The 235,636-nt window shown below is 43.9% G+C and overlaps 1 protein-coding gene and 2 long non-coding RNA genes across 9 annotated transcripts; 2 read left to right on the forward strand and 1 right to left on the reverse strand.

Annotated features, from left to right (window-relative positions):
* The first annotated feature begins 4,675 nt into the window (after window positions 1–4,675).
* FYN (FYN proto-oncogene, Src family tyrosine kinase) lies at window positions 4,676–218,428 on the forward strand. Of its 6 annotated transcripts, none has more exons than XM_027057070.2 (14): window positions 4,676–4,814; window positions 32,710–32,749; window positions 99,557–99,626; window positions 159,743–160,000; window positions 163,941–164,037; window positions 172,857–172,955; window positions 175,687–175,790; window positions 176,744–176,893; window positions 179,525–179,689; window positions 182,739–182,918; window positions 185,131–185,207; window positions 185,301–185,454; window positions 205,200–205,331; window positions 216,763–218,428. In XM_027057070.2, exons 4-14 carry the CDS (start codon window positions 159,754–159,756, stop codon window positions 216,969–216,971), a joined length of 1,614 nt encoding a protein of 537 aa, XP_026912871.1. In that variant the 5' UTR covers window positions 4,676–4,814; window positions 32,710–32,749; window positions 99,557–99,626; window positions 159,743–159,753; the 3' UTR covers window positions 216,972–218,428. The 6 variants fall into 6 exon arrangements, with proteins under 6 accessions (XP_026912871.1, XP_026912877.1, XP_026912872.1 ...); XM_027057076.2 differs by lacking the exon at window positions 179,525–179,689 and adding an exon at window positions 180,110–180,265; XM_027057071.2 differs by lacking the exon at window positions 32,710–32,749.
* On the reverse strand, window positions 110,724–121,401 carry LOC128315547 (uncharacterized). The gene is made up of 2 exons (XR_008298401.1): window positions 121,140–121,401; window positions 110,724–118,087 (listed from the first exon to the last, which is right to left on the reverse strand). It is a non-coding gene; the product is annotated as an uncharacterized LOC128315547 (long non-coding RNA).
* A 1,127-nt stretch (window positions 218,429–219,555) lies between the features above and the next one.
* Window positions 219,556–231,340, forward strand: LOC128315548 (uncharacterized). Of its 2 annotated transcripts, XR_008298403.1 has the most exons (3): window positions 219,556–222,660; window positions 223,986–224,112; window positions 227,494–231,340. It is a non-coding gene; the product is annotated as an uncharacterized LOC128315548 (long non-coding RNA). The 2 variants fall into 2 exon arrangements; XR_008298402.1 differs by lacking the exon at window positions 227,494–231,340 and having other exon boundaries at window positions 223,986–225,231.
* The last annotated feature ends 4,296 nt before the right edge of the window (window positions 231,341–235,636 follow it).

Genomic DNA, 235,636 nt, shown 5'->3' on the forward strand with positions numbered 1-235,636 from the left:
TAAATGGGCAAGGGACATTGAGGAAGACACTTGCTGGGATAAACACTGAGTGTTATATGTAGGGGATGAATCACTGGACTCTACTCCTGAAATCATTATTGCACTATAGGCTAACTAACGGGGAAGTAAATTAAAACATTGAAAAATTTTTTAAAAAGGATGTGGGTGGGGGGTGGGGGAGAGGGGAAGTGGGTGATGGGCATTGAGGAGGGCACTTGTTGGGATGAGCACTGGGTGTTATATGGAAACCAATTTGACAATAAATTATATTTAAAAAATAAAATACAATAAAAAATAAATAATAAAATAAAATAAAGGATGTGGGTATCCATTTCCTTAAATCCTTTTATGTCTTTGGCCAGCTGGGTAGTTGAAAAAACCATCTTTGCACTGCTTTGGTTTCAAGTGAAGTTGAATTTCTTTGCATGTTTACTGGCCATTTTGAGATGCATTTCCTTTGCCCATGTTTTTCAATCGGAGTGTTCATTTTATTTTCTTGTTGATTTGTGAGAACTCTATATTAAGCATTCTTACCCTTGTCATACATGTTGCTACTGAGTTAACATTTAAAAGACGATGAAAACTAAAATGTAATGAGGCAAGAAAATATTTTGACCAATAAAATAAAAAATAAGGAAATGTTACTTTAAAAACGAGATAATAAGAAATTCTGTTGAGACAAAATAAACCCCAGATAGAAACAGGAAACTGTAAGGTAAAGAAATAGAAAAATAAAAATGGAAAAATAAAACATTATATATATATATATATATATAAAACATAAATTGCCATAATTTACATACATAATTTATATAACATAATATACCTAACATAAAATATATATTATATTATATATAATTATAATATATATTATATAATAATATAATAATAAATCATAATATATTATATATGTAACAATATATAATATATATCATTTTTATATAATAATATAACATAAATTGTCCAGAAGAAAATAAAAATAAATCAGGGGTGCAGAGAACAATAATGACTTATCCCAAGTAGGCCAAGGACAGTGTCATGGACCTTTCTTTAATCAAGGTGTTTGCAGAGACCTGCACAGATCAAAGTGGGGAATGGTATCCAAATCCTTCACAGTACTCTTACACTTGTTCAGGCCATTAGCAAATCCTCCAGAGGAAGCCAAATCCATTTAAAGCGACTTTTAAGAAGGGCAACAGATAAAAAGGTAGGCAAGGAAAGAATTACAAAAACAGGATGGAGTCGTGATGGAAGCAGGTTAATCTGTCATTTTAATTGCATTGTCCCTTCTTTTTGTTCACTAATTAGATCAAAAAGCTATTAGAGTTACAGACGCTAAAAAGTGACTCTTTTTGAAGAAAGCTTAAACAAGAAGATGTCTTACCCCACCAACTCCAGGTTTCACATAAGATAAATTGAATCCAACATGGGATACCAAAGGAGGTCCATGTCTTAAGAGTATTTTTTTCTGAGAGTACAGGACAGTTTATCTTTAAATAGGAGGAAGGTATGCATAAACTTTTTGCATGTCCGTTTAGTCTTCACAAAGCAGTATGAGATCAGTTTACTATTTCCCCACTTTATGTATGAGAACGCAAAGTTCCACAAAGGCTAAGTGATTTGCCTCATTAAGTTGCTAACTGTGTAGGGGCACCTGGGTGGCTCAGTTGGTTAAGTGACTGACTTTGGCTCAGATCATGATCTCATAGTTTGTGGGTTGAAGCCCCACGTTGGGTTGTGTGCTGACAGCTTGGAGCCTGGAGCCTGCTTCGGATTCTGTGTCTCCCTCTCTCTCTGCTCCTCCCCTGCTCGTGCTCTGTCTCTGTCTCTCTCTCTCAAAAATAAAAATAAAACATAAAAGATTAAAAAAAAAAGGTGCTAACAGTGTGTGCTATGGAGCTGGAATCAAAAACAACTCTAGGCCACTGCTATCCAATAGAAATATAATATGAGCCATATATGCTATTTAAAATTCTCTAGTAGCTACATGTAAAAATGAAAATAAATAGGGGCACCTGGGTGACTTAGTCAGTTGAGCATCTGACTCCTGATTTTGGCTCACAACACAATCTCATGGTTAGAGCCGACATTGGGCTCTGCACTAGCACTGTGAGCCTGCCTGGGATCAGCTCTCTCTCCCTCTCTCTGCCCCTCCCCCTCTCGCACTCTCTTAAAATAAATGGCAAACTTTAACAAAAATTACTAAATAAATAAACAGGTGAAATAAAATTTAATAACATTTTATTTTTTACATTTCTTTTTTTCATGCTAAATATTTGAAATCCAATATGTCTTTTACATTTACAGCATGCATACCTTAATTTGCACTAGCCACATTTCAAGTACTCAAGTACATTTCAAGTACTTAACAGCCATGTGTGGCTAGCGGCTGCCATGTTGGACAGTCTGGTTCTAGACCAGTGGTTCTCAAGATGTGATACCCAGATCAGCAGCAGCAGCACCACCAGGAAACTGTTAGAAGTACAGATTCTCGACCCCTGTTCCAAACCTACTGAATCAGCCCTCTGGCAGTGGGGAACATCAATTCACATTTTAACAAGTCCCTTCCAATAATTCTGATATATGCTATGGTTTGAAAACCATTGCTCTAGACAATTGCCTCTCCAACCCACTTCAAATCTAGGACAGCCATGGCAGGCTAGTACTAAGAGAAGCCCCTTCTCTTAAGATCAACAATTCTTGGCTAGATGAAGTTGGTATTCTTGTGTGTGGAAATCCTCTGGTCCTTGTTGTAGTTCCATTTCTTGGGACTTTGGAATGAATTGCCAGACATATAATTTAAAACATGGTTTCATTTATCATTTTGTTTAAAGGAGGAAAAAACACCCGACACTAACCACCCTATACTATTACCTTGAGTTTAGTTATTAAGTTCTCTTGTCCTCGGTTTCCTCATCCATAAAATGAGAATCCTTTAATAAATGTTGGCAATTTTTTTAAAACACATTTATTTTAGTAATCTCTACACCCAACGTTGGGCTCGAACTTACAACACTGGGATCAAGAGTTGCATGCTCTTCCCACTGAGTCACCCAGGCGCCCCAGGAAACTTTTTTCAAAGTACTGTGTACAAAAAAAAAAGTCAGCAAAAGTGGCTGATATTTTTAAACTATGGTTAAAAAAACTAGTGGGCAGGAAGGTAATATAGATTTTGAGCATAGAAGCAGAAGCTAATTCACTTCTAGATCTCAGAACATTAGATTTGCTGAGGGGGGAGGGGAGGGTTCTTGCCAAAATTACTGAGGAGAATGAATCTGAGCATGCCTTAAAGGAGAACTTTCAGTAAACAGGAATTACCTATAAAGAAAATCAGGAAGCCAAAGTGTTTCTTTTTATGAAGTTACATCCTGCCATAGAAAAGCTGGGTAGGAAATAAAGACTGATGCGCTCCCAACTGTATACTAAACCGGTTATTATTTCATTAAGGAAAATCTGAGCAAAAGCTCAGATTCGGTGAAGGAAAAAAAACCATGAGAAGCTTACATGTCATGAGAAACCAAAGACAACCAATGGCTACAATTAAACATGAGTTCGGGAAAAACTATACAAACAAATCTCTACTCTGATTTCAGATTCCTTAGTCCACACTTGCCCTCTCCACCCCTCCCCCTATTTTAGTAATACTTCCTCCAGACTTTTGCTTGAAAATGTGTGTCCACGAAAATAGGAGACTAATAGAGTAATCTCAATTTCCTCCTTCTCCCCCCTTCTCTTTCTCTTTATTATTAATAATACTTTTTAACTGTGCGTTTCGAGGGTTCTCTTGGTTTTTCCAGGTTTCTGTGATGGTTTTTCCGGGCTGCTCGGCACTCTTAAATTCGATTAGAGAAAACGTTTTCACCACCTAACACTTTCCCAATTTATCCTCCCACCTTCAAATGACAAGACACAAGAAAAGGCAAGATAGCCCTTTTTGGAGGCAGGTTCCCATGGTTTGGGGGGAATGGCAGATGCCTTTCTGCAGTGGCAGCCGCAACCTTCCGCAAAGCAGAAACTGCAGTTCACACTCTCCCCTACTTCCCCCGCCCAAACCCACTACCTCGCAAGTCCACACAATCCTTAAAAGCACACACACAAACTCCTCCAACCTCGCATCCCCTCTTACACCCCACACCGCACGCACGCCAGGATGCCTGCTGCCACAGTAACGCTCAACCCACCCGGTGGCCCCACCCCTTTCGGTCCCGCCCCCGCCCCAGACACCAATGGTCGCCGCCTGCAGCTCCCGAAGGGTGCGTTGATAGGGCAGCGGGGCCTGCCACTCTCAGCGTGCGTCCCGCCCCCTCCTCACCCGGGGCTGGGGCTGGAGGGGCCGGAGCATCAGCGTGAGTAGCTGCGAGCAGCCGCGGTGGCGGCGGCGCGTTGTTGCAGTTGCGCCATCTGTCAGGAGCGGAGCCGGCGGGGAGGGGGCTGCCGCGGGAGAGGAGGAGGGGTCGTCGTGACCAAAGGCCGCCGAGACCCGCCCGCCGGCCGGCCGCGAAAGCAGAAGCAGGCTGCCCTCGGAGCCGCGCGTCCTCCAACGTCCGGGCGCGCGGCGCTTCAGCCAGCGCACCGAGAGCTCTCTGGGCACACACAAAGCCGCCGCCCGTGCCGCACCGCCCGGCGGCCGCCGTCCGCGCCAGGGAGGGATCCGGCCGCCGGGCCGGGGACACCCGGCGCCGCCCCCTCGGCGCTCTCGGAAGGCCCACCGGCTCCCGGGCCCGCCGAGGAACCCCCGGAACCGCCTCGGCCGCGCGGGAGGAGGGCGGGGAGAAGACCATGTGAATGGGCTCCGGAGCCTGAGCGCCGCGCAGGTAAGCGGCCGGGGATGCGCCCTGGGAGGCGGTGGGGATGCTGCGGAGACGCGGGCCACCGACGCCCCCGCGCTGCGCCGCCCCCGCCGCGGGGCCCCGCGCTGCAGTCTCCCGGCGGTCGCCGCTGCTGCCTCCGGGGCGCCCCGCGGGGCTGCCGGGGAGTTGGCCCCGCTCGGAGTCTTCCCGCGGCCGCGCGGGAGGACACCTCTGCGGGGTGCGGCCCTGAGGTAGCGCAGGGATGGGGGGCCCGTTTCCTCGCCTGCGAGCGGGCGCAGGGTGAGAATAGGAATTGTCAGGGGGGCGAGGCTGGCCCAGACTCCATCCTCGCCCTCCTTTCGGGGGCCCCCCGCGGGGACTCGGTCTGTGTGTGTTGTTTTAATGTCAGGGATGATGTAATCACTTAATAATTGATGCCCCGTGCTGCTTCCCTCCCCACCCCACCCCACCCCTGCCCCACTCCTCCACCTCTCGGCCTCCTTCTGCGGTCGTCGCTTTCCTCAGCTCATCCTCCTGCCTATTTCTGGCACCTCCCTAGCACTTCCCCCATCCTCCCCTTCACTCTTCCTGTGCCACCACCCGCCCAACCTTCCCCTGTCCCCCTTGCTGGAGCCTTCGCTCTTCTTCCTCTGCCTCCCCACCCCTTCTGTTCCCTCAACCTCCTTTCTCTTCCCTGCCCGCTGAATTTCCTCTCTACTTCCCAGATCGATGACTGTTTTTTGTTTGGTCGCCTCCCCTCTCTTATCTCTGCGGCCACAGGCGGAGGGGACTGGGCCAGAAAGAGGCCACTGAGGTTGGGCCCAGGCGGAGATTTGCTGGGACTCAGTGAGAAGCGGGATAATAAAATCACCCTTCTTGCCCCTCCTCCCCTTAATAAATCACACAGACTCTCCGGGTGTGTGTGTGTGTGTGTGTGTGACACAAAGAGCCCTTTCAGTGTACAGAGAGGAGACGCACAAAGTACCCAAGGATGGGCACGATGATTCTTCTTTCTCTTCACTGGGGCTTCCCTTTCTCTCAGATAAAGCAGTTGATTTTCTCTCTGAGAGTCTTTCCTGCCACATTTACCAAAACATAAAAGGCCCCAGATGCTGCAGGGTGGCAGGTGCTGTCATTTTGCTGTATTCATGGACCCAGTAGCGTTGACTGGCAGCTGCAATACTTCTTAGATTTAAGGGGGAAATGATTCCAGCAGTCCCAAGAGTTGCTTTCTTATCAAGATAGCCTTCCTCCACCTTGTTTGAACCTCCTCTCCTCTGAGGATAGGTACTAAAAAGCTGGGGTAGGATAAATCGGTGTGGGAGCAGAAGAATTTGGCTTCTGAGTCAGATAATTAAATTAGTGTTTGATACGAGTGAGGCAGCTAGATTTGCTTCTTCCTCAAGTCTAAGAAGTGCTGAAGTCTTGAAATTTTGTCTGCCCATTGGTGTTGTTTTACCCTTATATTTAAGTTTCCGGGGGCATCAAAAACACAGCATTCAAATTGGTATTTGGAAGGCCGTGGGAGACTGTGTCTCTTCCCTGCTTCAGGGGAGTCTTCAGACACCCACATCCTTCCTCTCACCACCCCAAGCGACTGCAATACTTTCCACCCTTTGTGCTCTTTCTCCTGAGTCCTGGCCCCATGGGTACTGTGCTTTCAGATGAAGGGACTCACAGACTTTTGGAGGAAGTGGTTTGTTAACTATCTAACGTTTGGGGGTAGGGGGGCACTTAACTATGAGCCGAGGATGTAGAGAATCTTTTGATTGAACTTTGAACCATCTGTTTGGTGTTCCTCTCAAGGAGGAAATGTTAATGTAAATCTGGAGGCTTAATGTTCCATTTTGTAAGCCAGTGGCTATTACATGCTTAATTGATAATATGAAAACGTAGGTTGAACCCATTGATTCCTAAGAGCATGGCTCCTTGACTCTTGTCTTAAGTTTGTTTTTCAAGAATTTTATTAGGAAAGAGTCATTTTTCAAGAATTTTATTAGCAAAGAGTCATGATTCATTAAACATTTACTTCTGTACTTTCTAAGGACATTCATCATGGAACTTTTTATATTTAAAAAAAGCAATAGGGTTAATGGGTATGCTGTAAAAACAAAGGGTTGTTTGTTTGATGCCAGACCCAGGAAGGAAAGTCCGTGCACAATAAGCTCACACTGTGTTGACTGAGCTAAAGAGACTTAATGATAAGGTTGAATGTGAACAAATGCACACTCTGCTTTCTGTACTTTATGCTTTGTCCTGGGTCTGGACTCTCCAATCCCATCAGATCTGCTTGCATTTTGTTTAACCTTTAGGGCTCAGCTCAAAAGTCTTTGATGTTTTCTTTATCCTCCCCACCAAACAAATCACCACGCCTCCAATTTTGTTTTCAGACCTCAGCAGCAGGCATAACGTTTGGCCTGTCTCTGTTTCCATCATTAATTGGTCAGCACATTGAGAGAAGGAACCTGGTCTTATCCTGTTTCAGTAAATGTGAGTTAGGTCTTTGGTATGTGCCAGGCACTTGGATTTATTAAACTAACGTTAGCAGCTGTAACAAATAGGCCTGCAGAAACGTAATGGCTCAAAGGCAATAGACATTTATTATTCCTCATGCAGTAGTCCACTTTTTAAATGCCTTGGCCTGGAAATGACACCTATCACTTCCACTGACATTCTGTACACAAGGGCTGGTTAGGTGGCCGCATTTAACTGCAGGGGAGCCTGGGAAATGTAGGTTAGCCATGTGACTAAGAAAAAAGAAATGTATTTTGGGCCAGCAGCCTTGCCATATGTTGCCATTCAACAAGGCACAGTCATTGCCCTCAAGGAGTTTGTAGGCTGATGAAAACTAAATTGTATGGAAACCTGGAGCATAAACCCATCATTTCTTTTATTCTTTTGATTTCATAAGTTCAGATCTTTTTATTTTAAACATGTTTCATAAAACTTTGCTTTTTGTTGGTTCAAATAGTTCCCACTCAGTGATTACTTGTAATACAGTGATCTCATGCCTCCTGTGTTGACTTTGGTATGGTTCTTTTACTCTAGTAGAACCTTTCTTGGCCTAGATTTTTTTTATTTGTTGATTTTATAGACTCCCAAAGTGGCTGGGAGGGTCCTTAGAAATCACAGTCCTACCTTCTTAACTGAAAGAGGAAATTAAGCAGAGTGCAGAGGAGAACCTTCTTGCCTGGGGCCATGCTAATGAGAAGGGAGCCCTAGCCAGCCCAGCACTCAGTCCTGCCTGGGTCCCCTTCACCACACAGCTGTCCTGACTTGGTGATTGTGATATCTGCGTATTCCACGGAGACTAAGTTTCCAGACCTCCAGGAGCAGGGCAAACTGCTCGTGTTCTGGATAGTCTCTGTTCTCCACAGGCCTCCAAACTATTGGAGCAATGCTGTCCATACTATTCATCATAGTTAATAATGCATATATTTTTGCTACAAACGGTTCATTATATTCATCTGTTCTGGAAACATTAGCCAAGTGTGTTCCTGTGTGCAAGGCACTGGGAGATAGGGTCATGAAAATGAATGCATCTGCTGTCCTTTTCTTCAGGGGCTCACAGTCTTCCAGGGGAGATAAAAGTAAATAAATAATAGCTAATTTTTATCGAGCATTTATTATCTGTCAAGCGCTGTTGAAGTTCTGGTCTTAGCAATAATGATCTGAAGTGGTTTCACTTCTCTCCCTTTTACAGGTGGGAAATTGAAGCAGGGGAGGTTAAGTAACTAACTGAAGATCATATAGTTATCAGGTGGTACACAGTTCAGACCCAATTAGTTTGGTTTCAAATCCCTTGCTCTCAGCCACTAGGCAATATGCAAAATACTATATATGGATATAATAATATTAATTAAAATATGTTACATGCCATAAGAGGAAGATAGCTAAATACTTTGGAAACTGATACTTCTAGTTGTTGTGAAACAACCTTATATTTAAATTTAAAAAGTTCAAGATGGGAAAGCAAAGCATGTTGATACTGGAAATACTTTTACTCTGTGTGATTTCTATTTTAAGCTGTGTCCTTCTGTGGGCCACAGATAGGTGGGTAAATGTGAATGGTCATACATATTTCCTCATTCAGCAACATTCATTCATTGTATCTACCATTTGCCAGACACTGAGCTACATGCTTTAGGGGCAGAGGTGTGATCCTGCTCTAAGGAACTTACCTGGACAAAGGAAGTCTCTGCCTGCTGTGATTCTAGGGGCCCTCACAAGAGGAAGAGAGCACGTAGAATGGAGCATGAACTACACAAAGAGGTGGAAAAGTGGGGCAGCCAGGCAGCAAAGGTTGGAGGAGGTGTCTTTGAGATGAAGAGTAGGAGTCAGCTAGTAGAGTGTTGTAGAAAGGCCATTGCCCCGGAAGGCAAATGCACTTTTAGGAAATTGGAAGTAGTTTTTGGAGGGGACGGGGGGGGGGGGGGGGGGGGGGGGGGGGGGGGGTATTGTAGAGAGACAGACAGAGGAAGAAGATAGGCTAGAGAAAAATCTGAGTGTTCTTGTAAGTGCAGTTGACCCTTGAACAACTTAGGTTTGCACACAGTCCACTTATATGCAGATTTTTTTTTTGATAAAGTATAGTATTGGAAATGTATTTTCCTGGTGATTATCTTAACATTTTTTTCTCCAGCTTACTTTATTGTTAGGAATATAGTATATAATACATATAGCATATAAAATATGTGTTAATCAACTGTTTATGTTAGCAGCAGTCTCAACAGTAGGCTTTTAATAGTTAAGTTTTGGGGGAGTAAAAAAATTATACACAAATTTTCGACTGCGTGGGGATTGGCACCCCTAACTCCTGCATTGTTCAAGGGCCAGAATGTCAGAATGCCATTTAACAGTTGTAAGTGGAGATGATGCTTTGATCTAATTTGTATTTTATAAAAGATTATCTGGCCACAGTGTAGGCTGTTGCAGAGGCAGTCAAGACCAATGCGGGGAAGGTAGTTATGGAAACTCAGATGAGCAATATATAAAAGTCTGAATGGAAGAAATGGAAGTGGAGATGGAACAACAATAACAAAAAAAAAAAAAACAGAGTAAGAGAGGGTAAGACAGTATATTGAGGGGCAGGGAAGAAGAGGGGTCCTGGGAAATTAGGTGGAGAGAAACATGTAGATAGGTAATACAGTAAGAGAGGACAGGTATGTCAAATGATGACTTTATCATGGACACTTAGGACTTTCAGGTTGAGGTATGTCATAGGAGTGAAGAGTAAGACTTAAATATACGTCTATTAGCAGCAAATTAGAAACTACTTGAAATAATGGACATGGGCAGTATACTCAGGGACTTTGTAGACAGGGCTGGGGGAGAGCCCAGGAATGGGGGAGGTTAGAGGAGCCCTGAATGGAAGAGCCAGAGTGTTGAGCAGGCCCAGGGGAGAGAGGTTTCCTTGATCACCAGGAGGAGAGGGTTATGCCCCGGACATTAAGCAAAATTAAGAATGAAAAATGCAGTTTGATTTAGCACCAAAGATCTCCAAATCCAGCCAGAGCAGCATCAGGAAGATAAGGGGTGGAGGTCTAAGACTCTGCTGCTCCCTAGACCAAGATAGAAACATGTATCAAAACTGCGGAACATAGGACCTTAAGGGACTAGAGACCACGTAGTCCAACACGTCTGTTTTACTTAGGAGGAAAAATGAGGCCCAGAGAGGCTAGGTGACTTGTCCAAGGTGGCAGAGTCACCACTTAAGGTCCACTGTCAAGCCATTCAGTCCAGGCGAAGGATGTGGTCAAGAGCATGGACTCAGGTGTGGGCCGGGTTCAGCCCCTTCCAGCTGTGTGAACGGGGCCAAGCTACCTAAACTTCGTGCCTCCCTTTTTTCACCTTTAACCCGGAGATAATAGTTCTTACCTCAAAGCTTTGCTGTGAGGAGTCAGTGAGTTAATAAACGTAAAACCCCACATATGGGAAAAGTGATGAGTTTGCTGCTGTTGTTAAAATGTATGCGTGTGTGTGTGTGTACACACATACATGTAACAGATATACATACAATACATATATCCCTTAGGGAAGGAAAGGTGAAGATGTACTGTCTGCATAGAAGGAAATTTTGAATATTTTAGGCAGAGATTTGGGTGATGGATTGTCAGGTCTGGATCAAGAATTACTGGAAAGCTTGGAAAGTTTATATAGTATGATTGAAAACAGCATACTTAGCAAGTCTTTGTTAGAAATGCAGAGCCTTTTTTATTCTTGAGAGTAAAAAAAAAACAAAAGCACTTTGAAGTTAGCCCTATCAAAGACTTTCTTGGTTTTAGTCAGATAACCAGAATTTTAACCTATTAACAATGTAAATCCCTTGAGTTTGACTTCAGAATGTCACCATACCTCCTGAAGACAGAACAAACTAGAGAGTAGGGGGAGAAGACCTGAGTTATGACTTTCATGCACTTGGTTCCTATGAACAAATGGTGATTTGGGTTAGAGAGAGAGTGCTCAGTGTTTCTAGTTGAGCAAATCTAATTTTTAGCCACTAAAACACATGAGTAGCCTAAACCGTATTACCTGGAGGGACTTGGGTGACATGCAGTACAGACAGCCTAGGAATAAGTGGCACTCTGGACTTGATTAGGACACAGTAATCCTAGAAGGATATAAATTGAACTGGATTTATCGTCTAATAAAAACGTGGGAAGGAAAGATAATGCTTACTGACTCATGAAACTTTAACAACGTTTGTAAGGCTCTGAGTTGTCGTAATGTTTGGATGAGAGCATTTCCCCATTCATCTCCGTGCTTCCAGGGTGACCCACGTGAGGCCTCACTCTGGATCGGAAGCCGACTTGGGTCCTTCCTGGGTATTTTTAGGAAGCAGAGGTCATCATATATTCAGCCCTTGTAGACCCCATGTCCTCAACAGCACCCTGTTGGTTTGGGCAAATGTGTATTGAATGTCTATTAACTATAAATTTGGGGGAGAAAAAAAATACAGCACGAGAAAGTTTTAGCCCATTGTTCATTTCAATTCGTAAGGCTTTTTCTGAGGACTGCTTACTTCTGGCCTTGTGATAATGTAAAAAACCATGTAGCACACCATAGCTACTCACCCCTCCTTAAATACACCATAAAAATAATAATACCTACCGCTTTTATTGCACCCCAGAGGCCTTGTTAAGTGCTTTACATACAGTAATTTACTTAATTATAACAACTCCATGAGGCGGGTGTTATTATCCCCATTGATCAAATGGGAAGACTGAGGCTCAGAAAGGTAAAGTAACTTGCCCATTGTCACACAGCTAATTACTAAAGAAGCCAAGTCTGTCTGGCTCCTAGGCTCATGCCTGCTTTTGCTCCAAAGCTGTGGTTCCTCTTTCCCTGCCTACTTTCAAATGACTTTGCCTTTGCTTTGCGGTTGTTTCTGTGTTAAGTGTTAGAGGAAAGTTAAGTGTTAGAGGAAAAGATACCTTTTCCCCCCAGTGGAAACCTCACTACTTCATTACTCCTCTCAAGACTCACCTTCTGGGAAGCCCCCTCTTTGGTCCTTTCTGTGGGCCCCCATGGCACTTGATTTCTACCTCATCATCACCATCATCATAGTTGGACTTGTAAAGCAAGATGGAATCAGCTGGGTGGAAGAATGGGTGAATACTGGTCTTTTTCATTGACTTATGAGCTCTTTGGAAGTCAGGGACAATATCATATTCATGGTCAATTGGCCAACACAACACCCAGCACTATTCCATGGTATACTATCATTATTCCTACTTAACAGATGGGAAAACTGAGGTTTAGAGGTTAAGCGATTTAGTCAGGCTCACACAGCTAGTAAGCATTAGAGCTGGAATCTGAACCTGGACAGTCTGGTTCCAGAAATCTATGCTCCTAACACTAATTTTGTTCCATCTTTCAAATGAGATTGTAAGCCATGAGTATGGAGACAGTGGATATCATCTCCTAGCCCAGTACCTCACAGTCCATGCTCTGTAAACAGCAGCTCTCTTGTTCTTCCATCCACCCTAGCAGAACAACAAACAATATATTGAACTAGGTCTTAGCTCATAATAATAAGGAGAGAGTTTTAGGGTCATGGTTACATGAATATTCTCTGAGGATCTTACAGAGTGCATATCTCCGGGCCATCTTCTGAGTCAGTAGGTCTGGGGCTGTCAGGGTTGAGCACCGAACTCCCTTCTGGATATGAGAATGGCAGTAGGGATGGAACCATCAGGGAGGCAGCTTCTGAAAGACAAGGAATGAAGCAGGCATAGTGAGTCTCATCCACATTGATGGGAGCAGGCCGTGAAGTGGTAGAAAATCATCAGTCAGCCCAAGTCAGCAGCCGCCCAGGGGAGGCTGGGGATCAGAAATCAATCACAGAAAGACCACTTACTTTGTATTTTTAAGATTTCTAAGTACCTGCTTCTTTTGAATGTGCTGGTGGGATTTTATCTGATGAATTTAAACACTTTCATTTTTCTCAGAGCTTCCGTCTTTGAGGTTCCCAAAAATAGTAGGCTTTTCATGGAGTTGTATAAGGATTCCATCTGCTTTATACTGAAAAGTAGGGCTTTAATGGAAAATTAAAAATGAGCCAGATCGCCTTTCCCACAACAAAGCCCAGGGCACTTTTCCCAATCCTTTCTTCTTTTAATCCCCAGCAAAAGTTACTGAATCTGTATTTCTGTGGGATCACCCCCACCCTCCAAATTAAATTCTACCCAAAAGCCAAATAAACACTAACAAGTTTCTTCGTTTCCATACGTTGTCGTATCTATTTAAAAGCAATAACAGTTTCAAATATTGTCACTTATAAAATTTGATTTTCATTTCAGTTTTCATTTTATTCCAGAATTGTGTGATCTGTGGCCTATAACTAGGCACATGTACACAAGGATACCTGAAAAGTGCTGATTTCTGTTCATGGTTTCTCTTATTTGCTCTCAAAGTTTGGAGGCTTTCACCTTTCATTGTAGAGTTTACTGTCTAACCTACAAATGTAGAGCACCTCATTGTTTTCAGTTGTAGGAGCTGAGTTATCAACGAATGCTAACATTCTGTCATTCTCTATCTTTTATCATCTCCTTTTACTTGAAAATGCCAATTCTGTGGCTGCCCTTTATATATACTGTTGCCCAGTCTATATTCTCTTGATATGTTATGTCCTTCAGGCTCTCCTGTGGTTTGCAAATAATGATTGCAGTTGCTTCACTCCTATACCTTCTAAATTGAGTGAGGGGATGTTGATCCATGTGAAATGGATGTACCAGCTGATGTAGATACTGGTTCTCTTCCCTTGTCCCTTTACTTACAACCCAGTGAATAGGAGCAAAGACCAAATTCCTTAGGCTGGCATTCAACACCTTCCATGTCCACATTCTTAGTCATACTTGGCTCACCTCTTTTACCACTATACTAACACTTGATTAGCCAGATGTCAGTCTAGTATCTCATTAATATGAAAAATGTGTTCTGGCCTTTGTTTTCCCTTCTTGAAATCCCCTAGCCCTTCTTTTCCCTCAGAATTCTACCCATTTTTCAATCCCAGCTTTAGGAAGTTTCCCCTAATCTCCTCATCCTTTTACATTGAATACTTATGACCAGTTGTCTCCTAATAAATGATGCCTTATGTTGCTAGTTAAATTCTCATAGGAGAGATCTAAGGTTCAGAGAGATTTTGTGACTTGCCCAAGGTCATATATCCAGTTACTAATTTAGTTTAGACTATAATCTAGGTCTCCAAGGAATCTGTGTGGGTCCTGTATTCTCAAGAAACTGTTGGCCCTTTGTGTGCAAAAATGTTGTTTGCTGGCCCCCCATAGCAGGTAGCACGATGTCATTCGTAGTGTAGATATTCAGTGGATGTTTATTTGGAGAGGCCCTGGAGCAGGGCCCCGGAGTATGTAGCTGGTCTCCTAGCCATCTGTGGGGCTTGGATGTTGAGCCTGTGTAGTTTTTGTAGTTTCTGATGGCACCAGGTTGACTCTCTACCAGCCCGCATGGTTTAGGGTCAATGATTGTCCCAGACTGGTTCAGGAACCACTGTTGTATTTTGAGGATGGTGTGTGTTTAAAGATCTTGCACTCGTAATCTTGAGCTTTTGGTTAAACATTTAGAGTGGTCAGGGAAATAGTTACTTCTTTGTCCTCTGCCATCAGGTTTTCACCAATACGATTTTCACTAAAAACCATAGGAAGTTACCAGTGGTGCAGTGACATCCAAGACCAGGAGAAATGCAGAATGTTTCAACACTGGGAGGAAGTTGGAAGAAAACAGTAGTGGATGGTGGAAGAGTGCAGGGTGGCCACCAGGGTTGTGCCTGGAAGTCTGAGAGGACTGGGGAAGCCGGTGCCCATCCATAGCTGCACCTCTCCAAGTAGCATTTACCTGAGTCCCTCAGCCATGTGACATCCAACCGTGACTGTGGAAGTGCCATCCTCTCCCTGTGTTAATTTGGTTCACTTGGTAGTATCAGCATCTGAAGAATCTCCCTGGCAGGGGAGGAAGGTTCTTTTCTAGACTTAAGGTCCTACAAAGTCATGACTAACACTGTACCCCAACCAGAGCCTCTGTATCTCCATCAAAAGAATGACTGAAAATAAACCTTATGAAATGTTTTCCATGGTTAGGGGTCATTACTCGAGTCATTTCTGTAACAAGATGACAACAGCATAACAGTCAGTGTTTGTCAGCCACTCATTAAGAGTCTTCTCAGCTACCTGTGGAAAGTTCTCTGTGATTCCTCATGAATGCGTCGCCCTGCCTAGCCCTCACCTGGATGCCAGCTTTCATGTATCTAAGGGAGGGAGAATAAATAAGAACATTTTGTATGGATGTAGTCCAACTGCTGCAGCCAGAAAGAGGGGAGGTACCTGGTGCTTCACTGTTGTTTGAAATGCCATTATGGTCTTTGGAAAGCGGTAGTGAACTTTTTTCCCTTCCTTAACCATACATGGTCCATGATTTGAGCACCTCCTCACCCCCAACCCCCCTCCCATTTCCACAGCCACCTCCTTAAATGCAGGAGATCACATGCCAGTGTCCTAATACACTCTCTCCTTGGCTGGCATGGAATGTCACCACCTCATGCATTTATCCAGTTTGTTCATGTTCAGTCATTTTGGTATATCTCCCTGTCAGAATTGTCCATTTTCAGTAGCATGCTTCTAGAAGGCTGAAAGCACACCTCATTTCATTTGCGTTGTGCTATGTAACACTACACTGAGCTGTGCATTTATTAAATGCTTGTTGATTATGATTCTGAGCTTCCAAGCTGGGAGGTCTTACAAGTGTTTTCAGTACTTCTGGAATGAGATGCATCTTGAATATATTTTCTTCTTGTAGGTAGTACATCAGGTCCTTTGCATTGGTAGGTCCTCAAAATCATGGTTCAGAACCCAGATTTTGGTTGCACAGTGTTTTAGGTTCCCCCTTATGTTCAACTTCCTTGGGTGAAAATGCCAGTGATGCCAACTTCTAATGTTGTTTTCAAATTAGAGGCAAGGCATAGGTAGATAATGTGCCATATCACATCCTTCTTTTCATATAGGTGTGGTTGTCCATATAATTCCCACCGTCTTGTAGTCATTATTCAACACATTGTTGATTTCAGACTGTTAAGAGTTGCAGGTAGTTCTCCAAGAGACTGAGATTTGCTCAGTGAAGGCCTGTGAGGTGTGGCTGGCAAGGACCTATGAGGACTCCAGAACAATGAGCTGAGCCAGATGCCTCTGTGAGTGCCAGTAGCTCCAGGGAAGTTCTGGTTAGTTTATGCCTGAATGTGATATAAGGAGGACTGGCACTTGGAAAACTGCAGATGTTCTTTGTACCTTGGCCCAAGTATGCCAAATGAGGAAGGGTGCACTGTGTGAAGGTTTAAGAGTCCCCGATCTAGAGTTCCCAAGGCAAACTCCACTTCCCAGATCTCCTGTCCCGAGCTGTGACAGAGGTTCTGTGTGTAGGGGTTGAAGTACCCTGGCCTCCATCCCCACAACAATGCTCCCATGCACTTGAGATCCAGAACTGCCAGTGTGGGAAGAGCCCTGCTCTATGCTGCCCACCAGGACACTCAGCTGGGCTTTAAGAACCTTCTAGATGAGCTAGAACATGCGGAAATGATCCACTAGTGAGGGTGATGTTGGTGAGATTGGAGGGAGGGGGGGATAACGGATGGAAGAGGATCAACAATGAGTTGGCAGGGGCAAGATCATGATGAGTATAGGAGGAGCCCTTGTATTAGTCTTTTGTGGCTGCAACAAATTACCCCAAACTAGGTGGCCTAAAACAACAGAAAAATTTCTCTCACCGTTCTGGAGTCCAAAAGTCTTGAAATTAAGGTGTCACATCCCAGTGACACCTTGTTCTGGAGACTCTGTTCCATGCTTCTTTCCTAACTTTTGGTGGCTGCTGGCAGGCCTGGGCGTTCCTTGGCTTTTAGACCCATCACTATAGTTTCTGCCACCAATTCACATGAGATTTTCCTTTGAGCATCTTTACATGGCTTTCTCCTCTCTCATAAGGACGCTTGTCACTGGATTTAGGGCCTACCCTAATTCAAGATGGTCTCATCTCAAGATCCTTAACTTCCTCTTTTTTATTTTTTTTTTTAATGTTTGCTTGTTTAGAGAGAAAACGTGAGCAGGGGAAGGGCAGAGAGGGAAGCAGAATCCCAAGCAGGATACACGCTGTCAGCACAAAGCCCAACATGGGGTTCAGTCTCACCAACCATGATATCATGACCTGTGCCAAAATCAAGAGTCGGTCGCTTAACCAACTGAGCCACCCAGGCACCCCATCAAGATCCTTAATTTATTAATTATATCTGCAGAGACCCTTTTCCCCATGAGGGGATTTCGGATGGGCATCTTTTATAATGGGAAGGGGGCTGCCGTTCAACTCACTATAGCTCTCAACAGGATAAAAATTAGCAGTAACTTGAAGTGAGAAAGAACACATGAGAAGGGTATTTGCAAGTCTGAATTCCCACAAAGGGGCAGGCACAGTATTTTACACGTGTGATTTCTAACTATCACTGAGGCAGATGAAGATACTGACATTTAAAAAAAATTTTTTTTAATGTTTATTTATTTTTAAGAGAAAGCATGTGTGCAAGCGTGGGAGGGGCAGGAGAGAGAGAGACAGAGAGAGAGAGGGAGGGAGACACAGAATCCAAAACAGGCTCCAGGCTCTGAGCTGTCAGCACAGAGCCCAATGCAGGGCTCAAACTCACAAACTGTGGGATCATGACCTGAGCCCAAGTTGGACGCTAAAGCAACTGAGTCACCCAGGCGCCCCTGACATTTTTATGTGAAAAGAAAGAAGTTCAAAGGTGTGGATGTCCTGAAGCTTTTCAGTAAAATTGGAGGCTGAGCCATTATCCAAGGTTGGAAGGTTCAAAGATAGGAGGACAGCTTGGCGAATCTAGAAGAAGTCCAAACAGCCACAAAAATATAGAGTAATATTTTAATAGATGGATAGAAATTATTACAGAGAGGGGTGACTGGCTGGCTCAGTCAGTGGAGCATGTGACTCCTGTTCTCAGGGTTGTGGGTTTGAGCCCCACATTGGGTGTAGAGATTACTTAAAAATAAAATCTTTAAAAAAAACCAAAAATGTATTACAGAGAAATAGTGAGGCCCCATTAGAATTTGTAGGTATTTTTTAATGGCTCACTTTAGCCCAGTTTTGTGATTTGGCCTTGTAGTACTTGTTACTTTGGAATGGAAAATCTGACCGTTGGGTGACCTAGAGTTGAGAATTGATTTGAACCATCAAGTGAGGAGGATATTCTTAGAGACTAAGGAAAATATCGGTTGAATCAGCTGCAAGTAGGATTTAGGCTGGCTAGGGGAGCAAGCTGGAATTGGGATGGTAGATGCAATAAGGAAGGATCTGTAGTCTTACGGATATGATGCGTGAACACAGCAGGTATGGAAGAGGGGAAACAAAGGCAGGAAGCCCTCGGAAGAGGAAACCTAGGGGAGTGTAGAGTTCTAAAATGATGCCGAATAAGGGTGGCTCCTTGTTGAATGGATAGCTGCTCAACTGTAGATTAATGATTAAGGACATTAGGTATAAATACTTCAAGAAACTGAAATCCATAGGCCTCTTTTGCTCTTGGTTCAAATATGTGTACAGTTGACCCTTGAACAACACAGAAGTTAGGGATGCTGACTCCTTGGGCTGTCGAAAATCCATGTATAACTTTTGAATTACCAAAAACTTGAATGTTAATTGCCATCTGTTGACTGGAAGCCTTATTGATCATCAAAAGCCAATTAACATATTTTGTATGTTATATGTATTATATACCATACTCTTACAGTAAAGTGAGAAAATATTAAAACCAACCACAAGAAAAAATACATTTACAGTACTGTATAGTATTTGTCCAGAAAAATCCAGGTGTAAGTAGACCTGTGCAGTTCAAACCTATGTTGTTCAAGGGTTGGCTGTAAATGATGTCTTCTAGAAGAATGACATGTCAGTATGTTGCACTTTTAAAAAAATCCTGGATAATGGAGTGCCTGGTTGGCTCAGTCAGCAGAGCATGCTACTCTTGACCTCAGGGTCATCAGTTTAAGCCGCATGTTGGGTGTAGACTTTACTTCAAAAAAATTTTTTTTAATTAAAATTTAAAAATCCTGGGTGAATGTTCTGGGCTCTCTGAAACCTTACATTATGACCTTGTTTAGTGGGGGATAATCTTAAACTAGTATTCAATTTACTTTACTTTCCTTCTAATTCTTGTTTCCCTGGGAATCTCCCCCATTGAGGCGAAGGATTCCATTACTTCAGGGGGAGGACAGAATATGGTCTAGGACAAAGAAGACGTTGTTCAGCTTTTGACTTTCAAAACAAGCCCTTGAAGCATGTTTCAGAGACCAGAATTAGCCCAGGCCTTCACTCAAAAGAGGCAGGCTTTGTTAGAAGAAAAATGATTGTGGATTCCAAGGAGGCAGATCTCAGAAGGCCTGGTATATATTGTGTAGTAAGCCATGCAGGAAGGAGGAAATACCTTCCTGGGATGGAGCATAGAGCTTGTAGAGATTAGGAGGAGACTAGAGCTAAATGAATGGGTGGCTGAGATCCCCCACTTCAGGAGAGTGGAGGAGAATCTGCTTGCAGAGAGCACCCATACCTTGCATTTGGTCTGGAACCCTGGAAGGAAACTACCTGTAGTGTACTCTACAGGGGGGCGTGTTTAGGCAGAAGCAAGCCCTCTCAATTCCCCAAAGCCTGCATGTGGCATAGGAGCGATCCCACGGGCCTGTAGGCCCCCTCAGGCACATGTGGAGGTGCAGAGGGAGCTGGGAGGCAGAATGAAGGCGGCACAGAGTGAACTGTGCAGTCTCACTCCTGGAGACTGGTTGGGTTCAATCTACCAGTCACATCAGCAGAATCAGGCCAACACCCAAAGACAAAGGGATGAAACATCCCAGGGACGCCAGTGAGGGCATGGAGGGCAGTGCCTAGACTAGGTCCTCTCCCCATCCTGCTAACCTGGGGTGGGGGCAGAAGGGCAAGGGAAAAGAACACAGCCCTGAGAGGCAGTTTAGAGAAGTTTAATTTGACTAATTGCCCTGAAGCAACTAAGAATTTTAAATCTGAAGAGATTAAGTTATCTTGAAGTGGCAAGATTGTTTTTGTTACTATCATCAGAAATGCAGTGGTCATGATCAATTTGAATTAAACACTGGAGAAATGAAGTAACATTTTTAAAAAGTATTTATTCATTGGGGTGCCTGGGTGGCTCAGTTGAGCGTCTGACTTCGACTCAGGTCATGATCTCCCGGTTGGTGGGTTCAAGCCCAGTGTCAGGCTCTGTGCTGACAGCTCAGAGCCTGGAGCCTATTTCGGATTCTGTGTCTGCCCCTCCCATGCTCATGCTCTGTCTCTCGATAATAAATAAACGTTAAAAAATTTTTAAATAAAAAAAAAAGTATTTATTTTAGGAAGCTCTAGGCCCAACATGGGGTGGGAACTCATGACCCTGAGATCAAGAGTTGCATGCTCCAGTGACTGAGCCAGCCAGATGTCCTTAAGTAACATTTTTTGTGTGTGTACAGCTGAGTAATAGGTGTGAATTTCTCTCCTGCCACATTGCATCTGAGCTGTATTTTATCTTGATGATGATGATGATGGTAACAATGATGGCAGCATATTCACTGGCTTGTATTCTTAGAGTATGCTTTTTCTTTTGAGTAAATCATGTCTTCGCATACGTGTTATTAGGTTCACTTTGGGCAAGAAGTGGGAAGATCTGCCCTCAAGGAGCAGGCTTGTCTACCAGATTTTCCCAAATGTAGTGGGGATTTGGGCTTCCTGTTTTTAGCTTGTGGCAGTTCTTCTGAGTGCCCTGGAAGGGAGGACTTCAGTTGCCAGGGAGACTCATTTCAGTGGAAATTATTAGAATTTCAGGACTTTCTTTAATCAATTTACTGTGATACTGGAGACTAGAAGAGAAGATTTACTGGGTGTGATCCTTCAGTTCCATATTTTAAAGGAATCAGGGTGAATACTAGAGATTGTATTCAATCTGTGATTATCATGGGAGAAACTCTTCACTTTTATTCAGTCTTCATGTACTAAATAAAGCATGAGTATATGGAGGGATTCATTTTCGAGTATAACTCATAAGTAGTTACCAGAACACTAAATGGGGGGGGGGGGGTGGCAGGCGCAGAAACCAGTTAGCTCTTTTTAATTATGTCTCATCCCAGCTTGACATTCGTACAAGGATGATGCTACATTTAAGAAGATGTTTTAAAACCTGCTGTTTCTTGAAATTCCTAGTAATTTGAGAAGGGAAATCTTTAGTCTTGCTTTAAAAAGTGTGTATTTGGTGGTGTGTTGAGGATGCTGCTTATATACTTTTCTACTAGAAAATTATGGTGGCACTTTGAGCACATCTTCTCAAAATATACACGCATCTCCTATTTTTCCTCATCTGTCAGTGGGAGCCAAGAGAACTCGAGATGTGGGATCATAACACTGTGGAAAGGAGTCACTAAAATAATCAATACTATAGAATTTTTAAAGGTTGATTTATTAACTGATACCATGTTTGGACCTTCAAAATCGGAAAAATAAAATTTCTAAAACTTAAAAACATGTCCATGTACATTAGAAGAAAAAAACATTTTTATACTGAGTAAGCATTAAAAAGAACATATGACCATAATTATTTGGGGTATACATTCACTCTAGTCAGTTTCTAGCTATATGTCTCTAATACCCATGTCACATATTTTTTATGAAGAATGAACTGTTTTAAATATTCTCATACGCTTGCCTCTAGTCGTCTTCAAAGTTGTGTCTTATAGTCACTATGTGAAATTGTTACTGTCATCAGTTGGCATTCATGGTATACATCAAAATATTTTTTTCGCAGAGAAAATAGTTCTTTCTACCGATGCACATGAGCTCAGAGCAAATTCTGCTAAATGGAGGCTTTCCTCGGGCTAACTTTTTACGTGTTGAAATGTGTTAATATTTTAGCCCAAATATTTTCACAGGTCTTTTACCCTCAGGATTTTTATCGTTAATAAATATTTTTACAGAACTCATGAAAATAAATTCCTCTGTGGTCCTTTTGAATGTCTTGTCACATTTAGATGACACAAATTGTAGATCTTCATAATTTTGCTCCATTCTGGTTCCTAATATAAATGTATCCAATTAAAACTAGGAGCACCATCAAAACATCACCTCAAGTCGAGATCCTTCAACACATCATAATACAATTTCAGAATTAAATCTTGGACACTGTGTTTAGTCCCTCCTTTGCTTTGTCGGGATAAATTTCAACATCTTCCTTTTTGCAAGCCTTGTTTTCAATAACTGCAATTGGCTAAAAGCTTTAAAGAACTGAAGTGTTTTGGCGCTTCATTCACTGCTTTAATGAAAGATTTCCAACTGTTTTGGAACAGAACGCACCCAAACTTTACAGGATTCATCTATCATACCATTATGCAACAACTAGGTTGATTTAGAGAATCGTTTCTCAAACATTTTTTTCTTTTTTTTGGTTAAAGTTTATTTATTTTGAGAGAGAGAGAGAGCGAGCGAGCATGAGCAGGGGAGGAGCAGAGAGAAAAGGGAGAGAGAGAATCCCAAGCTCCAACTCACAAGGCTCAGGGGGCTCGAACTTACGAAATGTGAGATCATGACCTGAGCTAAAATCAAGAGTCAGACGCTTAACTGACTTAGCTACCCGGGAGCCCCTCATTTTTTCTAAAACTTGGTTGCTGATGACAGGTGGCAAAGTAAAAGGCACATATTATTGTGCTGAAATGTTAATAATATTCACAAAACTTTGTCAGAAAAATTTGGTAGTTATGTTTTCCTATTATTTGTCAATTTCTACATCTATAGTTTTTTGTGTGTTTTTTTGCATTTGGTAGGATATAGCCACTTATTTGAATGCAGTTATGAGTTATGCATATGCATACGCAATTCCAAGTGACTTTCTGTTCCATAGGTTTCTTGATTTAGTAAGGGCAGTTGTTTTTTAGCATTATAAAATTTATATGTGTATTTCGCTGCAAAAACAATTTCCTCTCTCATGTTAAGCTTTTTTTTTTTTTTTTAAGTTTTATTTATTCATTTTTGAGAGAAAGAGCATGGGAGGGGCAGAGAGAGAGAATCCCAAGCAGTCTCTGCTGCCAGCAGAAGGCCCAGTGCAGGGCTTGAATCCATGAACCGTGAGACCATGACCTGAGCTGAAATCAAGAGTCAGATGCTTAACCGACTGAGCCACCCAGGCACCCCTCTCATGTTAAACTTTTTACAATTTACAGTGGCATTCACAGTAACAGGAGATGTTTCACCTATGACAGAATGAACTTCCACAAGCTTTATTTGATCCCAGGAAATAGATGGAAAAAAAAAAAATCAAACCACTGTTGGAATTGATTTTTTTCTACTTAAACCACTGGTTAATACTACCTAAAACTGGAATCATTTAACTGTTAAATTTCTTTTCTTTTGCTAATGAAGCCAACACATTAAAAGCTATCACTTCGCTTTTCATATATGTACTTATTTACTCAGAAATAAGCAGAATTAACTTAGAATAGCAAGCATTTGATCTAAAAGAAAAGTCATACTTCCTAGAGTGCTATGTTAGTGAACCTTCTATAGCAGCATGTGTTAGATTGTCATCCTCGGACACAACCTTATTACAAAAGTGATTAACATTTGAAGTAGTTGCTGATCTGTGCTTCTGTAGATTTGTGGCTGTGGTTTATGGAGTGAATGATATCACTATGGCTCCCATGGTGGATAATGAATATTAACCAGCAGTTTGTATGCGTTAACATTCCATCATCAGCTTTCTCGAAAAATAGAAATACAGTACTTAATTTTTCACTAAATTTGCCATTTTTTCCTTTTTGTTTCATTATCGCCAAAAGGCACATTACGAAGTGAATTAGAATAGCCATCGATAAATGACAAGAACGCTGTAATGAAAGCATTTACACCATTCTTGAGAAGGGCCATGTCCTGAATATATTTCATGTACACCTAACCTGTAATCTTCTGTTTCTCACTGACCCTTGTGATGGGTGTCTTGTGCAACTCTAGCTGCAGCATGGCTCACAGCACAACTGATCACTGCATCCAGCGTCTGCCAGGGGCACTGCCCTCTGAGACTGGGAGGAGTTGGCTGCCCTGAGCTGCTCATGTCCAAGTGTTCTTTATTTTATTGGTGAGCATCCTGTCTATTTTCCTTGAGAGGGAGGTGTTTACTTAGGCCAAGATTGGAAAAGGACAGGAAAAGAGATGGATTGTCATTGGTCACCTTTCAGAAAATTCTCTTCACCTTGAGATTATCTCACCCACTGGCAGTTAAGTCTATCTATGGCAGAAGCTGGAAATGCAAATCCAATCTTGGTACATTTTGATGCAACTAATAATAATACTTGGCTTAAAAATGAATCATTTACACAAATGTTTAATCTGACGAGTGCCCAGGACAGTAGATATCATCTAGCATTTTCACAGAGGAGCCAAGGTGCAAAGTCACCCCAATTAGAGATCACATTTCTCCATCTGCTTTGTATTGCCCTCTTTCATTGGGACGATTCTGATAACATTACTGCTCTGTGCTCCTCTACTGTTGACTTCCAATCCCACTTCCCACATAGCTGAGTGAGCTTTTAAAAATCTATGTGAGATCATGTTGCTGGGGAACACCACTCAATTATCTTCCTATTTGCAGTTAGAATAAAATCCGGCTCTTCACCAAGGCCCAGGAGGCCTTTTATGCTCCCACCCTTGCCCAGTTGGCTCCACCAGATTTTCAGCTTCCAGGGGACCCATATCTTGCCTGTTTCCTTTGCCAACATGGCACATGAAAGCTGCTCAATGTATTATCTCAGAGAAATAAATATGGTCTACTTTGTGTTGATGAAAGGAAAAAAGAAAGAGTGTCTTGCTAATCTGTGACAATAGGGAAAAGCAAGTGTAAATCTCTATGTCCTAAGTATTATTTCCCTCTCTTAAAACAAAATTGGACAGCAGCACGTATCACAGGACTAAATCCTTGTCATTAGCAGAGGTGTTATCAGGCCTACAAACCTTCTGATTCTACGGTTTCCCAGCCCCACCCCATCGAGAGAAGTGAGCGTGCCTCACAGGGAATCTATTGTTTTCACCAACATTAGATGGGAGATTTTGTTGTAATTACTCTTGGTGTACAAGAGGAGGAAAGGTGCTTCACTGGTTGACTTGGGGGAAACCAGACCATATGATGGTGGTGGAGGAATACCTTGAAGTCACAATTTTGAGATCTTGTGGTGTTCTTACACAACTGCTGTCTATGGGATCGCTTTTTAAAACATGCTACTGTTCAGTTTTTATCATGAATGCCTTTCCAAGGACAGTGAGTGGTTTTACACACTATGACATTGTTTCCATGGCAACTAATGTATTTTAGCAAAGAGAGACTGCTAGAAGTAGGCTAAAAAGGACAAATACAGAAATGGCACAGTGTAAAATGTGGGGCAATGTGTGTTGTAGTAAAGATCTTCCCCCCTCCCCGACTTCTTGTTTAAGAAAACCAGCGTAACTAGATCTTAACTTCTTCACTCTTAATAATAAAATTTTTACTGCACCCAATACTGTCTAGTATTTTGCTGACATAATTGCTTTAGTTGGTACTTGGGGTTTTTTTTTTTGTTTGTTTATTCTAACATGATGCTCATTCTGTCACCACATTTGTGATTTCATCCATTTTTAAGATTAAGTTATTTTCACCTTGCATTCTCACGTAGAGACCACCTCGTTGCTGTGCTGCCCTTTAGTGCAGTGTTTCTTGAGAGGGTTGTCTACACCACCTGTCTCTACACAGTGTTTGTTTAAAAAAAATCAAAGCCATTCCCCTCAGACTTCCACCCCACTGCTTGATCGAGTTGGTCACACCCTCGTCCTCCAAGGCTATTACAATTACCTCTTTTGTTTGTTTGGAAGCTAACATGTATAATTATACATTTCAAATAATTCTACAAAAAAATGAAGCCACATCTATTAACATTACATAAAACCAAGGGATCATGTTACTCTGCTTTGTGCATCTGAATGGGCTTGGATTATTTTGTTACGTGATAATAATCCCCCTCCCCCATGCTCTTAAATAACCCCAAGGGGCGGATAGCAGCCAATTTCCTATTTAATATTAAGAGAAACCAAGGGCTGGATCTTATGACTTAAACAGATAGCAAACCAGTCTATGGGCCAGATTATACCCTTGTTTATTATGTTTCATTAGGCCACATGAGGCATTTTAAAAATTAAATGAACATTTTTAAATGGGGGCATTTTTGTATAAAAACTGAGATTCCCTGTTTCTTTTGAAAAAAATTGGAAGGTCTGACAAAACCAAGCCTGTGTTCTCTCATGACAGCGGCCTCAGGGCTCTTCAGCTCACCCAAGCCCCACCTCACCTGCTTCATTCATTTGTTTTACCTGCCTGGCCCCATGGGTTATTTAATGTCACCCTTCCTGCACCCCTGCCCCCACCCAGTCACAGAACAAATAAATAACAGAGCTAGAGATAGAACTGGATCCAACCCAGACGCCTGAGTAGCTCAGTTGGTTGAGCATCTGACTTTGGCTCAGGTCATGATCTTGCAGCTTGTGGGTTCACGCCCCACATTGGGCTCTGTGCTGACAGCTCAGAGCTGGAGCCTGCTTTGGATTCTGTGTCTCCATTTCTCTCTGCTCCTTCCCTGCTCATGTTCCGTCTCTCTCTCTCTCTCTCTCTCTCTCTCTCTCTCTCTCTCTCTCTCTCTCACAAATAAACATTAAAAGACTAAAAAAAAAAAAAAAGACAAAACAACTGAATCCAACCACTTCCTCCCTGGCTATGGACCAAAATTCTGTGTTTTAGAGAGTAATTCATAGGTCAGTGGTGAGAAGCATCCTTAGGTGATGTAGCCTCCCTTTTGTGCCTTACTACTTGAAATAGATCCTGCAATTAATTTTACTAGGTACATTGTTCATATTGAGGGTACCCTGCCCCCCCACTGTTTGCCTCTATGCAAAATAAGTTGTATGTGCCGTCAGTTGTGACATGCAAGTTGGAGGTGCTGTAGTAGCGGTTAACATTTACATAAGCATAGAAATACTGGCCAGAAGGGGAAAGTTCCAACATCATAACAGGGGTTCCAGATTTTCCAGATTTTTCATTGAGCGTATATTACCTTTTCTGTGAAGTAAATCAATGTTTGTATAAAAGAAATAAGAATGAGATTATACGACAAAGTACATCTTCCTAGCATAGGATACCCAAAGGCGATCCCCAGCCACCTTAACTGTCCTCTCCCAAGCTAGACCCTTTCCTTTAAACTCTTCAGGAGTCTTGACCTGTCACCAACATTGTCAAGGCCCTCTGCTCTTAACCATTGTGCACATGGACACCATTGTGTCACTGTGCCTTTACCAGGGTGGGAGGGAGGTAAGATGGGAGGTTAGCTTTTAACTTTGTTAAAAGGTTCACGTGTGTAGAAGGACGCAGGAGAATGAGGTAGGGCCAGAGTGAATGGCTAAAGGAAAATACATTTTTCCTGGGGAAACCAGGCAATGAGGAATACCCCACAACAAAGGGCTTTGTCTGAGCTGGCTCCTGTCTCCGGGGCCTGCCCCAGCTGTTGGGCACACAGAAGATTGTGGTGACCTTGAGCGTAGATGGTCCCAAACACTGCACTACGTGTCTGTGTGCAGCTGTGAAGGCCTCAGGAAGCCCACTGAGAGAGTGGGCCTGTTCCCAGGCTGCAGGCAGGGAGCCAGGGGCCGCCCCTTCACCGGGGAACATTGAGGAGCTTCTGTGTACGCTCTGTGTGTGTCTTAGCTTTCTTTGGAATTGTGGCAGAGTCTGGCCCTGCCTGGTCTTTTTTGTGCCTTGGATCCTAAGTTAATAACCAAAGGAGCAGTGCCCCTGTCGACACACTTGATATGGAAGTTGCTGTCAAATGGCCATTTTATCCTCGGTGCCACTGACATCACACCACGTACAGTTCTGAGGTTCTCACTTTAGTTTGACTGAATACAGCAATGATCGTTGGAGCAGAAAGAAGGCATTCAGATGTGAATAGATGTGTCGAGTAGCATGCAGATGTTTTTTGGCAGGTCGATGAATATTTTAAATCTTTTGCAAGTAGTAAGAAGGTTTGAATTGGAAATAGAGAAGATTCTGTGGCAAGAGAAAAGTAGATTTCATTTCTCTCTCAATCTTCCTTTTCTTGAAATAATCAAACAAAACCCAGAACCATGATTTAAGTCTTGGATTTGTCATATCCCTCAAGTCTCCTTCTTCACATAGGAGTTGTGGTTATGACTCTAACATTGAGCGTCAGTTTCTCAGTCACATTTTTTAAGTGGAAAGGAAACACTGGCTAATATTAAAAATAATAGCAGAATCTCCAGATTGGATCTTTGTCACTTATTTATAGCTAAAGACACAGGATGAAATTGAAAGAAAGGTCAGCTTCTGGTTATCTATGTGGCATGTGCGGTATGTGGGCACACCCTGCATTTCTGTCCTCCAGCCCTCCCCCCAACACACACCCCTACCCTACGTGCAGCTTGAGTCAGCTCTATTGGTCAGTTCTTCATCAGTCACTCTGTCACCGGCTCTCTTCACCCTTCACCCCTCCATCAGCAGAGCTGAAACCCCTGTTGGGCTGAGCGCTGCTCTGGAGCAGGGAAGACCAGGACGCAGGAACTGTGTAAGGTGCTGTAAGAACACAGAGGAAAGGAAATCTAGTTCTGCACGGAAGTGGGACCAGAGGAAAACAGGAGTGAAAAGGTGATTTTGTCCTGGGCCCTGACAGCTAATTAGGAGAAAACTATACTTACCCAGCAGAGTTGGTGAGATCAGAATGACGGTGCTTAGTCCTGTGCCAGGAAGATGCTGGGGGCTGTATCTATTCTCCTCCCCCTTCCTGGGATAGAGGCGTGTAGAAAATACACTGGTAAGTGCAGGAGTATGCCTCTCACAGGCTGACTTCTTAGCTGGCCTCTGCCTCAGTTTCCCACCTTTCTCCCACCAGCCTACCTCCACACTCGTAAGTCCCTCTCTGCCCTGTAGGACTACTAAGCCTCTTGCCATTCTCTGAACGTGTGGCTGACACCCCCTTTGGTTCTGTTTATTCTTGTGCCTGCACTGTCCGGTTGTAAGGTCCCTGTGATGAGTACCAGGGGGGACGTCCCCTGGGCATTTGGAAATGGGAGAGCAGGGAGTTGGGGGGCTACAGGAATGGCTGCATCAAGAGAACTCAAAGTCAAAGCCTTCTCAGTTTTAGTTTTAGACTTTCCTCTAAAAACGAAGGTCTCTGTGTATTCTCCCAAAGATAGAGGATTTGATCTGATCTAAATAGTTGGGAGTAGTTCATTTTTGGCCAAGGTCTCATGCTTTGGCTTTCATTCCTGCAGGCGGTCACACATTTGCAACATTCATGGATCAGCCTTTTCCGCTTGGGAATCTGGGTCACTTCAGTCATGTTTCTCAAACAAAACATTAGCACTGCTTCAGCAGGAAGAATAAAAGCATGGAAAATGCCCTAATGGCCACAAACCCATGATTGAATACAAAGTCAACTATTGAAAATGTCTATGTAACTATATATGTATATCGGTCTATACGCAGACACACACACACACAGAGGAGGAGGGCGGTCTCTTTTGCCTTAAGCTTTGAAAATTTAAAACTTGAATATTCCAAAAATTTATATTTAGAATAAAGATAAAATAGAATAATCGGTCAATTTTTAAAGAATGATTTTTTGGGGGCGCCTGGGTGGCGCAGTCGGTTAAGCGTCCGACTTCAGCCAGGTCACGATCTCGCGGTCCGTGAGTTCGAGCCCTGCGTCAGGTTCTGGGCTGATGGCTCGGAGCCTGGAGCCTGTTTCCGATTCTGTGTCTCCCTCTCTCTCTGCCCCTCCCCCGTTCATGCTCTGTCTCTCTCTGTCCCAAAAATAAATAAACGTTGAAAAAAAAAAAAAGAATGATTTTTTTATGTAAGACATTTAAATAAAAGGTACTTCTGTTTCACTTAAACATTTGATGACAAAATTTATTCTCAGCTTTGCAGAAGCACACCCTTTAAGACAGACATAACTGGTTTTAAAATCAAATGCCACTCTTCATCCTAGCAAGGTTGTCCTGTGAATTTTACTTTTTGGCAATTTTATTTCACCAAACCATATCCTCTTTGAAACAATGGAGCTGATGCCTAAAAATATCTCAGGCTGTGCTTGCTGGGAGGCTTTGAAGTTAAAGCTGTGACATCCTTCTGGTTTATGGCTGCAGGATGATGCATATATGTATTGTCTTTGTTAATTAACTCCATCTGTTTTGTAAGCCTGAAAAAGAAATTGGATGAAGCTGCATATATGTATGGATGGATAACATTCCTTTTGCAGTAGTTAGCTAGCAGCTCCAAACAGGTTTTCAGTTTTCCTTTTGCTACCTATCAGTTGCTAAAGTGTCATGGAGCTCAGGCTCATTTTTTTTTTTTTTTTTTTTACGTTTATTTGTTTATTTAGAGACAGAAAGCATGAGTGGGGTAGGGGCAGGAGAGAGGGAGAGAGAATTCCAAACAGGCTCTGTGCTGTCTGTGCAGAGCCCAACATGGGGCTTGAACGCAAATCATGAGATCATGACCTGAGCCGAGAGTCGGACGTTTAACTGAGCTGCCCAGGCGCCCCACTAAGGCTCATTCTGGAAGAGCTTGCCGTTGAACGGGGTATCTCATGTGGTTGCACTCGTGCTGTGTGCATGAGAGAGGTTAAGTTTCGTTACTACTTTGGGAAAGGGTAGTGATTCTGCAGGTGTTTCTTTTTCTGTGGTGGATGAAGGAATCTTCCACCTTGCAAACAGAAAAATTCCGTTCTGTAAATCAGAATGACAGCCTTCCTAAACTTCTTTAGGGAAGTGTTCAAGAATGGAAGTCAGACTTCCACTGTATATCTGTTCCCTTTGGTGAAAAGTTCTCCCGATTCTGAATTACTCTTTGCTGGTGATAGGGAGGCTAGTTAACATTTTTAGACAATGGGGATTCCCATTTTTTACAGCTCAGCAGTGTCTGCATCCCTAGTGGGTTAGCCAGGAGAAAGGCACATATTGACTCATGGCATCTCCTTGCTTAGGAGGACAGCGTGTCAGAAGCAAGGAAGAGATGGGGTGATGTGGGTTGCTAAGGTACGGGCTGTAGTGGCATGCTCATTAGCACATTCTCTCCCCGCAACCTCGTGCTGGTTCTCCTGCATGTCTGCAGTCAGTTCATGATTTGAATACCCATCTGCAGAAGACAATATATGAGTTTCTCATGCTCTTCCCCATGGTCATTTTTTCTTTCCTTCATTCTGAGTCATCTTTGATTAAACAAAACAAAGATGTTACTGTTAATTATGCATTCTTTGCAAAAATTCTTTTGTGTGTGTTGGGGGGTGGGGTGGTTTTGATGGGGATAGTAATTTATGATGGCAGTCTTTTAAACCATGGACCGGGATGCTAAGAATCATAATGACAAAAAGTGTGAGTCTACTAAGAGAGGAAAAATTGTTGCTGCCTTTTTATTCACATTCCTCAAACCTTTTACTTTCTGCCCTAACATATTGTTGTCAACGTAATTCCATTCAACCATTTTGATTCTTTATCATCATACTAAAACTGAAGCTTTGTTCCAACAGCTAAAATTGCAAATAATAAGCGAGGAACCGTAATATTGGCAGGTTACAGGCAGAGTGCATGAACAAACTGGAAAGGTGCCATCCCGCTCCTGGCACTTTCAAGATGAATGTGAAGTGGGCAGGGGTGCCACAGAATCAGCACTCTACTTTGCCAGGGGTTGGCACAAGGTTCTAAGGTATTCCTGGGGCCTAAGTTCCGTGGACAAGTCGGTGCAGGCTGCTGGGTTGGCACATCTCCCAGAGAGGGGAACTCCAGCTGATGGGAAAGAGAGGCCATCCTAAGAAGGCTGTTTGGACAGTGAGGCCCACCCACAGTCGGACAGGAAGTGGGGCACATGTGGGTTGGGGGCTAAGGGAAGATTTAAGCCAAGAGGTGAGCTGAACAAGATCTTGGAAGACTCTTTTTTTTAATGTTTCCCAACTATGGATGACCTATAGGCACTGGAAAGAAGGTGTGTGCGTGCGTGCGTGCGTGCGTGCGTGTGTGTGTGTAAGACCTCCATCTGTATCTTTCCTGGCTTCAGAAAGTTAAAATCTCATGTTGGCTTCCTTTGATGGTACAGGGCCAGGTCTTTGCAGTTGCAGGCAGGTGTTTGTGGCAACTGTGACATAGCAACAATTGTGTGAACGAGAGAAAAGTTGTGGGCAAATTGATTGTCTGCAGCAAATGGAAATTCTATGGTGGTACTTTGTGAGAGGTTTATAGGAAAAGAGCGCTCCGTTCTCTTTTGATGTCTATTTTTTTTTTTCTTCTACAGTTTTTTGAAGAAGCAGGATGCTGATCTAGACGTGGAAAAAGTAAGTTGACAAGTTTTGCACTGAGAGCACATGCCTTTGCGTTAGAAAGCGTGTCCCATTGGGACCCTAGACTCGGTGACTCTGAACTGGCGATTGTGACTCTTGAGTCTGTAGGTTTCTAAGAGAGGTTGAGTTGGAGATGGAGCGAGCTGGAATGTGAAGTAGAAAGTCTTGCCTCACTTAGGTGAACCTACTATTTTCTCCCTTCTCTTGGTTGTAACACTCAGTTTTGATAATTACGGGAACATGTGTTTTAGCTAGAAGATGTACCTCCTTACCCTAGAAATAGGCTGGAACAGGTGTCCTGTGGCTGATGAGCCTTCAGGGGCTGCTGAGGGGTGGGTGGCACTCTGTCTTCAGCCTGGTTTAGAAAGGTCCCCTTCAGTCCATCCGGTTTTGGTTTTTCTCCCCTCTGAGATGACTGCTACTTTCCTCTGCCCTAGTTGTACCTTCGAATTACAGTCACTGTGTCACAGGTCATTCTTTCATTCACTTACCATTTTTTTGATGCCCGCTGGGTGTTAGACACCATGCTGGAATCTGTTGAGACAAAAATGAATTCGACAGACAAGTACACAGGCAATTATTGTACAGTGTGATACAACTGTGTGGAAGGGGCTCTGGCTCTGGGAGTGCAGAGTGAGGCCAGGCCATCCAGAAAAGCTCCCTGATGAAGGGCATGTGTGAAGGAGCCACGCACTCTGTTTCTATAAACACTGGTTCAGGCTTCTCTGCTTGTACTACTCTCGTCTCCCAGAGGCCTTGGGTTTCCAAGAAAGGCTGGACCTTAACAGGCCTCACTAGCTACCCGTGGGATCCTTTGCTGCCCTAATCTCCCCTACCCAGTCACATTGCCTTGGGTGTAATTTTTCAGCAGGTCTGCGTTACATTCTTCCATCCCCTGGCCATTCAGGGGCTCTACTTCATCATCTAAGAATGACTTGGGGTTCTCGTTTTAAATTTGTGTGTAAGACAGGTTCTTCTCCCTGAACTAGAGCCATTCTGTATTCAGTCAGTGTACCTTTAAGTTGAGGAAGTATACTGACTGAAACCTTATTCTAGAACAATTATGAGCAACCCCTGACCTCTGACCCGCGTAGCCCCCTACTTTCTACAGAATGGCCTGTGATCAGTGGTGGCCTTTTCAGCTCATACAAACCAACGTGACTCAGGGAAATTGAAAGGCTCTACTCAGGGCTAGATTGGAGGGGAACCTTCTTGAAATCCTGGTGTGCTTGCGTTTTGGCTGTGGAAGCCAGGGGCTGGCAAAGGCACTCCATAAGTGGGGTGGGGGGTCAGCACTGCGGCCCTCCTGGGCCACAGAGCCTTTGGGTACCAGGAGCCACCTCAGGGTGGTGTAGTGCAGACCAGCTATAATAGCCAGAACCCTGGGGGACAGTTTAAGAGATGCCTGGAGCTGTTCCAGGTTTTAGGGCTTGCCCTGCCTTGTGCCACTCAAGCGGAGGTGAACCCCGGAGGGCCAGCGAATGGAGGAGGTGGGTCTGTTAATTCTGTTCTCAGTACATCCCAATGCCAGGCAGACAAGAGGGCTCAGTAAATGGGGTGGGAAGTCCCGAGTGGTATGAATTAGGTTCTCGCTTTGGCTCTGCTGTTCACTTGGTCTAAGACCTTAGGCAAATCTTCTCTCCTATGTGAGCCTCATTTTTCTCATTAGTAACATGGCCCCTTTTCCAGGATCAAGTAAAATTCTTCATTTTTTAACTTAAAAACACAAACCACACATACTTGTTTTCTGACTTGGGCTTTGTACCAAAAAGGATAAAGGGCTGTTAGCCACGAGTCTGAAGGATGCTTAATAAGGCCCACCGGGGTTTGGGAGCTCCTTGAACAGCCTTGTCTGTTGAATGTACCCTCAAGCACAACACTGGCAGCAGTGAGCATCTGATGAAGGAGTGAGCAGTGTGATGGACCCTGCCGTGTGAGTTGGGTGTTTGTAAGTACTGCTGGAATTCAGAATGAGAGAAGCTAAAAGTGAGGTGGGAAATGCTTCTTGGACTGCGTGAATTTGAGCTGCATGCAGAGGACTCTGCCTTTTGTACCCTGTCGGTCATGTAGCTAATGACCTGGAAAACACTTAACCACCCTAGGGGAGTTCACTATTTTAAAAGTTCTAATTCAAAAGTTCCAATTCCAGAATTTTTTCTAATGCTGATAGAAGGCTGCTGAGCACAGATGTATAAACTGTTCTTTTTGCTTGTGTTTATGTATCTGCCAAGAAGAATCTAGAATAGAGTGTACCTCCATTGTATAATTAAGTGATATCTGCTGGCCAACCCAAGAAAGAAAAATTACAGAAGTCATGGTGTGTTTTTTTTCTAAATGTATTTTTGAGTTTTCTCTTTCAGTTGAACATTTATGTGAAGATAGAACTATGAATGGAAAATATGCTTTATCTTGATGTGTCAAAGCTCAAAGCTAAATCAACATGAAGTCTGTAATTATTATGATCTATGGTTTATTGAGCATTTACTACATACTGAGTGCTTTCTATGCATCACACTTGACCATTACAGCACTCTTGTGAGGCAGCCATATCCCTTACCATGAGTTGCTTGAGGCACCATGGTAATAGTAAGGGTCCTAATCATATCTGTTTCCAGAGCTTCTTTTTCTCATACCCTACCTTACCTTGGAAGTGATACTATTTGAGACAATATATTTGTGTGACCTCTTTTTAAGAAGTTTTGTGAGTAACGAAAAAGCAGTGTTACCTTCTAGAGGAGTCTTCCATGACACACTCTCCCATTCTAGATGGGGTTGCCCTGCTACCATGCACTTCTTCATAGCTATTGTTGTATAGTTATTTGTGCAATAACTGGTATCTGTGTTCCTATTGAATTGTAAGTTCTGTCAGGTCTGAATCCTTCCATGTGCCAAACCTAATGCCTGGTTTCTAGAATGCCCTCTTAAAAGGTTGACTACAGGCATGAATGAATGACACATAACCAAATTAGGGGGTAATAAGAGTCCTTGAAAGCCACTTTGGTAAGTGGCAGAGTAAAAAAATCTGTGTATTCCAGAAATCACGTTTCTCTTCTCCATCTCTAGGTTTTATCTTGGAAACCATGCTTGTTAATAGCATTATATGGAGATAAGACTTCCTTGGCTTTCTCTTCAAAAATACAAAGTCTCAAGCAGACAAGTGAAACTATCTTAAGATAGTTCTTAAGAGTGAAGTCTCCGTGCAAGCAAAGACAGTCAAAAGATAAAAGAGGGAGGAGCATTAAGAGCACAAGGGAACCAGTAATACTGTTTTTGTTTTTGTTTTTGCAGAGAATCTTCTTGAATTATTAAGGGATGCACTTCCAAGTTTCGTTTACATAAAGCACTGATTTAAATATATACAGTTTATCTTCTAAAAGTAAAACCCATACTCAACCGAATTTTAAAGAATGTGTAATCAGGTTATGTCAGAAGGACAAAAATGTACTTTTTAAAAAGAAAAACTGATTAAATTGGCTTATCTTTTTTGGTAATTTAAATCATGATTTAAATGGCTTTGATTAAAATAACATCCACTTTGCTCCTAATGACTTTCAAAGGGCTAAGGAGAGAGGTTTGATTTCCACATTTCCTGCATGGCCTTTGTTCTGCACAATTGAAGGTGTTTTGGCACTTGCCTTGAGAGAGACCGTCCTTTCTGTAGTTTCAGTGAGACCAAGAATTCCTGTATTGCTATTCCACTGTTTGCAGGGTTTAGATAACTGCCTTCAGGCCACAAATATGGCCACAAATACTGCTGTCTGTTTGATAGAGTGGCCTCCCCAAGTAAAAATTGTCATGCAAAAGAAAAGAAAGTAGAATGCTTTAGAACATGTCCTTCTCCCCAGTGAATTCCTTGAAATGTGTTTATCTGTAAATGTAGAATGTACATAGAAGTTGCTCCATTTTTCAATATTTCTTTTGTTTTAATAAGTCCCAAGAGAAGTCATAACAATATCCTAGGTTCTTATTGTGGAGCTAATAGTTTTGTAAAAAAAAACAAAAAAAAAAAAAAAAAAAAACAAACAAAAAACCCAAAGTGATTCTAAACAATTGAGGGTTCAAAATTTGAGACTGCATCTGGAACCAAGCTTTAAAGCCATGTGTATGCAATTCCTACATAGCTGGTTGAGAAGAGTGGAAAGATTAATTAATACAAGATTCTTCTTTAGTAAGAGAAATAGGACTTCCAGGAGCCAACAGGTCAGCTGTGCTTGCGTGGGGAGTCCCAAGGCTTGAGAATGCTGGTCGCTGGGAAGGCATGAGGATGCGTCTTCAGGGAGAACGTATGCGTATGGGGGAGGCGTCAGGGTGTAGCGTCTCACTGTGCGCGGTTTCAATAAGGAGGCAGAAAGAGTAAAGAGGAAGAGGGAAGAACAGCCATCAGGAGAACTTCCTGCCCTCTGTAGAAGCCATTGCTTCCTGAATGGAGTGGGAGGGCTCCTTAAGTGGGTGTGGGGACTGGAGAGGGCAGCCCAGGTGTACAGATGGGACCCTCCCCCTCTTTGGCCTTCTCTTATCCACACTCTTAGGGTTGCCAGCCCCAGGGCCTATGGGATGCCCAGTTGGCTCCCATAGCCACGCCTTGCCCCAGCCTCCATACAGATTGACCCATTCTCTTGGAGGAGATTGGGCATGGGGAAAGACCAGCCTCTCTATGCCCAAGGAAAGGCTGGGGGTGACCAGGGATCAGGAAAAGGGAATGGCTTGGGTGCGAGGGAGGGGGTTGTTTGGGAGGGAGGAACTTGCACAGAGTTCTCTTTTAGGTTGAAGAGCAAACAGTTTTAGTCGTGCACCAAAAGCAGTTGTTATGCATCACCCATGATAACTGACCAACTTTCTTTTATATAAATCTCTGGCTTGTAAAACTGCCGCTGTAGAAGAAACAACACGCCCTCTGCCAATTTGAATTTCCAAGATCACAAAAGATCCTTCTTGCTCGACATTATGAACTCAGGCAGGCAGTGACGACCATTGGGAGAGCTACAGATAAAAAAAATTTATGTTGTGATTCAAGGAAAGAGTTCAAACATTAGGGTTGAATTGTCTAGCCTTGGATGCAGAACACATAATTCCTTTGTCCCTTGAACATGAATAAACACCTGGGGGCTCACCAGTGTCCTAGGCCACATGTTCTCTTCCTCAGTTGCCCTGTTTTACATGTGAGGGAAATGCAGCTCAACAGAAATGACCTGATTTGCCCAAAGACTCACATCGAGAAGTGACAGGATCCACAAGTGGCACTCAGACCTGGAGCACCCTTCTGTTTCCACTCCACAGTGGATGTTCTCTTGTACTGAAGCCCAAAAGAGCAGAAGACAAATGAATCATCACCAGCCTCGTGTAATTTAACTGGTAATTTCATACGCATCTTTCATTTTCTCTTCTCTAAATTTAAAGGACTTTCACCCTTATGTGTGGTTTTAAAAATAGGAACGATGTTTTGATCAAAAAGAAATTAGAAACTTAAAGGGGAACCGCCTCTTTAAACCTGACCTGGTCCCACCAGGTGGTGCCTGTGGGGTGACAGCCTGAGAGTGACTTACGGGATGGCAGTCCGAGGGAGGCCTGCAGGACACTCACTCTGTGGCCTGTCCCTAGGCTGGGGTTCATTTTCTTGTCCTCATCTTAGTAGCATTCATCATCTGCAAGGGGGGAGCCGGACACTGCTGGGAGAAAAGCAGCCCGCATTACAATGGAGAAGCAAGACCGCCCCCCTCCCCCCCAACTCTGTAGGCTTTCTCCTGTAGCCGAGAGGGGCTACATAATCTCTTGCCCTTCGGCCAGGCCTGCTGGGTAGAGACTGGAATCATTTGGTTGTCTGCCTTTTGCATAGACATACTGTCTGCTGCAGTCTCCTGTGGAGGAGACATTATTAGTAAAATATGTGTAAAGAATGGCTTAGAAGATACCTTTGTCACTGCCCCTAAACACTTTTAAAAGCAGAGCTGCACCTGTTTTGAGATAGTATGGAATAGGCCATCAAAAATACATAAAAATTCAAGCTTTGCCCTTAAAGAAGGTTATTACTGCCCACACTGGGCTACAACAAAAGTTCAAGCAGAAAACCTTAGTATTAGTTTGCTGTGGCTGCCGTAGCAGGTGACCCCAAACTTGATGGCTTAAAACCACAGACTTATTCTGCCATGATTTTAGGAGTCAGAGTCCACTATTGGGGTATCAGGGGTGCATCCTCTCCAGACGCTTTGGAGGAACCCCACTGCTTGCCTCTTTCAGCTCCTGGTGTCTACAGGCATTCCCTTGACTTGGGGCCACATCACTCCAGTCTCTGCCTCCGCCTTCAAATTGTCTTCTTCTGTGTGTGTCTGTGTCACATCTCCCATGCATCCCACTTGTAAGGATGCCTGTGATGGCTTTTAGAACTCACTGGATAATCCAGGATAAACTGCTCCTCCCAGGATCCTTAACTTTATCATACTCTATCATGCTGTGTGAGGGGACAGTCACAGATTGCAGGGATTGGGAAGTGAATGTTTTGGGAGGAGAAGTGGACATTTTTCTGCCTCTGTCTTCTCTTTGACAATTTCTACATTTTTCATTTCCTGAAACATAAAGCTTATTACCACTGGTTTCATACATTATTTCAGTGGGGTTGATTTTCCTAGAAGGGGCCCCTCAGGAGACCTAAGACCCCATCTGGTCTCCCAGGCCTCAGAACAGGCAAAGCCATGCCTATCTTCTTTCTCAGATTGGGGTTGATGTAAGGATGAAGAATCATGGGCTCTGAGAGCAGGGAGGAGCCTTCAAAATCATAGCCTTCCAGTCTTAGGGGGAGACTGAGGCTCAAGATACAGGGTCACTCAAGTCAGGAGCGGAGATGGGACCAGCACTTACTGCTTCAGTCCACCTCTTCCGCTGCTGACCCCAAGCTGTCTCACCATATAAGCCCCTCAGCCATCCTTCATGTGGCAGCTCAAAGCACCTGAGAACTCCATCCCTGCAAATCCCCCTTTTCTCGGCCAGCAGCCCTGGTTCTTACAAGGACTCACATTACTTAATATCAGAAATCCCGTCGTTCTGGTTACACCCCCCTGGAGGTATCCCCTTTGTATCATTGTCTCTCTAAGAACATAGCTCTCAGACACGAACAGTACTTCTGAGGTAACTTGCCCAGCATAGGGTAAGGGCTGTACCCCTGACTGTTGGATCTTGTGAGATGCACATGTTTTCTGCATCATTATGTGTTACCCTTAGGCGAATCAAGGTCACATCTCCACTCTGTTGCACTTCCGGCTTGCACTGAACGTGGGTTCAACAAAAATCTTTAAGACTTTAAAATACGAATTGCTTCCAACCTCTACCTTTTGCCCCTACCAGATAGAAGAGCCGAGTTTCTATCAGTAGCGGTATGGGATCAGCTTGGGACCCTGAGTAGATTCCAGATAGGGATTCATAGAACAGATACATCCACAGGCTGGGGCATGCTCATGGAGATGTGACCAGCAGCAAACAGGGGGCACTTAGGACGTAGACAGTTAGGTGAGGCATAAAACTGGAGAAAGTCTTCCATCAGTGGCAGTCTAGGTGGACAGATGTCTGGCAGAGGAACTGGCCAGCTGAGCAGGCCAAGGGGTAGATAGGAGCACTGGTGTACAGGGATGAGACTCCAGCCAGGAGGCTGATGAAAAGAGTTGAGTCCAGAAAGACGAGTTAGAGTCCACTGCCAAAACAGGGGAGGGCCCAAGACAGGAGCTTGAGACCAGAGAGTAAAAGGAAGCCCCCGGTCTGAAGTCAAGAGTCACAGGACTGATGTGTATCTGAGGCCTGGAGCTTCACGCACTCAGAGCCTGGGGTCAGGGGCCCATGGCAGAACTTGTGAATAGAGCTGAGTCGTCCCAGCTAAGCAGATTAGAGGGTGTAGGGCAGGCGATGACACCCTCCTATATATGCACAAATGATTTTTTACCATTAAAAGTAGGGCTTTATCTCTGTTAATTCTTTGCATTCTTTTTTGGTTGTTGTTTTGGTCAGTTTTGGCAGTATTCCAGCCTGTTGAAATGTTTTCAAATCTCTGTTCATTCCTCTCATTAATTGTCCCCTCAGCCGTGAATTATTTGCGATCCCCTTAAGCACATCTCGATGAAAACGTTACCAGGGATAAACCTACAAACCCCACTGTGCAAGGACCTCCCTCCAAGCCAGTGTTGCTCTTCTGTGATGTTAGCACCCCTGGGTGTAGTTGCTCAGTTACCTCTGAGGCCCTCAAACTGAACTGTCACTTGGCCAGAGTTTCCCTTCTCACTCAGCTATGCTTTGAATGACTGACTGTCAGATGATTTGCTGACATCCAGGTACTCTGTGTCTATAATCTACTCTGACAGTCCTGTGAAAATGCCCTGAGATAGGGCAGTGCCTCAGGAAGGGAGAGTTGGTAGGGTGCTTGGTTATTCACAGCTTTGAGGGCGGAGGTCCCCGCTTGTTCTCACTGATGTCAGCGGGTGTCAGTCCTGAGCCCTGCTTTCCATAACACGCTTGTGGGTGTTAGCCTGTGGGTGATTCTTGAGGTGAGACCAGAAGCCCAAATTCAGATGTGGAGCCCTAATGTTTGTTTCTAGGGTTAGCCTCTACTAAAGAGGCCTCCTTTGCCGATTATGTGGTCTGCAAAGAGCAGGCCCCACTGTCGGGTGCATAAGGCTGCTTCTTGGAAGATGTAGGGGTGTTCATTAAGTTGTGAAACATACCACGACTGAGTGTAGTCCGCGTGTAAAGTGAAGGAAGGGAAGTGGGATGCTCTGTGGATCGTTTGTGTTAACAGAAGAAGGGGGTGAGACAACAATTCATCTATTTGCATAGTCCTTCCACATAAGACTGCCAAGACCAAGTGAGGTGGTTTCAGGGTCAGTCACAAGGCAGCATGATGTAGTGGAAAGAGTGTGTGGGCCTCAGGGGCCTGAGTAAGTCCTGCTGTGCCACCCAAGAGCCGTGTGATGCTGGCTGCATAGGAAGCAGATGGTCGAGGGAAGAGGTGCAACAGTGGTGAGTGTCTGAGGGGGGCCGCGGGGCGCAGGTAGGGTGACACAGGAGGGTCCCAGATGGGAGTGAGCAACGTCTTTTTGTCGTCCCCTCTTTCTTCCGTGCAGTACCGGCCAAGGATCGGGTCACTTCCAGGTGTGACATGGGGCAGAGACTTGGGCTAGAAGAATGGGCCAGGGAAGCCCCATTTCTTTCCACGACATTATTTTTTCTACTGCTCTTCATCAAGACTTAGTGCCACAGTAATTTAAAACAGATGGGACCTGTGTGTGTGTGTGTGTGTGTGTGTGTGTGTGTATGCGTGCATGCATGTTGGGGAGATGATTTTGTTGATCTTTGGAGGAATGTTCTGAAAAGTAGTCCTAAACGGGTGGTATGGGAAGCAGTAGTTTAAAAAACTTTGCCTATTATACAGTTATTAAATAAGGGAGAAAAACATTGTTTCCTTTACCAGAGAGGTGCATCAGGGTGATGCTTATTGCAAAAAAGTAAATTTGATCATTGGGAAAAGTTTGAACAGCCCTCAGGTATTGAACACGAAATAACTTGTGAAACCTACTCACAAAGTTTGGAAGTCCTCACGGTGATCCACAGTGAAGTTTTAGGGATGGGAGAGGCCTCACTGACAAAATGTCAGGAGTGCTGTTTTTCATGTATGACCCATGAATTGGAAGAACAAAAAGACTTTTGACAGTTACCATAATATTTACTGTATTTTCTCATATTTGGTATTAATAAATATTGGCTACTAGCCAATCATGTAACTTTAAAAAATTTTTTTTAAATGTTTGTTTATTTTTGAGAGAGAGAGACAGAGCACAAGCAGGGGAGGGGCAGAGAGAGAGAAGGAGACACAGAATCTGAAGCAGGTTCCAGGCTCCCAACTGTCAGCACAGAGCCTGACGTGGGGCTCGAACTCATGAACCATGAGATCATGACCTGCGCCAAAGTTGGACGCTTAACTGACTGAGCCACCCAGGTGCCCCGTAACTTCTTTCTTCTATTTTTACAGTGGCTTAGAGGAAAATATAGCTAGGCTTCCATGTTTTCTAGGTAGTAAATGAAACAACAAGACGTTATGTAATGTTTTTCGAAGGAAAAAGCTTCAGAAACAATTTCAGAGCCAACAGGGTAAGAGGTATCAAGACAGGAAAAAGCACTTGTTTGTTGTTGTTGTTGTTGTTGTTTTGTTTTTTGGTTTTTGTTTTTTCAGGTTTTTTTTTAATACGCTTTACTTTTTTGAGCAGTTCACAGTAAAATTGAAGGGAAAGCCCAGAGATTTCTCATATACGCCTGCCCCCACACATGCACAGTGTCCCCTACTGTCAACATCCCCACCAGAGTGGTACAGTTGTTATAGTTGATAAACCTACATAGACACATCATTATCACCCCAAGTCCATAGTTTACATTAGGGTTCACTCTTGGTGTTATATGCTCTATGGGCTTGGATAAATGTACAATCATGTGTAGTCACCATTAGACTGAGTATTTTCACTTCCTTAACAATCCTCTGTGCTCTGCCTGTCCATCCTTCCCTTGCCCCTAACTTCTGGCAACCAGTGATCTTTATTTACTGTGTCTGTGGTTGGGCTTTTACAGAATGTCATGTATTTGGAATCCTACACTATGTAGCCTTTTCAGATTGAGTTCTTTCACTTAGTTATATGCATTTAAATTCTTTCCATGTCTTTTCATGGCTTGGTAGCCCATGTCTTTTTAACACTGAATAATATTCTATTGTCTGGATATACCACAGTTTATTTATCCATTCACCTCCTGTAGAACATTTTGGCTGCTTCTAAATTTTGGCAATTATGAATAAAGACACTCTATAAACATCTGTGTAGAGGTTTTTACACAGACGTAAGTTTTCAGCTCCTTTGGGTAAATACCAGAGAGCATGATTAAAATCACTTGCTCTTTTGGGAGCGCGGGGAGGGTAGGTGATGGGTATTGAAGAGGGCATCTTTTGGGATGAGCACTGGGTGTTGTATGGAAACCAATTTGACAATAAATTTCATATATTTAAAAAAATATAAAAATTAAAAAATGAAAAAAATAAAATAAAATCACTTGCTCTTTGAACATTAAAAATTTTTTTTTAAAAACCCTCTCTCTCTGCCCGTCCCCTGCTCATGCTCTGTCTGTCTCTCTCAAAAATATATAAACATTAAAAATTTTTTTAAATCACTTGCTCTTTGTTGGAATGTAGAAATTGTTTTATATTTTCTTTTGGGGGCAAAAGCCCAAATCACTGCATGCCATCGGCTTGTTTGTATGTAAATTTAGGCAGCCGGTATTTTACCTGATGCTTTAACCCATAAGTATCCATTGCTGTATCTCTATTCAAATTTGAGTGGCGAATGACAGAGTTTTGTGTTTTCTCTTATATCACTGTATCTCCTGGCTCCATGATTATTGAAAGCTCTCTTTGCCCAAATTGATGGACTTGGGCCAACTCTGATGCTTTTCTCCAAAGGGCCTCTTTTTTTTGTTTGTTTCTCTTTTCCCACAATCAGATCTGAGTCAGGTTGTTACCTTTCACTTTGGAATCCCCTTTGCTGGCTTGGAAGTTCAGACCTGTGTTTCAGTTCCAATGTTTATTGCTGAATTCAGCATCCGCTGTTGAGACATCCATGGAGCTCGGCCTCCTGACTGTATCATAGTGTCGTGCCCCTCATGGGCTGTGAGGGTAGGGTTTGCTTCACGGTATCCCAGCACCTCTTTGCATAAACCAACCTTTCCTGACTTTTCTTGTGATTTTTTTTCATATTCATTCCTCACCTACCATCTTTTCTGTGATCAAATGAAAATTGTCCCATTAAAGTGAAAATGGAGACTTTTTTTTATGTTACAGTACAGATGGTATGAAACATTTCTGAAGAAAATCAAGTCTCCTAAACTCAGATCTCTAGGACAGTGGTTAAAATTTAGGTATTTTTTCCACAAGTAGTCTACTTAAATAAGGGAGAAAAACCAGTGTTATAAACAAAAACAACTGTTTGCCAAATTCAATTGCTTTTGAAATAATTTATCAGTTTTGATTTTTGAGTAGGAAATAGGTAAAACTTGTAGCTTAAACATTACTTAAGTAGAATAAATTCAATAAGAATTCTTATTTTGTCTAAATTAAGGCCATGGTACCAAGATCAGGGGCTCCTGAGGAGGTCTTCTAACTGTAGTTAGAGCAGAAAAGTAATCTCAGAGCCCACCCTTAAAAGAGGTAAGAAGATGCAGAACTATTGTTAAGGTTGGGAGCCTGGGTGTCTGAGAGATGGGTGGAACTGAAATTATTTTGGAGGAAGGAAGAAAGGGTGGCTTGGGGAAGTCGGGCTGCTTAGCAGCAACGCAGTGGGGGAAACTTGATAAGCTTCCCAGGAACACAGACACCCTGTGGTTGGGTCAGGTGTAGGAGATCGAGGCGAGCACTGCTAGAACTGCCTTGAACTCCTTGCTATAACAGAGCAAAGAGCCATTGCACTCTGAGTGGTGTTTCAGGTCCCCCTGCAGTGCAATTGACACCACCTTCTGAGCGAGGCATTACCACAGAGTTTACCTGACCATCAATGGTGGGCCTGGATGAATGCTCCATGTGAGTCTGTATAGAGAATAAAGGACACCATGTTGGGTCTTCAGTGGTTGTCATGTTTGATTGGAGTTGGACAGAGAAAGCACTCAAGTCTAAGACAAAGGTCTGAGCTGAGGGCTCCACACAGGGTCAGAATGCCAGGAAGGAGGCGCTAAGGAAGGTGGGTCCAGGGCTCAGAGTAACATGGATGATGATGATGATGATGATGATGATGTCTACAAAGGAATATATATATATATGCATACAAAGAAGTGTGTGTGTGTGTGTGTGTCCATCCATTATATGCATACACAGAGAGTGGAGTGGAGGGAAAGAGAGAGTAAGAGACTTACAACACCTGGTACCCATCCCGCAGCATAAGAACTGGAATATCACCAGTATTTTGCAAATCCCTATGTGTTCCTCCCTGGCCGTACTCCTCTCTGTGGTACCACTGTTCTGAATTTTGTGTTTGTCATTTCCTGCCTTTTCTGTGTAAGTATGTTTCCCTATGTAATCTATTGCTAAGTTTTATTTGTCTTGGGCTGTGTGTGTATGTATATGTGTGTGTGTGTGGAATTCTTATACCAATTGCTTTTTTCTTTCAATTGTTTTTGTTTTTTTTTTTAATGTATATTTATTTTGAGAGAGAGAGAGAGAGAGAGCGTAAGCACGAGAGGAAGAGGGGGAGAGAGAGAGAAAATCCCAAGCAGGCCCCACGCTCAGCATAGAGCCCACCAGGGGACTTAATCCCACAGCCGTGAGATCACAACCTGAGCTGATATCAAGAGTTGGATGCTTAACTGACTAAGCCACCCAGGCACCCCGATCGATTATCTTTTTAAAGATTCATCTCTGTTGGTGCATGAAGTGACATACATGAAATTCACTTATCTCCACTGCTATCTGGTCTTGCATTGTATGAACATGCCACATTTTATGACAGTATTCAGTCACTGCTCAATGGACATTTGGGTCATTTCCAATTTTACACTATTTTAAACAGTGCTACTTTGAACATTCTTGTATGTGCATCCTGCTGCAAACAGTTTCTCTAGGATAAGTGCATAAGAGAAGAATTTTGGAGTCTTAGAGTATGTGCACCTTCAACTTTACTGAAAAATACCAAATTGTTTTCCAAAGTGGTGATATTTGTACATTCCATTTGACATTCCCATGAGTTAACAGATTAACTTCTAAGAGAAGGGGAAGTCTAAAGGAAAGATGAAATGCAGGATTAGCTAAACGTTGCAGAGGAAAGGGATATCATTAGGGGCTGATGAAGTACAACTTCCCATCTAAGTGTGGGGTAGAGAGAGCTAGGGATGTGAAGAAGAAGAAGGTTTAGGTTTTAAATAACCACTGTGGGTACAGTGAAAGGCTGGAAGATTATCTTGCATGGACTGTAGTCAAGTTGTCATTAAGTGGCATATCCCATCTCAGTAGGAATGAATTACCCAGTTCTCTCCATTTGCACTCAGTTTTCCCTGATCAGCAGTAATCTTTAGTGCTATATCTGGGGAGCAGCTAGATGCTTCCGGGCATTTAAGTGTGCTGTTTCTACATCAAACTGGGTGGCACAGATCCTAATAAAGTTTTCAAAGCAGACGTCCACACAAAGGCACACAAATGTTTTGGATATTTCTCTCCCCCAAACATAGGCGATTTTTATGACAGCCATACTTTATACTTTATAAATTCAGTAAATTTACACAGGGTTTGACATTGCTGTTTCTTTTACTTCAGAGGGTTATTTGATGAAAACTCAGAGCTACTCTGCTGTTACTCACTTGACCTGAGAAAAATGGGTGTATGGCATTTTGAGTAGCAAATTAACTATGAAATGTGACACAGCCCTGGGTGAGCATGTTGGTCTCATTTGTAAGTTCTGACCACTCTGACACATACAGGTGATCGGATTTGTTTTCAAAGAATTCATTCTTCCAAATCTAGATTTTAGTGAGGATAACTTCTTTTGTTGGCATTCCTAGGAAACTGAATGGAGCATAAACCATTCACAGCACATGTTCTCTGGAGCTTCAGAAGTGTGGCTCTTTTTAACTTGTTATTTTTGGGTCACCCTTCATTAATAGCATTCATCAGATTTATTTGACTCTAGGGCTAAGAGCTCAGTGATGGTGGCATTTTCAAAATATTTTAATCACAGGTTTTAAAAAAAAATTTTTTTAACGTTTATTCATTTTTGAGAGACAAGAGAGAAACAGAGCGTGAGTGGGGGAGGGGCAGAAAGAGAGGGAGGCACAGAATCCAAAGCTGGCTCCAGGCTCTGAGCTGTCGGCACAAGATCCCAACACGGGACTTGAGCTCACGAACCACAAGAGCATGACCTGAGCCGAAGTCGGATGCTTAACCGACTGAGCCACCCAGACGCCCCTTTAATCACAGTTTTTATCATCTGTTGATTGGCATTGTCTATCCGAAACGTTCAGTGGTGACCATACATATTTAGGAAGGCAGCATGGTATACTCAAAATAACACCATGCTTTGCCCCCCAACCTGGAAAGAACCTCCATGTTCCACAGTTTGAGGTTTCATTATGTAAACTATGACATGTCTACCCATGGAATATAATATATTAATGAAAATGATTAGAAAATTTGTCAAATAAGTTAGATGGCTACCTTGTTAAGTAGAAAAAAGCAGGATACCAAATTGTGGAATATGATGATCATAGTTCTGCAAAGCACAATGCATGTGTGGGAAGTGCCTTCAAAAATTATACCAAAATACTAACATTGTATTTGGGTTATGGGATCATGGGGATTTTTGTCTCCGTGTTTGTTAATATGTTTATATTACTTTTATAATAAAATTAATTAAAAGGATGGACTTAAGAGAGATCAATTGGAGGGCACCTGGGTGGCTCAGTCAGTTAAGTATCCAACTCTTGGTTTCAGCTCAGGTCATGATCTCACAGTTCATGAAGCTCCACATCAGGCTCTGTGCTGATAGCATGGAGCCTGCTTGGGAATCTCTTTCTTTCTCTCTGCCCCTCCCCTGCTTGCTTTCACTCTCTCTTCTCTCAAAATAAATAAATGTACTTAAAATAATTTAAAAAAAGAGAGATCAATCTGGATTCAAACTGCCACTGTGCCATTAACTGGTTGTTTGACCTTGGGCAATCTACTTAACTAGCTTCCTCAGGAGCTAAAGAGGTTATATCTACCCCCACCCCCTACAGTTTTTGCTAGTCAAATGAGGTAATATTCCCAAGCAGGCCCCGGCCCTGTCCCCAGTGCAAGTAGCTAGTGTGGTGGTTCCTACCCTCTCAGCTTCCCCTTCTCTGGTGAAATAAGCTTTGCCCAGTACACACCCAAGAGCCATGAGTGATGCTCTTTTATTATCTCATTTCTATTTTGTCCAGTTGGGGCCTCATTCTGATGTCAGTAAACACTTTTGACCTCTTGGAACTTCTGTTTTAGCAGTGACAACTGATGGTTATTTTAGAGAAGTGATTGGTGAGTAAGAATGCTTGGCCTTACGTGACAGGAGGGGAAATTTGAAGAACTGGACTTCCTAAAAGTTCTAGAATTTCAGCTGTTCAAATATATATATTTGATTGACAGAAATAATGCTTGCTAATTTGAGGACATCCTTATTTTTTTCTTTTAATGTTTATTTGTTTTTGAGACAGAGACAGAGCATGAGCAGGGCAGGGGCAGAGAGAGGGGGAGACACAGAATCTGAAGGAGGCTCCAGCCTCTGAGCTGTCAGCACAGAGCCCGATGTGGGGCTCAAACTTGTCCCCTACGGGCTCATGACCTGAGCCGAAGTCAGACGCTCAGCTGACTGAGCCACCCAGGCGCTCCGAGGACATCCTTATTAACATCCCTTGGTTAGCAAAGAGGGCTTGCTCACAGGCTGGTGATTTTCCTGACTCTGCCGAGTTCTTCTAAGAGAAAAATACAAAAAATACATAAGAGAAGATTTAGCAGGATCCCCAGGGGCTATCTGTGAGCCCTAAGATGTTATGATGATATGAGATGATCATGTTCAGCAGTTGGTTTAAACAGGGTCAGAGATGCCGTATAAGATCCTAGTTTTTAACTTATTTCAGGGTGAGTTTATTCAGATAGGAAGAGGAAAGCTCATTTCTTTCTTTCTTTTCTTTTCTTTTATTTTTAAGTAATCCTTACACCCAAAGTGAGGCGCGAACTTACAACCCCAAGATCAAGAGTCACATGCTCTACCAACTGAGGCAGACAGTTGCCCTGAAAACTCATTTCTTTTTCTTTTCTTTTCTTTTCTTTTTTTTTTAACTCATTTTTTAATAGTAATAACTAGCTACAGATTGGCCAGGTACTGGAAAATGTCATCTTGCCCTGGTTTAGGGTACACTCTTAGCAAAGGTCCAAAAAAGATGCTCGTATTCACGTGGGCCCAAGTCATGCCATCTACTTGGACCAGTACTCAGATTATCTGAGATCTCCTCTAGACTCTTCGACTTACAGTCTATAGACAGGAATACATTCCTGACCTACTCAAGGCTAGAATCCAAGACTGTGCCCTCCCAATTCATGTCCTGTTTGGAATAGCAGACTCTATGTCTGCCTCCAGCTGGCATTGTGCTAGTCGCTGGACATGCTGAGCCTGACTTTTGTTATAAGAGGAGAGGTTTAATCTGTAAGGACCCTTCTGGCTCAAAAGTCCAAAAATTCATTAATTCCTTTGGGTGTTTCTTTTCTTTCTTCTTCGTCTTTTTTTTTTTTTTTTTTTTTTTTTTTTTTTTAACGTGTCAGCATCTTGAGAGGTACAAGTAATTGAACTATAGGAAATCAACTATAAATTCTTGTTCCTTCAAGTTTGAGGCTCTGAATCTAAGCCCCTGTTTTCTGTGGATGGCTTGGTGGGATCAAGATCTTTCTGGTAAGGCCACAGCTTCCCATGGTGCAGTCTTCATGGCTCTACAAAGGTCAAAAATGGCATGAAGCAAACTGGAGTACAGTGGCAGGAGTTTCCTTGCCTGTGAAACAAGCCATTGTAGTCCTTTAAGAAGGAGAATAGAGATGGAACAAGAAATGAAAGGCACACAGACTGGATGGGAAGAAGTAAAGTTCTCTTTACTTATAGTGACATGACTGTTTACATAGACAAATCCTAAGGAATGTATAAAACCACTTCTAGAAAGAACAAATAAGTGAACTTAGTAAAGTTATAGGATACAAGGTCAATACACACAAATCAATTATTATTACTATTATTAATATTATTTTCAGAGAAAGCACGAGAGGGGCAGAGAGAGAGAGAAAGAATATCTTAAGCAGGCTCCATGCATAGTGTGGAGGCCAATGCAGGGCTTGATCCCACAGCCCTGAGATCATGACCTGAGCTGAAATCAAGAGTCTGACGTTCATCAACCAACCAAGCCACTCAGGCGCCCCAATCAATTGTATTTCTATATATTAGTAGCTAATAGGTGGAAAATGAAGCCAAAGAAACAATTCTATGTATAATAGTAACAGAAAAACCTAAAACAACTTAGAGATAAATTTAACAAAACTGTCAGTTGGTGCTATCTCTGAGGGTACTTAAGGGTAATGGGTGCTAACAGTCCTTGAAGGTTCCCTAGGGAGTGGATTTTGTTTTTGTAGCTCTTATCATTTCTCAAGGGAAAAAGCTGTATCAACTTGGATAATTGTTGTCTGGCATCATCAAGATGTGGATTGTAATGTCAGTTTGTATTCAGTAAGCCGTACAGCACTCTTAAGGCCATTTCATAATTTATCTGATAGCAAGCATATCTCCTTTGCACTTTGGGTGTAGAGTGGTCCTGAGTGATTAACGGGGCCGGATTAAATCTCAGGCATAAGATGTTCACTCAGAAAGTTGTGATTTTTCTTTTTTCTTTGTTCTTACTTCTCTCTAGGGTGTGATGAGGCATTTAATCCATCAGACAGCAGGAGGATCTATGTAATGAATTTTTACATGCCCCGGTCATTTTAATGTAATCGTCCTTGTTTTAAAAGGCTTCATTAAGTCTATTGTTAGGATTGTAAAACTACCTAAGAGAGACAAGAGGGCTTTTCCCATTTTCAGAATTGAACAGTTTTTTAATTGCACTGCTTTAGGTGAATAGTAATTAAATGGGTTGGGAGAATGTGCAATATTTATTTATAGTAACAGGCATGTCATGTATTTATAGTCGTTATTGCACAGTGTACTTGATAACATCCTTTTGGGGGGAATAGGGGTCATGACTGTTAAAAGTAGTTCTAATAACTTTTTTGGCAGGTCTTTGAATCTAGCTGTGAATATTAAAGATCCAGGTACTTTTGTATTAAAATACTATAGACACAGTAAGCCTTTTGCAAGGAATGCACTTGCAAAATTCTAAATGTACTTTTAACATTGCCAATTTAAAATATTTACGTTAAATACATTTGCCAGTGTTAATGGTCTTTAGAGTGTTATAACGTACCTTAATTTTGATAAGATGATAGGAGAGCGACTATTCCTTGGTTCTTTTTTTTAATTATTATTTTGTTTATTTTTTAGTTTTTTGAGAGAGAGAGACAGAGCGTGAGCAGAGGAGGGGCAGAGAGAGAGGGAGACAACAGAATCCAAAGCAGGCTCCAGGCTCCGAGCCGTCAGCACAGAACCTGATGCGGGGGATCAAACCCATGAACCCTGAGATCATGACCTGAGCCAAAGTCAGACGCTTAACCGAATGAGCCACTCAGGTGCCCCGTATTCCTTGGTTCTTAAGTTTTGTAATACATACAGTTTTAACACCTTATTCTTAATGTGCTCTGACATGGCAGATTTGTCAAGCAGGTAGGAGAGAAATTTTCCGTATGATATTGAGGATCTTAAGACCATTTAACCTACCGATTGGGGGCCTTTTAGAGCAGATTAAAGCTAGGGAAATCCTCCATCAAGAAAACTGTGTGCACGCATACACACAGACAGATACAGTGTGATACTTCGGGAGGTCTGTGGACTTCCTGGGCACCTCTTCATGGACCCAAAGAGATGAATCCTTGATCTAAAGCAGATTGAATAAATAGCCCCTTCTGTTTTGCACATCCCCAATGTCTAGTCTCTCCCCTGCCCATGTCTGCAAATTCATTTTCACTGTTACCTTTTCTTCAAAGGACATTTTTACTCAACATCTTCATTACCAGTTCAGTCTAAACGTGACAGAAGCAGAGCCCTTTTCCAGCTCACCTGGTAATTTCTTCAGTTATTACAGCTGGTCATCGGCTTCTCCCTCTGCCCTGTCTCCCCAAGAGCCGGAAGAAGCATGCTGTCTCACTCCGCACGGCTAATATATTGATAAACTTTGGTCACACATGTTCTTCCCTCCGAGCCACCACTTTCATTCCTTCTGGCATGTATCAACACTGCCCTTGGGCAAGCCTCAGACACCTGTCCTTTAAACTGCCCCCGCCTCCTCTCCCCTGCACTCCCTCCATCCTGCCACTCATTTGGGACTCCATCTTCCCTCACACAGGCACACTTTTACTTGCCCCCTTGGATACCTTTGGGGGTTCTCTGTCATGACACACAAGAAATCAAAACCCACCAGCTCCTTCACTATGGGGGTCTGCTCTCCTACTCCCACATCCCCCCCCCCCCCGAGACTGATGCTTTCCCCGGGCCCCTTGCCTGTCCGTATCCAGCCACTTTTCTCCCACCTTCCCTCACCGCCAACGTTCTGCCCTTCCAAGAGGGTGCCTGGGACAGGTTATCATCTGCTGACCTGCAGTGGTTGGGCATCTCACATTTTCTGGGAATAGTCACTGAACCCGGCAGGAAGGTGGGTCCCCCGGTCTGCCCAGCCTTACTTCTGTGAAAGTCTTTACTTCTGTTCAGTTAGCAACTCTTCCCCACCATCTGCTTAGCTCAGTTGAGTCAGTACTGCACTAAAGATACTTTGGAAACACGTTTTTAAGAAAAAACATTGGAGCAAGGCACTGGGAGAATAATATGAAAGAAATAAATCCATGGCATCCCCCACATGTGCCATCTCATCTTCTCGTACTGGTCTGCAGGCCAGCAGCCCCATCTGGCTCACCAGGGAGCACAGACAGTGGCCTGCTCATCTTTGTATCCTAGCATGGAGCGAGGCGAGGGCAGGCTTAAGTGTCTGGTGAAGGAGGCGTGCAGGTGCTGTGGTGACGTCTCTGTCAGTATTTCATAGAATCATAGCTGGAAGTGCCCTCTGAGATGATCTCCCACCACCTCATTTGACAGCTGGGCAAGCTGAGAGTCAGGGAGGTTAAGTGACCTGTCCAAGGTCAGACAGCAATAAAATCAGCTTTTGAACCTATGTTTTCTGACTCCCAGACTCTTTATTTGCTATACCACAAGTGCTCAATCCACCATTCTTCCTTTTTCCCTTCTCTTTCATCTCTATGCTCATAGTGCCTGTTTGGTGCCTGTAGATATTATTCTTAGCTCTTCACGCTGCCATAAGTTGTCTGTTACACTTTAATAAGCATAAATACTTAGTAGTTATCTCAGGGGGCACCTGGGTGCCTCAGTCGGTTAAGCATCTGACTGCAGCTCAGGTCATGATCTCACAGTTGGTGGTTTCAAGCCCTGTGTCAGGCTCTGTGCTGACAGCTCAGAGCCTGGAGCTTGCTTCAGATTTTGTGTCCACTGCTGTTGTGCGCGCGCTCGCGCGCTCTCTCTCTCTCTCTCTCTCTCTCAAAGATAAATAATAAACATTAAAATACATTTTTTTAAATAATAAATAATTGTCTTACATTTTGAATAGCACTTTGGTACTTTTCAAGTTCTTTCACTAGATTTCACCACAAAGCAGTAAGATAGGTTGAGCCAGTATTATTCTCATACATCAGAGGAGATAAAAGTAGTGACTTGTTTGAGACCAAGGCCATGTGGCTAATAAGTGACAGGGTTGAACATACAGTCTGGTGCTCCTCAATCAGAGGATGATAGCAACTTAAAGCTGTGTTGAAAATATGGCTTCAGGCTCTGGAATCCTGCCTTCCTTGATGTAAATATTAAAAAAAATAAAAAAGTAGGATTTCCTATTTTTTAACAGTTTCCAGTTTAGTAGCTCATTTCCTAAAGTCTGTTCTGAAGCACACTGGTCCCATGAGATGCTCAGCAAAAACTGGGTTGCGAGGCCAGATAAGCTGGGCAAAGCTGTCTGCTATATGCCCTTCTTGGGGATTCCCCATGCATAATAGCATTTAAGGTTCTGATCAGTCCTACTGCAAAGATGGCTGTTGAATGTATTTTTTTTTAATTCAGTAAAATACACGTGACATGAAATTTACCATCTTGACCATTTTCATCGTACAGTTTAGTAATTTAAGTATATTTACTTTGTTGCTCAACTAGTCTCCAGAACTCTTTTTATCTTAGCAAAGGTGAAACCCTACACCCCTTAAATAACACTCCGTTCTCCCCTCCCCGAATCCCTGGCAAACACTATTCCATTTTCTATCTCTATGAATTTGACTACTCTGGATATCTCCTATAAATGGAATCGTATAGTATTGTCTTCTTATGACTGGCTTATTTCACTTAGCATCATGTTGTCAAGACTCATCCATGATGTAGCATGTGTGAGAATTTCCTTCCTTTTTAAGGCTGAGTAACATTCCATTGTATGTACATCCCGCATTTGTTTCTCCATCCAGCCCAAGTTGGCACTTGAGTTGCTTCCATCCTCTGGCTGCTGGGAATAACGCTGCTATAAACACGGGTGTGCAAATATGTCTTCAGGAATTTACTTTTAGTTCTTTAGGATATATACCCAGAATTGGAACTGCTGGATCGTGTGGTAATTCTGTTTTTAGTTTCTTTGTGCAACCACCATTGTTTAACATATTTTTCTGCCCAGGTTTCACAGATTCATTTGATCGCAGAATTCTTTTTCCGCTTTTACCTTTAGATCGTCCCACAGAACACAGGCCTCTCGGAAGACCTTGAGAAGTCCTGAGTCTAGGCCTGTTTCCACAAGCCCCAGGTGCCAGCAAACATCAGGATGCTGGCCGGGCATTTCAGCCTCAAAGTTCCCAGCCCACGGGCGAGGTCAGCCGTGTGGTCCCAGGGGCTGCCGAAGCAGAGGAAGCTCATAGGACAGACCACAGGCTGTAGCAGGTGTTCCTCTGCCTGGACCTGGTGCTGTTAAGCTTGGCGCAGGTGAGGAGGCTGCTGTAGCGCTGGTGTCATTTAGGCAGCACTGGCTAGGCAGGTACCTTTGCTCAACAAGGGAGTAAAGAAGAGCCAGCCCCCTGCTTACATGCAGGAAGGGACCTGGGGAGAGCTTTACGGCGGCGAGCAGTGTGGGAATGCAGAATCCCGCGTTGCCCTCATTCCTCAAAGGAATGCCACCTGGTCAAAGCCATTTATAAATGGACTCCCCCACAGGACTTGTTGTGTTGACTCAATCTAATTGGTCCTTAATGTGATTCCTAAATAATTGCGGGGTAGCTATAAGTTCTATAATTGTGTGGGTAGGTAAAAATTCCAACAGAGTTCATCTGCTTTCCACAGATGGAAAGGGGTATGTGGGGCAAAGGCAGTAAGGTGAAGAAAGAAGAAAATTCCCAACCCCCAAAGCTGCTGTGTACCTCAGATGTCCTTGTGGTTGGCCTTTCTCCAGCACAAGCTCAGGAAGCCCTAGCCCTGGGTGACCTGAAGGAGATACTACAGGATCAAACACCCGAAATGCCCAGTGTTGTTTCTCTATACGCTGGTTTAAAATTTGGCATGTACCTGAATGGTTTTAGGGGCACCAGAAAGAGAACAAGCTGGGAGATTACCGTAGCTGTTGTAGCTTTGTCAAGCTGTTTGTGATATTGATAAGGATGGGGACATGGAGAGAATAATATAAAACCACACAGTGGATATGTAGTTCCAAAGACCTTGAACCATCCTGCAATAAGGCCATAGGGTAGCCAACCTCTTAGCACCATTGTCCGAGAGCAGATAATGATACCTGACCCTGTGGGTTGAGAATTTGATAAGCTCTCTGAGATCCTTAGATGAAAGCAGCTACTGATGCACAAATTATTATCATTATATGAGACTTTATGTTCCGTAAATAAATACTGTAGCTTATTCTCTCTGACTCTTTTGCTTTAAACAAGTTCAGATTTGGCCTTGCTCATTGGCCAGCTTCCAGCGAAGCTGCTTCCCCAGGATCACAGTTCCATGTGGAGGTGCTGAGGCCGAGTTGAAGGAGCACTGATGAAAATGTATGACCTGGGGCAATCCACTTCCCCTCACGGGGCCTTAGTTTTCTCATCCTTCGTTTCTCATTGCTGCCGGCCCTCTTCTAAGGTGCCTTCCAGCTCTGTAGATTTGTGATTTCATCAAAGATTAAACAAAAGAATTCAGCTTCAAATTATAAATGTTTATCAAGTGCCTTTTATGAGCTAGGCACTGTTGTAGGTACTTGAGATAAATCGCTGAACAGGGCAGCTTATTCCAGTTGGGGGCAAGGAAATGAGACAATAAGCAGTAAACGTTAATGCGTAGTAAATTATATAGTTGTTGGAAGGTGCTATGCTCTGTCCAAGAACAAAATAGTCTGGTTAAGAGGGATGGAGAATGCAGGCAGGAGTGCAATTTTAAAAATGTAGCAAAGAGGAACTTTTCCATTATGAGAGTTGTTAGAAAGTCAAGTACATCATTAATCGGAAGCTATAAACCTCTCCCTTGGAGATTTTAGGAAAAGAAAACTCTCCTTATTTTTTTAGATTCAGTGATATTCTTGTTTGGATGTAGCAGGATTAACCAGATGATCCTTTTGAAGGCTTTCTTTTTCAGTGATTAGTTGTTTGTGCAGGGACAGCTGCAGAATTTGTGTGTGTGTGTGTGTGCATATGCACACACATATAGATAATGTGTTTACACACACACACACACACACACACACACGTACTTTTGTTCAAGGAGTACAACAAGTCCGAGTTGGGAGGACCCAGCTGTTGGCATATCTCCCAGCAAACTTTTAAAGGTCAACTGCTGGGCCATAATAATATAGCCCTCCCACCCTGCCATTTTACAAGGGAAGAACTGAAACACAGAAATGCTAATGACTCACCAGAATCAGAATGAATCGGGGATGGGTAATGGGACCTGGCTCCAGCCCTCTGACCATCAGTCACCAGCCTCCCAGCGCCTCCCTACATTCCTTTTACAATGAGGCAGGCGGTGGTTGTTTTTACTTCCCCTTCCCTGTTGCTTATGAACCACTTCCACTTCCAAGTCTGGATAATTAAATAATAATAAAACTAATATAGTACTTACTCTAACCCTTATGCATCCAGAGCTACATGATCCCGCCTCAGGATGATGTTAGAGTGCAACAAATACAGTTCAGCGGTGACAATTTCAAACAGCAAATTCTTGTGTTTGTCAGTGCAATGGTGGGGATATAGCGTCTACAGCAATGCTTCAAATCCCTTGTTCTCCCACCAGATTTCCTCACGCCCTACGGCGCTGACCAACTTACTGACTTTTCCTAACCATGACCCACTTCCTTTTCCCCCTTCCTTCCTCATTCTGCATCATAAAATACCCCAAAAGAGGCCAGGATCAAGACTTTCCCAGAAGGGTAGTCAAGGGGAGGAACCAGGAAGGCAAAGCCAGGGTTCACATTAGCGGCTGGCAGAAGAGAGCCTGAAAGCATGCAGGCTTTCTGTTCTCCTCACACCACTGTTTACTGCTGTGCTAGTCATTCTCCTATATTGCCTCATACAATTTTTTTTTAAGTTTATTTATTTAGAGAGAGAGTGCAAGCGTGCGGGGGTGGGGCAGGGAGCAGAGAGAGGGGGAGAGAGAGAATCCCAAGCAGGCTCCAAGCTGTCAGGGTGGAGCCTGATGCGGGGCTCAAACTCACATACCTTGAGATCATGACCTGAGCCGAAACCAAGAGCCAGACACTTAACCTTAATCGACTGAGGCACCCAGGCACCCCTACCTCATATAATTTAATCCTCACAGAAATCCTACGTGGCAGGTATTGATATCTTCATTTTGCTGATGAAAAGCTGAAACCTGAGAAGTCGAATAACTTGCCCAGTATGCTATGTAGAGAATGCTAGGATTTGAGCCCAGTTCTGTCTGATTATAAAAACTGTGCTCTTTGTCTATATGGTGCTGCCTCTAATCTAAATCCCAGAGGCTTCATGTTATTTCAGTTGCAGATTTGTTTGGGTGCGAAGCACAATTATAAAACTAAGTCTTTGGTGTTTGTTTGAGGCAGTTAAATCTGTTTTCAGCAAAGATCTTGAAAGCGTAGTAGCTAAATGGAGAAGTGGATGTTCCCCCAAAGCCTTGTGGAGTGGAATCTTTGTCTTGCTTGGACACAGAATGGTCTGGGCCTCTTTGCTCACAGCCCAGAGCAATCCCAGTAAGTTGCCTGGACCCCTGGTCCTACGCATCAAAGGCCATAGTTTCCTGACTCAGCCTTTTAGCAGGTCTTACAACCTACAGAGTGCTAATGTTGGGCCTGGCAGTCTAAGGAAATGCCTGCAGTGCACAGAGATGGGGAGCTGGAAGGAGCTTTCAAAAATCCAGGAAATTGTAAGCAGTTCCTTTGTCACAAGTATAAAATAAAGATGTTTTCCTACAAACACGCTGGTTTAGCCTGTGAATTTGTGAACTTGATACAAATAAGAACCTTAGGGGTCAGGGTACACAAGAATGCATTTTGTGGCCTCCTTATTTGGGCAGGCAGGGGAAAGGGCCCTAAATGGAAGAAGAGACAGGAGACCAGAGAAACAAAATAGCTAAACGTAAACAAATACAAATACAAAATAATGAGAGCAGGTAAGGCAAAATAGAGGAGACGGAGTGAACTGGGAAAGGCTAGAGCAAAACTGTATATAAGCTGAAGACAAAGGACACTAGACAGAGAAATGTACTGTAGATGGAAAGACAAAGACATGGAGACACGGGCAAGAATGTCATCCAGTGTTAATAGGATGCCAAATGGAGGGGTGGTGGTGGTGGTGAGGCTTTCCCCTAAGTTTCAGTCAAAAGTTAAGCCTAGTATACAGAGGGCTTTCACATGAGTTCTCTTTCCACATGCCTGCGGCTGTATTTGTCGGGTCAGGAGACAATCATTTGAAAGTAGAGCGCTAATATTTATCATCTTCCAAATTGCCTCTTAATAAACTATGAGAACCAGAGCAAAGTGAGATGAGCTTAAAATAGATTCTATGGCAATGACCCAGCCAATGATGTTATCACAGATGAGTCATTACCAAATAGATTCTTCACATCTTGCAATAGATGCTTTTCAATTTTCAAAAGTTTGCAATGAAGATTTTTTTCAAAGACCGTCTACTCATGTAAGAGTATCAACTGTTGATACCTTTCTTTTGTGGAGATGCTGTGCCTTTCTAACTATTTTCCCAGTGAAAAACGCTTTTTGACTTCAGAATGTTCTGTATCCATAGTTGGTGACTTTATGTACTCCTTGCTTCCACTTCCTGAGGCGAAGCGATATGATGAACTGATTAAAAATAACATTCTAATGAAATTATTGGGTGTGTTGTTGTAATATAAGTCAGCTGCAAATGGGAAGTTCTTTCCTGAGGAAATTTGATAAACTGAAAGTCAACTTGAGTGTTTATATATTTTCTGGGAGAATTTTGGGTCCTTCCTAATGTTTTCCTTTCAGAAATTACCGGTTAATTTGTGCTTGCCACCCAAACACATATTTTACCACTGGTAATAGTTAGCTGAGGGCTGTTATGTTAGTATGATACAAGAGTTTGGATTAAACGTTTACCAGTAGAGTATGTGAGTGTATAGACTCTTAAAGGAAAGCAAGGTGAACACTTTTTTGTTCAAATATTGAATGTTTAAAAAATGAGAGGATGGTTTTTATGTATCAGGTCTTTGCTCTGAGCCTGGCAACATGTGAAATGCTCTCATTCTTTAAAAAAAAAAGAGACTAAGAACAGAATTTTTACTTGACGTTTTCTCTTCAATGCCAATCTTGAAAGGGTCAAATGCTGGAGGTGGCCCACAAGTATTTTTTGGTACCGGTTTGGCAACACGGAAGAGATGGGGCAGCTTGCTCCCAGTTCGCTTTATTCCTGCGTGTTTCCTGTCCTGTGGCATTTGATTTACAGCTGCTGTTCACCCCTGTCTTCACACCCCATCTTTACCCCGCTGCAGTCTTATTTCCACTACTGTGCCATCAAAACAGCCATATTCCAAGTTAGAGACTCCTCCTCCTTTGTAGCTTGTCCTTTCTGGTGTCCTTGTCCTCCTTCACTTCTGTTACGCAGTCTCATGATTTGGTCGACCAGCCCTCTCTCTCAACACTGTCCTCCAGTGGCTTCTATGACTCTACCCTTTTCTGGATTTCCTTCTATGGGTAGCTCATCTCAGCTTGCTTTGCTGGCTGCTCCTGTGCTACCTGCTTTAATCATTTATTTCCTTAGCTGTCAAGTATTACAGGAATGTATAGATTGCTTTGAAAATTCATGTGTAAAGTAAAAAGTATGTAAATAGTCTTTTTTTTTTTCTTTTTTACCATGTTCCTTTCTACTCATCCCAGAGATAACCATGATTAACCTCTGGATGGATCTTTTTTCCTTACCCTTTCCTTGTAATCTGGTTTGTTTGTTGTCGTTCAATATAAATAGGATCATCTTATACATACTGCTTTTTGATTTGGAGATGACCCCAGTCAGTATAAATAGATCTCTATCATACCCTTTTTATGATTTGCCAAATTTTAATTATGGGTATTTCCAAGCAAAGCCTACTGAATAATTATAGTAGTTAACATGTGGTTGTCTTTATGATTGTGTATCTGTTTTCCCTAAGACTTTGAGATTGGAGAGACAGTGTCTTTTCATATTCCCTTGTCTATCAAAGCACCTGCCAATAAATATTCAGTGAGTGAATGAACGTTGGTATTTTTTGCCCATTCAGTTAGATCATTCTAATTTATATTGTATACACTAGTATAGTTTAAGTTCAAATTAAAATATCTTAAGCTCTGTGAGAAAAATATTAGTGTATTATAAGGTACAGTTAATCTATTTCTCAGGTCATTTCCCAACAGTAGTATTACTAATTTTGCTTTCCTCACTAAAATCACCCTACTATGCAAAAGAGAATTCTGTACACCACTTGTTATATTTGGAAGAAGTATTGATAACTGGTTGTGTTTGTTTTGTGTATTTTAAGTGTGTATGTTGGCGTCTTTACAAGGCAGATAGTATTTTGTGCGCAATTCATTCTTCATAAAAGAATCATTTATCTTTAAAGAGAACATAAATACATAATGGTTGTATAAACAGAATTGACTTAATACAACATCTCTTCAGTAGGAAAATAGTTGAGGTTTATGAAGTGAGCCTTGTCAGATACAATTTGAGCTCTTTTGCTGATGGTGTTCATTCAGTATCATACTGCTGTTAATAGCCCTGATTTAAGGAGAAACCAATGAAAACATCTATCATCTGATCACCATGGGATGTCATCCAAGCTTGTGTCATGGTCACATAATGTTCGTGGGTTTGTGGGGTGAAGAAAATAACACTTGGGTGTTTGGAATTTATTCTGAAGCGGTTTTTGTCAGTGGTAGATGAATTTCTTGCTCCTGAGTTGAAATGAGGCTTTTAAATACTCTTAGTAACTCTCTCATCACTGGACCCGCTGGAGGAGACACCAAGGGTGAGTGTATAGGAATACTACTCTGATATTTGTATATTTTAAAAAGTGAGGGAGGTGGGACTAATCTGTCATCAGTAGTGAGCTGTTGGTCACTGACATCCATATTAAGACATGAACCCTGCTTGTGCTAATTTGGGAAGTAAGCAAACACAAATTAGAAAATAAAGAAGCAGAAAAATGGAAACTACATAATGATCTCTGCAATGCACGTGTCTGTTAAACTAATTAAAATTCTGCCCAAGGGGTTACTGGAATGGCTAAAACTCCATTTAATCTGGGTCAAGGTCTTGGGGAAGGTGGTTCAAGTGCTGCATTTTTAAAGAAAGATTTTTAGACGAAAGGATATATTCGATTTCCAGGGACTGTCATAAAATAGCAATCACGATCCAGTTGGAGATTTAAAGTGAGTCCAGATTATAGAAGGATTTAAATACTGGAATAAGAGTTTGAACAAGAGTTTCTGTTCAACAGGGAACAGAAATGAAATAAAATGATTATGCCCATACTGACATCTTGTACTTGTAAATCATACTATGGCTTGTAGACTCCTTTTAGGAATGTTATTTTATTAAATCTGTATTAAATCTTGATGAATTGCAAGCCTTTTAGAAGGTTGAATCTCTAGGGTTGGTGGTGGCAGGCTGCCTGAATGTAGGGGATGAGATCAGGGAAACGAGACAACACTGAGAGGATGTCTGCCTCTGACCAAAGTGAGCAAATAGAGCTTGTTTGGGAGAGAAGATGATCAAGCATAGCCAACACTGGCGGGGAGAGCCACTGACAGTGTTAAACTCTTGAGAACAGGGAAGGTTAACTTGCTGCTGAACTTTACAAGAAAGATTTTTATAGCCTGGTGACCTTGAGAGCCAGAATCCTGGGAGTGGGGCTGGGGAAGAATATAGGCACAGAGGGAGCTGATGGACTAAGGGTAAAAGCAGGAGAAAGAAGTAACTGGAAGGGAAAAGGGAGTGTCAAATGATACTTGTAAATCAGGGAGCTGCCACAATGCTACAATCTAGAGAAACAGCAGCATGACAGCATGAAATCATGTTTTGTATTGTTTATTTGCAGTTTGTTGAGTTTTATATCCCTCAGGAAATAGCTGTGGTTCAGATGCTGACAGCTCTGGGTAGACGAGGCCCATGACAGCAGCATCAGAGAAAACTAGTCAGCGGCAACAGCCAGGTGGAAAGATCAAGTACCTGTCACCATGATGGAGCCTGGTTCCCAAGGTAGGCCATGGTCTGGGCTCCTTTCTCAGGAGGCTCCAGGCATTGAACAGCACAGGCTCCCCAGGCTGTCCATGCACCTTGCAAATGAGTGGTTCTGGCATCCAACAGGCATGATTACAAACTATCACCGCCACTGAACGTGTACTCAGAGCTCATGCCATTAGGCTTTGTCTTCATATACAGTGGTGCCTTTTTAAAAAAGCGGATTTACAAATCCATGGTCCACTTGATCAGATCATGCCAGTCACCCTCATGCATGAGGTTTCGAATGCTTTTCATGTTGAGTGTCTGCTGTTGCTGTCCCCAGCAGCCACCTGGATTGAGAGTGTACCCAGGAACTGCAAGGAGGAAGCAGTAGATGTATGTGACCTTCCAGCGTTCTGTCTCTGTTCTCTCCACCCTCCATCTTGCTCTTACTCTGGGCATGATTATTTGGGAGAAGATACTACAAGACCAAAATATGTAGCTTATTCTACACTTGATGAACCCGTGCATTGGCATGGCATGTTTCATCAGCAGATTTCTGTACTTTCAGATAAATGGCATCCAGAGGAGGCAGCTTATCAGTCATCAGCTCATGTGCTCTGTCTGCCATTCTCACAGTTGGCTGGTTCTTCAGGGCACATGTGCGTAGATGCAGTGTTTGTTGGCCCTGACTCCTGCTTTCAGAGGCTGGCCAGAATTGCAGCCAGGCACTGTTGTAACCAGACAGTGCCCCAGTGGAGGAATCACGTTGCTCTTGTTTGAATCCAAAGAGAGACACTTTGTCATTTGTTTATCAGGAATGCTTGTATTTTCTCTTGGACCGAAAAAAAAAATTACCAGAAGCCATTAGTTATTAATACAAACTGCCCACTTTTAAACTCAATCCAGCATTCAAGAAAAGCAGTGTTTCTTTGCCAAATAACTTGGAGGTCTTTGTATGCAGAGTTGACAGATGGAGTCCATTGATGGTGAATACATTTGGATGCACACAGAGCCGCAGAGAGCACCCTTGGGCTATGAGGACAGCCAGAAAGTTAACAAGGGTAGGTTCAGAAGGGTTGTGGACAGAGTAAGTCAAAATAGAGAAATATCGTGCATTGAGATTTTCTCTTCAGTGTAATGGTTACCAGGACATCCACTGCAACTGTTTTAAAACAGATGCGCCTTGTGTTCATTCTGCTTCAGGCATGTTTCAGCAGTAAGTTGCAAAAAAGAGAACTTGTAGCACAGCAATATCCGAGAAATCAAGGGAAAAGTAATTGTCTTAAATTATATCCTCTGAACGTTATCTGTTAGTAGCGTTATCCTCCTCCATAGCTTGAGTGGTTGGGATAAAAATTCAAAGAATAGAGCTGTCCTCAACCACATAGGAAATATGTACATATTTATTAATATTATTAAAAGATTTATTTAAAAGAAATCCAAATGATACGGAAAGGTATAAAGAAAAAAATGAAACATTCACAAATCCTACCGATAGTGTCATTACAGACATACATACACAGGCGGGCATACATATGCTTTTATCTAAATGGGATATTACTGTATAGGCTAGTCTGTAATCTGTTTTGGTCACTTAACAAAATGCTGTGGACTCCTTTCTATGTTGAATGTAGCTTGGCATCAGGGATGTTAATGACAGAATAAAATTCGCTTGTATAGTTGTATCCTACTAATTTATTCATTCACAGATAATTTATTTTTACGCCTCCATGCAGCAGACACTGCTAAATTCTGGGGATAAGCAGCAAACTCCCCTGTCAAAGAGTATTTAGATTATTACTGGTTTTTCTGTTAGAAGCAGTACTGCATTGAACAGCCATTACTGCAACATACACCTTTGCTTACTTAACTTTTCTCCTTAGAGTAAGTCCCCACAAGGAGCATTGGCTGGCAGTGGGTTCCCACATTTTGAAGTTTGATCCGTATTTATTGCCTAAACATTCTCTACTAAAGGTTTACAATGGTGTGAGTTTTTCAGTACTCTTAATGATAATACTTCTCATTGGTTATTATCTTTGTCAATATTAGAGGTGAAAAATGATGCTGCACTGTTTTACCTTCTATTTCTTTGATTTCTAGTATGCTTGGGATTGGAGTTTTAGCCACCAAGAAATCATGGGCTCCATAAGATGGTCTATGGAGTTCTATGTTCTGAGTCCTAACTTTATGACTCCTAAAAAGGGAAGTCCCTTCTTTTTTTACTTTCTTTCTTCAGGGTCAGGTTAGAATCAGTGAAGAGGTTGTCTATTTTAGATAATAGAATCCTCACTGAAAGGATATTGGATAATATAACTGATCAAAACCCAGTTCATTGGTTTTAGATCATATAAGATTAATTAATTTCCTTGTATTTTCAAATAGATGCCATACTTTTAAATAGCAACAACAACAAAAAAAATCACAGAGGCTAAATTTAAGGAGTACCTAATAAAAATCTTAAACGTAAATGCCTGGAAGTGTATTGTCTCCATTTCACCCTTCACTTGGCTATGTAACACTTAAGTTTACTTTTAAGTTTGTTTGTTTGTTTGTTTGTTTGTTTGTTTGTTTTCTGGCCACAAATGAAATTCAGTTGTAACAGAATGATGAATTCTGATGAACAGAATGTCTGAATTCCTGTCCACACCCCTCCAGTGTTGGTTGCCTGGGTTTCCACTTTCACATCTGCAGAGATAATAGTAATACCTCGTGAAGATGTGAGGACTCTGTGAGATAACAGAAAGCATCTTGGATACTGCCTGGCCTCTAAAAGTGCTCAATGAATATTACATTTATTATTGTAGGAAATGTTTGCAAAAGTTAGAAACACTCAGAAAAGGATCTAATTCCTTTACTGAAATTCCACCAGTCAGAGATGACCAGTGTTTCTGGTTTGGGGGTGTATTTAATTCCAGTATTTTTTTTCTCTAGATACCTGTTTTACAAAAGTGGGACCGTATTAAAATTGTACAGGATTTTGAATTTCAGCAAATGTGTGTACTTAATTTTTCAACAATGGGAGGGGGTGGTTAGCAAGATTGATTTTTTTTTCTTTCTTGTGCTTTAATTGGGAATTTTTGTGTGTTGCTATTTATTTGTAATAGATTTTTTATTAGAGTGAAGATTAAGTGTAATTGAAAGACATTTTGGACAATTAAAACTATAAACATTGCAATTCCTCCTAATTCATCATTCAGATTTGTTTCTTGTTTTACAATCAAAAATAATGTGGCAGTTTTCTCTGTTATTTCTGAAGATGTTTAAACAGTTTACAGACTGTAGGAGGCCAAAGCTGTAGCCTGTCTACACTGCTTCCGCTCCCATGAGAACAGTGAAGCAATCTTGCACTGACCTAATGTGGACTGAATCTTTCTCAGCTCTCTGTGTCTCATCCCATGTGACTGAGCTGGATTTCACGAGATAGTTGTTTTACTACAGTGTCAAAATTAAATTTTTGTTACCACATATTTTTAAGGTCTTCACATTCCTTTGAAGCCAGTTCTTCAAAGAAGCCTCATTGTGAATCTTTTTTAAAACACACACACACACACACACACACACACACACATACACAGATGCAAAACTGTGAACTCACCAGTTTATCTGCCTTGCATGTTGAGATTATCCAGGAATTACATTTCATAAATTTTCTGTATGTAGGGAACTCACATACTCTGTACTCATGCTTCTGTGGTCTGCAGTCAAGTCCTGGCTTCAATTTCTGCCCCGTAGGATTTCCATGTGAATTCATTTTAGGTGAAAAATCATCTTAATTTTACTGCTAGTAAATTAAGTAAAAATGCTAGTACAAGTATGGGATTGTTTCAAAGGCTTAAACCAAATAGATGTTTTAAAAATATTTTATTTAGGATTACTCCTTGAAATATTCTTGCCTGTGTGAAATTCTTAACTTAGGTATATGTTTTCTTAATTCTACACATAGTATACATTTTATGTACTGTGTGTATACAAATTTTGCATAAACCTTTTTCTGTCTCCAGTTCCTAATTATTTCCAATCTTTCGGCAGAAAAGAGAAGATCAAAATTTACCTGTGTTAAATTCACAGCTCTAGTAATATCTTTATCCTTCCAGGAAATTCCAAAAGCTTGCAGAAAAGATCTTTTCATGCTTCAGGCTTTACTTTGTTCTGGTTTTGGTGAGAATCTGGGACCTTGTCAGTGTAATGCAGCTTTTTCATTCTCCTCCGCATTTTTGTCTTGAGAATCAAAACTTAGCTTATAGGGGCACCTGGGTGGCTCAGTCGGTTGAGCGTCTGACTTCGGCTCAGGTCATGATCTCACAGTTTGTGAGTTTGAGCCCTGCATCGGGCTTTGTGCTGACAGCTCAGAGCCTGGAGCCTGCTTTGGATTCTGTGTGTGTCTCTCTCTCTGCTCCTCCCCTGCTCATGCTCTGTCTCTCTCTGTCTCGAAAATACATAAAACATTAAAAAAATTTTAAAAAAAACCTTAGTTTATAAATCCAAAGCCACTTCTAAAACTAACCCAGTGGAACTGAGGGTTGATGGGTGGGAGGTAGGGGAGGGGAGGGTGGGTGATGAGTATTGAGGAGGGCACCTTTTGGGATGAGCACTGGGTGTTGTATGGAAACCAATTTGACAATGAACTTCATATATTGAAAAAATAAAAAAAGTAAAAAATAAAACTAACCCAGTGGTTAGGATTTGTTTTCTCCCCGCCATTTTGAACTGTTTGTAAAGTTGTTTTTTTTTTTTTAATTTTTTTTTTAACATTTATTTATTCTTGAGACAGAGAGAGACAGAGCATGAACAGGGGAGGGTCAGAGAGACGGAGGCACAGAATCTGAAACAGGCTCCAGGCTCTGAGCTGTCAGCACAGAGCCCGACGCGGGGCTCGAACTCACAGCCCTCACGGACCGCGAGATCATGACCTGAGCCGAAGTCGGCCGCTTAACCGACTGAGCCACCCAGGCGCCCCTGTAAAGTTTTTTAATAAGACCAGTGTTGAAATACATCTTTAGCATGGGATTTCCCCCTTTAGTTTTAAAACTCATCCAGAGCAAACATTGTGCTTTCTCTTTACAGAATTACTTTACATCAGAATGTCCCAACTCCCATGTTGGGACGTGATGAGAAATTAAGGTTCACTTGTGCTGCTTCCAGAACATCCTGTACTCTCTCCTCCAGCTCAAGTCTTGCTGGGACAGAACTAGAAGGAAGATCCATCTCCCTTGATTTCCTTGGCCCCGCTGTGCTGTCTGCCCAGCAAGGGCGACACAGCTGCTGTTGGGAACATAGAAGTTAGCAGGGTCTCCCCATCCTCAACCCGCTTTCCAGTTTCAGTAACACCTCTTTGATGACCCTCTGGTTTCCATGCCAATTCTGTTTCCACACAACGAAGATCTGTGTATTAGCTAATATTCATGGAGTCCTTACAGTATGCTAACCTGTTTGACTTGACAATTCTTAGAAATCCTCTCAGATAGGTGCTATTATTATGTCCATTTTATAGATGACAAAACCAAGGCCTAGAGAGGTAAAGTAGCTGGTCTAAGACCACGGCTGCTACACTGTGGTCTGGGACTTTGCCTGAGTGCAGAGCGCTAGCTCTAACCTCTATACTCATTACCTCTTCCTTCCTCCAAGCAAATTCTGATAGAGTCAAAGTTCAGCTCCATAAAAAGTTTTGAGCAATCCTGGGAATTTGTTTTATCAGGATTTGACCTACATTATCTCTGGGGGTTCTGTCAAGATGAGATATAGTTTGTAAATGAGGCTAACACAGTATGATTATTCTCACAGGGTTGCATTTCATGAACCAGGGTGTTTGTTCATGCTGTATTAGATAATTTTCCATAAAGTTGTTGGGTTCTCTGGGAGCATATGTAGTATCTGCCTAAAATTGCTGCTGTATTAGGCCTGGGGAATAGGCCATCCAGGTTAAGTGAGGGTGTTCTTTGAACTCTTTGAAATCACTAAACGTTAGATCGTCACAAATACAGAGGTGGGAAAATACACCACTGTTAAATTCTGTAAACTGTTCAGTTTTGAAAACACAAATCCAACCGTTTTGAAAATTATTTGCAACACACTAAGTCTATGATTTTAGAACATGATTGTAGATGTCTTACATCTGATTACAATTATTCCACGGTTTACAATATAGTGAATGGTCAGTAAATAATTGTTTCCTGAGTGAATTAGTTGCATTATTTATATAATTTTGAAGAAGTAAAAATAGTGAGCGATAAGCAATCTCTGTGTGTATCTGAGGAGTGATCATGTATGATGTATATACTTGGTATTTTATAGAGGGCATGACCCGTCTCCATAAAAACATGTTGTATGTGCATAATATCTTTTATCTAAAGATCCAGTTCTCAGAATACACTCTGAGGAAGATGGTTGACACACTCTTTTATAGATGAAGAATTTGCAGTTAAGACTGGTTAAGTGTGACTAAAGACTGATGAACTCCAGTTGTAGGATCCTTGTCTCCAGCCTCATTCTGCGCCCGCGACCTACTATTTGACCTTTCAGGGCTGTGTGGCCCCCTACTGTCCAGCACTGCCCCCCACCCATTAAAAAGGGGAGCATTTTTAATTTAATTACCCACTTTAAAGGAAATGTAATAATTTAGCTGTGTAAGCGCATTTGGTTTCTAAGTATACAACTAAAGAATTTCTAGACATTTGGCCCCAAACACTTTTTTCTCTTCACACAGTTCCACAAAGTGCACACTAAGCAGATGGTGCAGACAAGCACATGGTTTATTTACAGCCAGTACAGTAGACGGAGGCATATGTGCTAAGGCCTCTTACACCCGCTCCATGGGAGCCATTAGCACATCCGTTTAGATGGAGGAGTCTCGGGGTTTTGCTCTGGGCACTTCTGTTCGCTCGCTCCCCCCAAGCATCACCATCTGCCCTGCCCCCTCTCGGAGGCCCTGGCACCCGCCCCTCCTGCCCAGCCAGTCACAGGCTGGTTCTTCACGACGCGCTTTGTCAGGTTAGACGTGGCGCTGATAGCAGCCGTGCTGCTCTTCGCTCAAACCTATGTGTCCCTCGAGGCCTGTCCGACTTCCACTCAAGCCTGCTCTTGGGCCAAGTTCAGTGCCACGCAGTTCCACGGACATCCTTGAGCACTTTGCACTCGCCAGGCAGGGGCTTGGGGTGCAGAGGGTCCTCAGACATATTCCCTGAGAGCTGGCACATATGTTTCTTCTTTGTATTCTAATTTCAAAGCTGCCGCTTTCCTCATCACCTGTGATGCCCGGAGAGCCAGCAGCTGTTGGCCTGCAAGACTTCACGCATCAGATGAACCAAACAGTAGCCCCTGCTTTATGCACCTCTCACCGAGGAATTATGTGCATGCTTTTCTTCCTTCTCAAATGTTCTCCCTAGGTGAATAATTATGAATTGTATTTAAAGAGCTGTGATGAAGACAGAAAGAAAAAGAAAGAAAGAAAAAGAAAAAGAAAGGGAAAAAAAAAAGCCTTTTGACCAGAATGATCTGTTAGCTTAGCAACCCACAGCGAACTAGTAACAGTTTCTCCATTTTCTAGTTCCTCCTGGCAGAGCAATCGGATTGGCTTGACTTATCTTTTTAAGCCAAGCCATACACCCTGTAGGTTCCTAGCTGGTACATGTGGGTGGGCTTCCTTCAGTTGAATGGCAAGAGGTGGATTTTGCCAGTTCCTTTTCACTGTTGCAAAATTATGTCATCACTGAGTGGAGTATTTATAAGCTGGCCTTGAGTGTGCATAAAGCATCAGTATCAAACTTTTTTTTTTTTTTTTTTACTTGGTAGAAATTTGTGGAAAGAAGTGTGTTTGTGTTGTCTGATTGAGACGATCATTGGTGTCTTGCCACAATGTTTGACAATTACTATATGGGGGAGTTATAGCAAAGCAGCAGTTGTGACTGACTTTAAGTAGAACTCACATGCTGTACCACATTTATGTCTGGCATTTGGTTTATGGACTTTATCTTCTTGTCTGAAAACTTCATGTGTAGCCACTGGTGTGTACTATTAGGGAACACCAGTCCAGTAATCACTTGGGATTTACTGAGGCATTTATGAGTCTTCCTTAAGACCAGCTTATGTAAATGTCATCAGAAAGGTTTCTTCCTTTGAGGGCATCAGATTCTCAGTTGATGAGTCTTACTCACATCCCTTTAGTATTTGCAATGGGAGATCCTTTTATTCTTTTCTTTAAAAAAATTTTTTTTTAATGTCTATTTATTTTTGACAGAAAGAGAGCACGAGTGGGGGAGGGGCAGAGAGAGAGGGAGACACAGAATCCGAAGCAGGCTCGAGACTCCCGAGCTGTCAGCACAGAGCCCGATGCGGGGCTCAAACCCACGGACCACCAGATCATGACCTGAGCCGAAGTCGGACGCTCAGCCAACTGAGCCACCCAGGTGCCCCAAGGAGCTCCTTTTGTTCTATGATATTCAGGAATTTCACTTGTACACTTCTGTCCAATCATGTTGCTGGCTTAGCTATGGTCACATGGTTCACTGCCGAGCTATTGGCAGGACGGATTCCCAGAAAACAGGACAAGAATGGGGCAGACACCCAAAAACATGTATGGTACAAATACGATTTGAGAGCCCTCATACCGAAAACTGTATTTGCCCTTTGTCCTCAAGTCTCTTTGTGAAACTGGATTCTTTTAGAATAAGGAGCATGGTAGCATCTTTACCCATACTGTCCAGTATGGGTAGTAATAAGTAGTAATAAGGTACTAAGTATTATGGCATGATTTAAACCATTTTGTCTGAATCTAAATTTTAGGACTTAAGTAAAATTGAAGTCTGTTTATTTCCTGTTATTCTAGCAACAGAGTAATTAGAAACATTTTACAAATGAAATCATACAGCATGAAACAGCATCCCTTTGTCTTACGTGGCTAAAACTAAGGTCCCAGAATTAACAAGTACCGACTACTTATTTGCACATCCAGCGAGGGCAGAAGGACGAGGACTCCATGTCTGCAACATACATCAGCTGGTGCTGGGCAAGGTCTGCTCGCTGTGCCAAATAATCCCAATTATTCTTTGGTAAACACACTTTTATTCAGTGAGGAACAGTTGTTTGCCAACGTATCATACAATTATACAGTGAATGGAGAACAATAGATGCTTTGTAGAAATATTTTTAAAACAAGTAAACAGCAGACAGTGCCTAGGGAAAGGGCCCCAGCTCCAGAGTGTCTGCTGATATGTGGTATTTAGCAAAGTGCAAGTGCACATAGGGGCTTGGTGGGCACACGCAGTCCACACAAGTAGGGGTGCGTGCACCTTACCCCCCGGCTTCCTCATGCTCGTGCCAGTGAGAAGAAAAAAGTCACCATACAGTGGTTGATTTAATGTTTCCCGAGATCTTGACTTGAAAGGAATATGAACATAAGTGTAAATTTTTCAAGAGGTCAGCATCTGGGCTTCGGGCTGACTTGAAACAAAACAGGGCGGAGGTAAAATGCCTTAAGAGCTTCACAGTTCACGTAGGAAGGGACGATGGCCATGTCTTCCCTGAGCAGCACCACACAGAGTGTGCAGTATTTTCACCAAGCATCAAAAAGACTCACGTACCATGACAAATTGCTTTTGTAATTTACTCTGCCTGGACGGCCCTGGAGTCCTGTCAGGGAGTCTTAGGTGAATGAGAAGGTTTTTCTCCTCGCATTGCAAGGGGCGTGCCCCAGGCCCTCCTGTCAGACCTGATGAGAGCAGCGTTCAGCTCTCGTCCTCTCCCCTGGTAATTTATTATGCCGTATTTTCATCCTCCAGTAGTATACTGTGTAAACATTTAACGTTTAGCACAGGCATCTCTGTTAAGAACAAGATAGGATTCAGATTACAAAGCAATTTTACGAAATTTTTATGGCTCTCTTTGAGCTGCAGCCCTCTGACCAGAACTACTGCCTTCAGTGAAAGAATTGTTTGTTTACAAGGCAATAAAATTAATCGTTATTGCTATTTGATGGCTGTTAGAACTAAAACCTAGGTCTCTCTGAGTCATGAGGCATACTTAGCACTAGATCAGTGTTTCCCAGTGTCTAGTCATTTGTATACCACCTGTATTACCTCCTCTATATCGGTGTAGCACCTGCATTATTTATATCACATCCCTTAAATTAATTTTTTATACTAAACCAGCCTTATTTTAAAAGGAAATTTTGTGGGGCGCCTGGGTGGCTCGGTCGGTTAAGCGGCCGACTTCAGCTCAGGTCATGATCTCGTGGTCCGTGAGTTCGAGCCCCGCGTCGGGCTCTGTGCTGACAGCTTTCAGATTCTGTGTCTCCCTCTCTCTGACCCTCCCCCGTTCATGCTCTGTCTCTCTTTGTCTCAAAAATAAATGTTAAAAAAAAAAAAAAGGAAACTTTGTGACCTCCAGTAGAAAAGCACTGTCATTTCATATGAATAAATGGTCACCATTAAGATAAATGAAAATAAGAGTGCTGCCACAATCTCATACATGCCCTTTCCCGTAGAAGACTAGGGCCTAAGGCCATACCTTAGTGGGAAAGAGGGGCCTTGGCAGGTGTGACAGAGAGAGCCGTGTAGACGTGCAGCATCCAGCTGAGACTTGGATGTTGGAGAAGACTTGTAAAGCATTGAAAAAGGAATAAGGTTTTCAGTTTGTAAGTCTGTGATGTGCCTCTGAAGTCACCTGGAGCGTCCCGTGGTGGCAGATGCCTCTGCACCGAGCCGCTAACCCAGAGAACCCCCGAGACTGTTCCTTCACTGCTGCCAGTGAGCCGGGCAAATGCGGGCACAGTGAGACTTACAAGTTGTTTATTGCGCACCCAGTGAAGGTGAGCATAGAGAATGGTGATCAGACATGATGCCTCCTGAGAGCTTGTTAAGTTCAGTGGAACCAACATGAGTTGGGGAGAAGTTGAAGGATGGGATAAATCGTCTCTCAGCCTATTTGTTTCAGGCCCCCCAACCTCACATTCTGTGTTCAGTTGTCTGCTTACTTGCAGGTAAAACCTAGTTGGAAAATCATATATATTAAAAGGGGGAAAAAAAGAGTCACTTTTGTTCCAGGCTATGAGTACATGCAAAAGTTCAGTGTTTCCACTTTAAAAACTCTGAGATATTTTCCTTTTCTATAATATATTTATTTCAATGCCTTTTTTTTTTTTTAAAGAAAAAGTAGCAATAGGCGCTTCACTAAACCCTATGAACACATCTCCCAGCAGTAGCCCTATTGAGTTCAACATGAAAGACACCAAGGCCTTTACTACAAGACTAAAATGTGAAACATCATGTCTTTTCTGGAGTCGGTGCTCAGTAGATATTTGAGAAGTACATTTGTGAATTGATTTTTGAAATACTTTCCTGGACAGAGTTGTTCCCGTGTCCTGCAGCTACCTATACCATCAGGAGCTGTCATGAGTGGGCCTGGTGGAGGCATCAGAGGCTCAGTGTTTGCTCACGGGACGCTGTCGTCTGTGATGGTGGTGAAGGTTTGACACTCCCTGGCACTGTGTCTGTAGGGAGGACCAGGCACTGTCCTCCCTCTCTGCCCCCCTAAAACTGACCTGTGTGGTGCTTTGGTGGGCTCCATTGCCTCTGATTCCCAGTTGGGTCCAGCAGGGGGAGCACCTGAGCCCAGAGGGCAGGAGTGAGGTCGGGATCCTTATTTTCTGTGGGATTTTCAGCTAGGCAGTGGCTCTTAAAGGATGGATGCAGCTCCTGTCATGCAGTGCCATCCACCCGCATTTCTGTTCCAGGTTTAGGCACTCACCCTCTCCTCTGGCCCCTTCAGGCCTTGGGGTGTGACAGAGCCTGCCCTACCCAATTCCCCTGTGTTATTAGCACAGGGGACTGTACTGTACCTTGTGGCTTTCCTGCACCCCACCCACTTCTGTGTAAATCACCCCTTTATTAAATTTCCTTCAAATTATCATAATTCGAGAGTGTTGCCTGCTTCCTGCTGGAACCTTGACTGATAAAGTGGGCATATGCAGATTTCTTTGCAATACAGCCCCAAGCTGACTGGTTCCAAAGGGACTGACCTCTGACCTCAGCTTTAATAGCAATGTGTTGTGTACCAGAATGTTCCCCAAACTTGAAGGCGCTTCAAGATCAACTGGGGAGGTTGTGAAAATGCAGGTTCCTGGGCCCCAGCCCTCTACCTCCTGGCTTAGGAATGCTGAAGATGGCTCCAAGGCCTTCGTCACTTTTGACGTTTTGCACACTAGACACAGAATATGATAAATATATTACCCCAAACCCAAGTGGCCTTCTGAACAGATAACTGGTTCAAGGGCAGTGGACCCCTGCCTTTTGTGCCATGTTTTACTGTTACCTGAAGGTGAGAGAGAGAAACACTTAATGGTTGTAAATATAAATTCTCCTGAAAAATGCAGTTTAATGAGAGGGGGAAAAAAAAAGAACTAAATCTGAGAGAGGGGAATAACTGTTCTGTCAACTGCTTGTTAACCACAGTGAACTGATGCATTAGCTGGAATGGCCAGATTCCTCCTGGCTCCGGTGCAGGACTTTGAAAAGGCCATTGCCTTTTATCCAGGAGGAAAGCCTAGTATCTGTTTTGCTATGGACCATGGAGTTCCTCACCATCATCTGTTAAGAAAAGAAGCTTATTGACTACCAAAGTGTGACTCAAGATAATGAAATATAATTCCCTAAATACTGGACACTTCTTACAAAAAAAAAAAAAATTAAAAGTCCTGTATTAAAGTAAATCCTTTCAGTAGAACACTTGTTATTTATAAGCCCATGAAATGCTTAGTCAGTCCTTGTCAGTGACCATATTCTGAAAAAAGTATCAGCATTCACAGTCCCAAAAGAAAAGTGAGATCAGGGCTCAAGACCCTGAATAAAATGGTATCATGGACAATGGGGAGTGTCCAGAAGACACAAGTTCAAATCCTGCTTGGACCAAGGGGTCCATTCTCCTAGTTAGGCCTAGTTAGGTCATGCTTAATGCCCCCCAGAGTTACTTTGGCCAGCATTCAGGAGCCAGGAGTTACAAGTGCATGCAGTTGGGTTTCATTTCTGAACACAAGGTGCTCAAAAAGGAGATAGACTGGGCAGGCTTTGTGTTTTCTAGTCTTAATCAATGCTGGCACTAGGGAGCCCCCGGACCTGCCCTGGTGACTGAGAGGGTGGCTGCAGGCAGGGGCAGAGTGTGGGGACCATTTCCTAGTAGACAGAACACCCCCATTTCCTAGTCCACTCCATTCCACTCTGTCCTTCCATTTGCCCCTCATCCACAGGGTCTTCAGCTGCCATGAGAGCTGCTGTGGGTTCAGAAAAAGGCAAACGGAAAAGGCTAGAAAAAGCAGAAACACTTTAGAGGAACTGCTGTGAGAACCAGCAAGAGGTGGGACCAGCCCCATCATGCTTTTTTTTTTTTTTTCCCACACAGGCTACTTTTTTTCACTTCAATCTTTGGATGGCCTACAATTCGATCATTTTAATTTGAGGTTATAAGTGACCTTTAAGAAGGAAAAATTGCTTCAGGGGAGGTTGATGACTCATGAAATGATCAGTGGCGTATGTGCACGAATTAATTTGATCCCATTTCCGAGCCTGGGGCATGGCGAGTGTGATTGGAAAGTGGTCAGTAGGCAGTTTGGGTCCCTCTGGGAGACCCAGGTAGGATATGTGGTGATGTAAAGCTGATGGCAGGACTAGAAGGCAGTAGTTTAGGAGCAGTGAGAGAAAAAAATCCTTACCCACATGGAGTCTTTTTCCTAAGACCCAGAAGTCGGGCCAGCAGTGGTTTTGTGTAAGGCTGATTTGGTGGGGCAGCCTGGACCCAATACCACCAACAGCAGCATCTGTCACGTGTGGAGTTGCGAAATTTGGCAAATAAAAAAAAAAAAAAAATACAGGATACCTAAGTAAATTTGAATTTCGTATAAGCAATAAATAATGTTTTAAGTATAAGTCTGTCCCAAATTATGCAAAATTCAGATCTAGCTGGATGTCCTGAATTTTATCTGGCGGTACTCAAAGGGCCGAGCGCCTGACATTCAGCAGTTCCGTGAGAAAGATGCTGTCGGCTTCACCTTAGTGATGGGAAAGCCGGGGCCAGGAGGGATTGTGTTTTACAGCCTCTTAGCTGATGGACAAGCCTCCAGAACCTGGTGTTCGTAACCCCAGGACCATCCATGGAGAATGAATGCACTGTAGCCCCAGACAGTGGGCTCACAAACACACTCTGGGCCCTCTGGTGTTTATCTTGGGGTGGCAGAAAGGGCCCTGAAGGGAGGTGAGGCTGGCGGAGGGCTCTGCTGTCTGAGACGCTCTTCCAAAAGGTGTGGAGAGCTGGGAGGACCGAGACCCCAGGAGATGAACCCCCGGTAGGGTTGGGTAGAGGCCTGGAAGGAACATCAGAGTCTGTCTATCCTTTTTATTTTATAAGGAAGCTGAGAACTAACAAGGTGAAGTGACCACTCAGGTCACAGAAAAGAAAAAAAAAAAAAATCAGTGAAGCTGGTAGCAGAATCAGGTTTCCTAAGTCCTGAGATCTTTCCACTACATGATGCTGACACAGCAGATTCTTCTTCTCCAGCCCTCCAAGTTTCCACACAAGCATGACTTTATATGCTGTACCCACTTGGGCCAACCTGGTGGGAAGGACTACGTTCTGCTTATGAGTCACTGCCCTCGTTTTCTTTTCTGCTGGTATAAGATCTGCCTCGGTAGCCCCTTATTACCAAGAGGCTGGGTTATGTTTTATATCCCAGTTAACAGGGACCAAAACCAGGGACCAAAACATCCAGGTTGTGCCATTCACTGCATTAGATGCTATTTGGGGCAGGTATGTATGTTTCCAAAATCTGGCTACTCAGTAGAATGAAAGAAAAACCTGCAGTTGTGCTTCCTTCAGGCTTAAAAATACCTATTAGTGGTTTTGCGATGAATCACATTTATTCCTATTTGGACTGAAATGTGATAGGGGAATCGTCAGCAGAGGTCTGCTTATGAGCTCCCCGAGCCCTCCACAGTGCCCAGTTGGGGAGAAAGATATGCTCAGGGTAGAGTGGAGTGGGCGGGGTCTCTTCTGACTTAGGGAAAAGCATCACCCCCACATCCTCCAGGGACTGAGAGCTTTATGGTAACAGGAGATGTAGATGTTCCCCAAAGCCTGACTTTACCCTGTTTTTGTTTTTGTTTTTGCTTTTGTTTCTGAATCCTTAAGCTTGGCCTTCCTGTATTTTCAGGACCACAGTGCCTTTTCCTGGCTTTTCAACACATGGAATGAGGGGCCCCTGGGTGGCTCAGTTGGTTAAGTGGCTGACTCGTGATTTTGGCTCAGGTCATGATCTCATGGTCCATGAGTTCGAGCCCTGCACCATGCTCTGTGCTGATGGTGCAGAGCCTGCTTGGGATTCCCTCTCCCTCCCTCCCTCCCTCCCTCCCTCTCTCTCTCTCTCTCTCTCTCTCTCTCTCTCTCTCTCTGCCCTTCCCGTTTGTGCTTGCTTGCTGGCGCGCGCGCTCTCTCTCTCTCTCTCTGTCTCAAAAATAAATCTAAACACGTGGGAATGAAATGTACTTTTTAAGTTTATTTGGTTTACTTTAGCAGCTTTTGATGTAAACTGAGGATATGAGGATAAGAATACTTCAGTGAACCAGTAGCTGTGTCCACGCTGTCTTATCCTCTCAGCAAATTAGCACATGGGAAACTATTTAGAGGGGAGAAGGTCATTTTATGGGAAAGAAGATGCTTTCCCTCTTCTCTATTCATGTGGTTTGCTCCATTCCTGACATGGCGGATATTTGCAACGTTTTCTTGGAAAGCAAAATGTCCCACATTAATGTTGCATGGCTTCTTTGGGAAGCTGAAATTCCACATGCTCCTTCGCAGATTATTTTTTCAGATAATTCCACAGATTGCACTGTTTGCTGCAGAAGTGAAATTATCCACAGCACATTGTTGTTTTGTTATCTCAGGAGTGATAATGTTCAAGGTGAACCAGCTAGAGCCTTAGGCAGACACACCTGTTATTCAGGTTCTTCCATAGCCATTTACCTCTGTGGCCTCCACCTCCCATACCCAGCCGGCCGAAAACATTGTGAAGTGGGTTACTTTCCTCCTTGATGTCAACAAGAATCGTGCTTGACCATTTGTCGATGGGAGAATGGGAAAACTGAAAAGCTGAAGACTGATGAGACTGGCCAGGAGCTGGTCAGCTTTGTAAACTGTGGTCCTCAGTTCAGGGTGGCTTGAGGATAAGAAAGGCTCTTGGACATTTATTAATGTTACTTGTTGACTTCAAAAAATGATCCATAGGGTGAAAGAAACCTCATGTCCAGAGTCAAGGCACAAAAGCAGCATCATTTGGAAAAGGAATTTTTTTAATGAAGCCCAAATATTTAAAGTGATTGAATGAATACTTTTGAAACAGCCAAATTAATGTGTACCCCTGAAAGTTACCTGATTTAGAAAATCTGAAAAACTGTGAATTAACCCAGAACAGTGCTCAGAGGATGAAACGGGAGTGTGTCCTTGGAACTCCCAGTGGCCTCCGAAGGTCAGTGGGAACTTGCCTTTTTGAGGCAGATGGTGGATCCGGAAAACAGTTCTCAAAGCGGATGGGGCTTTTTCCTGGAGAAAAGTGGGTAAACAGCTAGGCTCCTTAGTTGTCATTTTCCTTACTTAGAGGAACTTCAGCTGGATTCTGGTCATCTTCTCCAAAATTTTACAGTTTCTTAGCCAAGAAAAACATGTGTGGTTGAGAAATCTAGGAGTTTTACCCAGTTTCTTCAAAACCCACTCTGCATTGATTTTGGCAGATAGTCACTGGTTAAGCATTGCATTGGTAAGTTAACTTGGCACGCGCGTAATGTCTGGAAGGCTAAGTTGGTATCTGATACTTTGTAATGTCTGGAAGGCTAAGTTGGTATCTGATACTTTGTTCTCTTCACTTGCAATTTTTGTAACGGGTTCATGTTCTTCTAGTATGATCTGGACCACTGGAAGAGACCCCCTCAGTGTTCTGATAATTTGGAGCGTGAATGAGGCCATTCCCAGATACGTCTAAGTGGCTGGTATGAAAGTGCTGTTGGATTTTGGTATTCATTTCCCTAGCCATCAAGTTTCTCTCTGTATAAATATTCAGTTAAACGACACATGATAAGCACTTCTGAATTGTTTTCCTGTATTCCATACAGGCAGCTGTTAACAGGAAAAATGGGGAGCTCCCTTGAAAGGCTGTGTAACCCTGCATATAATGCACACAATGTGTGGACCCCTGCCTTGGTTATGGCGGAAGTGGTTTACAATGGAATGCTTAGATGCAAAACCCTTTAAATCCAAAGTGCTCCCAAAACTACCAAGGTGACCGCTGAGCTAAACAAGCAAGGTGCTGCCCTGTTGCTGCCAGAGCCTGGATGTTAACACCAGACTTGCTGGGGCTAAGAGCAGATGCCCCTTGCATCTGTCACTGGTCTTTGATGCTGTGGTGTCTTATTTGTTGGCAGTGGTGTTCTCAGTATCAGTGAAGCATTAGGATAAAATGTAAGGAGGTGTAAGGTGATTTAAGTATGGAACAGCAAACACTGAAAACACTGAAGACATTCTTGGATTAAAATTTTAATCTGTTCTCTTCCTAAAAGATGGAATTCAGGCATTTGCAATTTATACTTGACTCTGCCTTAGCCCTCATGGCACCTCACCCCATCCTCACAGGGTACCAGTCATCGGCATTTGGTTTCCCATGAGAAGGTGTGAGAAGAGGCCTGCAGGCCTGGGCAAGAGAGGGTTAAATCCGAAGCTAGGTTTCCAGAAATTCAAGGCAGAGCTCTATGTCACTGCAAACCAACCTATTCATTAGGAATCCTGCTGCATCATCCCTGGAACTTAAATTCCCATCTCCATCTTGGTGGGTATTTTTGGAAGTCAATGAATAGTATTAACTTATGCTCTGGAAAAAAAAAAAAAAAAAAAAAAAGAATGATCCCGTGACAGATTTAAGAAGCACGGTTGCAGTCGTTCCCATTTTAGATTATAGTAAATTCCTTCTGTGTCAGGCTCACTTCTTGTGAGTTTTCTCTTCCTCCATCATGCCCGTCATCCCTTGGGTGAGTCGTGTCTGTCCCTACTGCTCCGCTCCCACGCGCTGCGCCCTGGACTTCTGCAGAGCCTCCAGCATGCCTCCAACCAGCCGGAGAGCCTTCTCTCTGCCACCTGCCACCCACTGCCGGTCTTCTCCACCCTGTGGTGAAACCCGGGCCTTATTTTCAGCTCTTCTGGGGTAGTGTGTCATTACTTGGAAGAAAATTAGAAAGCATTTTACATTGCTTATTATAAATCATTAATTGAAGCCCCACCAAACCCAAGGAATTTATTCTCTCATTGATGTGTGCGTTACTCCCATTAACATTTATAAAACTGTTTAGAATCAAAGAACCAGCAGGAGCCCGTAACAGAGGATCCATTTTGATCCTGCTTTACAAAGTGACTCATACCCACAGGGCATCAACAAGCATTTTAAATACGATTGTTACAACTTCTTTTTAAGAAATAGAGCAATTACTGAACATGTCATCATAGCACGCTCAAGTCCTTTGGAATAAATGCCAGTTGCCAGTTGTACAGCCTTGCCCCATCCAGGCTAGACGTTGCAAGCGTTGTCTGACGTAGGCAGTATCTGCGTTGGAGATATAACCTCTGGCTGCCGCTCCTGCATGCTCCCCTCCATCAGGGGAACGCTGGAGCCTTTGGGACTCAGCATAACAACACTGGACAAGGCGCCAGAGCAGCGGGAAGGGGAGAGAGAAGTAACAGAGGTTTCTTGCTTCACCTGAGCCCTTTGTGCCCTGCCCTACCTGTGTGGTTATCGACAGCTAACATCACTGAAATGAACAGTTGAGAAGTGATAGGATTTGGTCCAGATATTTCTAAAGCTGTTGAAACCCTCCGTTTACCAGTCCTTACTATGGTAGAAGAAACACAAAGAATCGGAAGACGTTGTAGAAACAACTGAAAATAGCCTTAACCTTTCACGTGAAATTCACACACTAGGTGTTAGAACTGTGCTTTCTCTCTCGCTGAATGTATTTGTACAGTGCTTATTTGTTCGTCTTAAAAGCCAAAAAGGAGAGCCTTCCAGTGTGCCCCATTTTTAGGTCTGTGTGTTTCACCCTCTGTCTTCTCTGCTCCTTCCCTACCTCTTCTTCTGCCTGTAATAGGGCATTAATTAGATGGACATTCTCAGTGTTTGGAAAATGAGTTCAGTTTGGATGGGAGAGGAGAAGTATTTTCCTATTTATGTCTGATTCGGGCACCCGTTCAGTACCCTTTAGTCTTTCTTAGAAATTTCTGTTAAATTTTATAACACGTAGATGAACACTTGGTTAGCCTAAATGTTGCTGTTTTAAAAGTTAATTTTATTAGGTTTTGAAGTGCTGGCAATAATTGTATTATTTCCCTAAAGACCAGCAGTATCTCACCTAGTTCTGTCCTTGGAATGTCATCAAACCTGGTAAGAACTTTTTGAGTTTCCTCTGCTTTGGTCTGAGGTGGAGAAACAAGTTTTCATTTCTGTAATTGTTAATCTAAGATATTCGGAGGAAGAAAAATACAGAATATCCCTTTAATCACAGAACCTCATTTCTAACCCCCCTAAAAAAAAAAAAAAAAAAAAGAATAAATACACAGTTTCCAAAGGAAGGAAGCAATGCTGGCTATTAACAGGTAGAACCCATCTGGCACTGAATAGAGAGAAACAAGCCCAGAATGCTTTTTATTTATTCTTCACCACAGCACTGGGAACTGGGTCAGGATTATCCTGGTTTTACAAATGAGGCGGCTGGCGCTGGGGAGGCCAGGCCAGCCTTTCTCAAGGCCGCAGATCCCGGCCCAGAAGAGGTGGGAGGATTGAGGGCAGGCCTGCACAATTACTGCCCAGCCCTGCCTGCTGCTGGATCTTGCTAGAGTCGGGGTGTGTAGGCTCAGTGTCAGCCCGATGGGTCACTTGTTCCCAGAGACTCAACTTGACCTTCCAGTACCTAACAGGGTGCTTAGAGCATGACAGGCACTCAATAAATGCTTGTTGAATGAAAGTATTGTCAAAGCCAAGTAATTCATTATAATTCATCATCACATCCTTGTGACTACCCTGGCCACTGCCAAATCTGTCTTGAAACCTCTTTGCAGGTGAGTAAAAAATATTTTTTTCTTTCTTTCTTTTCTTTCTTTTTTTCTTCTTTTTTTTCTTTTTTAATAACATTACCAGAATTTGCCATCTGTGCCACTGTGGCCAAAGGCCTCCGGTGGCCAAGACCATCAGCAAGTCAGAGATGTGCAAATGAAGATACTATATGCAAACTTTCTCTTTGACTTAAGCTTATTTCTAATGATTCTTTTTTGCTGACTTTAAAATTGAACTCACTGTAGAAAATTGGGTGAGCTGTAAAGAAGAAAGTTAAAACATCTCTTAATCACACTGTATTGAGAAAACAATGTTAAGCTGGTATTTTTTCCCCTCTTTTGTTTCAAGGATGTGCATCATACATACATTTACATGGTTTTGATCCTGAATTTAATATTAAATTGTGATCATTTTCTCATTAAATAACAACTATAGAGTTTTACATTGTACATATAGACATAATTTACTTAAACATTCACCATCCTATTTCTATGGAATTAAATTTCCTCACATTTGATATTACAAATAACATGTATTGAATGTTCCAGCATCTGAATATTTGCTTACCTCCTTGATTATTTCATAATGAAAAAAATCAACAGACTTAAAAACATAAAGTTGTTGTGCATGTAAAATCCTAAATAAAATTAAAGACAAACCATAAGAAAAATATTTGCCGCTAATATATTTACATTCTTCACACTCCGTGCTCTGGTTTCCTTTCACTCGGCGTAATTTTCTCTCACATTCTCGTGACCAGGCTTTCAGTCTAATTTCTTGACCATTGTACTGGTATCTCATTTGGTTTAGCTTACCTTCTTCCAGTTTGATATTTAATTCTTTGCTCACATGCTTAATACCACGTGACAGTATCTATCCTGCACTGGGACTACCCACGGACTGTCTGAACGTTGTCATTACATCCGCCTTGAAAGTCCCTGAGTAACCTGTGTACATCTCTCTTGAAAACAACTTAAAGGGGTGCCTGGGTGGCTCAGTTGGTTGAGCATCTGAATTTGGCTCAGGTCATGATCTCACGGCTCGTGAGTTCGAGCCCCACATCGGGCTCTGTGCTGACAGCTCGGAGCCTGGAGCCTGCTTCCGATTCTGTGTCTCCCTCTCTCTCTCTGCCCCTAACCCCCTCGCATTCTGTCTCTGTCTCTCTCAAGAATAAATAAACGTTAAAAAAAAATTAAAAAAAAGAAAACAACTTAAAAACAAGTAAATAAATTCAAACTGCTGTGCACTATGTCAAGCACTAAAGGGGACATTTTAAAATATGACATAGCCCCTGCCATTGAAACATTTCCAGTCGGCTTGGAGACTCAGCATGCCCACATGATAAGTAAACCTGGTGGACACAAGAGATATTGAATACAATTACCAGAAATTTCTATGTAGTAAACCATACCCACCTTCCTTTGTTTTCTACCATTTCTTCAGTTTCATTGGCCTACACCTTTAACACACCTGAATCTCAACTCCTCGTGATCCTGCACATGGGGTGATTTCAGTCACTGTGCTGTGGTTGTATTTTTAAAGTTTTATCCAAACGTTCACCATGATGGCAAGAATTCTGTTTTGTTCATTATTGTATCCCTACTCCTCAGAACAGGGCCTGGCAGGCGATATGTGTTCCGTTGGCATTTATTGGACATATGAACAGAAAGTATGCATCTTTTTTCTTCAAGCAGAGATTATCGGCAAACATGTATTAGGTTGACAATAAGTATGGTCGGGCCAAAGGAGAGGTTGGGGTGGGCAAGAGTTCTAGCTTAAATGTCAGATCAATGGGAGTTCAAATCCTGGGTCTGCAGTTTACCAGCTTTGTAACCTTGGGCAAGTTAATTAATTTTTTCCACACTTCCTTAGCTGAAAAGCGTGGATTAACAGAACCTACTCTGTGGGTGGTTAATAAGGATGAAGTGGGGTATTTATGTAAAGCATGGCACAGTACCTGGCACATAGGAAGTGTTTGGTAAGTGCCAGCTATGATTATTTACAAATGTTTTCCCTTCCTTTTGATCCCTTAATGTCGTCACACTGCAGCCTGTTCTCAGGGACATGGAAGTACAAACTGATTCATGATGAGGAGTAATACATCATAAACTTTGGAGTCAGGCCTGGCTGTGTAAGTCACTTAACTTCTCTGCACTTAAGTTGGTCAGCTGGAGACATACAGCTTAAGCCATGCAGAGGGCCACTGTGAGAATGAAATGAAATAATGTACACAGAGTGCCTGTCATGTGCCCAGTAAGGGCTCTTCCCCCTTTTTTGTCTTGGCTCAGTTAGAGCATCCCTCTGTGATTTTGTACCAAACGTGTATATGTCTCTCCAGTGTAGTGCTTGTCAATTTATTTTTGACCTAACACACAGAATATACTACATTTTTACATCACAGCCATATCACATGCATATGTGATTGAAAAAAACTTTTTCTCACCAAATAATACTATGTATGACCCCTATATTGGGTGGCCTAGGCTGCCACACAGACTGAGTGGCTCAAACAACAAAAATGTAGTTTCTCACAGCCTGGAAGTCCAAGATCAAGGTGTTGGCAAGCTTGATTCCCTCTCTCCTTGGCTTGCAGGTGGCCATCTTTGCCCTTTGTCCCTCACATGGGACATCCGCTCTTCTGTGCATGTCTTAATCTCCTCTTATAAGGACACTGGTCATATTGGATTAGAGCCCACCCTGAGACCTCATTTTACCTTAATTGCCTCTTTAAAGGCCCTGTCTCTAAACACAGTTACATTCTGAGGTGTTGCGGGTTAGAACTTCAACACATGAAATGGCAAGGGGGAAATAATTCAGTCCCTAACAGTGCCCTCGATATTTTTCTTTTATCAAAGAAATGCTAGGCACAACCAAACTGAGTAGGTTTTTGCAGCCCATTATGCTGATTACCAGACCGCAGGTTGAAAAAGGCCCTGCTCTAGTGGGTTGTGTGGGTTTAGTAGGTTAGTGTGAAATTGGCACCAGCATTAGGACTTGCATTTGACTGATTGCAGAGACAGCTTCAGAAGCTCAAAACAGAGAGTGAGATCAGAGGGCACAGCCTTCCACAAATACATAACAGTTACCTGAGCTTAGGACTTGACAAATCTCTGTAAATAGCCAAATGGTAAGTAGTTTGGGCCTTGTGGGCCATATAGTCTTTGTCAGACAACTCTGTTGTATCATGACAGCAGCCAGACACAATAGGTACACTAGTGGGTATGGCTGTGTTCCAATACAACTCCATATAAGCACTGAAATTTGAATTTCCTATAATTTTCACATGTCATGAAATATTCTTTTCATTTTTTCCCTAAGAACTTAAAAATGTAAAAACCATTCTTAGTTCATGGGTTGTGTAAAAGTGGGCAGCGGGCCAGATGTGGCCCACAGGATATAGTTTGCCTATCCCTTCCCTAGCTGATAAAGCCAAGTCATTTAGCTAAGAGGCTCTTAAGGAATTTGGCCTGGATGGTTTTCTTCAGTCCATGTAAGTGCTGAAAAATCTCTGTGGTTACTCATGATAAGAGATATATATCTAAAAAGCAAGGGTTTTGTTTGTCTGTTTTTTTTTAACCAGAGGGATCTCTATCTGGGGATGTGGAAACATTCTTAAAGTGCCCACAAAGTCATTGTCAGGCAGCAAAATTAGGAATAGAATAAGCACAGAAAGTCTGCACAAAAACAACAGAGCTTGCATCTAAAAAGGAGTCTCCTTTGTGAAGTTGCTATTGAGGGAAATGTAGTGGCCAGAGAAAAGCCCAGGTTTCTTCAAGATGGTTGGAGGATAACAGCTCCAGGGCCCTGGTCCCCATGCTTTCCTCTCAGGGTGAGAGTGAGTGAGGTTTCCTTCCTTCATAGGAGCCCCACATCCTCCAGAGTCTTCTCATGCGGTTTCTTTCCCCACTCAACATGTAGGCCATGGTGGGTGTGGCCATCTTTCACTTCCTGTGGGACTGCCTACAGCCTCAGGATGCCATGTAAGTGCCCAAATAAATCTCCCTACCGGAGGATCCAAGAGAACAAAGCTGTCTGAGAAAGCCAAAAGTCTGACCATATGGTTTTTTTGCTCCAAGGGATTTATTTCAGTGGTAGCTAGAGCAGTTGTACAGAGTGTGTGTCGAATGACGATGAGCTCTCCTCTCACCAGGCACTGACCAGAAGGGGGAGAGGGCCTAGCAGAAGATGGGGGGTGAGCTGCCCCCCAGGACTAGGCGACAGAATTCTCTCTCCAACCGTATGATGCTGCTGCTCTGAGGTAGGTCAAGACTCTACCTGATGACCATGGACATTGCACAGTGGGAATCTGAAGAGCCATAGAAATTGGGAAAGACTGGAGTGGTGTCCGGGGAGTTATTTTCAGTATTTTAGATGGTCAGGGGGAAATTATACATTTATCCACAACCAGGTTGCGAAGGCAGACTCAACTGCTGTGGCTTCCATTGGCAGGAATGAGCTAATCTCACGTGGTGACTCTGGAAGGGAAATACTGAGTGCCACAGAAAGAAAACACCTTTATCCCCAAGACTTTCTCGTTTAGGGATTCTTCAGATGGTAAACCAGAACCAGGACCCAGAAAATTGTTTTTTTAATTGACATGAAAAAATTGGTCTTAATATCTAAATTTTTGCTTTAAGAAATCAGATAAAATTAAAATGATTTGTATTATTTTATTTTGGAAACTGTTTGCTTCATTCAGTCCCGAGATACGGCAATACAAGAGCTTTGGCATGAGACTCATCTTAAGTGAATAAAAAACACAATTTAATGAAATGGCATTTTTGAAGCTTTTAGCAGAGCAAATTTTTAAATTATCTTGCTTCAATTAGATTGCTGTGCTGTCTTCTTTCAGTACTTATAAGAGCCCTGTTTTGTTTCTGGTTTCACTGCATTAACCACCAAGATTTTTTTTTTAATTGATGTATAACATTCACACAGAAAAGTACAGAAATTAAATGCACCTATAACTGACTTTTCATGAAGCGAACATTCCTGTGCAAACAGCAGCCAGATGGAGAAAGAATGTCCCCCAAATACCTAAAGCCCCTTACACCCCTTCCCAGTCCCTAACCACACCCACTCCAAACGTAACTGATAGCATTATTTCTAACAACATTTCAACATTATTTCTAACAACATTTCAAACAAATTTTGTTTGATTTTGTTTATTTTGTTATTTTACTTTGTGTAAATAAAATTGTGCTATGTAATCTTGTGTCCCCCTTAACATTGTATTTGGAAGATTTCTCCATGTTGTTATGAGTCTGTTCATTCTCATTGCTGCGTAATATTGTATAACTATACCAAAATTTATTTAACCCTTCTTCTATTATACATGGGCTTTTATGTTGTTTCCAGTGCAGGGCTATTACAAAGAATACTGCTAAGAACACTCTTCTACATGTCAATGGGTGAGCATGTGTAACATTTGTGTAGGATAGATTCCTTGATGGAGAGACCTTGAGTTATAGGATATGAGTGTGTTCAGCTTTCAGATACTGCGAGTTTGCCAGTGTCTTTATCAATATACACTCTCATCAGAATGTATGACAGTTCCATTTATTCCATATCCTCACAAATGTTTTTGTTGTTTTAGACAATGCATTGTGATTTTACTCTTCTTTGATGACCAGAGCAGCTTTTAATCTGTTTAATGGCCATTGGGATGTCCTTTTTTGTGAAATTTCTTCTCAAGTATTTGCCTGTTTCTTTATTAGGTTGTCTACCTTTTCCTTATGGATTTACAGGAGTTCTTACAGGTATTATTTTACCTTTCACATTTGGTTCTACCATCCATGTGGAGTTCATTTTTGCATGGTATAAAGTAGAGGTTAAGAATAATTCTTTTCAGGGGCACCTGGGCAGCTCAGTCAGTTAAGTGCCTGACTCTTAATTTCGGCACAGGTCTTGATCTCACAGTTTCATGAGTTTGAGCCCCACAGCAGACACTGCACTGCCAGCAGCTTGAGATTCTACCCCTCTCTCTCTGCCTTCCGCCACCTTCTCTATCTCAAAGTAAATAAAACTTTTTAAAAAACAGAATTTTTTTCAGAACATCTAGATGGCACAGTCAGTTGAGCATCCAACTCGTGATTTCAGCGCAGGTCATGATCCCAGAGTCACAGGATCGCACCCCACATCAGGCTCCACACTCGGCGCTGGAGCAAACAACAAACATTATTGTTTCAGAAGTTCCGGAGGCTAGAAGTTAAAAATCAAGGGGTGGCTAGGGCCGTGCTCCCTCTGAAGGCTCTAGCGAAGAATCCGTCTTAGCTCCTTGGCACTCCTTGGCTTGCAGCTGCATTGATCTGATCTCTGCCTCCATTCCCACATGGCCCCGTTCCCCTCATGTCACCCTGTGTCTAAATTTCCTTCTTATAAGGACACCGGTCATATTGGATTTAGGACCCACCCTAACCTCTGACCTCATTTCAATGAATTATATCTACAGAGATCCTATTTCCAAGGAAGGGTCACCTTCTGAAGTACTGAGGGGGTTAGGACTTCATTGTATCTTTCTGAGGCACAACCCACAATACCCAGTGAACCCAACACCACTTACTGAACTTCAGCATCATCTTTGTCATAATTTGGATGACTCTTTGTATGGGTCTATTTTGGGACCTTCTTTTTTCTTCTATTGGCCTATTTATCCTAAACAAATGCCACACTGTCTTAATTACTATTATTTTATAATGAATTTTGAAACTGATAGAGTAAGTTTTCCAGGCTTGTTGTTCTTCTTCAACATTATCTTGGCTTGTGGCTCTTTGCATTTCCATATATGTTTTTGAATCAACTTGTCAATTTCCACCTGGGAAAAAAAAAAAAAAACCTATCTTTTTTTTTTTTTTTTTAATTGAAATGCATTGAAGATTCAGTCTGGGGAGGGGACTGACTTAAAAACAGACTTCCAGTTCATTTACATGCATAACCCTCTATTATTTAGGTCTTTAAGTTCTCTCAGTGTTTTGTGTTGGATTTATTCCTAGTTATTTGATTTTTTTTTTTTTTTTTGGACGGAGATTTGTTTTGAACAAATAAGAAGCAGAGGAAGAGAAGACAAGCATCTGCTGGGTTTCTACTTTCACTTCACACTATCCAGGAATTTTCCCGAATTTACCAAGCATAGCAGGGCTAAGGTTTAGGTTGAGGTGTCACTGACTCCAAATATGACCTAGACAAATAAATTAGCTACTGCTTCAAAAATGCAGTTTTTTATGAGAGGTGAAATCCTCATAATGTGGGGTCCTGGGTATGGGTAAAATAGGTCCTTGGTAGAGAAAAGGTAGATAGAGGTGTTTCCTTACCCATGTTGCCGCATGGCAAACCTGTGCTCGGGCTAGAAGAGACGGACACAAGAGGCTGGATGGGAGTTGGGACTAGATTTGTGATTTTCGGTGTTCTTAGAACATTAGGGTTCCATGGAAGTGCCAAGTGGGCCAGAAGGATGGCCCAGGTGGTAGCATTTTGAGTCCTTTTACCCTTGAACCAAGACTGTTCTGTTCTACTTTCATCTAATATATTGGCATTCGGTATCAACCTTGAAAATGTGTGCACGTGTATGAATTCAGAAGGTTCTTATACTAAAAACATAGCACTAAAACTACTGGACTAGATATTCTTCAACATTTCATTCATCCTTAAGATTCTGGGATTATAATATTGTAGCCAGCCTACACTCCAAGGGCTCTACACACATCATTATTAATCTTGAACTTGGCAGTATTGTGATACTGTGTGCATTTCACGGACCTTCCCAGGAGCCACTGCACAGTATCTGTTTGGAAGGTCTCAGGAGTAGTAATCAGGCAGAGCTCAGGGACCTGTCCAGCAGCTGTACCTGCATCATAAGTTGTTCAGACTCTGGACAGCAGATCCCTAGAAACAGCTTCATTTATAAGGGCAAGGCAGAAATAATTCAAGTATACTACAAAACAGTTTCTCTTTTTACCTGACATCTAAGTAATGTGATCACCTGAAAGAAACTCATTGCTCGTTCTTTAACTCGTTAAAGAAAAGACATGATTATTATAAATATAAACTTCATTCCATGAGTCTTATAGGATAACAGAATCTTTTTCCTTCTGAAAGTCAACTAATTAGTTATTCCAGTGGCATTTATTTCTTCCCCATCTTCAGCCTAAAAGTTTAAACTTAATAATTCATTATTATTATTATGAATCATATTATTACTATGCTTGCTTGGGGCTGATGGAGATTACAGGGGGCAAAGGGGTGCCCTAAATGCCCCACCCGAGCCCTCCAGCCATCCCTTTGCTTGACTCAGTCCAGCCATTTGTGCCGTTAAGCCCAGAATATATACCTTTCTAGTCTGACTTCAGAGCTGGCCTCTTGGGCAGCTGAGAGTAAACTCATTTGCTGGTTTGGTGGTGCCCTGCTCACAGGGAGCCTCTGATTCCCTGAGCCAGCCTTTTGTAGTTCTGCCTTCCTGCCCTCTTATTCTGTGGTCAGTAATTTCTTTCTGCTGGCCAAGTGCCTTCTGTGCTCATCTCTTTTTCTGTCTTCCTCCTCTTTTCTTCTGCTCTTTACTCCCCCTCCAGCAAATAATCAAACAAGCAACAACCAAGCCTCAGTTGAGTCTCCCCAACTCATTGGAGTAAAGCCAGAAGAAATAGAGCCCCGCAGGCAAGGGAAGCAGATGGGTCAGTGGTGCCTTCTCAGAGCACCCCTCCTCCTCCCCCAAGGGGAGCGAAGGCCACAGTAGTCATAAAGTGGGTTTGGTTTCCTAGGGAACCCTGTGTTTTCTGGTTCCCGTCCTCCTCCCTTGTGATTGGGCTTTGTGCACTGGCTTGTTTAATGCATTATCCCGCCATTTGGAACGCTTTAATTTTTCAGACAATTGACTTTAGACTCGCAGAGAATATTGTAGCATGGAAGGAGTCAGGACTGTATTTGAAATCTATTGTTATCTTTGTGCACAGGCTGCCCAGCTTGTACCTCACGCTGTGCAGGGCAGCCACAGCCACAGGAGAGCTATGGAGGGGAGGGGAAGTCACTCTCCCTGCCCCCACATTCTTTGCTTTTGACAATAAGACTCAGCAAAGACTCATACAGTTGTTTCTTAATAAGGGGGCTCCACAAGTGTGTGCTGGCTTATCATCAGCCTCTATTGTCTAGAGGAAGACTTGGAATCCCCATTGGAGAATTTATATAATTGGTCACAGAAATGAACTAAAAAGGATAAAGCCCTTTGAATGCAACAAAATGACTAGAAGTGCCTCTTCTGTGCAAGGCATTGGGCCAGTGGTTCGAAGATAAATTTAGAGTAGGTTCCTGCCCTCAAGGAGCTGTCTCTTTCCCTTGCAGTAGATGATATGGTAAGTTCTATAGGAGAGGTACAAATAGAGTGAGATTGATTCTAGTGGAGGAAATTGGGCAGGAACTTCAGGGAGGGATTTATATTAGAGTTGGGCCTGAGGGCAGGTTGGTTCTCCATTCTTGCAAGTGGAAGTAAGAACACATAAGAGGGAAGAAACGGCACAGGAAGTCTTGGGGAAGGGGCAGATGCTGGGAACAGCAAGTGCTTTGGTAAGACTGGGCGTGAAGGAGGAAGAAGAAATGGAAGATAAGGTTGAGGTGGGTTTGGATGAATGGTGGCTTTAAGTACAAAGTTGAAGAGTTTGTGTAAGTCATCTGTGTTTTGTTTTGTTTTTTTGCAGTGCCACCAAGCCCTGAGGTTCTTAGGAGGTGGCTCAGAGGCACTGCAGGGGCAAAGGTCCAGAGCAGCTCCCCTCTTCTCCATGTTGTATACTGGAGAATCGTCTTTCTTTTCTTTTTTTTTTTTTTTTTAATGTTTATTTATTTTTGAGAGGGAGAGAGAGACAGTGTGAGCAGGGGAGGGGAAGAGAGAGAGGGAGACACAGAATCCGAAGCAGGCTCCAGGCTCTGAGCTGTCAGCACAGAGCCCGATGTGGGGCTCAAACCCACGAACTGTGAGATCATGACCTGAGCCGAAGTCGGAGCCTTAACCGACTGAGCCACCCCGGCGCCCTGAGAATCGTCTTTCTTTAAAGAGTATTCCACTTTAAGAAAAACTGAAACCCATTGGTATACGCAAAAGGGAGACACTCATTTATCCAGTCAGTTAACGAATATTTATTATGTGACTTCTACATACCTAGCCCTGTACTAGGTTCTACTGAAAGATCACTGAAGATTTCAAACCAGTCAGTAGCATGGTGGCAAGAACCACTGGTTAGCATCCTGAGTTATAATCCTGCCTCTGCCACCTACTATTCGTAAGACCTAAGGCAAGTCTCCTGGTCTCACTGGGACCAGTTTCTCACCTGGAAAATACAGCTAATAAGTCATTCCCAGCTGGGGCATTCTGAAACTGACATGATCAGAGCTGTAATTCAGAGCTTTCATGTGTGTCCATAGAGTGGGAAAAGGAGACACCAAAGTCAGGCCAGTTAGGAGGTCATAGCAAGAACTTCTGTGAGTCATCCTAAGACTCTGAGTGAAGACTTTCACTCACTCATTCAACAAACATACAACACTCAACGCCAGCCACTGTGCTAAGCATTGATACACTAGCAGTGACCAAAACGAGGTCCCCACCTTTAAGGTACATTATATTTAGGAGGTAGCATGGGTGATAGATCTAGGGATATAGTTTAAAACACGTGACAAGGGGTAATGGTTGGGACTATGGAAGTATATGAAATACCAGGGAAGAGAAGGCAAAAAGCTTTGGGGGAGAAAAAGAGATCTGAGGTGATAGAACATACAGAAAATTCTGTGGAAAACCAAGTAATATTCACTCCATGATAGAAAGCACGTTCTTGGGGTTGCCTGGGTGGCTCAGTCAGTTAAGCATCCAACTCTTGATTTCGGCTCAGGTCATGATCTCACAGTCGTGAGTTTGAGCCCCGCGTCCGGCTCCGCGCTGACAGTTCTGGAGCCTACTTGGGATTCTCTCTGTCTGCCCCTCCTCTGCTCATGCTCTCTCTTTCTTTCTCGCACAATAAATAAACTTAAAAAAAAAAAAAAAAAAAGGAAAGCACATCTTTCATCAAGCCAACATGACAAACCCATACCTCAAAATATCCTGTTGGGGCTAAGAAGCTATAACACAGAAGAGATCGTGTCCATTTAGACACCCACTTCTCCTTGACCACATCACTCCTGTACATGAAGCAAAGTTACACCAAAGCCGTATATGGCTTTATATAAGAGCAGATCTACTTGTTTTCCTCAGAAAGGTCTTAAATAAGTACCAGTGGTATGTAAAAATGCTAAGAGCAACTGCCTAAGCTCCTGGCCCCTCAAATCTTTTTCTAAACCAGCTGGCTCTTTTTTACTTTCCCCCAAGTTATTGGAGTGGATCCAAAAGCAGATTCTGAGATCCTCCAGCTTTTCCTTATTTACCCTGCCAGTAATTACATGTCACAGGTTGTCTTCCCTACTGGAGTCTGAGGCTGAGCAATTAGTCTCCCATTGTCTTTACAGGAAATGACATCCATGTGGCTTCTGGGGAAAGCAACTGTTGACCACTCTGGCTAAAATAATTTGGAAAGTGTTCAGCACTTCCTCTGGTTGATCATTTAAACTGGCTGATTTAGAAAGCTCTTGGAAATGTGCAAAGTGAACAAAGGTTGTCAGAACCAGAAATACTCCTGGGTCACTTCCCCAAACAAAACAAGTCTCTAAACTGTTGCTGTGGCCTCTCGCACCAACTTGTCTGGACTCTTCAGCATGTGGCTGAGCCCAGTGCCTCTGTGTTCTGTTCCTTGTATAATGCTTTATTGGGCACTGAGTGGTCAAGATGCTTTCCAGCTACTGGTCATTGAAAACCCAACTCAAGGAGGCCTGAACAATATGAAATTTACTGGATTCCATTGGTTCCACAGACTTCAGGGTTGACCTAATGCAGTCACCCCAACTTTGCTTCTCTGGGGTTTTTTGTCTTTACCTTCCTCTCTGGGCCAGCTTTATCATTAGACTGAGCAAGGTAGCTACAGAAGCCCTAGGCATCACATCCCATGGAACATTCAGAAAGGAGGAATTTATCTCAGAATGAGAAGAAGCTCCCGGGAAACTGTTCTTCACATCTTGTTGGCCTGCATTGGGTCGCATGCCTAGTCTTGAACCAGTCATTGGCAAGAGGAATGCGTTCCCCTTAGATCAGTGCATCTGAAACCTTGTGGACACACAGATCACCTGGGGATCTTGTAACATAGATTCTGACTCAGTAGGTTTGGGATGGGACCTCAGAGTTGACATTTCTCAGAAGTTCCCAGGTGATGCCGATGTTGCTGGTTGGCACACTGCAAAGCCTTAGACCCATCAAGTCCCCACCCTCCAGCTGGGAGTGTTGTCGCCTGCCCCTGACGCACCGTGGCTGAAGGAATATGGGGGATCTGTTAGGAAGAAAGGAGAAGGGATGACCCATGCAGATGAGAACCATGTTAGAGATACTTGTTCCCAGTGGTAATGAGATCTTACCTTTAATCAGGAGCCGCACATAGTCTATGATATGTATTAGAAACAAAAAGTACATGCAGTGCAGTGTGTTGTGTGGGAATGCCTGTAGATATCTTACTATTTATTTACGAGGATGTATATGTCATAATTCTTGAAACAAAAGATTAAACAGTCATGCTCCTGTTCGTTATCATTAAGCTGTTTTTATTTAATACCATATACCTAGTGTGTCTCAAGAAGAACAAATTCAAGTGAGATGGATATAAGTGTCCTTAAGTTTAAAAAGAGTATGCCAAGGCCAGCCTTTGTTTTGAATAGGTATCTCATCTTTTGTAGTTCTCTGGGGGGAGAGAGTATACCCTCACTGTCCTAAGCGTCACTTGATATAATGGCAAGCATGGAAGATGCTGCCAGTGGTGAATTTATTCCCAAGCAAATGGTCACAGTGCCCTTATGAGTGGAGGAAATCATTATACTTTTGTCATTTGAAAAGGAAGAGCTATTCTCTTGTTGTTAAGTTTATTTAAGTTTATTAAGTTCAAGACTGCACCCAATGTGGGGCTCAAACACACAACCCCAAGGTCAAGAGTCACATGCTTTTCTGACTGTAGTGAGCTGCAGCTGTTTAGGGACAAAGCTGGTAAGACCAAAGGACTGGTCTCTCCTGAGGCAGATTCATCACAGACCCAGGGGGCTCAGAGTGAAGTACGCAGCCAGGTATGGAGTAGACCTTCCTGAAGCGGTCTCTTTGTTGAGTTGCTATCTTCGGCCTCATATACAAGGACAACGTCACTTAGGGAAGGTGACATTTCACCCCTCCATCTACTGGGACCACGGGCTCATATCCGTGAGACCAGTGAGAAGCCAGAGCAACCTTAACTGGCCTTGTCTTTATAGGTCACCAAGGTATCCATACTTAGGAAATCACTGGATATTTCTTGTCTTTGCAAAAGCCCTGAAAGATTGAGAGAATCCCATCTACTCTACACTCGCTGGGGAAAGCTCTAGACTTGGTGCTCCGCGGAGGAAGGGATTGTGCTTGTGTCACACAGGAGCCCCCTGTGTGACAGGATGGTGTGATGTCCAGCCTGTTCTTGGGAGATCTGAGCATCCTCTCTAAAGGGAAGGAAAAGAAGAGAACATTTTGTTGCCTCATTTCAGTAGTTTATACTTTGAATATGGAGTGTTTAGGTGTCCTGTCTACATATTTAGGAGCTCACAAGCTGCCAGAGAGAGGTGACATAATAGTCCTATCAGCTGAGTCCGTGTGGGGCCGGAAGCAAGCCCTTGAGTTCACTCATTCAAACAGTGCTGGCTGTGTGCCTTCCCTCCTGTGTGTGCTATGAGGCAGGGCATTATTTGCCATGCGAGGAATAAAAAAAGAGGGCCTTCCTTTACAGCTTAAAAAGTAGGATACAGAAGTGTATTTCAAGTATCTATATCAAATAAAACATAATTTTTGAAAACAGAAAAACAGGGGTAAGATAACAGCACATTGGGAAAATCAAGTTAGAGCTCACGAAGAGGAGAAGTAGGTAGGCCAGGCCTAAGAGCAGGGGCTCATGACCTGGGGGTCCATGGATGGAGTTCAGGGGTCTGTGAAATTGGATGGGGGAAAAAAATTTATTTTTACTAACCATTAATCAAAATCTAACATTTCCGGGGCACCTGGGTAGCTCGTTAAGCGTCCAACTTTGGCTCAGGTCGTGATCTCATAGTTCGTGGATTCGAGCCCCACGTTGGGCTCTGTGCTGACGGCTCAGAGCCTGGAGCCTGCTTCGGATTCTGTGTCTCCCTCTCTCTCTTCCCCTCCCCTGCTCACACTCTGTCTCTCTCTCCCTCTCAAAAATAAATAAACATTAAAAAAAAAAAAAAGAAATCTAACATTTCCTTCTATTATGAAAGTAGCACTAGCTATTTGTCACCAATAGAAATTATGGGTGTTTTCATATTACTTTATAGTTACAGATATTCTAAAATACCATTTATGCCCAATAGTACTTCAGATTACAGTAATCATTAGACTTTTGCTGGACCTTATTTAAATATAAAAAAATCTTTTTTGTTATGTATTTTGATAACTGCATATCAGTATACCTCTTTTAAATCCTGTTCATTGCATGTATTAATTTCAAGCATTTAAAAACATTATTCTGAGGGGCACTGGGTGGCTCAGTCAGTTAAGCGTCAGACTCTTGCTTTTAGCTCAGCTCATGATCTGATGGTTTGTGGGTTCAAGCCCCATGTCTGGCTCCACACTAACAGCATGGAGCCTGCTTGGGATTCTCTCTCCCTCTCTCCCCCCTCTCTCTCTCTCTCTCTCTCTCTCTTTCCCTCTCTCTCTCTCTCTTTCTCTCTCTCTCCATTTCCCTCTCTCCCTCTCCCTCTCTCACTCCCTCCCTCCCCTTCTCTCCCCCTCTCTCCCCTTCTCCCACTCACATGCACACTCTCTCTCAAAAATAAACTTTAAAAATAAAAATAAATAAAAACGTTATTCTGAGAAACATGTCTCTAGGCTGCAGTGGCACAAAAGGAATAAAGATCCCCTGCCTCAGAAAATGGCTAGGCCCCTTACCAGCATTTGTGGGGCAGAGACACTCACGGAAGAAACCAGCAGACCCACAGCTCAGGCAGGACTGGCGACTGCATCTTCCGATGGAAGATGTGGAGACAAAGCGGAGGGAAGTTGGAGTCCCAGGCTAATGTAATTTCACAGAGAAATTTGAAGGTCATGGGAAGCGGTGGAAGGTGTTTCCACAAGGCTTTAAGTTCGGTTTAGAAAGGATGCCTTGCAGAGCCGTGAGAGTGGGATTTGAAGGGAAGAAACTGGGGGCCAGGAATTGAGTTTCTGCAAGGTGTGATGCCAACCAGTGTGATAATAAGAGAGAGGGAAGGCGGTGAGTCCCGCCCGCCCAAAGGATGAGAAGGGCAGGCCAGGACCACGGTGTCCAGTGGAGGTGAGGAAGGCCGTGTTTGCTTTCAGGCCTGGGTGATTAGGAGAAAGATCATAGCTCCTCGAATGCTCTGAGTGTTTACTGCATGCCAGCTGCTGTTTTAAGCCTTTCTGTGACATGTCACTAAATTTATATCATTTAATCTCCATAACCACCCTGGGAGGTCAATACAATAATCCCTATTTTACAGATAAGAAAATGAAGTCTAGAAAAGAAAGGTGAGGGTCTCTCAGCCAGCAGGGGAGAAGAGAGTATATTATTAAAAGAAACAGGGAAGAGGAATTGGTTTGAGGGAGAAATATTTTTTATGACTTCAATTTTAGGTCTTTTTGCATAGTTCTTTAGTCTTCAATTATTTTATTTTTTAAATTTTTTTAATTTTTATTTATTTATTTATTTTGAGAGAGAGCGCATGAGCGGGGGAGGGGCAGGGAAGGAAGGAGACGCAGAATCCAAAGCAGGCTCCAGGCTCTGAGCTGTCAGCACAGAGCCTGACGCGGGGCTCAAACCCACAAACCATGAGGATCATGACCTGAGCCGAAGTCAGATGCCTAACTGACTGAGCCACCCAGGCGCCCCTGTCTTCAATTATTTTAAGTAAGGGCTAAAAATTCAAACAAAGTATGAGCACAGTTTCTAGTTTATTTCACTGTCCCGATTTTAATTTATTTGTTATTAGTGGGTGCTGAGTTAATTTGTAAATTGGTTTCATCTTCCTGTGAAAAACAAAAAGGAATCTGGCAGCAACAGTTTGGTACATTGATGAGTGCCCCAAACAAGGAAGATGTTGTGGTTTCCAGAAGGGTAAATTACTTCTGTTTAGCGATGCATTTTTCCTTTTGTTGTGGTTTGTCTTTCAGGACTGGTCCAGCAGCTGTCTTAGAAGACATGTGGTGTGTATGAAGTTTGTGATAGTCGGGGGAAATTTTGGTAAGTATTGTTGCATTTACTTCTAATATCTTTTGTTGTAAAATGGTGCCCAGAAAGGAAGCCAATGCCTTGTTTTGTGCATCTTTTACATCTGCACTAAATTTAGACAAAATGGGATTTTATCATTAGATGTAACATTCAGTTGGTACTTTCTAACAGTATGACTTTTTTCTTGTTGTTATTGATATGTTATTAAGTAATATTAGAAATATGGAGTTTTCTAAGATTTAATAAGAAATCTAGATTTAGGAAAGTTTCTGAATACAGGATAAAGAATACCCTTGACAGTTGAGCTTGTAGTCTAGGTAACCTAGACTATATGAGTATAGTCTAACATGGACTATAAGAGTAATAAACTGCAGACCAATAGAATAACAATAGCAACAAAGATTCTCCTCTGCAGAGAGATCCTTATGGCCTATCTGTTGAAACAAGAAATAGTCAGTGAGCTACTTGGGAAATGGAAAGTTGAAGGGAAGCAAGAACTCAGCACGTCTGGGAGCCAGTCCCAGCATGACAGTGGCCGGAGAGGCCAAGAACATTAAATTCAGCAACCACCCAGAAGACCTTGCTAGCAGTAGTAAAAAGAACAGTCTTCGAGATCAGGAGACCCGGGTTGAAGTTTAAGTTCTACACTAACTGGTTGTTACATACCCTCCCTGAGCCTCAGTTTCCTCATCTGTAAAATGAGGCTTGTAATGTTACCTCCGTCATAAGGTTGTCATGAGAATAAAATGAGCTAGGTAGTTCTGGAGCATAGTAGGTGTTAAATAAAACAGTTATTCTTGATAACAGGACAGCGTCGTTTGGAAACTAGACATTTGGCACTGAAGTCAGACCACCAAAAGGTGTGCGTATCTCCCAGCAGGAGGGCCACTGGGGGTGGGTTGGTCACACCACATTTGCTGTCACAAGAGATGTCACGGCTGGTCACCACGGTCCGTCCTCCAGAGTCCACTCTGTAACACCTTGTGGGAACCCCAAGACATTTGCTGTCTTCTCCACCTCTGCCTACCCATTCTTAGATGTGCTTGACTAATTTAACTTACCTTTCTGTTACCTTTGGAGCCAAGTGCAGTTAGAGTTTGGAGTTCGTTTGAGTTCCATTCAGTTTTGGAGTCAATGTTACTATGAACCAAAATAATGAGAAGGAAAAGACGGGTCGGGAGTAGATGGTCCCCGTGGTTTGGGTCTCGGGTACCGTATTTAGGCATTCATTTCCAAAGCTTTATTTTTATTTATTTACTTTTTTGTCTGTGTTTATTACGTACTCTTCCTGGAGATCCAGTTATCAGACTAAATTTTTGAGCTTTAACTACAAGAATTCGGCATTGGGATGGGACTTTTCCTGTGGTTGGAGGGAATCAACTGTGTCACTGCAGATGGGCTGGTGTTTAAGATTAGGTGTCCCTAAGCGGACCCCTTTGTTTCATAGAATTGGAGAGATGGACACAGCTTCAGGGGTTGTCCAGCCCATTCTCCCTCGAGCCAAAATCAAATCTCTTCTACAGAACCCGTGACAAAGGGCAGTCCAAATTCTCTCAGGGGTAGGGAGCTTGCTACGTGAAGAGTAGCTTGCGCCAATTAAGAAACAAAGTTAAGGGAAACAGGAAAATTTTAGAGGGTAATGAAATTGTTCTGGATCTTGATCTGTGGCAATATTTTTTGTTTGTTTGTTTAATTTTTTGAGAGGGCAAGCAGGGGAGGGGCAGAGAGAGAAGGACAGAGGATCTGAAGCAGGCTCTGTGCTGACAGCAGCGATCCCAATATGGGGCTTGAACTCACAAACCGCAAGATCGTGACCTGAGCAGACATCAGATGCTCAGCCGACTGAGCCACCCAGGTGCCCCCATCTGTGGTGATATTGATGCAACTGTATATTTCCTGCAAATTCATAGAACTCTACAATAAAAGGGTGACTTTTGCTCTATGTTAATTAAACCGTAGTTTTACAATGGGAAAAAAAAATGAGCAAATACCTGGGTGTTTAGCTCAAATGGTTAAAAAGAAAGAAGGGAAGCAGGGAGGGAAGGAAAGCATTCTAGGCTTTACAGTGAATTATGACATATGCTCCATGAAGCAGGACCTTGGTCTTTTTCCTTCCTCTGGTCTCAGTGCCCAGACAGTGCCTGGCACAATGGAAGGCCTGTGATAAATATTATTGAGCCGCCTATGCTCTTAGTCACTTTCTAAGTAGAGGCCTGTCTTTCCACTCTGTCACACACCAGCCCTTCCGGTATTTGGAGACACTCTCCATCATTCATCTTCCCCTCTCTGGGCTGAACTTACCATGTTCCATTCTTGTACTGTTTGTCTCCTGATATTATTTCCCTCTCCCTCCCACCCTGCCTCTCCTTGAGGAAGCATCTGCTTTACCACACCCCTCCTGGATACGTGGCCCAGCTCTGGGAACCCTGCCCCTGAGGTGGTTGGTCCACCAGCGGTACCGTAGGCCATTGGTACCATGGGCCATTGCATCTATAGATGATGTGAGGAGACACCAACCCCAGTGTTCTTTTGCAGTCAGTACTGAGTGCCTGGTAATGGAACATGAAGGATTTGTTAACAGCAGTCTTCGAAGAATGGAACTGTTAAAAGTAGGGAGAAGAGCCATCCAAGAGATAGGGTGACGGCAAATCCGTCTTCTTACGCGTCTTGACTGAAATGAGGGCAAGCCTCACCACCCTTTGTTTAAGACAGCAGTAGTGTTCTTTATAAATCTTTCAAGGTAGCACTGTATCACATGTCCTGACTCTTCATTATGAGTCATAGGAAGTTTGAGATTCTTAAAATTAAAGCTTGTGAGCGCCTTGAAAAATCTAGACTCCCACCACCCTCCCCCGCCCACCCAGCCATACCTGGGGGAGATATGTAAATATATAAACAGAGAGCAGTGGTTCTCAACCCAGATTAATTTTGTTCTCCCAAAGGACACTAGTCAATGTCTGAAGACATTTTTGGTTGTCACAGGAGGGGGTGGGGAGTTGTGTGCTATGGGCATCGCGTGGGTGGAGGCCATGGATTCTGCTCACTACTAACTATCCTGTAGTGCACAGGACAGCAACCCCCTCATGCGGAATGATCGGGCCCAAGGTGTCAAAACTGCTGAGACTGAGAAACCTGATATAGAAGGAATTTTTAAAATTTAATACCCAAAGTACTTATTATTTTGAAGGTATAAAATCTTTAATATTTTGGCATTTAGTTAGAGGTCAATATAGAACCAGAAAACGTAGAGAGGTTTGGTCAGAGAATCATAGGGCTGAAAGGTCTCATAAGAGACTCTCTCTTACATTGCCCCTGACTCCAAGCAAGATGTGACTTCAGCAAGACAGATGGGCATCTGAAGGCTTATACTGATGACTGTAAACTGAAAATGAGACTCACACAACATGATCCTCACATTCACACAAAAGAGGTTGTCTCATATTTTAATTTCGGCCCCAGCTTCTTCACAAGTGCCTGTCTCTAGATAGCCTTTGAGATGTAATGGTGTTTCAATCTGGGCTAGTCCTTCCTTTTAAATCAAGGGCAGCGATTCTGGTGTGATGAAAATGTGCTTAGGGAGGAGAGAGATCTCATTACAGATGATTGAGATTGGGTATTTTGGTACACAGGGCTGTTTATTTGCATCAATTTCCTAGTGACACCACAGTCTGGTTTAAGTGTAAGTTATTGAGAGCTTTTGTAGCCCAAGATGGCTACACTTGCTAAAGCAGGGAGATTAAAGCAACGTATGTCAAGTTGTGATATAGGACAATCCACTTGAAAAGACTTTAATTATAGGGCTTATTTTGGGAGGGTAACTGTGCTTTTTGTGAGGTATATTTTGGGATCTACTAACCCAGCTTCAAGGCTAGTAATATCTTCCCAGAAAGGGTGTGGCTTGTGCTGGTGGACATAAATATTTTCTCACCAAAACCTTCAGTGTAATATTCTTTCGACTTTACTACTCTGCATTTTTCCTTTTCTGATAATCTTTCCCTTTGCAAAAAATGCATTCTGGAACGTTGGAGAAGACAAGGGTAAAAGATCTCATTTCAGATGGCCAAGCCCAGAGATTTTGCATTTTCATCAGTCTGCTGTTTTTTAAGATGAATAGAATTTGGAGGAATGTACCAAAGCTGAATAGTAAGCAGTGTCAGGTGAGACTAAAACCATGTCAGTGCTAAATATTTTAATGTAAGAAACTATGGAAAAGCTACACATGTATAGCTTCTTATTTGCCAACACTGCCTCTCCAACCCCCGGGTAATTTTTGGAGGCCACTTCAGTGCCCTTTGCCACAGCTAATGAGCTGGAGTCAGTACCCACTTGCACTTTGCTCTTCAAGACTTGTGCCTTGGGGCACCTGGGTGGCTCAGTCAGTTGAGCGCCCGACTCTTGATTTGGGCTTAAGTCAGGATCCCAGGGCCACCCCATGTCAGGCTCTGTGCTGACCGTGGAGCTTGCTTGAGTTCTCTCTCTTTCTCCCTCTGCCCCTCTCCCCCACTCTTCTCTCACTCTCTCTCTTTCTAAAAAAAAAAAAAAAAAAAGTATATTAAAAAAAAGGACTTGTGCCTTTTCCCAACTCTGCCTTTGGTGACCTCCTTCACTTCCCCATTAATACCTGAGGCCTTTGGCCTTCCTTAAAGGAAGGGTCGGAACTTTCTGCCCAGTGTTTCCTAGTCCTCATTTGAAAGTGAATGATAAAGGAGAGATTAGATCAACAAAATAAAATCAGCTTTTCCTTTACACAATGTGTATGGTAGGTGGATGGGGAGGAGGAACAGAGGTAGAGGAAGAACAGTTTTTTAACCCCCCAAAATAACCACATCTGAGGGCAGAGAAGCACTTTTACCTAAATTCTAAGTCATGAGGGCAATAAAATGAGAGCCAGAATGCTCCATGGGGGAGAGTTGAAGGCAAAGCCTCCTAACTGTAGAAATCTCTGGAGAGGTGTCCCTGTTTTCCCAGAGGCAGTCTGTGGCCTGCATCTGAATCACCCAGAGAGACTATTTACGAGTACAGGTGCCTGGGCCCACTCTAGATGGACAGAATCTGAACCCCTGTGGCAGGTGCTTTCTTCATATCACTCTCCAAGTGACTCTTGTGCACACTGATATAAAGCCCTGCCCAGCCTCTAAGATTCCCTCCCATAAGCATGGCTGAAAGATGCAAAGAACAGATCAGGCATTTTGAAGGTCAGACCAGTGCATGCTGCTCCTTGCTCTGCTATGCATGGGAGGGTAGAGCACCATATTCTGTTACCTTGTTCTCTTGACCCTGGAAGCTATTTCGTGCTCACTAAGAGAAGTGTCCTCGTTCCAGATTAGTTTGGGTGCCATCCTAAGCCAGATTCTTTGAAGCTACTATGAGACCGCCATCCTTCTTGTCTGCTCCAGCGGCGCATAAATCTGCCAACAGCCCTCCCTCTAAAACTTACACTGCAGTGTGGGGTTGGTCTGCGGCAATGCTTAAAACCAGAATCTCCCACTCAAGGAGGGGAAACATTCTCAGAATAAGTAGCTGTTGCATATTCTAGTACGTGACTGGACAGCTCACCCTGTGCAATAGATCCCATGTGGGATACAGGTATTAGGACCCACTGTGTAGACCTGCCTCTGACTGGTAAGGCTGTCCGTGCCAGTGGGTATTGTGGTATCGTTTGTATAGATAATTTAGGTTTATAAGGAGCTGTGGCATATTTGGTCCTCCCAAATCCCTCCTTAGGTGGTAGAACAGGTATTATCCCCAGATAAAATCTGCGACTCAGAAAATTTAGCCCGTGACTGAGGCAGGAGGCATTTGGGACTCTTTGTTGTCCCCCTCTCAAAGACTGGAGGCGGTGTTGGCATGTGGTGATATGGGGGTCGGGTGGTTGGCAAATGTCCTACGGTGCCTAAGACAGTTCTGCCCAGTGAAGAGCTGTCCCCGGCACAGTGTTTGTTGCACCCCCACAAAGAACTGCTCTGAAGTTGTGCGGCTAACTTGTGCAGTAGAACTGGGCTTGTATCTACGCTGTTTGAATCCAGACCCTTTATGGCCCTCTCCATCTTAAAGGCATCACAGAATTAATTCCTGCATCACTGGGAGCTCTCACTGCATTAAAGTTTGAATTCTGAGAGACGGTTCTTTGGGTTGTGCCCTTGCTGCTCTGTGCGCCTGAACATAGGCACAGCGTGCCGTATGTGGTGTCTGAGACCTCTGTGGTTGGGTTGACCACTTACCTTGTACCTGTCATTCCTCTGTCAATGCCCAATGCAGGTGGAGAGAGTGTCATATTATTTTTTTTAAGAAGTTTGTTTATTTTGAGAGAGAGAGAGAGAGCACAAGCGGGGGAGAGGTAGAAAGAGAGGGAGAGACAGAATCCCAAGCAGGCTCACACTGTCAGCACAGAGCCTGATGTGGGGCTCGAACTCACAAACCACGAGTTCATGACCTGAGCCGAAATCAAGACTCGGACGCTTAACCAACTGAGCCCCCCAGGCGCCTCGAGAGAGTGCCATCTTTGAAGAAAGATCAAAGCCTAAGAGGATGTTCCACCTTTGATCCAGTCTTCCTGGCCTAAAAGCCGTCTGGACAGGGAATTAGGTGTCAATTTCAGGAGTTTTTGGTATGATATCTTAGGCTTCATACTTGGTGCACTTCCACAGCCTGGTATTGGAGCCTTGTTTAAAGTTTGGTTTTGATGTCAGCCAAAAAAACAGCCAAAACAGTAGCTCCATCAGTCTGAATGAGCACACGTGAAATTTATTAAAGTGGTAAAACTATAACCGTGTTGAATGAAGAGACACAGTGAAGCTGACCTGAATATAAATGTCGAGGGGAGTAAGAGGAGGTAGTGACATGTGATTTTTTTTCTTCTCTATTGTATTTTGCTTCTCTCTCTCTTCCAGTTTCTTTCCCAATTTTTTATTCTGAAAAACTTCAGAGCCGCCAGTTTGGGAGAATGGTAAAACCGACACCTATGTGTCCTTTACCTGGATTCACCAATTGTTCTGAATTCACCACATTTGCTTTCTTTGTTCCTTCTTCCAATTTAAACATATTTACATTTATATGTGTTATATACAACATATATAGCATATATTACATAAATTTTTTCTGCACCATTTGAAAATTGCAAACATCGGGGCGCCTGGGTGGCTCAGTCGGTGAAGCGGCCGACTTCGGCTCAGGTCACGATCTCACGGTCTGTGAGTTCGAGCCCCGCGTCGGGCTCTGTGCTGACAGCTCAGAGCCTGGAGCCTGTTTCGGATTCTGTGTCTCCCTCTCTCTGACCCTCCCCCGTTCATGCTCTGTCTCTCTCTGTCTCAAAAATAAATAAACATCAAAAAAAAATTATAAAAAAAAAAGAAAGAAAATTGCAAACATCTTAACACTTTACCTCTAAATATTTCATCACGTATCTCCTAAGAATACGAATTCTTCCACATAATCACAATACTGTTATAGCTAAGAGATTCACAGTAAGTCCATGATATTAGCTAATATCCACTCCGTATTAAGACCTCCCCAGTTGTCCAGGCTACATGTAGTGTAGAATGTCCTGTATTTTGGCCTTGCTTGTTTCTTCATGGTGTTGTTCAACTTGCCCTTTCTCTCTTCCTGAAAATAGTTAGATCTAGAGGCTTGGGATTAGATGCAGGTGAAACATTTTTTGGCAAAAATACCTCACACGTAGTGATAGATGTTATTCTATCACAGCAGGAGGTCCATGGTGTCAGCGTGTCCCACCATCCAGAGTGATCTGCTTGATCTCTTGAATACGGTGGTAACCAGACCTCCCCTATGTTCACATACACCTTGGGTCAGTAAGGCATCTGTGGGCTGGTGCATGGATCCTTTGTGAACATCCTGTCACCCACCTACCTTTTGCCCAGTGCCTTGAGTATCGATGGATAATCCTCACCTGTACCCGTTATTACATTGGGACGGTGATATTTTTTACCCTTTGCTTTCTCTTCCTCAGTTCTTTATAGTGAATGACCTTCATATTTTTACAGTGATGATTTTTTTTTTAGCCAGTGCCCTGGCAGTCAGCCAGATTTTGCTGTGATAATAGATTATGCTGAACACATTTCTTTGCCTTTTAGGATAAGAAGGAGTAACTTTACAGAGCCGTTTACTACTGCCTGCCAGGGTACCGCATAGGCTCCTTAACTGTAGAATTTATTTCACTTTCCCCCACACGCAACAGTTCAGACTGGCAAGCAAAGGGACTTGCTTAGGGTCACCCAGCTCCTATGGTGGAGCTGATACCAAGCCAGATCTGTCAGGCTTCGAGCCAAGGTTTTCCACTTTGCCATGTTCCCTCTGATCCCTGACCCCTGGCAGTGTCTCCCACCTACAGTGCTTGCCTTAGACAAGTGCCTACCTGACTGGGTAAGTCTGTGAACAAGGAAAAGTCAGCCAGGACGGGGCTGTGCAGCTGGAGAAACACAAGCCACATACACCTAAAAGCTGCAGGTGCTACTGGGGCTCAGACAGATGTGGGCCCAGTACTATCAGAAATCTCGGTCTGTATTTTAACCATCCCAACTTTTCCATGTGGGTAACTGATTTATATACTCCGACGCTCGTCCGCAGAATCACCAGCTTCCAGCACCTGGGCCGCAGCCAGCCGAGGCCCCCGCACATCAGCCAAGGCTTGGTTTAGAAATGGAATGCTTTGCTTGCTTGTTTTTAACATCTCTTTTAAACCGAAATTAATGTTCTTGAAATCTGATTTGAGAGGTGATTGATTTTTGAAGAGGGGGGAAGGTTGGGTTTTATGGAGAAAAGTCGTTAACTGATATATTATAAAACCTTGTATTTCTTAATTAGTAGGTTAAGAGCACAATAGTAGATATTTCATCTGTAGCTTGGGAAGAAAGCAAATATGGGACGCCTGGGTGGCTCAGTCAGTTAAGTGTCTGACTCTTTCAGCTCAGGTCATGATTTCATGGTTCATGAGTTTAAGTCCCACATCCACATCAGGCTCCGTGCTAACAGCGTGGAGCCTGCTTGGGAGGCTCTCTTTACCTCTCTCTCTCTCTCTCTCTCTCTCTCTCTCTGTCAATAAATGGACAAATAAACTTTAAAAAAATACAAAAAAAAATAAAGAAAACAAATACATTTCCCTCTGAATATCATCTCTAGGACTTCTCTTTTTCAAATTGTTGTCTGAGCCCTTATCAAGGAGATGAAGTCTGTTTTCCCCACCTTGCACTCCTTGTTCTTTGTGTATATTTAACTGTTTTAATGAGTCACAGAAGAAACTGTGAGTTTGTTCCCAGGAGAAGAACGGTCGCAGATAAATAGCAGTGCTTCTCAGAATGGACCACAGTGTTGGCGTCACAGTGTTGGCCAAGGATACAGACCAATTAGGTTACTTCTAATTCTTTTTAGCAGAAATTATCCTTGAACTTGAAGCAATGGGAAACAATTGCAGGTAGAGGCCCTCTGGTCTTACTTCAGCCAGTAGGAATTCAGTCCTTCCCTCCCGCTTTACAGGTTAGCAACTTGAGGCACAGGCAGGTTGAATGGGACCCAGGTCAGACCTAATTCGCTTGGGTCTCTTGTGATTCCTCCTCACGTTTCCTGAAGTTAACATTTTCAGTCAGCAAGTAATAACCATAATGTTCCGCCCTGACATTGTCACTCATTGTCCACAATGTTTTTCTTCCCATGCTAACCCTCCACGATGCAGGTTTCCACTCCCAGTAACATTTAACAAGTGAAGAAATGAGGGTCCAAATCAGTGCCGTCCAATAGAAATAGAAGGCAAGGAGCATGCATAATGTAAAATTTTCTAGTAGCCATGTTAAATGAAAGTACAAAGAAATAGGTGAAATTAGTTTTTAAAAATCAGTTTTAAAAATTGTTGGAACGTTTCGGTACTAAATCTTTGAAATCTCAGTGTGTATTTTATACTCAACAGCTCATCTCAAGTTAGAGAAGCCATATTTCAAGTGTTCCGTGTGGCTCACAGCTACAAGTACGGGCAGCAGAGCGGTCCAGGGCCACACCCAACTAGATTCTTTAATTGAAATCTCTTGAGAGAGAAACTTAATCAGCTTTCTTGTCCTCCCCCACCTCCGCCCCAGTCTGAGGCCACATGTTTCTGTCTTCTGTGTGCCACATTTTCCCCAACTAACTCTAATTACAGGGAGACGCTTGGTTTGGTCCTAACCCCTAGCTCAGCACTTTTCCACCAGTCCCGGCAGCTGGTGAGACCGACATACCCTGCCTTGTAAATGATAGTGTGAAGCATACTTCCAAATGTCTCCACCGCAGTTTCCATGATTTCCTTTCTCTTCGGGGTAACTCAGTGGAATTTTGCAAAACCAGGGCGATTTTTTTTTTAATTCACCCTTTCAGAAAAATCCATTCTAATCAATGGACTCTTAAAACACACGCAGGCCAGTAGTGTCCCAGGACCTCAGCAGAACAAGTATGCATAGTATACAATTTTTAGCTGTTTTTATACCAAGTATGTCTCTGTTTTGATTCATGACGGTTTCTTTTTTTTTTTTAACTAGTCAAATGCTAGTCAATACATCACTCCCATCTTAAGCCATTATTCACTATGAAACCAAGAACACTGTTCACAATGAAACATTAGTAAAGGTCAGATTCCATTTCCACTAAATGTCAATCTCTGGCCATTGACCCTATTACTTGAAGTATTCAATTGTAATATAATCATGAGTGGGGGAGGGGGGAATGACAGAAGAATGGTGACAGGCTCCTGGTGTTTGTTATGATGGACTTCACCCAAATAGAAACCCTAATTTATAAAAATGGAAATTTGAATCGGGAGAAGATCCTCCCATTACTCTTTTAAAAAAAAAAAAAAAAAAAACAATTTATTTTTGGCAGAGTGCAAGTGGGGGAGGGGCAGAGAGAGGGGGACAGAGGATCCGAAGCAGGCTCTGCACTTACAGGCTGACAGCCCAGAACTTGATGCAGGGCTCGAACCCACAAATCTCGAGATCAAGACCTGAGCTGAAGTCAGATGCTTAACCGACTGAGCCACCCAGGTGTCTCCCATATTCTTAATTAGAGGCCAGGTTCCACATCTTCCAACATTCTCAGTTAAATAAAGGCTAGGGAAAATAATACCTTACCCCCCCCCCCCTTGTCCTGTGGCCTCCTCCAGTATTGGAAGGATGAAATGAATTTCCTCTATTTTCCTTCAGCACTGCCTTCCTTAAGTTTTGACCTTGTGTCAGTCTCTGTCATTCACAAAGCCCCTTGAACTTAGGTGGAAGGTTGCATTTGGAATCAAAACAATGTGTTGTCAGGGCAGACTTCTTCTCTCACCCCAATCCCTTCCCTACAGTAATTCTGGATTAGCCCCTCATTTATTAAATTATAGTCCTTTTATTCACTCTGATTCAAAGGCATTTTTTTTAGGTGGATATCTCATGTTCATTTAAAAATATCATTTAGTAGCTGTATTTCTGCTAAGCAACCAGAAATTATAGTTGACTCCAGCCAAGTGGCTGAGTTACCTAGGTTTTGCTTCCAGTGTTATGCTGAGTAGAAACGTTTTGGTTTCATCTTCAATATTAATAGTTGACTGAGAGTGATGGATGGGGCTGAGGAAGGGCAAGGAAATCTAGAATTCAGTGGCACAGCATCATCGACTCCAAGGATTCTTCTCTGAATCACCAGAGGAGTTTGTTAAAAACCCTGGCACCCAAGCCTCACAGTCCTGAGGACAGGATCCAAGCAAGTACATAAGAACCACCTACCCTTGCTCAATTGTGTCCATTTGTCAAAACTCAAGGTCAGCTTTACTAGATGTAAGTTATACTTTAACAAACTTATTATCCTGAAGTGTATTTATATGCATGCATTGAAATTTTTGACACCCACCATGGAGAATATTTTGACTATCAAACACTCTGGAGTCTGCGATAAAGCTCATAGTCAAAACATTCGTTCGTTCATTCAGAAAACATTTAAGGAGCAGTGCTAGGCATTGTTCCTACCTTGGGAAAACAGAAGTACATTGAGACACAGTACATGACCCTGAGGGTTTTGTTTTATGGGTGAGACCGGGATCCAACAACTGGGATGCAATGTGGAAAGTGTAATATGAGTATTGTATATCTGTGGAGCAAAAAAGGAAAGGAAGACCCTCCAATAAACACACACATGGGCACACGCACACATACATGTGGATACACACACACATTCCCAGTTCTACCCCACTGTCTTCTTGAAGATGGAATGGGGTAGGCAGTGTTAGGAAAATTTCACAGAGAAGCCACTGAACATGAGTCTTGGGGCATGGTTAGGCAAGGAAGTGGAAAATATTATGCCTGTTTTTCAAAGGAATGGCTCTCAAAATTTGGTTCTAAAGTTAAAAAAAAAAAAAAAAAGAAGGTCATTATGACATCAGTTGTTTTTAGAGTGATTTGACCAACCTCTGATACTATTCAGTTCATTTATCCTGATCTATCTAGTTACACTGCCTGACACAGTAGACATCCAGCACGGTAGGTGTGCTGAATTGAATTGATGCTCTCAGTAGTTTGCCTTTCCCCTGACAAACTGTTATACATGCACAACTATATCTTAGGATAATAATAGTAGTGTGTAATTTTCAAAATAGCACCCAAGTTACCTCTGTAAGTACTGCTTCCTAAATACTAAAAATGTTTGCCCTTGGAGGAGAGTGCATTTAAGAATATTTAAGTGCTTCCTGCTGGTACATGTCATGGTATGATTTGATTTTTGTATTTCGGGAACATTAACTCTTGTTTCTAACCCAGTTTTTTACTCTTTTTTTCATTCTTAAATATATCTGAGGTTGTGGATAAGCAATGGAGCCAAAAGAAATGATCATGGCATCCCTCACTAAGTCTGTCCTTCCAGTGGACCCAGAACACAGCACTGTGTTCCCCTGGATATTGGATGCTCTTTCAGGAGTTGGGGGGCAAAGAATATTTGAGAGTAGCTGTCGACACTGCCCCGAAAAATATATAGTCAGCGCTGGGTGTCAGCTCGCCCAGGGCAACTGCTCTCCCTACGCATTTTTGCAGCTTACATGCAAATTACCATTATTGGTTACTTTGATACAGTCCTGAACTGTAACAGGAAAACTTGTAACTTTGTGTTGTGACAGGAAGGACGAGAACCGGCCCACATACTGCTTCTTTTGGAAGGCTGAATAATATTTCTAGACGTGCCCTGTGCATTGGAAGTTTTTGCTGCTGTTCTGCCCGCTTCCTAAGCCTAAACAAAATGTGCATTCCAGTCTCTGTTCCATTAAATAGCCATTCTGGTTGCAAGGAAAGCAGGCGAAGTTGTGAGAACTGGATTTAAGCTTTTAAGTGGCAGGATGGGCAGGGCATTCGCTTTGGTGCTGGGCCTATGACTGAAATCGGAGCTCCCTGCTGGAAACCAGCTGTGGGGTCTTGGACAAGTGACTCCACCTCTTGAACTCACCATCCTACTTTCCCAAGTGGTAGTTGAGAATTACGGGAGATAAGATGTGGTGCTAACATGATGCCTGGCACTACCAAATGCTTATTCCATGTGAGGTCTCCTGACTTTGCCCTTGTTAGCATATGTATCAGTCTTGTCATCCTCTGTTTACAACTTTGCAGGCTCCCATTAGCCTCTGAGAAAGGCCTAAACGTGGTGAACGTACTCAAGGCCTTTCACAATCCTTCTGTCCGACCTACACTTCATATTCATCCCACAGCAAAACCAGATCACCTCTGTGCCCTCAACTGGGCCTCAGGGACTCACTTTCCTGCGCTAGAATGCCTTCCTCCCATTTCTTAGGGTCTGCGGCAAGGCCTGTCTTAAATACCACTTCTTCCCAGTCTCTCAGGCTGGAAAATTCACCTCTTTGTCCAACACTGGGTCTCTCTCGGCACAGGTGCCCAAAGAGGCCTCTTCTCCTGGTTAAGCCTCTCCTTTCTGCAAAGAGGTTTGCAAATAGCCGCCTTCTCACCGTGTTCTCCTGTGGCCTTCTCTCTGCACAGACACATCCCTAGTATCACTTCCTCTTACAAGAACAGCAGACCTGTGGGACTAGCGCCCTATCCTGTGGCCTCATTGAACCTTAATGACCTTAAAAGACCTATCAACAAATATAGTCACACTGGGGTTTAGGGCTTCAGCATATGAGTTTGGGGGAGACACGAGGCAGTAACACATGGGTATACACATATTGCCAGATCCTCTGAAGGAGTGTGTGTGCATGTCTGTGCTCACACGTGTGCACACACCCCTGTGTGCAGGTCCCCCCTGTCACTAGCTTTCTTCTTTGCGGCCCTCATGCAGAAAGCGTGGCTTTGTCACTTCCCTGTGGAAGTACAGCTGCCCCACCCCTCAAACACCTTGCTTCTACTGCCCCTGTGAGGGCCCCAAGAGACACACACCATCTCACTGAGCGGAGCCGCTCCATCACGGCCTCTCCTTGCCCCTGACTGCCAGCAGAGGTGAACGAGAGAGAACGAACCACAGCAGGGAAGGGAAGGAATCAGGTGACTGGAACAGGAAGGTGACATTTTTGTTTTAAAGGAAAGAAATGAAGCCTCTCTTTTCCCTTCTCAGTTAAACGCTGTCCGCAGTTTTTGTTTTTTTACTCCAGGTTTCTCCAGTTCTGAAAGTGGCTAAGGAACCCTTTATCTCTACTAGTCCAGACCACTGATAAGTGATGCGGGAGAATCCAGTCTAATGGAGTCCTTTGCTGACCCAGCCCTGACTTACAGAGGGAGGCTGTTCCATTACAAATAGTTTTTATTCTGCTAATTCAGAGGCTCCGCACGCTGTCCTCCGCCTGCAAATTAGCTGGAGGCACAAGCTTTGCATTATGCAAAGTATTTATTCTCACAGTTAATATGCTGGAAAGTGTGGTTTCACACTTTTCTGCCAAGTACAAAGGTTCTCACCCAGTAGTGAACCAAGTCACTGGGGAACATGTACAAAGTACCTAAACCCCGTGCTTCCTCCCCATCTGTGAGAGTGAGATGGCCCAGGGCCTCCCGTGTCATCATTTCTTATCTTGTTACTTCCTGCGAGCTTTCTTACGAAGTTTTTCAAATACAGGATTCCTTCTATTTTTCTTGACAAAATCCAGTGGTGAATTCATTTTTTTAATGTTCTTTTATGGAAATTTTCAAATCTGTAGAAAGTAAACAGTAGAGCATAATGGACCCCCGGGTATGCTTCACCCAGCTTGCAACAGTTATCCACATTCTGCCATTCTTGTTTCATCTGTACCTGGATTGGATTATTGTTACTATTTTTTGACTACTGCCATTTTGTATCATAGAGAAGAGAGTGAGAGAGCCAGCCAGTGCCTGCACTGTCCGTGAATTAAAAATTGGTTACATGTCCTCACAGGTGCTTCCCTGACCATATTGCATTTAATCCTCATGGCCCCTGGGCATTGTTCCTCACATTTTATAACTATGGAAGCTGAAGCACTAGGAAATCCAACACCTGTGCAAAGTCTCCCGACTAGTAAGTGCTCAAGCAGGGATTCTCACTCTCAGAGGTGTCTGAAAATCATGCTTTCCCCCAAGCTGCAGCTTAGAAGAATCAAGACCACAAAAAAATGCCTAGACAAGTTTTACAGTTTGGGTAGATGCATCACTATATTATAAAACAAATATAATTTTTTTTAAATTTTTTTAATGTTTATTTACTTTTGAGAGCGAGAGAGAGTGGGGGAGGGGCAAGAGAGAAAGAGGGAGGCACAGAATCTGAAGCAGGCTCCAGGCTCTGAGCTGTCAGCACAGAGCCAGCCCGACACGGGGCTTGAACTCACAAACTGCAACATCATGACCTGAGCCAAAGGCAGACGCTTGACCGACCAAGCCACTCAGTGCCCCTATAGTATAATGTTAATGTTAGAAGCTAGGTAGATGTTCGATGTAAAATTATTAAATGTGTAGGTAAAAGGTTTTACAGTACGGTAGGTGGATAGCTATATGATAAAGCAAATATGATATAATGTTATTGTTAGAACTAGATAGATATTCAACATAAAACTATTAGAGCTATGTATTTGAAGTTTTTCACAATAAAATGTTGGCAGAGTGGAATTCCAACAGAAGCAAACTTTGTCTAACTCATCAAGCAGTGGACAGAACACAAGTTATTTTCACGTACCTATCCTAGTGATGTCTGCTCCAAAGAGACAGATTTGAGAGTTGGTGGAATTGTAATCTTAGGCATACCGCGCCAGGGATAGAAATTACTTGGAGGTGTACCTAATCAACATCAACTGCTGAGGTCTGAGAGACCTCAGAAAACTGATGCAGAAACAGCGGTGGTGCCTTGAGCCAACAGCTCGGGACGCCTCCTCGCTGTTGCTGCTCGTGGAAGGCGAGAGCTGGCTGTGATGATGGACAGTTCTCTTTTCCAGTTCTGGCCATGTAGGTGCAATTCCATCATTTACCCACAGGAACATATTGCATGCATACAACCTGCATGTTGAAGCTGTTCCTCCTCGTTGAAGGCCATGATCGGATTTTTTTGCAGACATCAAAAACCGAGCCACCCACTCCGCTCCACTGTGTAACACAGGCCCTGCTCTGATGGCGACCTGGCCTGGTCTGCTCTGCTATATTCTGTTGGGAATGATGGTTGGAGGCAAAGACACTCTGTCCAAGGGATCCCGGAGGGCATTTTGTTGCTGACAGTACAGCCCAGCAGGCCCTCTCCCACTTCCACAGAGGGCTCCGTGTATCCTGGCGGCCCAAACTTGGCTGCCATTGGCATTATTACCCAGCCTGCCCTTAGTTCTTGAGGCCGTGCTCCTGGTCCAGGGAAGGCTCTGCCCTCCTAGCTCTACCCTGCTCTAGACGACGAAGCTGTTTCGAGAAAGGAAAGCCACCTCTCTAGAATCCTCTAGTCGCCACAGACTGCAACACTATGGTCACGCCAGGAAACCAAAACGTTTCTGGCAACAACTTTTCCGACCGATTTCCAAAATTCTGATGGAGCCTTGGTCCAAGCCGTGTGACTCACTGATGCTTACACCATTATACTGTTCTCCTTCCACTATACCCTGGGCAGAATTGAAAGCCTTCAAGAGGTACCCGTCTCTTGAGTTAACTACGCCATCAGCTTCCTTCACCCTGAACGGTTTCAGGCAATCCAGGCTAGAAGGAAGAGACGGCTTTATAATCAGACTGGATGTGGACCCCAGCGTCTGCCATTACTGGCTGTGAGACTTGAGGAAAAGTGTTTAACTTCTTTGAGCCCAACCCATGTAAGGCTTGAACTCGGATCACGTATGTGAAGCCACCTCACATGGTGTCAGGCCCCTGGGTCACTAAGCACTGGTTTCCTTTTTCTCTCGTGTGTGGTATGTTGTAAGGTATGACGTGAGGACTCATATCCCTGCCACCAGCTGGTGGGATGACCACGTCTTGTCTCTGGCTCTGTAAACCTCAGTCTCAGCATCTAAAAATGGACCACCTGTTCTCCAAGTTGCTGTGACTTAAAAACAAAAACAAAACAACTATACTATCTAACTGCTCCTCGGGGGGCTCCCTCAGATTGTGGGGGCAGAGGGGAAAGTCCTGAGCATGGGATAGCCCAGAAAGAGTGAGGACTGGGATGGGTGAGATTGAGGTAGGGACAGCAGGGGAGGAATGATCAAAATAAGACCAAAGTCAGAAGGTTGGCATTGCTAAAAACTAAGATTGCCACCTGGGAGTTTTGTCAAGGTTGAGTTACAGCACACTAAGCAGGGATTACTTCCCCACGGGAAACCTCTTGCAGCTTAGGCCCCTTGCGACTCCCTGGTCCAGATGAGTCCTGTCCTCCACTGCAGCATTCCTGCCCACGCGTGTTACTGCTGCCTTCCTCCCAGGAATGAGTGCCATTATTATTTCACGCGGTCTCACTACCAGAAGACGTTGTTTGCTCACTTTTGCGTGACAAACATCGAGTCTGTTGTCCGCTGCGCTGTTTAGTCTTGCTTGGGGACCTTCCGTCCTTACTGTTGGCTCCTGCCTGCTGCAGCAGCCATCCACACGCTCCGAATGCCTTTCCCTTCTTCTCTGCAGCTGCAGGGAGCCTTGTGGTTGGGCTTCCTTAAATGCAAGCAGATGGAAGTGAGCAGGGGTGTGGAGGCAATTAGAGGATTTCTTGCTCCAAGCGGTGTGGGTTTGCTCTCTCTGGGTATGTGGCTGTTCTTGCTCATTTTATCTTTCGTTTGGGTTTTGTGAGGCTATCAGCTTTCTTTTCAGGCTATATTTTGCTGCCCATTGCAGGAACTTGCAAAATGGGATGACTTGGTTGCTTATTGTTTGGAATCAAACTTTCCACATAAGGCATAGATAATGCGTATCACGCTGATGATGGTGCTTCATATTTGTGACATATTGTCCCATCTAAAGAGTGCTTTCACATACATCACTGTCCCACTTTTTGTCTGGTCTGAACTCGGAAAAAACACGAAGGCTCTACTCTCTCTGCTCGAGTGGGAGTTTCTCCTTGTCTTTACACCATCTCTGTAGTCAAACCACAAAGGGGAGAGTTACAGAATGAAACTGTAGCCTCTGCTTCATTCCTTTCCTCTCTCTAGCTTCAGTTTAATATGTTCCAAACTTTATCAGCATACTGCCAGATTGTCTGGACCTTTAAACAATTGTAACAGATAACATCTGCCATCAGGGAGCTCCCAATCTAGTTGGGGAAACAGACCTTTAAATGTGAGTTTAAGCAACAGTACCCAACACACAGAAGGCACTCCGTGACTAGGTGGTGAAGAAATGAATGGATAATGTAACCTACCAAAGCCCTGAAAAGCAAGGAGGAGAGCTAGGAAGGAACTGAAGGAGGCGTAGTCCTCAGTGGGAGCAGGCACACAAGGTGCAGCACCTGTGGGTGCCTGGGAGTGAGAAGACAAGAGGACCGACTAGGCACCCTCGTGGACTGTGATTTGTCATCCATTAGTGCAGCTAAATGAGAGCTGAAGACATCAGAGGAAGCCATATAGATAGAAACTAAGAAGAATGAGCAGGGAAAATGCCATTCTCTGCTCTCCAGGACAGGACAAGCAGAAAGAGGGAAGGAAGCAGGCTAACAGGCAGACTGGAAGGAAGAGACTGCCATGCCACAGGCCTGTGCTAGGAGCTGGGAGAAGGCAGTGGGGTGGGGGTGGGGGTTCAAAGCAATACAAGACTTGGCCCCAACCCTTTAGAGACCCTGCCATGCACAGCAAACCGTGACTCAGTGTGATTGTGGGGGATAAGCCAAGGAACTAAGAGACCGGGAGACCAATGTGAGCCTGAGGAGCTAAAATGAAGGCTTCTGAAGGGTAAGACCAGCATGGGGCCAGGCACATGGATGAGATGTGGGAACTGCACGGACAGTCATGTGGAGATATGTACCATCCTGGGTGGAGATCATGCCGAGGCAGTGGGAGATTGGTGGGACAGGTGTGAGGGCCCTAACGTGGAAGGCTTGGAAGCCAAGCTGGAGACCTGAGGAAAGGTGCTGAGCAGGAAGGCAACATTAGGAAGTGTGGTAAGTGGAATTTTGTCCCAGACGCTGGGCTAGGGGCTCCGCACTCTCCCTTGCGGACGGTGCGAGAGTAAGCTCAGGGAAGCAGGCTCCTCCTTGGGGTGGACACTGAGCCTTTTCAGTGTCTCCTGAGGGCACTGGTCTACTCCAGCCCAAACACTGCCACTCGGGTAGAACAGGAGTAAGAAAAGATCCTCTAGTGCAACTGTCAGTAGGACACTGTTACCGTTGGTTGTTTTGGCTGCCACAAAGCTGTACTAGGTTTGGGACAAAATGGGGGTGCCTGGGTGGCTCAGGCGGTTGAGCGTCTGACTTCAGCTCAAGTCACGATCTCACGGTTCATGAGTTTGAGCCCCGCGTTGGGCTCTGTGCTGTGGCAGCTCAGAGCCTGGAACCTGCTTCGGATTCTGTATCTCTCTCTCTCTCTCTCTCTCTCTCTCTCTCTCTCTCTGCCCCTACCTGGCTTGTGCTCTGTCTCTTTCACTCTTTCAAAAATAGATTGAAAAACATTCTTAAAAATTTAAGAATAAAAAAAATGGGACAAAATGTTCTTGAAGAGCTCCAGAAGTTTGTGCTATAGGAGCTCTAGGTATTTTCGTTATGGTGGATTTTGTTTGTTCATTGATTAATTATCACAGTGTAGTTGACAAACAGTGTTACATAGTTTCAGGCGTACAACGTAGTGATTCAACTTCTTTATCCACCACAAGTATCTGTCACCATACAACGCTATCACAGTACCACTGACTATATTCCCCATACTGTACTTTTTATTCCTGTGACTTATTCATTCTGTAACTGGAAGCCTGTATGTCCCACTCCCCTTCACCTGCTTTGTCCACCCCCCTACCCCTTCCTTCTGGCAACCGTCAGTTTGTTCTTTGTGTTTATGAGTCCATTTCTTTTTCTTTGTTCATTTTTTTGTTTTGTTTTTAGATTCCAAATACAGGTGAAATCATATTCTGTGTGTGGCATGTTTCACTTAGCATAATGTCCGTCCGTGTTGTAACAAATGTCATTATGGTGAGTTTTTAAAAATAATATCCACGTTAATGCATGTCCTCAGTGTAGAGTACTTAGAAAATACAGAAAAGCACAAGGACAAAAGTCACTGTTACTATTACTCCATCACTCAGAAACAATCACACATATTGTTAGTATTTTTGTTCAGTGTCCAAATTTGGAAGTTTTAAAGTGATTTCAAATTGCACTTAATGTTTTGTATCTTATTTTTATAACTCGGCAATATAGCATGAATATTTCTATGGCAGTAAATTTATTTTACAATATGATTTTAGTGCTATCTCCTATCCCACTATAGAAATGTACCATACATTGGTTATTTAATCAAACAGGAAACCCAGCCTCTATTTCTGCTTATTTTGGTTGTTTTCAGCAAATTAGGTTTTAAACATTGTTAAAAACAACATCATAATGTAGTATTTTCAGATAACCTTGTTTTCATTGAGCAAATTGCCCAGTCAGATCCAAAGGAATATAAAAAGTTCTTCATGATATTTTATCTCATTTTTGTTGTCACTTCATCGAAATGAAAATCAGCTGCCAAGTGGAAAAGAATTGTATGTGCCATAGTATGCTCCTCTGAGAGTGTTGAAAACATAAGCACACCAAGCCCATGCTGATGGATAGACCCAAATACAGAATACATTTAGGGGTCTCCATTGAACCAGGTAGTTCTTAGAATGTCAGTATCATCCTGTGCTTGATATAGTGAAATTTCAATGTTTATTTATTTTTGAGAGAGAGAGACAGAGCTCAAGCAGAGGAGAGTCAGAGAGAGAGGGAGGCACAGAATCTGAAGCAGGCTCCAGACTCTGAGCTGTCAGCCCGGAGCACGATACAGGGCTCGCACAAACCACGAGATCATGACCTCAGCCGAAGTCAGATGCTCAACCAACTGAACCACCCAGACGCCCCATGTATAGTGAAATTTCAACAACAAAAAAAATTGTAAGCAACCCTCAATATTATCTTCACATACATGAAGAACTTTCTTAACCCTCTGTCCCTACCTACCTCTTGTCTAGCGCCTCTCCCTTCACGACACCTGACTCCTTCCCGATGTGGGATGCCATTTGAAGGGCTGGTTCCTGCTGACTTTATTATGAGCTGTGTGGAAGAGAAGGTGGCAACCTTATTTTTCCTTTGAGACAGAGTTTGATTTGCAAAGGCCTGGAACTTCCTGTTTGTGTTTCTTTTCCAGTAAGACATGTGATTCACCACAGTTCAAGGTAACCCCATCGACAGAGCCTCATTTTTCAAGTGGAATTTTTCTGTGGGAACCACAGAATAGAAAGGAATCCTGTAAGTCTTCCCTGAAATTGTTTCCTCTCACAGTTTTACAGTATAATTAGGTTACTTGTTTTTCTTAATTATTTTTTTATCATCCTATGCTTACCTGAAGGAGGTGTGTGTCAAAGAGCAGGAAATGAAGGTCGAGAAAAATAAGTGTTCTATTTTTTTAAAAAAACTACTTTGTCTAACTGTTGCTGGTACCTAGGAACAGGATTATTCATATTGAACTAATAGCAGTTTGCTAAGGCCTTGTGTCAGTTCTGATCATTTATCTGTAATTTCTCTCAGGTCTGTGTAACCAATGATATCCATGAATAATTACAAGTTTTAGTTCTTCCTTTCCAACACTGATTGATTGATTGATTGATTGATTAATCTGTCTTATCTTACCCCTCTGCCTGGGACCCACAGTACACTGTTGAGTGAAGTAGGAGAAGCACACCTCCCTGGCTTTGTCTTCGTTTTAAGGGGAAGGCTGCTAACATTTCACCATTGAATGCGACGCCTACTGTTGGGATTTGGTTAATACTAATACTCTTCAGGTTAAGAAATTTCCCTTCTGATCCTAGTTTGCTAAGAGTTCCTATTTTCTAAAATCACAACCAAGTGTTGAATTGTACTCAGTGTCCTTTTTCTGTGTCCATTGACAAGATCGAGGGTTTTTCTCTTTTAATCTGATAATGGGGAAATAGCTGTCAGCAACTTTCTTGAGTTAAATCATCCTTGTATCATTGCTAAAAATCCAAGTTGGCCATGATATATTTTATGTACCAGTGGGTTCATTTGCTAATATATTTTTAGGACTTTTGTTTGTATTTATATCTGAAATTGGCCTATAATTTTCCCTTTTCCCTACTGTCCTTGTCTGGTTTTGATACTGAGATTATACTGGTGCTTTCCCATTTTCTCTCTCTGAAACTTGCATCTTTTTTTTCTCTAAAACCATCTGAACCTTGTGTTTATTGGTTTTGTTCTCTTTGATGGAAGGATGAGTAGATTTTTAACTGATACACCACATTCTTTAATGGTTATAGGACTTTGTTTTTCTGAAATTCCTCGTTTCATTGAAATTTTCAAACCTAATGACATAGAGTTGCTCATAGGACACTCTTATTTTTTTATCTCTGCTGAATCTGTAGTTACATTCTTTTATTCCTAATATTATTTTGAGTGTTCCCTATGTTTTCCTTGATCAGTTTTGGTGACTTGCCTATCAACCTTTTCAAATAAACAGCCTTTACTTTGTTAATCTTCTCTAATGTATCTTTGTTTACTGATTTTATTAGTTTCTACCCTTTATTATTCCTTTCTTCCACTTTCTTTAGATACTTTCTTACTTCTTGAGTTGGCTACTCATTAATTTTCCATACTTTTTCCTTTCTAGGATAAGATTTAAGTATTTTCTTCTAAGTACAGCTTTAGTGGAATCTTACCAGTTTCATTACAGAATATTTCCTCATCACTCAGTTTTAAGAATATTGTCATTACCATAATTGTTTCTTCATTGCTTCGTGAGGTACTAGCAGTGTCATTTTAAATTCCCAAACAAGTGAGAGTTGTTTTGTTTTTGTTTATCTATTTTGAGAGGAAGGGGCAGAGAGAGAGAATCCCAAGCAGCCTCCACACTGTCAACAACGCAGAGTCCAATGCAGGGCCCGAACTCACAAACCTGAGATCATAACCTGAGCTGAAACCAAGAGTCGGACACTTAACTGAGTCACCCAGGCGCCCAAGTGAGAGTTTTTTAGTAATCATTTTGTTTAGTAGTCTAATTTTTTTTTTTAATTTTTTTTTCAACGTTTACTTATTTTTGGGACAGAGAGAGACAGAGCATGAACGGGGGAGGGGCAGAGAGAGAGGGAGACACAGAATCGGAAACAGGCTCCAGGCTCTGAGCCATCAGCCCAGAGCCTGACGCGGGGCTCGAACTCACGGACCGCGAGATCGTGACCTGGCTGAAGTCGGACGCTTAACCAACTGCGCCACCCAGGCGCCCCTAGTAGTCTAATTTTAAAAAATCTATTGTAATTAGGGAATGTTGTTTGTATGATTGATACCAGTTCCACAAAATTTATTGCGACTTGGTTCTTGGCATAGTGTGTGATCAATTTCTTAAAAACATTCCATGAATGTTCTTTTTTAAATGCATATTCTCTGATGGGTGCTGGGGAGATAGAGCTTTAAAAAGAGATTAGGTTTGGGGCGCCTGGGTGGCTCAGTCGTTTGGGCATCCGACTTCAGCTCAGGTCATGATCTCACATGTATGGGTTCAAGCCTCGAGTCAGGCTCTGTGCTGACAGCTCGGAGCCTGGATGGAGCCTGTTTCGGATTCTGTGTCTGCCCCTCCCCTGCTGTCTTTGCCTGTCTGTCTGTCTCTCTCTCTCTCTCTCTCTCTCTCTCTCTCTCAAAAATAAAAACATTTAAAAAATAGATTAGGTTAACCCATTAGATTAAACCTCTTAATTATGTTATTCAAATCTTTTATATACTTATTAATTCATCAGTTATTAGAGACATGTCATTAAAATCTCTCACTATGTTTGTTATTCTGTCCTTACAGTTCTGACAGTTCGCTTTAGTCATGGTAGAGTGTCAACGTGCCTTTCTCTGGCATTGTCCTCTTTCTCTCAGAACATGGATTCCCTTCTTCAGCTTCTAAGTAACTATATGAATCTAGTTTCTCAGAAGCCCTGGCCTCAAGGCATTCATCTTTAGATTACGTTGTTAGCTTTAACAGTGTGGGCTATTTGGGGGAGGGGGAGAGCTGGTGCTTGAAGGAGACTTAAAGTTAATCTAGTCCAACCGGTGTCTGTTTATCTACATTCTACAAGAACATCTGTATTGTCAGATGGTTTCTACCATCTTTGGGAAGTTCTCATTATTAAAACGAGTCATGAGAAAATCTTCTTCCATGTAAGAACCATGTAAGTTTTTTTGAAGACTGCTTAAATGTCTTCCCTAAGCAAAACAGTTTTCACTTTTTGCATTAGCTTTTCCCAACATAATTCCAGGTCTTTTCAGTATCTGTTATTTTCTGAACAAGTTCTAGATTCTATATAGTCATGGATTGAGAGACTTAAATTGTAAACACACACACATATCCACATGAGATATGTATTTATGTATATGTTTTAAGAGTATTTTATTAGATAATTACTAAGGAAAACCCCTCAGAAAAAAGGCAAAAACCCACTGACCCCATCATCTAAGAATTTCTTTCTCTCAAGAGAAACAGTTGAGATGAGAAACAATGGCTGTCATCTGTTATTCTTAAGGTATACACCAAGATCCATGCAATCCTTGTCCTGAAGATCAACACCAACTACAGGAGGAAGGAAAACAACATATAGCAACAAATATCCTATTTTTTAAAAAATCCAACTTTGTTTAGAAATCATATTAGCTTTGGGGCTCCTGGGTGGCTCAGTCAGTTAAGCGTCCAACTTTGGCTCAGGTCATGATCTTGCAGTTTGTGGGTTCGAGCCCCGCATCGGGCTCTGTGCTGACAGCTGAGAGCCTGGAGGCTGTTTTGGATTCTGTGTCTCCCTCTCTCTCTGCCCCTACCCCGCTGTGCTCTGTCTCTTTCACTCTTTCAAAAATAAATAAATACTAAAAAAAGAAAAAAGAAGAAATTATGTCAGCTTGGGGTGCCTGGGTGGCTCAGTCAGTTAAGCGTCTGACTTCAGCTCAGGTCATGATCTTGCGGTTTGTGGGTTCAAGCCCCGCTTTGGGCTCTGTGCTGACAGCTCAGAGCCTGGAGCCTGCTTTGGATTCTGTGTCTCCCTCTCTCTCTGCCCCTTCCCCACATGCTCTCTCTCTTTCTTTCTCAAAATTAGATAAATACTTTAAAAAAGAAGAGGAAGAAGAAATTATGTTAGTTTGAGGCGCCTGGGTGGCTCAGTCAGTTAAGCGTCCAACTTCCGCTCAGGTCGTGATCTCAAAGTTCGTGAGTTTGAGCCCTGCATCAGGCTCTGTGCTGACAGCTCAGAGCCTGGAGCCTGTTTCTGATTCTGTGTCTGGCTCTCTCTCTTTCTTTCCCAAAACTAAATAAACATTAAAAGAAATTAAAAATTATGCCGGCTTGCTTTCTATGTATCTAATAGCCAGTAGGGAGAAACTTGCCTTTCATTTGCTGACATAAAAGTAAGTGTTATGTTTGGAAGCTCAGAGTTCACAATTTATACACTGAGGGAATAGTAAGAGGTATTACAAGATCTCTTCCCCCATGGGAATAGTACCCTATTGTGCTTGCAGGGAGTTGACTGTAAGTTGTGGGCACTCCTCTCCCTTTCACTCATGATCCTCTCCACCCATCAAGAAAGCACACTCCAACTTGGGCCCAGAACTATTCAGTTAAAGAGTTTCACCTTCAAACAGACAACGCAAGTAGTATCTTCGTATTTCTCAGCATTGTGGTTAATGAGGAATAAGGGGACGACACTGCCCTTTTAAACGGTCTCTGTCTCTCGGTGCCTAAAATTTCATGATTGCAATTTAAAGACCCAAAGTTCAGATTTGCTAAGAATGGCTAAATGCAACCTCCAGTGTGATAACTCCATCATTGCTATCTGTTAACCTCCTTAGCTCAGCCTAACTAAGAGGAACACCTTCATGGTAACCAGCATGGTTGGTTAAGCCAAGCTAGGTTTGTTAGGAAGTTTACCCAACACATTTATATCAAAAGCTCCCGTGTTTCTAAGTGTTTCTACAACCTTGTCTTAAATGAGGTCACTTATGCTATGTTTCAATAACCACTGCATTAGATCACACTGGCTTTCCAGCAGCCATGTCAAATAATTGACTCAAACTGAAATTACTCAACTAACACCCTCCAAATCTTTTTCACATGTGCTGCTGCTCAAACCATACGCCCACCTTCCTGTACTTATGCAACATTTTTTTGTTCGGGCCCTCACATTTTCCTTCACTAACCTTATCTCAGTTCTGCCTATTACTCTAGCCTATCAAGATATTTTTGTGTGTTGACATTGTCACCTGCAACATTTCCTATCCCTCCAAAAGTTTGTCTCATATGAATATTTTATCAAACAGATTTTCCACATCTTCATCGAAGATATTGGCAAAGTTGTTGAAGAACTCCGAGCCCTGTTTTATGCCCCTTAGAGTCCACCTTCTAATTTTTTTTTAATGTTTTTATTTATTTTTGAGACAGAGACAGAGCATGAGCAGGGGAGGGGCAGAGAGAGAGGGGGACACAGAATCTGAAGCAGGCTCCAAGCTCTGAGCTGTCAGCACAGAGCCCGACGCGGGGCTCGAACCCATGAACCGTTAGATGGTGACCTGAGCCGAAGTCGGACGCTTAACCGACTGAGCCACCCAGGCGCCCCAGAGTCCACCTTCTAAATGGACATGAACTCACTGATCAGGCCCATCTAAATATTATCATTCATTTCATTGCCCTGATATCCAAGCCACATTTTCCTGTCTCACTCCCATAGAGATATGAGAGGCTTTTTTGGATGATGCATTGCTGAAGTCCATAAAGAACCACATTCCTCTGATCCCTTTCAAAACAGAAGTGAGCTAATCACCCCTATCCTATATGAGGGATCAGACCAAATGCTGAAACACTTTAATAGGATTAAAGTGGGCTTTAAATTGGGCTTTTTTCATCCATCACTTCTTGATACTTTTTCCATAAGACCAATCTATTTTAAAAGACCAATTAATGTTGAGATTTCAAATATGGAAATGGGACTGAATTTTATCAACCAAGCTATTTTTACCCCTGTTTGTGGGCATCCAGTTTAACAATTTTCCTCACTTGTGCTGGATTATTAAGTACTAGAATATGTCAGCTAGCACGTTAGAGATAAACTAAGCCCCCAATGAAATCGCACCAGTCAACATCCCTGTCTGTCCCTCTACCCACCCTCCCCACCTCCTCCCTAAATCAAGATTAATACTGGCTTGGTCCACCAAAACTGCCTCCTAGCTGTGCACCCTCTTCTGGGTGCTCTCTTTGCTGTCCAGGCTAGGTCTAGTCCTCCTCCCTTGTCTGGCAGTCTGCTCTCCCTGGTGCCGTCTTTGCTACCAATGTTCCTGAGGCCAAGAATGTTCCAATCCATTTCTAAATTTAGAAATCTTGCTCCTCTCTCAAGCAATAAACTAAATGCTTCTTCTTAATAAAGTCTTGACTGATCCTTCCATTGAACGTGATTTCTTACTCTACTGAGCTCCTGTTAGTACTCTGTAACTTCTATGTGACAGCTGTGTAGAATTGTTTGTATACTTGCTTTATCAAAAGCCACCCCAGTTGCCGGGATAATAGCTTATTCACCTTTTTAGCTCACCAAGGGCCAGGCACCTAGTAGATGGGACATATTTGTTGGATGGATGGATGGATGGATGGGTGGATGGATGGATGGTGTTGAGATTCAAAAGAGATAAATAACTTGTCAGGATCACCAAGTTTTGAGTAACAGAATTGACAATAGAGTCAGTCCCCAAATTCAGTGGTAAGGTGTTTGTCCAACACTGTTCCACATCCCAGTCCATGGTTTTGCTTTGATCTTTTTGTGGAAGTATTAGTAATAAAACATCCAATTTTAAGAATTAGACCAAAAGTTCCATATCTGATTGTAATACCTCTTGTTTTTGCACGTTTAGAAATACATGTTTGGGAAAGAGGCATGGTGGGCTTTTCCTACAGCATTCTTCAAATTTCATAAATAATTTGAAAGGAGACATTGCCACTTTGGGACATTTGTGCCACACAACTTAAAACATCTGCAAATACATTGGAAATATTGATCGTTCCAACTCTGAAAATCAGAATTCTCTTAACGGAAGCATGCACTTAAGTCTTGCTGTGTCAGCAGTTTTGTGTTTGCGTTTTGCCTTTATTTTGAGTGAAGAGTGGGCTAGGAATGTGATGTTAAAAGTAAGAGATTAAGCCCAGGGATGAAATGGTTACCCCACTAGAGGGGTGGTTCTGGCTTTCTCAGGCTACAGTGTAACAAAAGCACGATGTTGTCAACCTGAGCTAGGGCTGATTAGCTTCATTTGAATCTGAAAGGGAGCCCACATCCTTCCTGTTGCCACGCTAAGATGCTGAAAAGAACTCACAGAGAAAACAGATGGACTAATGTGTTGTTTCCCAGACGTCCTGTCCCCAGTGCCCCCAAAACAGTGCAATAATTGGGAATGAGGTTGAACGAGAAAAGAACAAAGGAATGAAAGTATAAAATGCTGAGGAAAAGCCAGCCAGCTATTCCTTTTAATCTGCTTCTCTTGCTCTTTTTCAAATGTGGTTCTGTAGATAGTGGCAAAGGGAAAGAAACGCAGGGTCATTTTTTCCGTTTCCAAGTCAAATTGTTATCTTGCACAATAGGCCCACGGAGACTTGCTCTCTTTCATGGGTTGGCCAACTTCCACCCCACCAATTTCAAAAGTGAAGGTGGCCAATCTATCCTTTTGTTGTTCTGTGATTTTGGAGCCTTTTTCTTGCTTTTTAAGATAAGTTCCTCCAAAATCTGGAATGGCTGAAGCACATGTCATTTATTTTCAGCAATTCGGTCAAAATTTCCAATTTGCCTTCAATGTTAGTTAAAAAAAAAAAAAAAAAGATACAAATTCCAGTGGCATGATATGGATAGACGAAAAAAAGAAAGGAAGGAAGGAAATAAAGGAAGAAAGAAGAGAGGAGGAGGGGGAAGAGCCTGCATGTCTAACATTCCTTTTGTCACCAAGTATTTCTTGGGTTACCTGTAGAACAGACAAGATTCATCAGTGTTAGTGCTGTCAGGGTCATGTTGCGGAAAAGTCACGACTGAAGGAATCTGGAACCATGTAAATACAGGCCGGGTCTGCTTCCAAATGGGCAAGTGTCTTAGTGGCAACTGAACACCCTGTCACTGTATGTTCAGAAGTTAAAGGCATCAGGTTTAAGTTAGTTATACCAGGGCAATCATACAAAATGGAGATGTAAATTCTAGAGTTCTTTCTAGGGGAGATCATGCGTTACTTCTGGAGGTCTTCACAATAAGTAAGATTTCCATCCCTACAGTGTGGGCATTTATTCCTACAATTTCTTAATTCCAAATTTGTTTCCACACATATATTTTGAGCATATGTTTGCTTAAAATATTCACAGGGTCATGAATGCTATTTATCTTTCATTGTACTGAGACTTTACCCTATTAGTTATAATTGAGTTATCTAAATTGAAATTTTTTGCCTTTTAAGGAAAAACTGGAATCATCTAAAAAAGTGTATAATTTGCCTGAGAAATGCAGAATGGCTTCCAGCAGATTCTTAGATGCTTTGAAAATAAAAAGAAATAGGGCAGAACCTGAACTAAAAGAATAACTGGTTCTCTTTGCCCTCTCCTGGGATATGTTATAAGATGTTGGGTTCGCCTTTTAGTGTTTGTTGGGTTATTAAGGAGCTCTTAAGTTTTTCCATGTTAGGACTCCAGTCTTGTCATATAAAACCCACTTATTGGGGTGCACAGGCAAATGGCATCATCCCTCCTGTAGGGTGGCCCAGTCTGTCTATTGTAAACTTGATTATTATTGCCATTACATTTTAGCTGTGGCTCCAGAAAGACAGTCAAAGTTGTGTCTCTTGTGAAAGAGCAGCAGACAACATTGGCGCTGCAAATATTTGGGGTTTATTATCACTATTATTCACCTTCACCCATGAGTTACCAAACCCTTAGGAATTTGCCACACACTCCAACTGTGAGCCCTAAAAGAAATAACTCAGGATGATCCGAATGAACCATTGCAGAGGCTAGCACCAGCAAGAGTGAACGGCTTACATGAGGTCACCAGTGGGTGGAGCAGAACAACAGGGCACATGTTTGCCTTTTCAATTATTCTGTTCACCTGTTGGGAAATATATTCATTGCAGATGGTTTACAACTTTTGATCAGATGCACCACATTTTCCACTTGGGTTAATCTTTTCAATTACCAAGTATGTTACCAGCACTGTCGATAGATGCAAATGACAAAAGCAGGCAACACAGGTAATTTTAAATTTTCTAGTAGCCATGATGAAAAAGCAGAAGGAAACACATGAAAGTAATTGTCCCGCTATCTTTTACTTAAGATGAGGTATCCGAAACCATTGTCATTTCAACATGCAGTCAATATTTCAAAATTTATTAATGACATATTTTACATCCTTTTATTCATACTGAGCCTTTGAGATCTGGCTATGTACTTTACGCTTACATTCACATCTCAGATTGGACCGATCACATGTGGTTAGAGATCACATACCACATTGGAAAGCACAGGTGTATATAGCTGTGTACAGGTGTAACACAGGTGTATACCTGTTGAGAGGCCCAAGCTTTGCACCAAGCCACAGGCCCCTAGCCCTTGAAGTTGTAAGTATCTCTGAGCCTAGTTCACATTCCCTTGGAGTTTTTGCTCTTGATATGCCATGCTTGTCTCCTGAAAACCCAGAGAGGTAAGCAAGCACAAACTGCTGTAAAATGAGTGTGTCTATTGAAAACATGGTCCAGCTCTTGCTAAGATAGTGTTACTGTGTGATATACGATTCCTGCCTTCCTCTGATTCCATGAAATTCTGCATTTCCTTAATGTCAGAAGTTCCCTTACCAGCTGCAGCTGTTTCCTGTGGATAATGTTCTAAATGGCTTTTATTTATGAGATGTCTTGTGCTGTAACTGCTATCAGAATGAATATGTATTCCAAAGCCTGCACCCCAAGTCAGTCTAATTAACGATCTTCTAAGAAATGATTGTTTAACTTGAGCTGTAGCTCTCCACAGTGATATCTCTCACTTTGACCTAATTATGAAACTTAATGTTAAAATATGTAAGGAGGGAGATCAAAGAAGAGGATCATTTTGCTTTCTGTTTGTTCAGCATCATCTTTCACATCTTCCAACCCCCACCGCCAACCAGACAGGCAAAGGCAACACACGGAATAGTAATGAATGACTGTAGAAGCTGAGGCTATGTCTTATTTTCCTCCCCATTGAAGTAGGAATAATAATAGCTCCTACCTCAAAGGCTTGCGAGAATGAAGCGTGAAGCCCCATATCTGACACGTGGTTAGTGTTCAACAAAAATGATAGCTGGGATTATTTACTTCGCAATTGCTTCAGAAAAATGGTTGGGCAAAATAGAAAGCAAGAAGGTGTGTCTAGTCTGAAAAATGGAAAGGGAGCCTGCCAGCTTTTTGTAGGACATTATCCACATGATTCTTGGAATCAAACCAGGCTCCACCCAGAGCTGAGAGCTTTCTGCTTCCAGTGTGTTTTCAGCACGACTGCAAACCAGCATCGCTTCCAGTGTCGATGGGAATGTTGGAGCCAAAACGACGAGTCCATTTCAAAGGACAGGCATTGTATAGCGACGGGAGGGAGGAGCTGACCCAAATGGTGCGTTTCAAGTCATCAGAACGGTATTCATATCTGACTTTCACAGTGAGTTGCGACAGATGTACAGGAGAAGGCAGAATAAGCGTTTGGGATGCCATTAGGAGTCTTTTGTGATGCTCCTTCACCCAGTTCCCCAGAATAAGGACTTTTGCCTGTGCTGCCCAATAACCTTCTTAGTTGCAGCTCCTCAGCTCTCCTCAAGGCCTCCAGGTATCGTCTCCTGGTTGAACACATCCACAGTCTCGCCACATAGATGCTCGGCGCTCATGGGAGCAGTTCTGTCATTGGCGGTGTTTCTGAATCACTCCCTTTCTCTGCTGAACTCCCTCAGTTCACTTACTGAAGTACCACCTGTGGTAGAAACAACATAGAATCCTAGGCTCTGTGCAGGACTCCATGGACATACTTTGAGTTTTTAGAGAATGCTTTGGTTGCCAAAATTATTTGGCTAACCATCCTGACTACCCAAATTAGCAGTGAGTTGACGTCTCCCTTTTGGGGGCCACTTTTCAATCTGCTTCTGTGATCCAAACATATAGCACTAAGAAAATGCAAAGGGTGGTCTCTCTCATAGTTTTCTCGATTTACCTGAAGTCTTAGCCCCTGTTGCCATTAGAGGTCCTCAAGACGAAGCTGACTCAGGAGGTCCGTCCCTGACCACACAGAAAACAGTTGGCCACTTCACCTGCCCTTGCACACCATGCCTTTCTTTTTTGCTTTGCGTCGGCTAGGCACTTGCACACTCCAGCAAAAGAGAGAGCTGTTAAAAACATACCTCATAGTGGTATATTCAGGCCATGCAGCGCTGCTCAGCAGTAAAAGTAGTGTAATGGATAAAACAGTAAAAATGACTGTACTATTCAGCAATAATAAACTAACGAAATGCACTTAATTGTGGATAAATGTCAAAAATAAGTAAATAGAAAAAAGTATTTACTCTAAGACTATATGTATATGAAGTCCCGAACGAGATAAAACTAATCTCTGGTGGTAGAAATCACAACTGTGATGGTCTTGCATGGGACTGATGGCAAGGAACACTGATGGACCTTTCTAGGGTGATGAAAATATTCTCTATCCTGAGAGGGGGGGTGAGGCTACACAGATACATACACTTGTCAAAACTCACTGAACTGCGCACTTAGGATCTATACCTTCTACTGTATGTGAATTATCCCTAAACTTGAAAAGGAAAGAAACTACAAAGAAAGAGGGAGGGAACTGAAAAGTCCATAATACTTGCTGAACCTCCCCACATTATTAGAAATTCTCTTTTCATTTCTGAGATACTTTTTCCAAAGCTCGCTCCCAGGTAGCTGTTCATCGTGCCCCTTTTATACCAGTAGGGCAGCAGTTTCCTGCTTCTTTTGGACTCTTCCTGGTACCACAGTACACAAATGGTCCGCCACATTTCACAAGCTGGGATCGACTCCCTTTTCACAAAGACTGCTCCAGATAAAATGGGAAATCTGTGTTTCCTAAATTGTGCAAGGGAACTTTCTTACTTGAAGAGTAGTTCCTACAAGGCATTGACTGTTCACCTCCCTAACTGGTGATTGGCTGTTATTAATTTAGAATTTGGAGGAATGCTCTTCCACCAGTACTTGCTGTAAAGAGTTCAGTGTTGTGAAATGCAGATGTTTACATTAGATTATTTTAAACCTCTTTCCTACCCCTTACCCTCTCTTTCAGTCTGTCCTCCCTGCTGCTAAGTAATCTTTCTGAAATACCAATCTATTGTGTAATTCTTGCTCAAAAGCTTTGATGACCTGCTCTTGCTTTTTTTTTTTTTTTTTTTTTTTTTAGGCCCCTGCCCAATTTTGTAGATGCCCATCTCTACTCTTGGCTTTCATCACACCAAACAAGACTGCTCTCTGGAATGTTCCCTCTAGACTCTGTACCTTTGTAAGAGCGAGGGAGCACTTGGCCTACCCTGCTCCTCACTAGTCCTTCCTGCAGGCCCAGCTCAGATGCCCATACTCTGAGAACCTGTCCGAGCCTCCTCGGGGTAGGAATGACCCATATGCTTGAGCTCCCAGAGCACATGTGTTTCTCTGGTCCAACCACGTTGGACCAGGACAAATCCTTCCCGTGTCCACACTCTCGTTGGCTGATCTCTCTTCAGCAATGGGGATACTATTTTGCATGTTTGTATTCTGTGCGCACTGCTAGATACATAGTGTTGGTCTGTAAAAGGTGTGTGGGTGGGTGGATGGATTCATTAGTTCATTCCTTCAACACTGCAGCGGTAGCCTTCTTAGTATGGACTTCTGAAGAGGGCGCAAATAAGGACCAGAATGCTGTGTGCCCCTAGCAAAAGCAGACTTTCTAGGATAGTGTTACAGTGTTCTGGTCCTGCACTTTTTACTTGCTTTTTCCGAGTGATAACAAGAAGCGATGATGTTCTCTCCCTGAGTTGCACTTATTACCTCTCCTCGGCCTGAGGGAATTCCTACCTCGTTCTGAGAAAGAAAACCAGAACATACCCATATAATATAAGCCAAGCCAGGGGGGGAAAAAAAATGAAAAACCTAATACAAATACCACCTAACAATGCATTCGCTTTTTATATCTTCCCGATACCTTCACATACACCACTTCATTTCATCCTCACAAAAAATCTCACGAATTAAGCAGAGTAAGAATAATTATTCCAGCAGGCAAGTAAGAAAACTGAGGTGAAGTAAAGGCCAGATGATTTGCCCAAAGTCACACGTCTGGTTGGTGATAATGCTGAGACCAGAATAGAAGTCCCTGTGCTCCACCAGGCTGGGAGATTTTCAAAAGTACAAGTTCCCAGGAAAGATCAAATAATTGCTGGAAAAGCACTTCCGATCTCCAACGAAAACAGCTCTTTCCAGCTGAGTGCCCTCCCTAAGGCCTGAAGAGTATTATCTGCCAAGTAGCTATTCTTTTGTCTTCTGCATGAACTACCCCAGGCTGAAGGCCACTGAGGAATCTAGGAGAATCAACAGCAGCCACACACTGCCAAAATATATCTGCAGCTTATGGAATAAATGTCCATTTGGATAGAAATTGGGGAATGTAGATACGGAGCTTGGTTCCATGTTGTGTGTGACTGTGTGTGTGTGTGTATGAGAGAGAGAGAGAGAGAGAGAGGCAGGCGGGGGAGGGTGGCGGAGGGGAAAGGGAGACAGGAGACAGCTCTTCCTGCAGGGCCAGTATAATATGTAAAGCAAACATATAACCGTAGACTGACACTGCGTGTGTAGCCGCAGCAGCAGCATGCCCTCTGGGAAAGCCAAGATGGCCATTTTCCAGACTGTTCATAAAGGGCGAGAGTCGGGAATGAAAAAACAGCTTGTGCACACTTCATGCTGCACAGTCCAATCTCATGTCTTGCATTAGAGGCCTAGCTCAGAAGCTGACTGCAGACACAGCTCATTGGCTTTGAGACGCAGAGTTCGTTCTACAAGATCTCTCAGACCTTCATTTTTCTACAATAAATAAAACTCCATGCATTTTATTAGGAGTGAAAGAGCCAGACCTTTACAGATATTAACAAATGAGGGGCCATGAATTTGGCCTGCCTTACTGATTTGTGCACAGAGAAGACCAGTCACTCCAGACATATGCATAATTGTGTTTAGAGCAAAGTTGCCTTTGATATCAAATTTTAGCCACCCTTGAGTACCCATCTCTGGGATCCTCTTGTCCTTTTTTTTTTTTTTTTTTTTAATTTTTTTGTAATGTTTATTCATTTTTTGAGAAAGAGACACACACAGAGCATAAACATGAATGGGATAGAGAGAGGGGGAGACACAGAATCTGAAGCAGGCTCCAGGCTCTGAGTTGTCAGCATAGAGCCCCACACCGAACTCAAACTCACAAACCATGAGATCATGACCTGAGGCAAAGTCAGCGCTTAAGCCAATGAGCCACCCAGTCCCACCCTCTTGTCCTTTTTTCATGTACACTCTGCCCTGTTTCCTCTTTCCCTCTTATCTTTCTTTCAAGGTCTCTACTGGCCAGCTTTGCTAGCCAAAATGTACAGACATTTTGTTGACCATTTCATTAGAAAATGAGCTTCTAAAAGAAGAGGCTCCAAGGACACTTGGGGAGGGCACAGGAAGGAACTCATCATGTGAGCTGTCTTGGTCGAAGCCCTCATTCCTCTGATTCTATAGCCAGAATTACACAGCAAGTATTTCCTTTTATTTGCATGTAAAACCTATTTATACAGCTGCTTCAGGGATCTGGAATAAAACATATGGGGGGAAAACTCGTGACGTGAAATAAGAAATACAAAGAGACCAAGAAAGAAAACCACATTTTTTTTTTTTTTTTTTTTGCTGTTGCTCCAGAAATAACCCACTAATATAATATTTAACCTTGCAATTAACCTGGGATTCCGGTGAAAACTATAATGATAAGAATGCCATCAAGGCCCTTTGCCATTACAGTATTTACAGAGGTTTCTCCAACTTGGATTGAGTGTGGCCACAGTAGTAGGACAAATTGTGACTCGTTGATTGTGTGGGCATCTATAGGTGTGGATGACCTTGTCACCTAGATTTTCCTGTCTCTCATCAATTTCCCCATCAATAAATTAAAAAAGGAGTATTAACTAATGTCTAGGTTACCTTTTACCTAAAATGATAAATGATACATTCTCATATTTGGCTTTTGGCCTTTGAATTCAAATTTAGTTCTTCAAATAGTGGGACAGTTCTGTTCAGCTGCAAAGTTTGGTTCTATTCCCACAAAGCATGTGTGAGTTCTTCCTTTTGTCAGAAACTGAGATTGATGAATTCTCCCTTCCCAGTTATTTCACAGATGTGACTTGCAGTGAGCTAGGCATTGATTCAAATCATCTCTACTCTGACGGTCTGGGATTAGAAGTTGCTGAATATCATGTAAATGAATAAACCTTGGCTTCAAGCCCAGAGAAAACGTTGGATGTTAATACTGGTATACACACCTTCAGTGTCTTTGGGAGCATGACATCATATTAATATTTCTTAGGGGTGTGTGTTTCACATTGGGAGACATTGGTTTGCCACTCCAAATGCCACAGTGACAGTTTTTTGTTCTTTTCTGAAGATTGGAGAAGGAGCGTGGACTTTATATACTCAAACATGGAATTTGAAATATGTCTCCATCACTCCCTAGCCATTTGCTCTTAGACGAGTTTCTTTATCTCTCTGAGTAGTTTAGGTTTCCAGCAGTAAAATAGATTAAACAAACAAAATGTAGATGCATCTAGAACAATGCCTGGGATAGAATAGGCTCTCAAAATTGTTTCTCTCTTTCTCCTTTCCTTCTTTTTGCTAGGAACTTTGGAGAGTGAGCCTAAAAGATTGGGTTTTCTATGAATTCTTTGGTTGAAGGTATTGTTTTAATCACTACCATTCCTGCAAAAAGAGTAAGACATTTCTGAGGGAGTCATGAGAGGCAACGTGGTATAGCCTAACCCCTAGTGGTTCTCACAGTGTGGACCCAGACCAGCAGCTTTGGAATCATCCAGGAACTTGTCAGAAATGCAGGTTCTCAGGCCCTTCCCCAGACCCACTCTTGGAAACCGCAGGTAAGGCCCAGCAGTCTGTGTTCGCAAGCCTTTCCAGATGATTCTCATGTGTGTTAAGTTTGAGAACCACTGGCGTGGTGAGAAGAACCTCAGAGTAGTTGTTACATGTTCTGCTCTATGAGCCGGTAGTCATTTCCTGCTCAGCCTCGACCTCCTCATCTCTGATGTGAAAGGTGGGATTGCACCAAATGTTCCCTATGCTCTTTTCCAGCTCTGGCATCTTGTGGTTCTAGTCTCAGTCTAGCTGTACCCAGGCAACCTTTTCTGAGTGACTATACTATAAAACAGAGGGAAAACTTTGTCTTCATTATTCCAAAAGTAGTACATTCTTGTTGTAAAAGATGAAAATAAGCAAAATGAAGGAACTTAGAATCATCTAGAAACTCAGTATCCCCATCCAGGGATAATCTTTTGTCCTGTGCTCTCCCAGTCCTTTTTTTTTTTTTTTCTTTTTTTTTAATGTGAATACAAATGTGTACCTTAACCTATGTGTATGTATATAAACAGCTCCCCATAGTCCTTCAGCATTCATGGGTGTATAGTGAATGGTCAAAAAAAGCCTTTGCCCCTGTGGAACTTTCATTCTCATGGAGGGAGGTAGGCAGCAAACAAATAACCAATTAAATAAATAAGATCATTTCTGAGAGTATTAGGTGCATGAAGGAAATAAAACAGAGTGACATGATAGAGTGACAGGACAGTGGCAATTTGAGATTTGGTGCCAGGAACAATGTTTTTGAAAAGGTGACATCTGAGGTGGAACCCGAATCCTAGGAAGAAGCCAGCTATATGGGGTTTGCGGGGGAGAGCAAAGGGAAAGGGAAAAGCTTGTGTCGAGGCCCTAAAGGCAGCCTGTCTGGGTAGAGAAGAGGCATGGAAGGGAGAGCCATGGAAGAGGAGGTCAGAGAGATAGGCAGGGGCCAGAGCAGGGATGGCTGTGTGGTTTAAATTTATTCTAAATAGTGATAGGAAACCATAATAAGACTAGCAGTAACTTTAAAAAAAAAAAAAAAATCACTCTGATTGCTATGTAGAAGATGGATCATAAAGGGCAAGAATGGAAACAGAGGAAGTAGACTCATATTTCCACCTAGTGTTTTGTAACCTGCATGTTTCCCTTGACTTTACATGAACATCTTTCAAGATTATTAAAGTAGGCAGAATCTAGAAAACCCGAGTAACCAAATAAGTTTTCAGTTGGTTTCCTTCTCTGCATCGCCCCAGCACGTGGTCCCCACATAGAAGTTGAGGACTTTTAGACTCCTTTCGGCAAATAATTGAAGACAAAGAAGGAATCTTTGTATCTATAGAAGCAGCTGCCCTCCCACTCCTCAACCACCTGACTTAGGTGTTCATGGCACTGTTTCCTTTGGATGCTCAGACTTCTGTCCCATGGCTGGTGTCAGCCACACACAATTCCAGATGGCCCATCACACCACAAAGCCAGGGCCACTGTTGGCACCCTGGAGATTCTCGAGGCATTACCAAGCAAACTATCTTTCTCCTTTGTCATTTATTCCTTTTCTTTACTGAATCCGGTGAGCCTGTTTTTAGCAAACAAATAAGTGTTGGGCATGTAAGTCAGTGGGTAGATGGCTAGCAAGAATGATTATCATCACAAAAAGCCACAAGTCCAAAAACTCTTAACCCAAAATGTTACAAAGCCACATCCCTCTAGACCATCCAGTTCTGATCAAAGGCTCCGTGTCTAATCTGGCTGGCAGAGTCCCCGGCTCTCCCGCCAGCACAGGTAAAGGAGAAGGCCCAGGTGACCTTGCTCAGGTGACTTTGAGACAGTGGCCATTCCCAGCATCTGGCACCTGATTGGACCCAGCAGCCCCACTGGTTCATGGAAGTCCCAGAGCGTGAAGGAGAGGTCCTGCATTCAGGTGACTCAGGCCCTGTGGGCATAGACAGTGTAATAGGAGAGGTTGATGACACTTCGTGGGGCCACAGAAGTGATCTGTGAGGAATCAGAGTGTGGCTGCCCCAAACCCATCTGTTCCTTACTCCCTTTGGGCTTTCTGATCATACCAGGCCAAGAGGACTGTGCCAAAAAGCCAGGGCTTTTCAACTGTCTCTTCATGGCCGTGAGGAAGTCATGGAGCTAAATATAACCCCTTCTGCCTGAGACCCACGTGCTTCCCTCCAGGTTATCAGTCATCAGAGTAAAGCTTCTGAGTAGTCTATGCTTCAAACGTTACTGTTTAGGTGAAAATTAAGCTTAGTAGGTGCAGAAATGCTGTCTGACAGGAGTGAAATAGTTTTAGTGACCCCTGAAATTGGCTCTTCAATGGTGTGATTCATACGGAGATTTTTAACCCAAGAGTTACACTAAAAGCTCCTTTTTTCTCTCTAAAAGTAAACAACCCTCCAACTCCATCTTCCAGCTAATACATTAAAAACATGATTCTCATACAAATGGTGTGGTTCCTTTTGAAAACTCTAAGCAGTGGATTCTTTCTTGAGTTGAAACCAAATTAAGATTAGACAGAAATGCAGCTTTCCCCCTTCTTTATTTTCTTTTTTATTTCCTCTTAATTGTTATCAAAATAACTCATTTTGTCTCTTCAGTTAAACTCATTAAATGTTATCAGTAATCCATAATGATAAGTTTGGTAGTATAGCTGGACACTATGGACACTTAATGGCAGATCGGCTATCTCCTGGGCAGACGGGACATCACTGGATGTCGTTTGTGCCTGACATAGAAAGGCCAGCTCCCCAGGAGAACCCCCAGGCTCCAGCATGCCTTCTCTCTTCACATACACATGCCCATTAAACCTGTGGTTTATTGAGCACCTACTATGTGGCCAGTCAGTGGTCTAGATGTTATCTACTAATTTGTTTAAGCCATATGAAGTTGATGTTTCCTTTTTTCATATCGAAGATGGTCAGGTATCAGTAACATCCTAGTAGTACATAATGGTAGAATGTCTATTCTTTTAAACATTGGCATAATCCACATTTTACAGGGAAGAAACCAGAGTACTTTTAGCCATCTACTCAAAATATAAATTCTTCCCCCCAGTCATGGCTTTCTACCCTTCTGACACCCAAAGGCAATGAGAAAGGAAGCAAAGAGGAGAGAGTGAGAAGGCAACCCATTTTAGAACTGAAGGAGTGGAATTGAAACCATTAAAAGGAAAATCACTCCTGTCTCTCTCCTACATGCCCAGGCAATGAACTGCCTGGCCGGGGCCTCTCCTGAGACAGTTGGCCAGGTGGGTAGCAGGCTGCTCCAGTGGGGACCACCACGGCCTTAAGTGAGAGACAGAACCTTGGCAGGACTGTGGGAATAAGGCCAAGTCATGCAGAGATGGGCTCTGTGTGGCCTCCCTAAAATCCAGCCCAAAGTCCATTTATATTTACATCATATCATCATCTTCATTTCCTCCCAACATAACATCATCATCTCCCACACATATGCATCTTGCCAGAACTGCATATTAGTATGAGTTAATATTTAAACCAGACAAATTGCCTCCACCCTCAGTATATTACTGGCGCTGAGTAACAGGGCAGGTTTCAGATGCCCAGTGGAATCTGTAGAGCTTTTGACACCTTGAAGATATTTTTAAACCTAAAAGAACAGTGGCCACATGGTAATTGGTACTTTGCCCCAGGGATGTTTCAGTTTCAAAATAGGAGGATTATGGGAATGGACCAACGGAGGGAGGTCATCTGACCAATTCATGCTCTTTCCCTATTTGTTCACCTAGAGATGGGGGAGGGGGGGGATGGTGGAAGCCATTCTTGGCATCAGGAGGAGAAATGAACATAAGTGAGGGTGACAGGGAGCCACCATTATACAGCCTCCCTGAATGAGGGCAGACAGCAGTAGGAAGGTGGAGGGCACCTTTAAGGAAGGCACAAAGCTGCTTTCACTTCTTTAGACAAGGTTTCTTATCTCACTTTCTGCCCATTGTCATTTGAAGGTATTTATTAAAAGCCAAGTTGCATCCGACATTGTACTTATGTTGGACTCAGGATACCACGAATCACAAACGTGCGTGTCCACATAAAGGCTCACACAGAGAAGAGACACCACCTGTGTGTTAAAGAATAACTGTGGTTAGGGGTGCCTGGGTGGCTCAGTGGGCTAAGCGTTGGACTCTTGATTTTAGCTCAGATCATGATTTCCTGGTGAGTGAGATGGAACCCCACGTCGGGCTCTGTGCTAAGAGCATGGAGCCTGCTTAGGATTCTGTCTCCCTCTGTCTCTGCCCCTCCCCCTCTCTCATACGTGTCCTCTCTCTTTCTCTCTCTCTCTTTCTCTCAAAATAAGTAAACATTAAAACATTAAAGAAAATATGTTTCTTATTAAAAAAGAAGAAGAAGAAGAAAAAGAAGAACCATGGTTCTTTACTAGGGCTCAGCCTTCAGCCTTCTCTCCTGAAGCTTCACGTAGATGTTTCCTCATTCCTGGCAGGGGAACACCGCATTCAGAACAATGACTTGTCTGGGTGGGCACTTTCAGGGCTTTGTGTTAAAGACAAGGATGGTGATCATGCCGACCCCAAGCACCTCTTGAGATGAGGTTGAGTTTGCATGAGGAACACACAAGCCGAACCTTGCCTGGGCAGCCAGGGCTGACAGAGAAGGAAGAAGAGGAAATGACCATGAATTTTCCCAGGTCCTCACACTGGTTCTCTTTGACCAGAGATCAGCACCCAGAGCATAGTTACTCAGCTAGCAGGCTTGTGCCTTTTCTAATCACTCCTCTTCAGTGAACTTTCCTGTGGCTGTGACCGCAGGCCTTGGAGGGGACCCAGCTCCAAACACAGATCTGAGTTGATACTGTAAGCCTTTAATCCCAGACCCTTGCTGTGGAGTCAGGCCCCCACATCGCCTGTGGAACTATAAGAAATACAGATTCCAGGGCCTCCCCCAGACCTGCAGGTACACATATCCTCTGGCTCACCTACGTGAGTCTATGCATGTTTCCTTAGGATATGTGCCTAGGAGTGGAAGTGGAGCTCCTAGGATAGATGCATCTTCATTTTCACACTAAATAATACAAAATTGTTTTTCTTTCTTTTTTTTTTAATATAATTTATTGTCAAGTTGGCTAACATACAGTGTATACAGTCTGCTCTTGGTTTTGGGGGTAGATTCCCATGATCCATCGCTTCCATACAACACCCAGTGCTCATCCCAGCAAGTGCCCTCCTCAATGCCCATCTCCCATTTTTCCCTCCTGCCCACCCCCCCATCAACCCTCAGTTTGTTCTCTGCATTTAAGAGTCTCTTATGGGTTTGTCTCCCCCTCTGTTTGAAACAACTTTTTCCCCTTCCCTCCCACCGTAGTCTTCTGTTAAGTTTCTCAAGTTCACATGTAAGTGAAAACATATGATCTCTTTCTCTGACTTATTTCACTTAGAATAATACCCTCCAGTTCCATCCATGTTGTTGCAGATGGCAGGATTTCATTCTTTCTCATTGCCAAGTAGTATTCCATTTTAGATACAAACCACACCTTCTTTATCCATTCATCAGTTGGTGGACATTTGGGCTCTTTCCATAATTTGGCTATTGTTGAAAGTGCTGCTGTAAACATTGGGGTACATGTGCATTTGACAAAATACAGCATCCTTTCTTAATAAAAACCCTCAGAAAGTCGGGATAGGAGGAACATACCTTAACATCGTAAAAGCCATATATGAAAAGCCCACAGCTAATATCATCCTCAATGGGGAAAAACTGAGCGCTCTCCCCTGAGGTCAGGAACACATCATCAGGGATGTCCACTCTCACCATGGTTGTTTAACATAGTGTTGGAAGTCCTAGCCTCAGCAATCAGACAACAAAATGAAATAAAAGGCATCCAAATTGGCAAAGAAGTCAAACTTTACACTTTTTTCAGATGACATACTTACTCTACATGGAAAACCCGAAAGACTCCACCGAAAGTCTGCTAGAACTGATACATGAATTCAGCAAAGTCGCAGGGTACAAAATCCATGTACAGAAATTGGTGCATTTCTATATACCAATAATGAAGCAACAGAAAGAGAAATCAAGAAATCGATCCCATTTACAATTACACCAAGACCCATAAAATACCTAGGAATAAACCTAACCAAAGTTGTAAAAGATCTGTATGCTGAAAACTATAGAAAGCTTTCGAAGGAAATTGAAGAAGACACAAAGAAATGGAAAAACATTCCGTGCTCATGGGTTGGAAGAACAAATATTGTTAAAATGTCAATACTACCCAAAGCAATCTGCGCATTCAATGCAATCCCAATCAAAATTGCACCAGCATTCTTCTCGAAGCTAGAACAAACAATCCTAAAACTTTTTCTAAAGTAACTAACAATTTACATCCTACCAGCAGTATTTGGGAATTCTGTTGTTCCACGTTTTTACCAGTACTTGGTACTGGCAGACTGAAAATTCTGCCAATAAATAGCATCACTTCTTTATGCTGGAATTACAACAGAGAAATGAAGGGGGAGAGTTTGGGGTAGATTTGTTTTGATTTGGTTTGAAAATAAATGATATTTTGTTACTTGGCCTAACTGAGAAAGCAAAAATGCTCTGGTACCCAAAGAAAGTGATACATTTTGTTTGTTTGTTTTGCCACGGGCAAACAGAGCCAAAAGTGAAAAAGAGAAATTTAGTCGAGCCATTGTTGTAAGCTAAAGAAGAGACAAATGTTTGAGGCACAAAAGAAATAATGAAAAAAATGAAAGGGAAGACTAAGCAGCCAGCATGTGAAGACAGATACAGATTTGAAATAACTGAGATATGGTTAAGAAAAACAAACTTAGTAAACAGCTTAGTGGGTTTGGAAAGGCAGGAAATATATATATATTATTTATAAATAACCAATTTTCTATAAGAGATACAGAGATCCACTAATTTTTAGCAACATGTTAATTTTAGGAATGGAACCTGTGTAGAAAATGGAAATCCTAAGAGAAAAGCAAGATGCATGGGAAACGAAGAGGGAGGCTTAGTGGAGAGTGCATTCGGGAAATGTGTGTCCAGATTAAAGATGAGACCTGGCAGAAACCAAGGGCGTGTAGGCTGGTTAATCACAGGACGTTTTTTTGGTTTTTTTTTTTTCCTGCCTGGGCTGATGATCAACATGTCAGGTCAGCCTTTGTCAAAAAGAATTATGACAGAGCTGTTGCCCAGGCTCATTCCAAGTATGTATCATTGTTACTCACCCAGTGAGTTGGGGTTGTATTGAACCAGAACTGGGGCAGAGTATGAAGCCACGCTTGGGTCATTGTCACCCGGAGTCTGTAAGGCAGCTGCACAGGAGCTCTGCATGAGCCCTTGGGACAGGCCAGTTCTGCCTAGTGCTGGCACAAATAAATGGCTGCTGCTCAGGGCTGCTGACTGACGACGTGCTGGTAGATGGGCAGAGCTTCCACCCTCTGACTATGATAAGCCTGTAGTGTGAGCAGAGCCATCAGGGCTAAAATATAAGCCGTCTTCTGACACTAGCGTAAAGAATTGGTTAGTATTACGTATTCCGTGCAAAGCCACAGTGTAAGTGCTGCTTCTGCCAAAAGTCATTCCTGTTTGGCTTGATGGAGTAAACTGCCATTAGCAGGCCCCTGCTCGTCTTCTACCCACCTGCACCTCCACCCCAGTCCCTTCTTCAGGCTCCTCTTGTAGACATCAGCAGTCATCAGTCCATTGTTGCGTATTAGCTATTACGCGCTCTGTTCAGTGGACAGTTGTCTTTTTCCGGGTGTGGTGCCTTGCAGATGTCTGTCTCTGTTGTTGTCTGTCTTTATCGTGTTTAGGCAGCCATCTACCCAGCTACACATCCCCCATTCCTACCAGCCTCAAAAGATCTTGGGCTTCTTTTCATGACAGGGCTCTCTGAAAACGTAACTTACGTAGTCCCACAGTAAATCACCTCTGCAGCAATTCTGTTCTAGATCTTTATTCTTACGTGCAACAAAAGCTACAGTGTTGTCACAGTTGGGGATGATTTATGAGGTATGAATTAGGCATAGACAGGTAGCTAGAATGGATGGAGTTGTTTGTCCAGCTGAAGAAGTCACATCTTACTCAGATGCCTCCATCCACCTGCGTGCAGTCTCTTCCCACTCTTGGCTTCACTGTCTGGCACCCCACACTTCTGTTCTCCCTTCCCCATTTCATTATGTGTCTATCAAGACCTAGTTCCACTCCTACTTAATACCGAGTATCAGCTAGATAACGTGCAAGTACTTTAGCCTATTAGCGCATAGTTAAGATTATGTCTTCAACTCAGCCAGGCATGGGTTAAAATCCAGCTCAACCTAGCTGTGGGGCTTTAGTCAAGTAACTCGACCTCCCTATACTCATTTCCCCCATCTGTAAAATATAATAATACCCAGTTCACAAGGCTGTTGTTGATGGATCAAAGATCATTTGCTTATTGTGCATAGCACAGTTCAGGCACTATGGTGAGTGCTCAGGAGAGTGGACACACAGTTATTTATGATCTGGCTTCCTTTCCAGCCACCTTCCTAGTGCTTATATCCATTCCATTGAACTACAAGCTCCTTTTGAGCAGGAACCTGGCCCCTTCACTCTTAGAGCTTTGCGACATGCACATGTTTCAGTGCTCTCTAAGCATGGGAACAAATCCAATAAACCACATGGAACCATGCTGTATCACACCTCTATGCTCTCATGTGCTGTCCCATCCCATCCTCACCTGGACCAGTTATCTCACGGTTGCTGGCCTGGATGAATTCAGGGTCCTCTGTGCTCCCTCCCCACCCCAAATGCAGATTTGACTATCTCCCTCCTAAGTATATAGAAGCTCCTCACGGGCAGGGCTTGTTTACTTGACTCCATATTCACAACCCTTTGCACAGTGCCTGTCACACAGAGAGGAAATAAGCAAAATATGTTTACTGAATAAAGGCTGGAGGTAGGGCTGACTGTAAATAAAAAGAAAGACAAGAATGCGAGGAAAATGAAATCATTGAAAACTGGGGATTTGTTACTGTGGTGATTTCTGATTAACTTTTACTTGAGAGGGGTGGGAGACTCTTCTTTGTTCTTATTGGTTTGTTGTTGTTGTTTTGTAACTTCCTCATCTCAGGCAACTCAGGAGAACAGCTATACCTAGCAATCCAAGGGAAGACTCAGAATTGGAGCCTCCCTGTGAGGAGGGGGAAGTGGGTCAAAAGCAGGTCTCAAATACCCGAGCTGGTTGTGCCATACCATAAGTTGTTCTTCACCGTAGCAGCAAAGGGAAGTGGAGGGCCGAGTTGGGTCTTCTGAGAATCATAGTATGAAAGAACGCTTCAAGCCATAGTGCAAACAATGAAATCAAAGCTGTAGGGTGTAGTAATGCCTAGGTCCTATCCCATCGTTAAAGCTTTCATAATATGCATGGTGCAGGCTCTGGTAGTAGCAGGGGGGATATCTGAGCGTTCATAGCCAAACCTGACCACTTGGTCAGATCGCTCAGTGAGTCCTCATGATTGATAACATTCATCTAGGGCTGTGGAGAGTCGAGAGCCGGGCTGTGCGTGTGCGTAGACTCAGTTCTGCTCGAATGTGTACAGGAGGGCCCTGGGCTCCTTTAGGAGTGTTAGGCTTGGTATGACTCCTGAGAGCTCCTTGTTGAGGCCTTTCGTTCAAGCGAGAAGGAAGCTGAGCTCCACGGCGTCAGGTGATAGGTTGTGCACCACGTGGCTACTCGCAGCCTTCTCCCAGGCCATGCCACTGCCCCCAGCCCTTCTCTAACCCAGGAGCCCCGCTACTCCAGGACGGAAATGGCCTGGAGACTTAGGAGCCAGTCCTAAGCTGGATCACTGTAAAGAAAAGGACACTTAGGGGCGCCTGGGTCCCTCAGTCGGTTAGCCATCTGACTCTTGGTATTGGCTCAGGCCACGATCTTATGGTTTGTGGATTCGGACCCCACATTGGGCTCCGTGCTCACACCACAGAGCCTGCTTGGGATCCTCTCTCTCCGTCTCTCTCTGTCCCTCCCCCGCTTGCTCTCTTTCTCTTTCACAGAAAATAAACTTTAAAAAAAAAAAAAAAAAACACGTAAAGAGCACTTGCAGCCCTAGTGTGAACAATAATATAACGGTAGGACACAGCAATGCCCAGCTCCTATCACACTGTTAAATCTCTCAATCTTTGTTCTTTTCAAACAGAATAAAGAAAATGGCTAGGAGCAGGCATGCTTCTCAAGAGGAAGCATGGGGTAGTAGGAAGAGGATGTGATTGCCTTAGAAACGGATCCAGGTCCCACTGACTGGGTAACCCCGGGCAAGTTAACTTAAATTCTGCGCGCCTAAGATTCCTGAACTGTGAAATACCCTTTCAGGGTTGTTCTGAGGATTAAACGAAATACCATCTTTGAAGTGCCAAGCATAAAATAAGTTCTCAATAAATGGTAGCTATTGTTACAATTTGTTACTGTCGTTATACTACTAAGCTATCTTACTACAAGTTTAACTGTCAGTATCCAAGGAGGTCAGAAGCTCTTATTGGTTCTAGAGGCCATGGGGGAAAAAACCAAACAAGTGACCAGCAGAGCCGTCCTTCACCTCTGTGTTAAATTTACTTTCTCCTTGTGTTAGAGAACAGGCTACCTGTTGTAACAAAAAGACCCCACTCACTCCTCCCTCCAAAAAACCAGTGGCTCACACAAGGTACACATTCATGCCTCTCCCGTGTTGGGTCAGAGATCAACACCCTAGGAAGAGTGAGCAGCTGTGCCCCACAAGACCATCTAGGGCCCAGGGTCCTCTGTCCTACAGTTCTGCCACTCCCTGTTGGGTTACCATCCTCCGTGTGGTTGAAGCCCATTCAGCAGCACGCCGTCCACTTTCCAACCCACAGGAAGTAGGAAGGAGAATGGAGAAGGGAGAGCAGCCCACTCTCTTTTAAAGGCACGGGGATTGAATATATCACATCCATTCTCAACCAGTTGGCCAGAATGAAAAATGGCCAAACCTAGCTGCAAGGGAGTCTGAAAGTGGCGTCTTCAGGTGCATAGCCATAGGCCCTGCCCGGGAGGAAGGGGGTGGATCCGGTGGCACAGTTAGCAGTCCGCCACACCCTTCACATGCCTCATCCTCCCACTACTCACTCTCAGTGATGTGGGTTTGGGCCTCGAGGTTGCAAGGCTGCGTCCCTTGCCCTTCAGGCCAAGGACAGCCCTATCTGATAGCAGAATCTGCCAGGGGACAGTCAGCTGCTGTGCTGTCTTCTCTAAGGAGAAAACCTCAAGTCCAATTACTGTGCAAGACAACACGCTAAAAAATCATACTCTGCCTCATTCACATGTCAAGTGAAAACTCACTAGTGTTTACAAAATGTATACTGGTATATAAACCACATCTTTGCGTTTCAGATTTGTTGACAGGATTTCTGTCTGGTGCCAAGTAGGCCGTCAGCACGTGGTCTAGTAACACGTGTTCCTCCCACACAGAGTGGCCACAGTTTGTCATTCCAGATGCCATTTTTACATGCTGCTGGGGAAGGCATCACTGACGGCCTTCAGTGAGTTCCACGCTCTCTTCCTCTTGCTTACGATATCTCCCTCCTTAATGTGCTTGCGTCTCTGCTGGCCCTCAGCTTGCATTCACAAGTGCAGAGCTCTTGTGCGGGCCTCTCTGACGCAGCCACCGCCTAGGCAGCCGACCTGGGCTCACCAGGGCTGAGGAAAGTGAGCTGAAGGGAAGGCGGAGACACTCATCACTCCCTTTCGGGGAGGAAGTGGTAGGGGGAGGCTGGCTAGAGGCAGCCGGCCTCTGTGTTCCCTTTGTTCCCATTATCACTGTCACTGTTGTTCCTTGTCCCAGTAAAGGCCACGGAGTTAGGGGCATGTTTTCTGAAGCCCTACTCTTATCAGCATTCACACCAAAACAGCTGCTGAGAAGCTTTGAAATTCTAAACCACTGCAAGGGATGCAAAAGTTATGGCTGCCAGTGTTACCGATTCCTCCTCGCAACTTGAGAAAGTGCCAACATAAAGATCCAGGGGAGGGGCGGACGGGGTTTCATGTCAGTCTTCAAAGAAAAGACATCTGCCTCAGTGCCAAAAACACAATGCAAATGGCTTTACAACCAAATTCTCAGGGCAGTAGATTTTGATGGGCTCTGACTTCATAACCAGAGAAGTTCTCAGTGGAAAGGAGGTCTCGTGGGGACAGGAACACAAACAGGAGCTTGAGGGCAAAAAGAAGAAAGGCAAAATTTCCTTATTCAAAGTCTATTCTGTTTCTTTAAAGGAATGGATAGATCTTCTCGACTGGAACTGGTGAATTCAAGGGAAAGAGAATTCACTGTTTTCTGAAGGGATGAGGCCACATTTGCAGAATCATCTGGCAGGGAACCTCCACAGAGACTAGAAAGATTGGCAGAGAGGGTTTTTGTTTGGACTTGGAGAGCGAACCTCCTCAGCTTTCATTCTCCACATCGGTGGGCAGGGGGCATGGATGACGCCTGTTCACACAGCTGCTTTGTGCTAATGTGCTTTCTTGTGGCTCTGCCAGGTGACACCCTGACCCTTGGGCCCTGGGCCAGTTCAGCCCAGAAAGCCACTCTCTGCCACTGTGGCCCAGATGTGACACTGACCCTCCCGTTTCCTTTTGCCAGTTCACGAGAGGAAGCCCACATTTTTATTTTTGTCTTCCTCTAGTTGTTTTAATATAACAGGGCCAAGGAGAGTGGAAAGATGCTTGACCAAATACCGACATCAGAAAGAAGCATCTTTGTTGTGTCTTCTATGTTCCTGAAAAATTTCAGGTCGCATAAACCAGTGTTGGTTACTATTCTATGCCCTGCTTGGATTGTGCCAAATTCTAGGGACGGGGAATTCTAGTCAGAGTCAGAAGTCAGATCATCAAAATGGCCAGGCTGAATGTTCCAACAGAAAAGGGTAAGGGCAATGAGAAGAAAAGTGAGAGGGAAGTACAGAATTTTTCTGCCTGGTAACCTTGAGTAAGTCCCCTTGTCTCCACCAACAGCAAGCATCCAGAGAACAAAAATGCTTTGCCTCATTCTCCTCACCCCCTTAGCACCGTGCCAGCGTGTGGTCTTCAGGCCCTTGCCCACAGAGAGGTCTTGCATGGGCCTTAATAACCAGAGCTGGTGGGTTGTGTTCCAAGGTTGACTTGTTCAGAGCACTGTCATTCCGACTTTACTGGATTTCCCCAGGTACCTACCAGCTTGGAGCCTGAAGGTTCTCAAGAAGCCACTGATCCAGCCACCCCACTTCTGGTTCTTTTATCCCAGATTCTGCCACTTGCCACCTACATGGTCCTCTGAGTTGATTGTAGGTTATGGCTTTGCTTAATCTGCCCTTAATGAGATTTCTGTGGCTGCCCATCAGTGTGCCTTCACTGCCCACTTCCCAGCCCCGACGTTATGAAAACCCACTCAGAAATCTCTGTCTTTTGGGTGACTTCCATCTTTTAAACCTCCCAGGAGGAGAGGTTACTTCTTAACAGATTTTAGAATCAGCCACTCTCTCTCCCTCTCTCCCTCTCTTAATTCTTCAGTTCACAAAGCGTACCTCCTCAATGTGTGGTTGTGGTCAACTTACATACAAATTGAATCAGTGATTGATAAGGTTAAAGGGATCTTTCCTATTTGAAAAAAGTGATGTATTCTTGTAGAATGGTGCTTTCTCAGTACAGAAAAATCTGAGAACAAAAAAAAGAAAAGAAAACAGAAGAGAGAGCAGTCCCCTGCACACCACAAGCAAGCATCTTCGTCTTTCCTTCCAATTTCTTAGGCATTTGTCATATAGTCACAATCACGTGATCTTTCTTAATATAATACAAGCATTTTTCCGTATTACTAATAATTTTCTGTAAACGTAAGTTCTCATTTCTGTTTTACTTTACATTATGGCATGCCGTACAATTTACTTAGCCATTACCTTCTTGTTCAAGTTTTCTAACTTCTCAAATTATAAATACGTCATAGGACCTCTTCTCGTGTCATTTGTCAAAAAGCATCTCTTTAGCCCAGACTCACAAAGAGCAGGCCCATTTTTAAGGTTTCTGTAACAGTATTGTTGGATTGGTTTATGAAAAGGTTAAACACTAGCTTCTGGTCTTCAATCCGCAGTATATGAGAACAGGCATTCCAGGGGACCTTCATCACTACTGGGCAGACTTCCTTTTGAAATTTTTGTTAATTGAGAGGTGAAAGTATCTCGTTAATCTACCCTGTGCTGCTTTGATTACTCCTGAAGGGAACATTTTCTGTAAGTTTCACAAGCTCTTCTTCCTTTCTTTGAATTGCCAATTAACATGCTTTCCCATTTACCTAATCTTAGGGTCTTTCTTATCTATATAAATTCCTTACATATTAAAATATTAACCCAAGAGAATTGAAAGCATGTGTCCACACAGAAGCTTGTGCATGAATGTTCGTAACAGCATTATTCATATAGCCAAGAAGTGGAAACAGTCCAAATGTCCATCAGCCCACGATTGGTAAACAACCAGTGGAATATCAGCACAGCAGAATAGTTTCAAGCCATAAAAAGGAGTGAAGTAACCGATTCATGCTACAAAGTGAATGGACCCTGAAAACGTTATGCCAGGCGAAAGAAGCCAGCCACAAAAGGCCACATATTATATGATTGCATTCCTATGGCAGATCCAAATAGGCAAATCCATAGAGAACTAAAATCATTGGTTGCCAAGGGTAAGGCTGAGAAGGAAATGAGGAATAACTGTTTAAAGAGTACAGGTGTCTTTGGAGGGGTAATGAGAATATTCTAGAAGTAGACAGTGGCAATGGTTTCCTTTGTAAATATATTTAAAAAAATTTTTTTATTAATTACGTTTATTTTTTTTTGAGAGGCAGAGAGAGACAGAGCATGAGTGGGGGTGGGGCAGAGAGAGAGAGGGAGACAGAATCCGAAGCAGGCTCCAGGCTCTGAGCCGTCAGCCCAGAGCCTGACGCAGGGCTCGACCCCACAAACTGTGAGATCATGACCTGAGCCGAAGTCAGACGCTCAACCGACTGAGCCACCCGGGTGCCCCGATAAATATATTAAAAACCACTGAGCTGTACGCTTTAAGAGGGTGAATTTTATGGTATGTGAATGATGTATCAATAAAAATAAGATAAAATGTTAATAGTAACCACAAAGGAACCTTTTTTTCCCCTCCCAAAAAGGGTGGGAGAAGGTCTGAAAAACTTGACAATCTGTGTTCTAATTCTTTCTGAACCCTCTGGCGTAGACAGTTACAACATATCCTTATTTTTTTTTATCACCATTGCACCCTTGTCTTAGCCCTGAGATCCAAAGTGAAGTGACTGTAAGAAGAAAATGTTCTTTCCTCCTTCTGGAGCCTTTCCACAGTTTGGTGTTAAAACCTCATTTGGCCATTTGGGTTTGGGAACGGCTCCAGCTTTTCGTTGACTGCAGTGTTAAATCTCACCATTGGGGTCTAATGCTTCCATTTCTTTTGTATTTAAGTGTTTTTGAATCTCTGGGCGCGGGGGGATGGAAGGTTTTACAGAAAAGAAAAGAGAACATGCCGGAGGGGTGTGAGCCACTGCTTCTCGTCTCGGGGGTCATTCGGACCAGACAGGCCGTAGGGGCGGTGGGGGAGGGGGCAGCCAGAAAATATTCTAGGTGCCAGGAAGGCGGTGTTTTTCCTAAAGTAATGTGATACTTGTGAGAATGCACAAATGATCATCCAACACCACCTCTTCTCATTTCCAAAGCAAAGCTTCGATCTGATTTTTAGATGGGCTCCTTCCTTCCTCCCACTGTTGCATGTTGCCCCATCCACCCTGTGTATGTTCCTGAGTTCACCTCAGTTTTCTCACCTCAAAGATGTGACATATTATTGCTCGTGTTTGGTGGGGGAGGCTCTCCCTCACGGCGCCACCAAGAGCAGAAATCTGTTATGTTGTGCTTGGAGGAGGCATTGCATGTGCTCTGGTTATGCAGTAAATATGCTCCAGAAAGTTCTGCCTGTAAAGCAAATCATGTTTTGAATGCAGTAGGAAAGCTCACTTATAGCAAGGAAACCGGTGTTCGCTCACTCCTCCATGGTGTATATAAACACTCGCCACATCTAGGAAGTAATCAGGAAACTAAGGGGAGCTTCAGTGCATTGGCTCAAACGTTCATTAAGAACCACCCCCCCCCAGCACACAGACACACACACACACACACACCACACACACACACACACACACACACACACACACACACACACACCACCTGAAGGAAGCTGGTGACTCACCAGGCCTGGCATGGTCCCAGCACCCTCACAGAGTCCACAGTTTTGAGGCAGCGTGTGAATGTGGGGAATGTGGCCCAGTCTCTGATGTCAGGGCCCCCGTTAGTCACACACATGAAGCTAGGTTCTGTAGAACCAGGGGGCCATCCCCACAGGCCTCTCCCTCTTCCCCTCCTTTTACCTCACACCCAAACCCTGGCATGGACCGGCCAAGAGTCCATGGGACAGAAAGCAACTCTGGTCTACAGGCTCCATGTGCCAGCCATGGGATCAGTCTGTCTAGCTTCAGATCCCGTCTCCACCCCTAACCGAGCTGCGGGCAAAGTCTCATAACCCTCCGTTCCTCCGTTGTAAAGTGAGGGGAAATAATACCTCCGTCTTAGGATTGTCATGAGAATTTAGTGAGATGGCATGTTCTAGTACATAGCATAGTACCTGGCTGGCAGGGAGCCCTCCTTTGCTATCGGTCATCACTACCAACATTGGAGCCTTCATCTCAGTGGTGCCCATGCCACCAAAATATATACTAGCTTTCTCTTACTGTGTAACTATTACCACAAATGTAGCAGCTTAAACAGCCGCCATTTATTAACTCACAGTTCTGAGAGTGTGGGTATGGTGTGGCTGACCTCTCTGCTCCCAAAGCTGTGTTGGCCAACAATATTCTGGAGTCTTGACTAGGGAAGAATCTATCTTCAGGTCCTTGTAGTTTTAAGACTGAGGTTCCCATTTCTTTGCTTTCTGCCAAGTGGGGACTGTTCTCAGCTCCTAAAGGCCACTCGTGTTTCTGGCCACATAGCCCCCTCCATCTGCAAAGCCAGCATTGGAGAACATCCCTTCCCTGGAATGCCTCTTACACTTTGTATCTACTTCTCCAGAGAGAGCCCAGTCCTTTTCAAGGGCTCATTTGATGAGGCCAAATCCACATGGGATAATTACTCTTTGTTAAAGTCAACCATGCCAAATAAAATAGACCAATCTTTAGACTTTCAAGGGATTTGTTTTCTCTATGGAGAATGTAGCAAGATACCTCAGGTTGATTCTTGTGGGTGTTTCCAATTTGAAAAGGATCAAGAACCCCCTGTCATGAATCTTCTATCCAGAAGTCATTTCCAGTGCTTTCTGCCACATCTTCTCCTTTTGCCTCATGTTATTATTGTTGACCAGAAAAGGATGGTTGCTCATTAAACTATAGTTGTTGCTGTGTTCCCAGAGAAGTGTATGAGACTGTGCAGTTGATCTACAATGCAGCTTTGAGTTCTTTTTCAGCTGTCCCCATCTCCATTGCTTGTTTGGTTTCTAGGTGCCCTTCCTTGTTCCTTCGCTTGTGTTATGATTTTCACCCAGGCAAAATGGAGACCAGCTATAGGGATGGTGAGGGATACCACCAGGAGACATGCCACCTGAAAGTACAGGCCAGTGTGGCTCCACCTGTCACTCTTCAAAGTCGGGGCAATCAACAGCAAGGATGGACTTCTGCCTCAGGGCTCTCGCTTCTCCACATCCACCTGGGTTGGTTTCTGGTGCAAAAGTGCTCAAATTGCTGAAATTAAAATGGTTGTTATTTTCACCTCTCTTCCTCCTGCCATCTCTCCTCTGCCTTCAAGTTTATGTGTCTCAAGAGAAGGTAATTTGTGGGGTGCCTGGGTGGCTCAGTTGGTTAAGCATCTGACTTCAGCTCAGGTCATGATCTTGTGGTCCATGAGTTCAAGCCCTGCATCAGGCTGTGTGCTGACAGCTGAGAACCTGGTGCCTGCTTTGGATTCTCTGTCTCTCTGCCTGCCTCTCTCTGCCTGCCTGTCTGTCTGTCTGTCTGTCTCTCTCTCTCAAAAATAAATAAACATTTAAAATTTTTTTTAAAAAAGAGAAGGTAATTTGCTTTTGCAGACAACTGCCAGTAGCCTATTCCCCTTTTTGGTACGTAGCTCTCGTACACACCAGAAATCTTCTCAGAAATCCTGAGTATACAGGTGTTGCTTTATTGGTTGGCATACAAGGAAGTGTGAGCGTATCTGCGTTTAACGTGCACTTAGCAAACCAGACTATGGTCTGTGGCATCAGTGAAGGGAATAGATGTTCAACCGGACTCATTCTGGATCAAAGCAGCCTATGCCCAGAGTAGTGGATAGATTCCATCTTTTATGGCGGCTTCAGTCAATCACCCAAGGGCTATATGGAGAAGGATTCTGAGGCCACATGTGGCATAGCACCAGAAAGTGCTGTGATCAGTTGACAATGTCTGCCAGACTCACACGAACAGGGTGTGACGATCCTTGGATTCTCTCTTCGACAACTCTTTCCTGAGTTGCGTAATGCCGTTGGCGCATACAAGATCCACAGGACTCAGGAAATTTTATGTAAATCGGGTTTTACTTGCATAATAGAAACAGAGCCCTTTAGTTTTGCCAAAGGATTGAAGAATGGCAGGAGTTAGGGGGGCGCAGGGGGTGGGCAGCTTCACGGCTACAATCCAGACACCTCGACCACAGTCATAGGATCTTATTGGTCAGAGTTCGTCAGTCAGTTTTGTCTAGGTATACAACACGCAGAGAATGATGGTCATGAGTTCATAGTATATGATTTACTTATCAGAGTAACTCCAGGGCCCCACTTTTGGGATGGCAGTATTCAGCGTTTCCCAGTGTCCCACAGATCTAGGGCAAGTCTGTTAGTACGCTATATGTTCATAATGGACCTACAGCCTTGGCCGTTGGCCATAAATGCCACACCACAGAACTGTATATGTGGAGAGGATGTTTTTATTTTAACTCGAATGCTCAGAGGTTTGCCTTGTGGCAAGGAGCCTGAAGTCATATTGAGTACGGCTCATGGAGCACCTTCTGACTCTTCCATCAGGAGATGGTTGGTCTGACTGCCCCAAGTGGGAGGAAGAAAACCACAAGTTCTTACAAAAATATTTTCATTGCAATTAACTTTTAATGTCTTGAGCCTGCATTTACTGACTTACTTTGGTTTCTTCATGTCTGTCAGTGAAAGGAAGAGTAAGCAAGATCCGTGCAGAAACATTTCCTACTCAAAATTGCACATACATGAAGTGGTAACAGAGCTGCCCCTTCTACAAAAAAGAATCGTTTTCTTCCAAATGATTTTTGACTGAGTGTTGCTTTTTAGCATTCTAACCATTTAACAAATATTTATTGAGCTCCTGCAGCGTGCCAGGCACTGTTCTGGACCCTGGGCATGTAATAACAAAACCAAACCGAAGAGTATCCCGGCCTGCAAGGAGCTTACTATTTGTTTCCTTTCATTATTTCATAGAGTCATATGGACGGTATTAGTTGTTTCTTACAGTGGTAATACCTTTTCTTAGCGGATTTTGAAAGATTGGTTTTTTCCTTAGTCCTGTTTTCAGTGGGGTTCTGATGTAGCATTTTGTTTTGTTGGAGTTGGAAGAGTAGTTTGTAATGGGAGTTCTCATTGGTTCTAGCTTCTTTTCTCTATCCCAAGGAGTAAGCTTCTAGAGAAGAATCAGCATTTCGTGTCAGTTTTTTAAATGGCTTCCTTCTACTTAGAGTGCCTATCATTCTGGATTGCATGCCGATCGCACACATGTAAGGGAAACAGCTGTTACGCTGTTTCAAAGATAAAGATATAAGTTCTTTCTCCTTCATAAGGCAGGATTTCTTGACCTTGATGCTGTTAACATCTGGGGCCAGTTAATTCTTTGTTATTGGAGGCTGTCCTGTTCATTGTAGAATGTTTATCAGCAGCATTCTTGGCCTCTACCGACTGGGTACCAGTAGTACCTCTTATCCCTGAGTTGTAACAACCGAAAATGTCTGTGGATATTGCCTAATATGTCCCTTGGAGAGTAAAGGGGGTGGGGTGAGGGGAGTGAAGTCACCCCCGGCTGAGAACCACTGGTGTAAATGATGTGCTTCTGTGATTCAGGTCTTACATCTTCTAATTATAGTAGATCATTGAAATCCCTGAAAAAGGCGCCTGGAACAAGAACTGTCTTCTGTCTGACCTTTGAACTTTCTGCCATGAAAGAGTTAATATAAAGCGAGCAAGATATTTATCAATCTTATGAAGCAATAGCAACAACAAACGATGAAATTCCTTCCATAAATCATGCCTCGGACAGCGTTTGCATTTCCTATTGGAAATTTGTTAAAATTGCATTCATCTACCATAAGTTAGCGTGTTGGACACAGTACACTGTAAGTTCATCTCGAATGATTTACGTGTAAATGTGTTCCAGATTGGGTGATCTCAGCTCAAGCAGTAGGCGGCTCATTTCCAGACGTTTCCATTCTCAGGAACTGACATTGAATTCAACTGAATTCATTGAATTCAATAGGTATTTATTGAAATGTGTAATGTGAGAGGACATTAGAGCAGTCTGATGCTGCTTTCATGACCCTGTTCCCCAGAAAAGCAGTGTTCAGAACAGTGCCCCCCTCCACCCCCCACGCCCCTCCCAAGAGTCTGTATCTGATGTGGCACTCCCCACTTTGGATTGCAAGATACTAAGAAAAACTGGCTCTTTCATTCTCCTCCACTACTTCAAGTCCCTTCCATTCCTGTACCAGCTTTGCCCTCCCCAGTGAACACGTGTAATTACTCGTGATGCCAATGTGTTTCTTATTTGAGCCTTTGGTTTCATATGGGCCACTTTTCAGAGTTGTGGCAGGGCCATCCATTGCATGTTGTACTTACCCCCATCAACTTGACAGGGTATTATAGTCCAAAGTAGGACCATTCAACCAACTTAACCTTGTATTTCTGAATCCTTCTTACTTGTCACACATGCCAATAGATTCAGAACTGCAAGGTCAAGTGCTAGTGTAGGCCACTGAGAGAAGGGTTGGTCTTGATGCAGAGAGAAAGGGTGAAAGAGAAACATACTGGACTGGAGAATCTTCACTCATTTGATTGCTGTTTATTGAAGACCTACCACGTGTCAGGCACTGCATTATAGCTATGACAAAAATGGACAGGGCCCTGCTTTGGTGGAACCCACAGTCCACTGGGTAATGAGACAGGTGGACAGACCATGTTCCAATATGGCGCAAGAGGTGCCATGATGGGGGAAATCAGGATGCCGTGGAAGCACTTAGGAACAGCATCACCCTAGATGTGGAGGGTGGGTACGGGGGTCAGAGAAGGCTTTGCAGAGGAAGCGGTCTCACCTGGAACATGAAGGCTCTGTTGCACATCAGGAAAGAATGTTCAAGGCCATGTTCCAAGGCCTGAAGGAGAGCAGAAGAAATGGAACCTTTAAGGAACTGAGAAGTTTGGCATGTTTAGATAGTAGGGCATGAGACAAGGAGAGTAAGAAGTAGAAAGGAAACAAATCAAGTCGCTTCTCAGGATTCTGACTTGAGCAAGTCAGTCACTGGTGGTGTGTGTCTGAGATGAGCACAGGAGAAGTAGATTTGAAGGAGTGTGGGATAACAGCAACTTGAGTTTTTAATCTACCACTAACTCTCAAACATGGGATTGATTTTTTTTAATATTTGAAAGATGTCAAAAGCTAATGGAAATTGGAAAAGTTAATTAGCAGCTGTAAATGATTTTGTTACTGTAGGCTATGATGACATCCTGCAAATATACTTGGACCTCTTAGTTACTGCCAATTTTCTTTTTCATCCGGCAACTATTTCCTAATTTTGATACATATCACTCGTCCTGCTTAAAATTTACCAAGTGTGTGTCTCAAGAATGGGTACCCGTGAGGGAAGAGGTATGATGAGCTGTTGTAGGAGCTGTGTTCTGGCTTTCCCAGCACTCCTCCCTGCTCTTCCTTAGATTTTTTTGGGGGGGCCATGATACAGGTTTTCATTCTAATATTGCAAAAGCTCACTTTATAGAGTGTACACTATTCTTTTAGGTGACTAAAGAAAAGCATAAGAAGTAGTATTAGATTGTCTTTAGGCAGGTATGTAGTGTTACAGAATTTTAAGGGGTGTAGACCTCATTTGAGGGAGTTGCTGCCTCGTGACCATACTCTGGGTGGATCCCATCACCCAGAGCACATGGGGAACAAGTGTGGTTGTCAGGGGCACCGAGATTGCTTCTAACCATAAAGTCTAGCCGCTGCTTTTCTTCTTGTCCCTTACAGGCCTGAAGCATCCAGGGATGAGCCTTATAAATGATTCCTCTTTAATCCAACCACCCAGCAACTAAGGAGCATCCAAGTTCACATGCCTCCTTTTTGTTTCCGGCAGGAATTTAGATAATGGGCTGTGTGCAATGTAAGGATAAAGAAGCAACAAAACTGACGGAGGAGAGGGATGGCAGCCTGAACCAGAGCTCCGGGTACCGCTATGGCACAGACCCCACTCCTCAGCACTACCCCAGCTTCGGCGTGACCTCCATCCCGAACTACAACAACTTCCATGCAGCCGGGGGCCAAGGACTCACTGTCTTTGGGGGTGTGAACTCTTCATCTCACACTGGGACCTTGCGTACCAGGGGAGGAACGGGTAAGAATCGAGCTGTTCTTAATTCTTTTGACAATTAAACATCTGTGTTCCCGTCAGCTTCCTTTGACTAAGGACTTAGCGTTAAGTTTTTCATCAGTCTCCACCCACCTGCTGCCAGATGAGGGGCTGGAAAACAGAAAAAAAAAAAAACAAGAACAAAAAACACACAAAGAACATAAGGCTTGATGGGCAAATGAAAATGCTGGCCACAGTGGTATGAGGTGACCCCCAAGTGCTGCTCTGTGCAGATCCTGCATGGGTTAAGAGGTACAGCTTCCACTGAGGTACTCTCTGCCAACCAGTGGTCTCAAGCTTGGCTGGCTGACTCGGAATGACGAGCAGCTTTTCAAAATACTGAGTCCCAGCTAAAATCTTTTGAATCAGAAGCTCCAGGACTAGATCTGAGTGTGTATTTTGAGTTCTCCAGATATCAATGCACTCCTTCCTCCCAAAGCCCAGTTAGGAGCCACTTTGCATGGGTAGAACCTTCTCCCTCATCTTCCTGATTGTCAGCCTGCCTGTCACCTTCCAGCTAGTGGGAACATTTGGCAGCATTAGTTTTTGGCCATTGATCTTCGTTAATTCTTTCTGACCTTCCCACCACCTTCCATATGACTGAGTTTACCAACCCTCAATTGTATCATGTATCTTGGGGCGCCAAATCTTGGGGCTCCTGGGTGGCTCAGTCAGTTGAGCGTCCAACTCTTGATTTTGGCTCAGGTCATGATCCCAGGGTCGTGGGATCGAGTCCTGCATCAGGCTCTGTGCTTGAAATTCTCTGTCTCTCTGTCTCTGCCCCCTCCCCTGCTTGCATGCTCTCTCTCTCTCTCTCTCTCTCTCTCTCTCTCTCTCTCTCAAACTAAAAAAAAAAAAATGTTTTTAATAAAATCTTATGTATCCTTAAGGGATCCTTTTCATTTTTTTTTTAAGTTTCCTTCTCTTTCCCACCACAAGACTCTGTTTTACTGCCATGTACATTTGCTGACTTAGCTAATACTTTGTAAAATGTCTGGCATACGTTCTCAGACATATGTTTTGCAAAATATTTGTAAGTTATCTCATGCATCCTTAGCCTTCCAAATCTTCTCCCAGCATGTGAATCATGGTAACTAGATATTAGACATTATTCTAAAATTGTTCTGTTTATTACAAAAGTTTAAGGAGATATACATCAACCATTATGCTTTTGGCTTATTTGGGAAGCGATGTCTTACATAAGGACCCACTGTGCCTTTTCACCTGGGGAGTTGGCGCTACTGAGGCATTAGCAGGGATCTTTTTTTTTTTTTTCCTCTGCATGCAACAAGGCAGTGTAGTTATATCCAGGGGACCTGACCCAGAGCCTTGGGCATTATGTCATTGTGTTGTAAGGGATCCAGCTTTCTTTTAAGGTAGGCTTTGCATGAGTGAATCAATGTTAGCACACTCACCCATCCTTCCTACCTTCCCGGAAGGTACCTGGAAAGAAGGGAGGAAGGAAAGAGGCATTCTATGGAAGTCTGTCTCTGAGGATGCAGGAGCAAAAAAAAAGGGGGGGGGGGGAGGGCCAAAAATGCACTGACACACACTTCCTGTGCCTGCTGAGTTCTTTGCCAACCAGACTGAATTCTACTGACGCAGACATTGACCTTGTTCATTCATGAATGCTGGGTACGAATCCGTGTGCCTGCAGGTATCATTCATAAAGTCACTGGAGGGGATACTTGGCATTAAACATGGGAGTCTATACTATCGTCAGGGACAATATACATAAGAGACCACCTTATAAAATTTCAAAGTTCAAACATGGCGCTCCCAAATGTTGGTAGATTTTTCTGCCTTGTATTATTTTTTTTTAAGTTTATTTATTTATGTTGAGAGAGGGGAGGAGCAGAAGGAGGGAGGGACAGAATCCCAAGCAGGCTCTGCACTATCAGCCAGGAGCCCAACGTGGGGCTCTGGGGCTCGAACTCATGAACCGTGAGATCATGACCTGAGCCAAAATCAAGAGTCGGACACTCAACCTAACTGAGCCACCCAACTTCCCACCACCCCACCCCACCACCTTGTATTATTGGGCTTTCTTACATGTGCAGGTCTGTCTCTCCACCACTGCTTTTAGTGCTTTAATGTCTGTGTGCCCCGGTGACCTCCTTTGACTCTCCCCTCCACCCTTAGAAGATAAAAGTCCCAGTGAGAATTTGCAGGCTGATGCAGGGAGAGAGAGGGAGAATGGAAGTATCCATCCTCCTGTGCCTTGTCTTCCACACAATGGAGCTTGGGTTTGTTTTCAAATTATGTAACAAAAGGAATCTGTTAACGGAGTGTTCAGTGAGAACAGGCATGACCTACAGGCTTCCACTTCTTTGTTTTAAGCCAGTCTTCTCTTCCAACCTTTCAAAGAAATCTAAAGTTGCCAAACGAGCCCTGCTGCTGTGCATGGTCAGACCTTCTGAATACCAGTTCTCCTACTGGGAAACCCCACTTGGGATGAGGTGGAAAGACAAGCCCCCACCTCCTCTGGTTTTTGAGTGGTCCCACAGGCACATCTGTTCACTTGGAACTAGGGACACAGCAAAATGGCAGCTTGGTGAAGAATGGAATCCATGTTGTGCATTCTTTAGACCATATCAGGTACTTTGAAGTGTGTGGACAGCAAAGTAAGAGACCAAAGAGCAGAGAAATGGGATGTATTAGTTAACGATTGCCGCATATTACCACGAACTTAGCAGCTTTAAAACAATACATACTTACGGTCTCACAATTCCTGTGGGTCAGAAATCCAGGAATGACTTAACTGGGTCCTCTATTTCAGAATCTCTCACCAGCTGCGATCAAGGTGTGTTGGCTGGGCTTTAGTCATCTCACAGTCCAACTAAGAAGGATCTGCTGCCAAGCTCATGTGGTGTTGGCAGGACTCAGTTCCTCGTTGGCTGTTGGCCAGAGGCCACCCTCAGTTCTTTGTCGTGTGTGCCTCTCCGACATGGCAGCTTGCTTCATCAAAGTGTTCAAGCCAAAATGGCAGTTCAGAGAGTGGCTAGAAGACAGAAGTCACAATCTTTGGAAGCCTAATCACCTGTGGGACGTCCCATCACCTTTGCCATGTTCTCTCGGTTAGAAGCAAGTCACTAGGTTCTTCCGCACTCAAGGCAGGGGGATAACACAAGGCCATGGATACCAGGAGGCAGGAATCACTGAGGATGCTATCTTAGAATTCTGCTTACTATGTGAAGGAGGTCCTAGGCCAGATGGGATGCTGGCCATTTCTTACTATTGATAGCAGACTTCTGCAAAGCAGAAAAGGCCTCTGTGGGGAGTCCACCAGATGAGAAGACCTAGGGCAGGCATGAGGAAGGGTAAGTGGTATAGGTCAATGCAAGGATAGGCAAATTTGTGATAGGAGAGAGGGAGTGCCCAGAGCAATAGCAGATACCAAGAGCAAGAAGACATCCTCTAACTGGGGTGAACATTTCTGGACAGGGTCTTCTGAATCCCAGGCTGAGGAAGGAGTTTCCTATCTCATTCTATATTACTGTTACACCATGGGAAAAGAGTGATCTGTTCCTGGGCTCCTGAGAGGAGGAGAATTTGTGTCAGATAAAAGGTGTCTGTAACTGCTGCAGACCTCTGCAAATGTGAACCATACCACCACTGCTGCCCCTTCGCTGTGGACATGACATTAATATGTGTCTTTTCCCGAGGACTCATTCAGAGGCGCATAGAGAAAAGTGCACCTTCAACTCTAGGTTTTAGTCGGATCGAGTAATGCTTCCCCTACAAAGACCAAGGCATACATTCAGCCCTGCAACTCTGGTTTCACACGTGAATTACATCGCCGCATCCTGTTATCAGTGCCGATTAGATGTAGGTTTTGAGAATGAGACTTCAGTGAAGATTTAATTTCTTGGAATTACTTTCCCCTTGTGTAATAATCTCTCCCCTTTTGATTTCGTGTTGTCAGGAGTGACCCTGTTTGTAGCCCTTTATGACTATGAAGCACGGACGGAAGATGACCTGAGTTTTCACAAAGGAGAAAAATTCCAAATATTGAACAGCTCGTAAGTTTGGAGAGGGAAGGGGAAATATGCGTGTCTTTCAGGTTGGGAAGGAATACTTGTGTTACCAGTCTGTGCCTTTTCAGTACCCGAAATGCTAAAAGAGCTCTTGCTAAACTCATTGATTTGTGGCAATGTAACTTAAGAAATGAAGGGTAGGCGAACCAGGACAGTATTTTATGGCTCTGGGGTCCAAGGAGCTTTTTGGAGGATACCGTAGTAGCAGAGTTGGTGTTTGGGGTTTAAAGGTTGGCCAAGATCCAGTATCGCCCTCTACAGAGCTACATCCTCACACGATTGGCACAAAGCTTGGCTGGCCGTTCGCATTACCCTCTCTCTGCCTTGAGGGTTTTTTGGTTTTTGGTTTTTGGGGTTTTTTTTTTTTTTGCATCTTACAAGTTGCGCTAGCCGAGCCCTCACTCACGGCTGGCAACAAGTCCCTTCTGTTTTCAAAACTGCTAAATGCTCCGATTGGAGAAGCCTGTGGAGGCGTCTCCCCATAGTGAAAATTTGCGAGTGACTGAAATCTTTATGAGATGGGAAGGAGAAGCTATTTCGCCCACTTGTGAATGGCTGCAATGTGTGCATTTGAAATGTGACCAGTAAGAGCAATAGTTAAACAGACAGTGGGGAAATGTCAAGGGTAAGAGTCACTCACTTTTCAAATTCTACGTTTAATACTTCCACTAAGAAGAGTAACTATAGGTCTATATGGCATCATATGTAGGGAAACATATTTCCCTGTACTTTTTATGTTTAATGTTTATTTTGAGTGGGGGGAGGGACAGAGAGAGAGGGAGACAGAATCTGGAGCAGGCTCCAGGCTCTGAGCTGTCAGCACGGAGCCCGACACAGGGCTCAAACCCACAAACTGTGAGATCATGACCTGAGCCGAAGTCAGACGCTTAACCGACTGGGCCACCCAGGCTCCCTTTCCCTGTAGTTTTTCAATATTGCCTCTATTAGGTTAAGGCAGTGTGCCTGCCAGAAAACTTCAGGCTTCGAAGAAAATGATGGTGTGGTGGTGGGGGTGCCTGGCTGGCACAGTCAGTAGAGCATGCGACTCGATCTTGGGGTGGTGAGTTCGAGCCCCACATTGGGCATAGAGTTTACTTTAAAATAAATAAATAGATAGATAGGAGAAGGAGAAAAAGGTAGCGTGCCGTCAGCAAGTCACTGTACCTCAAGTTTTCCTTGTGAGTGCTCCCAAGTGACTGGGGAAGATTGCCACTCCAGGGATGAGGGCCCACCAGCACGTTCTCCTGTGTCGCCAGGGCCACGTGCTCTGGACTCTGTCCCCTGAGCAAACTGTGACAGCAGAAGGATCGGCATGCCTGGCTCTTTGTCTTTCCTGAGAGTTCGAGCGAAAGGAGTGGGAGGTGGGCCAGTGCATCCATGTCCCAGAAGAGAGAGGCGGTCCTTGTAACAGGAAATTCCCTCAGGTGTCAAAACCGCCCCCAACTCTCAGAATTTGCCACCCTTCAAGAAGGGCAGGAGCTGGATCCTTCCCACTGGGGGCCGGTAACTCTTCCGGACATGAGAAGACAGGGTCTATATAGTAGCCACGGGTTGTTGGGGTTTCTTTTAATTATCATGTGTATTGTCATCATTAATGGGTGTGGGTAGGTTTTTGTTTTTTTTAAACTATCCCAATACATGCAGAAAATTCCACATAGTGGAAGTGTGTGTAGTAGCGGTCACGCAACAATGTGAATGTCCTTGGTGCTGCTCAACTTCACACTTAAAAATGGCGGAAATGGTAAATTTTGCTATGCATGTTTTACCACAGTGTTTTAAAAGCGTATAGTTTGCTGTATTTTCGCAAACTGTATGTGCCTGTGCAGCCACCGCCCAATTCAAGAAGAACATTACCTGCCCTCTGCAAGCCCCGCCCCCCTCATAGCCACAGGAATTTTTTTTAAATAGCACACAGTTGCCATCTGTTGAAGGCTCCTGTGTGCCAGCCATGAGCAGTTGTCTGAGCTGTGTCTCACGGTCCTCGTTTGACACACGAGGAGCCGGGGGGCTCAAGTCCGGGAGTTGCCCAGGTACACAGCAGAGCGAGCAGGCAGCTGAGCCAGGGGTGACATGTGGCGATGGCATCCTGAGTACAGTGTCAGGTTTGGTCGTGGAAAGGCCCAGAGACGCCGCTCAGAGGGGACCGAACCTTTCAAGATACGTGAAGGTTGGGAAGGCTGGCTGCGAGGTGGGGAGAAGGGAATTTGGCTTTGATCTCTTCCGATTTATAGGAAGATTCCTCATTGCTAGTTGGATTCTCAGATGAAGCCTTCTTGTCAGAGTCTACTTAGTGTGAATTCTGAAATACCCACCACTTCCCGTCCCCATTCTGTGTAATGTTCCCTCAGTCCCGAAGTTGGCCAGAACTGTTAACCAACCTGTAAAAGGTGAGAACTAAGGAGGAGTAGGCAGGACCACACACAGCTCTTCCTCTGCAGGTTTTCTCCACACTGCAAGGGGATCTGTGCATCAGATACATAGGCCACTTGCACAGCCACATTCATGGTTTCTTGCCAAAGTCACATTCATGGTTTCTTCCTTTGTTAACCTGGATAGGATCTACAGTGGCATTCAGTTAAAATTTTGGAGAAACATTCCAAGAAAATCCAATCTATCTCAATCAGTATTTTACGATTTGCATGCATGGCCTTTAGTGTTTACGGGTTCGAGCCTCTGGCCCTGTTCTCTTAGAAGAAAGTATTACAAAGATTTTTTTTTCCCCTTTAATGTTCTTCCTTCTTGCCGGTGGAATTCCTCAACCTACATGCCATTTAAATGCCCTTTTTCAAGGTTATGGGGGAAAGGATAAGGTTCTTATAACAAATGCAATATCTTGAAGTCAAGGGTAATAACCGGGAAGGGGAAATCATGAAGGACAAACAAAGTAATAATACAGAACCAGATGGCTTGCGTCTCCTTCCCCCTCCGCCAGCCTCTCCCAGCCTTTGGCTGTCGTCTGCTGAGAGAGGATGGGGATGGCACCCCGATCTCCCTGGGGCAGCTGCCACACCTAGCGTGTGTGCCCTCCCACTCCTTCCCCTGTCAGGGGGCAGAAACGGGAGACGGCAGGGGTGGTCTTTGGGTTTTCAAGGGCATGAACGGGCGTGTGCATGTGCACAGAGCCGGCGGCGCTGCTGCCCGGCGTGGGGGCCTCGAGTGCATGAACGCGCGTGTGCACAGAGCCGGCGGCGCTGCTGCCCAGCGTGGGGGCCTCGAGTGCATGAACGCGCGTGTGCATATAGCCGGCGGAGCTGCTGCCCAACGTCGGGGCCTCGAGTGCATGAACGCGCGTGTGCGTGTGCACAGAGCCGGCAGCGCTGCTGCCCGGCATCAGGGCCTCGAGTGCATGAACGTGCGTGTGCGTGTGTGTGTGCACAGAGCCGGCGGCGCTGCTGCCCAGCATCGGGGCCTCGAGTGCATGAACGCGCGTGTGCACAGAGCCGGCAGGGCTGCTGCCCAGCATCGGGCCCTCGAGTGCATGAACGCGCCTGTGCACAGAGCCGGCGGCGCTGCTGCCCGGCGTGGGAGCAAGGGTTCTTCACTGACCTGTTATAGGTGCTCAGTGTAGTGTATTTGGACATGGTTAAACTTGAACCCATTTTCCAAAATGTTTAAATTCTTCTATTTTATACCCCATTTTCACATTTCACGACTAGTGATTTACCAGCTAGAAACAGTGACTCTTTAAAATATAATAAACATGTTACACAGACTGGAATAGTGCCTAGGGTAGTGACTACTTTCTTTTCATCTTGGTAAGGAGAAATCCTGGTTTAGAGCCCTAGCAAAGCATGTGATAAAATTGTTATGGATATGCTCTCTGACAGTAAGATGGCAGTAACCAAATTTAGAAAGAATACAGCATTTATAATAGAAATGCTTCCGGGGCGCCTGGGTGGCTCAGTCAGTTAAGCGTCCGACTTCAGCTCAGGTGGTCTTGTGGTCCGTGAGTTCGAGCCCCACATTGGGCTCTGGGCTGACGGCTCAGAGCCTGGAGCCTGCTTCCGGTTCTGTGTCTCCCTCTCTCTCTGCCCCTCCGCTGTTCATGCTCTGTCTCTCTCTGTCTCAAAAATAAATAAACGTTAAAATAAAAGAAAAAAAAAAGCTCCAGAGCTCAACAGATCTAGCCTTACTTCTGTTTGCCAATGCCACTTCCTGGCTGCATCAGGGCTCTAGGCTCTTGGGACCAACAAACCTTATAAGCAATTTTGGGGATTGACAACAGGCTCTATTAATAAGTCTTTAAACGGGAGGAATAGGGGCAGCTGTTATAAAAACTCACAAGTTATTCTAGACCAGAGCCTGATAACATTAAAGAAAATCTCACCAACTCTAAAGTAATGAAATATCTGAACTGTAAGAACTGGTTTTTTTTAAGTGCAGCTTTAATAATGTTAATTACCCACAATAATTCAAGAAATAAAAAGTAGCATAGTAAAAATTCTGTTTTCCTAAATCAAGGTGAATGATTCGTAAAGAGTATTATTTATCGGGGCTCCTGGGTGTTCAGTCAGTTAAGCGTCCAACTCTTATCTCGGCTCTGGTCACGATCTCACGGTTCATGAGTTCAAGCCCCGAGTCAGGCTTTGCACTGACAGTGAGGAGCCTGCTTGGGATTCTGTCTCTCCCTCTCTCTCTGCCCTTCCCCACTTATGCTCACGCTCGCTCTCTTTCTCTCTCGAAATAAACTTTAAAAAAAATTAAAAGAAGAGTATTATTTATCTATGGGTGAATTGAGCTTCTAGTGTATTAAAAAGATGACTTAGGGGCACCTGGGTGGCTCAGTCAGTTGAGCATCTGACTTCGACTCAGGTCATTATCTCACGGTTCATGAGTTTAAGCCCCTATCAGGCTCTGTGCTGACAGCTCAGAGCCTAGAGACTGCTTCAGATTCTGTCTCCCTCCCTCTGCCCCTCCCCGACTCACATTCTGTCTCTCTTAATAAATAAACATTAACCAAAAAAAAAAAAGAGAGAGAGAGATGATTACTCATTTGCTCAAAAGATTTTTTTGATAGACGCTTTGAGTGTGTACCAGCCTCCCTGGGCAAACCTGTGAGGCTTACTACACAATACATTGTTTCCTTGTCACCTCATATCTCCTCTGATGGAAAAAGTGACCCTAGATGGCCTAGAAAAAGAGAAAAGGATTTTATCTTTCTCATGAATAACTGAAAATCCCTGTGAGATTAATGGAGTCACTTCAGAGAAAATCATGAATTCCTGATACATGACTTTAGAATGAGCCCATAGCTGGATTCTAATCTGTTCTAAACTATTTAGGTGCCAGCACCAAAATGAGATACTTAATGCTGGCTTTGAAATGGAAATTGTAGTTGACCCTTGAACAAGGAGAGGACTAGGAGTGCCAGCTCCCCCCCACTTCATGGGGTCAAAAATCTGCATAGAGGGGCACCTGGGTGGCTTAGTTGGTTAAGCATACCACTCTTGATTTTGGCTCAGGTTATGATGTCACAGTTCACGAGGTCAAGCCCCACATTTCTCTCTGTGCTGACAGTGCAGAGCCTGCTTGGGATTCTCTCTCTCTGCCTCTCTGCCCCTCCCCTGCTCACGCGGTCACTTTCTCCCTCTCTCTCTCTCTCTCTCTCTCTCTCTCACTCTGTCTCTCAAAATAAATAATTTTTTTTAAAAATTGCATATAACCTTGACTCCCCAAAAACTTAATTTCTAATAGCCTACTGTTGACTGGAAGCCTTACTGATAACATAAACACTCGATTAACATACATTTTATGTTTTATATATTATATACTGTGTTCTTAGAATATAGTGAGCTAGAGAAAAGAAACTATTAAGAAAATCATAAGGAAGACAGTACATTTACTGTACTGTTTTTATTGAAAAAAAAAAATCTGCACATAAGTGGACCTGTGCAGTTCAAACCATGTTGTTCAAGGGTCAACCAGACTTGATTCATCCCAGATCGTCTGGATAGGACTGGGCTTGTCCCAGCCTGCAGCAAAATGTATTGGCTTCCTGCCCAGGTGACATTTCCCTGTACCCCACCATTGATACTAGACTTTCTTCATCTTAATTTAAATCATTTGGGGGTGCCTGGGTGGCTGAGTCAGTTGAGCATCTGTTTGGCTCAGGTCATGATCCCAGGGTCATGGGATTGAGCCCCAAGTCAGGCTCTGCACTGACTGTGGAACCTGCTTAAGATTCTCTTTCTCTCTCCCTCTGCTCCTCTTCCCTGCTCAAGAGCACACATGCTTTCTCTCTCTGTCTCTCTCTCTCTCCCTCCCTCCCCGTCTCCCACTCAAATAAGTAAAATTAAAAAAATATATATTTTTAATTCTATTAGAACTAACTTGATAAAGGTTATCTTGCAGTAAAAGATAAGCTTCTGCTGAAAACTCTTAATTTTTTACCATTTTGGAGCATTTCCCAGGTGTCGGGTGTGGGGGGTAGAGACAGAGAAAGAAAGAAAGGAGAAGGTGGGGAGATAGTGGGTATTGTTTTTTTATGATGCAATGTCTCCATCTAGTGGAGTTTCAGAGCAGTGACCATTGTCACCATCTTAGTCTCCAAAGCCATTTCTTTTGCATGTGTTCAGAGAAAAAAAAAAAAATTCTACATATGTTCCTAGATGATATACTTAACAAGTGCATGTATTTCTTTTAGAGGACACAGAAATGAAGCCAATGCAAACTGTTCAAACATTAACATTTTAATTTCATGATTTGAGTCCAAAAGGCAGAGGAATGAAAATAGGGGAGCAGCACGAGAGTAAATTCCACACAATCCGTAAAGATCCAGCTCTTAAGTCGGGTGGTTGATGCACAGGTGTTCATATACACATATATTCTTTGGTATGTGTCAGTTATTTCCTAAGAAAAATCTGGACACAAACTAAATTTAAGATTTATTAATAAAGGACTTCCTAAGGACACCTGGGTGGCTTAGTCAGTTGAGCATTTGACTCTTGTTTTCAGGTCAGGTCATGATCTCCCAGTTCGTGAGTTCGAGCCCCACATCGGGCTCTGCACTGATAATGCAGAGTCTGCTTGAGATTCTCTCTCTCTCCTCTCTCTGCCCCTCCTCTGCACGTTCTTTCTCTCTCTCTCTCAAAAATAAATAAACATTAGATAGATAGATAGATAGATAGATAGATAGATAGATAGATAGGTAGGTAGGTAGATAGGTAGGTAGGTAGATAGGACTTCCTACGTATGAGAACAGTTATCTCCCCTTTGGTTGATTTATCTGTTCACATTTGTTTAATAGGGTGAAAAGCCTCTGACAGCACCCCATTTTCTCATGGGCTATTTTGTGTCACTTGTGCCACCGAACACTCCCCCACAGTCCCACCCAGAGCATATGTGGGCTTGTCACCATTGGCAGCTTCATTACTTGCTGTCTGGGGTGGTTTCTTTCTTCCCTGACTGTGGGCTTTGACAGAGTCCAGCCACAGTGATTTTAAAAAAAGAAAAAAAAAAGTCCTGGGGTTCCTCTTGCTGCCTCCAAGGACCAAAACAGGAAGGAGAGAAGGCACTGGACCCCTGCCGAAGAGCAGTGTGAGAGGTCTCCATATGCTCAAGGACAGTAGCATCCTCCCCAGCCCTCGCGTTCCTGGCCACGGGCTGGCACAGGGTTCTATGGGCACCGTGCGTGTTGGGGCCCCAGCCCCACGTGTATGTGTGCAGAGAAGCACACGCTCCACCCCTGCTCTCTGTCACAGATGCAGCGCCATGGGTTCAAGCACATGAACTCTAACCATGTGATAGACCCATGTGTTTTCAGCTGAGCGTGGTGCTTATATAAGCCCCCCCCCCCCACCATGTCCTCCTGCCCACAGTTCTGGGAGTCCCCACCCCCACCCCAGACTGAGACAGGCGATCGCATGGAACACCAGGCTATATACCATGTGGTGAGACTCAGAATCCCATTCCCTGGCCAGTTTTTGTTCTCTCCCCGCACTGTTACACACACAGCTACCCCCAGCCCTCCTCTCCTGCCCACCAGACTCGGGTCAAGTTGATGAAAGAACCTGAGGTTGAAAATTTCTGAACAAGATTTAACCTATTGTCTTTATTCTTCTACCCACTTGCTTGAGAACAGGCAAGACAGGTATTCAGAGGAGGCTTTCATCCCTTACTGGGCCTCCTGACAGGTTTCCATTCTCAGATGCTCTGCAGCTCTAATGTTTTTCTTTTCTTTTTTGGTGCATCTTGTAACGGCTAACAGAATGACACTAAAGCCAACAAACGGTCTGCTTCTCTCCAGCAGTACCAAAGGATGTTGTTACCTCAGGATGTGAGACGACATAGACAGTTAAATTAGCAGTATTAGCACATGCTTCATTTTCCTTCTAGCTTTGCTGAGATGTAACCGACACGTAACACTGTAAGTTTAAGGTCTACAGTGTGATGGGTGGACGCACGAATATGTTGTGAATGTTTACCACGATAATGCGTTCTTCTCTTCACATAATTACCATTTTCTTTTTGTTGTCACAGGGTTTTTCTAAAGTAGCCTGAGGCTGGATTCCCTTCCCCTCTGTCCAAACTGGGGACACTTACCAAGCAAAATGCCCCCTCGCCCCAAGAGAGTTCTCTCATGGCCAGGGTCCTACATTGTTAATTGGCAAGTAAGATAAGAAATGAGAGACCGCACTGGATTCAACTCACACTTGACTCAGAGAGTAACCATGTGACCCTTACAAAGAGCTGGGTTGGAGTTTGAAGAAATCAGGCAGTGGAATGAGTAGGAGATATTGAGTCTGTAACTGCAGAACATTGAAATGGTCAACACATTCACTTCCTTTTCTCTTTGTTCTCTGCAGGGAAGGAGATTGGTGGGAAGCCCGCTCCTTGACCACCGGAGAGACTGGTTACATTCCCAGCAATTATGTGGCTCCAGTTGACTCTATCCAGGCAGAAGAGTAGGTTTTGTTGTTTTCGCTCAACTACTTTTAAAAGTTAGTTGTCACAGTAACATGCTACTAACCTTGTGCAGGAGGGAGAAGAAACTCACTAGAGCGATTCAGGGTTGAGAGAAGATAGTGATGCCGCATGCCCCAGGCACTGTGCTCTGCGTTTTGCCATATCTGTGTAATACTTGTGCTGTTATTAACTTAATATTTTTCTTTATGACTGTATCTTAAAAACATACTGATTTTGAAAGGGAACTTTGTATCAGAACCCTAAATGAAAGCCCGATATTAGTTGCCGTAGACCGAAAGTAACCAGAAAAACGTGATGAAGTTCTGGCTAGGGCACATCTTAGTAATGTGAACCCAAGGTTTTAAGCCTATAGTCTGCTGGAAAATAAAAAAGAGCGAGGGAGAGAGAAAGAATGGGAGTGGGGAGGGAAAGAAAAAGGGGGGCGGGGAGTAAGGGGCAAGGGGGCCAAATAACTATTAAAGATGAGATGGAGATTCTCTTTCTCAGTGTAATCAGAAATATTAAAGGAGCACCGAAAAGACTTACCTTCCATGTGCCAGGTAGAAGTGTCTCACATACAGCATGTGCCACAACTCAGGAAGCTCTCTTGATGCATTTCAAATGCTGCTTTCCTTTGAGTTGGGGTCTTGGTTGGTTTCCTTGATAGGAAATCGTGACTAGCAGTTAGTTGGACCAAGGATTTCACTGGCTTCAGTTTTGGAAGTTGCTCAGTAGGCCGAGGGGATTCTAGAAGGGACAACCATTGTTCTTCCTCCTGACCTGTGGGGATTCATGGGCACTTTCAAAAGGGGGAACTATTAGAGTGGCTTGTGTGTGGTTACCCCCATTTCTGAACTGAGGGGAAGAAAACTGGCCCGTGACTCCAAAACTTGGGGACCTGCCCTCCTCCCTGACACCCTGGGGACCTGCCTCTCCTGGTGGTCTTGCCTTACCAATAAGGGAGTCGAGAAGAGTCAGCCATGAAGCCCAGCCTTTGGCTCTGATATTGCATTTTGCCCTGGATTTGTTTAAGCACTGCAAGGAGGATTAGACGCCACACCCCAGCCAAATCCCCAATTGGATCACTGTCTTGCCTTTAATTCCTTTGTATTTTCTCTAAGAAGACCTGTTTTTTTCCCCACTCTCAAATACTCAGTGGTTCTGCACTCCTTTTTTTCTCCTAGTGAGTGTGTTTTATCATCAAAGCGTAAAGAAATCTGTATTGAATTTTTATTTTAGGGCAGATTTGCAAACATCTTTGTGTTCTTTCAGAATAAAAGGTACCACTAAAAGGTAGCATTACTTTGGTTTAACTGGGAACATACCCACTATATATTTAAGTTCTATTTATAATGATCAATTTTTAAACTACTTTGTTTTTAAAGAATAAATTAGCGTTTTAAAAAGATAACGCATATGGTTTTACATAGACAATTAATTGCCATTATCTTAAAATGCCATTGTTTTGGTTCAATCCATTGTTCTAACTGTTCTCTCTTCACCACTGCTCGTGTTTATACTGCATTTTAATTGGGTGATTGATGCCAACCCAGAAAGTCATTTCTCATAAATAATTGCTGTAATTGTCTTCATACCATCTAGTGCTAGGTTAGGACTGTCGCACAGTCTGGTGCCTTTAAAAGTCACTAAGGAGCTAACTTGCAGTGTGTCTTTTCTTACGATCGGTGAAGCTCTTTCATTCACAAAAGAATTTGACAGTGAACGCATAATAGCTATGTTCAAGTATAAGGAATTAAAATTTCATTTTAGAAACTGGATTATTTCACAGTTGAATATTCTAAAATTGTTTCTACGCACAGATTCCAAATGAATGCTTGCGAATTCTTGCAGCACCTCGTGCTGACCCATTTAACTCCCTGCCAAGCCATGGTTAGGGCTGGAGAGTGCAGGGGAAGGTAAAAGGTGAATGGCAGAGGTTGTGATATGACTTCACGATGCCTTCCTCATGGCACTGGAGTGTCACTACGGGGAGAGTAGGACACGGTACACCCAGTCATTTCTCAGGACGTGCTCGTTGACTGTGCACAGTGACCTGTTCCTGCAGCGGCACCAAAACACACGTGTGCAGATCCCCACCCACCCGAGAGGCAGATCCTTTCACTCACCTAAGTCCTCACCCTGCTGGACAGGAAGAGACTAAAAACTGACATCCACAGTCCACAGCCATCTCAAATCGGGGGTGGTTTTGACAATTGTTTTCAAAGTTGCTGTAGGTACAAAGTGACTGAAAATACCATGTCTTTGTTCTGTATCCATTGTGACTGGCTTTTTTTTTTTTTAATGCTTGATTAATGATCTGTGTATAGACTAAGGCTGTGCTTTGTTATTTCCCAGGGGGTGTAATTATGCTCAGAAATCCGGGGTCTCATAGATGTGTGTGGGAAGGGTCTCCTGCAGTTGCCATTTCAAAACGAGGTCTTAGATTTCTCTTCTCATAAATGCAGGTGGCGGTTTTAACACAGACCAGTTCTTGTCACCTCTGAAGGGAAGGAAAGTCACCCACCATTCAAATCTGACTTTTTTTCTTTGAAGAATGGTAGAGGTGGATTAGGGATAGAATCAGGAACAGACTGAAAGGGAGCTAGATGAAGCTAGGAAAAAATACTATAGGGGAATGCTAAGGATGAAATCAGAGGGAAGGGAGGGTTGCTATTCCATTTTTGTAAATGATCATTACAAAATGTTCCCCTCCCTTGATTTCATTTAAAGGTGGTACTTTGGAAAACTTGGCCGAAAAGATGCTGAGCGACAGCTTTTGTCCTTTGGAAACCCAAGAGGTACCTTTCTTATCCGTGAGAGTGAAACCACCAAAGGTAAGATAAGGAGTTGAAGATGTTGGTTGTCATTCAAATCCGTGGATTAGTCAGAGGGGATGAAAGGCTTATCTCTAATGTGCAAGGATTTTTAAATGGCACATACCCTCCCTGCCTCGTGAGCAAGTCCGAGTTTCACTTTTTCCCTCCAGGCTCTAGAACTGCACACGGTTCCGGAAGGACTACAGAGGCTCAAAAGCAAAGCCCTTCTTCCTGAAACAGGGAGCTGGGCAGCTTCGCTCCTGCAGGCGCACAAGATCATAGAATTTTCAGCTGTTCTTTAGAATTACGATTTTCTGAATCTCTCTTAGTTCCCCAGGCGCCAGTCCTACAGGTTGTTTTTGCATTCCTTTTATTTTTTTCAAAACTGAGCACTGCTCTTCCTCCAACTGCTGGCCCTTTCATCATTGAAACACTCATTAGAGCCCACAAGAGGAGCCGGGCCAAGGGAAGGGACTTTCTACCTTGATCTACCAGACATGGTTATCTGCTCCCGAGAAAGTGTGGCAAATCAGAAACAGGAGGCTCCCTTGTAGGGAAGCACTTCTTCCACTTCTGTAGCACACGCTGCCCTGCCTCTGCGACACTCCATGGGTGAGGAAGACGAGGAGAGCGCCCCCAGCCTGCGGGGCTATTGTTCTTCATCCCCTCTCGGGAGAGTTGGGTCTATACCATGTTAGGTAACGTGCAGGTGACGGTACTGAAGAGAATATTGTAGGAAAAAATCTAGAAAGCTTTCCTTCTCACAAGTAAAATCACTTTATTGCTAACATCTTCTGACATTTGCGGGAAAGAGGTGTTTTCTTCTTCTGTTCCTGAGTGGAAGAGAGCACATACGTGTGTGTGTGTGTCCTCTTGATGATTATTAATCAGAATACTCAAGTGAATGAGACCGAGAAAATGAATGAGCTCTCAGAATGATTGGAGCTGCTAATGCCTTGCATATTTACCAGGTGCCTATTCACTGTCGATCCGAGATTGGGATGATATGAAAGGAGACCATGTCAAACATTATAAAATTCGCAAACTTGACAATGGTGGATACTATATTACCACCCGGGCCCAGTTTGAAACACTTCAGCAGCTTGTACAACATTACTCAGGTAACCCTAATGCCAACTCGCTACTAACCACTGGGACACTGGAGGGAGTGGGTAGGCACTGAGTAGGGGGTGGGGGGAGAGATACAAGCATACACAAAGGCAGCAGTGACCGTTTTCTTTGCTCACCACTCAACATGGGACTTTGCTGCATAGGATCTGTTGATGTTTTTCTATCATAGTTATTATTAGTTCCATACGTTTGTCAAAAAATTCCGTACCATTCTTGTTCCCCAGATACAAAGCAGTAGGTTAAATTGTAAAAGTTGTCATCTTTTCCTGTTCCCCTGGAGTCTGTCATCAGAAACCATGACAGGAGAGAGAACAGTGTCTGGGCGGGAACACACGGAGTGTTGGGGGATCGTGTAGGGGACCCCCCCAGTTCTCACTCAGTACTCACAGGAATAGCCACACATGATTTTCATTCTCATGACCAGAAGAATTTTGCAACCCATCTATCATGTTCTACTGATCCACCAATACTGCTGTTTTCCTAACTAGATGTAGACTCTGTGACCCACAGCTCCTCCTAGATCTGTTAGGGCCATTGTGTTAAATTAAACTTGTGAACAGTAAGTGGAACAGCCTCTGTCCTAACACCCATTTGTCACTGTCAGTGTGTTCCTAGAAATATGCACTTATGAGGTGTTTAGGTGTACAGTTGGTACATTCTAGTAAAGATTGTGGTCTTATACACAAGTGTTAAAATGATTTCTTTCTTTCCAAGATTAGCAAGAATACCCTGCTATATGACATACACACACAGGTGGATTTTTATATAGATACACATATACAGGTATATATCTGTATCCCATTAAACCCAGTAGTTTTTTCTGTGACCTATATATGTGTGTTCTTCAGGACAATGACAAAACCCCAAAATAGTGCATGACTTGCTCTATGCACATTCATTTTAAAAAAATGTGTGTATAATTTTTTAGCGTCCCCCCCCAAAAAAAGCAGTCTTTTGAAAATGGAAATAAGAAATGCCTATTGATTTATCCCAGGCACTAATGAAAAAGTGAGAAAATTAAGAACACTTGGAGTACTCGTTGATTAGGGCATTGGATAGCTCTAGTTTACGTGATTCTAATGAAATATTTGGGAGAAATGGAGCAGAATCTCTCCCTGAGCTTAAGTGATACACTCAAAGTGCCTGCATGTGTCAGAATTTTTCAAATGCCAAAATATATTTCATTACAGGCAAACATCAGCAGGATCCCCAGGGTTTGGATCATTTGAAAATATTGTGTTGGAAAGGGCACCTTAATAACATCGTAAAGCTGGAAGGAGAGAAGGGATATGAAGAGCAATAGACGTTTTTTAATCTCAAAAAAAATCCATCTCGAGTTAGATTTGTTTTTATATTGGCTTTTCCTCTTCCCCCCTTACTCTCTCTCACACAATAAAATGCCTTTGCAATATTGACACATAAATAATTTCCTGCCTAAACATCTCAGAACCTGAGTCTACCGAAAAGAAAGGAATAAAAAGAAACTTAAGAGCTGGTTCCTAGAGAAAAGAGAGCACTACATGTGATTTTCCTGGATCCGAGGGGCCTTCAGGGGGTGTGGTGGGGCAGAGGCTCTGCCTCACAAGCCAGGCTTTCTACAGCTTTTGTCACTGCCCTGATTCCTTGTTCTTTGTTACCTTTTCTTACCTGACAGAGATTTCACTTGGCATTTAGGCAATTTCCCCCTTACCACTGCTAAAGTGTAAAAGGTATATTCTTTTAAAGGAAGGGAGGAAGGGAGGAAGGGAGGAAGGGAGGAAGGGAGGAAGGAAGGAAGGAAGGAAGGAAGGAAGGAAGGAAGGAAGGAAGGACAAAAGAAAAAAAATCCAAATAACCTATAAGTGATAACTTTTTTCCTTTGTCTTTTTCATAAGAAACAGTTCTTTCACATCCTTGAATTTGTACAGATTTCGGTTTCCTGTCTTTCTGCTTTGAAACCAGATTTCTAAATTATACATTGGAGACTGTTAAAAAGATTTATTTTTAATGGGAAATATCAAAGAAGTGAGAGCATCTGACTGGTAGAATAGAGTCAGTTAAAATGCCAAAGAAATCACTAGAGAAATGTGACCTCTTTTTTTCCCCTGCCAGGTAGAATCTTCAGCCCTACTAGTTTATAACAGTCTAAGATTGAAGAGAAAAATCCTGTACTGAAGCTACAATTTTCAAGATATTCAGACCAAAGAAAGCCCCTAAACCCTTGACATTAGAGAGGGTTAAGGACAGTCGTGCTGACATTCAGTAGTCCAGATATACCTTTTGAAATCAGCGGAGGTATTTCAGGGTTCCAGAGACATGTTATTAGCACAAGTTGCTGAAAATGTTTTTCTTCCTTAGCGAGTATTAGAAACCAAAGCAGTCATACCTGTACCTGTATATATGTGTAAACTATACTATACCTGGAGGCATGGAGCAGTCCGCATTGAAAATGTCCTCTGTTCTACCTCCAATGACCATGTTTCAATGTGTGGTGTCTAATCTTCCAAGATGTGCACAGCTCTCCGCCGACGTAGCACTGTTTTCAGCAACACTGTGCACTCGCTGGGTTTGTGCAACTGTAAGTGTTGTTTCACGTGTTGTGCTTTTCTCTCCCTCTCCTGCCGCTGTCCTCGCTCCATCAGAGAGAGCCGCAGGCCTCTGCTGCCGCCTCGTAGTTCCCTGTCATAAAGGGATGCCAAGGCTTACCGATCTGTCTGTCAAAACCAAAGATGTCTGGGAAATCCCTCGAGAATCCCTGCAGTTGATCAAGAGACTGGGAAATGGGCAGTTTGGGGAAGTATGGATGGGTATGCTGAGACTCAATTATTCTATTACTAGCTTTCTCGTTTGGGAAGTCCCAAACAACGAAGATGGAAGGTGAAAATAAAGACTTTATGACCAGGAAGAAGGCTTAAGTTATTCATAGTAGAGAATTATACATTTGATTTTGATTTCAAAATTCCAGAATTTCTAGAAGAGAGATAGTGGTCAAGATTGGCAAATGGCTCAAATTATGCCGTTTTATGAATCTCAATTCATAAGCCAGAAAACAGTGCAAGGAATGTTCCAGCTTGCACAAATGCCTTGCCCTTCCTTTACAACTGCAAACGTTTGCCCAGTGAACTCAGTGTTGCCCTAAAGGGTAAGTCACCTTCCATCTTCCCTAGTGCATGCATGATAACAGATTATAAGGATTGTGTTTTCTTTATTAATTTCCTTTCCTGTAGAGAAAGCTGATGGTTTGTGTTTTAACTTAACTGTGATTGCATCAAGTTGTACCCCACAAACTTCTGGATTGGCTAAAGATGCTTGGGAAGTTGCACGTGGTTCATTGTCTCTGGAGAAGAAGCTGGGTCAGGGGTGTTTCGCTGAAGTGTGGCTTGGTAAGGCAGAGGGCGCATTTCATTTTGGCTACTTCTCAAGGCCAATTAAAAGGACAGTCTGAACAAACACACACACACAGTCATTGGGACCAAGACACTTAACCTGAAGCTAGACAGACGCAGGCCATCTAGATTTTGAGAATACGGCGATACCTTGCTGTGCTCTTCTATACTTCTTCATATGGTTGGTGAAGCAGACGCCCATAGAAGAAACACCAATACAATAAGTGTCTGTTGTTTCCTCTTCCTGAGACATAGGAAGGTAAGATACTATAGATGGGTTACTATAGGGAAAGACCATGGGCTTTTATGCTCAGTGGGCCAGGGTTTGAATCATTACTAGCTGATTAACCATATCCAAGGGGCTCATTTAACCTCCTTGAGCCTCAGTTTCCTCGTCTGTAGAATTGGAATGATACCTACTTCATAGGATTGAGGATCACATAGGACAATATATTTAGAGTCCTTGCACGCAGTTCGTGCTCAGTAGGCACACATACTTCTCTTAATTCGGTTGTCATGTCATTCATTGATGAGGCTGACTGCACTGGGCCCTTCCCACTGCTTTTATAACACCCTTTGGGTCATTTACAGCTTTGCTTGGAGAAAATCCATCGGTTTGGTGCCACCCAAAGACATCTGTCAGTGAGACAGTGTTGGTGCTTATGGAATCTACCTTCTTTCTTAGGTTCAATTAAAAACAATATGGATAGGTACCTGTTTTTACATTGTAGCTGTAGGTGTGCAGGGGTGGTCAGCATTAGAAGATTTAGTACAGTGAAAGCACTTGGAACAGAGCCTGGCAAAGAATAAATATTACATAGATATGGGTGTAGCGATAAGGTTAGAGATAGACATTCAAACATACACCTATATGTGCTGTGTATGTATAAGCTACTATATAATAAGTGCTCTCATTTTTCGAGTCCACATTATTGTGTCTCTCTCCGTACTTTAACTCAAGTATCATAAAATATCTTCATGTAGCCTTCCTCTCCCTCATCTGCCCAATTTATAATTGAAGTTGTGGGTGCCAAGGATTTCAATTCAATCATTTATGCAATCAGGAAGAATTGGACATTCTACAAAATTTTATTTTCAAATTTTATGATTATCAACTTTAAATCATTATATCACATTATTAAGAATTTGTTGCCCACTGAGCATAAAACATTATGTCGTGGTAGTTCGGGATCAGGATGGAATGCCAGTGAGAGTAACTGGGTTGTTATTAGAGAGGAAAATCTCTATTTAAAATTTTGGGATGCTAATAGCACTCAAATAGCAAAGACCACTTCCAGATTATCAGATTTTCCATTTATATTTAGTGGTCAGATATTTTATAAGGTTTGAATGAACTCTTTTTTAAGCCACTGTTCTTTCATAACTTAGATGTTTGTAAGCTTCATGTTGTAATCATATGAACCATGTTTTGAACAGGGTAACAAAAGTTTACAGAAATATTTAATTCTGAAGTCAATTACATTAAATATAAAAATGAATCTTCATTTAAACCAGCTCTCTTTTCCAAACAGAAAAAGCACACTCTAACTTAGCAGATTTTTCTGTTTCCCTTAGAGTTTTAATCCGAAGTTGTAGGACTAATAACGGAATACACATAGAACCTGGATTTTTGTTTTTTTAATTTCGCAGCTGAAAGAGATTCAAAAGATAATCCAGTTCTACTCCTATTCTACAGATGAGGCAACAAATGATCATAAACCAGGCCTGTCTCTGTATCTACTTGACTTTCTCCACCTGTGAAGCCTAAATATTTCTGTTCCCTCTTAGCTGCTGTTTGATCTTTTCAGTCCTATAGAGGCTGTTGCTCTTGTGGCTGACCTGAGGAGTTGTCCTTACCTGGTTGAAGTTTGGGGCAAGTAGACCGTGAGCTTCTTGCCAGTGCCCATTGGCATACTTGTAATCTCACTTATATATCAGCTGTTCAAGGTTTCTGTCAAGTAGCTCACCCACCGCACACGGTGGAAAGTCGAAAGGTAACTTCCAGACTTCCTCGGTGTGTTGCCGTCGTTTTTTAAATGGCACCCTTCATACAACAGAACTATCCTAGTTTCTTCCATGCTTGCTCTACTGTCTAAGGGATAGCGGTGGGATAGCCAGGCCTGTTCTAACCTTTGAACTTTCAGCCTTGTTAAAGAAGCATCCAAAACTTTGGGTACCAATTTGTAATCACATGCGCGAGCTAGAAAAGGAAAGTGGCATATATCAAAATCAGAAAAAAGTTAAAAGAATTACAAACCATAACACAGCTATAAGTAAACTCATGTTTCCTATTGAAGATATTGGACACAGTCCTTACTACATTCGCTTGTCTTCATTCAACAAAAAAGGATATTAAGTTTTTCTAAGTTAAAATCTAACCTTATGCAAGTAGCTGTTGATTTAAAAGCTTTTTTATTTTCCCATCAAAAGAGGATCCTCGGTTTGACTTAACGTTGTGGGATGTGTGCAGGTACCTGGAATGGAAACACAAAAGTAGCCATAAAGACTCTTAAACCAGGCACAATGTCCCCCGAGTCATTCCTTGAGGAGGCACAGATCATGAAGAAGTTGAAACATGACAAGTTGGTCCAGCTCTACGCAGTGGTGTCCGAGGAGCCCATCTACATTGTCACCGAGTACATGAATAAAGGTCAGGCCCCACCTCGCAGTTGACCCACAGGGGTTATTTCGGGGAGGGAGATGGAGGTGCCTGCCTGCTTTCGTTCTGCTTTCTGCATGAGTCCAGCATTCCTGTCAGGAAGCACAAATCATGTGCTCGTTAATGAAAGCATTGTTAGAACAGACCATGACCTTGAGTTTGCCCCCCAGATCCTTATGAAATGCAACACCTTTTGCACGCTGCACGTGTCAGGAGTCTCAGCTCCTCTCCATAATTAAAGCATTCATATTTAATACCCGGGGTGATCTGGAGGGCTATGATCATTTGCTGCTACTTTGAATGCCATGGCTTGTGCTAAATTTCCTTTTTCAGGGCTGAACAGTTAGTATCGGACACTGGTCTCTGGACTCAGCTTAGTCTCCATCTTCTCAGCACCTTTTCTTTCCCAGTTCTCTTCTTAAACATCAGACGAACAAAGACATGCTTTTAAAGAGCCCGTTTTATTTTCATTCTTTCTCTGCCTCTTTCTAATCAAAGCACTATTGCCAAGGATAAGGCCCAGAATCACTTTGTTTTGGAAAAATAGACAAACCAAACAAGAAACGGCCTTAAAAGGCAATGCGTTGTACATCAGGGGGCACCAGCATAATTTTTCCTGTCCATATACTTTCTTTTTAAATACACTTGGAAATTTTTTTCCCTGGCAGATTGTTTGTCCCTTGTATCCAGGGTTATTTGGTAAATAACTTTGTGATTAAAGCATGGAAACAGTCACCGATGACCATCATGGGCCTCCATCCAGCCTCGGCACATGATTGTTTCCGCCCTGGTGTTGGTCCTGAGCTCCCTAGGCTGTTATCACAGTGGCTCTGAAGCTTCAGCTGTTTTGTTTCCGATATCTTCAAGGCCTGGCTGGCCATGATTTAAAAAGGGGAGCTAACTGCCCCACCCTGTATTCCTCAGATATTCTTTTCTTGATTTAAAATCTGTAAATAAGTGAGGCCAATGATTCTCAGACCTTACTGTGTATCAGAATCATTTAGGGGTATTCTTTTTTTTTTCTTTTTATAGGCTTTAGTCTTTGTTTTTTAATTTCAACTTGTTTTATTTTTTATTTTCTTTAATTTACATCCAGAGTAGCATACAGTGAAACAATGATTTCAGGAGTAGATTCCTTAGTGCCCCTTACCCATTTAGCCCATCCTCCCTCCCACAACCCCTCCAGTAACCCTCAATTTGTTCTCCATATTTATGAGTCTCTTCTGTTTTGTCCCCTCCCTGTTTTTATATTATTTTTGTTTCCTTTCCCTTATGTTCATCTGTTTTGTCTCTTAAAGTCCTCATATGAGTGAAATCATAGGATTTTTGTCTTTCTCTGACTAATTTCACTTAGCATAATACCCTCCAGTTCCAGCCCCGTAGTTGCAAATGGCAGGATTTCATTCTTTCTTATTGCCAAGTAGTATTCCATTGTTTATGTAAACCACATCTTCTTTACCATTCATCAGTTGATGGACATTTGGGCTCTTTGCATACTTTGGCTATTGTTGATAGCGCTGCTGTAAACATGGGGGTGCATGTGTCCCCTCGAAACAGCACACCTGCATCCCTTGGATAGATGCCTAGTAGTGCAATTGCTGGGTCGTAGGGTAGTTCTATTTTTAGTTTTTTGAGGAACCTCCATACTGTTTTCCAGAGTGGCTGCACCAGCTTGCATTCCCAAGGGGTATTCTTAAAATACAGCTTTCTGGGCCCGCCTCCAGAGTCTCTGATTCTGGTTCTAGGGTGGGGCCTGAGAGCTTGCATTTCTAACAAATTCCCTAAGGGAAGCTCTTCCTGCTGGTCCCAGGACCACACTTTGGGAGCCACTTGGCCTGGGTGGCATTTTCCCTATGTCACTCCTTCATTCAGGGCTGATGGGAGATGAGGCTAAAGTGGTCAGCTCCTCATATGTCCTTCTTTATGACATAAAGAGAATTACATCCCATTTCTTGTAGGTTTGTCAGATTTTTGTTGTCCTTAGAAATGGAGTCACTATTGTTTGTTTCTGAAAGATAAAACTGCTACCTTTCAAAGAACAGAATTTTTTCTAGCCTCTTTTTTTTTTTTAATAAATCTTTTCTTCATTGATGGCATTCATTCAATCACCTCATTATTTCTAATAAGAAAACCAAACCCAACCCTTTGTCAGGCATTTTTATCTTTCAAAGTAAATTGAAATGGTTTTCTCTTTTGTTCATAGGAAGTTTACTTGATTTCTTAAAAGATGGGGAAGGAAGAGCTCTGAAATTACCAAATCTTGTGGATATGGCCGCACAGGTAGGCCGCATGGTCCCTTGGTTCCTGCCTCAGGTTTACTGCCACGTCAGTACGAGTCGTGGGGTAACATGTCCTGTCCATCGGTTTCCACAGGTTGCTGCAGGAATGGCTTACATCGAGCGCATGAATTATATCCACAGGGATCTGCGGTCAGCAAACATCCTAGTGGGGAACGGACTCATATGCAAGATTGCTGACTTTGGACTAGCCAGATTGATCGAAGACAATGAGTACACAGCACGACAAGGTGGGCACTTAAATAGGAGGGCTTGTGACCTCAGCCTCGAGAACAGGAGCTTCTTCAGGACCTTTCCTCTCCCCTTCCCTTCCTTTCCTCCAGAAAATACTTGAAATGGCCTTCTTTGGCCAAGTGCTTTCTTCTTAACCTGGCGGGAATCTGACAGCTTTGCAGATGGGAGACTGTGGTGGGTCCAGTAGATGGACAAATGTTGCTTTTTGGTGAATGAATGTCCTCTAATGTGGTCTTCCTGACTCATGCTACCCTCATCACAGTGTCCAGGCCTGGGATGCTTTGCCTTTGGAGAAAGAGGGCTGTGCAAGGCCAAAAGAGAAGTCAAATAATAGCGCATCATTCCATCAGAGTTTCAGCAGAATGAAGAAAGCACACTCATTGGAGACTTGAATAAAGGAGTTCTTTATAAAGGCATGGGCAGAGTTAGGAAAGCCAACAAGGCAGGAGGTGATATCCCAGAGGTAGCAACAGCCACGGACCTGACCCGAGGCCAGAAGGGCAGTGGGGAAGGGAATAGGCAGGCACCAGAGGCCACCTTTGGCAGACAGAGGCCAGGCACGGATCAGGGGCTTCATACCTTAGCTCCTCCTCCAGAGATCCTGCCAAACCCAGCAAGAAGCCAGAGGTCAGGGGAGCCCACTGATGGGTCCAGCTGGGTCCAGAGCAGGGAGAAGAGCAGAAGGGGGATCATGTAGAAAGAGAACAGAAAATAGCAGCATCTCCTAAGCAGCCCCACCTCCTCTAAATCATCTCCCTCCATTCTCCCTCCTCCACAGATTTGTAGAAATTAGACTCTAGATTAAATACATCCCAAATGAGCAACCACTCCAGTGGGGAGCTTTTTGGATGCTTTTTAGAGCACCAGATGCCAGGGAGGGAATTCCCAGGGTTATTTTTGATCTTCCTGGATCTGCACACAGCAGTCAACAGGTAAATGTATGAAACTGAGTGTGCCGTTTGCAGTCGAATGTAGGCTCCTCATGTAGAATATAATGTTCACGTCTGAAGGAAATGGGTAGCCTTCATGACTGTTGTTTTTAACCAAGCCTAGGCATTCTGAGCAGGGCTGAGCGGTGACTGGAATATATTACAGGGCAGTGCTTTCTACTGGGTTTTGTAATAGCCACCTTGGAATTCCTGTCCTTTCTTTCTAAATTCTGTCATTTCATGCCAGTTCTTCCCTCCTTTTATCATTCTCAAGTGACGAGGAAAACAGTTAAACTGAGACCCTGGCTGGTGCAGATACTGTCCAAGTGCTCAATTCCATGTTGGTCAGACAGCTCGGCTATTTGAATTTCCCCAACACATGGCATTTCCTGTCCTGGAGCCAAACGCCCACAACAGGGAGCATGCCCACACATTACGCACACGCACGCACACGCACACACTCCTGTGGGGCCAGACGGCGGGCCACGTCCCTAATCAGAGGCACACGGGCAGCTGTGATTGGCACTGGCAGTCCAGAGAGAAATGTGGACATGATTTTGAGTCTGCATGAGCTGAGAGGGTCTGCAGTGCCACTGGGGTCTGAGACCTGGCCCTAAATGAGAGATTTCACCCTGAGGCAAACCCTTCAGATCCCAATTCACAGACCCAGAAGGAGGGGGAGCAGGTGAAGGTTTGGGGACATGAATATTTGATTTAGGAAGGGGTGAGATTGGAGCTGGTCTTGGCAATCCATCACGTAAGCGTCCTTGCCTGCGTGAGTAGAGTCCTGGTGCCGGCTGGGGTAGTCCAGGATTTGATTCTCCCCTTCTCCCGGACTCTGGACTTCACGGAATTTGTGGTTACAAATCCGCGCCTTGAACCATCCACAAACGAGAGGGCTGCAGGGCAGAAACTGAAGATGTTCATGGAGGTGCTGTTGACAAGGCTGAATGTTTAGTTCATGGAGTGGGGTCCGGTCCTCTGGCTGTGGCCCCGGGTGACTGGCGCCATAGGGGAAGGCGTGTGAGAGCCTCTCACTGGTTTCCCTGACCGCATGCTTCCACCATGGAGCAGGGCCACGGGTGGCCACCCTCAGTCCTGGGCATCAAGTCCCACCCTCCTCCCCACTCAGCTGTCTGTCCACTTCTGGTGGCTTCCTCACCCCCCACCATCAGTTTCCCAGCTGCCGTCCTGACGCCTTTCAGATCAGCTTCATGCCCTTTGTACCGTGTTTCCTCTGCTTAACTTCCAAGTAGTCCCACCCTTCCCTCTTAAAATTCTTTTTGTTTCTCTCTTCCCTTTCACAAATATTTACCTATCCATGACAAACACTGGAAAGAGATGAGTAAGGAGAAGTAAATGAAGTGGAGAACTGAACTTGGAGAAAGACACAAAGGTTGGGAGCTCCAGGGTTTACAAGGAGGATACAAGAATGCTGTCCTGCAGCAGAAGGAAAGGAAGGAGCTGGGGCGCTTACCTACCGAGAGCCAGGCCTGAGAGGGTAAATGTGAGGAGCGGGGAAGGAAATGATAGACTCCGAGGGGTTAAGTAACTTGTACAAAGTCACACAGCTAGTACAAGGGCAGAGGCAGGATTTGAATCCAGGTGTGGCCGGCACCATTGCATCCCTCTTAAGCTACACCAATGGCCTCTTACCAAGACAGTGATTTTAAAACAGAAAATAAAAGTTGAGGTTAGTCATACGCCCCTTTTTCTCTTTATGGGAAAGTTTTTAAGGGGCACTTTCTAATGTGCATGTGTGAGGGAGTTTGAAAGAGCTTCATTTTCCAGTTCTGGGACAGCCCAGCTGTTTATAAAATTCCTCCCGCGGGTCTGCCCTGCCCCGGCCTCTTAACGAGACAGAAAGGCCTGGTATGTATCTGCTAGTGTGCTCTACAGATGGCATGCGTGCTGCGTGCTAAAGTTTCTGCTGGGGATTAATCAGCTCCTCCAGACAGCTGGGCCATGTGCCCGATAATATTTACAAGTCGGGTTTTATGATACCCAGAGGCCACGGTCAGGCTAAAGCTTGATTATGGAAGTGTGGGCCGCGTTCAGAAGCAAGTGCCCAACACAGGTATTTTGGGACTGTGAGTGACAGTTGTTTTTCAACACCATTGTGGGTTTCCCATCTACGGGCACACAAATGCCTGATACCATCCCCCCCTGCCCTGGGTAGATGCGGTGACATTTCCCAGGGCACAAGTAGAGTTGAAATTCGGACATGTGTTAAACAGCCCTCCCTGTGTTCCTTTCCTCCTACCACTCCCTACCCCACTGGACTGTAAGCAGAAGCCCCTGTCGGGGAGAAGGTCAAGACCAGGGTCAGAGCCTGTGAGGGTGGTCCCCTGTCAACAGCATTCTAGAGGCAGCTAGAAATTATTTGCTATCGCTCATTCTCTTGCCTGTACGCCTCCCTCAATCCCAGCACGTCTTCTTTAGTCATAAACTCATTGCTAAATTGTATCCAATCGGGGTCTCCAAGTAATGCCAGCATTAATTATTTGAATGCCTTGTCTGGGAAAGGGACTTTGCTAGGAGCTTCTGACCTAAGGAAGCCTGAGACTGCACCAGGGCGGTCTGCAAGCGTGCAAAGGGACACCCACGAGCGGCGCTGAAGCCACATAGAACCATGGCCTGCCAGCCTCGGGGCCTTGGCCAAGTTATTTAACTTTCCCACACCTCAGTTCGCTTAAAGTGGAAATACATTTTACCTGCTTTGTGCTTTAATTTTTGCCAAGACACCTAACAACAAGACATGTGACGTGGTTAGCGCGGTGCCCAGCACATGGCAAGTGATATATAAATACTGCTGTTATTGTGTCCTGTACAAGACTAAGTCCTTGGGGAATAAAAATACACGCAAGAATGGACTGCAGACATAACGGAAAGGCTCAGACGCTGTTCTGATAAGGGAAAGGGGAGGCAAAGAGAATTCTCGTGTAGTCAGATGCAAGTATCGCGAGAACGGAATTGCCAGCAACAGAAATGAGCGAGTCAGAAGAAGAACTCATTTCCAGAGGAAAGAGGGTGAGTTTGGTTTCAGATTTGTTGAGCTTGAGGAGGTTGTGGTTGGCGCATCCAAGCTCGGTGTGCAAGCCCTCACCCAGTACCACTGCCATGGGTCCTCGCCTCCAGGCACGTGCCCCCGTTCCCTCCTGTCAGCTTACCCCCACCTGCACCCTCACCTGAGGTCCTATGTCAGCCACCTCCCTACCCCAGCACTGCTGCAGAGCCAGCCCCAGCCCTGCCTGTGCCACAGACACCGCACCCTAAGGGTCCACTGTCTGGATGTTGTCCTCACACATCCACACACCTCGCCTCCAAGAACCACCGGCATGGACGACTGTCACCAAGCCTTGCTTTCCAAAACCCACAGCCCCTGCAACCATCAGTTCCTTCAAAGCTCACACAAACAGGAAGCGGTGGGAGAATTCTTGATAGATTGCTTTCTTCATAAGCTTTCAGGAAGCTCAGTGCTGACTAGTGTTGACTTAAACCTAGCAAGTTCAGATAGACTCGGCTTGTGTGTAAGCATGACTTGTTTGGGGGGGCACTTATTTGTTACTGAGCCGTAATATACATAACACTAAAATTAAGAGATCTGAAGGGCACAACTTAGTAAATTTTTACATATGTATAAGCCCCTGAAACCACCCACAGATGAAGGTACAGAATGCTGCCAGCACCTAAAGACCACCTCATCCCCCATCCAGCCAGTAGTCACCTGCAGAGGTAGCCACTGTTTGTACTTCTGTCACCATCCATTCATTCTGCTTATAATTGAACTTCATATAAGCGAATCATACAGTATTACCCTTTTGTGTCTGGCTCCTTTCCCATCATTCTGTTAAACAAATATATCAGTTTATCTGTTCTACTGGTATTTCTCATTTGGTACCATTATGAATTCTGCTGTGGTTAGTGGGCATATGTCCTCCTGTCTCTTGGATATATCCCAGGACTAGAACTGTTACCCTTAAGGCAAGCCTGTGGTTAGCATTTATAAATACCACCCAGCGTATTTTGTGGGTACAACGCATGGTTACTGTGTTATTTGCTGGTGGTATACTTCCCTCTGGGCTACTGAGGGAGCCTGGTAAGACTGAGGAACCTGGGTTAGAAGTTAGGCCTCGGGGTGCCTGGGTGGCTCAGTCGTTTAAGCGTCCGACTTCGGCTCAGGTCATGATCTCACCATTCAAGAGTTTGAGCCCTGTGTTGGGCTCTGTGCTGCCAGCTCAGAGCCTGGAGCCTGCCTCGGATTCTATCTGTCTGTCTGTCTGTCTCTCTCTCTCTCTCTAAAAAATAAATAAACATTAAAAAAATTAAATTAAAAAAAAGTTATGAGGAAGTTATGAGGCCTGGATCTGAATGAGCTCTGTCACTTACAAGTTTGGTGTTCCCAGACAAATCATTTAACCTTTCTGAGCCTCAGTTTTAGCATCTGTGAAATGGTGATAATGGAAATAATTACCTCACATAATTAGTGTGAGGATTAAATGGGCTGTCTATAAAAGCTCTTTGCGGGTTGTAGAATATAAAAACCATTCTTATGACCCAAACTTTTCATGTTTGATGTATATTTTCCTTGAAAAGTATCTTTTTTTTTCTTGCCTAAAATTTTTTTTTAGGAAAAAGACTGCTAGTAATCAATAAAGAAGCATCAATCTTCTAAGAGAAAAAAAAAATTAGTTCCTTATTTTATAGCCAGCTCTATCTAGGCAGTCAGCACTTAGCATCACCTACATGCCCCAAGGGCCCCCACCGACTTTCCTTTTTCTCCTATTTGCCTTCTCTGCTGAGAACTGTCCCTGCCTCCATGCTGCCTCTGTTGTTTTTAATCTTGTCAAACCTGAGTATCTGATGGGCGTTCTCGGCAGTGTCTCGGATGGTTGTGTTTGCATGTGCACGTGCACACACATACGTGGACAAGCACTGTTGTGGCAATTCTCCCAAGTACCTATGGACCCAGTGTTGCTGCTTCCTTGTAGAGGTGATTTGGCCCAAAGAACAGCGCAGAGCAGTAGTAGGTATTTAATAGATACTCGTGTACAAGAGTGAAAATAGCCCAAATCACTGTCACCACTCCATACTCTTCACATGCTCTCCTGCTCTCTGAGAACTGGGCACGGCTCTCTGGAAATCAGATCCTGTGGTGACAGCAGGATGCTCCGGAGAAGATGGTTTGCTACACTAGCACTCCCTGCACAGATTGTCTTTGGGGTAATGGGAAGCACCAGAACTTTGAGCTAGATGGTCTGTGTTCAGATCCGGGCTCTGCCATTTCCTGCTCATGGATTTTTGCATAAGCTCTAGCCTCAGTGAGCCTCAGCTTTCACATCCTGAAGTCAGGTTGGTATTGGTCACCTTTCAGGAGGTCATGAGAATTAGAGAAGAATAGAGAAGAAGCTGTTGTTATTATTCACTCCTTCCTGCTGCTCCTGGAAGCACTTAGCTTTATGTCTTTCTGGATAGCCAGACCCATTTCCTTCTACACACACACACACACACACACACACACACACACACACACACGCCCTCCCAAAGATAGGAGGAACTGGATTGTTAAGAGCACAGCAAATGTTGGGGCACCTGGGTGGCTCAGTCGGTTGAACATCCAACTCTCGATTTGGGCTCAGGTCATGATCCCAGGGTCCTGGGATAGAGCCCCGTGTGGGGTTCTGCGCTGAGTGTGGAGCCTGGAGCCTGCTTAAGATTCTCTCTCTCTCTCTCTCTCTCTCTCACTCACTCATTCTCTCCCTCACTCCCTCCCAACCTCCCTCTCTGTCTGCTCCTCCCCAGCTTGCACTGTCTAAAATTAAAAAACAAAACAAAACAAAACACATAGCCCATGAAATCAAATTGATCTTGGTGTGAATCCTAGCATTGCTGCTAATTAACTGTAAACCTTGACAAGTTACCTAACCTCTCTGAGCCTTCATTCCCTCCTCTGAAAATAGGGATAATAATAGTTATCTACATCACAGAATTGTATGGCTTAATACATAAAAAGCACTTAGCACAAAGCAAAATGCTAAGCTGATAGTTGCATAGTTGTAGTTACTAGTAGTGATAGTAATATCACTACTATTGATCCAGTGGGTTGATAGTAACTCTGTGTGTGTGTGTGTGTGTGTGTGTGTGTGTGTGTGTGTGTCTGCCCCTCCCTCCGTCCTCCTCATACCCACTCCTCACTCAGGCACACATATCACATGCAGCACACACACCCACTTGATGTTTCCCTAACCGCTCCCAGCCAGGTCGCCTGCCTATTTAGCCCTCTCCTCTCCTGATTTGAATCATCACAAAGACAGGAATACGGAATTGCTCCGTGTCTTGGTTTTTTGTGGTGTTGTTTTTTTTTTAAGGTGTAAGTTAATGACAGGATCATTGTTGAGGAAGCTAATGTCAAGGCAATTTAATCTTTGGATCTTTGGGATGTATGTAGAAACCGGGGCTTTCGTGACTTTGTGTAAGACATGCTGTGAGTTTAGGTTTGTGTATTAAATAGAAGAAGAAAAATGCGTCTGTTCAAATGCTCCCAGTATTGCGGGTTTAAGTTGAATAGATTATTATCTGGAGGAAAATTCACATATAAATTAGACTGCGAAGAATTCATAATTGTTGCAGTTTTCATGTTAATTATTTCATGTTAAAAAATTGTTACTGCATAAATTAACACATTCTTTCATGGTGAACATATTTTAGAAAGATTTGTTACTTTAATAACTCTTTGTGTATTAGAAATCCCAGATGCCTGTACTAATTAAATATAATCAGATTTTGGATTCAAAAAGCACAGTAGCCATTTAACACAAACAAGGAGGCAGCTAGGTTGACAAACACAGTCAGGAAGAAGCAGATCCCTGTTTCTTTCAAATTTTGAATTTCACAATTCAGAACTGTGAATTCAATTTCTGTCCTTCCTTTGTATCACAATGACTGGGGATTATCAGACTCAGAACACCAGCTTTCCAGCTCAAGGGCTCCTGCAGAATTATTAATCAGCCTCATCTGAGGCCTCTGTAATCCAGTGGCACATGAAGGCTGATCTCGCCATGAGATGCCCTCCCTCTGCCCCCGTGGGCACATGCGTTTCTTGTTCTCTGTCAACAACAGCACTGCAATTCCCACACAGTGTGCCGTGACCTGAACGGCAAATGTCAGGGAAGGGGAGGTGGGCGGGGAACCCTTTTAATCACTGAATTTAATCTAATTCTTCCCAGACGAGAGGAGCAAACCATCCTTTGACGAAAAGCAAACCCTTTCCAAAGCAGCCATTGTTTTAAGGACTGAGCAGGAAACTTGTTTGTTTGGACTGACCCTCCCGCCCCCGCCCCCGGAGTTTACAGGCTGTCCCGAGGGGCTGTCTGGGGAGAGCCTGGGGCACCTCCGGGCAGAACGTCCGGGCCCTCAGCCGGGTCAGAGCCAGCCCTCCCCGCCGAGCCCCCCCACCCCCCACCCCTGCTGCCTGCACCCAGCCGGTTCTGCCTAGTTTGGTACATTTCTGTCACTAGGCAGAAAAGCGCCTTCATTTGTATTCTGCCGCTTACAGCCCAGGGCTTCCGAGGCATTTCAGAGAGGGGTGCTTTGTTTATCTGCGGAGCCACCGTGGGTCATTCTGCCTGGGAAAGGGAGACGGATCTGACCGTCCATTTTCCTCGTAGAAAGGACTTGCGGAAAGCCAAAGATGACAGTGAAAAGAAAGGCACTTTAACGCACCCTTGCCTACCCCGGACTCTCCTTCAAGATTAAAACTGCAGGAAGGGGGTGCTCTCACTCCTTCTACTCCCTGACAGTCCCCGGGGGGGAGGGGGGGACAGATGGGACCGCGATAAGCCCTGATCACTGAGCCCGCTCCCCTCAATATCTGTCCTCGTTCTCGGCACTGGGCAGTCACGTGTTGTATTCCGTGTGGGTGTCTTTCCCCTTTGTGCTGTCTTGGGCAGAGCAATTTGGCGGTTGTTTCTGAATGGTCAAGAGCATGTCCTTGGTCTCTGCATCCCACGTTTCTTAGTAATCAGCAAGAAGGAAGCAGATGGTCACCCTCTGTGATTTTAAAGTGTGTAAATAGGAACTGCAGACTGCCATCAAACATCAAAAATGTCACTTGGCTTCCTCATCTTGCTTTGCTGGCAGAAGGAACTCCTTCATTTGCATCATCTGGATAATCAGGGACGGGCAGTGCAGATGAAAACTGCCCCACATTGTGAAGCCTCCATTTCTTCCCGCTGAAGGAAGGCACACAGCCTTTGCAGCAATGATGTCAGACTGAACAGGTCCACTGCCCCTTCTGGAGGTAGCTGGATTCCTGGAATGATTTCTGGGTTGAGCTGCATCCCAGACACGTGTTTCTTACTTAGGTCTGAGTTCTCACCACCCTGAACAGCAGCATACAGGTGGTTCCAAAGCCCTACACACAGCTTTCTTGTCTTTCACTCCGAGTAAAAGTCCACAAAGGTAGTGTCTGTCCTATCGGAATTGTGAGTCAGAATTTTTATTCTGATGCTTCTTATTTGGCTCTCAGAAAGCTGGAAGGATCATTGGAATTACTCAGAGCTTTGGTGTTCTAGAATAGCTAGCAAGGTTCCTTCTTTCCTCAGTTCCACCCAAGGTAACCACTTCCACAAGCCGGCCCAGCCCGGTCTGTACTTTAAGCAGAGTCTTCTGGATGGTCTTAGATTTCCTTCCTGAGAGTAAGAGGACCAAATGCCCGTGATTTCAGGAGAGGCCAGTGGATTTCATTCTCTTGTGCCCCCAGTGAGCATTATCCTGAGTTGCCACTGGGTCCCCACTGGGAGGAGGGTGGTGGGGAGACAAGCAGCCAGAGTGCCCTTCCTTCCTCAACTCCGAGATGCCAGGACTCCTGCCCTGGCAGCAACCTCAAACCCGATCTCTCTGGAGGCTGGATTTGCTCCCCCCTGTCTAGTTGTTCTGATTGTACCCCTTCTCTGTCTGGTCCTCCATTTGGGGCTTCCCTTGGGACTCTCCTCACCCCTCTCAGCCTGAATATCCCTTCCGTGGAGGCAGCCACACCAGACTTTGGATCTGTGCCCAGCCAGCCAAGCCTTGTCTCTGTGGTATGTTCAGGCGCTGCCGCTGGCCCTTGATGCATGTCTTCCTGGGCCGAACTCCTTCTTCCTCCACCCACACCCCTGATGGGACAGCACTCCCCCCTCCCTCCTCCTTACCTCCTTCCTTCTGAAATTCCCTGTCACTGTGTGCATTGCAGAGGTTACATCATATGAATTCATTGTACCCGTTACTTCTCCTTTACTTTTAAAACATGGTGATAAGACCTTATGAATCTATAGTAGAAATTTCAACAGCATGTGTCAGCAGGAATAACTGGAAAACACACAGTTGTATTACTCCAGACATGTTTGGGAAATTTGAAAGTCATTCCTTTGGCCTAGTATGAAAAATCTTGAGTTTTGGCTTTGCCCAGTTTTATTGGGTTTGAAATCCTTGTTTTGTTTGAATAACCACTGAGTTCCAGGTCGGGTCAGCTTTGATTTCACCTCTCCTACAGGATATCCTGTCCTAGTCCTGCCTTGTAACCCTTCCCCATCAATGTAATCAGCTTCCTGTTACTGGCATGATTTGTGATTTCTTTTCCGTTATCCCTCAGGGTAACTTTAAAGTTGAAGTACCGAATTTATTTAACGTTGAATGCCATAATTTGCAGAGCTTGTGACTTCATAATTAAAGAAGACCCTGGATGGATCTTTGGTTCAGAAAAACCATGTCTGTGGTTGAAGCTAATGCCTTTTCCCCTTGAAAACACTATCAGGGCACCAATGTATTCTCTGCAGGAAGGATTTGGCTGCTTTTATTCCACACTGGCTTTGCCTTTTCTACCTTGGCCCAGTTTTTTAGCCAGAGGGGAAATTTTCTGAAACCGGGCTATGGAATCAGCTGGGGGGGGGGGGGGGGCATGGCTTAACAGTCCAACTCTCCACCAAGAGCCAATAATGTGAGCTGGGCCCCACCCAGGCCTGTCCTGGCCCCTGAGCTGAGCCTCTCCCAGGGAGCAACATGGGGCACACTGCAACATTTCAACATGGCCACCTCTACCCAGAGACCCCATTCTCTGTGCATTCTTTCCCTCTCTCCTGAGCCCTCTTTCTCCCAAAGCCAGCACCACAGTCTATTTAGCTCTCTGTTGGATTTGCCTGTGAGCTCTGTCTCCCTGGCTGCCTAGAAAGGCCTACGGCAGGAGGTGACCCATGCTTGGTTGTCTCAGGAGCCCCTCCCACTGCACTAGGGACTAACTGGAGGCTCAGTAAGTTCTCAGTATTTGATTGATGAGCACACTGGGTTTTCTTCATCCTCTTTTCCTCTCTTAAAGTTTGGAGAGCTTTGGCTAACCTGATGCAACTCAGTGCCTTTGCATTACTGTCCAAATAAAATAATAGCTGGCATTTATTCAGGCACCAGATGTTGTGCTGAACCCCTTCCATTGTTTATAATTCTCACCACAACCTCATGAGGTTATCATTGTCCCGATTTACAGCCATGGAGACTGAGACTGGCGGAGGTTTTAAGTGGTCGCCCAGTAAATTGAATGTGCAAGCCCAGATACGCTGACTCAGAAACTACTTTCGTAAATGGCCACCCTGGGCCTTCCACAAATGACCCCTCAATCCCAGCGCAGCCCACAGGTGGGCCCCTTTGCATTGTCACTGAAGAGCATTTTCTCCCTGATCCCTGGCCAGCTTACATACACTTAGTGCAGGAAGTAGACTTGGGAGCAGAAGTCTTTGCCATCTTCATTTGAACATTTCTAATGCCACTGCTGTCATCTTAATGCATGAAGATGCATACAGTATAGTAAGTAACCAAATCAAGTAAGAACTATTTCTGTTTGAGACAAAGAAAATAGACTGCCTGACCACTAGGGATATAGGACCGTCATTAACTGGAATGGAGCCCGGGGTTAGGATGCGCCCTCCTGACATAATAAGTTTAGCTGGCCTTCCTGTTTTCACTTACACACCAAGAGCATCCGGTCAGACTGTCCTAGAGTATGGTAAGGATGATTTTATTCCTATAACACTAAGGGTGGAAACAACTATTAGTTTGTTACACTGCCGTGTATTTACTCTTCTCTTGTTTGGGTTTGATTTGAATCTGTGTAAAGGAAGAGAATTTCTTTGGCCGTCACAGTGTTAGATATATTGCTAGGTTGACCCTTTAGCCAGATAAAGATTTGTTGAGCAGTTGCTCTTTAACTAGCCTTAGGCAAGGTCCTGTCGAGGAATCTAAGTATAAAACACGGTCTCTGACCTCCCAGGGTTTACATTCTATTTAAGGAGATAAAAAAATAACCCATGCAGAACTGGCAGAAAGACATGCTGGAGACGTGGACACAGCCGCACAGTGTATAGTGTTCAAGCACTCGGGCTCTGGAGCCAGGCTCCCTGGTTCAAATCGCAATTCACCATTTCCACCTGTCCTTTGGCATCTCATTTTACCTTTCTGTTTAGTTTTCTCATCTGGAGAACAGGACTGTTACTGGTATGCACCTCCTGCATGTAAAGCACTTAGCGTGATGCCTGACACTTAGCAAGCCCTCAGTATGTTTAGCCATTATGGTGGATATTATTGTCAAGCATTAAACCGTTACTCATAGCATCGGCTCTAAGTGCATGGGAGAGATCACTGAAGGCTGGCGTAATCACAGATGACTTTATGAAGAAGGTGGGACTTGAGATGAGTAGGCTTCAGCTATGCAGGTGGAAGGAGAGGAGATGTTTAGAAAAAGCTAACAAGAAACAGGTATGGTTATGCCAAGTGCAGGGTATAGGTTCCGAGAAAGCAAACCAGACTAGAAGATGGGTTTGGGGTAGCAAAAGCCAAAGTGGAACAGATACATGGGTATGAAAAACAGGTGGAGGAGTTTGCCTTCATGCAATTGGGGGGGGGGGGGCACAATGAGGTTGGGGAGGAGAGGGTTATGAACTCATTGGTTTAAGTGACTCATTAAAAGGACAGTGATCCAAAGGCAGGGCACCGTGACAGGAGGACTGATCAGAGGGATGAGGACCCAAGACAGGTTTCAGCAAAGAGCTTAAATAAGAAAGAGAAAATTTGAGAGACATGTCAAAGAAGAAAACAGGAAGCCTTGGTGATATGGGGTGCCTGGCGGGCTCAGTTGGTAGAACATGTGACTCATGAGCTAGAGCCCCATGTTATGCATAGAGATTACTGAAAAAAAAAAAGAAAGAAAGAAAAAAAGAAACCTTGGTGATGGTTTAGCTCAGAGGTTTAAGGAAAGGGAGAAGTCCCAGCTGGCTTTCAGGTTTTTTCTGCTTTGCAGCCTGGCAGAATGATGATGTGACCCCCAGAAAAGGGATAGTAGGAGGGAAAAAAAGATACTCCATTTGCATCCTAAAATATTATCGTGAGAATAAACTTTTTAAGTCAGGTCAGTCTTATGGTAAAATTTTTTACCTAATACAAGAATACCCTTTATAATAAAATATCTTATTCATAGTAAGATGAGTTGGTAAAACGATGAATTTAGATTCATAGTTAGTTGCCACATTTGAGATAAAGGTGAGACACCCTAGAGGCTTTGTCCCTTAGACATTTGCGAATCAAAAACTGGAGCTTCCGAGGAGAAACAGTCTGTGTAGTATTTCCAGCCCTGTTCATACAGAGATGATGGGCAGCGGAAGTCTTGAGAACCTGTGTTTGTTCCCCAAGGGAGTAAGCAGGGAGGGAGGAGTCCACAACACCGAGGCCATTAGAAAACGAGGATGGGGCGCCTGGGTGGCTCGGTCGGTTATGTGTCTGACTCTTGATCTCACGGTTCATGAGTCTGAAACCTGCATGGGGCTCCTCGCTGACAGTGCAGAGCCTGCTTCGAATTCTGTGTCTCCCTCTCTCTCTGCCCCTCCCCAATTTGCACTCTCTCTCAAAATAAATAAACTTAAAAAATAAAAAAAGAAAGTGAAGTATGAAGAAGAGCCTAAAGCAGAGACACAAGAAAGGCTTGGGAAGGAAGGAAGGACATCAGGGAAGAATAAACTCAGAAAAGATAAGTAATTCATTTCCCATAAAAATGTTTGAGCTTTGCAGTTTTGGAGTATGCTATTTTACTCCTTTGTTGCTGAGATTATTCGTATTATTCAAACCTGAAAAGTGTGCTAAAAATAGCACAAATGTGACCAGAGCCACTAGTTAAATATGATGTCAGAGGTGACAACAGAAATATAACTTATCTGATACTGATTGCTGATAGATGCCCATGGGCCTCGAAACGTCATGATGCTTCTCGAGAGTTTTGAAAAGTCAAAATGCTCTTCACATTCTTTCTCATCGTAAATCGTTCTCAAGGTAATGCTCTATTGTCTGCTACATTTGAAAGACAAGGAGAAACAGTGAGGTGGGATGTCATCCTGTTCTGCTCACAAGCCCCAGTGGCTTCTCATCACACTTAGGATGGGACCCAACATCCTTAGTGGGCCTTGCAGAGCCCCATAAAATCTGTCCTTGTAGCCCATTCTATCATTCTTTATAGCATTTGTCACTGTCTGACATATATCATGGCCACTCGTTTATTTTGTCTCCTTCCCGGACTAAGCCGCATGCTCCATGAGAGCCAGGGGTTGAGCTCACTGGTGGCTCCCTGGAACGAGGTGTGGTGCCGGCCACGGGGGAGGAACTCAGAAGTGCTCATGGTAGGAAACAAGAGAAGACAAAACCAGCCAGCACTAGTGGGGTTTCGATGTTATTTTGTGGTCCAGCTTTGATAACCGAATAAATTCACAACCCTCTCCTTCCCCATACCTAAAGCCCAGAAGACTATTAACCTGATTTTACATAAGGAAGACCAGGGCCTGTGAGTGTGAGCGATTGGCGTCCGGTTACCCGCTTTCCTGTCCAGTCTTTTCGGAAAAAGATGTTCCACTGCGTTTTGCTGTGAACGCTCCCAAGGCCTCTGGCCACCTTGTCTTTTTGCTGATATAACCCCCACCCGGAGTTGCAACTCCAGGGATCTAGACCCCCTGCTCCTCACAGAGCAAAGTCTGGGGTTCCCTCCGTCTGAGACAGATTCACTCCACCCTTCATTTGGCACTAAAAACACAGGTTTTTCCGGGTGTTTCTAAGTGTCATTAGTTTGTGACAGATGCTTTTCTACAGTAGTCGGCAGTTGTTAGACCCTTATAAGGGCATCCAGATGGAGACAGACAGTGACACTGGTCACTGAGGACAAGGAGAGGACCCTCCAGAGAGCAGCAGGAAGCTAATAAGTAAGGAGCTGTGGCAGTTCAGGCTGGAAAGGAAGGCTGGGAGGGCTAAGCATCTGTCCAATTACTCAGTCATTCACCACCTCTTTAGTTTCTTCTGGGCACTGGGCACTGGGCTCAGTACTAGAGATAAGGTGGCCATCCAGAAAGACCTGCTCCTGCCCTCAAGGACAGTCTCTATCTATTGGGAGAGGTGTACTTCAAACGTATTCATTTGCCCTTGAAAAGTAGCAGCCACAAAGAACAAGACGCTCTGGCAGCACAGTACCAGGGAAACTACCCCAGTCTTAGTGTTCAGGTGGAGGTTCCCTGTGCAAATAACACTTAGGCTAAGAGCAAAGGAGCAAGAGTTCGCCATGGGGGAGGGACGTCAGCAAAGGGAACAGCCTGCCCTGTGGCCCTGCAGCAGGTAGGAACCATCAGAGAGGGGCAATGGAGAGGTTGGAGATAGGGAGGATCGGGAGGCCCAGGATAACAAGAAGAGGCTGGACAGATAGGGAGGAGGGACCAGACTGTAAATGTGGGCCCAATGGAAAGGCCATTGCAGGAGTCTAGACAGGTGACCGTGAGCGAGCAGGCACAGACCAGAGTGGGGGTAGTGAAGACACACAGACACACTCTCTGGAGTGAAATGGACTCAACATGGAAAGTGGTGAAGCAGCAGAGGTGGAAGGGGACTCAGGGAAGATGTATGGCGATGGGCAGATATACGCAGCATCTGAATGAGGGGGCCTTGCGGCATTCTGGTCTCATCAGCTAGGCGGTTGACAAGGCAAACCGTGGGGAAAGGTAAATTTGGGATGTTGCATTGAAAGGCCCTTTGAGGCCTCCCAGTGGAGAGGCTGGGGAGAGAATCCGATATACAGGTCAGGAATTCAAGAGGGAGGGCCCAGCAGGTGATACAAATGCAGGTGACATTGGGGTCACGAGAGAGGTGGAAGCCAAGAGAGGGAGTCCAATCCCCTGTTGTCACACCGAGCGCATGACCAGTCGGTTCACATCTCAACAGAATTTAGAGAAACAGGATTGAGATGTAGGTGCCTGATGGCTAAGCATGAGGCTCACCGGTACTCACCACGATTGCAGGAAGGTAAATGGCGCAAGTGTAAAGACACCCTACCCAGAAGGTGGTTCCAGGACATGGGCCCCAGTGGCACACCAGGTCAGACTTTCAGCAAGGGCTTTATCTAAACTAAGAGGTACAAAATCTGCAGACACTACCTAGGAAACAGTGGAAAAGGCATTTCAAGTCCATGCATTACACACATATATATTACATGCACAGTTTTGTGTGTTGGCTTAAAAGAATCCTAAACTGTTAGAGTAAATTCAGTAAGAAGTAAAAACTAGAGCAATGATGAATGATAATTCCTATATTTTTTAGTGCATCTAAACATTGAACAAGTTCACAGAGTGTTACATGATACCAGTGACACAGATTATCCTACCTGCCATAGTTTGCTATTCAAATAAAACGCAAAGGAAAGGAAATCGCATTGGCATCTGAATCCTGCTCCCAAACAGGAGAATTTCAAGAAGAGCGAATCAGCTGGTTACATAACAGAGCCAAGTTCATCATTGTATAGGCCTCTGGACACTGTCTCCTTTTTTCTACAAATCTGTACTGCTTAGAAGACATCTTTGATCCTGACTTTCTGCCTGTCAGAACTTTATTTTCAAGGGAAAGGCAGTGTTTATACCCAGGAGATCGGGAACTCCTTCCAGGTTTCTGAGCTTTCTTGACTTCACCTGAGGAGAGAGCCTACCGCAAGCCCCCAGCAAGGCCGCCTGTGGGATTGTGTTGGTGGTATTCCAGACAGCCCCAGCAATGCTGTTCTCATAGGCCGGGGTCTGCAACATGCAGCCTGCCTGGATAGAGACACCCCCACGCCCCCACCCACCACAGACCCCGGGTTGAACTCTCTCCCATTTGGGGCTGCATCTCCTTAGAGATACCCTCCCCCACCCACCACCGCCACAAACCGGGGGTTGAACTCTCCCCAATTGGGGACTACATCTGTACCCTCAGGAGGTGGGAAACCAAGGTGAGCGGAAATAGAGGTAATGAGTAAAAGAGCGAACATCAATCAGTTCTTTTGTTGAAACCATAGTTAATGACTAACAGATCATCGCTGCTTTAATTTATTAACCTTTTGTCTGCCTTGAAAAGGAAAATACGAGTTGTCTTTAGAGAAGCTCCTTTTGTCAACAGTGGCTGCTATTTTAAGATTGAAAAGAAGTAGGAGAAATTGGACAAAGATATTCTTTCTTTTGCTTCCAAAATGTATTAGGTGTAAGTAAACATATTGCTTATCTCAGAAAGAAAACTAATGCAAAATAAGTTTATTTACGTAAGCCCCTGCTACTAAGTCTCAAAGCACATATCCACAAATGGTTTCCTATCAGAGATCGATTACAGCCTTTGTCTGAACCTACTTGTTGAAGGTTTACATATTACAATTCTTGCTGTAGATGATGTAATGAGAAAACAACAAAGCCAACTAGCACAAATGGCTGATATATTGACATTTGGGTTTGGTTTTTTTTTTCAAGCTCACATTATGAAATCTTCTCTCAGAAAATCCAGAGTGACTTTATCCAAATTTTGAACGGTTTACTGTTGGCATCATACACACCTTCACGAATGTTGAATGATTCCAAGAAGGGAAGAAAGGCTCCTTTTGTTTGTCATTTTATTTACGGGAGTCGTATCTGCACAAGGGAGGAAAAAAAGTTCTTTTTGCTTTTAGAGATGGACATAGATTTCCAAGCCATTTGGCTCAAGAGGTAGTTTAAATAGGAATGAATTTAATATACCTTTAATTCTCTGAAATAAGAGAACTCCGGCTGAGGTTTGGTCCAGGGCAAAGTCTGTTCTCGACACTGAAGAAAATCTATCACATTATTCCCAGCGGCTCAGAGTCCAAAGCTGCGTGAACAGAATGCTCGAGGGTAGGTTCTCACACAGAAGAACGCTTTGAAAGAAACTTTAAAAACAAAATGACTGTTCAGAGAATACCAGGCCTTGTGTGGAATCATGCAGCACTTAAGGAAAGGTAGAAATAATTATGCTTGAGAAACACAGCTAATTAAAAATAACTCCGTGCATAAAAGGAAAAGAAAACCATAGAATAACTTCTCTGCTCCAGTGTAAATGTGAGATGCCACATAATGAAATAGTAGGATTTTTTTTTTTATTTCATTTCACACTGGCATAAAAGAGATGGAGAGGAAAATTATATTGCCAGAAAATGCCAGGGTAGATTTGCTAAAGATGTTATCATGTACTGTGTTTAAAACAAAAGTCTAATTGCTGTAATTTATCATACCTCTGGTTATTAAAACCATACTAATTTAAAGATTTTAATTATTTGCCACTTCTGCACATTGTGACTTTTCATAGAAGATACCACAAAAATTTCTGATTCTGTCAGCCTTTGTATGGTTTTTTTAGGAGCTCCTATGTAAAATTAACATGCTTTTAACATATAATTGTGTTTATATCAGTAACAAAAATTCCTTGTGTTTTTCTTTCAGTTTGTTCGATGAGATATCTAGAACTGCTTTATAATTGCTGAGCCTAATATGTGAGCGCACAGGCTGCCGAATCAATTTTAATTCCCCATACACACAACTGGCCTTATAAAGAACAGCCTTCCTTTTAGATTGGAGAGAAGATTCTTTTAATGACCAGAGAAATTTCAAAGAAAAGATTCTCCTGACTGGCATGAATTTGCTGCTTGGTCTTGAGAAATCAGACTCCTAAGATAGTCACTGAGGCAAGACTGCTCTTTGAAAGCAAACATTATTAAATAGTACCCTCTCGGGCTGGTAGGAGAAAGGTTGGGCGGTAAACAAGAGATCATATAGTACAAAAGAAAAAACTATCCCAGAAGCAAAGATGGCCACTCTCAGGGAGAAAAGGTGGAGGGAGGTAGCCAAAGGCAAAAATCATTTCTCTGCTGTGGATATAGGAGGCCTTGGGAAATAGAGCCCATTTCAACAAAATACATGGGCTACAGTAAATTGTCTTCACCTTGAGACAATCACGGTGGTTTGATTTGGTTTTTATGTACCTCGTAAGAACACACTCTGGCCTTTCTATGTCAAAGAATTCATGAGAGTAGCATTATGATTTAATACTATATATATTTATTAAAATATGACATAATTTCAAAGCAAAAGAAAAGACGTATGAAATGAGTTCCCTAAATCGCAGGTCAGCCCCTTATCCAGACCAAACCTGTGACATTCAGTGTGATCATAGATTCCAGTTTCTAGAAACCAGAGCTTTAAGGAGCTTTGAACTCCCAACCCTTTGGTGGGCAAATTAACATTAAACTAGCTTGCTTAAGGTCACAGAGCCAGCACTAGACCCCACAGCTGCTCAATTGTAGTCAGTTGTACTCCCATTTCCTTATTGACCACTTTCTCCTCCTCCTCTATGAACTTGCTCCTGTGAAAGTGGTTCCTAGCACTCTTCCTCCCCAGCCCCATACCCGGTGCCATATGCTCTCTGCCTGCCAAGTAATCAATCACATGTTCTTTCTGCAGGTGCAAAGTTCCCCATTAAGTGGACGGCCCCCGAAGCAGCCCTGTACGGGAGGTTCACGATCAAGTCTGACGTATGGTCTTTCGGAATCTTACTCACAGAGCTGGTCACCAAAGGAAGAGTGCCATACCCAGGTAAGCGCGGGACCTGGCAGCAATGGGCCTCCGATTGGATGCTGTCTCAGCACCATCTGGGGACACTTCTCAGTTTGCCTTCTAAGCCCCATCCTCAGCTTTCTGCTGTGCACGAGTTTAAAGAACACGAACAGGTATTTAGCCATGGGAAAGCAGAACTGGGAGCCACCATGGACATCATGCAGGCAAGCAGCTACCATGCATTGTATGCCAGGAGTCATGTGAACAGCAGCTAGTATGAGGTTTCAGTCCACCCCAGTGCATGGAATCTCTCCTCTCTCAGTAGGAGTGTGCATCCGTGGCTCCAGGAGCAGAAATGTGGCTGGCAGAAACTCAACCCAAATCGAGTTTGCAGACACTTCCAGGAAAGAGATGTGCTTTTTGATTACACTGTAGCATTGACCCATGGAGTGAACCTGGCGGGAAAATGCCGGGACCTGTTCTCTCTGCAGGCCCCAGCTCCAGATGGCCATAGAGAGCAGAGGCACATGCGAAACACAGTTTAGAGGCCACTCACTGCCCTGTGCTGAGCAGTCAAAATATGCCCTAGAAAAACAAGTGCAACATAAAGAAATTAGAGATTCTTAGGCCCTGGAATTTTTCAGGATTGTCAGATTCATGCTTTTCAAAGAAACCACAGATTTAGGTTTTCCACACTTAAATTCATTAATTTCGACAGATGGTGACATAAAGGACACTCGTGCCATTTCACCTCCATGCTTTAGTGGTTATATTACAGCACATGGACAATCTGCTTTCTGAAATGTTAAGGACATATTTTTCAGTTACTGTTGAGTGAAGAAAGGACATAGCTCCCCCTCATTCCCTGCCTAAGAAAGGAGCTTAAAAAAAAAAAATAGCCAAGATAGAAACGATAGTGGAGATTAATGAGGAATTGAGGTCTTTTGCAAATCCTGGGTTTGTAATTCTATCTTTGCAGTCAGAGGAGACAGCGAGGGCAGATTAATTTGTAATCCCTTTGTTCGTTTTTATGATTATTTCTGGTCATTTTCAGAGAATGCAGAGAAGCAAAGAGGATCTCTTTTCAGGTTGGCGTGGCCTTGAGACTCCTAGGAGAGCCAGGCTGGCACAGAGACAAAATGGACAAATTTCCGTGTCTCTGAAGCGCCAGCCCTGGGCCTTTCGAGATGCAGGTGGAAGTCCGTTCTCCTGCTGCGGGGGCGGCTCCTCCCAGCGTGCACCAGTGGGCAGGCTCTCCAAGAGAGCCAAGCAGTATGCAAGAAAGGGCTGCCCGAGAGGGGCCTGGAGCACAGCAGGGGCGTTTTTGAGTTGCTTCTCAAGGGGGAAAATGTGCAGGTCTTGGGATTTTGAAGATAAAAGGCATCTTTTTTTTTTTCCTTTTTTTTGGCCTGAATTTTGAACCAATTTCTCCCTGAATCCCCCAGGTTTACGGTTGGCCAGTGTGTTGAATGCAGTGAAGGGGAAAGGTTAATGTTGTTTTGCATTTCGTAAAGGCTTTCCTTTCAGTGATACAAAGCCGCTTTTTGTTTCTCAGGGTTGCACACAGAAACCCAGACAAAGGCGCAGGGGCTGGGGCCTCAGGGAAGGCAGGCAGGTGTGTGCTTCTGGGGAGAGTCTTTTACCAAGTTTGGTTCTAGCATAAAGAAAACGGCCTTATTTTAGAACTCAGACTAGGGTTCATTCATTCAGCAGAGCGTCGGTGAGTGTGAACTGCACCGGGCATCTTACTCTACCTAGGAAATGAGTACAAATAAGACATTTCACACTCTCAGGAAACTGATTAAAGCCTTCCTGGAGTGAGGCACTGTTCTGGTTGCCTAGGATAGAACAATGAGCAAATAAACAAATGTAGTCCCAGCACTCATGGAATTTACAGTCAGATAGATAAAAGATGCATCAAATCCAGGAAGACATCAGTCTTTCCTGCTACTTATCTGTTATTAGAGGAAATGATCCTCAAGGAGTGGATTACTTGGATTTACTCCCTGTGGGCCTTGAATCTTAATTCTGATAGTGGGGTCAGGGGCACCTGATCCAGGTATCTACAGAGGGACCTTTCCCTCAGAATCCTGTGAGGGTGGCAAAGGAGTTTGAAACGAGAACTGTGTACTTTATTATGCATAGTTCTGTACTGTGAGCAGCTGCTGACGTGCGGAAGGCTTGGAGAGCTGCCCCGAGTCTGTGAGGATAAGAGGACAGGTTCTGTCTGGGAAGCTTCATGGAGAAGGAAGCAAGTAGGGCCTCCTTCTCAAGTCAAGGAAGAGGGAAGAAGGTTCCAGACAAGGACCAGCATGCGGGAAGGCAGCAAAGCCTGGGACAACGGTGCTTGTTCAAGGAGCTGCAGGAATAAGGAATTTGAGGGCCATGACGTGAAGCCTGGAAGTGCGGCTGGAAAGTCCCGTGGCGAGGGCCTCACGTGCTACCACGGGGAGGCTCTGGGGCCTGGCTGGTCGGCAGCAGTGGCCAGGGGAGCTCTGTCAGCAGGCGAGTGGCCTGAGCTGCCCCTCGCCCACAAACAGCCACAGAAGATTGTTCCCAGGCCCGTTCCTAGCCATGGGTGCTTCTTGGGTGTTTTTCTTGTTGTTGTTTTTTAACGTAGTTATAATCCTATTTAATTGGACTTCTGTATCTTACAGTAAACTCTTCTTGAGGGAGAGGCTTTTACAGAGGAATTCCAATTACAGGATTATTACCTTAATGAAGGATAACAGTTCCTAAGGCACAGCATCATTAAGCTTCATCCAGATGTCACTGTGCAAGGAAGGACCTTCCTGTCCACATCCTCGGTGTTGGCGTGGCCGGGTCAATGTGTGCCAAGGCATGGCTTCTCTGCCGCACCGAAACCTCGTGTCTGTCGGTGGTACCCGAGGACAGAGTCCCAGTGCCTGTCCCTCGTGCCGACATCACAATGTAGAAATTTTGCAGTTGGCTACGGTATATTTTTAAGCAATTCCTTTTGCAAGAACGGTAGGTGGCGGTATTTTCCTGAATTCTTTCACACCTGAGAATGACCTTCTGGCACCTTCACACAGAGAAAAGGTACTTTGGCTGCACGACGACGAGGATGAGGTCAAGGGAGGGGAGATGACTTCTCCGTGGGCTCATAAAGCTTGCCAGGCATATTTGCCCAGCATGAGAGAAGTTCCAGAAGGGAGAATCAGAGAAGAAGCTTAGAATGGAGTATGTGAGGTGTGACCCCATGAAGAGCAGAAGGGTTGAGGAGACAATGAAACATGGGCCGCCTGGTCGGTTAGCTGGTTCTGAAAAAGGAATGGATTAAAAGGACAATCTCAAACTGAATGACAGTCTTGGAGCCAAAGAAAAAAATACGGAAGTGTGTCGCTGAGATTAACAGGGAGGTAGCGGACAGGAGTCGCACACACCACCCTCCCAGACAAGGTTGCTTCCGAGATTTGCCACAGAGATGCACACGGTTGCAAAGAACCACTCAGTTTTACAGGTTCCCTGGGAGTAGCCTGACCTGAACGCATTCTAGGCCCAGCAGTATAACTTGCTTTTCTGTGAGCCAAGGTGCAGAACCATTCTTTGCGTCAAGATTAGAATGGATTTTGTACCGATGGGGTTGTTTATGTGAGAAATGAAAACACGCACGTAAAAGGAGTTTTCTGGGGTTGATGCATAAAATCAGAGTTCCGCATTTTAAGCCGTCATGTCACCTTCAAAACCTCCCTCACCTCCTCCTTTTCCTCTTTGCCTCCACTGCCCTGTGTCAGGCTGTCATCCACTCTGCAGTGACCTCTTCGTGGGACTTCCGCTTCAGTGTCTCCTCCCCTCCACCCATTCTGTCACTGTCACCACCAGGTTGTTATCCTAGAAAACAGAGACCCGGTTATCTTACTCTCCCAGTTAAAAATGTCTGTGGCTTCCCTTCGCCTTCCAGAGAAACTCCAGAAGACTTAGCTTTGCATAGTCCTTAATAACCCTTTCCTTGAGGGGGAAAAAAAAATCTCCCGGGGTCATTCCACATGCTCCACATGCTTAATATTTATTGAGCACCTACTGTATGCCAGGAACTGTTCACACACCAGGAGTACAGCACTCAGCCTACAGACAGAAACTCGTGCCCTCACGAGTGTTTATTCTTCTTGGAAGAGACAGACAATGAACCAAGATAATAAGCTGACTATGTTCAGTATTGGCTGGGTGGTAATAAGCATGGAGAAAAATAAAGCAGGGAAGGGGGTGGAGGGTGGCATCTGAGGAAAGGCCTGGAAAGAAGCAAGGCTAGCCAGGTAGCTGTGTGGCAGGGAGTCTTTCTTCAGAGGATCCCAGAGACAGCGAGGCCCTGAAAACAGGAGGCCAGTGCGGCTGGAGCTGAGGGAACAGGAGGTCTGAGAGGCCCCCAGGTAGATCAGATGGGGCCTTCCTAGGTGCTTAGTAGGACTTTAACTTTCACCGTTAGTGAAATGGGGAGTCACTGAAGGGCTTGAGCAGGAGTGACGTGATCTGACGTGAGTTGTCTCTCGCCACCCCCAGCCCTTCCCTCTGACCTGTGAGTCGCTCTCTTGGCTTCACTGCCTGCCTCAGAATCCTTCAAAGCCCAGCCCAGCCATCACCTCCTCCGTGTAGCTTTCTTCGTGTCCATACCAAGTGGCTCGCCCCTTGTGCTCACTTCCGTGATACCTGGTACATCTCTGTCAAAGTCCCTGACCGTGTGCCTGTATTTCACAGCAGCTCTGAGCTGCCAAGGGACAGGAGCTCCTTTATATGTTGCCAGTGCTCAGCAGTGTCTCCCCATAGTAGACTCTAAATTCAATAAGTATAAGCATGTGGAGCGATGGATGAATGGATTGATTGATCGATGGGTAGATGGCTGGATGTATCAATGGATGGATTGATGGACGGATAGTTGGGATAGCAAAAAAAAAAAAAAAAAAACCCAAAAAACAGATTATGCCTATGAGGTTTTTGAAACAAGATTTTTTAGTTTGGCTGAGAACCTTTAAAGCCTCCAACTCTATTCCATCATCTCCACACGTAAATATAGCATGTATTGTCCCAGCCACGAGATAATCTCTGTCCTCAGAGTTGTTCTGGGAAATGGACACTGTGGTCAGTTGAAACACCATGTTCCACCCTGTTCTAGGCAGAATGTTCTGGCCATCCTGTGCCCTGGCTGTCAACTGAACACCTGCTTTGTGACTTTGGCAGGATCTAGCAAAGCAGGATCATTTTCTTAAGCACATCACATTTGTCCGTGCATTTGAAGCGCTTTCAAATCTTTTAAATAAGTGACAGTTGCTTGGCTTTCATGAATATATCTAGTCACCTGACAATGGCTCGAGGAGGCAAAGGAAATTAGTGAAACTAGAAGCCACCTTCCTTAGAGAATTAGAAATCCTGCCCTTCTCCTCCCTCCGCCCCACGCAGATGCCCTGAATCGTAGACATACATTCCTCTGTGTTCAGCAGCCCATTTTCATCACCTGCACTCTTACTATTCCTGCTGTGCTCAGCATGCCGACAGAGCAGATTTTTCTTGGGGTAGGAAGTGATTAGACTCTCCAGCAGGAAAATGGGAAGCAGAATGAAAACTGTCAGCCAGGGGTGCTTTGCCCTCTGCCCTCTCCACGCCCATCCACAGTCCCCAGGGCTTCTCCTTTCAGCTCATGACGTTCCCCCAGAGAGGGAATCCTGCCTGGATGCCCAGGAGTCATGTTGCCACCTATCCTTACAAGATCTCTCTCAGCCAGTGTGGCTGGCGAGGGAAGAAAGGAGGGCAGGAAAATGCAGGTGGAGAGGGCAGCCGGAGAGGAACTTTCCATTCCTGAGCCCTGCATTCTGCTGCCCTTCATTTCAGCTGTGTTTCCATGGCCTTCCCAATGGACACCCTCACCCCCTTCCTCACTTCTTTTCTGGGACAAAAGAGTTCTTCTCAGCACTGCGTGATCAACTTTAAAATTGTGTATCATGGCACCTGAGTAGCTGTCACTTCTGTATTTACTAATATAGCAGACTTAATAAAAACAGCTGCCCTGGGCGCCTGGGGAACTTAGTCGGTTAAGCGCCCGACTTCAGCTCAGGTCATGATCTCAGGTTCAGTGAATATAAATCCCACGTTGGGCTCTCTGCTGTCAGCGTGGAGCTCACTTTAGATCCTCTTTCCCCCTGTCTCTCTCTGCCTCTCCCCCGCTTGTGCTTGCTCTCTCTCTCTCTCTCTCTCTGTCTCAAAAATAAACATTTTTTAAAAATTAAATAAATAAATAAATAATAAAAGCAGCTGCCCTGAGGGTATCTGGTAAAAATGGGGCAAGAGAAACAAAACCACTCATTATTGTGCCTTCTCAATGTCACTCCTTTATTTTCATTATGCTCTTTGATCAGCATCTGTCTGCCCTAAATTTGTACTTTGATCCTTCACCAGACCTGACGTGACACATCCTGATTGTCGCCCAGTAAGACAACTAGAGCACGTGACGGTCTGGTAGCACAGGCTCGTGCTGAGCAAGCACCATTAGCATAGCTCTCCTTCCCCTGGCATTAGCACAGCACTGCTCAACAGACACAGACGAGTAAACAGAAGGAGATTTTTACAGGGTTTATGCAGAGAAGCAAGGGGGAGCCTCTGACGAAAGCCTTATGCACAATAGAGCATAATGTCCTTTGAATGAAAAGCTCAGTTTGCAAAAGTAATCTTGATGTCTGATAACCTAACATCATGCCCATTGTAAAAGTGCTTAATTTTTCCATGGCACAAAAATCCAGGTTCTTGCAACCCATGGTCAAATCCAGATGCAGCCTTGATCCGGTAACAGCGAAAATCCCTGATGGTGCAGAGACGGCCCCTCCGAGATCCATATTAGGAGGCTGCACAAACGGGAAGCCGTAAAGCAAAACCCTCTTCTGTCATAGAAGACCATTTTTTGTCTTTTTTTCAAACAGCTAAGAGCACAGTTGACAAATGTTGACAATTTTGTTGACAAATGAAGAAACTGAGGCCGGGGGAGGTCAGGTCATCTGCTGAGAGACCCCGTGAGAGGATACAGAGTCAGAAGTAGTGCAGCGGCTCTGCCAGTGAAAATGAGGGTTGGTTTTTTTTTTCCTTCTCTAAAGAACCTAAAAGAAAAGAAGGAAGGGAGGCTCTACTGAGTTAATATGTAGCTGAGAGGAGAATAGGAAAGTTTAAAAGAAGAGGAGGGAGAAAGACAACAAAGAGCAAAGGGAAAGAAAACACACACACACACACACACACACACACACACACACAGGAAAATCGATAGTGAGAGTTGGAAGCTTGACCCTAATTCGGAAATCAGGAGGAAGCCAGCAAAATGATTTAGAAAGGACAATCTAGTCCTAACAACAGGAAGTGAGTACAGTCCACTTGGCTGGAGAGTCTCAGCTGTAGTGCTTTGGGCAGACCGACTGGAAACAATGCTCTCTCCCTGACCATGTCCGGGCAAGCCCGAAATCCGTGGTGACAGGAGGCCCGGCGGAGGATCTGGGGAAGAGGAATCTGAAAGCAAACCCTGGGACAGCCAGCAGGCCCCACAGGTTTCCGTGGACTGAGGACCATTAAGCAGTACCCCGTGAGGGTGGCCGTGACAGTGGCCCATTTTCCCACGCCGTGAGAGGACAGGGGCCGCACGGCAGGGTCAGAAGAGGACGGCGTTGAGGCCCCAGCCCCTAGGTCCTCCTCCAATGTGGAGGTTGGGAAGCAGGGCACACACCCAGCTTTGCTTTGTGAATATGACACCTCCCACAGTCAGCCACGACTGGTGGTGGAGACCACCCTCCCACTGAAAAAGGGTCTGTATTGCAGCCCCTACCAGGAAACGCGGAGGCCCAAACTGTTGATGACCGCCATTTCCCTAAAACGTGCCCGTATGCCATGTTTTAAAGCTTCTGTCTTTTCTCTTTCTCTGCTAGCATTCTCCCCACTGAAAAGGGAGAAAAAAGAAAAACAAATTCTTGAAATGATTTTTCAAAATTATTCTTATTGCTGAGGAAACTATTCTTTTCAATATGAACCCCCTTAATCCGGCAGTTGTTTGTAGAGTAAAAACTAGCCTAAGCCTTGCTTGGCGGGCAGGCTCTCGATTGTGCAGGGTTGTGAAGGTGCCGTCCGCAGGTCAGCCGTGTGGGCTCTGGTTTACGGACGGTTGGAAAAGAGTCGATCCCGCTCACGCTGTCGTCACCAGCCGGTGTATTGTCTTGTTTCCCGCTTTTCTGGCAAAGCTGTCATTGGTATGTTTCGCTTTGGCCCAGTGTGTGGAATTGGTTACATATGGTCCCTGCACTTTGAGAGGCCCAGGGAGAGGAGGCATGAGAAGAGAAGAGGAGGAGCGAGACAAGGAGCAGGCACGTGACTGTCGGCATGGGCCTGCTGGTGGCCTACGTGGGTCCCCCTAGCTACAGCCGCCCAGGAAGCAGGCTGTCTCGGGGGATGCTACAGGTATAGGGTCAAGTTATTCTTTTTTTTTTTTTTTTTTTAATGTTTATTTATTTTTGAGACAGAGGGAGAGACAGCATGAACGGGGGAGGGGCAGAGAGAGAGGGAGACACAGAACCGGAAGCAGGCTCCAGGCTCTGAGCCATCAGCCCAGAGCCCGACGCGGGGCTTGAACTCACGGACCGCGAGATCGTGACCTGAGCTGAAGTCGGATGCTTAACCGACTGAGCCACCCAGGCGCCCCGGGTCAAGTTATTCTATCCGCTGTGTCTGGGACTTGGGCAGAGCGCTGGAAAAATAGGCCTGACCCAAGTGGCCAATTAAACTTTCCATTGGCAGAGATTGGATTAAGAGTTTAAAGAAATACATGAAATCTTTCCATTTGAGTAGTTTGTTTTTTAATGAAATGAAACATTTACTGACCTAAACCCCACAGAGCAATCGGAGAATGATTAATTAAACTCTGTGGTGCCATTTTGGACAGTCTCAATGCCAGAATAAAGCATTAGAAGGCGTTTGGGGGCGGGGGGGGGGGGGTTGGGGAAACCATCTCCGGAAGGGGCCTGTCAGGCCTTCTGACGTTCAGACCTTCTGCCTGTCTTTCCTCCCAGTTCCTACAGGCTCCTGGCAGGGGCAGAGACAAGGGGGCATTTCTGCAGGTTTGGGTCATATGGCTTCTGAGAGATTATGAAACCAAGGACTGTAGTAAAACACAGAGCAGAGGCTTTAGAGAATGCCAGTCCTCACAAGAGATTACCCTCTCTCCCTCGCCTTTCTGGCCTGGGATGTACTTGTTCTTGCTGCCACCGCTCGGGCCAGAGGCTCCCAGCCACAACTCTCGGGCCCATATGTGCTTCAGAGTCAGACTTTTTTTTTTTTTTTTTTAAAGAACATGCATACAGTGCATGGACCATTCATTATATAACATCCCAGGAGAGTCTGAAGCAGAAGTCCGTACTCAAATACATTCTTATTTCTATAGCCGTGTGTATGAATCAACAAAAATAGTAAATAGCCTCGGGTTTTATGGCCAGAATGAGGTCAGTTCAGACCAGTTTTGCTGCCAAGTGAATTACCAGCACTTCTGGTTTGCAGATCCTGTGGGATTTAGGGACAGTGGATAAGGAAATGCTGTCCCCTGCCCCTCAATCCATTTGTCCAGAGGTCTGCAGGATGTTCTCCTGGCAGCATCATGTTTTTCCCCTTGCTTCCAGCTCCTCACCCCATCCCGAGTTTTCAAAATGAGTTTTCAGCAGTTGGAGGAGGATTTAAGCTAATTAGCCACAGAGCTGACCGAACACCCAACTGAAGAGGGCACCTGTGAAATCAGGCATGGCATGGAGGCAGGGGGCCCACATTGGTTCATTAAACCTCTCGCACTAAACGGGGCATCACTCCCAAAACATGAGCAAGGTTATGCGAGAATAATTAAATTGAAGGCCTATTTCAACACAGCAGGAATGATATATGGATTTTATCACAAGAAGTTACAGTGGCAGAGAATAAGAAAGCATCCTAAAAGGGCTTGTACAGGCATGTGACTGACAGGGCCATGGCTGGCGGCCACAGGATAAACCCAGGTCCAAAAGTAACAACAAAACAAGAAGAATGGCAACAGACCCCAGAAGTCAGGACAAGGTTACGCCCTGGGCCCAGCTCCTCCAGAATTAAAGGAAACTGCTTCGTGTATATGCTATGGTCTTCTCATTGTATCCCTGAGATAGGGGGAAAAAATCTTGGTTTCTGCATGGCTTGAAACCATATTTTGTTTAAAACAAACAAACAAACAAACCAGGTCAGAGGTTGGAAAGGATTCCAAATTAGACTTGGGGCCAAGGGAGCAGCCAAAACATACATACAAGTGCTTGGCAGGCGATGGCAGAATGCGATATGGCAGGAAAAGGAAGGAGAACTAGAGGATAGTGTCTGGCAGTGATTGGAGTAGGGTCAGGGCGCTCCCCTCACCCCACGTATGGTATTTCCTGCTCTTGTCAGGAAGGCCAACGTGCAGGGAGGCTGCGTCCTCCAGAAGGGTTAGCAGTCTCCCCGACTGTCTCCTGTTTGTGCAGCCTGAGCTCGCAACATTAGGCAGTTCCCCCAGAGGGTCACAGAGGTCTCAAATGATAGATGGCCTGTCCAAGGTCATCAGTAAACACAGCCCCCGGAGGCGCCCTGTCTCCCCATGAAAGTCACCAAACCCCAGGGCACCTCGGGGTCGCTGGGCCAGATGGTACCCAGCCTTGCCGACATGATGGCAGATCTCAGCTGGGGGTGCGGGCTGGGGGGGCAGGGGGGGGCACCAGAAGCTTGCCCGGGCACAAGCAAAACGAATTTATGAAGTTCGTAAGTGGAGCTTCTAGATGCTATCAACATGGACAGTGTATGTTTCATTCCATGGATTTCTGTTTCTTTGCCTGCTTCATTCATATTTTTTTATCAGTTTCACAGAATTGTAATTTACAAACAATAGAATTCAACCATTTTGGGAGCACAATGAGTTTTGACAAACATGAACTAGTCACACCGCTGCATACGAGATCTAGCACAGGAGTTGGCAGGTTATGGTCTGTGGGCCAAATCCAACTCCCACCTGTTTTTTCTTTCGTGTGTCTTTAAAGGGCTATTAAGAAAAATAATCTGCGGCAGAGATCGTATGCAGCCCACTAAGTCTCAAACATTTGCTATCTGGCCTTTACAGCCGTTGATTGCTGAGCCCTGAAACCGAAGGTTCCCATCACCCCTCAGTGTGCCCTGCAGCCCCTGTGCAGACATTCCCCTCCCCTTACCCCTGGCGACCACTGATCTGCTTTCTGTCACTGTAGCTTTGCTTTTACTAGAACTTCACAGAAACGGAATCATACAGTATGTTGCCTTTTGTGTCTGGCTCCTTTCACTCACAATGCTTTTGAGATTCATCGGTAGCAGTTGCACATTTCCTGTTTATTTCTGAATGGAGCAGTGCCCCTTGAACCACGTGCAGGCTCAAAGTAGAAGGAAGGGGAGCGGCAGGGCCCACACTCACTGCCTTGTCTTGCAGGCATGAACAACCGGGAGGTGCTGGAGCAGGTGGAGCGCGGCTACAGGATGCCCTGTCCGCAGGACTGCCCCATCTCTCTCCACGAGCTCATGATCCACTGCTGGAAAAAGGACCCGGAGGAGCGGCCCACTTTCGAGTACTTGCAGGGCTTCCTGGAAGACTACTTCACCGCCACAGAGCCCCAGTACCAGCCTGGTGAAAACCTGTGAGACCTGGGTCTGCAGAGAGAGGCCTTATCCAAGAGGCTTCCCCGCCCCCTCCCCATTAGCTTTCAGTTCCGTAGCCGGCTGCTGCCTGAGCAGTGAGAGCCGTCCTGGATCAGATTGCATGTGACTCTGAAGCTGACGAACTTCCATGGCCCTCATTAATGACACTTGTCCCCAAATCCGAACCTCCTCTGTGAAGCATACGAGACAGAACCTTGTTATTTCTCAGACTTTGGAAAATGCATTGTATTGATGTTATGTAAAAGGCCAAACCTCTGTTCAGTGTAAATAGTTACTCCAGTGCCAACAATCCTAGTGCTTTCCTTTTTTTAAAATGCAAATCCTATGTGATTTTAACTGTCTTCACCTGATTCAACTAAAAAAAAAGTATTATTTTCCAAAAGTGGCCTCTTTGTCTAAAACAATAAAATTTTTTTTCATGTTTTAACAAAAACCAATCAGGACAGGTGTTTGTTTTTTTTTTTCTTTTTTATAAATATGAATATATATATAATATATCTGTCCCTGTACATACACCACGTGGGTGCTAATGTGGAGACCATGGCCAACCCAGGCCATAAAGCCTCGGGACCCAGAGTGAGGATTTTACTGCCAAATCTGCATAAAAGCCCTGGTATTACTCTGCACACCAGTGGCATCCTTTTTGGCTTTTGCAAAGCATGATCCTTTTTTCTTTTTAATTTAGATTGCACTTTTTTGGTTCATGATTGTACCTGTAGATGGCTGTTACTTTGATTCTTTTCAAAAGCAGCTCCAGAGCTGGATTCACAAGTTCTGTTTCCAGTATTTGCTTTGACTTAACTGCAATTTGGTCTTGAAACCTAAAAGCGTGTTTAAGCAAGCCAACGGCCAATACCACCAGGGGAACTGGAAGGTGGATAACCACACATACTTCTTGTACAAAAATATGAATGCTGAAATGTTTCAAACTTTTTTTTTTTTATTTAATAAACCTTGTAACCACATTTAAATGGTCTAAAACCCATAGCGTTATAGTCTTGGCAACCTGCTAAACTTTCTCATGCAACTAAAACTTGGGGGGGGGGGGGGGTTGTACATTTCCCATTGTAAAATAAGTGTTTTAAACATCCTGTACTGCTAATGAAATGACTTTCTATATGTCCGAGAAGTCTCCAGTGGAATAACTATGCACTACTTTACATTTCATGGGGATGCACCAAAAAAAAAAAAAAAAAGAAAGAAAAAGGAAAAAAAGGAAAAAAAAAAAAGTACTACATTTTTAGTTGCTGTTTGTACCAACCTTGAATTACATGTTTAACAACAAATCAAAAAACCTATTTCTATTAAGTTTTTAATACTGGGTAGCAACTCTGAAATCTTAATTCCTTTTTTTGTTATGATTTATTTGTGAGTTTACATTTTTAAATTGTTTAACTTTCTTAATTTAGTAATTAAAAAGAGAGCATTTTACATTTGAATTTTTTTTTTTGTTCATTTGTTTAAATCATGGAAGGTACTAGAACAGTGACACTGCCCCACTGCCAGGTGGCAAGGAGCTACCTGGTGAATTTAACCATTGTGCAGTGATTTCCAAATGACAGAAACATTCAGAAAGAACACCGAGAGCGGGGACTTCTCCCCCTGCCCTGCCCCGCCCCCCAGAAGGGTTAGGCTGTTGTCTAGCTAGTTCAGAGGATCATTAGAGCAAGATTAAGCATAGTTTAATGTTTTCATCTACCAGACACTTTTGCTAACTGGAATTTTCTGTATCCCGCTTGTAGGAGAAAGACAATTTCAAGAAGAAGCACTGTTCCCCTAGAGTCAGTATATGTGTTTCCCAGTGGCCCTCTACATCCGCAAGCATGTCGCTAAGCAGGGAAGCAACCTAGTGTGGTAGGAGGGGCAGTGGGTAGACTGCACCTACTATCCAGGCCTGGCTCTGCGCTCATTCAACTGTGGGACCTCGAACAGCCATCTGGCACCTCTGTTTAGGGTCCTGAATGCAGAAATGAAGGGGTCGGATGAGATTTGCAGCTGGTTCCTACAGATCTAAGACCCTGTGATTCCAAGATCACTGCTATCGTGGGATTATACAAGGAGAGTTTTTTTGCTGAAATAATCTTTATATTTAGAAAGGGTTTCCAATGTTTAAAAAAAAAAAGGATAAAACAAAGGGATTTTCTGGCTAATCAAGTCTTTATGGTATTGTTTTTGGTATTGATGCAGTTGCTAAATTGATAAAATTTCAAAGATCTCTACAATTACCATCACATCGCTGGGCAATTTATTAACACGTTCGAGATATTTTTAAAGACAACTTTGTTTTTAATCCTCACGTCCCACTAGGTTGGATAATTGGCAAATATTCTCTGGAGGATTGTTGTGTGTTTTTGATTCAGTCATTCAAAACAAAAAAAAACAAACACGAAAAAGTTATATACCCTGCTTTGAAAAGAGATTCTTCTAGAAAACAAACTTAGTTTCTTCAAACCAAAGTATAGCCTTTAATTCATCAGTTGAGTTTGTCGTGGATTCTCGCCTATGAAGCAAAGCTCGAGAATTGGGTCGACCCCAGGGCCCTCTGACACAGCGTGGCACGCTGAAACATCTTGTGTAGGGTTGCAGTGGAGAAGTAAAAATGTAGCTATGAATACAGAGAAATCAGAGATGTTTTCAGGTTCCTTCTTCCTAACAGTAATGTGCTACCCGGAGATGTTCCTGAGGTAGACCAGTCCAGGCAAATGAAACTACCTCGATTCCCAACACATGCCAAGAAGCCTCTGTCCCTCACAAGTTGTAGACGTTTGGAGCGAGGAAACTAAATCCACTGACCAGAAAGCTCTCTTTTTCAGAACGAAAAATACAGACCTACCTCAGAGAGAAAGGGTGCAGGTTCTGGCCCCAGACCCTCTCACTAAAGCAAGCCGAATGTTTTGGCTTCCCAGCGCATATAAAAGTTGTGTTTACACCATACAAGTCTATGAAATGGGCGATGGCATTGTAAAACAATTCGTTTAAAAATACTTTATTACTAAAAAAATGCTAATCATCATCTGAGCTTTCAGTGAGCTGTGATAACTGATCACAGATCATCATAACGAATAGAATGATAATGAAAAAGTTTGAAATCCAGCGAGAATTACCAAAATGACAAGAGACACGTGAAGTGTGTCTGAAGCAAATGCTGTTGGAAGAATGGCACCAACAGACTGGGTCGATGCAGGGTGGCTGCAGACCTCCAGTCTGTAAAAAAACACGGTTTCAGCGAAGTGCAATGAAACGAGGTAGGCCTGGGTCCCAAAAGGTACCTTAGCAGCAAGTGCCAGTGAAGTGTTTTGTCTTTAGTAACCTGGTAGTGAAGACGCGCCCGCTCTGCTCCCTTGGGAGAGCTGGCTTCTGGCATTGCTGGACTGCAGAGGGGGACTTCCTAACGAACTATTTCTTTTTACTGTCTTAAAAATCAAATAATAGAGCCACTGGAGAAGGCAACTTGACAAAGCTCAGACACCGTAAATGTGACAAAATGAGTTCCGTTCAGCCACGCTCACCGCAGCTCATGCTCTCTGCGATGCTTTGTTCACGGTGCACTGATGGGCTGGGAGGGCCAGCGAGCCAGGAGTGGATGCGGGGCCTCCTGCGTGTTAGGGTGTCAGGGTGTAGACCCAAGCTAATGATGCATTTGGCTCTGACTTGGTCGTGGCAAAGAAAGGTGTATGGGGAGCCAGGCAGTTCCCCAAGAAAAGTGAAGGGTATTCATAAACCCTCAAATACAGCCACACTACTGAAGATTTTCTGACAAGTGCCAGAGGGTGTTTACCTGCCTTGAGAAAGACAGGAATCCTCCTGTGGCTAAATCTTGGCACCAGAGGATTTTTCTAGTAGCATTGGAGCTGCAAAATTTTATCTGAAATTTCCTATGGGACCTTAAGAATGTATACTGCACTAATTGGAATGGTTCTTCCAGGAGTCTTGAAAGAAGGTAAGGTTTTCAGCAGGATACAGAGAAGAGCTACAGAGACCTCCTGCATTTAGGGTGTCATCTGTTCTTGCATCAGCGCACAGGGCAAGAGAGCCTCACTTCTCGGAATGGGCATTTCCTAACAAGTTATATTTGGATAAAACGGTGTTTGGTCGATTTGTTCCCAAAATGTATTTTAATAGGTTTAGATGGCTTTTGTTGCCTTTCTTACCGCTATATCCTATACTGTCGGGATTCGGTTATGCTGTCCAGAATATATGCTGGAAGGAAGAAAGGGAGGGAGAGGGGGGAAGAAGGAAGCAGAGAAAAAAATAATCTGGGGGTAGGGGAAAGGAAGCTCAAAAATGTTTTATTCTAAAAATGATATTGTGGGGTACAGATTTAACAAGAAAGTGCCAATAATATATGTTTATTTAATTCTCAAAAATAGATTACAACTGCAAGAGGAGAAAATAGTGAAAAATGTGTATCTATCTTTAATATCTTTGAAATATCAAATAGACCTTCATAATTTATATATACCTATATTTTCAGAAATGTTTCATAATAAACTCCTAAATCATGCCTCATTCTTTTTGAACATGCAAAATATTCAGAATCCCATGGGGGGCAGGGGGGACTATGCCTTTATTTTTAAGATTCTGAGGACTGAGAATAAAAAAGTGTTTTCCCAGCTTGGCTGGGACTATTCTAAGGGGAATGTGATCAGGGAGAAAAACTGCTCCCCCAGCAGACAGAACTCTGTGCTCCTTTCCAGAATCCTTACTACTCTTCTAATGATGTGCTGCATAATATGACTCTCCTTTTCATGCATCTTCCCTGCCAGACTGTGAAATCCTTGGGAACAGTAACGCCTAGCTGGTCCACCACCATTCTCCCTGCACAGAAAGCATTGATGAGCTGATGGTAGACGTTGGATAGATGCATGGTGCCTAAGTGGGTGATGACGTCTAGTGGGGCAAATGGCTGACCTACAAATGACACACTGATCTAGGACCGTGACGAGCACACCAGGATTTGCCGTGAGCTGCCGAGGGTGCTAGCCCTGCCCCCTTGCAAATGTGTGGTCACCAGTCTTCAATATAGGACTTAAAGATCCAGCGTATAGCCTAAAGTGAACCCCATTAGTGCTTCCCAAACTTCTCCCCAGAACTCACCCCAACACTAATGGGAATAAAGTTGTATGCCCTGGGACTGGGGCCTTCAGGGGCTCATTTTAACTTTGTACTTTTATGAAAATTTGACATTCTCCCTAAGATATCCATTTTTTATCTTCACATGCAATTATTTTCCCAGACCTTCAAGTTGTGCATTGTTAACCAGACTCGGGCTTATAGGATTCCTGGTATACCTGTGCATGACCCAGGGAGCACCTGGGCCCTGCTTGAGACCTGCAGCAGGAAGATATTGTCCATAAAATGTTACTATTAACATAAAAACTATGTATTTGGGAGAGGTAACATTAACCCCCACTAACATGTATTCTCTTATCTGATTCCCTTTTCTCTCCCAGTAAATAACAGCCCCCTAATTGAGAACGGGACAGAAGACAAGAGGGTTTGATAGTGGTAAGAGGAAAACCATCCAGAGCCACCGTGAAGTAAAAGTCTGGTCAAGTCAGCCTGCTGGTCCAAGATGGCAGCAAATGGGAGTAAACAGGATGGAGACATTGGACAAGGGGGAAGAAACCAGAACTAGGATGAGAAGAGTCCTTTGCCAAGGCTGTTCAAGGTAGTGGGATAATGGCAGATATGACTATGGATATATACAAGGACTTAACATTCATTCCTTCTCCAAACATTTGTTGAATGCTTCTTATGGGCTAGACCCTGTGCTTAGCACTAGAAAGAGACAATTAGTATTCCCAGTCCAGTGAGGACAGAGAGCCATAAAAGATACGTACAATTAGCTCTCTACAGGGTGACTCTGTGGCTCAGGTGGTAGAGCGTGTGACTCTTGATCTCAGGGTTGTGAGTTTGAGCCCTACGTTGGGAGTAGAGCTTATTTTTTAAAAAATATAAATAATAAATTTTATTAAAATAATAAAAGAGTAAAAAAAATAATAAGGTCTCTGCTAGATGGTAGCAGAAGAGTGCTGTCCAGCCCAGAAGGGTGCAGGGAAGGCTTCCTGGAAGAGGTGATGTCTGAACTCAATCTTAAAGGACAAGTAGAAATACATCATGCATTGTTTAATGGTAGACCCCATGTTTTTTGCCTTTAGATGTGTTTCCTTTTGATTCCCAGACCCCATTAGGGGCTAGCTTGTGCTTTAGATCTAGTAGGTGCTCAGCAAATGCATTTAAATGAAGAAGAACCAAACCAGAGAAAATCTAAATCTCTCTCTCTCTCTCTCTCTCTCTCTCTCTCACACACACACACACACACACTAAAAACTATATAGGTACATCAGTTATTCTGATTACTAAGCTGCTAACTGAAGATAATACCATAAAAGGACAAAGAGAAAGGCTTTAGGCAGATTGCTGGCTCCAGTGTCCCAGCTGGCGTGGTACAGTAGTTTGAAATATATTTACAGAGTATGAGAATAAAAGAATTGCAGGACAGGCTTGTAATAACTCCTTCCCACTTCTCTTAATAGCAATGAGTAGGGGTTTTTTGCCCATTTATGAACCCATTGTCATTCTTTCCTCTCCTTCCATTTATTAGGCTATTTTGCTTGAATCATCATGCAGTATGTAAACTCATGGAAGAAGACCTATATGAGCAGTTGCGAGATGTCTTCTGGTTGTGTTGTTTCAGAATTGTTTTTTCCTTTGGTTAATTATCAAGGGCTTGCAATGTAATAATCAATGAGTAGCTAATTAGAAGCAGGAGAGAGTGAAATGGGTATTAGATAGTGTTTTTTAATGAAAACCGTGCATGTAATACTGTGGGGAAATATTACCAAATAGCAAGAGATTTCATCTTCTTTTTTTTTTTCTTTTTCTTTCTCTTTTTTTTTTTTTTTTTTTTCTTTTTGGTGTGCATTTACAAAAGGATTCACTTAAAGCCGCTCATAAACTAAACCCAGGTATGTGAATCCTTTCATTTTTCAGACTCCTCCCGAGGAATGAGCCCTGGAAGACGCAGGGGAAGTGGAGCCTCCCGAGATCACTCAGGAACCCAAACCACCCGTAATGGAGCCGGAAGGTCTGTCAATTCCCAGGGAACAGTGAGGAAATGGTAAGCAAATGGCAGCAGTTGCCTCGAGAATTAGGGAATGAATAACAATGCTTTCTGGTAAATTAACCATATTACAGTGTGCACAGTAAAGTGATGGAAAAACCCTGTTAAAAAAAATTGAATAATAATTTGCCCACATCATTTATGTAAAATGCATAATTTTCCTACTTCAGTGGACTTTAGTTTGATTTAAAACACGAACAGCTCCAGCCCTGTTCACCAGTGCGTAATTTCGGAGGTAATTGGGAAGGGAGAGGAGTCAGACTGTAATCAGCATGATCCTGTGTGAGCCACTTCACCTCCCTCCTTTCACCTGCAAATTCCAGAAAATATTTGTTTGTACATTCCTGAAGGTCTCGAAGCGAAAGCGCGGGGCGTCCTTCGTTGTCATAGCTATCACTAAACCGCGGCCTCACCATGTTTCAGAGGGGAAAGCGGTCCTTCGCTCTCATCGGTGTTTTTCTGCTCTAATTCAAATAAGTGCTTGGTCTTTAATAGCAGAGAAAATGGAAATGTAGCAAAGCTATACTTAAAACAGCAAGCCAAGAACAAAAGCAACATGCACGCAGCCAAAGGAGACCCTGGAAGATAAACAGATAAAACAAAAAGCTGTGCTTGGCTGGGATTCTGCTTTGGAGTCAGACGCAAAATGGAGAACATTGTTCCAACCATAAAGATTTTGCAATCTACAGTATTTGAAATAGAAAGTCATCGTGTAATTCCCCCTAGCCATTCAGAAGCTGTGCTGTTGCTATGAATGATGATAGCTAGTCAGCGACTGATGGAGGTTTTCAGAACCAGAGTGGTGACAGTCGGGGTGCAGGCCCTGCGCTCCAGCAGGTGCACTCTCGTGGCCATCACTGTGCCTCTTCCCTCCTCCCCTCTGCCTCCCATCCTCCCATCCCCGCTCCCCACCCCCACAAGAACCACAGAATTTTTTTTAAGTTTATTTATTTATGTTAAGAGACAGAGAGAGCGTGTGGGAGAGGCAGAGAGAGAGAGGGAGAGAGAGAAGCCCAAGCAGACTCCACACTGTCAGCACAGAGCCCAGTGTAGGGCTCAAACTCATGAACCATGAGATCTCATGACCTGAGCCGAAATCAAGAGTTGGATGCCTAACCGACTGATCCACTCAGGCGCCCGGAACCATAGAATTTTCATTTAGACATCTACACATGCTCTTTATCCCCATCTCTCTGCAAAGGGCCATCATTTCTTTATTAGAGTCAGCCCTGAGATTTCCACCTTTCCAGGCAAGTCTGTGGCTTATTCTGTCTGCTTTGCCTTCTTGGCCTACCTTGCCTCCTTGATAACCCTGATGGCCCCACAGGGCTGAACCTTGAACCCCACAAATATCAACACCTCTTAGTTCTTGGGTGCCCACTGTGGTTAGCCAAAGGGACCTTCTTCCCCAATACTACTCCCCACTCCTCCCTTCTCTCCCACCAACACCTGCCACTGACCCAAGATTTATTAGACACTGGTTTGTCCTATGCCTCCTGCCACTAGCTATAAGTTACCTTTGTGCAAATTAGAAAAAGCCACCCTACCTCAAGACATTTTGCTGCCCTCTGCCAGAAAACTACTGTAGTAAATATGCCAAGAGATCATGTAAAGGGTGCCCCCTCCCAAAGTTGTGCAGTACACAACTGGCTTAACTGTATGTGACAACCCTGGAGTTGAAATCACCTGAGCTCTCCTGGAAGCCTGTCTAAAAATCAGAGCCCCAGTAGGTCGGTCTTGCCTTTTTATGACAGGTTGCAACTTCAAAATCTAAGTGTTTCTGTCACGATCTCAGATTGCTCAAGGGGCAGTTTCTGAAAGAGACAAAGAGCCCCCAGGCAGCAGTACTGATGGGTAGATAAAGCCCAAAGCACACTGGGCGGGTTTTTAGGTAACCTCAGCTATAGAAAGCTGCTAAGTCTGAATGTTCAGGACGCTGGGGACAGGTGGACTTGGCTTATATTTAGGTCAACCGTCACCACCCCCCGACCCCCCAGTGGCAGACGGGGCTGGAGGACTTGCTTTCACTGAAAAGTGGCCATACGTGGCTGGTAAGTTGATGTGGCTGCTGCCCAGGGGCTCAGCTGGGGCTCTTGGTAAAGGTTGTTTCCTCTTCACTTGGGCTCCCAGGTGCTTTTGTGGGCTTGCTCACATGGTGGAGCCCCTGTTTTAAGCCACCAGTTGAACAACGCCAGCTCACTCTGCATCGAGCAGAGACAAGCTGCCCCCACCAAGCCCTGCTCAATTTCAAATTTCTGAGCAAAACAAATGACTGTGGTTTTCAGCCGCCAAGGTTTGGGATGGTCTGTTTTGCAGCAGTGGATCACTGGAAAATACAGGTTGTGCCAAACATCGCGTGGATCCATCCCCACATCTCCCTAGGATACCTCCGGGTGCTGCACGGTCGAGGAAACCGAAAACTACCTTTTCCAGACCCCCTTACCATTAGCATCACGAGTGTTAACTAAGCTATACCAGTCAGACGTATTTGCACGAAGTGTGGAAGGCAGGAATGAGGCGGAAGCCAGTCTCCTGCAGCTTTTGGCTGTTTCCTGCTGGAAAGCAAGGTCTCGGAGCCACTGATGTCCGATCCCCAGCTCCAAGAGTATCAAGAGTCAACCGAAGAGGTGTCCATGGCTGGGCACCACATCCCAACACGCAGGCAGAGGGGGTGGTGACGGTTGTGGCACTTCCTGCCCACCACTTTCTGACCATTATGCTGCAGCTATCGTGTCCTTAAGGTCATAGCTCCAGTGGCAGCTTTTCAAATCCTGCCATTTCTGATTGTAGCACAGTGGCCACTCTCCCGGCAGATCAGTTCTGACACATTCTGGGGGCCATCCCTGGAGGTCCCACATAGAGCCTTCCCCCCCAGCCCTTCTAACAAGTTTGTAATTCTCCACGCTAAATCCCTTTTTGCTTAGAAACCTTAGTATGATTTGTGTTTCTTACACTGAACCCGTTTCTCCAACTCACGGCCAGGGGATCTCCAAATTCCCGTCCCTTCTCAGCCAGTCTTTGGTTCTTGCTTGCTTGCTTTCTCCCGCTGAACCATTCCTTCGGCAATCATCTATGGAATATCTACTACGTGTCAGGCACTGGGCTAGACCCTGGGGCAAAAATATATGAACTAAACAGACATGGCCCCACATTCATGGAAGGAACCAAAATAAAGACCAGGAGACAGTGAATTACAACCCTAGGGGCAAGTCGGCCCCCTTCTTGTTTTTGTCTAAATATCGTCTTGGAACACAGCCTTGCCCATTCACTTATGCCTTGTCTGTGGCTGTGTTTTCCCTGCAAGGGCAAGGTTGAGCAGTTGTGACAGAGACGGTACAACCCCCAGAGCTGAAAATATTTATGCCTGGCCTTTTCCAGAAAACGTTCGCCAGCTGCTACATTCGACATAAAACTCCGGGCCATACTCCTGTGCTCAGCCGATCACTCTGTCCATCAGTTGTGGATACGCCAAGCACCACACTCTGTGCTGGGTTGTGAAATGTAAGTGAGACGATTCTTATGGGGTGCTCACACCTATGGGGGCATAGTGCCGTTATCTCTCTTTTACAGAGAAGGAACAGATTTTAGGGAGATTTGGCTTTGGGTGACTCGGGAGATGGCGATGGCATTCACAGACATAGCAGACCCAGGAGGAAAGATGGAAGATACGCAGGAGACAATGGATCCAGGGTAGACTCATGGGACGTAAGGCACCTGCAGGCATCCACCAGAGGCTGTCCCGGCCGACTGCCTGCCCTGGTATGATGGCGAAGTGTGGATTTCAAGTCTGCTCCGATTTTCCGTTCAAATCATAATTCTACCACTTACTAGCTGCGTGACTCTGGGCAAGTTACTTCACATCTCCAAGACTTTCAGCCGCATTTTCCTCATGAGTAAAAATGGGCTCTTGTGAAAGCTAGAAATACAGTAATGTGCATACGGCTCCGAACGGAGGGCTTGGTACATGGTAGATGACGGATCTGTGTGGAGACAACTTCCCTTTCATCTGCAGTCTATCTTTCACATGGTGGAGAGTAATATAAGATCACAGCTTTTATTGTGTTGTGCTCTCAAAAAATGTGATGGTTCCTACTGACCCTCACTAGTGGAAGAAGACACATTTGCAAGCCCTGCCCAGCCTACACCCTTCTTTAAATAATCCCACACTACCCCCTATATTGAAGGTCACCTGTTTACCATGTGACCCTCCCCTCCTCCAGCAAGAATGGCTTGATGATGCCAGAGGCAGATGCCTGACCAGAAGAAACCCATCCACTGACTGGCCACTTGCCAATGGAACAGTTGCCTTCGAGTTGGCTGTGGTGACGGACAGTTGACCTACAGGTTAGGTTGGCCCTCTCGGGGAGCCAGAGGCCACAGTCTGCAGAGGGAGCCAGTGGCTAAAGCTCCTGGGCCACTAGAGAGAGAATGACTAGGAGTAGCTTCTTTCCTTGCTCCCGTACCTGGAAGCCCCCTTCCTGAGCGCCATCTCTGTGAGGTCCCTCAAACTTGTGCCGTGCGCCATCTTGTCTCTCAAGCTCAATCAAGGGAGTCTGGGCCCCTGCAGTCCAGGTCCACTGTTTTGCCAGCCCCATCTCTCCCTTTGCCCCTGTACAACCCCTACCTTTAACTCCTGGCTACCCTGAATGGCCTATGATTCCCAAGCATGCTCTGTCCTTCTCCAGCCTTTTCCCCTGGGCTGGAATGTTCTTTTGCCTTCTCCCCTCATCTTAGCAGCCTCTCCATCCTTTGAGGCCCAACACAAACACCCCCCTCCTGAAGCCTTCTCTGGTGCCCCCGTCACACACGACAGCTCCGTCCTAGGAACTCCCTGCACTTGACCTCTAGTGTCTCTATGGCATTCAAGCACACTTCTCCCCGAGTTTCCCTCCTTGCCTCTGTGCTCACGGAGGGTAGAAACTTGGCACATGTTAGGCACCAGGATGGGACACTGAATTTAATCCAAGGGTTGGAATCCTAAAACAAATCTGAGTTTTTTCAATCAAGAGTACCATGCCAGTGTAAGACATTGTTCCTTAAAATGGAAATGCACTTAGGGAATGCTTCAGATTAAAGGGATGAAGATCAAAGGGCACATTCTTGGCCAGGAGTTCTGAGTCTTAGGGACCCAAATAAATTGTAGACATTTTATTTCCTGAATTGATTGGAACCATAACACTGGATTGGGTGCCGTAATATAAAACTTTCTGAAACTTCTAGCTTGGCAGGAAGTCTGTCGCCTCTTTACTATAAGTGTTGGGACCGCTTGTGTCTAAAACTCGAGCGCCCACGCCAACCGTTGCAACTGGCTAGTAAATCTGGAAGCCTGACGGAGAGGAAGCTTCCCCTGCTGACTGGGAAGCTTCAGATCCTGCCCTTAGCTGGAGTCCCAGGCACACCCAGCTTTGGCAGAGGGTGTGTCTGCATCGCAGGGGGACACATGTCCGCCAAGGTTCAAGATCCTGTGGACCCATGTTGAGAATAGAAAGCAGCTGCTCCTGCAGGCAGCTCAAAATAATAGCTGCATTTTGCAAACGAGTGAGAATTTCCCCATGGCAATCTTTCCTACAGCTGTGGGCCCGGCAGCTCCTCCTGGGCCCTCAGCCTGCCTCAGCCCCGGGCTTGCTCTCGGCTACCCTCTCAGCTCCAGGCTTCTCCCCGCCTGACCTGCCCACCCCAGGCCTCCCTCTGTACCTGGGGCCTGGGTTTTGGTTCTGGGTTATGGGGTGAGCCCAGCCCTTGCCCCTGAGCCAATGGAGGGAGGTTCCCAACACCTGAAGCAAAATCTACTTTTCCACGCTGACCTGTGACCCTTGCTAAGCTTTCTGCACGAAGCCCAACATGGTAACTTAAAACCACACTTCCCAAACCTGCCTGTGCGTGCCCCCTAAGAGAATCCTTTAAAATGCACATTTCTGGGCCCCTCCCCAGACTTGCCAAATCAGGCTTTCTCAGGCAGGAGGCCCAGGAATGTGTCCCTGAGCGTGTCTGTCCTTTTCTCCTCTCACCTGCCCCACCCCCACCCCCAGCAGATGATTCATGAAATGCTTCTCTGGGCTCCTGTTAAGTCCCACTTGCCTCAGCTCTGGTCTGGGCAGCCCCGGCAACCTTGTCGTGGTCTGCCCCTGCTGGCAAGGAGGAACACCAAAGGCTGGTGACCAGAGTGCCCCGGGGTGCAGTTGTGGGCGCTTACTTCCGGGCAGGGCAGCGGGCAATGCCATCCGTGGGGCCATGGGCTTTTAGAGCAGCCAACCAGACCAGGCCAGCTGGGCCTGGCCTGACTCGACCCCGCAGAAAGCACGTCCCTGCTGCAACAATGCTGAGCGGCCTGTGGTCAGTGCCCTGGGAGCAGTCATGAAGGTGGCCTGAGGTTTGGGAAGCAGGAACACTGGAGTCCCAGCACCCTGGGGTAAGCTGCCAGCTCACATCTCTTCTCCCACTGGATTTGGGACCACAAGGCAGAGCCTCAGCATGGACCTCAATTCCAGCACTTGAAGGCGTCACCGCCCTACTGGCTTTGACGAACTTGACCTCCAGCACAGAGTCCCAGAAGATCACAAACCTATAGGGCACAAAGGGCTGTCTTTCAGGGGGAAACCCTGCTTTTTTGGATGAAACGGATGAAAAACAAACAAAACACACTGAAAACTCCCTACCTTGTCCCTCGCATGAGAATATCTCCATGTAGAACGGCCTGGACTGGCCATATATAAGGGATGCCCTACCTCACTCTCCTGATGCCCACTTTTGATGAATGTTAACTATTTTAAGTGCCTCCCCTGACCCTCCAGAGATTCAAATATGCCACCCCACCCGCCACAGAGGCTGCAAGCAGGATGAGATGGAGAAGCACAGCTGGGTTAGAGGGGGTTCCTGCTGTTAACAAGGACTTTCTCCAGAAGCTGTGTGACGCTAGAGTTTCCAATCCCCATTTGGGTTTCTTAAAACTGAAAACCCTTTGGGCAAAGTTGCCCTCTACCTCCCACTCACTGGGGAAATCCTGTAGTTTGTCTTAGGCCCAGGCTAGTCAAGCTCTCACCCTGGCTGGCTACCTCCTTGTGAGCTCCCTGCTGATTCAGGGAGCAGAGGGAACAGGGTCTGAAACTTTAGTTAAATGAGGATTGCAGGACTCTTCTGATCCTGGGGTGAGAACCAGGGGTCTATACCTACAATTTTTCTTTTTGACGGCATAAATTCATATGTTGAAGCCCTAACCCCCAGGACCTCAGAATATGACTATCATGTGGCAAACATAAGGTGTTTTAGAATGTGTCTAGACCGGCACCAATAGATTATGGACAAAATAACTTTGTAAAAAATTATAAACAGCTTTATTGAGATATAATTCATATATCATACAATTCACTCACATAAAGTGTACAATTTAATGGCTATTTATGTATTTACACAGTTTTACAACCATCACCACAATCAGTTTCAGAACATTTTCCTTACCCCACAAGAAACTCCACTCCCCTTTAGCCAACACTTCCCCAATCCCTTCCCGGTCCCTTAGTCCCCGGCAACCACTAATCTATTTTCTATCTCTATAGATTCGCCTATTCTGGACATTGTATTTTATTTATATAAAATACATATATACACACACACACATACACACACGCATATATACATATATATGTACATATATACATGCATATATATATGTATGTGTATATATATATGTATGTGTGTGTGTGTGTGTGTATATATACATATATACACACACACATATATATATATTTTTTTTACGTATGCTCTGTGCCCAGCACAGAGCCTGACACACACACAACTTGAACTCACTACTCTGAGATCAAAACCTGAGCTGAGATCAAGAGTCAGATGCTCAACCAACTGACCCACCCAGGTGCCCCTGGACATTGTATTTAAATGGAATGACACAATATTTGGTCATTTGTGACTGGCTTCTTTCACTCAGCATAATGTTTTCTAGGTTGTTGTAGCATAGCATCTAGCTATGTTGTAGCATTTATTAGTAATTTTTTTTAATTTATTTATTTTGAGAGAGAGAGAGAGAGAGAACACAAGCAAGGGAGGGACAGAGAGAGAGAGAGAGAGAGAGGGAGAGAGAGAATCCCAAGCAGCCTCTGAGCTGTCAGAGCAGAGCCCATGGGGCTCAAACTCCAATCTTGAGATCATGACCTGAGCTAAAATCAAAAGTCGGACACTCAATCAACTGAGCCACCCAGTACTTAAGTTTATTTAAGTAATCTCTACACCCAATGTAGGGCTCGAATTCACAACTCCAAGATCAAGAGTCATATGCTCTTCTGACTGAGCCAACCAGGCACCCCTATTGGTACTTTTGTTTATCACCATATAATATCCCATTGTATGAATATACCACATTTTATGTATCCATTCATCAGTGGATAGACATTTGAGTTGTTTCTACTTTTTACCTATTGCAAATAATGCTGCTATGAACATTCATGCACAACTTTTTTTGTAGACATGCTTTTAATTCTCTTGGGTATATATCCAGGAGCGAATTACTAAGTTATATGGTAACTTTATCCTTATACATTTGAAAATGCTAAGTTTTACTCAAATTATTCTCACTTGGACTAAATAATTGAGAAGAGAGATCCCATCTTCATGGACTTAAAAAATTAATCCATGAAGATATCACTTTTCTCTATATTGATCTGTCAAGGCCATCCCAAGCAAAATCCCAGCAAAGCAATTTTATGGATATTGGCAAAATTCTAAACTTTATAAGAAACTGCAGAGGACTTAGAACAGCTAAAACCATCTTGACAAGAATTACAAAGCTGGAGGACTTCTACTACCAGATTTGAAGACTTACTATAAAACTATAAGACAGAGTACTGGTATTGGTATTGGGGCAAGGATAAATAAATAGACCAGTGGAATAGAATAAAGACTCCAGAAACAGACTCATACATGTACATAGCCATTTGATTTGCAACAAAGGAACCATTGCAATCTAATAGGAAAAGGATGATCTTTTCAACATAATGGTCCCGAATCGTTTGCGTATCCATGTGGTAAAAAAATGAACTTCCACATGTATACCATACATAAAAATTAATTTGAGGGTGGATCATATTCTTAAACATGAAAGGTAAAATAATAGTTCTGTAAAGGAAAATATAGCAGAATATCTTTATGACCTTGGAGGAGGCAGGAACTTCTTCAAAAGATTCAACTATTAAAATGTGATGACTGTGGATCTTATTAAAAATAAGAACTTATGTTCATCACAAACAACATTAAGTAAGGGAACATGCAAGTCACAGACTTGGAACAGATATTTACAACATCTATTTTTTACGAAATACTCATACCCAGAATGTATAAAGAACTACAAATCTATATGAAAAAGCCAATTCATCTTATTTTTTTTAATGTTTATTTTTGAGAGGGTGGGGAGGGGCAGAGAGAAAGGGAGAGAGAGAATCCCAAGCAAGTTCCATGTTGTCAGTGTGGGGCCTGACACAGGTCTCCATCTCACGAACCATGAGATCATGACATGAGCCAAGTTCAAGAGTCAGACACGAGGCCCCTGGGTGGCTCAGTCCATTAAGTGGGGCCCCTGGGTGGCTCAGTCCATTAAGCGTCTGACTTTGGCTCAGGTCGTGATCTCGTGGTTTGTGAGTTCGAGCCCCGTGTTGGGCTCTGTACCGACAACTTGGAGCCTGCTTTGGATTCTGTGTCTCCCTCTCTCTCTGCCCCTCCCCCACTTGTGCTCTGCCTCTCTCTATCAAAAATAAATAAAATTTTTAAAAAATTTTAAAAAAAGAGTCCGACACTTAACTGACTGAGCCACCTACACACCCCAACAATTCATTTTAAAAGTGGGCATAAGATTTTAACGGGCCCCTCATAAATGAGGATATCTAGATGGCCAATGAGCATAAGAAAAGTATTCAACAACATTAATCATCAAGGAAACGCAGAATAAATCACAGTGGGATAGCGCTGAAGGGCCAACAACAGAACAACTAACAATACCAATGTTGGGTGAGAAGCAACTAAAAAGTCATACATTGCCAGTAGGAGTATAAGTTTGTCCCACCACTTTGGAAAACTGGCAGTAAAGTTAAGCATATGCCTACTACCCTATCTCCAAGCAATTTCACTCCTAGGTATATATCCAAGAGAAATTAGTACACACATTTACAAAAAGTCTTGTACATGAATATTCATAGCAACTTCATTCATCATAGCCCCAAACTGGAAACAATCCAAACATTCATTAACACAAGAAGAGATCAGTGAGTTGTGGGTAAATTCATTCAGTGGAACATACTACAGAACAATAAAAAAGAAACTGTTGACATAAGCCATAACATGGATGGGATCTCAAAATGATAATATCGAGTGAAAGAAACCATACACAAAAGAGTACATCCCGGATGATTCCCTGTGTAAGAGGTTCAAAAACAACTGATCAGTGATAATGGAAGTTGGCCTTGAGGTTTTCTTGGAGTTGCGGGATATTAACTGGGAGAGCGCACAGAGGAACCTTCTGGAGTGAAGGAAATGTTCTGAGTCTTGATCAGGTTGGTGGTTACGTGAGTGTATACATATGTCAAAATACACTGAGCTATATACTTAATACTAATGCACATTACGAATGGTAAATTATTCCTCAATAAAAAACAAAGTAATTGAGAAAAACTGCTCATATTAAAAGAGACTTTGTAAGGATTTAATTTTAAGTCTACTCTCTCTTTGGGGGGCAGGTGGAATGTTTACCCTCTCTGAGCCTCAGTTTCTCATCTGTAATAGAGATAATACCTACTCCATGTATATTTGGTAATAAGGTAATGTACATAAATATGTCATTTAACTACTCTTTTCTTTAGTGTTCCCATCTGTAAAATAGGTAGAAAAGTAGTAATTACCTCATAAGAGAAGCTAATTCTGAGCGCCTGGGTGGCTCAGTCGATTAAGCGGCCGACTTCGGCTCAGGTCATGATCTCAAGGTCTGTGAGTTCGAGCCCCGCGTCAGGCTTTGTGCTGACCGCTCAGAGCCTGGAGCCTGTTTCAGATTCTGTGTCTCCCTCTCTCTGACCCTCACCGGTTCATGCTCTCTGTCTCAAAAATAAACATTAAAAAAAAAATTAAAAAAAAAAAAAAAGAAGAAGAAGCTAATTCTGAGCCGATTCACGTAAAGCACTAAGTGACACGGGGCACCCAGCTGGCTCAGTCCGTAAAGCACGTGACTCTTTTTTTTTTTTTTTTAATTTTTTAAATGTTTACTTATAACTGAGAGAGAGAGAGAGAGAGAGAGAGTGTGTGTGTGTGTGTGTGTGTGTGTGTGTGTGTGTACATGAGTGGGGGAGGGGCAGAGAGAGAGGGAGACACAGAATCCAAAGCAGGCTCCAGGCTCTGAAGTTTCAGCACAGAGCCCGACACGACATGGGGCTTGAACTCATGAGCCATGAGCTGAAGCGGGTTGCTTAACGGACTGAGCCACCCAGTTTTGTTTTTTTTTTTTTTTAACTATGAGGATAACATGACAAGGATT

The sequence above is a fragment of the Acinonyx jubatus genome, chromosome B2 (assembly GCF_027475565.1).
Source record: "Acinonyx jubatus isolate Ajub_Pintada_27869175 chromosome B2, VMU_Ajub_asm_v1.0, whole genome shotgun sequence".
In the NCBI taxonomy this organism is placed as follows: domain Eukaryota; kingdom Metazoa; phylum Chordata; class Mammalia; order Carnivora; family Felidae; genus Acinonyx; species Acinonyx jubatus.

Excerpts from the sequence above, each read along its gene's own strand:
- FYN (XM_027057070.2), top strand. The coding sequence starts at position 159,754 with ATGGGCTGTGTGCAATGTAAGGATAAAGAAGCAACAAAACTGACGGAG. Across the intron at positions 164,038-172,856 it reads TTCCAAATATTGAACAGCTC|GGAAGGAGATTGGTGGGAAG; the intron begins GTAAGTTTGGAG and ends TGTTCTCTGCAG. Across the intron at positions 185,455-205,199 it reads TGAGTACACAGCACGACAAG|GTGCAAAGTTCCCCATTAAG; the intron begins GTGGGCACTTAA and ends TTCTTTCTGCAG.